This window comes from Daucus carota, chromosome 4, assembly GCF_001625215.2.
Source record: "Daucus carota subsp. sativus chromosome 4, DH1 v3.0, whole genome shotgun sequence".
Taxonomy (NCBI): domain Eukaryota; kingdom Viridiplantae; phylum Streptophyta; class Magnoliopsida; order Apiales; family Apiaceae; genus Daucus; species Daucus carota.
In genome coordinates, this window is record NC_030384.2 from 30,700,788 (window position 1) to 30,974,307 (window position 273,520).

At 34.2% G+C, this 273,520-nt stretch overlaps 34 protein-coding genes, 1 long non-coding RNA gene and 1 pseudogene across 70 annotated transcripts; 19 read left to right on the forward strand and 17 right to left on the reverse strand.

Annotated features, from left to right (window-relative positions):
• Window positions 1-615: 615 nt before the first annotated feature.
• Window positions 616-1,095, reverse strand: LOC108217209 (RING-H2 finger protein ATL51). Its single transcript, XM_017390052.1, has one exon. The coding sequence runs from the start codon at window positions 1,093-1,095 to the stop codon at window positions 616-618; it is 480 nt and encodes a 159-aa protein (XP_017245541.1).
• Window positions 1,096-7,688: 6,593 nt separating this feature from the next.
• On the forward strand, window positions 7,689-10,213 carry LOC108218028 (uncharacterized). Its single transcript, XM_017390951.2, has 2 exons — window positions 7,689-7,904; window positions 9,326-10,213. The coding sequence occupies exon 2, from the start codon at window positions 9,375-9,377 to the stop codon at window positions 10,071-10,073; it is 699 nt and encodes a 232-aa protein (XP_017246440.1). The 5' UTR covers window positions 7,689-7,904; window positions 9,326-9,374; the 3' UTR covers window positions 10,074-10,213.
• Window positions 10,214-11,268: 1,055 nt separating this feature from the next.
• On the forward strand, window positions 11,269-15,820 carry LOC108218406 (protein TAB2 homolog, chloroplastic). The gene is made up of 5 exons (XM_017391330.2): window positions 11,269-11,851; window positions 11,941-12,010; window positions 13,284-13,455; window positions 14,945-15,088; window positions 15,308-15,820. The coding sequence occupies exons 1-5, from the start codon at window positions 11,370-11,372 to the stop codon at window positions 15,565-15,567; spliced, it is 1,128 nt and encodes a 375-aa protein (XP_017246819.1). The 5' UTR covers window positions 11,269-11,369; the 3' UTR covers window positions 15,568-15,820.
• Window positions 15,821-15,904: 84 nt separating this feature from the next.
• On the reverse strand, window positions 15,905-19,306 carry LOC108218405 (ABC transporter G family member 11). The gene is made up of 10 exons (XM_017391329.2): window positions 18,718-19,306; window positions 18,252-18,541; window positions 17,921-18,092; window positions 17,703-17,825; window positions 17,484-17,612; window positions 17,201-17,395; window positions 17,024-17,110; window positions 16,643-16,915; window positions 16,462-16,569; window positions 15,905-16,361 (listed from the first exon to the last, which is right to left on the reverse strand). The coding sequence occupies exons 1-10, from the start codon at window positions 19,102-19,104 to the stop codon at window positions 15,987-15,989; spliced, it is 2,139 nt and encodes a 712-aa protein (XP_017246818.1). The 5' UTR covers window positions 19,105-19,306; the 3' UTR covers window positions 15,905-15,986.
• A 2,134-nt stretch (window positions 19,307-21,440) lies between these two features.
• On the reverse strand, window positions 21,441-22,669 carry LOC108218407 (protein VACUOLELESS GAMETOPHYTES). The gene has a single exon (XM_017391331.2). The coding sequence runs from the start codon at window positions 22,553-22,555 to the stop codon at window positions 21,632-21,634; it is 924 nt and encodes a 307-aa protein (XP_017246820.1). The 5' UTR covers window positions 22,556-22,669; the 3' UTR covers window positions 21,441-21,631.
• Window positions 22,670-23,138: 469 nt separating this feature from the next.
• LOC108218404 (extra-large guanine nucleotide-binding protein 3) lies at window positions 23,139-30,434 on the reverse strand. The gene is made up of 8 exons (XM_017391328.2): window positions 29,412-30,434; window positions 29,149-29,286; window positions 28,833-28,937; window positions 28,246-28,431; window positions 27,320-27,497; window positions 25,953-26,197; window positions 24,208-24,377; window positions 23,139-24,126 (listed from the first exon to the last, which is right to left on the reverse strand). Exons 1-8 carry the CDS (start codon window positions 30,297-30,299, stop codon window positions 23,544-23,546), a joined length of 2,493 nt encoding a protein of 830 aa, XP_017246817.1. The 5' UTR covers window positions 30,300-30,434; the 3' UTR covers window positions 23,139-23,543.
• A 1,462-nt stretch (window positions 30,435-31,896) lies between these two features.
• On the reverse strand, window positions 31,897-35,397 carry LOC108219570 (UV-B-induced protein At3g17800, chloroplastic). Of its 3 annotated transcripts, none has more exons than XM_017393076.2 (4): window positions 35,217-35,397; window positions 35,016-35,128; window positions 33,214-33,509; window positions 31,897-32,970 (listed from the first exon to the last, which is right to left on the reverse strand). In XM_017393076.2, the coding sequence occupies exons 2-4, from the start codon at window positions 35,112-35,114 to the stop codon at window positions 32,133-32,135; spliced, it is 1,233 nt and encodes a 410-aa protein (XP_017248565.1). In that variant the 5' UTR covers window positions 35,115-35,128; window positions 35,217-35,397; the 3' UTR covers window positions 31,897-32,132. The 3 variants fall into 3 exon arrangements, with proteins under 3 accessions (XP_017248565.1, XP_017248563.1, XP_017248564.1); XM_017393074.2 differs by having other exon boundaries at window positions 33,214-33,512; window positions 35,217-35,357; XM_017393075.1 differs by lacking the exon at window positions 35,217-35,397 and having other exon boundaries at window positions 33,214-33,512; window positions 35,016-35,210.
• Window positions 35,398-55,218: 19,821 nt separating this feature from the next.
• On the forward strand, window positions 55,219-69,827 carry LOC108219193 (uncharacterized). Of its 7 annotated transcripts, none has more exons than XM_017392503.2 (20): window positions 55,219-55,388; window positions 55,581-55,625; window positions 56,483-56,557; window positions 56,983-57,057; window positions 57,342-57,407; window positions 57,737-57,829; window positions 59,529-59,640; window positions 62,780-62,825; window positions 63,518-63,589; window positions 64,421-64,483; window positions 64,574-64,728; window positions 64,801-64,865; window positions 65,787-65,937; window positions 66,111-66,216; window positions 66,310-66,445; window positions 67,024-67,088; window positions 67,203-67,367; window positions 67,960-68,032; window positions 68,183-68,259; window positions 69,510-69,827. In XM_017392503.2, exons 1-19 carry the CDS (start codon window positions 55,385-55,387, stop codon window positions 68,239-68,241), a joined length of 1,626 nt encoding a protein of 541 aa, XP_017247992.1. In that variant the 5' UTR covers window positions 55,219-55,384; the 3' UTR covers window positions 68,242-68,259; window positions 69,510-69,827. The 7 variants fall into 7 exon arrangements, with proteins under 7 accessions (XP_017247992.1, XP_017247989.1, XP_017247990.1 ...); XM_017392500.2 differs by having other exon boundaries at window positions 55,250-55,388; window positions 56,480-56,557; window positions 56,980-57,057; XM_017392501.2 differs by having other exon boundaries at window positions 55,250-55,388; window positions 56,480-56,557.
• A 1,042-nt stretch (window positions 69,828-70,869) lies between these two features.
• On the forward strand, window positions 70,870-72,814 carry LOC108218072 (uncharacterized). The gene is made up of 4 exons (XM_017390995.2): window positions 70,870-70,928; window positions 71,122-71,392; window positions 71,557-72,454; window positions 72,535-72,814. Exons 1-3 carry the CDS (start codon window positions 70,870-70,872, stop codon window positions 72,142-72,144), a joined length of 918 nt encoding a protein of 305 aa, XP_017246484.2. The 3' UTR covers window positions 72,145-72,454; window positions 72,535-72,814.
• A 2,606-nt stretch (window positions 72,815-75,420) lies between these two features.
• LOC108215924 (protein DETOXIFICATION 16) lies at window positions 75,421-79,374 on the reverse strand. Its single transcript, XM_017388554.2, has 8 exons — window positions 79,007-79,374; window positions 77,179-77,723; window positions 76,964-77,050; window positions 76,795-76,851; window positions 76,231-76,469; window positions 75,855-75,973; window positions 75,678-75,764; window positions 75,421-75,586 (listed from the first exon to the last, which is right to left on the reverse strand). The coding sequence occupies exons 1-8, from the start codon at window positions 79,286-79,288 to the stop codon at window positions 75,527-75,529; spliced, it is 1,476 nt and encodes a 491-aa protein (XP_017244043.1). The 5' UTR covers window positions 79,289-79,374; the 3' UTR covers window positions 75,421-75,526.
• Window positions 79,375-82,722: 3,348 nt separating this feature from the next.
• LOC108215923 (protein DETOXIFICATION 16) lies at window positions 82,723-85,942 on the reverse strand. Its single transcript, XM_017388553.2, has 8 exons — window positions 85,538-85,942; window positions 84,512-85,056; window positions 84,299-84,385; window positions 84,135-84,191; window positions 83,612-83,850; window positions 83,236-83,354; window positions 83,056-83,142; window positions 82,723-82,945 (listed from the first exon to the last, which is right to left on the reverse strand). Exons 1-8 carry the CDS (start codon window positions 85,817-85,819, stop codon window positions 82,886-82,888), a joined length of 1,476 nt encoding a protein of 491 aa, XP_017244042.1. The 5' UTR covers window positions 85,820-85,942; the 3' UTR covers window positions 82,723-82,885.
• An 8,290-nt stretch (window positions 85,943-94,232) lies between these two features.
• LOC108216844 (protein DETOXIFICATION 16-like) lies at window positions 94,233-97,081 on the reverse strand. Its single transcript, XM_064091156.1, has 8 exons — window positions 96,522-97,081; window positions 95,832-96,376; window positions 95,641-95,727; window positions 95,479-95,535; window positions 95,130-95,368; window positions 94,863-94,981; window positions 94,674-94,760; window positions 94,233-94,573 (listed from the first exon to the last, which is right to left on the reverse strand). Exons 1-8 carry the CDS (start codon window positions 96,813-96,815, stop codon window positions 94,514-94,516), a joined length of 1,488 nt encoding a protein of 495 aa, XP_063947226.1. The 5' UTR covers window positions 96,816-97,081; the 3' UTR covers window positions 94,233-94,513.
• A 2,287-nt stretch (window positions 97,082-99,368) lies between these two features.
• LOC108216582 (GDSL esterase/lipase At5g03980-like) lies at window positions 99,369-101,542 on the reverse strand. Its single transcript, XM_017389377.2, has 5 exons — window positions 101,118-101,542; window positions 100,495-100,707; window positions 100,217-100,368; window positions 99,854-100,127; window positions 99,369-99,649 (listed from the first exon to the last, which is right to left on the reverse strand). Exons 1-5 carry the CDS (start codon window positions 101,398-101,400, stop codon window positions 99,417-99,419), a joined length of 1,155 nt encoding a protein of 384 aa, XP_017244866.1. The 5' UTR covers window positions 101,401-101,542; the 3' UTR covers window positions 99,369-99,416.
• Window positions 101,543-111,982: 10,440 nt separating this feature from the next.
• Window positions 111,983-114,151, forward strand: LOC108217661 (beta-1,2-xylosyltransferase XYXT1). Its single transcript, XM_017390530.2, has 3 exons — window positions 111,983-112,343; window positions 112,450-112,869; window positions 112,949-114,151. The coding sequence occupies exons 1-3, from the start codon at window positions 112,202-112,204 to the stop codon at window positions 114,124-114,126; spliced, it is 1,740 nt and encodes a 579-aa protein (XP_017246019.1). The 5' UTR covers window positions 111,983-112,201; the 3' UTR covers window positions 114,127-114,151.
• Window positions 114,152-119,320: 5,169 nt separating this feature from the next.
• Window positions 119,321-121,293, forward strand: LOC108217211 (alpha-1,3-arabinosyltransferase XAT3-like). The gene is made up of 3 exons (XM_017390055.2): window positions 119,321-119,605; window positions 119,742-119,852; window positions 120,096-121,293. Exons 1-3 carry the CDS (start codon window positions 119,464-119,466, stop codon window positions 121,253-121,255), a joined length of 1,413 nt encoding a protein of 470 aa, XP_017245544.2. The 5' UTR covers window positions 119,321-119,463; the 3' UTR covers window positions 121,256-121,293.
• A 496-nt stretch (window positions 121,294-121,789) lies between these two features.
• Window positions 121,790-123,454, forward strand: LOC108217212 (alpha-1,3-arabinosyltransferase XAT3). The gene is made up of 2 exons (XM_017390056.2): window positions 121,790-121,964; window positions 122,269-123,454. The coding sequence occupies exons 1-2, from the start codon at window positions 121,823-121,825 to the stop codon at window positions 123,432-123,434; spliced, it is 1,308 nt and encodes a 435-aa protein (XP_017245545.1). The 5' UTR covers window positions 121,790-121,822; the 3' UTR covers window positions 123,435-123,454.
• Window positions 123,455-124,031: 577 nt separating this feature from the next.
• On the forward strand, window positions 124,032-126,048 carry LOC108217213 (alpha-1,3-arabinosyltransferase XAT3-like). The gene is made up of 2 exons (XM_017390057.2): window positions 124,032-124,166; window positions 124,886-126,048. The coding sequence occupies exons 1-2, from the start codon at window positions 124,079-124,081 to the stop codon at window positions 126,046-126,048; spliced, it is 1,251 nt and encodes a 416-aa protein (XP_017245546.2). The 5' UTR covers window positions 124,032-124,078.
• A 1,364-nt stretch (window positions 126,049-127,412) lies between these two features.
• On the forward strand, window positions 127,413-130,596 carry LOC108217214 (alpha-1,3-arabinosyltransferase XAT3-like; annotated as a pseudogene).
• Window positions 130,597-131,784: 1,188 nt separating this feature from the next.
• On the forward strand, window positions 131,785-134,175 carry LOC135146766 (alpha-1,3-arabinosyltransferase XAT3-like). Of its 2 annotated transcripts, none has more exons than XM_064091318.1 (2): window positions 131,785-132,178; window positions 132,896-134,175. In XM_064091318.1, exons 1-2 carry the CDS (start codon window positions 132,040-132,042, stop codon window positions 134,062-134,064), a joined length of 1,308 nt encoding a protein of 435 aa, XP_063947388.1. In that variant the 5' UTR covers window positions 131,785-132,039; the 3' UTR covers window positions 134,065-134,175. The 2 variants fall into 2 exon arrangements, with proteins under 2 accessions (XP_063947388.1, XP_063947389.1); XM_064091319.1 differs by having other exon boundaries at window positions 132,037-132,178; window positions 132,847-134,175.
• Window positions 134,176-134,679: 504 nt separating this feature from the next.
• Window positions 134,680-137,156, forward strand: LOC108217215 (alpha-1,3-arabinosyltransferase XAT3-like). The gene is made up of 2 exons (XM_017390058.2): window positions 134,680-134,939; window positions 135,944-137,156. The coding sequence occupies exons 1-2, from the start codon at window positions 134,801-134,803 to the stop codon at window positions 137,104-137,106; spliced, it is 1,302 nt and encodes a 433-aa protein (XP_017245547.2). The 5' UTR covers window positions 134,680-134,800; the 3' UTR covers window positions 137,107-137,156.
• Window positions 137,157-139,212: 2,056 nt separating this feature from the next.
• LOC108217216 (alpha-1,3-arabinosyltransferase XAT3-like) lies at window positions 139,213-141,426 on the forward strand. The gene is made up of 2 exons (XM_017390059.2): window positions 139,213-139,493; window positions 140,156-141,426. The coding sequence occupies exons 1-2, from the start codon at window positions 139,355-139,357 to the stop codon at window positions 141,322-141,324; spliced, it is 1,308 nt and encodes a 435-aa protein (XP_017245548.2). The 5' UTR covers window positions 139,213-139,354; the 3' UTR covers window positions 141,325-141,426.
• Window positions 141,427-141,622: 196 nt separating this feature from the next.
• LOC108217595 (WAT1-related protein At1g21890) lies at window positions 141,623-143,766 on the reverse strand. Its single transcript, XM_017390433.2, has 7 exons — window positions 143,495-143,766; window positions 143,341-143,403; window positions 143,114-143,230; window positions 142,699-142,939; window positions 142,388-142,546; window positions 142,162-142,313; window positions 141,623-142,073 (listed from the first exon to the last, which is right to left on the reverse strand). The coding sequence occupies exons 1-7, from the start codon at window positions 143,695-143,697 to the stop codon at window positions 141,851-141,853; spliced, it is 1,158 nt and encodes a 385-aa protein (XP_017245922.1). The 5' UTR covers window positions 143,698-143,766; the 3' UTR covers window positions 141,623-141,850.
• A 1,657-nt stretch (window positions 143,767-145,423) lies between these two features.
• LOC108218109 (WAT1-related protein At3g18200) lies at window positions 145,424-148,399 on the reverse strand. The gene is made up of 7 exons (XM_017391032.2): window positions 147,555-148,399; window positions 147,362-147,424; window positions 147,154-147,270; window positions 146,795-147,032; window positions 146,477-146,635; window positions 146,235-146,386; window positions 145,424-145,867 (listed from the first exon to the last, which is right to left on the reverse strand). Exons 1-7 carry the CDS (start codon window positions 147,746-147,748, stop codon window positions 145,696-145,698), a joined length of 1,095 nt encoding a protein of 364 aa, XP_017246521.1. The 5' UTR covers window positions 147,749-148,399; the 3' UTR covers window positions 145,424-145,695.
• Window positions 148,400-149,376: 977 nt separating this feature from the next.
• LOC108215637 (probable protein phosphatase 2C 8) lies at window positions 149,377-159,350 on the reverse strand. Of its 4 annotated transcripts, XM_017388163.2 has the most exons (11): window positions 159,013-159,149; window positions 158,756-158,803; window positions 158,088-158,196; window positions 156,622-156,658; window positions 156,489-156,533; window positions 155,900-155,952; window positions 155,299-155,460; window positions 154,979-155,062; window positions 154,080-154,169; window positions 153,618-153,665; window positions 149,377-149,726 (listed from the first exon to the last, which is right to left on the reverse strand). In XM_017388163.2, exons 2-11 carry the CDS (start codon window positions 158,764-158,766, stop codon window positions 149,616-149,618), a joined length of 750 nt encoding a protein of 249 aa, XP_017243652.1. In that variant the 5' UTR covers window positions 158,767-158,803; window positions 159,013-159,149; the 3' UTR covers window positions 149,377-149,615. The 4 variants fall into 4 exon arrangements, with proteins under 4 accessions (XP_017243652.1, XP_017243650.1, XP_017243653.1 ...); XM_017388161.2 differs by lacking the exon at window positions 158,756-158,803 and having other exon boundaries at window positions 159,013-159,350; XM_017388164.2 differs by lacking the exon at window positions 158,756-158,803 and having other exon boundaries at window positions 158,088-158,179; window positions 159,013-159,152.
• A 1,565-nt stretch (window positions 159,351-160,915) lies between these two features.
• On the forward strand, window positions 160,916-164,444 carry LOC108216774 (uncharacterized). 4 transcript variants are annotated; one of them, XR_010291573.1, is made up of 7 exons: window positions 160,917-161,206; window positions 161,493-161,562; window positions 161,702-161,784; window positions 162,040-162,107; window positions 162,305-162,412; window positions 162,481-162,543; window positions 163,437-163,581. It is a non-coding gene; the product is annotated as an uncharacterized LOC108216774 (long non-coding RNA). The 4 variants fall into 4 exon arrangements; XR_010291572.1 differs by lacking the exon at window positions 163,437-163,581 and adding an exon at window positions 164,008-164,444 and having other exon boundaries at window positions 160,919-161,206; XR_001806144.2 differs by having other exon boundaries at window positions 160,919-161,206; window positions 162,481-163,581.
• Window positions 164,445-166,172: 1,728 nt separating this feature from the next.
• On the forward strand, window positions 166,173-174,343 carry LOC108218951 (nuclear poly(A) polymerase 1). Of its 2 annotated transcripts, none has more exons than XM_017392139.2 (13): window positions 166,173-166,311; window positions 166,406-166,966; window positions 167,053-167,130; window positions 167,220-167,327; window positions 168,600-168,662; window positions 168,748-168,909; window positions 170,635-170,748; window positions 170,888-170,950; window positions 171,037-171,366; window positions 172,068-172,232; window positions 172,404-173,282; window positions 173,604-173,683; window positions 173,943-174,343. In XM_017392139.2, exons 2-13 carry the CDS (start codon window positions 166,850-166,852, stop codon window positions 173,986-173,988), a joined length of 2,205 nt encoding a protein of 734 aa, XP_017247628.1. In that variant the 5' UTR covers window positions 166,173-166,311; window positions 166,406-166,849; the 3' UTR covers window positions 173,989-174,343. The 2 variants fall into 2 exon arrangements, with proteins under 2 accessions (XP_017247628.1, XP_017247629.1); XM_017392140.2 differs by having other exon boundaries at window positions 173,607-173,683.
• A 1,995-nt stretch (window positions 174,344-176,338) lies between these two features.
• On the forward strand, window positions 176,339-180,386 carry LOC108216183 (L-Ala-D/L-amino acid epimerase). Its single transcript, XM_017388875.2, has 7 exons — window positions 176,339-176,891; window positions 178,106-178,216; window positions 178,390-178,606; window positions 178,707-179,040; window positions 179,204-179,265; window positions 179,385-179,457; window positions 180,034-180,386. Coding segments are annotated over exons 1-7 (1,284 nt in total). The 5' UTR covers window positions 176,339-176,405; the 3' UTR covers window positions 180,035-180,386.
• Window positions 180,387-182,900: 2,514 nt separating this feature from the next.
• LOC108219516 (kinesin-like protein NACK1) lies at window positions 182,901-195,421 on the reverse strand. Its single transcript, XM_064091638.1, has 15 exons — window positions 195,267-195,421; window positions 187,464-187,783; window positions 187,289-187,378; window positions 187,091-187,191; window positions 186,786-186,902; window positions 186,612-186,693; window positions 186,439-186,506; window positions 186,291-186,350; window positions 186,076-186,200; window positions 185,454-185,652; window positions 185,234-185,341; window positions 185,030-185,122; window positions 183,974-184,930; window positions 183,553-183,878; window positions 182,901-183,453 (listed from the first exon to the last, which is right to left on the reverse strand). The coding sequence occupies exons 2-15, from the start codon at window positions 187,702-187,704 to the stop codon at window positions 183,123-183,125; spliced, it is 2,898 nt and encodes a 965-aa protein (XP_063947708.1). The 5' UTR covers window positions 187,705-187,783; window positions 195,267-195,421; the 3' UTR covers window positions 182,901-183,122.
• Window positions 195,422-201,821: 6,400 nt separating this feature from the next.
• LOC108218798 (LEAF RUST 10 DISEASE-RESISTANCE LOCUS RECEPTOR-LIKE PROTEIN KINASE-like 1.2) lies at window positions 201,822-212,155 on the forward strand. 10 transcript variants are annotated; one of them, XM_017391916.2, is made up of 5 exons: window positions 201,822-202,598; window positions 208,026-208,067; window positions 210,312-210,347; window positions 210,440-210,700; window positions 211,030-212,155. In XM_017391916.2, the coding sequence occupies exons 1-5, from the start codon at window positions 201,845-201,847 to the stop codon at window positions 211,956-211,958; spliced, it is 2,022 nt and encodes a 673-aa protein (XP_017247405.1). In that variant the 5' UTR covers window positions 201,822-201,844; the 3' UTR covers window positions 211,959-212,155. The 10 variants fall into 10 exon arrangements, with proteins under 10 accessions (XP_017247405.1, XP_063947547.1, XP_017247406.1 ...); XM_064091477.1 differs by having other exon boundaries at window positions 210,443-210,700; XM_017391910.2 differs by lacking the exon at window positions 201,822-202,598 and adding an exon at window positions 206,487-207,430.
• Window positions 212,156-217,210: 5,055 nt separating this feature from the next.
• LOC108218937 (PR5-like receptor kinase) lies at window positions 217,211-225,099 on the reverse strand. Of its 3 annotated transcripts, XM_064092488.1 has the most exons (5): window positions 224,148-224,285; window positions 221,284-222,953; window positions 219,222-220,601; window positions 218,692-218,727; window positions 217,211-218,577 (listed from the first exon to the last, which is right to left on the reverse strand). In XM_064092488.1, the coding sequence occupies exons 3-5, from the start codon at window positions 219,937-219,939 to the stop codon at window positions 217,430-217,432; spliced, it is 1,902 nt and encodes a 633-aa protein (XP_063948558.1). In that variant the 5' UTR covers window positions 219,940-220,601; window positions 221,284-222,953; window positions 224,148-224,285; the 3' UTR covers window positions 217,211-217,429. The 3 variants fall into 3 exon arrangements, with proteins under 3 accessions (XP_063948558.1, XP_063948559.1, XP_063948557.1); XM_064092489.1 differs by lacking the exons at window positions 219,222-220,601; window positions 224,148-224,285 and having other exon boundaries at window positions 221,284-221,985; XM_064092487.1 differs by lacking the exons at window positions 219,222-220,601; window positions 221,284-222,953 and having other exon boundaries at window positions 217,213-218,577; window positions 224,148-225,099.
• Window positions 225,100-227,092: 1,993 nt separating this feature from the next.
• On the reverse strand, window positions 227,093-229,915 carry LOC108218935 (LEAF RUST 10 DISEASE-RESISTANCE LOCUS RECEPTOR-LIKE PROTEIN KINASE-like 2.4). The gene is made up of 3 exons (XM_017392116.2): window positions 228,873-229,915; window positions 228,485-228,520; window positions 227,093-228,388 (listed from the first exon to the last, which is right to left on the reverse strand). The coding sequence occupies exons 1-3, from the start codon at window positions 229,693-229,695 to the stop codon at window positions 227,238-227,240; spliced, it is 2,010 nt and encodes a 669-aa protein (XP_017247605.1). The 5' UTR covers window positions 229,696-229,915; the 3' UTR covers window positions 227,093-227,237.
• Window positions 229,916-237,791: 7,876 nt separating this feature from the next.
• On the reverse strand, window positions 237,792-240,639 carry LOC108218936 (LEAF RUST 10 DISEASE-RESISTANCE LOCUS RECEPTOR-LIKE PROTEIN KINASE-like 2.1). 2 transcript variants are annotated; one of them, XM_017392119.2, is made up of 3 exons: window positions 239,730-240,639; window positions 239,194-239,229; window positions 237,792-239,116 (listed from the first exon to the last, which is right to left on the reverse strand). In XM_017392119.2, exons 1-3 carry the CDS (start codon window positions 240,535-240,537, stop codon window positions 237,963-237,965), a joined length of 1,998 nt encoding a protein of 665 aa, XP_017247608.1. In that variant the 5' UTR covers window positions 240,538-240,639; the 3' UTR covers window positions 237,792-237,962. The 2 variants fall into 2 exon arrangements, with proteins under 2 accessions (XP_017247608.1, XP_017247606.1); XM_017392117.2 differs by having other exon boundaries at window positions 237,792-239,119.
• Window positions 240,640-248,469: 7,830 nt separating this feature from the next.
• On the reverse strand, window positions 248,470-251,304 carry LOC108217955 (LEAF RUST 10 DISEASE-RESISTANCE LOCUS RECEPTOR-LIKE PROTEIN KINASE-like 2.4; the record flags this gene model as incomplete). The annotated part of the gene is made up of 3 exons (XM_017390868.2): window positions 248,470-249,743; window positions 249,849-249,884; window positions 250,947-251,304. Coding segments are annotated over 3 exons (1,500 nt in total), but the record flags the coding sequence as incomplete, so codon positions are not given.
• A 7,760-nt stretch (window positions 251,305-259,064) lies between these two features.
• Window positions 259,065-262,093, forward strand: LOC108219451 (cysteine-rich receptor-like protein kinase 43). Its single transcript, XM_017392913.2, has 5 exons — window positions 259,065-259,457; window positions 260,214-260,424; window positions 260,529-260,766; window positions 260,943-261,093; window positions 261,526-262,093. Exons 1-5 carry the CDS (start codon window positions 259,260-259,262, stop codon window positions 261,895-261,897), a joined length of 1,170 nt encoding a protein of 389 aa, XP_017248402.1. The 5' UTR covers window positions 259,065-259,259; the 3' UTR covers window positions 261,898-262,093.
• Window positions 262,094-262,410: 317 nt separating this feature from the next.
• Window positions 262,411-265,999, forward strand: LOC108219453 (uncharacterized). 5 transcript variants are annotated; one of them, XR_001806587.2, is made up of 10 exons: window positions 262,439-262,841; window positions 263,552-263,647; window positions 263,950-264,034; window positions 264,287-264,408; window positions 264,820-264,844; window positions 264,936-265,166; window positions 265,263-265,368; window positions 265,570-265,634; window positions 265,718-265,808; window positions 265,953-265,999. XR_001806587.2 is itself a non-coding variant. In XM_017392919.2 (10 exons), the coding sequence occupies exons 1-9, from the start codon at window positions 262,752-262,754 to the stop codon at window positions 265,631-265,633; spliced, it is 702 nt and encodes a 233-aa protein (XP_017248408.1). In that variant the 5' UTR covers window positions 262,449-262,751; the 3' UTR covers window position 265,634; window positions 265,718-265,999. The 5 variants fall into 5 exon arrangements, 4 of the variants coding, with proteins under 4 accessions (XP_017248407.1, XP_063948597.1, XP_017248406.1 ...); XM_017392919.2 differs by having other exon boundaries at window positions 262,449-262,841; window positions 264,936-265,019; window positions 265,137-265,166; window positions 265,718-265,999; XM_064092527.1 differs by having other exon boundaries at window positions 262,438-262,841; window positions 265,701-265,999.
• A 1,406-nt stretch (window positions 266,000-267,405) lies between these two features.
• Window positions 267,406-269,163, forward strand: LOC108219452 (transcription factor BEE 3). Of its 4 annotated transcripts, none has more exons than XM_017392916.2 (6): window positions 267,406-267,922; window positions 268,068-268,187; window positions 268,314-268,379; window positions 268,533-268,601; window positions 268,708-268,770; window positions 268,870-269,163. In XM_017392916.2, the coding sequence occupies exons 1-6, from the start codon at window positions 267,542-267,544 to the stop codon at window positions 268,999-269,001; spliced, it is 831 nt and encodes a 276-aa protein (XP_017248405.1). In that variant the 5' UTR covers window positions 267,406-267,541; the 3' UTR covers window positions 269,002-269,163. The 4 variants fall into 4 exon arrangements, with proteins under 4 accessions (XP_017248405.1, XP_063947255.1, XP_017248404.1 ...); XM_064091185.1 differs by having other exon boundaries at window positions 268,708-268,769; window positions 268,860-269,163; XM_017392915.2 differs by having other exon boundaries at window positions 267,408-267,922; window positions 268,693-268,770.
• Window positions 269,164-273,520: the final 4,357 nt, after the last annotated feature.

The window sequence follows — 273,520 nt, forward strand, 5'->3', positions numbered from 1 at the left end:
CAATGTCCCCTTGTGAATGCTGTAAGGTGAGTGAACATGTGTCCACTCTCCATGCCCTCAACTCGCAGATACATAAAACAAGAAACAGGACATAATATGCGTGCTTATCATCTCGCATCTTTGGCCTGTTCTAATGTGTCCCTCTCATTTCCTCAGTTTGTTACTGATGAGAAATGAAAGCATTATTTAAAAAGAGAAAATGCGGTCAATACCATTCATATGTCTTCATTCTAAAGGAATCCGACTCAAGAGGCTCGTTCAAGCTCTGATCCTTTCTTTTATAGGAGCCGACTTTGTTGGTTTTTCCCAGCATTCGACAAAAGTCCTTACAAAAACTGGTTTCGGAATTTGAACACAAAGTTGTTTAAGGCATCACATTACACTCCACATTAGTTTTTTCTATAGCGTTGTCTCCTGGATCTGGCATATCTGATTAGTACGTCTTAGATTAATATCGATTATAAATAGTTGGACAAGTGTAAGAGTAGATTATTTGAGTCCAGGGGTGCGATTGAGGATAAAAGGATCAGCTTATTGCAGTTGCATAAACGTGTTATGTGTTAAACTAAAACGTTTACAAGATAATGCATACTCAGAGATTTATTGTACTTGACATCATACAGCAGCATGTTGTGCCTCCAAATCTTGTGACAGCCTAGAAGAAACCAGATTAATTGCAACTCCTCCACTTGAACTGGAATTAATTGTTCCAGTTTGTTGAAGTTGATGCATTTCTGGGGCAGCATCAGTCCGGCATGTTGGGCAATTTGTATGTGAATAGAGCCACAAGTCTACACAAACTACATGAAATGTGTGCAAGCATTTTGGCAGAGTTCGCAGATCTTCACCGTCTTCAAACTCACTCAAGCACACGGCGCACTCTTCTTTGGGACTCTTGTTACTTGTTGTGTATTTATGAGTAGGGATGCTACGAATGTCCACCTCGCCTAGGCCTGTAGCTTGTTGCGGTTGATCATTGAAGTCATGTTGTCGGGGATGGCAGAAAATAGAAAGGAGACAGTGGTACATGGTGACTACGAAAGCAGCACATCCGAATGCAAAGAAGAAAAACTTATGATCATTGAGGAATGTCATGATGGAATAAACTGGAAAGGCAATTTAACTCCGAATAGATCTTCATGTTTGGATTCGAGAGAGCTTTATTGTTAAGCGACGGTGATTACAAGATACAGCATTGTTTTACTCACTTTGATGGATACTGTTTTTCAACAAGTCTGTTTGTACATTTTTTGTTCCAACCAGTTAGGAGGTTGGACTTATTGCATGCTTATATTCCTGGAAATAGCCTTTTCAAATTTAATGTGTAAACATAATTGTACAGCACCAGCAGAACTAGCTTTCTTAAGATATGGAAATTATAAGAAAATTAACATTCATGGAAGAAATCGTATTCAGGATCCCAAGTTTAGACTCTAGTAATCTGACACTGGAATTCTTCTTTTATGAAAATTTGCGTTATTAAAATTTCTACTAACCAGACTTGTAACATTAGCAGAAAATGACCATACACCTTTAATCTTGTGTATTGCCAGACATTAGTCAATTCACTACAGCTCCTTTCAATTTATTGTGATCATACAGCAACCTGTGAGTTACCCTCTCAATCTATACATTCCTCGACAACACATTCCACATATATACATCAACCATCAACTCACCTTTAGTAGATTAGTATGATGAATACCTCTGATCCGGGCACTCTTTTAAAGAAGTACTAGACATGTAAAGCCTCCAACCGTTTTAACGATAATGTATGTGGTGCTAGCTAGTCATTCATTCCAGTGACCATGCAATCTGGTTTCCTATCTAAATTAACAATCAGAGCATATATAAACTCTTGTAATTGCTTGGACTGAGAATTGCAGAACCTAAGTAGGTAGGCAATGCACAGAATATCTGCACTTCTGCAAATTAGGAGTTGGATCTTTGTTCTCTTTCCATGACCAAAAAAAAACCACCGATTGCAAAATTTCAGGGCAAATGGATTCGTAGAAAGGTTCAATGCCGGGTTGATTTTAAAGGGCTACACTCAAATTTCGAAGTAATGTCTAAAGGTCTTTTATCTCATGTGGTCGAAATGACAACCATAAGATGATAATTTCATATATACTTCTCACAAGAAACGTCCACTTTTTTATTAACTTGAATATCTGCACAGGCCTGGGATCTGTACCATGAAGTCCATATGAAGGTAATGGATATATTAACCCTGAAACTAAGGGGATGTTTGGATCGTGAGTGAGAATAGGAATCGGGAATCGTAATGAAGGGTATGAGAATGGTATCCGAAGGGGAGTGTAAGGAATGATATACCCTCCAAGTAAGATTGAATTTCTCACTCCATGTCACAAAATTGACAATCCAAACACTAACACATGGGTTTGAGATTCCGATTCTCGTTAACTGAGCTCATTAACCATGAACGAAACACCTTCTAAGTTTTCCAATGTACACTGCAGGCAAATAAATCATTCATATATGGATTGACATTTGAATTCTGCAGAAACAATCTCAAGGGTGTGTTTGGATCGTGGGTGTGAATGGAAATTGGGAATGAGAATGAAGGGTATTGGAATGGATATCCTAGGGGAGTGTAAGGAATTATTTATCCTCCAGGTGGGATTGGGCTTCGCGTTCCAGGTCACAAATTTGCTAATCCAAACACCAACACATGCGTTTGAGATTTTGATTCCCGTTAACTGGGCTCATTAACCGTGAACCAAAAGCCGCCTCAGTAAACCAATGTAGGAAACCCCAACTTCAAATACCAAAAGGCATCATATCTATAACACAGTTTCTTGAAAAAAAAGGATAGGATTCTCTTGATGTGTTACAAAGTACCTGATAGTTAATACTATTGGAGCAAAATTACAATACCAACAGGCAAATTACTGTTTCTTATCAGTCTCCGTGCCAGAATCAATTTTCTAGTGAACGCGGGATATCAAACCTCGGGTTATGGACTGCCCCTACCAACAACCGGGTAAATCCGGACTCAACTACTAAGAGCAAGTTCAACAGTGTCCTAGTCGGAGCACTAAATATAATATAAAAAATTATGTCCTAGTAGTTTAGGACATATACTACTAACTTCAACTCCAACAATGTGCCTTATTTTCACTATAGGGTTAATTATCAAATGGATCACTTATTCCACCCCAATGTATCATCCGCATCACTGTGAAATTTTTAGTCTCACATAAACCACTCAACAGACTAACGGTTTCATGCCGTTAAATCAAATTAAAAAAGACGTTAAAGTTAACTTTTTCTGTTAAGTTCAGGTGACATGGCGCTTACGTGGATTGCAGGAATAAAATAAGTTTAAACTTAACAAATAAACTAAAAAAAATTCCTACAAATCATGTATAACGAATTCCTGAGGTATAGCCTTGTTCCAGGTTATGTCATATGGCCTCCAGTTATAATTCAGAAGAGGTTATTCCTACAAGTCATGTCCGGCAAAAGAAGCTGTTATTTTTGAAGATGAAGAGGATTTAGAAGAGGATGAGGATTCTGAGCAAGGTGATCAACCATCGCAGCAACCAAGGAGGAGTGTCAAATATAAAAAATGTGACAAAAGATTTTACATTAATAAAGCTAGAAAGTAGTATTAAGCGTTTAGTTCACGTACAGGTCTAAAACCCCGAATACACTACACAAACTTATGTTTACTAGGGAATGAAGTGATGTTTATTGGGGAATGAAGTAAAGTGGAATATACAGTCAGCAGAAGTAGCCGTTACTTTTCCACCTCACTGCTCCCGTTAGTTTTTTAATTTAATTTAATGGAATGCAACCATCAGTGTGTTGAGTGATTTAAGTGAGACCAAAAATTTCGCAGTGATGCGGATGATACATTGGGCTAGAATAAGTGATCTATTTGATAATTAACCCCACTATATGTTTAATATTTTATTATTAAAAGTTCACTTTCATCATTAAAACATAATATAAAAAAGAGAGAGGAAGAGAGTGTTGGTAAGAATTTATTATAAAATATGGGATAGGACAAGGAGAAAGAGTGCCTCAAAAATAGGGCTTGAATGGGTTGTCCTAGTGATATAGGGCATCACTAAGACATTGTTGGATCAAGTTTTTTCATCAAATGCCCTATATTATGACTTAGGACACTAAATAGGGCGCTGTTGAACTTGCTCTAAGGGCAAGCGTGCCAAGTATCTCCCGAGGGAGTCAAACCTTGGTCTGCATGATAACTGCCACTGTTCTTAACAACTGAGCTAACCATGGAGCTCCAAATTCCAATTTCACATTAGGTACATGCTACAGATAGGATTCCATTATATTTACTCAGCTTTTTTAGAGCGTGTTTGTCCCAGCTAGGGACTTACAGTTGTTTTCAGCTTTAAGCTGAAAAATGTCTGTGTGTGTAATAAGTCAGAAGTCGGCTTAAAATCAGAAATAAGCGAGAAGCTGACTTAAAGCCAGAAGTTAATTTGAGTTACTTTTTTCAGTGACTTAATTTTTTTAAACTTTTCTTTGATAAAAATTACCCACAAGTCATAAGTTACTCATAGGTTACTTTTATTTTTATTATTATATTTTTAATAACCCATTAGTTATTCATAAGTCGAAATTACCCAAACAGATGTCAGCTTATCAAATAAGTTACGTTAAGTCATAAGCCGCGTTAAGTCATAAGTCATAAACTCCGCCAAACGGGCTCTTAGACTCCAAGTGAGCTCATTGTGGCATTGCCTCTGAAATGAATGTCCAGATATAAGCTAAGCTTGTTATCTTAATGGCTACAGTTTTGGACTCTTAGTCCATAAAAGATGAAAATTAATATCTGAATTGGAAGATTATTATCTGATAACAATGTAGTTCTCCATAGATGAAAACATCCCAGTCATAAGCCTGTTCTTCTAAATATACATAATGACTTACATGCAGAACTTCCCTAAATTTCTTAGATCAATGCTCGGTTGTTTCCTATAATCCAAATAGCAACATAAACATGTAATTACTGAATGTAAGAATTTATATAATCTTTAACGAATTAATTAAACAATACATATGTAAATTGAAAATACATATAGTAACATGACGACTCAAACACAAGATATTGTCAAAAAAAATTGATAACAAATTCGTTTTGAATAGAAGTTATGACTAATAGTCCGTCAAACTTTCATATTAGTTAGGATTTTGTAATGCAACGATTATTCCATCAACAAAATTACATTGCCAACAAAACTATTCGTTTTAATTTTTTAAACTAAAATAATTTAATTTACGAACCAACTCTACTAAATTCCCATCATATTTCAGAATTCTAATAAACAAAGGAGTCCTTATACATCATCAAAAATATTTTATAACAAATTAATTTTGATATTAAGTTATATAACTTGAAAACTCCGTTAGACTTCAATATTATTTTATCAAATAATTATTGGAACAAGTATTACTACTATATCAAAATAAATCTAAATAGCTTTACACTTAACAATTATCTATTAGACGTCTAAAGTATTACAATTTGAGAATTTTAAATTTTATTAAATATTAAAGACCCCACAAGCGAACTTATAGTTGTTGGTGATGAAGATTTTTTCCAATACTTTATAAATCATAAAACAACATAATAATTTTATTAAAATAAAATGTATCATTATAAAATAAATTAATATCATGACATGTATTTGGAAATAATTTTTTAGTAAGAATGAAACTTTACATGTACGATAAAATTTTCATACATAAAAACTTTATATTTAAATAATAATAATTGAAATAAGTATATTGAATAAATAATAATATAATTAAATAATAAGAGATTATAAGTCCAATAAACAATACATTTAAAATATTTATTTAAGAAGATAGTACTCCCCTTGTCTGAATATAGGTCATGTGACTTTTTGGCACACATTCTTATGTCCTTTGATCATATTATTAAAATTATTATTTCTAAAATTTTGTTTTGTTAAATTATAATATTAATTATATATTTTAATTTAGAAAAAAAAAGTTAAAAATAATACTTTTAACTATGCGATTAAAAAACTTAGAGCAACCCAACCAGGAAAATTTTTAGCTAAAAAGTAAGTTGACATATCAAAAATAAAAAATATAGTCAATATCCTGACTATATCACATTCCAACTATCATCTATAATTTTAGTCAATCTCTTATGGATGATTATATTTGTCAAAATTCATGCTGTAAAAATTCTGTAAAAAGATTACACATCATTTATTATTATATTAAAGTAATATATCTTTTATAACAATTTAATATATTAATAACATACTATTTTTGAATTATAGTCAATCAATATTATCAATTTCATATCTTGCAGGTTCATTAAATTTTAAATAATGCCTTACACGTATAATTTAACAAACTTAGCAAATGATTATAATCGATCCAATCGCAGATGTTCTTAAAAGTGCGTGTCGAAAATTCAAACAAATTATATTTTAAATCGGAGGAAGTATATCATTATTTTTGTTCGAATGCGCGCGTTGATATCTGTGATTCTGTATCATGAACACCGCAACAGCCATGGAACTATTGTGAAGGTCAATTGTGAAGTTACCATTTTCAGGATTGATGTTGGCTGGATTACTCGAGAAGCCTTTATATTCATTTTCAATTTCAAGAATCCTTGGATTCAGTTTGTTAAGCAGTCTGGAAACAATGCGGCTATTTGTTTGGCTCGTTTTATTGTTTATCAACCTGATTGCATTGTTAGTTGGGGATTTGTCCCGACTAGATTTGTTTTAATTTAATGGAATGAATTTGCATTTTGTCAAAAAAAAAAAAAAAAAAAAAAGAAAACACCTTTCTTTGCTCAACTTTTTAATTACAAGGAATACGTGTGTGCTAGCTACATGTAACGGGAAGCTTCTAAATACGGAGTCAAACGTCAATGGGTATATATCACGAAGTTGTTTTTTCAATTTAAAATTGGGTTCGGGTGGAGAGTTATATTACCAAACCTACCCTTTCAAATATTAAAATTTTGTTGATGCTTAACTATAGTTTAGGAGTGATTAGTCCAAATAAGATGGACGGGAGTTACAAAGCACAAGCGCGCGTAGCTCGCAAGTACATCATCATTCTCCTATTCAAACAGTTAAACCTGTTTTTTCAACATTCATTCCGTGTTATGTTTGTCATGTCGGTTAGGATATACATCATAGAACTTATATATTTATTTATTTATGACGTCAATAATACACTGCATTAATCAAATTTTGGAATATTTTAGTACAAACTTCAGTAAAAAGTTATGATAATCTGATTCTAGTTGAAGAATTTGTAGTTGTTATGGAAATGTAATAATTATATTAGTTTTATAAATGAATAAATAAAATAAATTGTGATAACCAAATTTTAGTGCTAGTAGCTCCGCAAAGATAGATTTTTTTTTCTTTTTTTGTCCGCGAAAGATAGATTTTGGTTATTAACAAAGGGTAATCAAAAAATAAATAGCATAAACAATTGTCTGATTTATTAAAATTCCATTAATAGTACAAAATAAACATGAGTGATTACCAAATATATCTATTAATTCAATTTGAAAACCGAAGGTTACTCGGCAAAAACTTACTAAAACCTTACTTCGCAAGTTAAGATCTTGAATTCTTATCCGATTACGTGTAGTACAAATAAACACTAGCTAGCTACTAATCCTGAAACCCTAGCAGCCTTCTATTTGCCCTATAAATAGTTACCCCTTTTCTGCTCTGAATCTATATTATAGAGCTTAAGTTTCCTTTATCAACGAGTACAAGCAATATGGCATATTTATGATGAAGATCAAGCATCACAAGCCGGCCGGCCTGAATCTCCGACGCCTCCTTGATCCAGGAGGTCAAGCACAAGCCAGCTGCACGCAATAATCTCCCACGGTTTGTTCTAGTCCTTTTTCTCGTTAATTACAGTTTCACACACTTCGATCTTGATAAACTTCTGAACTTTTTTCAATATTAGCATGTGTATGCATGTGTTAGTTCAGGCCATGTTAGATTTAATAGATCTCTATTAGACTTTTGTTTAAAGATCAGATCGTACTGATCTGGGTCGTGGTGTATAGGAAGGATCTCAATCCTTTCTTGATCATTTTTATAATTCTATCGAGAATATGTTGCCTATTATGCTTTCCATGATGTATGAAATTTATGGTCAACTTAAACTTGCACGGTGTATAACCATGTTGGATTATATAGATCTGGGTCAAACATTTTTAAATCACTATATATTTATATCCTTTCTTGTTTGTTGTTTTCATTTTATAGAGATTTTGATTATTTAATGACCTATAACTTGCTCTTAGAAATATTTAGATCATCAATCTTACTATGTATTTGTAGGCATCATATTTGACTTAACGATCGGTTTTCCTCTTGTGTTTAATTATATGTTTTATGACTTCTATTGTTTGATAGATAGGAAGTATAGAAACAATAGAATATATACGATATATATGTTAGGTTGCGTTCACTTACATAGAATGGAATGGAATGAGGGGAGAATGAAATGAAAATATATAGACAAGTTTTATGGAGAAAGAAGAAAGTATGAGGCAATAATGATTGAATATGAGCGAGTTAAAACTTTTCATGAAGAAGATGATAGGAAAAGATAATGAACAAATGGAATGAACATTCCTTTCAAAACATATGGGTTAGATTTTTAGTTAAAATAGTTAGAATGGAATGGTTGAAGGAATGAAAATTATAAACAATTTTACTAATCATTGACAATCTATAATACAACTTTCATTTCATTCTTCCCTCATTCCATTCCATCCAAGTGAAGACAACCTTAGTGTTTCAAGATTGTAAAAAGTCAAATGCAGCAATCAATCTATATCACTTCCCTTCTCCTTTGATTAGTAACCTGAAACTTTATCATGTGTGAAGAGGGGTATATATTTTTATAGCTAGTATGTAAGTACACACCTTGCCAATCAGTCTTATAGTTCTGGTGTAGGAACATAGGTGTGAGCAGTTGATCCCCTCTTGTACATTGCTTTGGATCGGAAAATAATAATAATAATAATAATTGTCTAGATTAAACATATTTTTGACCAATTCGTCTATCATTGAAATTGTTTTTGCCAATGAAAAGCAGAAGTTTTCCCATCCACCATTTTGGTCAAAATTGTTTCCTGTCGAAAATATGATGATATTCCACCTCATATGCTGGTTTGTAATTGCTTTCTTTTTTTGTTCTTTCTTTATTGAACTGTAATTTTATTTGTTGGTTTACATTTTGTTTAATAATTTAAACGCTAATACTTGTTATGCTATATGTGAATTTATTCCAGAAACTGAAAGCACGGAAGTAGGTTACAAGACAACTTGTTTATTACTAAGATGGATCAACCAGCTGTTGGTGCAGAGACTTTCATTCTAAAGACCAATGTTCACAGCCTGGCTGCTGAAATAGAATTGGAGAAATTACTGGAAGATATTCCCGGGGTGCACAGAATTTCTATAGATCCAACAGAAATAGGAAAGATTACAATTTTGGGTACCATAGATCCCAAAAGACTTATAAAGATCCTCTGGAACAAGGGGATAAAATCTGAACAGGTGTTCGGGCCTAGGATTAATCTAAGGGACTCGCTGAATTTGACTATTAATGATCAAGTAGTGGATAGATTGGAGAAACTGTCCAAACTTCAAAACTTTGAGACTGTTGACCTAACAAAAGATGGGATAAAGTTAAAGTACAAAAAAGATGGCAAAACTGGATCCTGTTCAACAATCATGGACGAGAATGCTGCACATAAGAATGGTGAACATGCGACGAATAATTACTGTGATTTTCATGGTAACTATAAATCTCATTGTCAAAGAAATCAGGGGAAGCAGGTGGAGTACTGTCATGGTTGCAGAACAAATTCCGTATACATGCCTCCGCATGAGGGTATTTCTATAGGGATTCCATTACCGGCTCCGGATTACACTCCATCAGCACCACCAATGCCAGTTGAAAATGATCCTATAGGCTTTTTTGTGTTTTTCTTCATGTTTCTCTTTGTTTTGGTGATTCAGGCTGCGTTGGCATGATGTGAGCAGCTTATTGCAGTTATGGAGTGATTCTGTTTTATTTCAAACAATAAGCCTGTGCTTTAAGTCCTTTGGAATTTTGTTTGTTCTTGTCACTCCTGTGTGTTTACTCGATCGAGTAGTAAAATTATTTTCTGTAACTGGTGTTGAGGTATTTAAAATAAATTGGTTTTCTGTGATTAGTGATGATCTATATATTTATAATAGATTTATAGAGTTGGAATATCCGATTTCTCACCGTTTAAATTACTATTATTTTTCAATCAAAGCATAAAAAATTTATTCGAAATGGATAAATTTAAAATTTGCATGGATTGCAGTAATCTGACTAAAAGCTACAAAACCGAGCAGGTGTACATGATCATAAGAATTGGTTTTGATTAAATTTGAAAAGAAGTTAATTAATTAATTAGGGGTAGCAATTCATCGTTCCCCTGTGAAAATGCGTCACATTTCTTCGCATTTTCATGGGGGAACGATGAACTTGTGTTTGGTTCAACCAAATGAAATGAAATTGAATGTAACGAATAAAATGAAAAGAAATAATATTGTACATAAAATAAAAAGATAAAATCGATCGCATAGAACCGATCGATAGAAAAGAAGTGTTGTGATAAAATCTAACATGAAAAAAGTGTCAGTTAAACACGTCCAATATGCCTAAACCGATCGTATATGGATGTAATCGGCCATTTTGGACGATCGGTTTTCTCATCTCTTTTTTTGTAGTGGTAACATGGAGGATTTTGAAAAAGAATGAGTGAATACAAATTTTGTACGATGAGATTTTTTAGAAAATAGGTATAATAAGAAATAATACTTCACATAAGAGAATGCTAGAATTTTAGTTAAGGTGATAGAGATAAAATGGTAGAAGAAACGTAATTATTAAATGGTCAACAAAATTATAGTTCAAATTTCATTGTGTTACTTTCATTTTCATTCACATCTTTTCTATTTTAAAATTTTTGAATTTATCAAAAAAAATCACTGATTTATCGATTATATTTTGATTTAGCTCCGAGTTATCGATTACATTTTGATTTGACTAAAAAAATTGATTTATTTAAAATAATTAATCTTCGATAAATCCCAACAAATCATGTCCCGAATTTTCTAAAACCATGCTTCTCGACTATAGCAGTGTTCGACAAAAGTTATAAATTATTTATTTTGTTAATTTTATATTTGAACCCTTGCCGTGTATATCATCATCATTCTAAGTGAAGTACAACGGATATGTGGTGATAAAGCAGCCCAACAGGTTTTTTAACTTTCCTTCCCCCTGCAACTCCCATGGCAAGTTTAAGCTTCAATGCCATAAACATCAAGCGCCCAACTGTCCAATCTCACAAACCCATCTCTCTCTTCTCTTCTTCTCTTGTAAAATCCATAAAAATCCCATTTTTATCATCAAAACCCATCAATAATCCAAGAAAACCCCGACCCATTTTAGTATCTGAAAGTCCAGTTTCAGTGCCACTGGAGACTGATGATGATGAATTACTGGATGACCCAACTGCAGAATTGAGGTATCTTGACCCGGAAGCCGACCCGGATAGCATTACAGAGTGGGAGTTGGATTTTTGTTCAAGGCCCATTCTTGATATTAGAGGAAAGAAGATATGGGAGCTTGTGGTTTGTGATAATTCATTGTCTCTTCAGTATACAAAGTTCTTCCCTAATAATGTTATTAATAGTGTTACTCTCAAAGATGCTATTGAATCTGTTTGTGATGAATTGGATGTGCCCTTGCCCGAAAAAATTCGATTTTTCAGGTATTTTTCATTTTGATTCTTATAACATTTATATTGGTTTAAATTTGTTTAAGAGTGATATGAAATGATGGGCTTTGATTGTTTTATAGGTCCCAGATGCAAACAATTATCTCAAAAGCATGTAAAGAGCTTGCTATAAAGCCTATTGCAAGTAAACGGGTGTGTATCGCTGTATTTCATTTCATTATTTTCGTCTGTTTACAAGTAAGCGGGTTATGATAAGATTGCTCCAGAAAGTAGCAGAGGTAATTGAAATGTGATGCCATGATCCAATATGCGAATGAGATGTCTATTGCTTAGTATCTCAGAGATGAAAGTATAGCTTATGCATCACTGGAACAATTACTCAGTACTCTCGATGCTTCTCATGTTTAGCATGCAATGTGTCAATGCTAGACCAAGAGCTCATTATAGTATTATCATTATTAAAGTAGCTCTGTTGCCATCTTTTACAAAATTGTATATAATTACAGAACTGAACTTGATAACTGTGTTTCAAGTAAAGTTGGATGCACATATTTCACTAACTTCCTAGTGGGCCAGCTGGTAATTTAAGCGGAACTCAGTAGATAATGTATTAAGGTAGCTAAAGTTCCCCAATGCTCTGAACTTTATAGACCAAGTTGATTTCTAACTCTTCAGAGGTATCGGGGTCAAGTTGACTCTATCGGCAACCCATCTAAATGTTCCTAGAGATATGGTTAACAGCGCTGGCATAGTCACATAGAACTTATAAAGTCATGCATGGACGACTTATAGTGTTTTGATTATTTACTACATGCCTTCGTAGGCTTTTTGTCAAAAGACTTGTAACAGTCAGTTAATTGATTTCCCCAACACCGTAAGGTATCTGAAGAGTTGGAGGGTAAAATGGTATTCTTAGGTATATCGAGTGATTGAATGTTCGAGTCCCAGTACTCCCAAATATTATATTAGGACACCAAGTATATGCTCATGGGCCCCAGGGGTTCCACTCTTTGATCCCAATCCCTAGATAGAGCTTGGAACATGAGGTGGTTTTTTTTTATATAAAATCCAAGCAGTGGTTTTTTTCAACACCTTGAGATTTCTGGAGAACTAGCCCCCAATACTTCTTGTTAATTGATCTTGATGCTATCAATATTAATATTGATAGCATATTTATTTGTCCTGCTTTATTCAGTATTACTCTGTTTTGTGCATAGAGACTAAATTCCAATTATAATTTGTGCTTTAAATAGTGTTTCCGGTGTTTCTCATCTACTAAGTTTTGTTGATTATTAGGAACACCAAAACTCTAGTGTGTTATGCAATATGCATATGCCTTTACACATCAGATGTACAATGTTCTTTCTGTCAAAAAAATAAAAAAGATGTACAATGTTCTTAAACAATAAATCCAATATACGTACACATTTGAATTTGTATTTACAGTTGTTTTCTAACACTTCAGTGCTTATCGCTACTTCTTTGGCTTGAGGATCGATATGAAACTGTATATATGCGACATCCTGGTTTTCAGAAAGGAGCCAAACCACTCCTGGCACTAGACAACCCATTTCCGATGAATCTTCCTGATAACTTATATGGAGATAGATGGGCATTCGTTCAGTTACCTTTTTCAGGTAAACAGTTAAACCTCTAAATAAGAGGATATGTACTGAGATAATTTATCTGAAAAAGTGCATATATTGGTGTTAAATAAAGTCGCCTGTTTCAGGCATTTGACTTTTTTTTTTCCTTACTTGGATGCTTGGGTTTAATCCTGTGTACTCCACATACGATTTCGTTTAGTTATCTACAGAGTTTTTAAATCAACTATACACAAAGGATTTGTGAGAGTATTGCAAAGGACATAGAAAGGCTTTGCAATTATGTGTAGACGCTGTAAGAGTACTTTAGATAATGTTAGCATCTTAATACAAGTTAGTGATATTAAAGTCATGAGGAATGATAGTATTAGGACACTCATAGTATATGGCTTGTGGCGGAGCTAAATAATCGTAATGGGGGTTGCTATATTACATTAAATATCGGATACTGTATGTCATTAAGAGTGCATTAGATATTGTACACAGAGAATATTATGTTGCCAACTGTACACCGACTCATCAATGACTAATTAATTTACATATCATACACACAAACCAAGATTTTGTTCCTTTCATAGTGATTAAACTCAGATAAGTAAGTTTTCACGAAAGTCTTCTGCTATGAGTGTTGACAGTTTTCATCTTTCTAGCTGTGGGGTCATCTCTACAGCCTAAGCATACACAGTCACAAAGCCAAATATCCAAAGTTTCTTCCCAACATTGTCCATAACTCTTTGATATCTATACATTGGATATAGTTTGAAAGAACACAGCATCACAATTTCCTACCTCTTTGATATCTATACATTGGATGTAGTTTGAAAGAATCAGTGGGCGACCGCTGATTTTTGTTGGGGAATCAGTGGCCGCCCACCTTAATAAATCCTTGAACTTAGGATGGTCTAGACATGAAAACAATACTGAGATGTTGGGTCTGTTAAGCCTTAACTCCACAATAATACTCCCTCCATTCCAAAACAATAGTTGCTTTGACTTTTTGCACATACTTTGAGGTGCAAAAAAAATTGTATTTCTACACATTATTTTCCAATTTTTTGTTTCTGAATAAACATATAGATGTTCAACTATTATTCAGAAAAAATAAATTTGAAATATCATGTGTAGGAATATGTTTTCTTTACACCTCGAATTACGTGCTAAAAATCATAGCGGCTATAATTTTGGAATAGAGGGAGTATTGATATTGTCCACTTTGAGCCAAGCCCGCACAGATTTGTTTTCGGGCACACCCCAAAACTGCTCATACTAATAATGTTTAATATGCCTCTCCCACAACCGATGTGGGACTCCCAACAACAGACTACTACCCCCAACATACATAAACCCAACCAGCTAAATAATTAAATGTTCATGCGTATAATTATATTTTTAGGTGCTGGCTGCTGACTTGATTTTATACTACTTTGATCGTAGCCCACCTTATTCTGTAGTCTACTTTGCTCATTGCAAACATTTATATTGTTTTGTTGAAGTTAAATTAATGAAATAATTACCGTTTCAGATGTTAAAAAGGAGGTCTTATCCTTACAGACGACATTTGCCTTTGGAGCAAGTCTGGATTTGGATCTGCTTGGGATTGAAATCGATGACGAGGCTCTAGTTCCTGGATTAGCTGTCTCATCTTCACGTGCTCAACCATTAGCAGGTTGGTTTTTCTTTTCCCACTACTTGTACCTATTGTCAAAAATCAGCCTTCGTTTATCGTTAAAAGGATATGATTTTTTTTCTAAATGATTTTAATGTATTAACTTTCATCTCAATTTCGTCTGATGCTTCAGTTTTAACTTTTAAGTGTGATGTGAATCATGCTTTACATCTTTAATTTATATCATCCCCAAGTTGACCTCATTGCTTATGGCTGCAGCTTGGATGAATGGATTAGAAGTGTGTTCAATCGAAGCTGATGTAGCACGAGCTAGCTTGATTTTATCAGTTGGCATTGCCACTCGCTACATCTATGCTTCATATAAGAAAACACCAGAAAGTACAAACGAAGCTGAAGCTTGGGAAGCAGCAAAAAAGGCATGCGGAGGCTTGCATTTCCTTGCAATTCAAGATGACTTGGATTCAGATGATTGTGTGGGGTTTTGGCTCCTGTTAGACTTGCCGCCACCATCTGTATAGTTTAGTGTCTAGTAAAATTATATAGAAAAATGTCCATCACGCTTACTTGTTAATATTCACACTTGCCTTGGGTTCTCATAGGAGTTTCGAATCTTAAGGGGATACTTTAGTTTTGACTCCCGAGGTGTGTAAATCTTTAAGGCAAAATTCTAGTGAGTTGCTACAAGGAAGAGGAATGAAGCTAATGGAAATTGTAAGACTTTTTGTTCCATATGCATTACATGATTATGATAGGAAATCATATTTGGGATAATGCCTCCTTGAGTCCAATGTAAGATGTAATTCATCTTTCTTGTATGAAGTTTATGAGTCTAACCATAACTATTAAATCTCGAATCATGTTACATTACGATGATGATCTATGTCAACTTTCTAGAGTGGAATACAAACGTATGAAATCAGAAAACTCCCCGGAGACTTTAAACACGTCTCGGTGGTTGCCTACGCCTGCCGCCTCCTGTAGCTATATTGTCCACATAATTCCTCAGTGAAGGAGACTGAGTGAGGCCATATGGAGCCACCGTTGTATTCTGCCCTCCATTCTTCTGCATTATTCTCCGTCTCGCCATATAACCTCTGAGCCATGGCGTCAAGTCTTCGTTGATCTTGATCATCAGGAAAAATATTATGCGGTATATGACAATCATGCTGAAGATGACACTTAGATCTACCCATTTTGATCGATTCACATCAATCTGAAACACATATTCCAATACATATTCCCCGGGGATTTTTGGTTGATCAGGCGTCTGGTTGTCGAATACAAGTCCCTTTAGATCATTCTGGTATTGTCCCTGTTATTGTGCCATAGTTCACATTTTATCACTTTCTGAATAGGCAGAAACAGTACTAATTGATAATGAAAACACTTAAAAGCTTGAACAAGGTAGTTACCTGAAGAGCCCAGAAGTGAAAACTAATGTAAGACATTGGATATCTCCAAACTGGCTTCGGAATGTCATGCGGAAGTCTGAAGTATCCTGATACTAACATGAAGATTCCCTAAAGCATGGAACAAGAAAATTATACTCTTAATCATCTTTTAGGAATGTATCAAGTCATTAAGAAGAACTACCTGAATACCAGCACCGATGATTATTCCCATGAGGAAGTTGGGAACAATGCTCGCTATAGCCATCATGAGGCTTTCTACAACTGTGACACTTGCATAGAGACACAACACGAAGAAGAGGTAATGAGTGAACCCGGAATGGAGATGGACCATAAAATAGCAGATTGTTCCAGAGATGAATGTGATCATCAGAAGAAATGGCATTGCAGATAGTGTGTTGCTGATGACAAATGCAACCACCCCATAGTGCCCATTCAATCTCTCCCTTTGAAACACCTGTTTCAATTATTCAGTATCAACAGCAGACAGAGCTTGACAGGATTAAATTGCAACAAAAAATGAAGTACAGAATTGAGTAGACCTTTCACTTAGGATTACACTCACTTTCATATCTTCAACAAAAGACGGAAATCCGCCAATGGACATGAATGTGACAAATCCAAACACAAAGGATGCACAAGCTCCTCTTGCCTAGCAAGTTTAACACGTGAAAAACTTAAACGAGGAGGGAAATTTTTGAGAAATGGCGATGCAAAAGGTGAAGAGAAAATATCAAAGTACCAGAATGGAATTGTAACTAGTCCCAACATTCAAATAGATTGTCCCTATGCAGACTGTGACTACAATATAGATTACAAGCCTGAGCCAGTAATAACCAAAGTCCCTCGACATGTTGACAAAAGAGCGCTTGGTTAGCGTAAAAGCCTGCATCAAGAAACTAGCCTGACTACCTCCTGAATCTAGCACTGTCCCTTTCTGCACAACAAATAACACATTTAGATAAAAAGTCTTTACTCATGCTACTTGATCAACTCATTGTGATTTTCATAAAACGGGCGCTTACTAGTTTAGACATCGCCTCAACTTTTTCTCTTGCTGAATAAAAGTAGTGAGATGAACGATAGAATTCTGTAAGAGTTCTAGTTGCCTCAGCTGTTGTAGTCTTGTCCAAAGGGTCATCATTTGCTTCAAACTGATTATTAAGAACCATATGTAAGCAAAAAAACAATTTGTGTAGCCTCAGTTATAAGAAATCAGAAGTGTTAAAAGAAGAAGTCAGTACCCTCAGTTTCATAGATCCTTTTAGGGTAGCCTTAACTTTGTCAAAATCAGAATTGATGCACCGCAGGAAATGATCAGACGGGTTTCTCAGAGAAGGGCAGGGGAAACCAGCTTGTGCAAAGAACTGTGCAAATTTGTGTTGTAATTACTCAGACAAGAAAGTTGTGATATCCTAATTAGTAGTAATATAATAACAGTAAATTTTGGAAAAAGAATTACCTCATATGCTTCCGAAGCCTGACCAAAATATACAGTCTTTCCCCCAGAAAGTAAGTACAGTCGATCAAAGAGTTCAAACACTTCACTGCTCGGTTGATGTATAGAGGCTATGACAGTTCTTCCATCTCTAGAAAGAGCGCGTAACGTCTGAGTCACAAAGAATGCTGATGCACTGCCAACAACACATTATTAATAATCATTCACCATAACTATTAAACCAGGAACCTTATCAACAATTACCACAGACAAAGCATGGACAAAGAATTATCAGAAACTACATTTGAAGTGTGTTTTAAACAAACATAGTACTTCTAGAAAGGGGTATTTGCACCTATCAAGTCCACTTGTTGGCTCATCAAGAAAGAGCAATCTAGGCCTCATGAGGATCTCAAGAGCAATGCTTACTCTCCTCTTCTCACCTCCGCTAATCCCACGTAAGTGCCAGTTTCCAATAACTGTCTCAGCACAATCTTGAAGTCCCATCTCAACAATCGTACTCTCAACCAGTGACCGTTTTTCTTCCCAGGCCATTTTATCAGGCAGCCGAAGTCTAGCTGAATACGAAATTGTTTCACGAACCGTGAGAGTACCAATCAAATTGTCATCTTGAGTCACATATGCCTGAATTATTCACCATTTTAGAAAAAGAAAATTCCTAATCAATTACATCAAAAAAGATGAATAATGCTACAAACTAAGATGGAATCAGAAATGAAAAAGCATCCTATAGTTAGATTGTCTGATTATACTAGTTGATCATATAATAGTGAAATAAGGAGAGGTTGAAGAATACTCACAGCAGTCCCATAGGAGAGCTTCTGTTTTCTACCATTAAGATAAATATTCCCAGAGAGGAAAGCATTCGCGGCGAGGCGACTAGCCAGGGAATCAAGAAGAGTGGATTTCCCTGAACCAGAAGGTCCCATGAGAGCTGTAAAAGTTCCAGGCTCTGCAAAACCAGTTAAACCTTCTAAAACATTCTGAGTCTCCCCATTACTAAGAGTGACCATAACAGTGAGATCTTTCCAAGACAATCTTGCAGAGACATCTCCTATAAACTCTGTGTTTGCTCTTTCTTTCCACAGAGTTTCACTCAGGGGACTCAATCCCCCCACCACCATTCTATCCCCCTGCGCCATATGTCCTTCTATTTCCATTATTACATCATTTCTTGAACTTGACATGATCAATGTTTTTATTATAAATCAAGTAACATCTAGAGTAAATTTAATTTGGGAAATTTGTGGAGAAAGAAAATGGGAATTGTATGAGAAATGCAAAATTTGTGAATTTGACTAGATTAGAGATAAGTGGAAAGAATGTGTCTAGGAATGATAATATATGCACACAATTTATACATGTCTAGTCTAGGTAAAGAAATTGCATGCAAAAATAGCATCAAACCTCAACTGCAGTATGCTACTGCTCCATCTGTCCCCGCAATATTCTTTACGATGTTTTTTGACACGCATTTTGAGACTCTTGTAAAGTATAGTTTCATAATATTTTTTTAAAAAAGAATTTCTGAATAAAAGTTTCACGTTTAAGCTTTTATTTAAAAATACAAGTTAAAAAGAAACATTACGAAACTACACTTTATAAAAGTCTCAAAATACGTGCAAACAGTGACGTAAATAATTTGCCGGGACGGAGGAAGTACTAATATTGTTGTGATAATTAGTGCAAACTAGTAATGATTTGATTTAAATCTGTACAAAACAGTGCATCTCATTCATGTTCCTGACTTGCATCATTGATAGAGTTTCATTATCTTGGCTGAGTGTTGAAGATGAATGGAAAGATAAAGAACGGAGTAGGATGGTTTTATTGGTATGGGATGCTCATGCATTTAATACGTTTTGTTGGTAGTTGCTGGTGGGGTGACATTCATTACAAACCCACCCTCCCCTCGTTTCCTTATCTTACAATCATACTCTGCATTACGATTTAGTACGACTATAAATATTCCTTCATAAATTTGTATCATGTATGTAAAACACATTTTATTTGATAACAGTATAAACCTCAACTGTAGGTTCCAGCAAGAGGTAATAGCAGGGTAAGAGCCCGTTTGTCTTGGTTTAAAACTCGAGTTTTAAATCATTTTTGACATTAAACTGAAAAATAGACAAATATTCATAATTCTCTTGTAGTTGAGCGCAATTATCATAAACTTTCTCCGTTTATGTTGTTATACCTTTAAGATTATATATAATGTAATCTCATCTAGAGGTATACATTGATTTTGATTTGTAATATGTGACAAAACTCTTTTCCATAATTACTTTTGATAAAATCCTTTCTCAAGTGTTCTAACTGCATATAGTGTTATTTTAGCTTTGTCTACAAAAACTCCAACTAACGTTATATTGAATATTTACCTACAAACATATAAAATAATTAAGAATTAAAAAATTAAATTATGTTAAAGATTAAAAACTGTACAAGACAATTCATATGTTGTTGATGCTGAATATTCTTTTTCATAATAAAGTAATTTCCATGGAAGCATGTAGTGATTTTGTTGATGTTCTGTTGTTTGCTCAAATTGTTTACAGGACAATAGTTAGACACTCGCCAACCACCCTCATCTTTCACCATCAGTAAATATTGATAGCTTCAAAAATTTATATGAAAGGGTAGTGAATCGGGTGTTGGCTTCAAGTGTCACATTTTAGTAGTAAAAGGCATCTATTGTCATTTTCTGGAAAAATAGCCCCAACTATCACTTCAAAACGCAACTTCATGTAGTGTTAACAAAAACGCAACTTGAAGTCGTGTTTTCAACTCAAAATGCAACTTGAAGTCGTGTTTTTAGCTCAAAACGCGACTTCAAGTTGTGTTTTAAACTGAAAACACAATTTTAAGTTGTGTTTTACTCGGGAAAATCAAAACACCGCTTCAAGTCGTGTTTTGAATTGACAGTTGGGGTCATTTTTCCAGAAAATGACATTGAGGCTCATTTGATCTAAAATAGTGACTTCTAAAACCTTTTCTCTAGTGAATCTCAACGCCCTGTTAAATTATTTTGAGACGAAGGAATGTTAAGATATCATCGAATTAGAAATCATCAAACAACATAACGATTTTACTAAAATAAAACATATCATTACGAATAAAATCATATCATGACATATGTATTTGAGAATAATTAATAAAATTAAAATCAAAACTTAAATAAATATCAAACGTTAATTCATAGAAAGTTTATTATATGTAAATAACAATAATTTAAATAAATATATTGAAAATGATAATATAATCAAATAAAAATAAATTATATTCATAATAAATATAAATTTCAATTTTTATTTAGACAATCACGGTGCTATTTCAAATTCAATACTTTCACGCCGGCTATTTGCTAGTAGTATTACCTTAAATATCCACCGAGTTAAGTTGGCCTGGTTCTATTGTCCGTATCTTTAACAAAATCAATATCAACATGTTGCTGTTTGAAAAATCGACGTGCTATTTGAGAAGTGTGAACCACATATTTAGCATCATTCGGAATTCTAGCAACTTAAATCAAAGTTTCATACATAAAGACAATATCCAAAAGATTGCATCGAATATTACAAAATATAATGCCTGAAAATTCTTCACAAACGTCTTAGATCTCCAAGGACAGCTGATTTATCTGATTCCCAGCATTTTAATAGTATTAAGTTTTTTCTTCAATAAATTTAACAAATTAAATACTTCTTTTCTTCAAAAATCTTCACAATCAGCTTCACCAGAATCATCGATTTCCGTCAACGTCGGTCCAACATTAACATACACAGATGTAATAGTCGTATCACCGCCGTCTCCACCGCCTCCTCCGCCCATCACACTCTGCATTAAGTTCTGCCCAACTTGTTGTGCAGCCCCCTCAACAAAGCCTTGCAAAGCTGCACTCATTAATCCACCACCACCTGGATAACTCTGTTGCTTCTGAATACCATTACTCGGCCTGGTGCTCATCACCGGTAAACTCTGCTGCCCTTGCATCTTACCGTACATTCCCCCACTAGGCCTTCCAGCCACCACCGTAGCCTGAACCCGATTGAATTGTACCTGTGGCTGCGGAGGTTGGATTGCACCAGTGGCGCAATGCATATGTGCATCAAAATCACATATGCCGCACCTGTACAGCCACTGCTTAGACCCGATTTTCGAGCAGATGTCACAAGAAAAGCCCTTGGCCTCGTAAGGGTTTTTAAAAGTCAGCAACAAAGGATGCACGTGAGCATAATGCTCAACGGACAAAGGCATGGAGGCACAAGCAACATGGAGATCAAAATCACATACATGACAATGGTAGCTGAATCCATTACCGCGACGATTACAAGCGTCACAGTTGAATAATCCACCGGGATAAACAGATAAAGAGAGTAGAGCAAGTGGATGAGAAGCATGAGAAGTGTGTGTAATCTGTTGTGGGAATTTAGTGCAGGATTTATGGAGATGAAAGTTGCATGGATTGCATGAGTATATATAATCATCAGAACTGTTTGGTGGTACTTTGCAGCCAGCACAGATGTAAGATGAAATCGTGTTGTTTGGTACTAGGGTCTGGTGATTAGAGTTTAGGTCTAGAGGATGAGGGTGGCTAAAGTGGAGGATCTGTAGATCATGCTCTAGCTTTCCCATTTTCAAAGCAAGATACTAAGAGAATTGAGAACAATAATCTGGGTGTTTGGGTACATATAGTGGTTGGTAGAAACTTGGGTTGACTATGGAGGGTTGACAGGGGGATATCCAGGTAAATTAACGCGGTTATGATAAACAAGTGGATTCAAGGATTGACTGATTTGTGGTTGATAACCTCATTGTAGATTATCGACTGCTCAGAAGACTTGTGGATGTCATGGTAACTTGTACAAGTTTTGGAGTCAACTATCGCCTCTCACATTTAATTTGGTGACAAAAATTCACTTCCCGTGTACTAGGTAGTAGATACGTAGAACTGATGTGACTGATTACATATGTAATATAGTCAACTGGGGGGCAGCTGAGCCGATCAATTACAGGCATAGATGCCGACTTCACTATCCGGGAAGATGATGCTCTTTCACCATCTTACCTGGGGATTGGTCTACGCCGCTCAAGTCCAAATACACTAGAAAAAATATTTATATATACATAGATTCTGTATATATTTGTTACTTGTTAGCTGCTTCATAGTTGACAAAATAAGATAAAGCTCCTACAAGTCCAAGTAGTCACAATGGCCTGAATGATAAAAGTACTACTCACAATTATATAATGAAGCTTTGCAAGAGAACCAGTTTAACAAGACAGATTTTACCCAAAAATAAAAAAATCAAGAAGATATAAGAATGTACAAGCTAACAAGCACCCCAAACCAAAAAAAACTCACTGGGATGAAGTAGAGCTTACGAAATATTCACTGAATCCGACAACGCAAAACTTCACTTTGCATGCGGAAACCTTGATTTGTCCTCTTATATACTTCAGCAGTAATTTATGTCATGGATACATAAGACTTGTATTTTCTTGTGTTCAACTTGAGAGGTATTGACAGATATATGATATTTCGAATTCAATCGCGAAAACTTGGTACCTGTACCCTTATGCATCATGACAGCTGATCAAAAGGAGCAGAATAGTAAGAGCCTCATTCCTGCGCAACATAGGGGGATGTGGTCACTTCTCCACTATAAAATGATTCATCTCCTGCATTTCCATAAACTCCCTCATTCTTATCTTCTTCCCACTTGAGGACCTCTGTGAGGTACATGACTGCCTCATCGACTGATTTACGCTCCAGAGCTCTGGTTTGCCACACAAAAAGCTTCCTCCCGGTGATGGAAAAATAGAGCTTTTTGAACTTCATAGCCATAAAATAGTATGCTTGACTTGCCAGTGACTGATTGTTATGGTGAGGCTTCAGAGGGTTAAAGTCTTTAAGCCACTCACAATTTGTTATTGGAGACTGATTAATTTTGTCCTCGAAGGCATCATATTTATTAAAAAGAAGCACAAAGGGAGTGTCAGAAAAGGAAGGGTTCTTCACTGTGCTTTCAAACAATTCTTTGCTAGCCAGCATCTTATTTTGCGGAGGACCAGTTCCATGAGAGTAAACCTGGTCATAGTCACTTAAGGCAATGCAAAAAACTACCATCCTTGCATCTTCAAACATTTCCAGCCATCTACAGCCGTCCTGCATCCCTTTGGAACTTATGCGAATCAACTGATACCTAAGAGACAAAAATATATTAGTCACAAGCAATAACCAAAACTATAGCATTATATAACAACGAACAGCTAAAGTCTGTTACTTTGTCAATGGAGATTGGTATTCGAAGTTATCATAGTAATCATCCGACGAAAGATTGTGATCATCACATGAGAACTCAATGGAAGAAAGACCATTACTCGGAGTCACTCCTTCTGCATATAAGATGTCTTTCTCAGAAGGTTCGTACTCATTACTGGATACCTCAATGGCCTGTTATAAAAATATAAAGCAGCAAGGTATCAATGGGTTGTCAAAATAAAATATTTTCGAATTTTAGCTTGCCACTCCAGAGTTTAATGTGGGCCCTCAAATTTTAACAGGAATCTCAACAAAAGAAACTTCAGTCCAACATAGTACCACAGCACATAGAAGACAATGCAGATATAAACAAGAAACAATGGTCTCAAATTATGTCTAAAAGCAATGACATGGTACGATAATTCTGTGGACCCTCAAATTTTACAATCCCAACAAAAGAAACTTCAGTAACAATATATTATTTCAAGAGGAAAAACAGACGAGAAAATTTTCTAATCCTTTACCAATCAAAGAAATGAATCAAGAAATATGGCTGAAAGCAATGACATGGATTTCAGAGTGAACTTTTTTTTATCAACCACCATATGATTGTTCTCTAAGGCTCCTCCCTACAGAAATCGCAATAATATAATTGTTAAACTTGAAATGAAAACTAATCATATCCTCATGAATAGCTTTTTAGTATCTGGAGACCACCCAATGAGAGTATTAAATAGTACTTTCTCTGCTATTTCAGTATCATAGAAACATTATTTTTTTTTATTATTAGATTGATCCAGTAATATAATATTTAAACAAAGCATAATAGACGAGAATTAGAATACTTTCTTAGGCTTTTCAAACTGAAAAGGCACAAAAGCTGCCTAAAGTAGGGTATGCACACCAAAATTATGTTAACTAAAGCAAAAAAAATTTGCTATCCTAATGCAGCGAAGAGTGCCCCAATAAATCATCACAAAGGTGTCATGATTCGATCAAGTTAATATGAGTAATGTGTGATCTATAAACAAAGAAACATGAAATGCAGATACTCTAAGCTTCTGCTGCAGTTGTGTTGGAACACAGAGAAATAGTGGAATCATTTAAATCTACATAGATGATGCCAGGTAGTTGCAATCTAAATTAGGATATAATATATTGCACTGATAAACCAGATCAGTGAACATGAAAATAATAACAAATCTAATATATATGACGCTAAAAGATGTAAGGATTTACTTGAATGAATTTTGGTCAGCTCATTTATTAATTATTATAGGACCAAAAGGTGCGTCTACATAGATCTTACAGAATAAAACCGTGAGTTAGTAATAGTAATTTAATACTACATAAATCGTAAACTAACTCTTACACAAGCAAAACACAACACAAACACATATGCACACACGCGCATATATAAAGAGAGTGGGAGTCCCAAAGATTAGAACATTCAAAATATATGGATGAGTGAAGTACATAATAGATAATACTGTAAGAAATGAATTTTCATGTAGGGGTACATAGCATAGTTGCAATGATAAGTTTGGAGGCAATATTATATAGGCTCCTATAACCAAAAATCAGATATCATAAGACCATATTATGTTATCGTGTTAGGTATCTCTATTAGGTACTATGTTGGTATACCCTGCACAGTCCACATATATGTTTAGAAGTAACATTCAATAAAATAGTAGCTTAACACAGCAAACCAGTGAGACAAGTAAAATGTATAGATCTGCAAAACTTTAGGGAGATGTGGCAAACCCGATCCAAGAAATATCTCGCAACATCCGGAAGAAAAGGCAATTCCTCCTTTCTCTTGTAGGTTTCTTGGATAGCAGGATCCTTCCAAATCTCATCCACGACAGGAGCATACTCACGCGTTGCAGCAGGAAAGAAAGCATCCATATCTCCGATAGCCATGATTTCCAGTAACCAGTCGGAAAAATGCTTGAGCCTTTGATTGATTGAATAGATACATTGCTTATTTCTATTAGAAGCAGTTTCACCTGAAATTAATTGTTCACATGTTTACAAGCATGTTAAACAGGATCAGAAGATAAAGATGATGGGCTAAGAAATTGAAACTGCCAGTAAACTTTAAATTTTTACAAGTAGCTAGGGTATTCCATGCAAACTCATGACATAATAAATCACAGCAAAATGAAGCTTACCCCACATTTACAAAAATACAGTAGCGGATGCAATTGTATAGCCATTGCATATGTTCACAGAAAAGTTTTTGGCAGAATACTTGTAAATCCCTTGAAGGGTATTAAAGGTCGTGTTATACTGTTCACAAGAAACAGGTATGTTCACTCCAAACCATGTTGGCCTAAACTCTACAATCCAGCTCAATATCACCGGTAGGTCAGAGTACTAAAAATTGCCAGTCTCAAGTACATAGATTATAAATTTGAAGTTTGTAGGCTATTTTAGTTTGTATCTGACTGAATGCCTACAGTATACTTAATAAACACTTCTAACTTCCAAAGTCTCACCGGGTCACCGCAATGTTGATGTGGATATGCATGCTATTTGATACAAGTAAAACCCATAGAAGCAGATGCAATATGCAAGTTCTGAAACCTAAATGTGTGAAACTAAAAATGCAAATTATATATAGCAACAAATTAAGATATGTGAAAAAGAAAGGAAGCCTTTTGACAATAAGTACCTAAAACTGAAATTCAAGAATAATGACACAAGATATTAAACAGGGTATGAAGACATACAATGTCTCAGAATAACTTTTTCACCATGTAATTGCATGTAATAGATATAATAATTTGTAAGTCAAAAAAAAATTAATCTTCAGACATAAACTTCAATTTGATTACAAAATGAATGATCTGACCTCAGGGGGACTGCAACAACGGATATCGGTTTTAAGTGTAAACTAAGTTATCCTCTTGTCGGAAGAGGAAAAATGGTACAGATTCGGTACAATATATTGTCAAAGAGCAAAAGACATCACTAATCATAGTCCCACCACCCATGATTTCTGTTTCTCATGTTAACTAAAAAGTTTATTTTTAATCCTCAAAAGCAACTAACCTATATCCTACTTCAAATTGAAAATTTAACAAAGAAAAGGTCTAGAGGTTCAATTAGACATAAAAAAAATTCACCTGGGGAAGACCCATCGGCATCCAATACAGGATGATCATTCTTGAACAAAAATTCTTCTTCAAAGCGTTCTCGCCCCTCAAGTAAGACACTAAGATATTTGTACAAGTTGCTCTGAATCGTAAGCTTTATGTTCTGCAGCTCTTCAGCTGTATACTTCTTTCCATATAAACACTTTGCCTGTTACAACAAATTAAACAAACTAAATGTGAGAATGTAGCAATCCTGCAATATGAAGTTATGGTACTACTCCAGAGTTGAATGCCCTTTGTAAATCTAAAGTTTACACATTTTGCAGTCTGTGTATCTAGATTGTGCATATTTTGTACCTGAAGTTGATATATTCATGCAGTTTGTGTACTAACTCTAACTTCTGTTGCTTTCTTTACCCACAGAATATATTTAACTCTTTATATAGTCTACATGAAAAATAAGTTTGGTGACCTAATGTAACTGAAATAATTTTATGTTTGACAAAATATGAGCATATGCATGTAGAGGCGTGGGCATGTATAATCCTGAACCCTGAAGTATAAATGCCAACAAAAACATGCTTCTGCACTGGAGTATTAGGTTTATGTGTACAACCTCTCTACAAGAATAATCCATATAAGAATAACCACTGCATAATAAATAAATATATAAAATTATGGTCCAAACTCCATATAATCTATTAAAAAATTACCTCTATTTAAGAATAACCTCCCTATAATAATATTTTCCAGTCCCAAGAATATTATTGTACAGAGGTTATACTGTATCTGATATTGCATTCCATCTCAACTTAATACTATAGCAGCAAAAATAATTTTTCAGTCTTAAAAGCTGGTGGTGTCATAATTCAACTAAAAATATGTATGCTGTTTCAATTTTAGTAATTGCACAAGCAATATCTTGTAAAAAAATGTTGAGAAACAAGTGGATGTACCTGCTTGAAAATAGTGCTTGTGCCCGAACCCTCTATTCCAAACAACAGTAGTTTATGAACACTTTCCTTCTCCAGATAAGCAGGAACGGACTTGCTTGAGAATGTAGTTGGATCTTCTTTTGACCGACTAGGACTTTCAGGGGGTACAGGCAAAGAAAATAGTGCAGAAACTAGACGAGTAGACGCCTGCCTAGCCAAAAAGAGAAAGCATTTTTTAATTGCCAATTTATTACATAAAAGTGTCTATCTGAAAGTGTTTTCAGTAGGAAAACCCAGCTTATAAGCACAAATCGATTTGATTGTTTACTTTGCTAGAATAAGAACATATGACTTAAAACAGACTTGTAGGTTAAATTCTATATTTTGGAGGTGAGGTTTTTTATTTTTCGTAACTGTACCGGTTGGTAGTTCAACCTTTTGTCATTTTTGTTAAATTTGATAATATCGAACACCTAACTAACTATAAAATTGAACTTTCTGCACAGATAATCGCTTATATATGTTACAAGTACAAGACTATTTTTGCTTATAAACTACAAAGATTAATTAAAGTGACAAGTTTCCTTGAACTCAGTAATTAACTTTACCTTTCCCCATATGTTGCCTTTAATGTTATTTTGACCTTCTTCTTCATATGACCCGTCATCATATACCCAAAAGTGTGTGTCCCGAGGACATTGGACATTGGCCATCTGTAATTACGGAAAAGAGAGAGTCAAAGATAAGGAAGTGAGTAATTTTAGTCAATTAAAAGGAAGGAACTAATAGGATATTACAATCGACTATATAAACAGTACGGTAGGATAATGTACTGTATGCAACTGGTGTAATCACTCTATAGACTCAATCAATGTTATATGTAGGTATAGAATGTTGATGGCTACAAGAGTGAACTGGCAATACCTTCAGTACTCTGAGCTCAACTTTTGTGATCTCACGCCCGTTTATAAACACCTTAGTGTTACCATTACTTGCATCCAGCTGAAGTTTACCCCCGATATTAAGTTTTGAGCTTATAATTCTATCAGGCTTCTCTCCCTCCTAGAAGAGACACAAATCAGACAAGAACAATGTGATTAAATCCAAGCCAAAACAGCAGCTGGACACGTGTGTTTGTTATCAAAATAAAGTGCCCCTTAATGTTGAAAACTGAACATTCAGCGTACCTTTCCCCAAAGTCCAGAATCCTTGTCATACCAATATCTTCCCGGTTTCAACTTCTGAGGCGGAACAGAACAACCAAAGATCTCAGCCAACTCTTCATCATGTAACTGCCTTCCGTTCACAATAAGCTGTTCCGGTCTCAGCTGATTCGCCTTGCATTCCGTCTCCGCTTTCATAATCTGTGCGACCTCCAACGGACTACAAACTCTCAACAAAATCTTTGAAGATTTCCCCAAACTCGGCCTCTTCAACTCATCTATAGGCATACCAATACAACTCACACACTTCCTCCCTTCCGGCATCGATCCCATGGCTTTAAGCACACAATTACTACAATATCCAGCATCACACACAATACAACTCTCTATCCCTCTCAACAAAAACCTGTTCTTCTTCCCACACCTATTACACATCTTCTTCTTACTCAAATTCTTCGTCTCCGAAACAACATTCTCTGAACTCCCCGAATTAACTGAATTCGCTAAATTCGTGGAATTCTCAACACTATCGACATCAACATCATTCTCAAATTCATCACTACAACTATCAAACTGCTGATCACTTAAATTCGCATTTGAAACTGAAATTGAATTCGTATTTGAACTGGAATCGTTATCGAATTGATTGGAAGCACGAGAAGGTCGACTTACAACAGATTTAGCCGTTCCGTTTTGAAGCTTTCGGAATCTCGAAAACCTAGAAATGCTGACCGGATCGACGGTGGGAATAGAAGCGGTAGGCAACGGAAGAGGACCGTCGTACTCGACGGCGATGGAGTAATCGAGCTGGTCTTCGTCCGGTAACGGAGCTCCGGCAGGTAACATTTTGCGAAGAGCTTCTTGCCATTTTTTCGAGTCGGTGTCTTGCTCCGTCACAGTTTCCGATGTCATTGTTAAGCATCAAGAGAGAGAGCGAGAGAGATTTATATGAGAGTGAGAATGAGCTGGTTTGGTCGAGAAAGTAAACGGAGCTAGACTAGAGAGACGCAAATATGATTACGCAATTGCTCAGCTGTGCCTCTTTTATTTTCTTTCAGATATTTTACGTCATTTTTTCTCTTTTTCAAGCCGGATGTAAGTATGTAACCGCCGTTTCCAATTATTTAACGGCTCGTAACTTTGTTTTTGTTACTTTCTCCGTCCATAATAAACGTTTTATCTTTTTTCAAAATTTTTTCACGTATTTCCAAACTTATAAAAAACATACTTGTAGCCATTATTTTCTCATATTTCTTTTTTTATATTGAAATTTGAACTTCCTACTTTTATACAAAACAAAAAACACGAAAAAAATAATATCTACAAATATGTTTTTTATAAGCTTGTAAATACGTGAAAAAAATTTGAAGGAAAAAAAAACATTCATTATGGGACGGGAGTACATTTTTTCGCAAACACGTTTTTTGATCGAAGTATAGAAAAAACCTTCTCTCATGCCACTACTTCCATGCTACTACTTTAATCGCAATTTATAAAAGAGATTAATTACGCACTACTTCCCTTTTTACATGTCCATCAATTTATCAATTTTTGATTAAATATTATAAATTATTTATTTATTAATTTAAAATCTGAAAATTATATATTAAAATAAATTAAATATATCTCGATCAAAAATTGCTCGAACCAAATGACCCTAACATCTTAATCCCAACTTGTTCTTCACAGACACTAAAATAATTAGTATCCAAGTGACCAACTCATAGGACATTATATTGTTTGAAAAGAATATTTACATGATTAGAGTTAAGTTGCTTGTAATCCTCATTTCAGGGAGTATTCATTCTTTAAAATTAAATAAAATATGATCTCATGATTTTAAATTTATTTTTTTACCATATTTTTAAACATCCAAGAAGTTAAAATTTATGTTCTTTAACATAATAAACATGCATAACAATTGCTTTATAAATCGTAAGACATTATGTTCTCAAATATGTTTAATATGTCCTACGATTAATAAAATTAATTGTTGTGTACATGTTGACTGCGTTGTGGAACTTAATCCTAGGCTTATTGGATGTTTAAAAATATTATAGACCAAAAAAATTGAAATTAACACCACTAGACTATATTTTATCCAATTTTGAAGAATTATTACCTAAAAACTCCACTAAAAAGATAACTCCAAGGAATTTTACTATAGTAGGATGCTTGTGATATGAAAAAACAATATTGAGCAATACACAAACAAGTCGCATCGTTGGGGACTTGGAGATGCCAGACAAAAAATAATACTCCCTCCGTCCCAGTCAATAGTATACATTGGGGGACGGGGGCGCGGCACGGACTTTAATGCTTCAATATAGTATAGTTCTGTAAATTATTTTTAAGATTTTCTTTTTTTGTATAAAAGTATAACATTTATATTTTTATACAAAAAAAGAAAATATTAAAAATAAGTTGTGGAACTATGTTTTATAAGAGCCTTAAAAAGCGTGTCGAGCAGTGAAAAAGAAACGTATACAATTGACTGGGACAGAGGGAGTAAGAATAATGCTCTACATTTACAATTCTAATTTGCCAGAAAAAAATCATTCATCCACTAACATTCACAAGAAAATTATTTATCCGCAGAACAAAACTGAATAGGGGTTAACTGGCACGTCAATAAACAAACAATATTTATATACATCTGAATCAATTTGTCCCGGGTTTGTGCCTGCTTCAGGACTGCAATTACTATTGTAGGATCTGTAACCTGGCCAGCGATCTCTGAAAGGCTTAATTTGCCACAAAATGGTACCTTGAATCAACATGGCTCTCAACATCCCAAAGAAAAGCACCAAAAGTCACTGCCTCCAAAACAAGTCTTTTCAGACCACCTAAGCTGATTTTAATGTTTTCATCTTTAGAGGAATCAACTCTTCCTTCAGGAGAGATAACAATCTCCGGTTTACCAAATAAAGCTTCTGTATGCTTCTCAACAATGTCGATGGCCTCTTTTGACCTTATGGTTGCATATCTTTGAAGTGTCTCGGCATCAAATGACATCACATATGTTTTTAAGCGGGAAGATCTTATTCCTTCACCTATACCCCCAAGACCCAAGCCACCTGACCATGCTGACACCTCAGGATGTGGTTGTAAATTTCTAGAAGAATCACCAATGTTCTTGACATTGGGTCTGGTCTCATCCCCAATGACCTGTTCAATGTTTCTCTCTTCCGCACTCCCCCCTGGAAGGATTTTCATCGTCTTCTCAAGCTGAAACCTTTGGTCAATTCTCTTGAGAAAATATCCATACATCACCGAAGCTGCATAAACCTGGCCTACCTTTAGTTTGCTTACCTGAGCAACCGAGGAAGGATCACTCGACCGATTCCCTAAAATAAAGGTCAAGTGGTTCTGGATCATCTCATTCGCTTCATGAGAGTGAATTTTCTCAAGTTTTTCATCTTGACAGGGCCATGTATCAACACGACCAGACGGGTCTGATGATTGCGCAGATATGGCAGGAACTAAAGAAACATCAGCATCCATAAACTTCTGCACTATCAGAGCATACAAGATCTCTTCCAGAGCTTTTTTTCTCTCGTTATGCTTTAGCTCAGCAATTCTCCTGAATGTCAACCAATTTGAAATTATAGCTTATCGCCTTATCCGCAAAAAAAATATAATGAAAGATAAAATATTTAATACACTAAAATCTCTATAAATTAATAACATCTGGACTGCTAAATTTTAGCAAATAATCGAGAATTCGAGATTAATAATTAATCGAGGTTAATTAATTTATCACGACTTATTAATTAATCGAGCTTTTACAGTATATGGCTATATGCATAGTCAAGAAATCAGTCACCTGTATAATACTAGATCAGTGCCCGTCGTGCATGTAGCTTCCTTCTGTTTTTCAGCGTCACGGTCAATCTGAAGCTGTTCAAGCTGCTGCTCAACCGCAGCAGGAACCAAATGCGGGTGGCTAGTCAAGATCTGAGATAGAAACTGTCCAGTTGGAGATTCAAGTTGTAGTGGAGCAATTGAAGTGGTTGGCCTCAGTGAATCAGAGGATGATGATGCTTTAATAGCAGAATATCTCCTCTTGCTCTCTACACACAATCCCAAGCGGAGTGACCTTGATTTGGATTGTGGTGAATCCTGCTACAGATCACAGATGTTAGTACATTACAGAAAAGGTTACCCATTCCCAATGGACACTAGTAGTAATATAAATAAGACAACATGATCAGATGTTCAAATGCAGAACAAGTTATTTCATGTATTTTACAATGAAATTCACCTAAAACTTGTTAAACCGTACAACAGAGCAACAGCACATTTTAATATCTAGCCCTCAAGAAGTTTTATGTTAACTTGTCAAACACAGACAAACCAACATCTATAATCATCGATCCACAAGTCTGCAACATAAACCTATATAGCCATATTGCTTACAAATGAAGTAACAGAAGTCCATCAAATGAAACCAATAACTGGTGGATAGATTGGCAAAACTTAGTTACTCAGTGCTACGATTTACAACCACAAGCCATATTTATACGGGCTTATTATTCTATTTGAGGATTCTTTTTATCCCAAGAAAAATAGAAAAAGAGACAAAAACGATAAGTTCAACTTCTACATGTCAAGTTTCAAAATAATCTAATCGTCAATTCTGGAGTACTTAATTTAGGTGTTCTACCTGTCTAATTTCAAGTCCGCTAATATTCAATTCTAGAATACATATTCTTAGAGCAAGTCCAACAATGTACTAAACTAAAATATAAGGCATTAGGAACATATGAGTGCTCTAACAATGTCTTGGTGGTACCTTAAAACGCTATGACATCCAACATGTGCCTTATTTATTACGCACCACTTTACATGATCTAAATCATTTTTATCAATAAAAAATTCACATCCCTCCATTTCAACTCATCTCTCTCCTCACATGTTTTCTTTTGCCTCCAATAACAATTCAATATATTATTAACTTAATAATAAGACACAATTATAAGGCATGTTGCTAGAGTTCATACACTAAAATAATCTCCTAAGAGTAAGTCCAACATTTGGAAGAAATGAGTGCTCCAACAATGTCACAGTGGTGCCTTAAAACACTAGGAAATCCAAAAAGTCCCTTTACTAAGGGCTAAGGCACCACTATGCATGTCCTAAACCATTTTTATCAATGAAAAATTAACTTCCCTCCATTTCAACCCATCTTTCCTCTCATCTTTAATTAAGTTCTCTCTCTATAAACAATAATTTGACTTGTAAGTTGTAAGTGACTATTCTGATTGAATTTCATTGATTAACAATACATAACTTAAACCTAGTAATGAGTTGGGCTCAATGGGAAACTATATCAACTCGGAACAGAAATCCTGTAAACATACTACATCCCCGGGGAACTAGTTGCCGATTAAGTTCCTGTGCATCAAATTACAAACATTAAAGATAGAACCCAGAGGCGGATTAAGAATCAGGTACTTTCTATTCAACAAACAAACCAAATAAGTTAATTTAGACTCGCTATCCATATTGCAAAATAACAAACCAAATAACTTGCTATCCCTAAATTTGGATAATATAACAGAACATAAAATGAAATCACAGCACAGCACAACAAGCATTACAAAAATTTGGAATAATTTGTTTAACCTTGAAGCGAGAATTGATGGTGAATGGAACAAAATGGGGTCTGGAAAATGAGGCGGAAGCAGCAGCGAATGAAGAAGCAAGAAGAGAGGATGTTTGCATTGTGTGAATAAGCACTGAAACAGACGACAATATAAACAAATTACAAAGTCTGGGAGTAAATAAACAAAGTGAAGAAACATATAAGCAAACAATCCTATTAACCAAATTGCGAGAATTCAATCCGAACTAGCCACGATCAGCAATGATCACCGATGGGTATGTGTGTGTAGTATTATATATAGGTAGTGAGGAGAGAGACGAGAGAGAGATGAAAATATGAAATCATGGAAAGATAAGAGAGGGGAATCCGGGTCGGGTAGGTGATGAATTGGTAGTAATTGGTCCTGTCCCAGGCTCCCAGCCCATCACTTGCAAATTTTTGGGCGACAATAATCGTAAACTAAAATTGGCTAACCCAACTATATATTTCTTTTGAAAAAAACTAAGAACAGAAATTTTGATGTTATTAATTTCTTGGAGGGGTGATTTGCTCTGGTCATAAAGATGATATGAGCATTTTTGCTAATCTTGATTTTCAAGTAATATAATGATTTCAGATTTTTGATTCCACACTTTTATTTAAAATCTTAACAGTATTTTAGTTAGAATTAAAATTAGATCAAAACTTTTTATTTTATTAATATTGATTGTCAAATAATGTAATGATTTCGGACGTTTGACTCTACACAATTTTGACGGCCTATTAGTTGGAACTGAAATTAAATCGAGTTTTTTACTAATATTGATTATCATATATATTATTTAACAACAGTTAAGTTTTATAAAATACACAAAAATATTGAAATATTGAAAGTGTTTAATAATGACCAAGAGATTTGAAAAGATAATTAACAACTAGTAAATAAATAATCATTTAAGATAATATGTTTTATTATTTATGATAAATATAATAAATAACTCCTATGTTGATCGTATGAAATAAATTTCAACATTTCGATTAAATAAGTCAGGATTTTTATTTTGAAAAAGAGTATTACATCGCTTACTTCCGTGAAGAAGAATAGTTATTACTTCCGTGAAGAAGAATAGTTATTGGTACGAAAGCGAGCACAACCACTCGATTTAGAAACCGTGTCTTTGTATCAACGACAGTCGGGCAAATTCACTTTTATCTCTATCTTGATGTGATAAATTCATCATTTATTTAAATTGTTACATCTGATTTTCATGAATATCGACCTCTTGAAGAAATCCTCGACATTTGAAGTAATTCGTTTTTCCTTGAATATTAAATAGATTCTACTGTTCGATGGTATTAGTTATTTCCTAAAAAATCAGACAAAAGAATTTTGATTCCGACCTCGGATCATCTTTTAATTCGGGGTGACCTTTGACTCATAAAAAACCGAACCTTGTTCTAACTTCTTGATAATTTATTAAACTTCATTGAAAGTTCTTATTTACTTGTAGAATTTCAAACTTAAATAATTTTTAAATAATCAAACTTTGTAGAGAATTAGAATTGAATTAAATATTATTATTCGAGAACCCTTATTCATTTTTTTTATTGAGCTTTCTTTATTCGAAACAACATATGTATTTTTATTCCTTTTTAAAAAAAACTCCAAATTGTCTTACGATCTGCTACCATTTTGATTCTAGTTCAATGTCGAATATCTTTCCTTGAGTTAAGAGAGATATCAAATAAACATTACTCGTATCTTTCAGTACCGTGGTGTGTAAGTAATTCTTTTCTTATTCGAATGATGCAATTATTCGCATCTGATGGTGGAGAGAATTGGTCAGGGGAAACTCCGGTAAACTGATCAACATGATAAGAGAGTATTGTGGTAAAGATGAGAATATTGTGTCTGTAAGATTAGACAATTTAAGGGTTGAAAGTGATAAACCTTACGCTAGCAAGAGAGAGCGGAACGTAGTGCCTTTTGCGGTTGCGATCAAATTACGGAGGTGTCATAGGAGAACGGTATTCACGAAGTGGTTGTGATCGAGCCATGTAGTAGTACCACTAGGATGGAAGACCAGTAATCTTTTTATTTTCTTGAGGAATATCGATAAGTGCGGTTTTTCCTTGTTAAATTGCATTTTGAACATGTTTTATGAACTTTATTATGTTGAATCCATTGATCTATGTGGACTTAATGAGAAATCAATTGCTCAATCCTTTATATATTTATAATCTTTGAAGTGTAAAAAGTGAACATGTCACGTATTTTAAGGACGTCCCGGAAGCGAGTGATAGCAATGGCAAGGCGAAAGCGCACCAGGCAGGCTACGAAGGTTAGATGAAATGTTTTCATTGTAAGAGATAATGTTGTGATCTTTGTAATCTATGTTTATGTGTATTTTATTGTAAAAAGAATTTAGATGATAGTAATGAGAAGATCGATCCTTGACATCTGGGGCAAGAGTCATTGTATAATTACAGGTTTGCTAGAGATGACGTGGTGACATGAATCCACAAGATATGGGTTTGGGGGTGTCACACAACTGAGAGGATCGGTACAAAGAATAAGATGTTGCCAAATAGTGAGGAGATGATCATTGCTGAGTAGAGCGTAAACAACTTTATAAGTAATAACGGAAATCAATGCGACAATGACAACATTATAGATGATGACGGTGAAGTGGAAAAGGTAATAAACTTGAATCATAAGTATGATGAATTAGTGTTCGATAAACTGATATTGCAGCCTGAGTAAAAAGATTGACATGGTTACTACAAAACGTGGTATGTATTAATGAAATTGAGGGTGGTTTGATGAGTGGTACACAATACATGGCAATTAACAATTTTGCATATCACGTGTATGCCTATTTTCATTTTTGTATTTGATCATGATTAATCTACCTGAGTGCAGGCCAAGTACTGTGCAATTTAAAATGTCAAGGAGAAAGGAAATGATTTTAATTTTGGATGAATATTATGTAATGATAGCACAAATATAATCATTCTAATTTGATACTAGTACCCAATCATGTCAGCGAGTGCATTTTATTAAAAACTGGTGTACTTGTGTGTAAGAGAAGATTAATTTAACAAATAATTGTGAATAATGGTAGTAAATATAGTGTATATGTACATTGCAGTTAGAGGTGGCCATTCGGGCAGGCCGAGGCGGTTCGGGCCGGTTCAGGCGGTTTTGGACGGGCCAGCGGTTCAACCGCGGTTTGCTTGCTGAAATGAAGTGGTTTGCTGGAAATTGGAATGAAGTGACCGACTATGATTGCTTTGTTTTGTTTTAATTTTTTTTTCTTTTCAATAACAAGTGTTAGTTTTTGAACCGATTTTAGTTTAATGTTAATGCTTATTTTAGTTTAATGTTATTAATTAATTTAATTATTAATAAATTGTAAACAAATAAATAATATTTTGATAAAAAATAATTTTTGGTAAAAAGAGGATGGTACCTCTTATAAATTTTATTTATTAAACATAATTCAGAACAAATTTAGTTAGTAAACAAAATCAACCCTAAACCAAATTAATTTTTAAATCAAAATTAAAACGAAAAAAAAATTATTTTTATAAGTTTTATAACAAAATCAAAATTAAACTAAATTAATTTTTAAAACAAAATCAAAACAAAGTGAAATTAATTTTTAAAACAAATTGAAAACGGAATAAAATTAATTCTTAAAACAAAATCAAAATGAAATTAATAAAACCAGTCTCAACATTACAAACTGAAATGAAATCGAATAACTAAACTATAAACAAAAAACTAAAACATAAATAAAATCAAAACAGAGTGCGTAGTTGCGTACAGATTCACGGTTTGGCGGGCCGGTCCCGGTTCGGGCCGTGCCGTGCCGAACCTTTATGGTTTGACGGGCCGTGCCGGTCCGGTTCATGGTCCCCAACCCCTGGACCCGTATTCGGCACGTCGTCTTAAGAGGTCCAGGAGGGTTTTGAACCGACCCGTGTTTAGACGGCTTCGGGCGGTTGAAAAGGCGGTTCGGGACGTGCCGGTTCGGTCGGTTTGACCCGAATGACCACCTCTAATTGCAGTCAATGTATGTCAATCTTGGAGTATTCTTTTCATTTAAAGTCTATTTGATGTTGATATGGAGGGAGAAGATTTATTGTTTTAAATTTATCAATTTAATATATAATCATGTGCTTCAATGTTATTGTTCAATTTGGAATGCACATATTTAATTAGAACGAATACTGAGTCAAATATTACCATTCTGGTACTCAGAGTTATTTACTTAGAGTAATTCGACTAGATTAAGAATACTCAAATATACATATGTTTAATAAAGATACTCGAATCGAATTCGTAAATCAGTTATATTAATTATAAATACATCATATGAAATATATTTATATTAATATAATACTCTATAAATATTTTAATTTTAGTTATAGTAAATAATTACTCGAGTATTCATAATATATCAATTATCTTCTACGAATTTGAATACAAATACACATATATGAGTAATTTGGTATATATCCATTCGAGTCGAGTCGAATCAAATACGAATATTGATATTCGAACTCGAGTCGAATCTGAACAAACTTATATTGTTTAAGTTCAAATTCGGACCGAATCCGAATGAGTAATTATAATTTGAGCGGAATCTGATCATATTGTTATTCGTACTTATTCGACTCGCTTTCATCCCTAGTTATGCAGGACATTGTACTTAACACGCTGTTGATCATATTTAAAATCAACATTATTAATTCGATCAAAATCATAAACCTAAAGATTAACACGATTCTGATCAACAATAAAATGAGGAAACACGGTATTACTTAGTACTTGAGCCTTCGTCATATATTGTCATAGTTGCAAACACAAGAAGAAAAAATATATGAATATTTTCGATACAAATATCCATAGAAGAAAATTTCAATGAAGACAAGATGATACTAAACTGAGAGAAAGAGGTGTACATGGCACATTAACTACTTTCCTAACTATGTTTACCAGTAAATAATTAAAGACTTAATTACCCAAAAAACTATTAAACTTATGTGATTTTTTCATTTTAACCATAAAACTGTTTTTGTTGCAAAATAATGCAACTAAGTAATACAAAATCAATTTGACATAACCTAATTTTAATGAATCTCTAACCATGGTTAATTCAAAACTGACATGAATGTCACATGCAGCACAAGACATAATTTTTTTATTTAATTTTAAAATTTTACATAATTTATTATACATACATAAAAAGTCAGCTATATTTACATTTTATTTTTGTGTACAAAAATTCAAATGATAAATTATTATTTAGAAAAGATAATAAAATAATTTATGAAACTAAATTTTTAGAAGTATTAAAATGCCTCTCAAACTCACGTTATCAGATCACCAAAATATTGCAAACTACCACAATATTTTAATAATGTTAAAAAGAATAATATAGTGTTAATAATCAAATTTGAATTTAACATCAGCGACAAAAAAAAATCCAAACCTAACATCAGTGACAAAAAAATCATAGTTTAGTACTAAGTTTCTAAATACACAATAAATTTGGTGGCGAAAAAATCTATTTTTTTTAGATAAAATTATCAATTCGATATAAATTAATATAAATCGCAGGAAAAATAATTGATATACGGTACTTGACAGACGGTGGTTTCAAAAAATCACACTAACATCGTCCCCTTCGAACATAAGTTTTAGTACGCTATGTGTTTGTGTAGATTGTGAATTAAGATTTTGACTCTTAATGAGATAATAAAAGTATTAATAAAATTCATGTACCAAATAATTTAATTAATAACTTGATAATATATGTGGCACTATCTTAATTTTAACTCAACTATGGTTATGAACTAGTGAGATTGGGTTTTTTAAATAAAGTTTTTTAAAGTTACTTGCATTATCCTGCAACAAATATACTATTATGGTTAAATTGAAAAAAACACGATAGTTATATAGTTTTTTTGGTAATTAAGTCATAATTAAACTAAAAATATGGTTATGCACAAAACTAGGTACCGTTGGATTTGCATGAAATGAATGGCTATGATTAAATCTCCAATTATATGTTTACTATAGAATTTTATTTTATATATGTATAAGGTCTCACTCCAATACAAACAACTAAATATAAATCAATATAATTAAATAGAATGAGAAGGATTTTGAGGTCAGGGTTGGACCCCGACGTGGGCCTAGACAGGACCTAAATGGGACCTAGTAGTTTTGGGAAAAGCTAATGACACCATGTGGACCCGTGATGGATTATGTAGTGAAAAGGGTTGTTCCTAGATGGACGATAACATATAGGGGATGAGTGATGTCGTTTAGGAGTGATTTCTTTTAATTTATATTTTAGTATTTTGCAATCGAGCAATTATATATAGTAGCCTTCAACCTGTGTGGATAACGACGACTATATAGTTCAAAATTTTTTATTTATAATTTAATTTATAATAATATTGATTTATTATTTTATTAGTCCTATTCGATGTAATGATTCATTTAATGGACAAATCTATAATAATAAATTGAAATTTGATTAAATCATATATTGTTTGATCATATTTTTCCTTACAAAATTAGATTTTATAATATTTTTATATTATATACTGTAATATAAATAATAAATATTTATATTACCTTTTTGTAAATATTTTTCTACTATTACTATCTGACCAAACCAAACCAAATGTCACTGCTACAAATTATATCCATATATAGCCTTATCCCGCATATGTTTTCACATGCAAGAGCACTATTGTTCTTACGATACGATACAATATGTTTTAAAAGAAAATCTACAAAACAACTAGTATGTGTATAGTGTATATACGTATTAGTATTTTTTCTTTCAATGATCATTTGTAATATTTTCTTAAGAAATTTACACCAAATAAATTTAAATAATTAAATTTAATTGTCTCTTACAAATTATTTTTACTCTCGAATATTAATTATTTTTTAATCGAAATCAAACCTTCCACCGTTTATCAAACAGTATAACTATCATGGAGTACTCTATCCGTCCCAGCAGATTATTTATTCACTGTTTGCATGTATATTGAATCTCCTGTATAGTATAGTTTTATAACATTTTTTTTATTTTTGAAAATCAAACTTTTTTTAGTTTAAAAAATATATTAAGAAAACTATATCTTATAAAAATATGTTAAAAAAATAATGTTAAGAATCTACGGGACTGAGAGATAGAATTAGATTTTCTTATTGGGCCGTTTGGGTGGGCTTAAAATAAGTGCTTATTACTTAAAATAAATAAGTGGAGTAGAAGTTAGAAGCAAGATAAGACTTATAAGTGATTAAAGTGTTTGGGAAATAAGTAGAAGCCCTGAAACAAAAGCTAGCATTCCTAACTTTTTTTAAGTGCTTCTTGACTTCTTACACAAACGGTACGAAATAAGTGTTTCTAACTTATAAGTCGAGAAGTCCAACTTATAAGGGGGGCCAAACACCCACTTATTTGTTCCCCTCTCACCGAGTCACCGGTGATTTAACAAAGACAGATAGACACCTCAACCCAACCCCACTTCATTTGATGTGATAACTGTGCCCCTCTTGCAAAGAAACCTATCACATGTTGCATTCAAACTAAAGAAAACAAAACGCAGTACAAAATATGCAAAAGAAGGAAGTAAAGGAGCAGTAACTTCTAGTCCTTCACATGAACTGTGGTCAGATTGATTGGACCATTCTACATTAAAAGGACATGTCTTGGACTTTTATACATACACATGTATGTAATGTAACACACTCTAAATGATGCGCAACCAAATCTTGAAAAAATCTAGTGCACTTCTTTTTAACTGCTGTTTTCATGGGAAATGTTGAGGAACATTACATTTATACTGCAAGTTACAGCTTTGGTTTTTACCTCATTGTAAAAAGCATTAAAGCAGACTGATTGATGCCCTTCTACCATTTTAGCTTACTTTTCAAACCAGTATGATAGATCTCAAAATTTTCATATCTAGAAACAGTGTTTACTTACATTTTATCAATAATTTAGTATTCGTATTTGACCACTTTATAAGTGTCAAGTAGGGTTGGAAACTAGACTAGACCTAGCTGTCCTAAATAAAAATGTTAGGTAAAATGGAGAACCTAACAGAGTTTAGTGTGTTCCCGAATTCATGGGCAGGTAAAAATTTGTGTTTGTTTACACGTTTTTTTAGAGTGTGCTCACTAAACACTAAATTATTAAAATATAAAAAAAATTATTAATAAAATGAATTTACTATATATTAAAAAAATTAAAAAATTATAATAAAATACAAATTACTAAAAAAGTCCTAAACAATTAGCATTTCTAACTTCCGACTTGCGATTTAAAAAATCTGAAAGAAGTACCCATGTTTCTTTTGTCAAACACCACCTAAAAAATACTCCCTCCGTTTCAAAATACATGTACATTTTAGAAAAAAAAATTGTTTCAAAATACTTGTCCACTTCAATTTCCAATGTAAAGTTATATTTCCAAAATGAACTATTCTCCACATGTTTCAAATTTATATTTTCAAGATCAATCATACACCACACATTAGGTTCAATAAATGACTTATTACACCTATTTTTTCTCAAAATTTACTTTTCTTTAACTATGTGATTTTTTTAAAGTGGACAAGGAATTTGAAACGGAGGGAGTAGAAACTAACTTAAAATGTTAAACAAAATTGACCAGAAGCACTTGTAAAAACGTCGCCAAACACGGTCCCATAATTCTCTGACTTTTTGGTGTCATTATGGTCCTCTCGTGAACCTCCGTTTGTGCCCGACTTTCTTTTGCAATATTGGTTTCCCTCGAATCTGGCGATGAACCTGAACATGGGATACCAAGAGTGTTTTGTTGGGTATCCATAGAGCTTGGGGCATGAACCCTCAATATTTGAAAAATCGGGAGTATATAGTTATATATAGACTACTAAAAGGAGAATCCTAAGACATGATTGAGTCCCCGATGGAAAAAGCTCAAGACATGTTGATGCCAAAAAGAGAAAATGCCAAGCTCCCCACCTTCTTTTCGAATCCTCTTTTTAATCTTAGAGCATGTTTTAAATTGTCATTTTGAAGTATAAACGGTAAGTTACAAACTATAAGACCGTTACAATTGATAGAACACATTTTGGTGGTAATAATTTCTAATGAATATTACAATAATAGTTGTAATTTAGATTTTATGAATTATTGGTCCAAATTTTTGTTGAGTTTGGTTATATTTTGGGATTACAAATTTAAATTTATATCAAATTATGAAAATTTACTAGGTTCAATAATAATATAAACACTATAAATCCCAAGAAAAAATTCATAAAAATAAATAAATGGCAAGTCCATTGGATGATTAGTTTGTTCTTCAAAAGTTTAAAATTCGAGACCAACTGCTGTAAAGCATTTAAAATTTACTTCATTGGTACTCCCTCCGTTTCAAAATGTATGACGCTTTGACTTTTTGCACGTAGTTTAAAGTCCTTTGACCATGTACTTATATTTATTATTTTTAAAATTTTATTTTTTTAAATAAAAGTATATAGTCAAAATTTTAAAGTATAAATTTTTTTAAAAAGAAATGATGATTCTAGATGCTTGGTCAAAACACTTTGAAATGTGTGTAAAAAGTCAAAGCGTCATATATTTTGAAACGGGGGGAGTAATTTCATTTCAATCCCAAAATTAAAAGCCAATGCCCAAGCATTGAGATATGATTTGAAACATAAATATTTTTATCTTGCAATTAAGATCAAAATATCACAAAACAACCAACCGAAGCCACATAAAATTGAAGAAATATATACATCATTTATCTTTCTGGAAATAGTACATGACTCGAGATGTAAATCAAGAAACAAAACCCAAAACTCCCTAACCAACACTAAAGAACCCATCGCTTTCATCCTAAAAATCAACAAATCCCAAGATCTAAACCACCACCACTGCACAATCCAGATCCTTCCATCTCTGGCTTCCAAGACACCCCTTAGATTCATTACTCCATAATGGCCTTGACAGACGTGTTTGACTTGGCCCTCAAGGACCATCCTTATCCAAAAGGGAAAGCTCTTAGATCCTGTCCAAAATCAAACCATATTAGATCCATACATATCAAGATATAAATCTCACATTTCATCAGATATAATTTATCCTTTTATCAGTTGTGGGAAGTTTTTGTAAGAGAGAGAGATTAACTTGTACTGTAATAAAAAAAAGAGAGAAGTGCAGAGCTCCCTTCAATCCAAACAAGGAGCTCAACAAAGGTAATGCAGCTCCTGACATATGCAAGCCACAACCCTAAATATTTTGTCAAGTTTTTAGGGCTGAGGGATCCATAGATCAGCAGCTTTATCTTCCCTGTTAGTTCCTCTATTGGACTTCAGAGAGCTCCACTCCAAACCCTATCTCACAAACCCTAATATATATATCCATTCAACAAAATTTATATTGTTGTATTTGCAAACCCTAAAAAAGACGGCGGCTAGATCCGGAAAACACCCATGAAACTTTAGATCCATGGATGTCAACAGACCATTTTGCAAAATCAAAAAATAGAAGTCATTATTAAAAACTACACTAGAACAGCTTATCAAAGGCAAGAACAAAAGATAAAGTTACAAAAATTATTTAAAACAAAAGGAGAGAAGAGAAAAGAGAAATGAATAGATGAAGATGAAAGGGAGTGGTGTTTATATAGGTGAAAGGAGCAAGCTAGGGATGAGAAAAGAGATGAGTGGGGTGGGTGGATGAAAGCTGTTTACATTTTAATCTGCTTCAATGCAATTAAATAAATAAAATCAATGAGATACTGCGTTACGTCTAATATAATCACCTATCTTTAATTTAAGGGTTTGTCTAGTGTGTGCCCATGGGCACACATTATACACTAAAATTGATGGTTTTGGTGGATTTTGATTGGTGGACTTGATGTAAATGCAGGGGGACCATCTTTATTTATGATTAGGTGACCAATAAAAATGCACCAAACTCATAGGAGTTAGTGCTTATTGTGTGCCCATGGGCACACCATAGAAAAACCGTTAATTTAATTACTGCAGTATTAAATATCGAAAAGATCTCGGGGGAAACGCCTGCCTAGATTTTAATTTTTGGGCACAAGAGATTCCTGATAATAAGCACATGCCATTGTCACCTTCCCCACCACCATTATTACTTTCTTCCTTCCCCCTCCCTCTCTCGATTATTTTATTTTACCGTTGGTTTTAGTTTTAACTGGTAAAAATAATCACCCCTTCACAAGCCTCCTATACAGTTTTACATCTATGAATTAATTGTTTGATTTTATTTCTGTCTTAGAAAGTATAGAGATACTCCAAAAATCAAAAGATTTAATAAAGTTTTCAAATAGACTACTTATTAAACAAAAATTGCTTTATCCAGATAATCTCGTTTTCTTTTTTAGTGTGAGATATGTCAATCGTATCGCGTATTTGAAAGTAAAATCACTGTTACAGATTTCAAGTTGAATACGTTCATTTTTTTTAGCTACCATATCTTTAATAATGCTTATATTAGTGCTATTGTATTGTATACATACTCAACGTTTTGTGAACGTTATAATAGTTCATTTCTTGTATAGCTTTTCAGAAGAGGCTTTCCAAGTAAACGTAGAACAAATCAAGCACTAAAATAACTTTTACTGAAACGTTATGAAAGTGAATATATATCTATTTGAAAATGCTTTCAGCAACGATATTCAGGTGGTATCTCTTTTCGACCATACCTGTAACGTTTAATAAAACGCTGCCTAATTAATTTTTTGTAATAATACAATTTATTTATGATTCATCAACGGATAACTCATTTGAGTTGTCAACAAGTACTTCATTTTGACTTTTAACGGATGATTGATGATTTTCATTATCCCTTAGGATGATTTGTAACTTTGCTAGTAGTTACTTCATCCTAGGACCCGCAATTTCGGGTTTCGGATCAGGTTCACTTCGGATTAATTCAAAAAAATTTGTCCGACCCGAAATTTTAATGGGTCAGAATACCCAACTCGAACCCTACCCGCACTATCCGCTAGTAATCCGAACCCGATCCGAAATATAATATTTATTAATAAATATTTTTTAATAATAAATAGATATTATTTTAATTCAAATAAATTATTTTTATTAAATTAAATAATTTTTTATTTAATTTAAGTAATAAATATTACAAAAATAATATAAATATATGTATTTTATATAAATATATATAATATTTATATTATATTAATTTTCGGGTAATATCGAGTGACCGAATTCAACCTGAAAATGACCCGTTTTTTCCGGGTTGATTTGGGTCAACTCGAATTCGACCCGAACCCGAATTACTCCAACCCGAATTCGTATTTTACGGGTCAAATTCGGGTCGGATTGTTGGGTCGGGTCCAATATTGCCACCCCTACAGTTCATTCACTTCATCATCGCTGTCATATATTACATCTTCTCCTTCATTTTCAAATTTGAGAGAGTCATGGAATCCTTCATCAATTAAACCTTGAATTTTCCTAACATCAAAAATCACATGAATGGATTCCATCACTATCTTCATTCTCATATTATAAACTTAATACGCTTTTCCATTAGAGCACCCAACAAATATAGCTTCATCTACTTTTGCCTCAAATTTTTCTTGATGCTTTTTTGGTTTCTTAGCACATAACATTTGCATCCAAAGACTTTCAGAAAGTTAATTGTTGGCTTTTTTTTCTTTATAGAGTTTATAAGGTGTTAGACCTTGTGCTTGGCTGATGAGAAAGATATTCCGAGTAAAGCATGCAGTGTTCATAGTTTCAGCCGAGAAGTAAATAAGCATTTTACTTTTCCAAGCATTGTCCTTGTTGCCTTAATTAGAGTTCTATTCTTTCTTTCTACAACACCATTTTGTTGAAGTGTTCCTGGAGTAGAAAACTCATGAGTTTTTCCTTTTTTTTTTTTTACAGAATTCTTTCAATATGACATTCTTGAACTCAGTGCCATTTTCACTTCTAATCCTTCTCACTTAGAGATCTGGATTATTGTTTACTAGCTTCAATGATTTATGATAATACTACTAGCTTCATCTTTAGAACGAAGAAATAAAGTCCATGTATACTTTGTAAAATCATTAATAATCACTAGACAATATTTCTTTTTTGAGAACATTTACTGGTCCAAATAAATTCATGTGCATTAGCTGAAGATGCTTGCTAATTATGGACATGTTTTTGCTTTTGAAGGTAGCTTTTCTTTGTTTATCCAACTGACATGCATCACAAAAAACATCTTTGATAAATTCTAATTTTGGAATCCCTCTCACAAGTTACTTTTTCACCATTTCATTCATAGTTTTAAAGCTTAAATAAGACAACTACTTGTGGCATAGCCAACTTTCATCCTTACTTGCTTTGTTGAAAAGGCAAGTAATTGAATTTGAATTAGCTATGTACACATTTCTTTTATGTCTCTAGTTAAAACTATATTGTTGTTTACTCTATCAGCAATAACACAGGCTGCAGGTGTGAAACAGATAATAAAACCTTTATAACAAAGCTGACTAATGTTATGCAAGTTATGTTTTAGACTGGACACCAATGTAACTTCATCAATTATGACATTGTCTTTTATAATCAAGTCATATCCTTAAGTGTAGCCTTTAATGTCATCTCCAAAGGTAATACTAATGCCAGCTCTTTCCTCAAACTTAGTAAGCATTGGGGAATTCAAGTCATATGCCTATAACATCCACTATTCAAGTACCATATATTCTTCTTTCCATTTCTTTGCACATAATAAAAGAGAGATCAAGTTGGTTTTGGTACCAAAATCTCTTTGGGTCCAGTTTTGTTATTGATTCTTTCATCCTTTTCAACCTTGATCTTTGGTTGGTTTAAGTCAACCTTAGCTTTAGGTACAGGCTTCTGAATACTAGTATTAGTATGTTTCTCATAAACACGAGACTATATAGGAACATATGATGCATAAGATGCGCAAAAATAGAACATTTAATATCACAAGTGCACGATCGTCGTTTTAATATTTAAGATTCGAATCATAAGGACTATGAATTAATTTTCGCAAACCTTTACTTTTTAATCTAGATGAACTAGAACATTTAAATTGTAAAAAAGGGTTTTCAAAATTAAGTCTAAAATTATCAAGTCTAAGAAAAAAATTTAATTTAAACTAATTAATAATCTACTAACTAGTTAATTTAATTATTTATACAAAATTATTTAAGAAAAGCAATTAAAGCGAAACTACAAAATTTCGACAATGGATTTTCAAAATTAAGTCTAAAATTATCAAGTGTAAGAAGAAAATTAATTTAAACTAATTAATAATCTACTAACTAGTTAATCTAATTTATTCAAAAAAAAACTAGTTAATCTAATTATTTATACAAAATTATTTAAGAAAAGCAATTAAAGCGAAACTACGAAATTTTGACATGACTCATTCGTATTTTTAACTAGCTAATAAATCAAGCTAACAAATTACTCCATCCGTCCTTTTTTAGTTGTCACATTTCTATTTTTGTTGGTCAAATTGACTAAATTTTGACCAAAGATTATAAGTTACTCTTTCATTATTTTAAAAAACAGAAAATTTCATCTTAAAGCAGATTAAGTTATTTCCGGTGACATATTTTTTTCATTTTTCAATTGATCAAATATTAATAAATTTTAGTCAAATTTTGATCAATTTGATCGGCACAAAATCAAATGTGACAATTAAAAAAAGACTGAGGAAGTAATTACCAAAATTGATTAACCAAACTTAACTCTGATTACCAAATTACAACTACTCATTTTAATAAACAATCTGCATATACAATGAAACCAATGTAACCAACAAAACACTAACAAAACACTAAGCACCTCGAAACAAGGGTATGTAGAAATTAACCAAATACATGCCACAACAACTCAATCTAATGAAATCACCCCTGTATGCGACTCAGCACAACAAACAGACTCGATGGCTCAGCTCAACGAAACAATTCGGCCACAACTAACCACTGCACATGAAACAAGGCAGAAACAAAAAAAAATGAAAGAAAAATAGATAAGTCAACTCGGATAAAACTCTGCTACTCGGCTGCTCACTCAGTAAATCGCGACTCCGAATTACTCATGCTAGTCAAACAAAAAGAAAGCTAAAACTCGGTCGACTTGGTACTAAACAAGATGACTCAACGAATTATCAAAATAAACCGAAACTTAAATAATCTGACAGTTTTACGGGGTAAGGAATAGCAGGTCACTCGGTGACTCGTAACTCACCAAATAGGGGAGTTTTGTTATTAAAAACTAAGCAAGCAAATCAGATTGACAGCAGGGATGGGCACGGGGGCACTTCGGGGGCGGGAAGTGCTATCCCCGACCCCGATCCCCGAATTCAATATCCCTACCCGATCCCGCCCCAAACCTCAAACGGGGATTATTTTCCTCCCCGATCCCCGCCCCAAACGGGGAACGGGGTTCCTCGCGGAGTTTCGGGGAATTTTATTTTTTAATAAAAGCATAATAATTTTATGATATATAATATACTTTTTAATTCAAAAACAAACTACAAACTCGTAATATAATAATAAAATAATATTATCTTATATTTTCAACCTCAAATCATATTAAAATTGATTTATAATATAAATAAACAACAATTTAAAATTATAAAATATATTATATTACAATACATTTATAATCAATCAATAAAAATAAAGATTATTTTTTACTTTTAATTATATTATAAAGTTTATCTATTTTTAATAATATATTTAGTATAATATATATAAATATATTATTATTTATATATATATATAATCGGGGTCGGGGATCGGGGCGGGGAGACACCAATCCCCGACCCCGCCCCGATCCCCGAATTTTTTATAAACCTTTCCCCGATCCCCGCCCCGCCCCCGAAAAATTCCCCGAATCCCCGACCCGAACGGGATCTTCGGGTCGGGGATCGGGTCGGGATCGAGCGGGGCGGGGTAAATGTTCATCCCTAATTGACAGTGAGTTTAAAAAACTCTTTTAACGCTTTTTCTTTTTTTATCATTTTACGAAAAATTACTTTGCAATTTAATTAATAATAATAATTATAATAACAGAAATAATTTGGGGATTTTCAAGGTTTAATTTATTATTTTTTTGAAACCAAACCGGAACAAAATTTTATTATGGACCATACTAAACCGAAATAATTTGGTTCGGTCCGGTCCGGACCAAAATAACCGAAATTTTCTTTAAAAAATAAAAAATAATATTATAAATAAGGGTAAAATTCATGAATTATTTAAAAAAGTAATATTAATTAATCATCACCGTTTCACCTAATTATAATTATAAATTAGATATTACAATTTTAGCATATAAGATATATGATATATATAAATTTATATAATATAATGTTTAGACTATTCGGTCTATCCGGTCTGGACAGAAATATTTTTAACATTCGGATATAACTGAATTTTATTTACGTCTATTCTGTCTGGATCGAAATAAACCGAATTTCAAAAAATTTGGACTAAACAGAACCAAATTTGTACGGTTCAGTTTAGTTTTCGGTTGCCGTTCGATTTTGCTCGCGCCTAGACTCTCCCATACAGCTTTAAACCATTGAGCAATTTTTGAAATTTATTGAAGGTTCACTTAAGTTCTCTCCAACTTTGAAGTTAAAGTGCTTATATTGTTGAATAAGAAGTTGCATCTTATTTTCCCTCACTTGTTCCGTCCCTTAACACGATGTTCTTATGCTATCCCGGATTTCTTTTGATATGGTGGGGCTGATAACATTATCAAACATGTCTTGCTCCAGATCGTTGAATAGAATATTCATGGTCTTCTAATTATCTTTATGCACCTCTTTCATGTCTTCTACAGAATATTCATTCACATGTTTATGAAATATTTTTCCAACATTTCTATCATCTTCAGCTCCAACACTTATGCGAGATTTCATTGGGACATGATGACCTTTTTTAATACAATTCACATACCCCTCATCTAAGGCCATCAAATTCAGACGCATCTTTACTTTCCAGTGATTATCTTTGTCAAGAACTTGAATCTTTACTCATGTATCCTTTCTTCCCATCTTTGCTAATAGTTATTATGGACCTTTTTCCTTGTATGTGGAACCTGACTCTGATATCAATTGTTATTTCTTAACTAAATATCAAAGTAAGATTGTAGAAGGGGGGTTTAACTATAAGCTTGGGGATTTTTGAGTTTTTTTTTTTTGAAATGAACAAGTAGATATTTAAAGTTAAGCAATCAAGGAAATGCACAACAACTTTAAATTTTCGAGTGGATTGTTTTTCCACCCGAAGTAATATATTTGAGACGAATATGTGATATTTTTACAAATACATGGTTGCATACTTTTAGCACTTTGTATTTTTAAGAAATCTATAGATTTTAGTGTTTTCTCACGCATACAAAGTACTGCTACAACTTGGTTATATATCTCAAGTTTTACAAAGCCTACTAGGAAATAAAATAATCCTATTTTGTAGATTCAGTATGCTTTGGTTCTTCATCCTTTGTCTTGTACAAATCTCCTAGATTATCTTTTGTCTTTGACTGAGTTCTTTGTTTTGATCCGACCTGTTTGTATAAAACTGGAATGTTTCTTTAAGTTTCAAAATTGGCTTCTATGTTCACGAATGTGCAATCAACCAATATGATTTGTCAATCCGTGTTAAGTCACTTTCAATGGATAATATATTCATCCGTTAAAAGTACGTTTATTTATTGATTGATTTGCAGGATCATCCGTTGAAATGTCATCTATGTTATCAGTTAATTGTTGTTGGGTCATCCATTGACATTCTCACTTATACGGAATTACAAGACAAGATATTTACAAGTAACCAACTTATTCTGCATATCCGTTGATGGATAATAAGACATATACACAAACACAATCAACTTTATCTATTGATTTAAAAACTATGCTAGACATGTTACAAAAATACTAATCCGTTAATAAGCTTCCTATCAACGAATATTGAATAACTCATGCTATCAGTTGATAGTTGCAAAAACTTAGACATATTATAAAATATTATATATATTATTTTATCATCAAAGTCAAGTATTTCTAACAGAGTTATTGATAAGTCACAATATCAAGTTGTCGACATTGACCATAATAGTGGACTTAATGACATAGACACATAGAATTATTTTGAACAAATTTCAGAAATGATTATAAAGATAAACAAATCCTAGCACCGATATAATTAATCACAGAATTATGCTTTCTCGTAATAAACATGTGTCGAGTCTGCAATAACAACTTGGAGCTGACATTGAGATTAATGATCAGGACTCAGGATGCAAGATGCACAAGTCAAAATAACAAAATAATTATGTAGTCTAAGTTTGCAATTTTCCAAATAAAATTAGGGACAACTCCGATTCACATTTCTATTAAGGTGTTTTAAGAAAATTTAAACGTCATTTGATAATTTTTGTTGAAATTTATATAATATTAGATATAGCTTTAAATATTATACTCTATAATATTCATCTTATATTTTTTTATATTCAGCTACTTATATTTCTTAATAATTTTTGTTTTGTTTTTCTTTTGTTTTGGGTGAAATTTTATCCTTGAGCACTTTCTTCCTAAATATCAAAGTTTTGTATCTGAATATTTTTGTTTATTTTTATGTGTCAGACAGTATGCGTATTTTCTTCTTAACTATCAAAGTTTTATATGCTGATATTATTCCATGTCCATATAACGTATATCCTATAGACAAAACTTGATAAAATAATCCCTCTGTAACACTCATTTCTGTACATTTTATATTTTATAATTTTTTTTTAAGATTCTAAGTTTTTTAGAAAAAAAATCTTAAAATGAAATTATAAAATTATATTTTATAGGACTAAATTAAAATAAGTGTCGCGTACCCGTCCTGACTATACAACTGAGGAGGTGTATAATTTTCCATTTGTCCAGAACCGAAGTTAATATTTGTGGGGTGTATTCGATTAGGATTTTAATGCATTGTTTTTAACCTATGGATTTTAATGGATTTTGTGTGATTTTGATTTCGTGCAGATTCTTCATAAAATGTTGCCAAGTTAATATAGATTTTTTAGGATTTAAGTACACTGCTTCAAAATCTCATGGATTTTGATGAGATTTCGAAAAACTATACACCGAAGTATCCCACAAAATCCATCATTTTATGAAATCCTAAAAAATCCATCAGCATTTGAATGCATCAGATTTTAATGGATTTTAAACAATCCCAATCGAATAATACCGAATTTTGAAGTATAATTTAAAATCCTAATTGAATTCCACCAGAATTTGTAATATAATTTAAAATCCTAATTGAATACCTCAAATTTTTTAATGAATTACAAACAATCTCAATCGAATATTCTCAGATTTCATGAATGAATGAAAAAAAATCTTTTTAAAATCAAATGAACAAGGGATGGGCATCGGGCCCCTTCGGGTCGGGGATTGCTATACCCGGCCCCGATCCCCGAATCCAAACTCAATCCCCATCCCCGGCCCGATCCCCATCGGGGATTATTTTTCGATCCCCATCCCCGGCCCGATCGGGATTCGGGGATACCCGCGGTGATTCGGGGATTTTTAATTTAAGCTAAAATTTCTTTTTAAATACTTAAATTCATAATTACGATTAGTTTCTAGTATGTCTAATTAATACCTAATCATTTTAATAAACAGATCTTGAATGATTTAATTATGACCTTTTTAGTTTTAAGACTTATATTAATAGAAATAAGTATTAAAATTTATTTCAATAAATTTAATTATATTAAAGAGGTATATAAACATGTTAATAAATGATTATAAACATGTGAAAATCCATGACTGAAGTTGACCTAAAGAGGTATATAAACATGTTAATAAATGATTATAATATATATGTATATAATATATAATATATAATATATAATATATAATATAATAATCGGATCGGGGATCGGTCGACAATCGGGGGAAATCGGGTCGGGGTTCGGGGATCGGGCCGGGGGAATGTGAAAAACCGTACCCGACCCGATCCCCGATTTTTTTTCAAAGTCATCCCCGTTACCCGGCCCGTACCCGAAAAAATCCCCGAATCCCCGCACCATTCGGTGCGGGGATCGGTTCGGGATCGGGCGGGTCGGGATTAATGCCCATCCTAAACGTGTGACATAAAAAAAGGAAAGAAAAAGAGAGCAAAACCCAGTGATCAATAGGCCCAAACACAATTCCATCCCCGAGCCCAAAGCCGCGGACGAATACATACATACACAAATTCTGTATTCCTGCTCATCTTCATTCATACTGTGAACTAAAGTGCGTTTCATCAACACTCACAAATACTCTACTAGCTTCTCACAATCATCGACGATGGGTATGCTTTTTCATGTTTTTGCATATCTATTCTATTAGATCTTCAACTATTTTTCTTTGATTCTTATTTTTTGCTGTTTAATTCATTTTTAGGTTTTTTTATCGCTCAATTTTGCTTCAATTCATAAACGGTGTCGTTTTGTTTGCTCTCTCTTCATTTTAGATGACTTATTCTTGTTGTTTGTGCTGTTAGATAATATCCAAGACGATATCCGAGCGTTGCAGCTTGATTCATCTGGTATGTTTTCGTTTTTTTTGTGTGTTTTTATTTGATATGTGTTGAATTATGTGTTGGACTGTGCTAAATAATAGTGAATACTCGAGAGTCGAGAGATAGGTATTGTTGCTGTATGTTTGTGTGGCTAATCAGGCTATGTGAGAAATTAAATGTGGTGAATTGTGGTGTACTGTTTTTTATAAGTTTGTGGATGTGATTTTTTTTTTGATATGTATGTTTTGGAATTTTCGTGTAAACGGAGTAAAGGAATGTATGCTCAATTGGTATTTTGTGCTGTTTTTAATGAATCCGAAAAGCAACAGATACGACAAGAATGGACTGTATGGTGAGAATGAATATCCACGTTATTGAATTAGATATGGTAAGCGGCTAATTAGGCCATCTGAGAAATTAAATGAGGTAAATTTTGTAGTAATGTTTGTGGATGTGTATTTTTTCGATATGTGTGTTTTGGAATTTTCGTGAACGACTAAATGAATGTATGCTCATTTGGTATTGTGTGCTGTTTTTAATGAATCCGAAAAGTAACAAATACGACAAGAATGGACTTTATGGTGACAAATGAATATCCACGTATTGAACTAAATATGGTAAGATGTGTTTCATGAGTTATCTAGATACTAGAAGTGTTATTAAGATGATCTTATATTACGCAACAGCTTTATAACATAGGATTGAAAAGTATTTTGTTTTATATCTCAGTAATTTATAAATAAAACTGTTCAGTTTTTTATCACTATTATTACCTCACGATGTTTTTACAGTTAAAATTCCGGTTTTACAATTTATCTTACCTATATGACGATTGTGTTCAACTATCTGTGGAGATGATATGGCTGCTGGTTTAATTATAGCAGAAGATAAGAATTTGGTGGCTAATGGAGAAGAATTGATGGCTGATGAAGTTGAAAAATCTGATAGAATGGACGAAGGTAGGTGACATGAGAAAATTATCAGTAATGAAATGTTTAAGTCCACTGAATGTTAATGCTATTATATTAATAAAAATCACCGGGATTTCTGACATGTTTCAGTAACTTTATTATGTGGTTGGATTGCTTTGTAATTGTTCAAATTACTTTATATGGTTTCTTGTTCAAAATTGGTGTTTCATAATTTTGTGACTTCAGCTTCCCAATTTGTTTGCACCTGCACAAAAGCACTGCAAAAATAATATAGCTCTTTCGGTTAAAAAGATCAATCAAAGTACAATGCCTTGCAATATACTAGTATTACTGGTACCACTATATTTTACTTTCTTAAATTACGATCTGGTAGTAGTATATATTATTATAACTTGGGATGCTTGAGTAAACTCTTTATGGATATGAAATGACTTCTGACTGAATTTTAGCAGAAGATAGGAATGTGATGGCTAATGGGGAAGATTTGATGGCTGATGACGTTGAAAAACCTGATAGAATGGACGAAGGTAGGTGGTGTGAATAAATAGATGCTCAAGAATAGTAGGGTTTCAGTTCAAATATTTATAGACACCTACCATTTAATGGCGAATATAAAAATTCGTTAAAGATATCTTTTGACGGATATTCTAGTGCTGTGATTTATAATAGAACTGATATTTTGCATATATTTTTCACTTCAGCTTTCTGAAATCGTATATAGATTCCAAATAGTTGTAACTAATACAGTAAACTAGTAAAGTATGGTAAAGTGTATCATCTAATTAAATTAAATTTTGTTTTTTTGATTAAGACTCAAGGGATGAGGTGCAAGGAGACTCGCAACTACCGCATGTGGAGCCAAGAAATACTGGTGAAGGTTTGTTATACCACATCTATGTTTTGTATGTCTTTCTTTTTGCTAATTAGTCTTTATCATATTTATTTGAGCTATATGGTGCCGACATTGTGTATGCCATGATTCTCTGTTAGAATATTTTTGCTTGGACTAAGTTATAGATTTTGTAAGTCATAATCTTTTTGTTTTTCCTCCTGGATGATATTGCAGCCTGCAATTGTCAACCAAAACATTTTGCTTTGTGTCTGTTATTTTGATTTCTTTGATGGGCCTTCTGCCTTCACTCTTTTGGGCTTGATGTTAAAACATTTTACCATGGAATTTATACTTGTTGTGTTCTTCGTCTCCAGTGGTAGAAGAAGTTTCTGCTCTCGATAAAACTGAAAACGATACTGAAGTTGCTAAGAAAAGACATTTGAATGTGGTGTTTATTGGTCATGTCGGTAAGTTAATCTCCTCTTTTCCCCCCCGTTTTTAATCCAGTAAGATGTTTCTATAATTTAACAAATATGTGGAACTTACCTTATTCAAGTAAAATTGTGCTTCCTGAAATTTAATTGCATGACAAACAATGTTGTAGTGTACTTCATCATTGTTCAAGTATGCTGTTTGTATTACAGATTCAGAATAGTTAGTGTCATTCTTTTATCTCATTGTACGTGTCCTTTGTTGTTTCTTTGTGGTTTCCTTCTCTCTGGCAACTGGCAGGAATATCATTCATTTCTTTATCTAGACTTCTTGTATATTGTATGATAAAGCATCGGTGAGGGATGCGTAATAAGTTTTTATTTTAAACCCTTCAGCATCTTAAATATTTTGTGACACCTGCCTGAACTAATGATGTTCTTCTACCTATAGATGATCGACACCTAATTGTGAAATATTAATGATATGATTTTTAGTATTTTTGTTTCTGGAAAAATTGTGTATGCTATTTAAGATTCATGCCATGCTTGATGAAGTTTAATTCTGCGTTAACTATTAGGAAAATGCTAGAATCGTACTATTGATGCTTAGAAAAAACATACTGTAACCTTGTTTTGACTGGTAGCTAGAAAGTAATGATACAATCATTTTTTCTTAGGAGGTTGCAATTTGTCTATGAGCTTCTTTCATTGAAGAAAGTGTAGATCTACTGAAGTTCAAGAATTAATTTTTAATTATAATATGGAGCAATTCTGGAATTTATAAAGGGTTTAGTGAGTTTGCTTAGGGCGCGGTTTATTATTATTTTTCCTAATTTAGAAGACAATTCTGTGTTTGCTTGTCTTATTTGTACTAACCTCTATCATTTGCTTTTCTTAAATTGAGGAAGAGAGCATCAGAATAAAGAACAGGGGCATTAATAATTCATAAATGAATAATTAGGTAGTAACACTTGACCATAAAGGTGGCTGTCAGTTAGCAATCTTTTTACGATTAGTTTGGGCTCAGATGGTGTTGGAGAGAGTGCGACAAGAATGATAATTATTAGTGAAGGTTGTGATGTGAAAAGTTTTCCTTGTAAAATCAGATTCAGTTACCAAAGGTTCTTACTTCTTATGGACCACGAAGGCATTAATGAACCAAAATTGCAACCCTGGTATAGGGTATAGTTGCATAGAACTCCTAATCCATGTAGTAGGATCTTCTAACTACTTCCATATATGTAAGATGCAAAGCCTTTTTAGTAATACTTCTGGATTTCTAATTACTTCATACATATGTGAATAGGAAACTGTTCATTGAAAGTTCTCTATGTTTTTCTGCCTTATATCGACAGTAATAATTAAAAATAGTTTGATCTGTATTTGATGACAGTCCTTGTATGCTTGGGTAGTCAATTTGATTACCACTACACAATCTTCAGTCATATATGAATTTAAATATGATAGCTGTAGATGAGCTCACTAAAGAAGCCTTTGACTTATTTTTGTATCACATTCTGTATATTTTAATTCTTGTCTTCTAATGGCTGGTACTCTTTCCATTTTTCCCCTTGTTTCTATATCTATTAATATCTAGTTTCCATCTTTTTGTTATCTTTTATTGAAGAATCTAGATCACAAACTAACAAGTTTAGGTATTTTTAGCACAAATGTTCTTAATATGGATGCACTGATGCCTAAAATTTTGTTGATGTATTACTTAAAATAATGGCAGATGCTGGAAAATCCACAATTGGTGGTCAAATACTATTCCTTAGTGGGCAGGTTGATGAGCGTACAATCCAGAAGTACGAGAGAGAAGCAAAGGATAAAAGCAGAGAGAGCTGGTGAGACATCATTCACCTCCCAATTGAAAATTTGTTGAAAGTTTCTCTATTCATCCTTTCATTTTTGGTACATTTTGGAGTTAGAACATGAGTCTGTGAAGAATAATTGCTCTCTTTAAGGTGTTTTTGATAGTATTAAATAGTGGTCTCTCCCTTCCTCCATGCATATACATGATTATGTAAAGAAATGATTTGCATCTGAATAGACATGGGCCTGTACTGGAAGTAAGTTTTCATAATTGGAGATAAAATTTTATTTTGTTATGTTTCTTGAAATGGAAAGCTTATCAGAATTGATGGTATCTAGACCACCTCAAGGCTATCCTTTCATCATTAATGAATTCTGATTATAAGTTTTATCTTAGAAATGATGTTATCCCTTTGTTGCATCAAAATCGTATAGTGCCTGGACTTTCTTTAGAAGGATATTATGGATCGTAGTATCAGATTTTTCGAACTTCACATACTTGGAGACACGTCTCCTAATGATCCAACACACCAATTTGGAAAAAACATATATTATTTTAAATTGAATTACTTGATTTATTTAGCTAGTGTAATAAACTTTATATATTACACTGCTGTTGTACTTATTTTTAATAATAATTGAAACAAGGTCTGTGTTTTTTTTTTTTTTTTGGTATTTATAGCTACAATGTATTCAGGATGTGTAGGTCTTTTGACATACAGCTGTTGCTGTACATTACTTATCTTTGATGAATTTATTAGTAGATGAATGGGGACATTAGACAGTTCAAAAACGTTATATGAGGGGCCACTGTGTTATACATTTATGCTGGCTCAATTCTACTGATAATTATCATTTGTCTTCTTTTTCTGACTTTGCATCGTCTTTTTCACAGCAACCCTAGCTTCTTTCCCGTTTTGTTCCTATTGTCCTCTTTTATTAATCATCTATACGACAATTTTTTCTTGAATCTTATGCGCAACCTTCGATTCCTCCAGCAACACAGAATGTCCGATTTTCCACAAATGGTCCCATCTGGATTCCGTGTCTGTTGACACGGGTACGGCTGGCGAGTTTCAGCATCACATTTGAATTCTATATTTTATTCGAAACAGAACTTACCCAGTATATCCTTTAAAATTATGGGTTGAGCATGCAGACCTTACCTCTATTACTCCTAAGCTGTTTTTCTGAAGATCCCTATATCATAATTTCTTTTCAAAGTTCTTTAGAAGTAAAATGCTAATAATAATAATAATGTATTTGGAAACTTCTAAATTCAGGAGCTGCTGTAAAAAGGCTAAAAATAAAAATCTAGAGCACATAATAACATAAAAGGTAAATGAATTACTAGAAAACAACCAAACACAAATTTAGATCTGCTGAATGATTAACCTAATAGGTCACATCATTGCTCAAACATTTAAAGTCACTCACCTGAGTCAATTCTTAAAAGTGATGGTTAGAAAGATCTATAATGTTTTGGAGTATTTCGTTTATGGGTTTTATATCAAAGTGACAAAGTGGCCACCGTTATGTCAAAATATCTCAACTAGTATTCTGATCTCTACGGGGACTCGTTTAATGCACTCAAATCACTAATATACCACTCTTTTAAATTTTGAAAAGAAATAATAACAAAATTGGTGATTTTTTCCTAATAGATTAGTTTTAGACCTAGTCAATTCCCGTTTTTTGGTCTGATCGCTAAAAATCATGTACTATATGTGTTTTAAGGTACCTTTGCATGTATAATTTTGAATTTACTTTTATCACATGAGCAACGTGTAATAAACTTCATCTTGTGACAAGTATCCGGTTAAGTTTTCTGTCAATGTATCTTTTAGATTTGATTAAGTAATATTAAAAGTGATTTGGGTGTTTAAAATGAGTCCCTGTGAAGATCAGATAGTTAGCTGAGATATTTTAACAAGAATGATGGCCACTTAATATAAAATCCTTTCTTTTTATTCATGAATTTATTTGTTTTTTTCTTCACTACATCGGACAATATAGAACAAGTAACCACAAGCATTGTTATCAAGTCAACGACTAGTCGTCAACTAGTCGACAAGTCATTTTATAGAAAAAGTCGAGCAACGACTTATTTAGTCTGGCGACTTATTTTCAACATATCAGTGTCTCCCTAATCTTTGTATCATTTCAACTTCACATTATTATTTCCTTTCTGTCACTACTTTTTGGCTTCAGGCTATGTAATATTTGTATCATTTTCAACATATAAGTATATCTTTAATCTTTGTATCATTTCAACTTCACATTATTATTTCTTTCCTATCACTACTTTCTGGCTTCAATTTATATGTGAACTAACAATCTGCTACATCGTATACATCTCACTGTTGCTTATTATCTTTTACTTTGATTCAAACTATAAACTGATGTGCGTTCAACTATATTTTATATATTAAATCTAGTAAAAATATGTATAAGAATGATTTGTCGACTTTTTACGACTAGTCGGGCGACTTGTCGACTAGTCGATTCCAAGGTATCCGGGCGCCGAGGCTCGACTTGGCGCCGTAATAAGCTTGATCACAAGTACCAGGATAGCGAGCTAAAGAACTAAATATAGTCGTAAATATTAACATGTGAACAATACTATTAAACTGGTCAAGAAGCTTTGGTTGTGTTCTTCTAAAAATTATTTTTAAATTTTCATTTATGTTTTTTATTATAAATTTTTTAGCTTTTTGAGTGTAATATGTTGCTAAACAAAGAAATATCTGATGTGTTAAATAAGTTCTAGATCTGAACTTGATTTTGTATTTTGATCTTAAATAACATCATACTAATTAAGTATTGGTAGTAATATCAAATCGTGTCACTAAAAGGCTAGTCTTAGTGTAAATATTGTGCTTACTTTTGTATATGTGATGCACATATCATTTTGTTATTAATTAATGTGACACACATATCATTTTATTATTAATTAATATGTATTGTTATAATGTACTCAAATATACATCGGTCATTCGGTCTATTGAAATATTTTTATCTCAATATCTTCATTTTTATTCGAAGAGTTAGCCAACTCTTGGGTTAACTTTGCTCCACTGTTTTTACATACAAAATTCTTTTTTTGGCTAGATTAATGTATGTAATGGGCTTGTTCCTAAATTTGTGATCTTGTTTGCTGATTATTGCTAGGTATATGGCCTACATCATGGATACCAATGAAGAAGAAAGAGTCAAGGTACTATTTTTGTGCTAAATTGGGAATGTTACCAGTTTCTGTCTTTCTGATCAAAATGTGATATGAGTAAAAGATAAAACGTATTGTAATTACTCTTTGGTGTATAGTATCCTTTCCACCTTCCCTTTTATCTACTATAGCATATCCTGATAAGAACACATAGCATGATTATCTCAATTTACTCAATAGAATTTCTTGAGATTTGCTTGTATACGAGTTGTGTGTTCAATGAGGTGTATGAACAATGATTTGTTCTTTTTCCGTATTTTTACATCTCTATTCTTTTCAGGTGAAATATTCTTCCCCTTCAGCATCACACACACACACACATATTGTATTCTAATGTTTTGCTTTTCTGTGTAAATTGTAAGATAGTGAGTCAGAATTCTGATTGTTTGATGTTCACATTGTATTAACTGGATGTTTGTGCCTATATAATTTAATATATAACACTTTTATGAATGGAAGCGAGTGGTTGATGCTAGACCCTACGTGACTACGTGTAGCCATAAAAGATTGTTGACAGTAGGTTACTCCGTGTATCAAAAATTTCTGCCATCTACTGTTTAAAATTGTATAGCTTAGCATCTGCCCAGTTAAACTAGGAGACTTTATTATACTATAGTGTAAATTATTAGACGAACTTTTACATGAAATTGGTGTTTTTTGATATAATATTATTTTTATTGCAGGGAATAACAGTTGAAGTTGGCAGAGCACACTTTGAAACCGAAACAACAAGATTTACTATTCTTGATGCACCGGTAATTTTCTCCTCCGATTTGTAGCTTTCATATTACAGGATGTACTGTAGGCTCTGCAGCTACTAATAGAAAAGCTAAATTGTTTAAAAAATTTAAGAGAGATTTCTTCATTCTCTTTTTTTGATACTTCAAACAGAATTAGAAAACGTGAAACACTAAATTCGGCAGAGGGAGGTCTACAGTACTTGAGAACAGGCGCACATGACTAGGTTTAGAATTTATATATACTGAGTTTATAATTTGTGTATGCCTGAAGTTATGGACTTCAAAGTGATTTCTGACTTTAAAGTTTAAAAATGTGAGTTTGTGTAGTATGTTGGATAGTAACGGTTTAAGAATGCTTGTTTGTGTAGTAAGTTAGTGACTAAAAAGTTTAAACAACAGCATATGATAAAAGATAATATTATCATTCACATGTACAACTTAAATTCATTTTTATTAATAATATTCACCAACTCACAGCTACTAACCTCTCATTACAATTTTAACTTCAATTTAAGTAACTTAAAGTAAAGTAAAGAGGTGGATTTCTTGAGTAGTTTCTAGTTCCCCTGATTGGCAGGTAGAGTATTGAGTTTTGAGATTGGGAATGTGAACATGCTTTTCACTGTCTGAAATATAAGGTTATTCTCAGGGCATATGCTGTGCATTATACAATTTTTATCTTAATCTGTACCAGAACATCTTTTGTTCCAGCACTAATATTATTAGTTATAATGAGGTCTTGTCATTTGGATGTTATACCATTCCTGTATGATTATGCTTGTACTTCTGAAATTCGTTTAAATTATTTTTTGTAAACCATTTATTGTAAATTAATTATTTTTCCAGGGTCACAAAAGTTATGTACCAAATATGATTAGTGGTGCATCTCAAGCTGACATCGGTGTGCTGGTAGGTTACTGGTGCATTTGCTTTATTGCAACTCTACAATGGTATAGCGTACTATGTGGATTTTGTTTCTTATGTCTTTGCATTATTTAGGTGATATCTGCTCGGAAAGGAGAATTTGAAACAGGATATGAGAAAGGTGGGCAGACTCGTGAACATGTCCAGCTTGCAAAGACTCTGGGTGTCACTAAACTCCTCGTCGTTGTCAATAAGATGGATGATCCTACAGTGAACTGGTCAATAGATAGGTGATTGACCACATTTATATTTTGGCATTTAAATCTTGTACCTGCTTTGCTTACTGCTAATTTATATCCCAGGTATAACGAAATTGAGTCAAAAATGACACCATTCTTGAAGTCTTCTGGTTACAATGTGAAGAAAGGTAAATGAATATCGATACGTCAATTTATAATCATATGTGCCTTTCTTTGGTTGAGTCACCCCCTTTGGATCTATGTTAGCTATTAGATACTATTAAATAATGTAGCTGGAACATCTGGCTTGAAATAAGTGGAAATCTTTTTGTTTATTTGGCTAGAGCTTGTTCTGTTAGATTGTATTGGGTGTGGTAGATATACGGATTTGACAAATATGATGATACGGGGGATTTGGGTGTGGGAGAATATGCTATGTATAAATATATTGTAAATGTATGATTCATGTTATATGGATAAAATGCAGTTTGTAGAAGTAAATTTGAAGTTGGGATTCTGCAAATATCTCATTCTGAAAAGTTAAGAAAACAGTTTATATTAACAAAATGATAATTATTTGTAAGATTATGATGACAATTATGCCAAAATTATTTTTCAAAAAATGACAATATACGAGTAGAATTTACATTTTATGCCACTGCCCCATCCCTACTCTATACAGGGATACCCCATTTAGCACAACTTATACAGTTATACCCACATACAGTATTCCTGTTCCCCTTCACCACCTATCGTTGGATGACTTGAGCACCCCTGTTTACCAGTGTTGGTTGCAATGGAACTGGTGAAAATAAGTTGAATCTTTTTGTTAAATATAGGCGTAGTATTTGTTTTTTTTTTGCTCAATCCAGTCTACCAAACTTTTTACTAAGATCCATTCGATCCAACCCTTATACTAGGGCAATATTTGTTTCAGTGCAGATATTATAGTTTATTGGTACAAGAGATAAACGAACATATGGTGAAAGCACAAATTCCCCATTATCTAGTCAAACCTTTTGAACCTGTGCACTTTGATTTATTTAGTTAGCCTCAAGCATATAATCATTTTTTATTTATCTGTTTTTTTTTTTTTCTGTGAGTTGTAGATGTGCAGTTTCTACCAATTTCCGGGCTTCATGGTTCAAATTTGCAGACAAGAGTGGACAAATCTGTTTGTTCATGGTGGAAGGGTGCATGCCTCTTCGAAGCCCTTGATGCAATTGATGTTCCTCCTCGTGATCCAAAGGCCCCATTCAGGTACACAAGAACGTATATTGGTGTTCTTAACTCTTGATATAAGAACCTTGATATTTTGAAATTTTTGCATTTTGATTTAGTTGTATGAAATGGTGCATATCTGTCACTCTGTCAATGTGATATATGTTTAATTATGTAGACTATCTTTACATCTCACCTTGATTTTGTTGTAGGTTGCCCATTATTGACAAGTTTAAAGACATGGGTACTGTTGTTATGGGCAAAGCAGAATCTGGTAGCGTGAGTGAGGGTGATAGCTTGATGGTCATGCCAAACAAGGTGCAGCTATACACTCTTATATATGTATATGTGTTTCACCGAGTGCGAGTTATTTTATATTTAGGATTGGATTAATAAAGTATTGGTGTACAGGCTCATGTGAAAGTTCTTGCTGTATATTGTGATGAAGATAAAGTTAGGCGTGCTGGACCTGGTGAAAACTTGCGTGTCAGATTATCTGGGATCGAGGAAGAGGTTATATTGTCTGGTTTCGTCCTTTGTAGTGTAGGTGCGTGGATCCTGTTTATATACACTAAAAATTCGAGCATTTCTTTTACAAATTGATTAATTGGACCCGAATGACACACATATTGGATGTATAAAATAGCATTTGATTGTAGTTATGTGCCTCTCTGCTATACATTAACATGGTCTTTGTACTCACTATTTTACTAAAATCTTGGAAAGTGATGAAGATAAGTTGCAACATCAGGAAAATCACGAATAATTTTCGTATGGACAGGCTTAAAGAAACAGTACTATGATATTTTATAAGTATTACGAATTGGAGAATTGTAGGCTCATTAGTATTTCTCGAAAGCTGTCCTTTTAATTATGATATTTATTTAACTATGTGTTTGTTTGGTCTTTTGTTATTATTTTTTAGTCTTATAGGCTGATTTGTCATTGCCTATCTCATTTTTTTAAAAGGCGACTATAGCTGACCCATAGTTTGTTATTTATATGTGAGTTGAACTAATATTATTAGATGTCCACTGTTTCTTAATGCTAGCTGTTTGTCTATGCCTTAAAAGCTGCTACTTTATTGGATGACCTGTGCTAATATATGCATTTCTCGTTTTTCAGCTAGGCCAATTCCTGTTGTCACTTCTTTTGTTGCCCAGTTACAATTCCTTGAGGTTCTGGACAATGTAAGGGCTGAGTTTGATCTTGTTTCATCAGATTGATCTGGCTCTTGCGTTAAGTTCTTTTTGTATCTCACTTATATATGGTTATCGTAGTTTCACGTAACATTTTTATTTCAGGCAATTTACACTGCTGGCTACAAGGCAGTATTGCATATTCACTCTGTTGTAGAAGAATGTGAGATTGTCGAGCTAATGAAGCAGATTGATTTGAAGACTAAGAAACCTATGAAAAAGAAAGTACTATTTGTGAAGAATGGGGCTATTGTTTTGTGCCGGATTGAGGTAACTACATTTAAACCAAAATGATTTATGAACTTGTAAATATTTTTGCATAATCCTTTCGATTTTTTCTAGATTTTTGAATGTATACTGTTATTTACTTTATATTCAATATAATTTTGAAGTCACGTTATGAAAGCTTAATCTTGTTTACATTGATCTGTCTTGAAAGTAGACCTACCTGCTTTTGAGTAGACACTTCATATGAATATAATGTTTCCAAACACACTTGTACCTAATTTCTTTTGCATATCAAAATTTTATATTATTTATCATAAGAGTTGTAATTATGATATAAAGAGAGCAAATATTCTGAAAGGTAGGTATACGATGAGCAATAGGTAAACCCTTTTTCTAAAGGGGGGATATCTTCTAAAATATTAAAAACTGCGTGAATAAGATAGTCATGTTCTTTCTTAGTCCTTATTTATTGTGTATGGCTTTATTATGTCTGCCATCTTCGTTGATTTCAACCATATTAATTAAATGGTTTATTTTGTATTTGTGATTCAAATGTTATTGTAAATAGGAGAATGAGTAAGTTGGTCACTGGTATAGTTTGTTGTGTAGATTTCCTAACTGTCACGTTTACCAGGTGAACAATTTGATATGCATTGAGAAGTTTGCAGATTTTCCGCAACTAGGACGGTTCACTCTCCGCACTGAAGGTGATATTGTTATTCTGCATTTGTTTTTTTTTGTAAATTTAAGTAATTCTCATAATCATTCCATGAAACTATTCATGGCCACTAGAATAGTAAAATGCAAACACGTAAGTGGAAGTTAAGTCTTTTTACCTGAATTGCCTTTTTTTACAGGAAAAACTGTTGCGATCGGGAAAGTAACCGAGCTTCCTTCATCGAGTAGTAGCTCATAATCAATTTTGGCAAATGAGGTAAAGTGGACGTCTTCCCCCCTCTCCCTCATGAATTGTGATTATCTGGTCTCGTATCTGAGGTACTAGGCACTTCAGCTTGTCGACTGGTAGAACTTAACTTATGTAGTCATGAGTTTTAAAAAGGGTTAAGTGGACATCTCTACTTAATTAACTGAAGAGGGTTAAGGAGCAAAAAAACCCTTTTGCTTTAGGTGTAGGGAGCACAGCCATATGATTTAAACGGGCTAAAATATTGTGACTATCTAGTCTCGTATCCGAGGTAAAACTAGGCACTTGAACAGACTGATAGAACCTAACATATTTAATTAAAGAGGGTTAAGGAGCAAATACCCTTTCATTATTTAAACAGGCTCAAATACCCCCCCCCCCCCCCCCCCCCCCCCCCCCCCCCATGCATATTGTTTTTTGAAATACTTGATACCAATAAGCATTATTATGATGACAATGATAAATAATAAATCTATTTTGTATAAACAGGATTTTATTATTTGGAAAAACAAATTCAATTCTATTTTCACACTAACATTAATTTAATGAAATATATATAGAATTTTATTATTAAAATCTACGTCATGTATACTAAATATTAGAAGTTCGGTGGTGGTCGGTAATTGGAACTAATTTTAAGACATTATTTGAAAGTTTTCTAAATTAAATCTGTGTCTGCTAAACCTTATACTCTACAAAAGCACAAATAGAATAATAAGAAACTCACAAAATTCATCCGTTTCAAAATTACAAATAATATAAATAAGAAATTATATAAGAATATTTTTACATATAATGTTAAAGTTATAATTATTACACATTTGAAGAATATTACAACAAATATAAATTATAGAAATATTAGGAATTCTCATGTGATGCACTGGATGCAAGCATTTAGCCTAGGGAATTTAATTAGCTATAAAATGATAAATCTCAGTCAACATACTAAATTTAAAACATAATATAAATTAATTCGTTAATGTAAAAATGTATTGATAAACCACGCCTAAACCATGGAAGCTTTTTTGCTCCTTGACCCCTTAAAAAACTGAAGTTGCGTAATTTCTTTGTGAATCCCTAGCGCTGTAGTCTAGTAAATTTGTCTTGACAACAATATTCGGGGTTCGAGCCTGAGGAGGCATCTGTTTGTGTGTGTGTGTGTGTGTGTGTGTATGTGTGGGAGTCTTCTTTTATATTTCCCTTGCTTAACTTAATTACCTCTACTACTTCTCTCCCTTATATTGATCTGTTCATATCAGGCAAACAGAGGCAAACTGAGTTGAAATACAACATTCTGGTGACAACAGCATAAACAAAGCAGCAACAAATGAGTTTACTTCTCACAGAATCACTTGAAGCTGAATGCATTCCTTCGATTTTTGATATATAAGCATGTTACATCATGTTGTCGTATTCTACAGATGATTAGCTAAATATGTATCTCTGGTGACCGTGTGTTCTGTACCATCTAAAAAAGATGTGATGTTGGTTGCTTGACCGTTTAGGGTCAGTGTATAACCTTTTTTGGTCTTGGTGTTAGATTAATTTATAATTATAGTTCCTGGATTTATTGCGTCTTTTTGGGCTAAACATATTCTGCATCATGCTAAGTTCCTCATTGATTTAGTAAGCATTTGGAAAGTACAATATGGATTAATGTGGTAAACATTGGTGGACTAGACATTTGGCATAATTCTGATAAAAGATAATAAATTATTTAGGGTCAGTTTATAACCTTTTTTTTTCTCTTGGTGTTGAATTAAGTTATAATTATATTTGCTTGATTTATTGTGTCTTTTTGGGGCTAAACATATTCTGCATCATGCTAATTTCGCAATTGATTTTGTAAGCATTTGGAGAGTACAATATGGATCATTTGGTAAACATTGGCGGACTGATTTTGCATAAGCTGATGAAGATATCAGCTTAAAAGAGAACATAATACTCGGTTCTACCTGTTTTGAAGTGGTATAATTTCTTAGGTTTCCAGATAACGCGTTTTTTTTTTCCTTTTTTAGTTAAAATTTTTTGGCAAAAGTTTGTTGTAATTGTGGTGTATTAGGTAAGGATTATACATACTACGTGAAAGTAGTTTCCCTAGATGACAGCTTTTGTCTAAAAGTTGTTTCTAGAAAAAAGTAAGCCCCATACTTTTTCATAATTCGGTTTTTTAGTTTTTACAGAAAATAGTAAATCACATAATTTTTTTAAAATTAATTTTTATATTAAACTTAGTTCAGTATAACAAAAATAGGGTTAGTGCTCAAATTGGTCACTGTACTGGAACAGTTGGCCTACCGAGCCAAAAAAGTTTTAATTTAAATAACAAAGCATCTAATCACTTACAATCACATAAATAATCTTAAAACAATTTTCAGCGCCGGTAATCTATTGTTTGACTCTAACGGGAGGCGTTAAATCTCAGTTGCTTTTACCTGACCCGTTATTAAACCCACCCATTTTAATAAAACCCGTCCTGATCCCCACCCTAATTACATATATCCGTTACAAATATTTGAGCGCGTTATCGGTGACCTAGCTGAAGCAAAGAGGGAATCACTCAATCGAGGTACGGAATTGGAGTTTGTGATCATATAATCAAAGATCGAGCTGGTGGAGATGGATTTCGCGTCGTTGTGGAACCCCGAGCTACTGGACATGAACGACCCAAAGAATCGGTAAGTGTGTATTCATATATATATATATATGTGTGTGTGTGTGTGTGTGTGTGTGTGTGTGTGTGTTTACAAATCAAAGTATGAGTTGCATGTTTTGTTGCAATAGTATAATCGTATGTATGTTTAGAAATGACTGTTCGAATGTTTGGGTCTTGAATGCTTGTATTGTGTTTGGTTAATTTCGAATTTTCAGGAGGCCGTATAGGCTAGTAGTGTATTATGGAGGTGGATTTATGACCTTAGCTGAGTATAATTATTGTGGGAAATTTAAGAAGGTGTGGAATAATGTTGATTTTTTAGCAATGACAATAAAGGAAATTAGGGCTAAGGCTAGTGAGGTTGTAGGAGATGAGGATACAATTTACTACATGAAAGATGGGGTAACTCCAGATAAAGGGTATGAGTCACTGATTTATGATGAAGAAATTGAAAGGGTGGCTAGGGTTTCAAGATTCACTGGAGTGGTAAAACTACATGTGTATCATGCTTATCAAGTTCCAAGTCTAGGGTTCACAATAGCTGGATCTGAAGAGGGGGGGGGGGGGTTGTTTGTAATGAGGGAGGTAGCAATGTTGGTGATAGAAGAGATGGGGGGGGGGGGGGGGAGTCTATTTTTGATATATTTAAGGAGGGATATGAGCTTGAGGATGTTGGAGGTGTTTACCCAACCAGTGCTGATATGAAAAACAAGAAATTCACTGCAAGGAAGAGATATTTGAGCAAGACTCAAGACAAGGGGAAAGGGAAATCAGTAGTGTTGGAAGAAGATGGGGACAATGATGATGACTATGTGGCTGAAATGGATGAGCAAGAAGATGAAACTGATGATGACAGTGGGTATGTGGAGGAAGAAGATGAAGAGGAGTGGCCATGTAGTGACACTGAGCTAGCTGATATGAGAAGAATGAGAGCACAATTGAGAGAAGAAAATGATGCACTAGAGAAGAGTCAGAGCCAAGCAAGAAGAGATTCTTTGAAAGGGTTGAGTGGACAGAGAAATGACTCTAGTTTGCTTAAAGAGCCAATTTATAATAATGAGTTAGAGGAGGAAGAGGATTATGCTTATGCAGAGCCAGCAGTAGCACAAAAGCATAAAGCAGGGGCACATGAGGTATTTAACAGAAGGAGATGTAATTCTTCTACCACCAATGATGAAAAAACTGAGGGGGAGGCCCAAAAAACAAAGGAGAAGGGAAGGCTGGGAAGGTGCAGTTAAGAAGGGGAAGGGCAAATTCAACAGCATGACTAGATTGGGAAGAGTCATGCACTGTACTATCTGCAGGGAGAAGGGGCACAACTGAGGATACTGTCCAAACAAGCTAGAAGGCTATGTTGAACAAGCTAGGCAAAAGAGGGGTGGAAAGAGAAAGGTTACAACTGAGGATGATTTAGAGGTTGAAAAGGAGCTGGAAAGAAATGAGGATGAGGCTATGACTGGGGAAGCTGAGATGATGGAGGAAGCACTTAGAATGAGTGCAGAGGAGGTATTCACACCACCCCTACCATCCAGTCAACAACCAACACAGGTACATTGGCTAGCTGTGTGATTGCATATTATTAACATATGCATATTATTAACATTTATTTCAAACTGTTTTTATATTAGGTTCCAGCGAACTCTCCTTCAAACCCTCTAGATGCAGCTGCAGGGGGGGTGAAGCTACAAGGGGCAGTCAACAGACCAAAAAGAAGAGGGACAAGGCTTTTATTCATCCAAGAAAGAAGCTTTAGTTTATCTTAGTGGGAATCTTTAAAGACTTGTTTTCTATGAAACTTTTGTATTATTTATGCACTGTAGTCAGTCATGGACCATGACTTTGTTTAACTGCACAGTTACATTGGTTAGCTGGATTCTTGATTTGATTGACATGTGCTGCTTTTGGTTATATTCTCTTTTGATTTGGCTTTTTATTTCCTAGGAATATTAATCCACATATGCTTTTTATGTTCTGTTTATATGGGTGTGTGCTTGTTTTAAAGTACAGCTGATGATGTCTCTGTTAAAAACTTAACAGAGACTTAACGGAGGGCCTACTTGAAAGTTTTTAAGGGTACAATTAGTTGACTGAAAACTTTTATGGCTCGGTAGGCCAACTGAAAGTTTTAGTCCAGTACAGTGACCAATTAGAGCATTAACCCAACAAAAATATCACACAACCATGTGATCCTGCACTTGTCAACGAGCAATTGTCTCGGAACTACCCGATCCGTTTGACTCACATTCACGACGTCGGATTGACAAGTTCAAAATTCACCCCTGAGAATAGGATGGAACAAATTATAACAATTGTATTTTACCTATAATAAATAACGGTTGTCAAATTATACTCTGTGAATTTTTTTTATGTTTCTAGAAAGAGCATCTCCAAGGGTTGAAAATTGTTAGCTAAAAAAATTATACATAACAAAGTATCATTCAATATATTTGTTAAACCAAAAAGGCAATTAGGTATAATTTTAGCTTATAATAATTATACGTAACACCATTGCAGTGAAAACCTTCACTGTTAGCAAAAAATTTGTATAGTCCATTTAGATAAGAATTATAGCTAATGAGTTTAGATAATAGCCTTGGAGATGCTCTCAGTCCCTAAATACTTTTCCCATTTGGCTTTATCACGTTTGCCACTACACACTTTTGATCATCAATATCTTTGATTTTATATTACTTATTAAACATAAAATCTTCACCGTATTAAAGTACTCATGAATACAAATCCAACAAGATCACTCATGACTATATTTTATCTTATAGATTAGACGTAAATTAGTAATTTGTCTCGTGTTATGAACAGTGCCGACATTTCAAACGAAAAACGTTTTTAGAGACGGAGGGAGTACTTATCAAAAATCATCAAACACTGTGTTAAAAGTAACCTTAAAACATCTTACAAGAAATAAGATTGAGGGAATGAAGTACATGTCTTTGTAGTATTCATCGTCTTACTATGTAAAAAGATTACTAAACTCATAACCAACTTGCAGTTGGGTCACTAAACTCAAAAAACTTGTAAATGGATCACAGAACTAAACTTAACTTGCAGTCAACTAACTAAATTAATAAAAACTTGCATTTAGGTGTAAATTTTCAGTTTTCCCTCCTTGTGGCCTTTCATTTATTCCGTGTTTTAAGTTGCCACTTCTGTGACTAGAGTTGTTATAAGGACGAAAATTCCACGACGACAGCCTCGTCCACGATGGCGACCATGGTCTCATCCAACTCTATGCATTTTGCTGGAATGTCGTGTTATTTACTTTTGGTAAGGGGCAAATCTCGTTTGACGGGACTGATGATTTTTAATCACCAATTCATGATTTTGCTTAGCAACAAGGAGATCCCAAACATGATAAACTTGCGCTCCTTGTACATCTTCGCTAAGTTGATATTATTGGATGAAAAATGGATAATGTTTTGTCTATTTTTTTCTCTCAGTAACTTCCTCACCACACATAATGAGCCTAAAACTTATTTTGAATAGGGCATAACTATATTTCCGAACACTCTTAAAATCTTGAAGTCTTAGATTTGCCCAATCATTTTTAGTTTTAGGTTGATAAACTAGTTTTTGATTATCGAACCTATCCTTTAAATTTTTCTATAAAATAAAGGGATCCTCGACTTCTAAGTACTCCTAAGTCTTCATGCATGTCGTGTCAGAGAAAAGTAACAGAGGTAAAGTTTTCTTCAATTATGGAGGTGTTTTTTATCTTTATTGTGTTGCGTAATTTCTTTGAACCCAAGTACAACTTTACAACTTGTACCCACAATAAATAATTATCCCCAGAAATGTCCACGCACCGAAATACAAGTTTGTAAGATTTGTCATTATAATCTATTCATTAGAATTCATAACTATTCATTTGGTTGTAGCAGAATTCAAGAAAAATGTATAGAACTCCGTAGATATAATTTTTAGTTCTCGAACACATATCTGAGGTATATATTTGATATTTATTGGACTTTAGTGATTCAAGTGATACCCCGTTAAGTTTGATGACTAATTTGATACCAGCCCTTCACTTCTGTGAGCACTTTGAGATTTAACCCCAATTTTTATACGTGCTTTTAAGAGTTTTGACCTTATATTTAGAATTATTATTTTCCAAAATCTTCTTTTGCGAATAAAAATATTAGTGTCATATTTTAATTCACAAAAATAAAAATTCAAAAATAATATTTATAAATGTGCGGTCAAAATTCTTAAAAACACACGGAAAAAAAAGTCAAGAACTGATTTTGTTGAATTACATGTATCAAGTGATTGAAACATCATAAACAGAGTAGCAGCAACAGAAGAGTTTACTTCATACAGAATCACTGAAGCTGAATGCATCCCTTTAATTTTGATATGAATCAGAATCAATATAAGATTTTGGTAAATCTTTTCCATAATTGATCAAGATTACACCTTAAACATGGGTATTGTTACTTTAAGTTCTGAGCAGAATTGATCTCTCTATATTTTACTATTTTTTAAGTTGCTAAAGATAGTGAAAAATTCAATAATTTCTCTATGGAGATTTATGATTCTAGTTCTCTTTTACAAAGCTTACTTTTTACTCATCAATACAAATATTTCAATTAGCCTGCTTCTGCTTTAGGAGATAAATTCCACAGGGATTGCAGAATCATGAACTCTATGTTCTGCCTTCTTTGCCTGAACAAGGAAGATATATGCAGTTAAACTAAGTTGTAACTGCAAAGTGCAAACTCAAATAATAAGATAAGTGAAGGGAAATATGCTATACTTCTTCATTCCAGTTGATACGTGCGGTGACAACAAGAAGGAAGAACACTTGAACTACTAATGCGCAGAGGATCCCCCACCAGAGCCCCTTCATCAAACAAATGTACAGGATTGTTGAAATTATAGTGGTAAAAAAAATACATGATGAAAAGAAAATGTGCTCAGAATAATATTTTACCTGTCCCCCAATATGTAGAACAAATGCGAACAGAACAGCACAAGGAAGACCGACAAGATAATATGCTCCAAGATTTATATATGCACCAATTTTCTGGAAACCACATCCTCTAACAACGCCTTATTGACACGAAAAAGCAATAAATTATTATCATCACAATGACGAGCTAAATCTCTCTTCGGTTGTACAGTTTATGTCATGCAGGGTTTGTAAGGGTCCTTAAGACCTTAACCTTGATCTTCTTTCAACCAAAGAAAGGGGTATGTAATAGGTTACAGTTCTACTGATACAATGACATTAATGTGGTGTATATATCTCTTTACTTAACTGATAAGAATATATGTGATTTAAAAACTATATGAACTTCAGAGAGAACCTGAAAGCACACACTGAATGCCATCAAGGAAGTTTGAAGTTGCAAGAATGGGAATCATGATCGCTACGTATCTGACAACTTCTACTTCATTGCTGTAAGCATATCCCCAAATATTACGAATCAACAACAAAAGTACTCCAACCAAAATACCCTCCGTAATAGCCATGACAAAGACCACATAAACCGCCAATCGTGCAGTTTGCGGATGACCTGCGCCCAATTCATTTGAGACCCTTGTGCTATATCAGAAAGGATGAGAGGCAAGTTAAATCAAACAGATACAATCTTCTTATGAGTTTGAAAAACTGAAAGCAGAAGTTCTGATGGAATCTCGAGCATTCTAGCCTAGTGAAGAGTCTTGGTAAAGGCACTTGTGTGTGAGTGTGTGACAGTCTATGTATCAGGCAAGGGTCTCTAGGAAAACACCCTCTTGTCTTTCACAAAATAAGAGAGAGAAAAATCTCTATGTGAAGCATCTCAAGTAAAGCAGAATTGATTTCATTTAGAAAATTGTTTGAAATCGATTAAATAACCAGACTCTCAATACGAGAAGCTTATACGGACCTCACAGAGGCACCGAGTCCAAATGGTATCATCCAACAGTTTGCAGAAGTACTGAGGCTGAATACAAAAAATCAGCAAAGAAAGATTAAAGTTCATGAATATGTAACAGCCGGGAAAATAGAGTTTATTAATTAGTTTTGCAGAAGAGAAACCAATGGCAAAATTTAACCTGACTGAGAGTACTGAAGTCTCTAGCTGTGGATTAGGAAGAAGACCAGAGAGTAGAACCAACATATCAAACGACCACCTTTCCAAGCTGTTGCATGTCAGTTTAATAAAAACTCAGGAACAACAGTAGATTCTTAATACAGATGAATTACTAGTAGATAAGTTGTGCGCATATAAAGAGGGCCAATCGAAGATCAAAGTTAGATCAAATCTTACCAGACCATAACAGCTGAAGGAAAGGCTAGTCTAATAAAAGTTGGAATATTTTGAAGGGATTCCTTTGAAAATCCAGTCCAGGTTTTTGCACAAGATGAAGAAAACCCGACATAAAGTGCCAAGAGTACAACATTTATCCAATAAGATATAGAATTGGCCAAAGCGGCTCCCCTACTACCTAGGCCGGACTTGAACACCAAAATCCAACAGAGGAAAATATGCAGCAGAGTTGTGATCCCTGAGCTCACCATCATCGGAAATACTATGTTCTGTGTTTGTAAAAATCTAACATGACACTGAAGAAGGGCATATGCAAATAGGCTGGGGATCATGTACTGAGCATAGCGGCCAGCTTCTTCTGATATAGCCGGATCTTGACCCATGGCTTGAAGAATGATGCCGGTATTAGCCCAAACGATGGCCAAGGGAACGCTAACAAGTGAAAGAACAAACATAGCTCTCTGCATATGTATGCCAAGCATATGGTACTGCTTTGCTCCATAGGACTGGCCACAAAACGTCTCCAAGGCACACGACATTCCCATCTACTCAAACAAATAGAATTCGATCATTTAACAACACAACAACTTTATTAATGGTCATACATAAACAAGAAGTTTACTATAGAGAAACATAATAAACTAGTAAGTTAGGAAAATTGCAATGTACTCCCTCTGTCCCACACTACAGGTCTCTTAAAAATTAAGCATATTAAGAAAATATTAATTAGATAATATTTTCTCGCTTGTACCCCTAATAAATGCATGGATGTAGACTCTTATCAACCCTTATTAATTGTTACACAATTTTCAGGAAGGGTAATTTTCAATATGGATAACCGTTTTACAAAAGAAAACATAGAGCTACTACTTTGTATTGGCTTTTTGGATCCTAGGAATTAATTTTCAAGTTTCAATAACTCAAAATTGGTCTTCCTTGCACAATTTTATCCAAAGAATTTCTTTTTACTAGACCCGGAGTTGTTGTCAAATCAGTTAGACAATTTTATCCATGATGTGAGAGCGGATAAAGATTAATCTGGACTTCAAAGCATAAGAAGTCTTTCTGTCATGATGGTTAAGACACGTTGACACACTGCTTATCCCTTAGTTTATCTTCTGGTTGAGTTAACTCTGATTTTACTCGTTGTCATTGCTACTGTTGAGAGAGTTTTTTCTACTATGAAAACAATCACAATTTATGAGCGTAATAGGATGGGAGATGCATGAGTGAATGATAGTATGGTGATATATATTGAAAAAGCTATTTATACAAGTATGGATGACGAAATATTTCAGCCCCCTAACTCTCAGTCCTGGTCCCGCCACTGAAGTAGACAAGTATTATGGGAAAAAAATTCTTTGAAAAGAGACTATTATTATGGGACAAAGGGAGTACAAGATACTAATGTTACTCGAACTCGAGTCGCCCGCTAACTTGAGATCTGGTAGCATTTTAAGTGCCTGTGTGTTTATAAGAAGCAGGGTCTTAAAAGTAGCTTCTCATTTCTCTCACCCGTTTGTGTAAAAAAGCTAGAAATATTTATAAAAAATTGAAAATGTTAGCTTTTCTTTCACGGCTTCTACTTCTTTTCCAAACAGTTTAATAACTTATAAGTCTTAACTTGCTTGTTACTTCTACTCCACTTCTTTGGTTTAAACAAGAAGTCACTATTTTAAGCTAACCCAAACGGCTCCTAAGTTATATATATGTTCCCCTAAAACCTCAAAGTATGAGTATAAGAACTTAACTGGATCATATTCTAACATTCCGTATCTAGTGAAATAAATAAGTAATACCGATGAGCATAATGAGAAAGGCAACTGACCAATAAGCTGAAACCAGTAACAGATGTGAAGGAGTTGGCCACAGAAGCACCGGAAAGAGCCAACTCTCCGAGATGTCCAACAAACATAACAGAAATCAACTGCAAACATGACTGCAGAAGACTAAAGCAAATGAGTGGTCCAGCTAGCCACAGTTGCTTCTTCACTTCCACTACAATATCCTGTTTTGTAATAACACCTTTCAAATGTTCATCAGCAGCATCATTGCCATTTATGAGAGGTTTGATCAAAGAAGATGAACTTATCTGCTCTCCTTTGTCCATAACTTACAAAATATGATTTTATTGCAAAACACCCAAAACAATTGATTAGCTGACAGGGGAAGTGTAACATATAGAGGCCATTTATGTCGGTTCAAAATCCAGCTTCTGAACTTATAAATCATAATTACTTTATTAGTATTGTTTGCTTAAAAATTTTAGAAGTCAATTTATGATTTATAAATCAGAAATTTCTGATTTTTGATGACTTATCTTTGTTTCTAAAATTTGATTTTACAAAAATCTTACAAATAATTTATAAAATTATATTTATAAAAATATTGAACTATATGTCACGTTCTTGTCCCTCAATATATACAACTCACAGAGAGCGAGGGAGTAATATATGATTACAAAATTACTACATGGGGGCCGGGGTGATGGGGAGCAGGGATTTTGGATGATTCAGCTGCCACCGGGCAGTTTTTATAGGGTCCTCCCTCTGTCTTATTTTAACTGCTTTTCACTTTTTTTTACATTTTTTAACATAATTATTCTATATAAAATTTATATCAAATAAAAATTTAGAATCTAAACTTTTATTTGGTATAAGAATCGAATTATTTTATTGAATATAGATATTATTTTTTGACACATTAATATACGTATTAAAAAAATCAAACATCGCTTAAAATGGGACTGAGGGTCTTATGCTCCTCCATTTAAGAAAGTACAGTGAACTCGATTAGGTCCAAATATAAGTACAGTATATGTGAAAGGTGTGGCTATAAAATGAGGCGGAGAGAGCTGCTATAATGATAGCTTGATAACGAAGGCTTACCTTACCTGCTGCTAGGAGTGCATTGGTCTCAGACTCTCAGTAGAGGGCTGATATGTGATCCAGTATCTTGCTAGCATCTCTTCCAAGATCTTAAATTCCATTTTGTCAACTGTCATGCAGTTGGGAGTGTCTCACTGTCTGTCTCATAATAGTAATGGTTTAAGATTTCTATTTCTAAGCTCTGTTTTAAAAGTCGGTCACGATTAATCACCGATTAATCCCTGTTCCATAGCTCGTCGAACTGATTAAATCTCCGATTAATCACCGATCAATCAAATTAATCCCCGATCAATTCAATTAATCCCCGATTAATCCTTGTTTCGTAACTTCACCGATTAAGTCCGATTCCCGCTTTTTACAACACTATAATTCTAAGTGGTCACCAAATTTATATAATATATAGATATTATTGCATTTTATAACCCCAAATTTTGGCTTATTAATAAATCAGACCCCATACTAATGTAACCCAATCAAATAGTGTTTTGCAAAACACTATGCTCACGTTACTTCCTTCGCATAGTAATCTTATTATGTTTCTCAAAAATGATTATTATGTTTCTCAAATCAGACCCCACAATAATGTAACCCAATTAAATAGTGTTTTGCAAAACACTATGCGCACAATGCAAACTCACTATTAAGTCAAAAATGACTTAAAAACCCGGATTTCAAGGTCAAGATAATATGATCCAATATTTATGTACACACCAATTTGTTAGAAATCACATCCTCTGACAACACCTAAATGACCTAGGATACAATAGAATGAGCCTGTTTGGGAACTAGAAGCAACTTCCGCTTCTGACTTTTGCTTTTCTTGACCTCTTTGTGTAAAAAAGTAGAAGCATTTTTAAGAAACTGAGAATGCTATCTTCTCTTTTACAGCTTCCGCTTTTTTCCAAACACTTTATTAACTTAGAGCATCTCCAATAGTCTCTTAAATCACTCCAAAATATAATATAAAATATTTACTCTTAGTGATATAATGTAGGTTCACCTCCAACAACACCTCTTATATTCAATCCTTATTTTATTTTATATTATTAAAAGCAAGTCATGTGCATAAAAGCACAAAAAAAGTGGATGGAGAGAGAATGAGTGCTTACAAATTTATTATAAAATATTAGTTAAGAGTGATTAGTAGCTCCTACAATCGAAGAGATAAAAGAGAAATTTAGGGAATTTAAGAGTGACTAGGAGTCTATTGGAGCAAGCAAAATTACAATGCTCTTCAAATTTCAATTTAAGAGCCACTATAAAGAAGCTATTGGAGATGCTCTTATTTACTTCTCACTTTTACTTCCATACTTTACTTTAAAAAAGAAATCTTTTTTTTAAAACTTGACCAAACGACCCCAATACAACCCTCAGGAAAACTAGCTGATGTCTTTTTTCATAATGGTGTTAAGAGTTAAAAAATGGATTTGATTTAATTGATTCAGATTTTATATCTATAAGATACAAATCTTATAAATATAATATGGGTCTTTCTAGTGTGTGCCCAAGGGCACACATTAAGCACTAAATTTGATGAGTTTAGTGGATTTTGATTGGTGGAGTTGGTGTAAATGCAGGGGGGCCATCCATATTCATGATTACATGACCAATAAGAATGCACCAAACTCATAAAAATTAGTGCTTAGTGTGTGCCCTTGGGCACACCATAGAAAAACCGATATAATATTAACGGGTAGTCCTCATTCCTCAAATCACACATGCCCAAAAGTATGCACCAGGGACAGACAGTTTCGGAGCCACAAATTTAATGCCTTCATGTTTTCGTGGGAGGGGTCTTCAGTACTCCCTCCGTTTCAAATTACATGTCCACTTTGAAAAAATCACACAATTTAAGAAAAGTGGATGTTCACAAATTAATTGCATTAAATGATCAAAATATGTGGAATGAGATTGATGTAGGAAATATAAATAAGAGATGTGTGGAGTATAATTGATTTTGGAAATATAATTTTGCATTGAAAGTTGAAGTGGACAAGTAATTTGAAACAAAAAAATTTCTTAAAAGTGGACATGTAAATTGAAACGGAGGGAGTAGTATTATTTCTCATCTCCCATTTCTCTGCTCAATGTTTATCCCTTCTGAAGTCGCGCCCTCTTAAAGAGTATGGGGCTAGCCATTATGAAGAGGCTGGACATCCTTACTCACTTATCAAGGCCTTTTTACGAAATCAAGACCCATTTCTGAAATATCCGGCCCAACATGGCCCATATATTTTTGCTCATAACAATTATTAACCCATAATAATCAAAAAATCGTCCAGATTGTATGAAACAGCCCGCACCCCAGTGCAAAACGAAGTTTTTAATTTTCGAGATGCGGCTGCGGTTGCGGTTTGAATTTTTCACAAACCGCGAGGTGTGATGCGAGTTGCAGATATTACACTTTTAATTTTCTTCAAGACGGTTCAAACCGAACCGAACCGCACCGCACCACAATATTTAATAAATATTACAAAAATAATAATATATTATAATTATTTATTACTCTCGTCCCATTAAAATTTAACTACGAGCAGGCAACACTCAACAGTCAGTAGCTCATGAGCCCCAAGTGCAATTAGGTTAAAACTTGAAATCATACTCTGCTCTCTGTTATTCTAGCCCATAGCCGCACAAATGAAAAAACCATGTAATATCCTATCTGCAATATCCACTTCGGATTCAACAATTTAAAACTTCATGTACATCAAGCCTGTTGAGCTTATTAAGGTAGATTATTTTCTCAAATAATTAGATTCTTCTCATTGTTAGATTTTGATACAAAAGCAATACAAAATTTCAATCAGACAGCTTCTGCTTTACGAGATAAATTCAACAGGGATCGCAGAATCATGAACTCTATGTTCCGCCTTCTTTGCCTGCACAAGAAAAATATATGCAGTTAAACAAGTAATTGTAAGTTGTAACAAGTTGTAACTGCAAAGTGGAAACTCAAATAATAAGATAAGTGAAGGGAAATATGCTATACTTCTTCATTCCAGTTGATACGAGCCGTGACAACAAGAAGGAAGAACACTTGAACTACTAATGCGCAGAGGATCCCCCACCAGAGCCCCTTCATCGAACAAATGTACAGGATTGTTGGAATGATTATAGTGGTAAAAAAAATAGATGATGAAAATAAAATGTGCTCAGAATAATTTTTTACCTGTCCCCCAACATGTAGAACAAATGCGAACAGAACACCACAAGGAAGACCCACAAGATAATATGCTCCCAGATTTATATATGCACCAATTTTCTGGAAACCACATCCTCTAACAACCCCTTAATGACACGAAAAAGCAATAAATTATTATCATCACAATGACGAGATAAATCTCTCTTCGGTTGTACAGTTTATGTCATGCAGGGTTTGTAAAGGTCCTTAAGACCTTAACCTTGATCTTCTTTCAACCAAAGAAAGGAGTATGTAATAGGTTACAGTTCTACTGATACAATGACATTAATGGGGTGTATTTATCTCTTTACTTAACTGATAAGAATATATGTGATTAAAAAACTATATGAATTTCAGAGAGAACCTGAAAGCACACACTGAATGCCATCAAAGAAGTTTGAAGTTGCAAGAATGGGAATCATGATCGCTACGTATCTGACAACTTCTACTTCATTGCTGTAAGCATATCCCCAAATATTACGAATCAACAATAAAAGTACTCCAACCATAATACCCTCTGCAATAGCCATCACAAAGACCACGTAAACCGCCAATCGTGCAGTTTGCGGATGACCTGCGCCCAATTCATTCGAGACCCTTGTGCTATATCATAAAGGATGAGAGGAAGTTAGATCAAATAGGTACAATCTTCTTATGAGTTTGAAAAACTTAAAGCAGAGTTTCTGATGGAATCTCGAGCATTCGAGCCTAGTCAATATCCCTCTTCTTAACCATTTCTAAGAAAACACCCGCTTGTCTTTCACAAAATAAGAGAGAAAATTTTTTATGTGAAACATCTCAAGTAAAACAGACAATTGATTTCCTTTAGAAAACTGTTTGAAATTGATTAGATAACCAGACTCTCAATACGAGAAGCTTATACAGACCTCACAGAGGCACTGAGTCCAAATGGTATCATCCAACAGTTTGCAGCAGTATTGAGGCTGAATACAAAAAATCAGCAACGAAAGATTAAAGTAAAGAATATGTAACAGCCGGGAAAATAAAGTTTTTTAGTTCTGCAGAAGAGAAACCAATGGCGAAATTTAACCTGACTGAGAGTACTGAAGTCTCTAGCTGCGGATTAGGAAGAAGACCAGAGAGTAGAACCAACATTTCAAACGACCACATTTCCAAGCTGTTGCATGTCAGTTTAATAAAAACTCAGGAACAACAGTAGATTCTTAATACAGATGAATTACTAGTAGATAAGTTGTGCATATAAAGAGGGGCAATCGAAGATTAAAGTTAGATCAAATCTTACCAGACCATAACAGCTGAAGGAACTGCAAGTCTAATAAAAGTTGGAATATTTTGAAGGGATTCCTTCGAAAATCCGGTCCAGGTTTTTGCACAAGATGAAGAAAACCTCACATAAAGTGCCAACAGCACAACATTTATCCAATAAGATATAGAATTGGCCAAAGCGGCTCCCCTGCTACCTAGGCCAGACTTGAACACCAAAATCCAACAGAGGAAAATATGTAGCAGAGTTGTGATCCCTGAGCTCACCATCATCGGAAATACTATGTTCTGTGTTTGTAAAAATCTAACATGACACTGAAGAAGGGCATATGCAAATAGGCAGGGGATCATGTACTGAGCATAGCGGCCAGCTTCTGCTGATATAGCTGGATCTTGACCCAAGGCTTTGAGAATGATGCCGGTATTAGCCCAAATAAAAGCCAAGGGAACACTAACAAGCAAAAGAACAAACATAGCTCTCTGCATATGTATGCCAAGCATATGGTACTGCTTTGCTCCATAGGACTGGCCACAAAACGTCTCCATGGCACACGACATTCCCATCTACTCAAACAAATAGAATACGATCATTTAACAACACAACAACTTTAATTATAGTCTTACATAAACAAAAAGATTACTATGAAGAAACATAATAAACTAGTGAGGAAAATTGCAATGTACAAGATACTAATGTTACTCGAACTCGAGTCCCCTGCTAACTTGAGCTCTGGTATCATATTAAGTTACGGTTTTTCTATGGTGTGCCCATGGTCACATGCTAAACACCAAATTTCATGTATTTAACTTATTTTGATTGGCCACTACTTGTTAATAATGAAGGACATCCCTGCATATACAAAAGCCCCACCAATCAAAACAAGCTAAATATATCAAATTTAAGGCTTAGCAAACCCTTTTAACTTACGTTCTCCTAAAACCTCAAGGTATCAGGAAAAGGACTTATATGGATCATATTCTAACATTCCGTTTCTTGTGAAATAAATAAGTAATACGGATGAGCATAATGAGAAAGGCAACTGACCAATAAGCTGAAACCAGTAACAGAAGCGAAGGAAGTAGCCATAGAAGCACCAGAAAGAGCCAACTCTCCGAGATGTCCAACAAACATAACAGAAATCAACTGCAAACATGACTGCAAAAGACTAACACAAATGAGTGGTCCAGCTAGCCACAGCTGCTTCTTCACTTCCTCTACAATATCCTGTTTTGTAATAACACCTTTTAAATGTTCATCAGCAGCATCATTACCATTTATGAGAGGTTTGATCAAAGAAGATGAACTTATCTGCTCTCCTTTGCCCATAACTTGCAGAATCTGATTTTATTGCAAAATACCCAAAACAATGGATTAGCTGATACGGGAAGTGTGATATATATAGCCTGCCGATTTGAGTCGGTTTAAAAAGCTCAGCTCCCTCCCTATCTTAAAAAAAAACCAGTGGTCATCTTATGTATCGGGATACCGAATTCGACTCATCCTGAACAGATACTGATTTGTAAGGTCATTGTGAAAAAAAAAATACTTATACGTATTATTTTTCAAATTTTCTTTTTAAGTAAAATTCTAACATCTATATTTTTATTTATAAAAAAAGAATTTGAAAAAATATTATGTATAAATATGTTCTTTTTGCACCTTAAAATACATGTAAAAAGTCAAAACGACTAATATAAAGGAACGGAGGGAGTAAATCATAAACTTATTTATATTACCTGTATAAAAAATATTTAAGTCAATTTGGAATTTCAGACGTTAAAATGAATTATTTTGGTTTTAAAATTTGATTTTATAAAATAATTAATTATTATATTTAATGAATACACAATAAATCGTGAGAAAATGCCCAAAATATTAAATTTTATGGATGTGGTTGCCCTAAATATCACTTATCGGTAAAAGCGTCCTATTTATCCACTTAAACACGCATATGTCATATGCGTATATAAATTTTTTTTAGTAGCGCTCATTCTTCAGAAACAAGTTGCATACTCAGCTTTCATATGTCTCTTCCTACTATTCTCTCAAACGCCAATCGAAGCCCATACTTCCTTACCTATATCACAGATTAATATGCACACAGATGGGTCCACTGTGAATACGTGATTACATGTATTTGTTTACACGTAAACTTTGAACATGCAGCTGATGACATTAGACTGCGCGCGTGAATAAGAATATATAAAAGGGCAATTATGACCAGAAGTCACCCACGCATTTATACGATGCGTATCGAAGAAGCACGCATTTATATAATGCGTATCGCATTAAAACAATGTGTATGTAAATAAATTATTTAAAAATGAAAATGTTTTACCACTGTATTTTGCTGCAACACGCATCTTGTACATGCGTGTACTGTGATGCGCATTTCTCATGTGCGCATTCGTTTGGTTAGTTTGGATACGCTTCTGTGCCGTAGTCATTTTGGACATATTCTTTTAAAAATATGTTATTATTGACTTTCACCCATAAATCGTAAATAAAAAATTATCCAAACACATATTTATAAATAATTTTTATTTATAATCAATAAGCACTTATTTTAAATTAACACAACCACCTGCTAAGAAGTCTAAGTCAAATTGTTTACTATAAAATTTTAAAACATATAATATATAGGCCCCGTTTGTGAGAGCTTTTTTCGAAAATTTAGGATCTTATTTTTTTTGAAAAGATACATATTTCATATTCTTTTTAGATATAAATATTAAAAGGAAGTTTTATATTCATTATTTAGTAAAAAGATTTATTCTAGTAAAAATATAATTTTTTGTACTTTTATATAAAAATAAACTTTTTTCTGTGAATAAATTTAGACAGAACGGCCACATAATTGCAAAATTCCTGCACGGGGCTGACAGGGGAGCGGGGATTTTGGATGATTCAGCTCCCACAGCTTTGCCTCTGTTTGGAAATCAGCTGTTATTAAATTAAATATTTTGACTAACGAACTTAAATAGATGTTTTGACTAGCGAATCGAATTAACGATTTAATATAAAACTGTTTGATTAGCTTATCAAAATCTCCAACCCAAAAAACTCTTCGAAGTAGCTTTTTAAAAATTAATTTTTTACCCAAAACCTCTATTTTAATCTGTTAACTATCGAACACTAGCATTAAACATTAAAATGATTAAACCTCTAAATCAACCAGATCTCTAATTTTATCCCAAACTTCTGCCTTGGTCTTTATATACTCATCTTATGCTACTTCATTAAAGAAAGTAAAAGTGAACTCATTTAAGTCCAAATTTAAGTACAATGAAATGTGTGGCTATAAAATGAGGCGGAGAGAGGTGTAATTATGATTGGTTGAATGAAAAATCCCACCAACCTATGTAACAACAAAACACGGGCTTACCTTGCCATACCTGCTGCTGCTAAGAGTGCTTTGGTCTAAGTAGACGGCTGGTTACTATCTCTTCCAACACCTTAAATTCCATTTTCTCAACTCTCATGCAGCTGGGACTTTGGAGTCCCTTGCTTACCCATGCCAAAATTTCACCAACTAGTGGAGTATTCAATAAACAACTAATTTTGATGAGTCTAGGAGCATTTTTCTAATTTCTAATTTTTATAAATTCTTGTGATCCTAATTTTACCTTTGTAATTTTTAGATAAATCGGTGAAGGGTTTGATCATGAAGATGAATGTATATGCCCCTTTGTGAATACTTGAAAAATCATGAATGTCTCCTGTTTTATTCCCTGTGGAAGGGTAGGACAAACATGCAAAACACTCGGCTCAGATGGTGTGTGACTGTGTGTCGTCAAGTGGTATATTTATATTTTTATAGTAGTCGCAATGTGGCAACTAGCAAGCCAAGTCAAAGTGAATCACTCCTGTTCTATACAACTTTAATATTAAAAATTACTGTATTATTGATTTTATGTAGCAGAAACAGAAAGGCAATGACAGGAAAGTAAAAAGAATAACGGGTGAATCATACTAGCCTACCAGGATAGTTGATGGGCGATGTAGCAGAGCTTTTATGTCTCCGTGTTTAAAGGCTGTTTTTTGTCCCTCTTATTTTTTATGCTATTTTTTATATTAATTTATATATATTTTAAAGTATATATAAAATATAATTTCTTAAAAAAGTTCTTAAACTTTTTCCCTTTTTATAAAAATTTAGATATGGAATGTTCATTCAGAAGAAAATAAATTCAAAATGACTTATTAAATTATATTTTATGATAGTGGTAAAATGTGGGTGGAGCTTTGTCCCCTGGTGTAAATAACTAGGGAGGGAGGGATAACAAACCCTCTTTGTATCTATGTATGGACTGACTAAACAAGAATTTTTGAACAACGAACAACCAGTTCGTATATTCACGACACTTGACATTTATCATAATGATAAGGGCTCATCTCGCCCTGACCTTCTCTTGAATACTCAACACTTCTATCACTCCATCCCCGTACTGTTTTCCTCTCGACAATGAAGCTTATCCCGGCGTTGTCTAGTCGACTATTATTGAGTTAGTTTAAATTACTTTAGTTTAAATTACATCCATGCAAGTAAAGTAACTAGAGAATACCAACACGCTTGTTCTTCTTAGACGGCTTAGTTTACGACATTGTTCTGCTCATCATATATCTTATAATCCAGTCTGTCTCCATCTTATTTGGTCAATATTTCATGTACATTCCTTTCACATGTAGAGTCGTCTCGTGACTCGTCTTCACTATTCACTTTGTCATTGTCAGCAACTTAGTTTTGGTAATCACTATTCACTACTCACTGTTGTGTTGTTATTAGATTTTGGCGTATTATGTGCACCTTGATCCGTCTCCAACTCCAAATACCTTTCAACTTAATACTTATCAAAGCTTCTTACAAGAGACCAATGTGTCCGTAAACTCGATTAAGATAGCCTCGCATCATGTTTGCACCTCGTACTAAGCCATATATAGTGGCGTCACAAATATCCCAAAGCAAGTAGTTTCCAAGATTTAGAAATCATGAGCTGATGCGTGTATAGGTACTTGTTTCATGTGCGTGTTCATCACTATCTCCAATTCAGCTCATTCTACCTAGTAGGCCTGAGTATAGTTATCCGAAACCGGTCCACACCGGCCGATCCAAACCATCCAAACCAAATATATCGGTTTCCCAACAGTTTGGTTTGGTTTTGGTTTTGATAACTAGAAAATCGAAAATTTTTGGTTTGGTATCGGTTTTCATCTCCAAACCGACCAAAATATCCGAACTGAACCGTTAGCATATATATTATATAATTAATAATTTTATAAATTTAATTTAGATATTTAAGTGTTCAAGTGCTGATCAATATTATAGATATTTCTTACTTTTAAAATATTCCTCCCCTTTTCTCCATCCTTATTTTATCTATTCTTCGTTCATAATCAATCTTTTCATCTTTTAAATAAAACTAGTGAAAAAAGTCGCGCTTCGCGGCGGCGTTATAAATTTTGTATAAATTTCGATTCGAATTAATATTACAATAACATAAAAATTATTTTGAGTCATCTTCCGGTTAAACATATCACTAATAAAAAGTATTATAATTAGTATAAAAATTTGTTTAGGTGGTCATCCTGTCAAACACAATACTAATAATAAAATTAGTTTGAACCGTCCTCCCGTCAAAGACAATATTAATCCATAATTATTATTTTTATGATAAAATTAAATATTTTAATTTAGATCAAAATTAGTTTGAACCGCTCTCTTGTCAAACATAATACTAATAACAAAACATTATAATTTAAATATTAGTTTGAGTCCCCTTACTGTCAAAAACAATACTAATAAAAATTATTCTAATTATGATAAAATTAAAGATTATAATTGGATAAAAATTATTTAGAACCGTGTACACGTTTTAACAAAAAAAATATTACAACATAGATAAAAAATTATTTTAGCCACTTTCCCGTCGAACATAATACTGATAGAAAATTTATTATTATTCACATAAAAATTAGTTTGGGCCGCCTCGCGTGCCCTTCAAACACAATACTAATCAAGGATCACTTACATTATCATAAAATCAATATATGATTCCTATTTTATATATCCTATTTTATTTTATGATTCCTATTTATTAGTTAAAAATTATTATTATTTTATGGTTGTAATTTTTTTTTTTTGCTATTAGTTTTTTTTTAATGATTATTATCTTTACAATTCTTTATTTTCTATACAAAAATTAAGAAAATTATAAGACTAAATCGAATATAAAAATTGTACGTATTATACGAATCTTTAATATAAATTGTATTTTATCTATGATTGTTAGTTTAAATAAATATAAAAGTTATTCTAATTATGATTAAATTAAAGATTATAATTGGACAAAGATTATTTTGAACAGTGGTCCTGTTTGAACAAAAAATATATTATAACATAGATAAAAAATTATTTTAGCCACTTTCCAGTCAAACATAATACTAATAGAAAAATTATTATTACTTAGATAAAAATTAGTTTGGGCCGCCTCCCGTGTATGTCAAACACAATACTAATCAAGAATCATTTTGATTATCATAAAATCAATATATGATTAGATTAAAATTTTATTTTCAATTTGAAATATAATTAAAAAAATTATAAGACTAAATTCAATAATTCTAGACACGCTGAGTTAATAAATTTTATGATTCGAACTACTATTTAGACTCTTAAACACAGTTTTGATTACGGACCTAGTATTAGATTATTCTTCAATATATATTATCGAAAATAAAATTTTATAATATAAAATTCAACTACGTACATCTTCTATGTATCTTATCGAAAATAAGAATTGTGCATATTACCTTACAAATCTTAAATATAAATTATATTTTATTTATTATTGTTAGTTTGAATAAATATAATCTTATTTCTTTTAGGATTACTAAATAAGAAAAGAATTGTATCATCTTTAGAATTCAATAAGAAATACTAAATAAAAAAAAGAATTATATCATCTTTAGAATTTAATAAGAAAAGAATTGTATTATTTTTAGAATTCTTGAACCTGATTTTTTGAATTATCGTTATATTTTCAATCCGAAATTTAAGAAAAATTAGAAGACTGAATCGAATAGATGTGAGGACTGTAGAAAGTTCAAGGCAAAGGCTCCACCAAAATACTTACATTGTTGAATACGTATTCCATTTGTGGCTATCAGTTGCCTACGTTTCTCAGCGTGGAATGTGGATGTGTTTGGTGGTCTCAATCGTCTACTTTTCTCAGTGCAGAAGCAGTATGTTTCTGATTAGTTTATCATATTATTTTCTTTTAAAAATAATGTTGTTGAAAATATGATTCTTATTTTATATATCCTATATTATTTGTTAATTATTTTTATTTTATGATTATATATTAGTTAAAAATTATTATTTTTTTAAGGTTCTAATTTTTTAGCTATTAGATTTTTTTAATGATTATTATCTTTACAATCCTTTATTTTCTATTCGAAATTTAAGAAAATTATAAGAGTAAATCGAAAATAAAAATTGCATGTACTACCTTACAAATCTTAAATATAAATTGTATTTTATCTATGATTGTTAATTTAAATAAATATAATTATATTTCTTTTAGGGTTCCTAAATAAGAAAGAATTGTATTACCTTTAGCTACCAAAAAGAAAAGAATTGTATTAACTTTAAGATCATATTCCTTTTAGAAAAGAATATATCATAACTTATATAAAAAATTATTTTAGCCGCTTTCCCGTCAAACATAATACTAATAGAAAATGTATTATTATTTAGACAAAAATTAATTTGGGCCCCCTCCCCTCAAACACAATACTAATAAAGAATCATTTACATTATGATAATTTTATAATTACAATTGGATAAATATATTCAATTTCATAGATTTTAGCTATTATATCTTTCTTTAAGATTCATATTTCTTAATTGTTTAGAATTATCTCTCATTTCTTTTAAGATTCCTATTTCTTAACTACTTAGAATTTTATAGATTTTAGTTATTAGAATTATATCTCTTTTACGATTATTATTTTTTAGCTACTTTACTTATTTTCTCTCAAAAAATTAGAAAAATTAAACGGAAAGTGTCTAGAGACTCCACGTAACCTCCCGCGTATCCTCCTCTCAAATTATTTATAAAATTAAGGAATCAATTTTAGCAGCTTCTTTCAGCATCAGAGTGTATCAGTATCATCCGTCGTAGAAGTTTTTCGGAAGATTTGGATTTTAAAACCTGACCATCTTTTCATGTTAGTCCAACCTTAGGTTCGAGATGGGAGATGGGAGATTCACTCTGTGGTAGGTGGATTCGTAAAAAAAAAACGGGATCACGTGATAATAGGAAACTTTGTATTATGTTTAATTTAATAAAATAAAACTATAAATTTAAAACTTTTGAAAATAAAAATTATACTTCTTTAATAATTTCTAAAATAATGTATAAATTGCATTTTATCTATAATTGTTAGTTTAAATAAATATAATCCTATCCATTTTAGGATTCCTCAATAAGAAAAGAATTGTATTACTTTTAGAATCCAAAAAGAAAAGAATTGTATTAACTTTTGGAATCCTTGAACACTATTTTTTAAATTAAAATTATATTTTCTATCCGAAATTTAAAAAAATTATATGAAAGAATTTTATTATTTTTAGAATCCAATAAAAAAATTGTATTATCTTTAAAATTCTTGAACTTGATTTTTTGAATTATATTTTATTTTTAAAGATAATTTAAAGAAAATTATCTTTAAAAATAAGCGTGTGATGTTATTCTTAAGTTCCTTGTATTAGTCTTGCACTGCATATATATTCAGATGGAAACCTACTTGGCAAAGTCTTCTGGTTTCTTGCTCAGGCAAAAAGGACATAAAGTCATAAACTGCATAAAGTAAATCAATAACCATGATTGTGTATGAAATTTAATGCAAAGATTAGTACCTTACTAATCTTAAATATAAATAATATTTTATTTATGATCGTCAGATTGAATAAATATAATCTTATTTTTATTTTTTTTGGATTTCTAAATAAGAAAAGAATCGTATCATTTCTAGAATTCAATAAGAAAGGAGTTATATTACCTTTAGAATTCTTGAACCTGATTTTTTGAATATAATTATATTTTATATCTGAAATTCAAGAAAAATCAGAAGGCTCCTAAATAAGAAAAGAAACGTATCATTTTTAGAATTCAATAAGAAAGGAGTTATATTACCTTTAGAATTCTTGAACCTGATTTTTTGAATATAATTATATTTTATATCCGAAATTCAAGAAAAATCAAAAGGTTGAATCTAGCAATTCTAGAGACGCCCGCATCCTCCTTTATATATATATATTGATTGATATCCTGTTTAGTTTTTAAAATAAAATGAATTATATGATTTTATAAACACTGACGAGGGGTAGCACCTAAAATTATTTATATCGAAGAGTTATACAAGTTTCACCATTATTTTTTATAAGTATTTTGTTAATTAACAAAAAAAAGGGAACACCTAGGAATATTATTATACATTAATAAAAGTGTATGATTTTTTTTAAAAATATTTTGGTACCTAGTTTTGAAATTCTGCATTCAAATTATTCTATCTATGAGTCCAGTTGAACTGAATATCAAGTTGCGAGTTAGTCCTGCAGCTAGACTTGATATATGGCCGACCCTTTGTTGATTCTAATACTTACTAGTGTCTCTTTAAGCTTGGCATCGAGTGACTAACATGCTGTTTAGTATCGCAAAACAGAAATTAGAATCATCAACAAACGCTAATCCTTTAGAAAACACCCGAATCATCCGTCCAATATAAATCTCTACACAGTAGTTTGTTAAATTAATCAACTCCTGCATACCTGGTAACTGTGGCTAATTATCTGAGCAAGGGTTTACTTTAAGGCTTTTCTGTTGAAATTGCGACACAACTTGAAGCATATAAATATGAAGAAAAATTTCGTAGGAGAGAAATATAATTCTACATTTTTTCTACTCAATTTACACACAGTAAATCATGAAATAGCTGATTCATCAGATTGGTTCTGCATCATGAGATTATTTCCACCGGGATTGCAGAATCATAGACTCGATCTTTCGCATTTTTTGCCTGAACAAAAAAAATTGCTGCTGTCAGATACATGATTATAACTGTAAATTGACATAACATAGTAGCATGTAAAAGGTAAAAAGGGGTTATGCTGCTATACTTCCTTGTTCCAGTCAATACGGGCGATGACAAGAAGAAGCAAGAACACTTGAACTAATAGCGCGCAGATGATCCCCAACCAAAGGCCCTTTATGGAAAAATTTAACAGGATCATAAATATCATTTGCACTGAACATAAGAAAAGAGAGAAAAATTTAAAAAAAATTATTGTACTCCAATTTTTTTTTACCTGTCCTCCAAAATGTAAAACAAATGCAAACAGAACAGAACAGGGAAGACCGACGAGATAGTATGATCCAAGATTTATGTACACGCCAATTTGCTGGAAACCACATCCTCTAACCACACCTAAATGACTCAGGATACCATAGATTATGACCATCAGGAAAGCTAGCTGATGTCTCTTTTCAATATGGTGTTAAGAGTTAAAAAATGGATTTGATTTTACTGATTCAGAATTTTTGTGTTAGAGAAATATATGTGTTTTAGGGAGAACCTGAAAGCGCACACTGAATGCCATCAAAGATGTTTGATGTTGCTAAAATGGGCATCATGGTTGCTACGTATTGAACAACTTCTACTTCATTGCTGTACGCATAACCCCAGATGTCACGAATCAACAACAAAAGTACTCCAACCAAAATGCCCACCGTAGTAGCCAGGACAAAGACTACAGAAACCGCCAAACGTGCAGTCTGTGGATGACTTGCACCTAGTTCATTTGAGACCCTTGTGCTACGTAAAAAAGGACCAAGGGTGAATTAGTTCTTACTAATGTAGCAGAATTTCTATGTGAAACTGAAACCAGCCAGTAAATATTCTCACAACTTTTATCATACACGGACCTCACAGAGGCACCAAGTCCAAATGGTATCATCCAGCAGTTTTCAGCAGTAGTGAGGCTGCATATGACATATCATCGGAGTACATTATACCTCAAGAAACTAACACTTCAGGAAAAGAATATTTGTAGTTTGCAGAAAGCAAAAAGCGATGCAAAACTTGACCTGATGGAGAGCACTGAAGTCTCTAGTTGTGGATTAGGGAGAAGACCAGCAAGAAGAACCATCATTTCGAATGACCACAATTCCAAGCTGTTGATTGTTAATGTTAACAATTTCCCCACAACACAACGACAATCATAAGAAACTTACTAGCATAAGTTGTGCATATACAGGGGTGTTCAGTGATATCTTACCAGACCATAATACCTGAAGGGACTGCTAGTCTAATGAAAGTTAGGATATCTTGAAGGCATTCCTTTGAAAATCCGGTCCAGGATTTTGCACACGAAGAAGAAAACTTTACATAAAGTGCCAGCAGCACGACGTGTATCCAGTAAGATATAGAAGTTGCCACAGCAGCTCCTCGACTACCTAATCCAGACTTGTAAACCAGGAACCAACAGACAAAAATATGCAGCAGAGTTGTGATCCCGGAGCTTGCCAACATCGGGAATACTATGTTTTGAGTTTGTAAAAATCTAATCTGGCACTGAAGAAGGCCATATGCAAATAGGCTGGGGATCATATACCGAGCATATAGGCCAGCCTCTTCTGATATAGCTAGATCTTGACCCAAGACTTTAAGGATGATCCCCGTGTTCGCCCAAATAACTGCTATGGGTATACTTACAAGCAAAAGAACAAACATGGCTCTCTGCATATGTATGCCAAGCATATGATACTGCTTTGCACCATAGGACTGGCCGCAAAATGTCTCCATTGCACAGGACATTCCCATCTACTCAAACAGAATTTTATAAGGTCACAGCAACTCAAAGGCCTTTAAAGACATATTTAACAAATGGAATTTGAAGCTTACAGTGTAGGAACCATGCAAAATTACAATTCAGAAAGTAAACATCAAGGAGCTAACTTCAACTCACCAGCAAGATGAAACCAGTGACACTTGCAAAGGAGGTAGCCATAGAAGCACCAGAAAGAGCCAACTCTCCAAGATGCCCCACAAACATAATAGAAATCAACTGTAAAATTGATTGTGAAACACTTACACAAATGAGGGGTCCAGCCAGCCATAGTTGCTTCTTAACTTCTTCCAAGATATCCTCTTTTGTAATCACACCTTTTTCATTGTTCATCTCTGGAAAACATTCATTGTGATTACTCTCTATTAAGGGTTTGACCAAAGAGCTTGAACTAATTTGCTCCCCTTTGTCCATCCTAACAAAATTATGATTTTCTTGATTATTTACCAAGAATAAGTGATTCTGAAGGATGCCAAAGAATAAAGATGTGGCTACAGACTATAGTCAGCTTGATCGACTAGCACAGTTTTTGCATCTGTATCTTATAAATATAATATTAACATGTAGTCCTCTTTCCTCAGATCAAATTTGCCCAAAAGTATGCACCAGGGACAGAGAGTGACGGAGCCAGAAATTCAAGATTGAGGCCTAAAATTTATAACTCTTTAATATTTTCGTTTTAGTGGGGACTAACTTTCTTTTGCATCAAATACTTGTATGTAATCTATATGTTCTACTGGGGTCATCCCCTGCTACTGTGAACTACAACGACACGAGTAAATTAACCAAAGATTACCTGTCAGGTGTGACGCTGGTCTAGATTAGACGGCTAATATACGATATTTAAGTTATGATCATTGTTTCATACCTACTTGTATAACATCTTCTTATGTCATGAAGTGTCAGTAACTGACTGACACCCCAAGGTAAATATTATTTAACATTTCCCATCACTTGTCTTGTTTCAAGAAAATACTCGGAAAATAAATATCGTCAAACTTTGGTAGTTGCTGTGATTTTCTGGATTTGAAGGAAAGAAACTCGTTGGTGCATACCAGAACTCCCTTAGCCTTGATTAATTGGTGACTTGAAGTAATTAAAAGTGACCTGCGAATTATCCTTCGTACTTAAAATCTCAGGGAAATGACTAGCAAGGGTCAATCTCTAATCGTTTTAATTTCTTAAAATTTTGATGTATTGCTGATATATTGCTATGGTTTAGTACTTAGTGGGGATGAGCAAAATCAACACAAAACCAAAACCTCACGACGAGAAACATTAGGAGTGACCGTGGATCTAGTTTCATTATTATATTAGTTTCCATGTGAGGATAAAATCTTTATTATTGTGGGAATGTCGGCTATGTAAACAAGTTGAGTACAATAAAATCTTCTCTACTCTATCAAGAGGAACCTACTTTGTAAGTAAAAATACTATGATTAGTAGAAACAGGCCAAAGCTACATATAATACAAACTCTATTCGAGGAGATTACCTAAGACCATAGAGTGACTTGAATAATGTTAATGTCAAAGTCTGATAGGGATACTGCATCACAATACTGGTAGGAGATTTACAACCAGGGGAAAATACATATATATACATCTCCTGCAAGATCGCAATATACAAAAGCATTAGTGGCTTCCAGCAACAGCTAAAGAAGTTTAGAGAGTTGTTATTAGGTATTGGAGCAATGTTTTAAAGAAATCAAGGCAAGATGTTTACTCTGAATGACCAAAACCAGGGAAATGCTGGAATATAGAAAAAAATTCTTTTCTGAAAACCAGAAGGACGCGAGGGAGATAAACCTACTAGCTAAATAGAGTGTTATCAGTCTCACTCTTAGTGCATTCTAACACTAGCAGAAAGTATATTACACCAAAAAAATTTACTCTATAGACACTGCAGTAAATCAGAAACACTAAAAAAAGTAGTTTAGAAGATACAACTCACTCTTACTGCATCAGTAAAGATTTTAACAACTTCAGACACCATGTTTTGCACATCTTCAATGGTTATGGCTTCAAATACTGCAAGATTATGATCATTAGCTCCTATTTTCCCCCAGCAAGTTGTCAGCTGCTAATTAACAGGCCGCATTTCCAAAATATTAATATTTTATTTTGAAATTCTGACTGAAATTAAAGATGGAACTAGGATTCTGAGTTTCATTTAGTGACAAGAATTGTAATGGTTTTTTGTTTAAGGTTTGAAATTCCTATCTAACTGGGATCCTATAACTATAGAGCATGACTATATAGTATCCGCTCTTCTGATTTGATTACACTTAGGAACATGGTGAAATAAAAGTTTTAGTAAGAATTTAAACAGATTATTGGATTAATTCAGATGTAAATGACACCAGGAACTCAAAAAGATATCAGACTGCATTTTTTTACAGTCTCGTTCTGAGTTTAAATTTCGGAATCCTAATTCGTTAGAGAAAATAATTTGGGCACTACGCTTGAATATAGCCCCAAAGATAGAGCTCCTGACAATCCACATTTAATCCAAGAAAAAAGAGTTTTTTGAGCCAGGGAAGGGAAGTTTCCTCATCATGTGGCGTACATTATCAATATTTTCTGTTTGCACATTCTACTCCTGGAAGAAGCTATTATCAACAACAGAGAAAGTGATCAAGTGTGTATTTGAATTTAACGTTTGAGAATCTGTGGCACCTCTCTGGTAGTTTGCTAGAGAGGGGCCAAGTAATAAGATTGGCCCTACGACTTTAATCCATCAAACTACTGTATTTAAGTAACTTTAATTGCAGTGGAGATCATTAAGTGATTCTAACGAACTGACAAGTGAAAACTCATATTTAAGGAGAAGATCGTAGGTGAAACTGATATAAAACGCAATAAACTTGAAAAATCATTTCTGACAGAAACAGCTAACTGTATCTTTAACTATTTCAACAACTCCAGGTATCAAGTTTCTTGTCTCTTCAATGGTTTTTTCGAGGTGATGATGCAGGAATAAAATCATTATATGGATGATATATCTGGAAAATATCCTATGAATCTGCAATGTTAAAATTACAGTTCAGCTGTGGTAAAATATCTGCTACAAGCCATTTGGCGAGGAATTTATAAGCCCTTTGCGTCATATGCATACCGTCCCAGCTTATAAATTGATCTGGGTTGGAGCACACAGGTAACTTTGCCCTTCCGCATACTCTTGATGATGAGTACCTATACTTACCACCACTTCCACAACAAGCTTTTAGAGCAGACGTGATATCAAAACCTGTTGATAAAAAAAACATTAAAAAAATATTTGAGTAAACATTTACGTACTTTTTTCCAGAAATGAGTGACATATTTCTGAAAATTAAGGTAAGCTAAACGGGGCCATAGTCCGCCTCAACATAATGTCATTATAAGTATCTAAATGATACCCTGATCAGGACTGTTTTTAAACTGGTTGGATAACATGGATCCTTATACTTACCTAAATATGAACAATTTTCCAGAAGCCACAGGAAAGCGTTGTAGTAATCAGCATACACAATTTTGGTCTCGGGATTTTCTTTCTTCAATATGCTAATAGCTTGTTTTAAATACTGGTTGTGGAATACGGCAAATTCATTGAGATCTTTCAAACACTGATTTTTGTCATAAGCTGTTGCATTGGTAGTTTGAAATGCTGTAAGAAATATGGGTACACAGCCGATCGGAAAATTTCCTGGAACAACCACCTGAACAGCGCCAAGACTGATGACTCTCTGCAAACACGAAGAAAATGAAACAAACAATGGAAAATTCAATCCATCAACTAAAAACAATAATATTCAGTCTAGTACAAGAAACTTACTCTAACTGCATCAATTATGACTCCAACAACTTCAGGCACCATACTCTTTGCCTCATCAATAGTCTTACCTTCTAATAGTGCAAAATTGTAATCATTACCTCCCGTCTCCCCGACCATAAATAAAGTATTTTTCATCTTCTTCGGCCTGCAATCTGTCGAAAGTAGATTAATCATCTCTGTTCGTTCTCTACAGGGTATAGGGTGATTAAAATTAGCTCATTTCTTTCTAGGAAATCTAATGATACTGAAATTTGGGATCTTGACATAGAATCGCGTACCTATTTCTGATTCGCAGAGTGATGATAAATGTTTGGACAACCAATGAAGTTGTACACCGAGAGAATAATTAGTCACATAGAATGAAATGCCTTGTGTAGCCATGGATTGTACTGACAATGCTGTAGAACCAACCACTGCGAAGTTTGATCCGTGGCTAAAATTTGCACTAGCATCCAGATAGGGATTGAGAAAGGGAATACCGGCCGCTGATGCTGCGGTTTGAACATGACAGAATACATTGTAAAGTGAATCAGAATCTGGGAACCAATTATTTTCGGAATTTGGAAAAGTCTAATCATTAAGTTTGCATTCTCAGTTTTTTCTTTTTTTGGGAATTATTGTTACACCAAACCACCTCAAGAATATACTATACATATTTAATACATAAAATAGGCTATTATTTCCCATTGACTTTTTATTTTTGGACACTGGATCTGAAACCACATGAAACAAGTCTTTTTGATCTAACAATTGAGCTGCAATTCATAACTTGTTTTAGCATATACCAATTAGCAAGTCGTTTGTTAGAATACAATATAATCCTCGTAAGTTCTGAGAACGGGTCACTTAACATAGTTCGTATAACTGTAAATAAAAGAAACAGAGAAGAATATGTCCGCACCAATGTGGTCGATCATCAACAGTCCATCTGAACAGCGGCCAGTAGGCTTCTGGAAAAAACTTGAACCATATGGAGGCATGGAACACTGATCAAAAGGGTTCTCAATATTATGATTCCCCGTATCCGACAGAGAATCTCCGAGCTGATATATCTTGTCGATATTGCAGCTTCTCAGCATACTAATATCCGGCAAGTGTGGATCAAAAGACATGGCAACTCCGAAAAGGAGGTACATGAAACATGTCATAAGAAACCCAAGTGAGAGTATGTTGTTAGGAGACATTGAGAGAGTGTGATGATTTCAGATGATTGTATTGTCTTAGGCACTGCATCGCACATGTGTTTTTAATATGCTTAGATAGCCACTCGTTACCAACCTCACGGAGATCGCAATCACAAAAGACAGGAGATATTTCACTCTCTTTTTCGTTTTTCACCTAACAAAATATGTAAATGAATTATAAAGCCTCGATTATCTTTTGCTAATTGGATCAATATCGTAGTGGACTACAAATGGGATAGGTAGACGAAGATATATCCGCCTATCCGGTATGGGTTGAGAGTATCAGTAGCAGAGCTATCCATTTGTGTGCCCAAGGTGGATTCTCACCTATATTCAATTTATAGAAGAAATCGGCACTGATTCAGGATTAATAAAAATCGGGAATTAATAGGGGTGAAAATCTGCTGTATTTTAATATTAAAATATTATTTTTAATATTTAGTTATTATTATATTTATTATTTAATAACAAATATATTTACTATATCATAAATTCTATAATTGTTCATATTTAAAGTAATATAGTGTTCAATTTTAATAATTTATTATATATACTTTGATTGAGAAACTTTTATAAAAATTAATTGGATTTTAAAAATTGAATCGGTCGTCCACTTTGTAGGGGATTAATCGGTTAAATTGAGGATTTTTAGAACACTAATTATATCATTTATATCAAATTAATTAGACTTATTTAGTAGATTTATTAGATTAAATTTTCTATATATTATTTGTCAGTATTATAACAAATTTATGGTTCGAATATCATCATCAATACATCAAAATATTTATACTATCATTTCTATCCAAAATATTAATAAATAAAAATTGAATCCCACAAATAATATAAAATTATATTTATATATATATATATATTATTTAGTTCTAAAATTACAAACATAATATATTATTGTATTATATTTTAATTTAATTAAAATTATAATTTATTATTGACATATTTAATTAAATCAATTAAATCAGATGACTAGAATCATTAGATTGAATTTTGTAATATTTCATTATGATGTTATTAAAAGTCCGAGGTTTAATAATTTATCTTTCCACTACGTCCTGTCAATAGCATATTAAAATATATTATGGATTTAAGCACTCAAAATTAATAATTATTATAAATCATCCGTGCATTGCACGGGTCATAAGCTAGTTTTAACAATAATTACGCATTACAAATTTAATATATAAATCCGTATTAGATCTTATTAAAATTTATAATAAAATTCAACTAATTTAAAATCAAAATTTTAAATGAATAATTAAATTAACAAACTAATGTCTGAATCGATTATACAATTCCTTCTTTTCTTTTCTTGTTTCTCCTTCTTCGACCCTTCAAAGCATATATCAATTAAGTTTTGTTTGACACCATCATCTCGATTACACAATCATTATGAATTAAGCAATTGGAACTACAAATTTATTAATCAAGCAAAATACTATTTAAAATCGTCTTCTGAGCAAATCATAATCCCCAAACGATATCAGTGAAAACCTAAATCAAAAACTCTACCCCGTCGTACATCATCATCAACTATCACTAATTTCAACAAGTCTCCTGAATCTTATTATCACCGGATTCTAAATCAATCATTTTAAATGAATAATTATTATTTTTTTTGAAACAAAATGAACAATTATTTTTAAAACTATTATTAGCATCAAATAAACACTTCATATCACATGTATCGTAGTCGTGTACCGTATCGTGCATGATTTTGTTTCCTTACAGCTAGAGGTGGCCAAACGGGCCAAACCGTCCGGCCCAACCGGAACTGAACCGCCTTTTTAACCGCCCCGGAACCGTCTAAATACGGTCCGGTTCAAAACCGACCGAATCGTCACTCAACACGGGCCGAATACGGGTTATCAAATATAAAACCGAACCGTAACCGGCCCGGAACCGTTGGAATTCGTTTAAACCGTCTCGTTTAAACCGTAAAACCGTCGAATCTGTAACCGCCCAGACCGAACCGTGAACCGTGTAATTTAATTATTTTATTAATTTATAATGGTATATTTTTAATTATTTTGATAAAAAATTTGTAACTTAATTATACACTTGATAAAAAATATTTTCAAATTTATTATTAAATTAAAGGTAAACTGACCACGGTCACGGTTTGAACCGTGGAACCCGGAACCGCGGTTCACCGTGGAACCGCTTGAACCACTGGCACCACTTAAATTACATAATCTTTGCAACCATTAAATTACATAACTGACATCATCTCAGATTAATTTTAAACTAAATGTCAACTATCAAAAAATTATTTTCAAAATTTTAATTAAATTAATATTAAAATTCTCTCTTTTCCATTATATTATATTAGAAAAATATAGAATTTTAAATTTTAAACAAAATAAAAAGTTTATATTTTAATAAAAAGTTTATATTTTAATAAAAAGTGTCTATTTTAATACACTCGATATTTATATTTTATTTTTTGTTTTATATGAAAACATTAAAGTTTACATTTTAAAATGAAATTGAAACTTTAAAAAAAGTAAAATTTATATTTTAATACACTCGATATTATATATTATACACTCGATAAAAATTATTTTCAAATTTATTATTAAATTAAAGGTAAACCGTTGAACCACGGTCACGGTTTGAACCGTTGAACCGCGGAACCACGGTTTGAACCGCGGAACCGCGGTTCACCGTGTAACCGTTGGGCCAACGGTAACCTGCTTTCAGTCTGGCACTCTGGCAGTCGCAGGCTCGCAGCACAGCTCCAACGGCTCCCTGCGTCCAGTCCAGTCGTCCAGACGTCCAGACGCCCTCCAACGGCTCCCTGCGCAACGGCTCCCTCTCCAACCCCGACTATATAAACCCCCGACCTTCCTCCATTGTCGACACCTTATGTGCTCTCTCTCTCTCTCTCTCTCTCTCTCACTCTCTCTCTGTGCTCTCTCTCTCACTCTCTCTCTCACTCTCATCTCAGTCTAAACTCTGCTCTCTCAGTCCTTAACTCTTCCCAGACACCATTTCCGGCCACCTTTAATCCTCGACGAACTAAAGAAGATGAATATGAAGAAGATCGACATTTTAGTGACATTATTTATGATATGAAAGTGAAATGGATTGAATATTTTACAGATTTCCCATATATTTATGGTATTGCATGCCTACTTGATCCCGGTGTTAGACAAGAAGGTTTAGAAAACATGTTAGAACATTATTATAAGGTGTTAGGAGTTTCATATGATCATGTTTTATATGTTACTAATTGTCTCAATTTATTGCATCGTCTTATAGACATGTACCTTCCAAGTACTGAAACCGCTATACCACCAAAGACAAGTTCTTCAAATAGATTTAATAGTAAAATGTTAGGAATAATAACTAAAAAACAAAAGGTTAGAATTTCTACTACGTCTGCTCCTGTAGCTTCGGCTTCTACTACTATGCTTAGAGAATTTTTTTCGTATAACTATGAATTAGACGAAGATTTTGAAATATTAACATGGTGGAGAAGTCATGAGATACAATTTCCAGTTTTATCTAAAATTGCAAGGGACGTATTAGTAGTCCCTGCCTCTACAATTGCATCGGAGTCGGCTTTTAGTGCAGGTAGAAGAGTTTTGGATGAGAAAAGATCAAGTCTCGCGCCAGATGCGGTAAAGATTTGTGTTTGTAAAAAAGATTGGGACCAAGCTGCGAAAAGACAACAAGGACTTCAAGAAGATGACTCGGACGAGGAAGAAGATCCTTGGATGTTGATGGATACTTCGTCGTCCGAAGGCGGCAATTCGAGAAATGAACAAGAATAAATAAAAAATTTCTTTCGTTATGTATTTTTTTATTTAGTTTGTACAAGCGGTTTGTTCCGTTAAATTTTTTAGAGAGGAGTCCTCTCACATTATTTGTAAAACTTTTTTCTAATTTATAAAATTTACAAGAGGTACCGCCCTCTTTTTATCATTTATTTATTAGTTTATAATAATTTATTATTAATTAAATTAAACAATAACATTTAACAAAAATAAATTGAACAAATAGAAATTCCAGAAAATGACTGCCACCCACGTTCCATTCCAAGTCTGCACTTATACTAAAAGCCAAAACATTCACTACAAAACAAAAAAATACACAATCATCAGTTCATCACATGTTGTACCACTGCCTGCAGAAGCTGTTGTGTCTGTCGGAGACCGCCGTTCGAACCGCGAACCGCGAACCGTTCGAACCGCGAACCGCGAACCGTGAACCGCATAACCCGCCAAACCCGCCAAACCGTATAACACGGTTCCGGTTACCTTCTACACCAGCCCGGCCCAGACCGGCCCGGACCGCCATTCTTGCCGTGCCGGTTACGGTTCCATCGGTGACGGTTCAAAACCCATTTGAACCGGCCCGAACCGGCACGGCCCGCCCGTTTGGCCGGCTATTGACTGCCACCCACGTTCCATTCCAAGTCCGCACTTATACTAAAAGCCAAAACATTCACTACAAAACAAAAAAATACACAATCATCAGTTCATCACATGTTGTACTACTGCCTGCAGAAGCTGTTGTGTCTGTCGGAGACCGCCGTTCGAACCGCGAACCGCGAACCGTTCGAACCGCGAACCGTGAACCGCATAACCCGCCAAACCCGCCAAACCGTATAACACGGTTCCGGTTACCTTCTACACCAGCCCGGTCCGGACCCGGACCGCCATTCTTGCCGTGCCGGTTACGGTTCCATCGGTGACGGTTCAAAACCCGTTTGAACCGGCCCGAACCGGCACGGCCCGCCCGTTTGGCCGGCTCTACTTACAGCTAATGCTAGTGAATTAAGAAGGCCGTCTGAATATGGCCGTGTCAGGGCCTTCCGAAGTCCGGACTAACGAGTTGTTTTTTTTTTGACAAGAACGAGTTGTTAATTGAACGTCTTTCATGGATATTTTCATTTTTATTTGAATCAAGTATTCTTTGAGCCCAAATAGTTTATAATATGGGCCTCCGGGGTGGGCTAGACAAGTCCATTTCAACATCAAAGTGTTACATATATACCCAAATGCTAACTACCTTGAGACAAAATAATTTGAATAGCATATTAGCATGGTTTGGATAATCAAACATTCAAACCACTTTAACCTATGCAGATTAGGAAAATGAGTTGCTCTTATTTTTCCATTATGTCATTCTTTATCAGAAACGGCATTATCTAATCATAATATTTTGGCTAATTATTTTAGATATATATTAATCGTTAAACTCTTAGAGTTCTACAAAAGGTGTTTCTTAATCAATTGATATAAATTAATTTCCTTCTATCATTAAAGATGGTGACGCACAGCCCTACTAGTTAACAACCATTATTGATTAATTGGCCTAATTAATAACTAATCTATAATAATTACGTGACTACTTTGCTACCTAATGCTGAAAGAGCACACCATGAAATTAATATATAAACCACCGTGGAAAATCATAAGAGACGCGAAATGTCAAAGAAAAGAAGCTAAATGACAAGCTAGAATGGTTTAAACGTCCCATTCATGTTAACCCCGATTTTAACAAAACAGTGGCATGCAAAACTCTGGGTAGTGAGAGCAGGTTTGGGTGTAGAAATGGTTAACATATATGATTGAGAGCAGGTAATGATGATGAAACAAAGTCCAAGCCAAATGCTTGCTCTAACTTTCATATTTCATCAGCCACCTAACTCCAATCAGACCTACTACTGAATTAGTGGACTGTTGAATTTTGAGATTTGTAAAATTTTATTTAAATTTATTTAAAAGAATTAATTTCCGGTGTTAACTCAACAGGTTGGATTTCCCTATGCCTGAAAATTATTAATCTAGTAATATAGATATATTAATAAAAAGGTTAGAGATTATATTTTGATGATTACAAAAAACAGTTAAATCATTTTTGTTTATTAATATATAAAGAGTATACGAGTAATAATATATCATGCACGAAATATTATATAAAAATATCACAGTTCCACATTAATCGAAATCAACAAATTTGGAGGCATCGTGAGTAGGAATAAGAATAAGAAATGAGAAGGAAGGGTATGAGATGAGTGGCATGAGAATGGGTGTTCCAAGAGCAGTGTAAAAAATCATTTACTTTTTAAGTGTGATTGGGTTCTCATTTCATATCATAAAATTACAAATTCAAACACCAACATATGAATTTGAGATTCTGATTTTTATAACAGGACTCATTAATCATAAATCAGATGCGTCATAAATAACAGATGCCGGGGACTAAGACATCAATAATATGGCAACTTGAATAATCTACCTCTCTGATGTTGACTCTGAGTTTTCCTCATTATAGCTGAAGTCAATGTTAACAGTGTTTATAGTTGTAATTAGAATACTAAGGTCGCACTACAATTATATTAAATATCTAAAAATTATTACTACATGCTATGAATAAAAAGGTGGAGACTATGTAAAAAAACTCAACTCCAATACTACATCTCCTTCGGTCATAAATATAGTCAAACATCTACTAATTTATAAGATATGGGTAAGAAGATTTCATATCATTTATGATCATATTAAAGTGATATACAGAAGCGATGCTTAGATATCTCAAACTGCTATTTTCTCAAAATGTCTTCAAATAGATGATGCGTAAATTTGGGATGATTATATTGGTGAGATTAATGTAACTCCAAGAGATCCATGTCTATTTATTGATCTTATATCTAATAGAAAGATGACACGTGAATTTGCGGATTTTTTTTGGGATACCTAATTTTTTCTTTCTAATTTATTACAATATAAAATATTAACAATATATTATTTTTAAAGTATAATCAAATAATATAGTCAATAACATCAAAATAATAATATATATTACTGAGTATTACAAATTTTACACAATGCTACGTGTATAATTTAATCAAACTTTTATATAATAAATCTTTTGTTTACCTTGCTCATTTTGTTATGATTTTGTAAGAGAGCTGGAAGGGACTACCGACATAGCTCGATGTTACTTATTAAATTATGTAATTGGTCAAAACCTAATGTCTTGTCATTTGGCTAAATCAAATATGAAGAAATATGAAAATCAATCCTTTCTTAATTAATATCAGCGCCCCTCGGATACTTAGAATTCTTTACTTAACATAAAAAAGTCACTTATGAAATTGTTTTAAGTGTTTTAAGTCACTTACAAAGTTGGTTATAGTGATAAAATAATTTTTAATTATTTGTTGAATAGATATATTATTACTACGTATAAAATTATTATTGTAATAATAATAAGTATTCTAATTTTTTTTGAAAAGTGTTATATAGATTTTTATTGTTCAAATTTAAAATTCAGAAGAATAACCAAAAAAATTTAGTCAGACGTTTAAAAGCAGCCAAACAAACCACCGTCGGGGTCATTTTCTTCTCACATTAGTGCGCACAAGTTATCTCGAATACTATTAAAAAAAAAGTTATCTCGAGTACTCCATACAAAAAAAACTATAAGAATATAATCATATATATGTTTAAGTGAGATTTTGCGAGGGTCTTTTGTCGTACTTCATGCCAATTTTACGTCACTGGATAAAATATTAAATTACTCGCGCGTGGTGGGCATTTGTCCCCTTTTGCAGTGATACGGATCTTTTCTTCTCTTCTTTCCGTTATACCGATTTTATATTTGAAAATTTATAATCTTATTCATTATAGTATTAATCTATAGAACATATAAAATTTGATTTTAAGTTTGTTAATCGGTACAGCACATTATAGTCTTAGTATCATACAAGGGATTATTTAATTCGAGTTTCACTGGTATCCCGTAATCCATTCGTGTCGATTGATCGTTAATATTTTTGAATAAAAATTTGATACGTATCTTAAAACTCATATATAATATTGTCTAATTAATCATAATTTTTCTGAATAACAATTTAAAATTAAAATTTTATTTAAAAATATATTTAAAAATAAGTTATGAAACTATATGTAGGGGAGGGTTCTGGTACAAACTTACAAACTTTTTTTTTTCAACACATATATAACTTGAGTTTAACATTTTTTAGGATATTTTGTTGAACATCGATCAAAATTGTGTTGGAGAAGTACATAAACTAATTTTTCAATATAAGAACTAAGTTAAACGCATTATATAACCAATATTTATATTTCTATACCCTACCCAAACCCCAGAGGGATAGCTTACGCATCTTTATAACTATATTCAACACAATGATAATTAGTGCTCTACACCCGATGTTGAACCTCAATTACAAATGTGTTGAATGCACGATTTATTTATGCGTTATTTTTAAAAATTGTGATGTTTTTTCAAGAATTTTCAACATGAATACTTTCTATAACTAAAGATTAACATGATGGGAGAATAAAAAAATTCAAAAAAAAAGTTTGTAAGTTTGTAACTTAAAATTTTTTTTATTTGATCCTATCCCACTATATGTATATGTCTTGAAAATACTTGTCGAAGTAATGTAAAAGAATGTTAACAACCTAAAAGAACATAATGATATGATTTATGTTAATTTCGAACACATAGGTTGTGTTTGGTTGAAAAATTTCTTCCTTCAAACAATATTCATTCATTCGACCTAGACCCGGCAATTTGACACGAAACACGCTAACACGACACGAAAAAAATTGATATGAGTTTTGATTTTTGATACACGAAAGTACACGAACACGAAATTACATGATAGATTTCGTGTCAGATATGGATTTTCATTTTGGGTACACGAAATACACGAAAGTGCACGAAATATTTGTACATAATTTTTATTATATATATGTAATAATATACTAAATATACAATTGCGTAAAAAAATACATATTTATATGTATATGTATATGTAGATATATATTATAGATATATTAACAAATTTGTATTGTATTGTATGCAAGCATGAATATATCCTTCATATTTAGTAGAATTATAGATGAAAATATATATATTAAAATTACTTTCTGATTAAAATTACATTAATATTTTTATATATAATATACACGAAAAGTACACGGAAAATACACGAAACGTTTCGGAACAGATACACGTTTCAAATTAGGTACACGAAATTAATAACGGACGGATACGGGTTTCACCTTCGAATACACGAAACACGAAAATATATGAAACCAAACGATTGCCATCTCTAATTCTACCACTCAACCTAGCATATGATATCATATATAATACTTCAATCCCGTGTTACCTTAACCTTCCTAGTTTCAATTGCATACCACTCTCCAACCAAACGTCCCCTAAAGAAAATTTATTAAAATTATTCAATTGAATATACACACACACCTATATATTTCATTTAATATTTTTAATGATGCTCAAATTTGTATTTCGTAAGTAATATACTAAAATTTATACATTAATATCTATCCAAAATATTAAATAATATTAAATCTCGTAATAAACATATCAAAATTGTATTATATATAATTTAGTTCTAAAATTACAAAAAAAATGTAAAATATATTTTATTCTTAATTTAATCAAAAATTATGATTATTTATTAACATTAATTATTCTGATTATATATAAATATATGAAATATATAATTTTAATATTAAAAATATAATAAAAAACACCTGTGCATGATATAAATTGTTATAGATAATACACAAAATACAAATTATATAAAGGTAATTTGGTTTTCCCTCTATTATGGAAAAACGGTTTTCAAAAAAATTAATTTTATTTAAAAATGTTTATTTTTATTCCATTTTCAATATTTACTTAATGTTATTTGTATTCCCATGAGATATAAATACTCAAACTTAATTTGTTTAATCAGTAAGAGTATTCTGGTAAAAAAATAGTTAGTAACACCAATGATGAGAAATTCATTTTTCTCTACCAATCTTAAGAAATAAATATTTTATGGCAAAAAAAAAGGAACAAATATTTAGTAATAGAGGGACAAAATTATGAGAATTTGTGACTTATTGACAACTCTAATTAGAAAAAATTTCATACCAGGAAATGAATAACTTTAAATATTATTCTTTTCAATTTTGAGACATGACACTAGAAAAAAAAAAGAGACAAAACCGACCGTTAAAAACGATCGATTGCGTTGTACAACGGTTAGAACTGACCAGCAAAGGTGGTCGATTTTAACCTGATCGATTTTGACAGATTAGTCAGGTTTAAGGTATAAAACCGATCACCCTGGTGGTCGGTTTTCTCAATTGCAAATACTCGCTACGAGCCCTACATTGCCATCTGGTGTCATATGAACGCAACTCAGTATTTGTTCTTTCGCAATATTCTAACTTTCCCAAATAATTGCCTTTCCTTGATAATGTATAAAAATAATTAATGGTTATATATTTGCGATCTTTAAATTTTTATAATTTTGTTTAATATTAATGATGCCCGTTTTTGGTAAAATTCTAGATGCGCCACTAATAATAGATGCACACAAGCAAAAGGAATAAACATAAAAAAAGCAAAAGAAAAAAAATATAAAAAAACAATTATGCACAATGATTACATTTGTAGCAACTATTAGATGTTTCGTTGCTTTCAAAGGAAGAAAGCTATTGCCGGCAATTTCTTCACAAAATATAATACTCGCATGCATACCTTTACGTAAAACAATATATAAACTGGAGAGTTGACAATGCTTATGAACCCCTATTGGCAACCATTTCAGTATAAGCTGCCTGTAATCTCACTACAACTAGCTTGCTTCTACTCATCATGTTCTTGTCCATCTCAAGGGTGCAAATCATTCTTTGTCTACGTGTTTTCTAAGTAGTTGCTTTCGATAAATTCGGCATTAGAATCTTAGTTAAGTAGTGATCAGCCAGAAATCAGAATGTTGTATGATCCTATATTTAGTAAGAGCTTCAGTCGATTTGAGCAGCAGAAAATCGGACGCTTCGCGTTTCTGGCATGTGCGGTGATTGCATTGAGCATTTGTACTGTGTTCAAACCACAATATCATGTTCGAATAGTTCGTAAGTGTTGATAATTACTTGATTTTTATTGTCAAGGGAAAAATTTATTTTTGAAAATGGGGTTCGGTATTGTTGCCTGATCTATGTTCTGTTTTGATTGTTATAGCCTCGATCAGCTTGCAGTTTCCGAGGAGTGTTGGTGGAGTTGACACCGCGGTTATCAAGGATCGAAACATATCCGAGCCATTGCAGTACCTATCAGTCGGTACTGATGCAGAAGTTGACAATGAAGCAACCAGGGATACCTTGCAACTGTCTGCTAATGATGGTGTGAATGCCAGAAGGGCAGAAAAGGATGTAATCGCGTCCAATCTAGTGAAGTCATCGACTAATGATGGTGTGAAAGAAAGACAAGTAGCCAAGGATACGAGTTCCTCAGTGTCATTGTTAGAGGCTAATGGTGGCAATGTGAAAGACACATATATAACCAAGGATACTACTGGCACGAAGCCGTTGCAGTCATCAACTGGTGAAGGTGTAAAAGACGTCGTAGCTAGCAATGAAGCGCTTGCTCCTGAGCCAATAGGTATTGTAATCTATATTCTATATTTAGATTAAGGTCAGATTTTACTTCAATTCTGATAAAGTCTCTGTTTTTTTTTCAGGACTTGAAGCTAAGCTGATTAAGCTGGTATGTAGTTTATCAGAACCTGTATCGGATTACTGTGAACTCGAAGGAGACATTAGAATTCATCCAAATTCTTCCACCATATTTGTGGTCTCCCACCGGACTGATAGTTCGTTTCAAATTGGCACTTCATGGGTTATAAAACCATATGCTCGAAAAGGAAATGAAGGAGCCATGGAGAGTGTCAAGAGTTGGACTATCAAAGTCATATCATCTCATCAAACTCCTCCTAGTTGCACTGCAGATCAAAGCATTCCAGCTATTCTTTTCTCGCTAGCAGGATACTCCGGAAACCACTTCCATGATTTTTCTGACATAATCATTCCCCTGTTTTCAACATCGCGAAAATTTGATGGTGAGGTACATTTTCTGGCTACTGATTACAAAGCCTGGTGGAGTTCTAAGTACCGAGGAATTCTTGGAAAGCTATCTAAACATAAGGTAAATGATATTGACAGAGAAGAAGGAATCGTGTGCTATAAAAGCATGATCATTGGCCTTAAAACTCGAAAGGAGCTAGGCATTGCACAATCATCAAATATTTACCAAGGGTTGTCCATGAAAGATTTCAGAGACTTCTTAAGGTCTGCCTACTCATTGAAGACAAAAAATGTGACCAAGATGAGAAAAGGCACGACTGAAAAGCCTCGTATGATGATTATATCGCGGAAAAAATCCAGGACACTAGTCAATGAAAATAAAATTACCAAAATGGGTGAAAACATGGGCTATGAAGTCATTGTAGCTGATGCAACCCTTTCCACAGATTTGTCCAAGTTCGCGGAGCTAGTCAATTCTTGCAGTGTTCTGATCGGAGTCCACGGAGCAGGGCTTACGAACATGGTCTTTCTCCCGGACAATGCTGTCGTGATTCAAATAGTTCCGCTGGGAATCGAATGGTATGCCAGACGTGATTTCGAAGAACCTGCATTGGATATGAACATAAGGTACTTGAGTTACAAGATAAAAGTAAAAGAGAGCTCTCTGATTCAAGAATATTCAGTTAAGAGTGCAACGATTAGGAATTCATTGTCTGTAAATAAAAATGATTGGGGTGTAATTAGGTCTGTATATTTGGATAGACAGAACGTAATTCTTGATGTTCGTAGGTTCAGGAGGACCTTGTCAAAAGCTTTCAAACTTTTGCATCAGTAGCAAGTAAAAATGATCATTTTCTTTCGTTTTGTGTCTCGTGAAGTTCACTCTTACAACTTTACGTGATTTTTAATTTGATGCACTTTCGATTTCCCAAGTCGTCAGGGAGAAAAGTGCTCAAAAATTGTTTAAGGAATCAACGCTAGTTACTTGCATAAATTATTAGTGGGAAATGATTAAACATGATTACCGATGATTAAAACCGTTAGAAGTATATAGAGCTGAACAAAAAGACCGGGCCTAAAAAGACCGTCTGGTCTGGCCCGGTAAAAAGACCGGATAAAGCCCGTCTACTAAAAGCCCGGCCCGGTCTTTATCTGGCGTGCAAGTCCTTACAAGTCCTTGATTTTTTGTCAAAAATCTGGCCCGGCCCGGCCCGGCAAAAAATCTGGCCTGGATAAAGACGGGCCTGATAAAAGACCGGTCTAAAGCCTGGATAAAAGCCCGAAAAGCCCGGATGAAAAGCCCGATTAACCTATAAATCGGAGTTTTTTACACATCCAAGTCCATGTATAAATATTAAACATATCCCCACATCAACTAGATTAATTAATGCTACACGTACTGACACAAATTTATATACAAAATTTAAAATTAATTTCAATCAATTCAAGATATGTATACATATATATCACGTCAATTCATTTATACAACTCAAATTTCAGTTAAATAGAATGATATGGAAAAACTCAATAAAAAAAGGTCATATAATTATTTAAAATCATAACTAAAAAAAGCCCGGATAAAAGCCCGGTTAAATCTGGCCCGGCCTGGTAGGCCGAAGTAGGCCTCATTTTTTCATAATAAATCTGGCCCGGCCCGGCCCGGTTTTTGAAAAGCCCGGTCCGGGCTTTTGAAAAAAAGTCCGGGCTTTTGAAGGACCGGTCCCGGACCTAGTGGGCCGGTCCTTTTGTTCAGCTCTAGAAGTATATGGTCCTCAACTTTTTATGCTACAGTCGGTGTTTCGTGTAAAAGCACTCAAGCCCCAAAGTCTTTCAACTTGATCCAGTTTTATCATAAATTCATTTTTCTTAAACACACTGGCAGGTTAATAATTTAGAAAATCAGCAATTTTTTATTATTTATAATAAAGAAAGTCTACTTAAACAATTTGTATTATTAAAATCTATTTAAGATAATAATTGGTGCTCGATTATTGATGATCAGTTATAGTTTTACGAGGTCTATGATGGTAGTAAGTAATGAGAGGAAGTGTGTAATGATGTTAAGTAGTCTAATTGTGATAAGTTGTGGTGACAAATAGAGGTTGGCTATTAGTGATGGTGGGCAACGGTGCCAAGTAATAAAAAGTTCTGATAATGGTGATAATGGTGGCAGGAAGTCTATTACAGATGAAAATAATGATCATACATGTTGTATATGTGTATACGCATGTATGTACGCACGTGTGTATGTATATATTTATATTTGAGACTTGAGAAATATGTTATATATTAAATAGTGATTTGTGCGAACTAGTAATTTTGTAGTTCAAAATAGCAATTAAAAATTAGTCAAGGACTGGTTTTTAGTTTATAAGCTGATTTCATTTGTATTTGGAACACACACACATATATATCCCAGCATACTTATGCTGGGGAGCCAATATCCAACTCACGATTTTTCGACCATCAGATGGCGCGCTAGGCGGCTGTGATCAAAAGTATCGCCCCGTCTAGCGCTTAAAAACCGCTAGACGCTATGTGTCTAGCGCTTTTTAAGCACTAAACGTGTAAAATTTGTTTAAGCATCCAAAGCTTAAAAAGCGCTTGAAGCACACGTAACCAATTCACTACAAGTTCACAAAACCTACTAAATTTCCTCATACCGACAATTCATCAAACACATTAAGCGCGAGAAATAAACAATCATAATCACATTTTTTTTGTTCTCCCTACTCTTTTTCGGTGTTCACACAATGTATAAGGACTAACAAGAATGCATATTCAACGATCAAAATCATATCGTGTGAAAATCGTGTGGCACGACTCATATATACCTGAGTAGTGTGAGCGTGTGAATTTCTCTAATTCTGTGAATAAGAATGATAACCAAAATTGCTTATGTTCGCTTATGAAGTCCTAAATCACATAAAGTTGAAAGGGTTTTTGAAATTCATTGTGTTCTTCGTTTATGATCTCCCGCTCACCCCTCCTTGTTTTTGTTCTTTTGTTATTTATTTTCTTTAAAGTAGTATTGTGCTTTGGGCGTTTAAAAAGCGTTGTACGCTAAAAATAAAAAATAAATTCAGACGTCTGGTGCTTAAAAAGCGCTAGACACGTAGAAAGTCAATATAGTAAATATGGACAAACATGGAAAAAAAAACAATCATTTAATTTAATATTTGTAATATGTGTAATATGTGTGAAATGAGCAAAAGGCTCGTCTAAATTGGGACGAAGGGAGCATCTTAATTTTAAACATGTAAATTGAGTTGTTCGCCTCGTACCCTGAAACCTTCTGGCCCGAGCACACTATGGGGAGATCGGAAACTTGTGAAATTTGAAGTGTTTTATCTGCAAGCTACTAAGTACTAACCTGCATTATTAATCAGAAAGATTGAGACTGATTTGCACTGGGACTTGCTACCTAGCATTGACTTACAAAAGATAGCAACTATCTGTCCCCTCCCCTCTCTCAACTCTCAATATATCTTCACCATATATACAAATAAATGACATTTCTTCCTGTCCATTATGGCTAGCTGTGGGTCTGGGGCAGAAAAGAGAGTATCTATAATTGTTTAGTAAAAATATGGTGAAACATCTCCGCTTAATTACAACACTAATAATGCAGTGGATGTTAATTATTTATAATAGATAATGTCTCTCCCACGCGCACATATATGTTCAGTGTTCCTGTGGTTGGTGCAAAACGTTTCAACTTTCATCTGCTAAATCATGCATACCATAAAGGTTAAGCCAGAGCTAGCTAACCAGGAGGTTGAAATGTCCGATATTTTTTGTACCAAACATAATCGATTATTTGGACTCCACACACTTGTTCAATCTCAAGGAATCCTAACAACTTTTGTAATATATATGTGCTGCTGCTCTGATACTTTTTTTTTTTTTTTTTTTTTTTGTCAGGGTCTACATACTCGTAGATGAGTTGGATCTCGAGATACAATAAGCCGCTACAGGGAATTTCATTCATTCAAAAAAGATTATCATCTAACCGAAAGACATGCAAAGATATCTCCGGACGCTTAGATAATAATGCTTTAATGTCTGATAGGAAAATACCCATTTAACACCTCCCAAGAATCCTGCAAAAACACACGAAAAAAGAAGAAGATAAGTTCATATACAAAATTATATAATTTAAAAATTATAAAGGATAATATATCCAATAATTAAGTATTATAGAAGTGTGTGTTTATATTTCTAAAGTTGAAAAATTAGAATAAAGTCTAACCAAAGAAGGATCTTTGGTTAGACACTAAAATAATTAAATATATTTGATTGCTTCTTACAAGCCAAAATATACGCCATCATTTATGGCCACCCATGAATGGTACAAATTCGCCTCAATCAAGGCACAAAAACAATTAAATCATTTATAAAAAATTATGACATCAATCAATTCAATTTAAAAGAGTCAATCACTACTTAATGTAATATCTCACCATAATATGAATTTATTACGGTCAAATAAAATTAATGAATTTAAAACATTTAGAAAATATATTTATTAGCAATTACTCGGTAAACAAAAATTCAAAAATCAGCATCAATCAAACAAGTCAAATAAAATTCAAAAATTAGCACAAATTAAGCAAGTCAACTAGAGATATAATATAGCTAAAATTAAATACATCATTTACTACTATTAAAGCCAATTAAATAAAATTAAAAATGGCACCAATTATACCAAACAAACCTTAAATCATGCAAGAGAATTATTCAATAATATATTATTTCAAAATCACAGTAAGTGATAGCACCATCTCATCAACATTGAAGCACTTTTGTCACCAACAGTAACGATATACAAACTCTAACTCTTACAAACTCAAAAAACACAATTGCAAATAAACTTGACGAACTATACCAACGAACCAACATTGACTAAATTTTTTTCACACATTTCATTGGAGAAATTTGAAGAAAAAGAAACAACAAGTAATCACAAAACCAATCAAATATTAATAAAAACAAATAATAATCTTAAAGTGTAAACTAGCAAAAGTTAGTGCACAAGAAACTTAAACTTTTAAACAAGAAATAATCCTTCAAAAGACTATGGCGATTAACCAAAACAACTATAGTACTAGTCTTCAACATCTCATAACAAAGTGATCGAGAAAAAATAACAAGTAGCAGATACATGAATTCAAGACTGTCAAAATTCACGTCTACATCTAACACTTATAAACATAAAACCCAACAAAATCAATATAATAATAACGAATCTTCAAAAGTTTAAAATAGCGTACCTTGATTGTGGTGTAAATACACACAAAAAAATTCATAAAATGACAAAAAGCTAAAGAAAAACATGTTAAAACATTGATCAATAATCATGTAGCAATATCTTCTAGTCATCATATTCCCCATGTTCCGATGAATTGAATCTCGGATCCAACGTCTTTGTTTCCCGCTGCAAAAGTATATTACTTTTGTTCCAAAAGGAAATTTTGAATCCTGAATCAGTTCGAAATACCACAATAGCCGAAATACTAAATCTGGCCATGAGTGAGAGAGAGAGGGGGGGAGGGGAGAGAGAGGGGAGAGAGAGGGGGATCTCCAACATCCTTAGTATTGCTACTCTGATACTTAATCATGCGTAATACCTCTATTCTAAATGTCGGTGATCAATCGCAATTAATCACTTGTTTCGTAGTTCGTCGAACTGATTAAATATCTTATTATTCAGTTAAATATCCGATTATCCAGTTAAACATCCGATTAATCATCGATCAATCCAATTGATCTCCGATTAATCTGGAACACTTCACCGATTAAATTTAATTCCCGCTTTTTACAACAGTGCGTAATACACACAATAACAAATAAGCACATTTACGCCCGAATGTCATGCTCGCGCACAACTTGTTCGTCAAACAGTAAACAGAGAAGTAGCTTTGAGCAAACTACTATTACATTTTATTTTATTATATTACGAACGTGGGGAGCAATCATCATAATAAATATTAATATGCACCTTAATAACAAGAGCTTTGTCCATTGAAAGTTCTGACTGTTTCTACTTAGATTCTTAAGGATTTTTACAGCTTGGACTGGTGTTCCAGATAAACCAGTATAAGAAGCCCGGCTATGTGCATTTGTATCTTTGGTCTATGCATATGTTAGTTCTTTAAACAAAATATATCATATGATGTACAAGTCTATTTTCGCCAGAAGTTTCAGTGAGCATGAGCAGAAGAAGATGGGCTGCGGAGCTTTTATTGGTTGTTTGATCATCGCATTCTGCATCTGCGCCTTCTTCAGCCCTTCTCTCGCCCCTCTACCAACTCGTAAGTACACGAAAGAATGCTTGATGCATTATAGTATTTATAGTGATTTTCATGCACTTTATAGTATGTTACAGACATGCATGATAAGTAGTAGCTAATTAAGGTAATGATCTCTTCGAAAAATAATTTTTTCCAGGTGAGTTGAAGTTCGCAACAGGAATTAACCTCAAGATGCTGAGGAATACTGTGGAAGCAAGCAAACCTCAAAACTTAAGTACTGTGGAAGCAAGCAACCCTCCAAACTTGAGTACGTGCACGGATTATCTTTTACCATAATGTGATTAATTAGCATCTGTACTATATGTTTGTGTGTGTACAGAGGTGCAACTAATGAAGTGAACTGGTCCATGTCAGAGGCGGAATCAGGATTTCGAGAAAGTTGGAGCTAAAAATATATTTTCCACTGATGTTTAACTTAAAATGAGAGTCTAAGAAAAGAATTTTACGAGTTTATAATGTAATTAACTTTGATGTAATCCTAATTTTGAAGGGGCAGATGTGATTACAATGGAATCCCAGATAATTTGCAATTTTACAGAAGCAGCGTCAGATTTTTGTGAGATGCATGGAGACATAAGGATTCATGGCAACTCATCAACGATATTCGTGCCTGGTTTTAACCTAGAAGATACATTTACTGGACAAAATTCACTAGGCATAAAGCCTTATGCAAGAAAAGGAGATGAAGGTGCTATGGAAACTGTAAGATCATTCACATTTTCTCCGGAAATGCCCGGCTGTACAAGTAATCACAGTGTTCCGGGTATAGTTTTCTCCATTGGAGGATATGCAGAGAACAACTTCCACGGCTTCACTGATGTAGTCATTCCATTATATCTAACTTCCCGAAAATTTAAGGGTCAGGTAAAATTCCTTCTAGCAGACAAGAATGCGCGGTGGACTACCAAGTTTAAGATTATATTAGAGAAGTTGTCAAATTATAAGGCTATTGACATAGATAAAGAAGAGGGAGTGCATTGCTTTCCAAGAATCATACTTGGTCTCGAAAAACATAAGGAGCTGAATATTGATCCCCTGAAATCACCACATTACTCAATGAAGAACTTTCGGGAGTTCTTAAGAAGTTCATACCACTTGAAGAGGGAATACGCGATTACACTGAGGCACGGAGAAAAGAAAAGGCCAAGGCTCCTCATTATTTCAAGAAAAAGAACCAGGGCTTTTATGAATGAACAGGAACTAGTTAAAATGGCTCAGAATTTGAAGTTTGATGTAGTACTTCTAGAGGCCCACTCGAATTTAACAGAGTTTTCAGAGGTGGTGAATTCTTGTGATGTGATGATGGGTGTGCATGGTGCTGGACTAACAAATCTTGTTTTCCTCCCAAATAACGCTGTTTTTATCCAAGTTGTACCATTAGGACGTCTGGAATGGCTTGCTAGAACTGATTTCGGAGATCCTTCGAAGAATATGAACTTAAGGTACTTGGAGTATAGGATTGAACAGAGGGAGAGCTCCTTGATACAAAAGTACCCACCTGAGGATATAGTGTTTAAGGACCCTTACTTAATCCAGAGAAGGGGTTGGTCTGATTTTAGGTCTGTGTATTTAGACAATCAGAATGTAAAACTTGATGTACGTAGGTTTAGAGCAACTTTGGTGGAAGCTCTTCGGATGCTGAGTATGTAAATACTAAATGTTTCAGTATTGATGCAAATTCTTCACAATGTTGTCTGTGCATTTTAAATGTCCGTAAATATGTTATTGTTATCTGTGGCGGATCTAGTAAGGAGCACGGAGAACATGTGTCCCTCCTAAAATACTTTTTGATATTTTTTCACAATTCCAAATTTTAAAAATTTGTTAAAGTGGAAAATTTGAAAATATATAGAAGTGTACCTTCATTAAAAAGTTGCTTGTTTTTGTGAGTTTCATAAATTTGTGTTGACAAAACTCCACAGTACCACCAAATTATATTACAAACGTGTTATATTAACATACACTGAAGAATTAAATTAATCCCCATGCATAATGCATTTACACTAAAAACAGATCTTCTTCCTTCACTGCCATCCAATATTGATATTTCTTTGACTATTTTCTACTTAGATTCTAAGCTAGTGACTGATCTTTCATCTTCAAGCTAATTACGATGTCACCATATGCATATTTATATCTTGTATCTTTAAACATATATGTATCTCCAGGCAAGCTTGTATTAGTTGTGTATGCTTAAGTAGTCATTCTCTCGAAAAAATGTTGTATGACTCCATATTCGCCAGAAGTTTTAGCCATCATGAGCTGAAGAAGATGAGATGTGGAGCTTTTTTTGGTGGTTTAGTTCTTGGATTCTTCATTTGCATATATTTTACTCCTTATCACGGGCCTTTACCATTTGGTAAGAATATTAAGTGTGCATAGAAATGTACTACTGCTGTTTATAGTATATGATCTGTTTATTGAATTCTACTATGAAATTTAAGCTTTAAGAGCATCGGTGACTTAACATGATATGAGAGTTAAGATGTAGCGATCATTTTTGAATTTGACCAATCCTACCCCCATTGATTATTTTTAATAAAATTTATATCTGTGTATTTGATTGATGGGTGCATCTTGTTCTTGTCCGTGCATTCGTACATAATGAGAATGGTTATTTGCACAGAGACTTATTAACTTTGATGTTACTTCTAATTTTAAAGGGGCAGGTGTGACTACTCGTGCGAAGTCGTCCCGGATAGTTTGCCATTTTACAGAACCGGAATCAGATTTTTGTGAGATGCATGGAGATACAAGGATTCTTGGCAACTCGTCAACAATTTTCCTTCCTCATTTTAGCGTAGCAGATATGTTTACAAAGAACAATTGGCCAAGAATAAAGCCTTATGCAAGGAAGACTGATGAAGGTGCAATGCAACATGTGCGAAAATTCAAATTTTCTCAAGAAATGCCCAGATGTACACAAAATCACAGTGTTCCGGCTGTACTATTCTCCATCGGAGGATACACAGAAAACTACTTTCACAGCTTCAGTGATGTGGTTATTCCATTATATACTACTACCCGGAAATTTAAAGGTCAAGTGCAATTTCTTCTAGCAGACAAGAACGTTTCTTGGACTACAAAGTTTGAAGTAGTGTTAAAGAAGTTGTCAAATTATGAGGCTATTGACATAGATAAAGACGAGGGAGTGCATTGCTTCCCAAGCATGATAATTGGTCTCAAAAAGCATAAGGATCTGAGTATTGATCCACTGAATTCACCAGATTATTCAATGACAAATTTCAGGGAGTTCTTAAGAAGTTCGTACTATTTAAAGAGGGAATATGCCATTAAGTTAGGCTCAAAGGGGAAGAAAAGACCGAGGCTGCTAATTATTTCAAGGAAAAGAACTAGAACATTTATGAATGAAAATGAGATTGTTACAATGGGGCAAAATTTAGGGTTCGATGTTGTTCTTGCAGAGGCCAGGTCAAATATATCAGAATTTTCACAGTTGGTGAATTCTTGTGATGTGCTGATGGGAGTACATGGTGCGGGCCTAACAAATATTGTTTTTCTTCCCAAAAATGCTGTTCTCATCCAAGTGTTACCATTTGGTGATTTCGAATGGATTGCTAGAACTTTTTTTGAAGATCCTTCAAAAACTATGAACTTGAGGTACCTAGAATATAAGATTAGTGAAAAAGAGAGCTCTATGATACAAAAGTACTCGCTAGATGATGAAGTCTTCAAGAACCCTCCCTCAGTTGCAGAAAAGGGTTGGTCTTATTTTAAGTCTATGTACTTGGACAATCAAAATGTAAAACTTGATGTATGTAGGTTTAGAGCAACTTTGGTGGAAGCTCTTCGGATGCTGAGTATGTAAATACTAGTGTTTCAGTATTGATGCAAATTCTTCACAACATTGTCAGTATTTTAAATGTCCGAGTATAAGTTATCTGTGTGGGCGGATCTAGCAAGGAGCATGGAGGACTCGTGTCCCTCCTAAAATACTTTTGATATTTTTTCACAATTCTAAATTTTACAAAATTATAGAATTGGAAAATTTAAAAATATATAAAACTGTACCTTCAATAAAAAGTTGTTTGTTTGTTCTGAGTTTCATGAATTTTGTGCTGACAAAACTCCACAGGACAACCAAATTACAAACGTGTTATATATCAGCTTGCATATCAAGTAAACAGAATATTAACATACACTCAAGAATTGAATTAATCCCCATGCATAATGCTTTTACAGTAAAACTAGATCTTCTTCCTTCAATGCTATCCAATATTGATATTTCTTTCACTATTTTCTCCTTAGAATCTAAGCTAGTGACTAATCTTTCAGTTTATTACGTTCTCACCACATGCAAATTTATATCTTGTAAGAAGACCATCTATCAACATATATGTTTCTTTCAGGCAAACTTGCATTAGTTGTGTTTGCTTAATTAGTCATTTTCTCAGAAAAGCTATGTACGACTCCATTATTGCCAGAAGTTTTAGCCAGCATTGGCAGAAGAAGATGAGATGTGGAGCTTTTTTTGGTGGTTTTATTCTTGGATTCTTCATTTGCATATACTTCACACCTTATCAAGGCCCTTTACCGTTTGGTAAGTATATTATGTGTACTGGTATTGCTATATATACAGTATATGATCCGTTTATTGAATTCCACGATCAAATTTGAGCTTTAAGAGCATCGGTGACTTAACATGATATGAGAGCTAAGATATAACGAGCATTTTTGAATTGAGCCCTCCTACCCATTGATTATTTTTCAATAAAATTTCTATCTGTGTATTTGATTGATGTGTGCATCTTGTTCTTGTCCGTGCATTCGCACAGAATGAAAAGGGTTAATAGTATATTCTATGTTCAGGTACTCTTTCGAATTCTATGCATTTGAGGAAGAACATGAATGTTGGAATTTTTACATTAATGTCTGTTTGGGAATTTGGATTTCATGAAATTAAGGATTTGATCAAATGACATGTTTGGATACATACAAAAAAGCTGGATTCAGATTTCATTTGAAATCCAGAACATTCAAATGCTAGTATAAAACTGAGAATTTGAAATGACATCTCAAACCATGTCATTTGAAATCCAAAATTTGAAATGAAATACATGTTTCCAAACACAATCTAATAGAATTTGATCATTTCCAGAAAAATATCTAATATGGGCACCATATATATTTTTAACTTGTTCTTTTCGATTATGATTTATGTATGCAGTAGGCTGATGATGGATGATTCTTCTCATCTTATCTGAAAACAGTGTATTGCACAGAGACTAACTAACTTTGCTGTTACTTCTAATTTTCAAGGGGCAGATGTGACTACTGGTGTGGAGTCCCGGATAGTTTGCCATTTTACAGAACCGGAATCAGATTTTTGTGAGATGCATGGAGATATAAGGATTCTTGGCAACTCGTCAACAATTTTTATTCCTCATTTTAGCGTAGCAGATATGTTTACAAAGAACAATTCGTCAGGAATAAAGCCTTATGCAAGGAAGAGTGATGAAGGTGCACTGGAACATGTGCGACAATTCAGATTTTCTCAAGAAATGCCCAAATGTACACAAAATCACAGTGTTCCGGCTGTACTATTCTCCATCGGAGAATACACAGGAAACTACTTCCACAGCTTCAGTGATGTGGTTATTCCATTATATACTACTTCCCGGAAATTTAATGGCCAAGTACAATTTCTTCTAGCAGACAAGAAAGTTTCTTGGACTACAAAGTTTCAAGTAGTGTTAAAGAAGTTGTCAAATTATGAGGCCATTGACATAGATAAAGAAGATGGAGTGCATTGCTTCCCAGGCATGATAATTGGTCTCAAAAAATATAAGGAGCTGAGTATTGATCCAGTGGAATCACCAGATTATTCAATGACAAATTTTAGGGAGTTCTTAAGAAGTTCGTACTTTTTGAAGAGGGAATATGCCATTAGATTAGGCTTGAAAGGGAAGAAAAGAGCGCGGCTGCTAATTATTTCAAGGAACAGTACTAGAACATTTATGAATGAAAATGAGATTGTTACAATGGCTCAAAAGTTAGGGTTCGATGTTGTTCTTGCAGAGGCCAGCTCAAATATACCAGAATTTTCACAGTTGGTGAATTCTTGTGATGTGCTGATGGGAGTACATGGTGCTGGCCTAACAAATATTGTTTTTCTTCCCAAAAATGGCGTTCTCATCCAAGTGGTATTATTTGGTGGTGGCGAATGGCTTGCTACAACTTATTTTGGAGATCCTTCCAAGAATATGAACTTGAGGTATCTGGAATATAAGATAAGTGAAAAAGAGAGCTCTCTGATACAAAAGTACCCGCTCGATCATGAAGTCTTCAAGAACCCTCAATCAATTGCAGAAAAGGGTTGGCCTTATTATAAGTCTGTGTATTTGGACAATCAAAATGTAAAACTTGATGTTTTTAGGTTTAAAACAACCTTGTTGGAAGCTCTTCAGATGTTAAGTATGTAAAAGTTATCTTGACAGAAATCTTGCAGAGAGTGAAATGGTTTTACCATTAGGAGGTTTGGAATGGCTTGTACAACTGATTTCGGAGATCCTTCCAAGAATATGAACTTAAGGTACTTGGAGTATAGGATTAAAGAAAGGGAGAGCTCTCTGATACAAAAGTACCCACTTGAGGATATAGTGTTTAAGGACCCTAACTTGATCCAGAGAAAGGGTTGGTCTGATTTTAGGTCTCTGTATTTAAACAATCAAAATGTTAAACTTGATGTACGTAGGTTTAGAGCAACTTTGGTGGAAGCTCTTCGGATGCTGAGTATGTAAATACTAATGTTTTGGTATTGATGCAAATTCTTCACAATATTGTCTGCACTTCAAATGTCAGAAAATATGTTATAGTTATATGTTGACGGATCTGGTAAGGAGTCCGGAGGACACGTGTCTCTTCTAAAATAATTTTTGATATTTCTTTCATCATTCTAAATTTTATAGAGTTATAAAATTAAAATGGCTCTAGAAAATTTTGATATATGTAGATACTTTTTGAAAATTTGTTTAATACCCTCGAAAATTATCATGCCAGGTCCGTCACGGTCGGTTGCTATACATTATTGATCAACTGAGCATGTACCATCTAGGCAAGTGAGCGGAGGACTGACCAAGATTCAAATATGGTTAAAAAATAATTGTGATATCATATTGAGAACCGATTTATCTAAAACTTTAATGTCTGAAGAAGGACACAAATGGCTCTTATGCTATCACAATATAATATGAACAGGAAGGTATTAATTGCCCCGAAGCTGGCCGTAAATGATCCACTCATTATTCCAAAAAAATGAGATTTAAAGTAAGGGAGGGTGTTGAAATATAACATAAAATCCATTTGGGGACTTTTTTTAACATCTTATAATTTTAGATGAATCGATTCTCAACAAATACCGAGCTATATGTACGTGCCGGATTCTCGAAAGACGGGCTTGCCCACCATATTTAGAAAATAGTCAAGAGAAGAGAACTGTACTTCTGAGTTTTCATAAATTTTGTGTGGACAAAACTCCACAGTACCACCAAATTACAAACGTGTTCTACATAAGCTTGCATAGCAAGTAATCAGAATATCAACATACACTCAAGAATTAAATTAATCCCCATGCATAATGCATTTACAGTAAAACCAGATCTTGATCTTCCTTCACTGCCATCCAATATTGATATTTCTTTGACTATTTTCTACTTGGATTCTAAGCTACAGACTAAACTTTCAGCTAATTACGTTCTCACCATATGCATACTTATATCTTGTATCTTTAAACATATATGTATCTTTCAGGCAAGCTCGTATTAGTTGTGTTTGCTTAAGTAGTCATTTTCTTAAAAAGTGATGGACAACTCCATTGTAATTGCCAGAAGTTTTAGTCAGCATTGGAAGAAGGAGCTGAGATGTGGAGCTTTTTTTGGTGGTTTTATTCTTGGATACTTAATTTCCATATACTTCACACCTTATCAAGGCCCTTTACCGTTTGGTAAGTATGTTATATGTACTATTCAAGTGTGGTATTGCTGTTTATGATTCTTCTCATCTGATCTGAAAACAGAGTATTGCACAGAGACTAATTAACTTTGATGTTACTTCTAATTTTAAAGGGGCAGATGTGACTACTCCTGTGAAGTCCCGGATAGTTTGCAATTTTACAGAACCGGAATCAGATTGATTTTTGTGAGATGCATGGAGATATAAGGATTCTTGGCAACTCGTCAACAATTTTCATTCCTCATTTTAGCGTAGCAGATATGTTTACAAAGAACAATTGGTCAGGAATAAAGCCTTATGCAAGGAAGGGTGATGAAGGTGCACTGAAACATGTGCGACAATTCAGATTTTCTCAAGAAATGCCCAGATGTACAAAAAATCACAGTGTTCCAGCTGTACTATTCTCCATCGGAGAATACACAGGAAACTACTTCCACAGCTTCAGTGAAGTGGTTATTCCATTATATACTACTTCCCGGAAATTTAATGGTGAAGTACAATTTCTTCTAGCAGACAAGAATGGTTCCTGGACTAAAAAGTTTCAAGTGGTGTTAAAGAAGTTGTCAAATTATGAGGCGATTGACATAGATAAAGAAGACGGAGTGCATTGCTTCCCAGGCATGATAATTGGTCTTAAAAAGCATACGGAGCTGAGTATTGATCCAAGAATATGAACTTGAGGTACCTGGAATATATGATTAGTGAAAAAGAGAGCTCTCTGATACATAAGTACCCGGTCGATCATGAAGTCTTCAAGAACCCTCAATCAATTGCAGAAAAGGGTTGGCCTTATTTTAAGTCTATGTATTTGAACAATCAAAATGTAAACTTGATGTTTTTAGGTTTAAAACAACTTTGTTGGAAGCTCTTCAGATGTTAAGTATGTAAAAGTTATCTTGACAGAAATCTTGCAGAGAGTTGTCTGCACTTAAAATCTAACAAAAAGTTTACTTTTTAAGCTGATTGATCACTGATAATCTTACGGAGAACTCTTTTTGAGTTTTGTGGTAGACCTGTCTTGATTCGCACTGATAAGTTCACTGATGGCTTATAAGGGCACCCAAAACTCTTTTTGAGCTTTGTGGTAGACCTGTCTTGCTTCGCACTGTTTTTTCACCAAATTAATCAAATACATAGGTCAAATAACAAGTACTCAGACGCTTCAGCGTCTACCTTAGCCTGAGCCATCAGCAAAAGAATCAACTTTCAGTCTCTTACTGAAAAATCTGTTAAACTTTCTAATTTTTCCAATTATAAAAAAAATATTAACCTCGACGGAACTGGTGATGACTCTGAGGAAGTTCCAACTAGTTCTGACTTGGCCTTCCAGAGTCTCACAAGAAAGTTCGAATGAAAATATGATATGATGCATTGCAGGCTTCAAAGCTCGCACTATCATGGTTCTGAGCTTTTAAAAGAGGCTTATACTTGAGGTTTAATGAAAATTTAAAGTATTAACGATATTACCAAAAACATACTATCTGAATCTTTTTTAGATAATAATTATTATCCTTCTGAGGAATTATATATGGATTATATTAAGGCACGGAGAAAAGAAAAGGCCAAGGCTCCTCATTATTTCAAGAAAAAGAACCAGGGCTCTAATTATGAACGAACAAAACTAGTTAAAATGGCTCAGAAGTTGAAGTTTGATGTAGTGCTTCTAGAGGCCGACTCGAATTTAACAGATACTAGTTTATAACCCGTGCCAAGCACGGGATTATATGAATTTTTAAGTTTATTATTTATTGAAAATATAATATTTATAATATAGTTATTTAAATTATTATTGTTGAGATACAAAACTTATTATGCATTAACATATTAATATTTAATTATGATTAAGTTTTATTTTTCAAAATAACTATTCTCAGGATACATGTTATTATATGAATTTATTTTAAAATGGTACGTTTTATTTTAATAAAATCATTATGTTGTCTTTGATTGTAGATAGATGGAAAAAAAATTCAACACCACCATATATAAATTGGCTGAGAGTGCATTCAATCTTTAATAAAACTTAATTTTTTAGTTCATAATTGTTTTAGACGTCTAATAGATACTATTAAGTGTAACGCTAATTCAAATTCTTGTAAATTTAATATTGATGGATATTTGTCAAATTCATATAAAACTATAGCAGAGATTATAAATTAAATGAATTTAAAATTAATTTATTTATTTGAATGCTGATATATGATAGGAGTTTTACAGAATTGTTTCATAAATTAAATTATTTGAGTTCAAAGAAATAAAAAATAAATAATTTTATTGGTGGTCTAACTGTTGCATTACAAAATCCTAACAACGTTGGAAGTCTTTTTTTAATAGTATAAGATTGAAGTCTTTAATTATAAAATTCTAATCAATATCAAAGTCTGATAATTATAAAATCCTAACCAATATTAAAATCTTTATTTATAAAATCATAATAAATATGAAAGTCTTTTCATAATAATATAATAAAATTATAAAATCCTAACCAATACGACATTTTTTTCATAATAATTTAATGATTATCATTATTAAGTAAAAAGTTTATATTGATTATAAAATCCTAATAACTATAGAAGTCGTCTTTAATTATAATATCTTAAAATATTATAAATTCCTGACCAATATAAGTCTTTTAATGATAATATAATATTTTTAATAGGAGTATAATAATTATAATAATAATAATAATTAAATATGATATAAGATGACCAAATTTTGGTACTTTTAGTACCGATGTTCCACTGAAACGCGGTTTCCCTTATTAATAAGGGGTATTGATTTCACAGTGGGTGAATTCTTGTGATGTGATGATGGGTGTGCGTGGTGCTGGACTAACAAATCTTGTTTTTCTCCCGAATAACGCTGTTTTTATCCAAGTTTTACCATTAATTAGGAGGTCTGGAATGGCTTGCTACAACTGATTTTGGAGATCCCTCGAGAACTTAAGGTACTTGGAGTATAGGATTAAAGAAAGGGAGAGCTCTCTAATACAAAAGTACCCACTTGCAGGCCGGATGTAGAAACGAAATCTTAGGGGTACTGAGCAAATTTTCGAAAAACACTTATATATTTTTAAATTATGAGAGGTACTTCTGTAATTTTATAAAATTTAGAATGATGAAAATATATATAAAAAAATTTTAAAGGGAACACGTGTCCTCCATGCCTCTTCCTAAATCCACCCATGCTCACTTGACGTACGATATAGTGTTTAAGGACCGTTTTTTAATCCAGAAAAGGGGTTGGTCTGATTTGAGGTCTGTGTAGTTGGACAACCAAAATGCAAAACTTGATGTACGTAGGTGAGCAACTTTGGTGGAAGCTCCTCGGATGCTGAGTATGTAAAAATACTACTCCCTCCGTCCCATTTAATTCTATACACTTTTCTTGTTTGGATGTATCACTCAATTATATATATTTCAAAACTTTTTCAAAATAATCAAGTTTTATAATATAAAAATCTCACCCACCCACTACTTTCAACTATTTTTCCAAATCTATCAATTATATATTGACGGATTCCACTACTTTACCTATTTTTCTTTCTCTTTCTTCCTACTTTACATTACTTTATACATTTTTCTTAGTCTCCGTGCTCAATCCATATGTATACAATTCCGAGAGATGGAGGGAGTACTGTTTTAGTATTAATACAAATTCTTCACAATGTTGTTTGCATTTAGCAAGGAGTATGGGAATTTTATAAAATTGTACAAGTTGTCTCAGAAAATTTGAACATATATAAATATTTTTTGAAAATTTGTTTGATTGCTCGAAAATTATTATGCTAGTCATCCACTGTCTCTGTCTCTTACTATATATTATTGATCAATCGAGCATGTATTGTGAGCACCCATATCTATTCATGCACCCATCTTATCAGACAAGATTCGAAATATCGAAATCCGACAAACGGAACAATCTATTCACGCAATTCGAAATCTCGAACTCCGGTAAGAGGGCGGAGGACTGACCAAGATTCATATACCGAACTATATTTATGTGCTTGGGCGCCGGATTGCCCACCGTCTTTAAAAAATAGTCAAGAGAATAGAACTATACATTCATTAAATTAAAAGTTTGTTTGTTTTTCTGAGTTTTCATAAATTTTGTGTGGACAAAACTTCACATTAACACGAATTTACAAACGTGTAATATATAAAACTTGCATAGCAAGTAATCAGAATATTAACATACACTCAAGAATTGAATTATTGCCCATGCATAATGCATTTAACATTGAAAATAAGATCTTCTTCCTTCACTGTCATCCAATATTGATATTTCTTTGACTATTTTCTCCTTAGATTCTAAGCTACTGGCTAATCTTTCAGCTAATTACGTTCTCACCACATGCAAATTTACACTATCTTGTAAGAAGACAGTCTATCAACATATATGTATCTTTCAGGCAAGCTTGCATTAGTTGTGTTTGCTTAAGTAGTCATTTTCTCGGAAAAGCGATGTACAACTCCATTGTTGATGGAAGTTTTAGCCAGCATTGGCAGAAGAAGATGAGACGTGGAGTTTTTTTTGGTGGTTTGGTTCTTGGATTCTTCATTTGCATATACTTCACACCATATCAAGGCCCTTTACCGTTTGGTAAGTATATTATGTGTACTATACAAATGTGGTATTGCTGTTTATAGTATATGATCCGTTTATTGAATTCCAATATCAAATTTGAGCTTCAAGAGCATCGGTGAACTTGACATGATATGAGAGCTAGGATATAGCGAGCATTTTTGAATTGAGCGCTCCGACCCCCATTGATTATTTTTCAATAAAATTTCTATCTGCGTGTTTGATTGATGTGTGCATCTTGTTCTTCTCCGTGCATTTGTACAGAATGAGAAAGGTTAATAGTATATTCTGTGTTTAGGTACTCTTTCGAATTCTATGCATTTGAGGAAGAACATGGATGTTGGAATTTTTTCATTAATGTCTGTTTGGGAACTTAGATTTCATGAAATCCTACATTTGATCAAATGACATGTTTGGATACACAAAAAAAACTAGATTTGAAATCCAGAACATTCAAATGCTAGTATAAAACTGAGAATTTGAACTGATATCTGAAACCATGTCATTTAAAATTAAAAATTTGAAATGAAATACAAGTTCCCAAACACAACCTAATAGAATTTGATAATTTCCAGAAAAATATCTAAATGGGCACCATATATATTTTTAACTTCTTCTTTTCAGTTATGATTTATGTATGCAGTAGGCTAATTATGGATGATTTTTCTTATCTGATCTGAAAACAGAGCATGGCACAGAGACTAATTAACTTTGATGTTACTTCTAATTTTCAAGGGGCGGATGTGACTACTCGTGTGAAGTCCCGGATAGTTTGCCATTTTACAGAACCAGAATCAGATTTTTGTGAGATGCATGGAGATATAAGAATTCTTGGCAACTCGTCAACAATTTTCATTCCTGATTTTAGGGTAGCAGATATGTTTACAAAGAACAATTTGTCAGGAATAAAGCCTTATGCAAGGAAGACTGATGAAATTGCACTGGAACATGTACGACAATTCAGCTTTTCTCAAGAAATGCCCAGATGTACACAAAATCACAGAGTTCCGGCTATATTATTCTCTATCGGAGGATACACAGGAAACTACTTTCACAGCTTCACTGATGTGGTTATTCCATTATATACTACATCCCGAAAATTTAATGGTCAAGTACAATTTCTTCTAGCAGACAAGAATGGTTCCTGGACTACAAAGTTTCAAGTAGTGTTAAAGAAGTTGTCAAATTATGAGGCTATTGACATAGATAAAGAAGACGGAGTGCATTGCTTCCCAAGCATGATAATTGGTCTCAAAAAGTATAAGGAGCTGAGTATTGATCCACTGACATCACCAGATTATTCAATGACGAATTTCAGGGAGTTCTTAAGAAGTTCGTACTATTTGAAGAGGGAATATGCCATTAGATTAGGCTCGAAAGAAAAGAGAAGACCGAGGCTGCTAATTATTTCAAGGAAAAGAACTAGAACATTAATGAATGAGCATGAGCTTGTTACAATGGGGCAAAATTTAGGGTTCGATGTTGTTGTTGCAGAGGCCAGGTCAAATATATCTGAAGTTTCACAGTTGGTGAATTCTTGTGATGTGCTGATGGGAGTACATGGTGCTGGCCTAACAAATATTGTTTTTCTTCCCAAAAATGCTGTTTTCATCCAAGTGTTACCAATACCATCTGGTGATTTCGAAAGGATTGCTAGAACTTCTTTTGGAGATCCTTCAGAAACTATGAACTTGAGGTACCTGGAATATAAGATTAGTGAAAAAGAGAGCTCTCTGATACAGAAGTACCCGCTCGATCATGAAGTCTTCAAGAACACTCACACAATTGCAGAAAAGGGTTGGTTTTACTTTAAGTCTATGTATTTGGAAAATCAAAATGTAAAACTTGATGTTCTTAGGTTTAAAACAACTTTGTTGGAAGCTCTTCAGATGTTAAGTATGTAAAAGTTATCTTGACAGAAATTTTGCAGAGAGTTGTCTGCACTTCAAATGTAACAAAACATCTACTTTAAAGTTGATTGATCACTGATACAAGTCACTAATGGAAACCATGAATGTTACGACTAGATTAAACATTGATTTCTATTACAATCTCATCATATGTAAAAGATTCAACTTCTAACATTTGAGCTACATCACCAGGAAGGCAATTAAGAAACTAAGGCTGTGTTCACTTGGATGGAATAGAATGAGGAGGAATGATGAAATAAGATGGACTTTCCCTGCTAATAAGATGGCACCAAGAATTGCAGCTACTATCATTGACAGGTGAAAGTTGTCACAAAGACCGGACCCTTTAATTTGTTCACATAACCCTGCACATGATACGCAGGGTACTCCTTTAATGTAATTGACTGCAGTTCATCGAAACAAATGATGACAAGTGATTGCATAGCAAGTAATCAGAATATTAACACACACTCAAGAATTGAATTAATCCCCATGCATAATGCATTTACACTAAAACCAGATCTTCTTCCTTCACTGCCATCCAATATTGATATGTCCTTGACTATTTTCTCCTTGTATTCTAAGCTACTGGCTAATCTTTCAGCTAATTACGTTCTCACCACATGCAAATTTATACTATCTTGTAAGACCATCTATCAACATATATGTATCTTTCAGGCAAGCTTGCATTGGTTGTGTTTGCTTAAGGGGTCATTTTCTCGAAAAAGCGATGTACAACTCCATTGTTGCCAGAAGTTTTAGCCAGCATGGGCAGAAGAAGATGAGACGTGGAGCTTTTTTTGGTGGTTTGGTTCTTGGATTCTTCATTTGCATATACTCCACACCTTATCAAGGCCCTTTAGCATTTGGTAAGTATATTATGTGTGCTATACAAATATGGTATTGCTGTTTATAGTATATGATCCATTTATTGAATTCCACTATCAAATTTGAGCTTTAAGAACATCGGTGACTTAACATGATATGAGAGAGAGCTAAGATATAGCAAGCATGTTTGAATTGAGCCTCCTACTCCCATTGATTATTTTTCAATAAAATTTCTATTGGTGTATTCGATTGATGTGTGCATCTTGTCCTCCATGCATTCGTGCAGAATGAGAAGGTTATCATTCTGTGTTTAGGTACTCTTTTGAATTGTGTGCATTTGAGGAAGAACATGGATGTTCGAATTTCTACATTAATAGAATTTGATCATTTTTTCTGGCAAAAAAAAAAAAAAGAATTTGATCATTTTCAGAAAAATATCTAATATGGGCACCATATATATATTTTTAACTTATTCTTTTGGATTATGACTAATGTATAAAGTTGAATATATAATTCTCGCCATGCAGTACGCTAATGATGGATGATTCTTCTCATCTGATATGAAAACAGAATATTGGAGAGGGCTATAAATGAACCGAGCTGGTCGAAAAGTCGACTCGACTAGACTCTAGAAAAGATCGACTCGGCTCATTAACGAGTTGAGTTCGAACGGCCAATAATGTTCAATAAGCTTGACGAGTCGAACCAAACTTTTTAGTTGTTCGAGTCGACTCGTTAAATACTCGGACTCGCGTTCGACTCGACTTGGTTTTTAACGAACTCGAGTTCGAATCGGAAAAAAAAGAAGATCAATAAGTTTATCGAGTTTGGCTCGACTCGGTAAGAAAAAACTCGACTCGAACTCGGTTCGTTTAAGGCCCAATTGCACAGAGACTAATTTTCTATTTGACAAATATGGCTTATAGCCTTACAAATGAGTATCTGTTCTACGACACTCAGAGGATAAGCTCTTAACCACTGAGCTATCCAACCGTGCTCATTGCACATAGACTAATTAACTTTGATGTTACTTGTAATTTTGAAGGGGCAGATGTGACAACACCTGTGAAGTCCCGGATAGTTTGCAATTTTACAGAACCGGAATCAGATTTTTGTGAAATGCATGGAGATATAAGGATTCTTGGCAGCTCGTCAACAATTTTCATTCCTCATTTTAGCGTAGCAGATATGTTTACAAAGAACAATTCGTCAGGAATAAAGCCTTATGCAAGGAAGAGTGATGAAGGTGCCCTGGAACGTGTGCGACAATTCAGATTTTCTCAAGAAATGCATAGATGTACACAAAATCACAGTGTTCCGACTGTACTATTCTCCATCGGAGAATACACCGGAAACTACTTTCACAGCTTCAGTGATGTGGTTATTCCATTATATACTACTTCCCGGAAATTTAATGGTCAAGTACAATTTCTTCTAGCAGACAAGAAAGTTTCTTGGACTAAAAAGTTTCGAGTAGTCTTAATGAAGTTGTCAAATTATGAGGCCATTGACATAGATAAAGAAGACGGAGTGCATTGCTTCCCAGGCATGATAATTGGTCTCAAAAAGCATAAGGAGCTGAGTATTGATCCACTGGAATCACCAGATTATTCAATGACAAATTTCAGGGAGTTCTTAAGAAGTTCGTACTATTTGAAGAGGGAATATGCCATTAGACTAGGCTCAAAGGGGAAGAAAAGACCGAGGCTGCTAATTATTTCAAGGAAAAGAACTAGAACATTTATGAATGAAAATGAGATTGGTAAAATGGCTCAAAAGTTAGGGTTCGATGTTGTTCTTGCAGAGGCCAGCTCAAATATATCAGAATTTTCAAAGTTGGTGAATTCTTGTGATGTGCTGATGGGAGTACATGGTGCTGGCCTAACAAATATTGTTTTTCTTCCCAAAAATGCTGTTCTCATCCAAGTGGTATTATTTGGTGGTGTCGAATGGCTTGCTACAACTTATTTTGGAGATCCTTCCAAGAATATGAACTTGAGGTACCTGGAATATAAGATTAGTGAAAAAGAGAGCTCTCTGATACAAAAGTATCCGCTCGATGATGAAGTCTTCAAGAACCCTCAATCAATTGCAGAAAAGGGTTGGCCTTATTATAAGTCTGTGTATTTGGACAATCAAAATGTAAAACTTGATGTTTTTAGGTTTAAAACAACTTTGTTGGAAGCTCTTCAGATGTTAAGTATGTAAAAGTTATCTTGACAGAAATCTTACAGAGAGTTGTCTGCACTTAAAATGTAACAAAAAAGTTTACTTTTCAAGTATATTACACTGAGGCACGGAGAAAAGAATTTCCTGGGGTATGCCCTTGTAGATTGTCCTTTTTTTATAAAATTTTTAATTAGAAAAAAAAAACCCTAGCCTCCTCATTATTTCAAGAGAAAGAACCAGGGCTTTTTTGAATGAACAAAAACTAGTTAAATTGGCTCAGAAGTTGAAGTTTGATGTAGTGTTTCTAGAGGCGACTCGAATTTAACAGAGTTTTCACAGGTGGTCAATTCTTGTGATGTGATGATGGGTGTGCATGGTGCTGGACTAACAAATCTGTTTTTCTCCCGAATAATGCTGTTTTTATCCAAGTTGTACCATTAGGAGGTCTGGAATGGCTTGGTACTACTGATTTCGGAGATCCTTCGAAGAATATGAACTTAAGGTACTTTGGTGGAAGCTCTTCGGATGCTGAGTATGTAAATACTAATGTTTCAGTATTGATGCAAATTCTTCACATTGTTGTCTGCATTTCAAACATCGGAAAATATGATATAGTCATGTGTAATCGGATCTGGCAAGGAGTAAGGAATATAGAAGTTGCCTCAGAAAATTTGAAAATATATAAAAAAGAATTGAAAATTTGTTGGGTGCCCCCGAAAATCATCATGCTAGTCCGTCTCTCTGTCTATTACTGTTGGTTTTTTAAGATACAAGAGGGAGAGAGATGTAATATATTAGGTGGAAGCTTATAGGAGAGACATGGAAACTTATATTTTTATTAATCAAAAGCCTCTTTATATAGAGCTCACATCAAACAAATAAGCATGATTAGTGCCACTCATATAGCCTAATCAATTACAAATATTCCTCCAATCAATCAACATTAAAACAAAATCAACTAATTAATATTTCAATTACAATTTTGAATCATAGTTTCAACACTCCCTCTTGATTCGAAATTGTAATTTTTATTCAGAATTTGAAAATGACGATGTACTTCTCATCATCACCAAGCATGGAGCACTTCTCTCCACAACCGTGAAGCACTTCTCTCCACAAACGTGGTACACTTCTCACCACAAACGTGGAGCACTTCTCTCCACAAACATTTTTCTTATCATTATGACACTCATCTTGGTGCCTCTTGTTATTTGATCCTCTTGACCCCCTTCATGTTCTTTCTCGGGAGGTTTGGTTGACTCGTCTTCAAAATCCCTTATTTGATTTAGTGTTGGATTGTATCCAAGAGGTTGCATCTCCCTCTCAGATTCAATTCTCCACCAACTTGAACTTCTCATAGCGGAAGTCATGAACTCACATTGATAGATCCCTTAAGATCATTGAAGCTCTGATACCATTTGTTGGTTTTTTAATATACAAGAGGGAGAGAGATGTAATATATTAGGTGGAAGCTTATAGGATAGACATGGAAACTTATATTTTTATTAATCAAAAGACTTTTTATATAGAGCTCACATCAAACAAATAAGCATGATTAGTGCCACTCATATAGCCTAATCAATTACAAATATTTCTCCAATCAATCAACATTAAAACAAAATCAACTAATTAATATTTCAATTACAATTTTGAATCATAATTTCAACAGTTACTATAGTATTACAGTATTGATCAACCGAGCATGTACAATCTTCTGAGAACCCATCTATTCACGCACCCATCTTATCATACAATGATTCAAAATCTCAAAATCCGACAAGCGGATCGAAATCACGAACTCTGGTAAGCGGGCGGAGGACTGACCATGATCCAAATACCGAACTATATTCAAAAGATGTACTTGCTCACAGAAAATAGTCAAGAGAAGAAAACTGTGTCTTCATTAAAAAGTTGTTTGTTTCTCTGAGTTTTCATAAATTTTGTGTGGACAAAAGTCCACTGTACCACCAAACTACAAACTTGTTAAATATAAGCTTGCATAGCAACAGCAAGTAATCAGAATATACTTAAGGATTAAATTAATGCCATGCATAATGCATTTAACATTGAAAATAAGATCTTCTTCCTTCACTGCCACCTAATATTGATATTTCATTGACTATTTCCTGCTTCGATTATAACTAGTGATTAATCTTTCAGTTAATTAGGTTCTCAGTACCATATGCATATTTGTATCTTGTAAGAAGACCATCTATGAACATATATATCTTTCAGGCAAGCTTGTATTAGTTGTGTTTGCTTAAGTAGTCATTTTCTCGAAAAAGCGATGGACAACTCCATTGTTGCCAGAAGTTTTAGCCAGCATTGGCGGAAGAAGATGAGACGGGGAGCTTTTTTTGGTGGTTTGGTTCTTGGATTCTTCATTTGCATATACTTCACACCTTATCAAGGCCCTTTACCCTTTGGTAAGTATATTATGTGTACGATTCAAATGTAGTATTGCTTTTTGTAGTTTTTGTAGCTAAGATATAGCGAGCATTTTTGAACATTTTAGAATTGAGCCCTCCTACCCCCATTGATTATTTTTCAATAAAATTTCTATCTGTGTATTTGATTGATGTGTGCATCTTGTTCTTCTCCGGGCATTCGTACAGAATGAGAAGGGTTAATAGTATATTCTGTGTTTAGGTACTTTTTCGAATTCAATGCATTTGCGGAAGAACATGGACGTTGGAATTTTTACATTAATGTCGGTTTAAGAACTTGGATTTCATCAAATCCTGCATTTGATCAAATGACATCTTTGGATACACAAAAAAAAATTGGATTTGAAATCCGGAACATTCAAATGCTAGTATAAAATTGAGAATATGAAATTACATCTCAAACCATGTCATTTGAAATCCAAACTTTAAAATGAAATACATGTTCCCAAACACAATCTAATTAAATTTGATCATTTCCAGAAAAATATTTAATATGGGCACCAGATATATTTTTAACTTATTCTGTTCCATTATGATTTATGTATGCAGTAGGCTAATGATGGATGACTCTTCTCATCTGATCTGAAAACAGAGTATTACACAGAGGCTAATTAACTTTGATGTTGCTTGTAATTTTAAAGGGGCAGACGTGACTACTCCTGTGAAGTCCCGGATAGTTTGCAATTTTACAGAACCGGAATCAGATTTTTGTGAGATGCATGGAGATATAAGGATTCTTGGCAACTCGTCAACAATTTTCTTTCCTCATTTTAGCGTAGCAGATATGTTTACAAAGAACAATTGGCCAAGAATAAAGCCTTATGCAAGGAAGACTGATGAAGGTGCACTGGAGCGTGTGCGACAATTCAGATTTTCTCAAGAAATGCCCAGATGTACACAAAATCACAGAGTTCCGGCTATATTATTCTCCATAGGAGGATACACAGGAAACTACTACCACAGCTTCAGTGATGTGGTTATTCCATTATATACTACTTCCCGGAAATTTAATGGTCAAGTACAATTTCTTCTAGCAGACATGAAAGTTTTTTGGACTGCAAAGTTTCAAGTAGTGTTAAAGAAGTTGTCAAATTATGAGGCGATTGACATAGATAAAGAAGAAGGAGTGCATTGCTTCCCAAGCATGATAATTGGTCTCAAAAAGTATAAGGAGCTGAGTATTGATCCACTGACATCACCAGATTATTCAGTGACGAATTTCAGGGAGTTCTTAAGAAGTTCGTACTATTTGAAGAGGGAATATGCCATTAGATTAGGCTCGAAAGAGAAGAGAAGACCGAGGATGCTAATTATTTCAAGGACAAGAACGAGAAAATTAATGAATGAGCATGAGCTTGTTACAATGGCGCAAAAGTTAGGGTTCGATGTTGTTCTTGCAGAGGCCAGCTCAAATATATCAGAATTTTCACAGTTGGTGAATTCTTGTGATGTGCTGATGGGAGTACATGGTGCTGGCCTAACAAATATTGTTTTTCTTCCCAATAATGCTGTTTTCATCCAAGTGTTACCAATACCATTTGGTGATATCGAATGGATTGCTAGAACTACTTTTGGAGATCCTTCAAAAACTATGAACTTGAGGTACCTGGAATATAAGATTAGTGAAAAAGAGAGCTCTCTGATACAAAAGTACCCGCTTGATCATGAAGTCTTCAAGAACCCACCCTTAGTTGCACAAAAGGGTTGGTCTTACTTTAAGTCTATCTATTTGGAAAATCAAAATCTAAAACTTGATGTTCTTAGGTTTAAAACAACTTTGTTGGAAGCTCTTCAGATGTTAAGCATGTAAAGGTTATCTTGAAAGAAATCTTGCAGAGAGTTGTCTGCACTTAAAAATGTGTCAAAAAATATTATTTTGTAAGTTGAATAATAAGCCAAAAGTTTACCGACTGAGGGAAAACTAGACTAAACATTGATTTCTATTACAATCTCATCATATGAAAAAGATTCAACTTCTAACATTTGAGCTACATCCCCCGGGAGGCAATTAAGAAACTAAGGTTGTGTTAACTCGGATGGAATAGAACGAGGAATGATGAAGTTTGTACTCTTATTTTTACTCTTACTTGAGGAGATTGCGGAAGACGTGTGTAATTTCAGTCCTTTCATTGCATTACAAACAAGAAACAACTGAACCAGAATTTTAACTCAATGCCCCATTCCAGTTGCTCACCATTTTCCCTACAATCTTCATCATAGAAAACTTAGATTCAATCGTGTTCATTCAGTATTCTCTCATACATTCTTCTTTCTTCATAAAAAAAATTTCACATGAAGTGAACACAACCTAAGTGATACAAACAAATGTATAAACTCTATGGCTCTCCTGAATCAGAAATCTTCACTACATTAATCTTTGGGAGCATGAATGGTCCATTGAGACTGTCATGAGCTGATTTAGTTATACTATTTTCCTGAACTACTGGTAACTCGGTATTGAGTTTACTTGGTTCTTCACTTGTTAAGATTTGATCATCTTTGCTCTTTCCCCACACCACTGAGTAAAGGCCAATGACTATGACACAAGCTCCGAGCAAGCTGAGATACACGATACTCATTAGTTCTTCAGAGTTACACATCAAATATAACATTATTTTTACTTAAATTAGACTCATTCGATTGTTACCTTCCAAGATGGACTTGCTCTGATAATAAGATGGCACCGAGAATTGCAGTAATTATCATTGACAGAGGGGTGAAAGCTGTCACAAAGACCGGACCCTTTACTTTGTTCACATAACCCTGCACATAATACGCGATTCCAGAGCAAACCACTCCCTGAACAAAAAATTCAAATTATTCATTTCATAATGATTAACATTTGAAAACCTATGTAGATGTATGTAACTCACAGAATAAGCAGCAGCTAGAAGTCTGAAATCGAAAGCAATAGCCCAGGCAGTCATGTCACGTTCCATGACAAGAGCGACAATGCCACCTTCTACCATCCCCATAAAACATACTAAACTTGTTAATGACAGCTCCGCAGGGTACTCCTTTAATGTGATTGACTGCAATTCATCCAAACAAATTATCAAGTGATTGCATGAGCTCACAATCAAATTAAGTTGTGTAAGTGCACAGTACGTAGCTAGTAAAGGACCTTTGTGTGTGTGCACCGGTGAGTATTATTGTTAATTACTGAGTGATAAAATCAACTTACTTGAACAATAAAGAAAGCAGACCAACCAACGCAACAGAGAAGTAGCATTAGTGTTCCAGCGGCCCAATGCTGAGCAGAGGATGTAGCACTAGAGTTTTGGTGGCCAGATCCAGGGGAGTAGCCAAAGATATCGACTACAGGACCTTTGTACAAAGTCATTAACATTGCTCCAGAAACTGTAAGTGATGTTCCAATAACCTTCGCTAGCCCGGGTTTTTGTTTCAAGTTAACTCTTTCCATCCTACACATTTGATTGTTGTTACATCACAAAAAAATTAGTGCTAAATAGTGCTCTGTTGCTAAATATAATATCTAGTCCTGTGTCACATATGTATTTGTAATTCTAATATACAAATCAATGAGACTCTTTTAATGAGAGAATTTCAAACTAGACAGCATGCATGCAGAAACAAACCTGAAAAGGATTGCCATAACAAAGGTAAGAGCTGGGATGACATTGTTGGTGGCAGATGCAAATGTTGCAGAGGTGAACTTCATCCCCACATAGTACAAATTCTGGTCTATTACTGGCCTGAAATCAAGAATTATAATTTATGGCACGAGTTTAGAATCAGAAGGTGCAAATCATTTAAGCATGTAATGTTAATGCATGCAGTTCTTCGAGATAGTTTAGAGCATTACTCTAGTAATCCCAGGAGCATTACTTTGAGAAACACCGAAACTGTCAACTTTGGCCGTATTTTCCTACAGATTATGGAAACTAGAGTGTTAAAGGCATGCAATACAAACACATGAAAGACAAGGAGATTTTAGCTGAAGTATATTAGGAAGAAACCTTTCAAGAACAAAAGCAAATGGAGCAATAGCTAACGTGGCAAGCAGATGACGATAGACCACAAGCACCCAATGACTCATGCCTTTCTGCATTGCAATCATGACAATGATAAACATTCCTGCAAATCCAAACTGCAAAAACACCATAGCCAAGTATGGCTTTATCTTCATCAGCATGCTGTTCATCTGTGCTATAGCAACCATGATTAGCTAGATAGCTCTGATATGCAATAACTTGGTAGAAACAAGTGAAAACTTATGGATTTGAAAGCTTTGAATCACCCTCTATTTATAACAACAAAAGTGCTGCAAAGTGCAAAGTAAGCTATGCTTTTCTTAATTAAACAGGGGACCCGAGGATCAATATTCCTATCTAGGCTTGCCACACAAAAAAACACTAATCCTGTAGTGGCATATGGTGCAACGATACGCGGCCACAGATACTCAGAGGTGACTTTAATTGCTGAAACATTGAACTTGTTATTACTTTTGGTGCAACATGTTGGCCAAGACATTGAATTTGCTATAGCAAACTCCTAAATAAGATGAATGTAAGATGATGAGTGGTAGGCCTTGCAGGTCCGGTGCTGGATCATAGCAGTAAGTGCACCTGCACATGGCTTATAAGGGCACCAAAAAATCTTTATGAGCTTTGTGGTAGACCTCTCTTGGTTTGACTGTTTTTTCACCAAAAAAATCAAATACATAGGTCAAATAATAACTACTCAGACGGTTTAGCGTCTACCTAATATTCAGTCGCTTCTTACTGAAAGATCTGTTGAACTTTTCTAATTTTTCCAATTTTAAGAAACATATTAACTTCTAGGGAACTGGTGATGACTCTGTGGAAGTCCCAACTAGTTCTGACTTGGCCTTCCAGAGTCCCACAAGAAAGTTCAAATGGAAACATGATATGATGCATGGCAGGCTTCAAAGCTCGCGCTATCATGGTTCTGAGCTTTTAAAAGAGGCTTAAACTTGAGGTTTAATGGAAATTTAAAGTATTAACGACATTACCAAAAACATAATATCTGAATCTTTTTTAGATGATAATTATTATCCTTTTTGAGGTATCATGTATGGATTACAGGGTGTTGAAGTTCAAGTCTCATAGAAAGTATAGTGCAAGTTTTCATAGTTGAATGCATCTAAAAAATATCTATTCACATAAATATCTTGAGATTAAGTGTGGTTGTGAAAAAACCATCATGGCAATGTATGAAAAGTTATGAAAATGAACCATTTTGTGTGGGATATTATCCTGATATTATTCTGTAAACATAATAATGGAGCAAACTTGATGAATATGCTTTTGAAGGTACAGTATGAATAAATTCTATTCAGAAACATTTTATGTAGTCCAAGGATGGCTTGGTTAAATGAACGGATGAATCTTTTTGGTCTTTTAGTGGAACCGAAAACATCTGCATCAATTTTGGTAATGGTTCCAGATTTTTGACATAAAAAAGCAACGACGCGAGTTCTTTTATTGCATCGACTCTCAGATGACGTTTGGCAAAGACTTTCTCCTGCGAAAGAATGTAGTACATGTATGAGTGCAGGGTTGTTGATAGGGACGGAGAGATCAGAGATGGTTCAAGTGGCCTATGCATTAGTACTGACAGAAACTGACCTCTGATCAGAGAAAGAATGAGGAAGATCTTTAGGCGCAAACAGAAGAACAGAAGATAGTACGTAGAGTAGTCTATAGGGAAGTTGTTCATGCAGAAAATTGCAAGAAAATGGTCTGGACTGAAATACCCGAAGGGACCGCAATTTCAGAAAATTAGGACCGAACCGGACCGAAATAATTCGGTCGGTTCGGTTTTTCGGTTTCGGTTCAGTTTTGCTCAGCCCTAACGACGCCTTTTAAACATCTTTATTATTAGTGTATCTTGCTTGCAATTATTAAAGTCCACTCAAGAAACACAAAATTAAGAATGTAATTATAGAAATAATCATTAGTGGTGCACAGTTGTAGAAGTACAATACATGAAGCCTCAAAATCTGACAACCTGGTCATGCCAACTGACCATTTGAAACAGTAAAAAGCCTAAAACAACTTAGAAATGGGCTCCTCATTTGGATTATATTTTAATCAAAAGAATAATGGAAAGACACTGATGTTTAGATTTACATGTATGTACTGAGAGTATCTCAGACATGAGACAGCAAGTCATCCATTTGAATTCTTTTGTTTGATCAAGGGATGTCTGTCACTCCAACAGCACATTCTTCAGCTTGTCTCTCCACAGGATCAAGAAGATGCTTTGTGAGCGTATCTTCCTTTAAACTGTTTTCCACCCTGGTTTCCTCACTTTTACCCCATAGAACTGTGTAGAGACCGATCACAATCAGAATTGCCCCCATGATTCTGCAGTCAAGAACTTGGCAGGTTAGATATATCAGAGAATACATGCATGTACTACATGGAAGTAATAATGAAGTGATCAGACCACCAAACTATATCCTTGGGAAATAAAACCTAACAAATGGTACTGTAAAATCGTGTAGCATAAAGCATTTAGTTCAAGCTTAGCCTTCCATCATTGCAATGAAATTAAGACGGTTTCATGAAATGTATGCAGAACCTACTGTAACTTCCCACATGAATACGTATCCCAAGTGTCAAATTTGACAAATTTAAGAAAATGTTGCACTTTTTGCTCAAAATAAAGTGTATGAGTGTCTATACGCATGTCAGAATTTGTACTGAATTGTAAATATGAACATGAGCATACCCTCCAGAGTATAACTGATCACCAAGAACTATAAATGCCATAATAGCAACTAAAACGGTTTGCACTGGTTGGAAGATGGCAACGAAAACTGGACCTCCTTTGTAAATGCACCATGTTTGGAGAGAAATGACTACTCCAGAGGCAACAATACCCTAAACAAAACACAATATAGTAATTTATTAAGAACGTGTATACATTCAAATGAACAATACACACGTATATGATGTTGCAAAAGCACTTACAGCATATAAGATTGTAAATATCTCCTCCCCTGACTTGATTTGCCAATTCTTGGGATCCCTTTCGAAAAATGCTGCTATTATTAAGAACTGAATCAGTCCAAAAAAGCATGTAAATGATGTCAGTGATAGTTTAGCTGGATACTTCTTCACCACTGGAGCCTGGAAAATTAGAGAGACAATAGCTTAACAAATGTATCTTAGCATAGAGTGGTTATATGTGCATACACAAAGATATAAATTTTTAAGTTCAACTTGTAAAAGAGAAAAAAAAATATTAATGATATAGGAGAGTGAACTATTTGTAATCAGGTTAAATACCTGAAACACCATCCAACCAGCCCATGATAAGCAGTGTCCAAGAATGTATATACAACCCCACGTATAGTTCTGCGTTTTATTGGCTAGGGAATGAACTTCTAGTGGTTGCTGCGACTGCTGGTTGTGTAGCAGAGGAGGACCTTTATACAGGGTAATGATAGTTGCACCTCCTACGCTAGCAATTGTTCCAAGAATTTTGGCCAATCCATCCCTCCTCAAAATGTTAACCTTTTCTATTCTGGAAACAACCATCACAAATAAAGGAATTAATACAAAAACATATTCCCGGAACTAGCTCTTTTCTGTATACAACATTTCATGTGTTCATATTTGTTCTATTTTCTTACATATAATATTACCTTAAAGCAGAAGCCATGACAAAGGTTATTGCAGGCACAGAGTTTTGCATAGCAGATGCCAACGTTGGGGATGCATAGTACAATCCCAAGATATAAAATCCTTGATTTGCAGTAATTCTGATTATGGAAGGAATAAAAAGTATCAGTTAATAAACGGAAATGACTATGACACAGCTAGCTAAAGTGATGTTGCTGCAATCTAGCTTACCCAACAAGTGCCAGCAAGAAAAACTGAACCAGTAAGGAAAACGTAAGAGGTGGCCTTTGATCCCTGAAAACTCAAAGAACGCATAGTAAGAACTTGAAATTTCCAAATATCCTTTCACAAAAAAATAGTTCCAAGTATATTTTTATTGAATACTAGTTCTAATCATGTAAATTAACAGATGTGAAGAACGTACTTCTCATAGAAATAAGCGAAAGGGCCTAGCAAGAGCAATGCAATGATGTTCCTATAGATTGGATAAACAACTTTGCTAACACCAATGTTAAGTGCAACTCGAGAGACAATGTGAAACCCTGCATAGCAACACTGCAAAGTAAGCAATGCTATGAGAAGCTTCATTTTATCCGAAAAGAACATATGTTTCCCCATTCTTAAGATTCTCCCTTTTCTCTCTTCTTACTCTTGCACTTACAGTTTTGAAGTCTATACAAACACAAGACAGTGACTGCTATTTATAGAAGAACTGTACATCAATCATTTTCCTTCTAAAAAAAATTAATGCATAATTAGGTGCCAATACTATGGACAGAAACAAAATTGTTGATAAGTCATCTCAAGTCCATGTTAAGTTTAAAGTTGAAGGACCATGTTGTTCATTATTAGTACTTGGGGGACTCTTCTGCAAATAACTTCTTACATAAAAACATATGGAAAAGAACTGGCTTGTTTGCAACTTTGCTAATGATTTGCTAATCATATGTTTGAAATAATTAAATTTGATTGTTGACTAAAATTTGAACTCTGTGTAGGAGACAAATTGGAGGTAAAGCATGTTGTCCAGGCAGCTATGGCATATGATGAAAGACAGACTTCTTCTATTCATTGATTATGGCACAATCTTTCTCCCAAAATATATTACTTTTTGTTGGGTCTGACCATTATATATAATCACCAAACTAATATCACAGGCCACTTGAGATTAATTGTAATCATCTTCCATTAATATATAATTAGTGTTAAGCAGACACATGAGATTTTTTTGATTTTGTTTTGAACTTGTATACCAATGCCACCAGAATTTGGTACTAGCTTTTACCCTTTATTTCACGTTGCATAAATTTTTTTGGAAAATTATCTCATCTCCAAGACTACAAGAACCACATTCCAAAAAAAGTTTAACTATTATAAACTGCGTAAGATGAGTCGACTCTGTTTATCCAACTGCAAATATGTTAAACAAATTTCCGAAAAAGAAGCCGAAAATGATAATTCAAAGGCCAAAGATAAATGAAACACTTAGAATTAGTTTAAACATCTTCATCATCACTAACCTAACGAAAATCATAACTACTTAGATTTTGATGGTGTAACATCTCGTGATCATAATTGAGTCACAGGGGGAGCAAACTTGCTTCCCAAAAGAATAAATAAAGCTGAAAAATTGGGTAGCAATCAGAGATATCATGTGTCCTTCCAATGATTTTGCATATAATTGATTAGATGAAGTTTATAATAAGGAACCGAAACACATGATGATAAGCTATATAGATACCATTTGTATATGTTGGCAATGCTAGATGAGCTGAAAGATGCCATGCCACCGAGACCAGACCGCGATGAACATTGTATCTACAACTTCGTCATTGTATATATGTAGGAATTATAGCTGCAACTATAATGTTTCCTATCAACCCCAAGTATATGGCACAGTAACTGAAATTAATAAAATTACGAAGATATTCTATCTTTCCAGTCCCTATAAAAGACTGCTTGTTGCAGCCCCATTTGGCAATAGAAAATAAACTGCAATAATTTACTAATATGCTATGATTCATGCACTTAACAGAGTCTGATTACTGTATCACTGAGTGTCAGAATATAAATGGCAACTTGTTAGGAATTTGCCGTATTCATGAACCTTGTGGTTTATTCAATCAACTTGGCCCCCAAAAGGTTGCCACAGAGGTGCAAAGAACTTAGATTATGAGAATATTCCTTCATAACATATAATTTAAGAAATTTTGTTCACGGTTCAATCAAACAACAGTATTGTAATATGAATTGAAAAGGTACACATATTTGGATGTCTTGAAATGAAACAATAATGTCTGATATACTAATTTACAACCACTGATTTCACTAATGACATCAAACACTTCAATTAAGTATCTGACATCACTGAGGTACTGAAAGGCAGCCAACTTGTAGAACACAACATAAAAATAGTAGACATGTCCTAGTAACAAAGTTGCTTGGGCAAGAAAACTAATTATACAAGATTAGATTCTCGATTATGCTACTGCCTTTTGAAAATAATAACCAACGCAGTGCAGTTATCTTTACAGTTTCGCTCACGGACAGCTTCCCTGACAAGGCGACGAGTAACAGCTGCTACAGATAATCCCTCCTATTTAAAAGATAGAAAAGGCTTAAGAAGGCAGCATTATATTTGACAGGCAGGGTCAGTGGCCCAAGAAATTTAAATTTAATACTAGAGAGCAATAAAAATGGTGAACATATATTTGCCTGCCATAACGAATTTTATGTATAACAGAGCAATCATAGTTAAACAGTGAAACTGATTAAAGCCATAAAATTGACTGAAGATCAAAAGCATATCTATATTATATCAATACAAGCAAATAATCCGTGCCAAGCACTGGTGTAACTGAATTTTATGTGATTATATATTTTTTTAATTATTTTATTTATTTAATTAGTGATAAATAGTTATATATGTTTATAAGTAAATAAATGATTCAATTATTAATAATGAGCATAATATTGGTAGCAATAGTATAACGATCGGTTATTTTTATAACTAAATATTATTTGTTTCGATTAAATGTCATGCTATGTGTTAATATATGTTCATTGAATTATCTGTTACATGATTTAATTAACTTATCCGGATATGATTATGCCTGTGTGTATTTATTACTGTAACGACTACAAAATTCGAAAGTAAGTAAATACATTTAGTATGTAAATATTTAATTACTTAATTTATTAAAAACAATTATTCTCATGATTCCCGAATATAGTGCTAAGGATAATCAAATCGAATTATTCATTTTATAAGACTCTCAGAGATTTACGAGGGATATTTATCTCGTCACTAGAGAGGAATATAAAAAGTGACATTATTAATTGCTATTTATATTTGAAAAGAATGGTGACTCGAGGTATGTATTTAAATAGTTTGAAAAATAAAAATATGTGCATATATATTTTAGGAAATAAATAATGAGATTCTCGATAAAGTTTATTAAAGAAGCTATTTAAGGAAATTTCTTTTAGCAATGAAATAATAAATATCGGAAAGTTATCGATATTATTCTAGAGTTATTGTTTAAATGGCAAGACTCATAAATATGAAGTTGGAAAGATAGAGAATAATGGTATTAATTACACACACACATATAGTGTAACCAACTTAGAAATTATGATTTTCTTATAATTAATAAGGTAATTTCTTTTAAGAACTTTAAATATGAACTATATGCAAAAGAGTAGTCCTTGTGTGCAAATATAATAAGTTTAACATTATAAATAGATTAGAAAACAATAATTAAACTATAAACACAATTAGCGAGAGAAGGAAGAAAAGAAGGGTTAGAAGAGAGGGATTAAAGAAGAGAATTGAAAGCTTATAATCAAGATAATAATCTCTTGATTAAAGTTTATTTTTCCTTGTTAATTAGTTGAAAAAGAAGGTATTTGTTGATGCATTTCATGATACTCCCTCCGTCTCAATTTATAGGTCCAGTTTGGAAAAAAAAATTGTCCCAAAATACTTGTCCCTCTCTTCTTTCAATACAAATTTATCTACGTATTAATTATGATTTTTTTGAAACTCAACATTATTCTCATTTCTCAATGCACTAAATTCCTATATTTATTGTGATTTTTTTGAAACTCAACTATATTCTCAGTTATCAATGCACTAATTAATGATACATGAGATAAGATTCCATCTAACCAATTTTTTTCTTAATATGTGTGTTTATTCCTAAATGGACCTATAAATTGAGACGGAGGGAGTATCAGACTTTATTGTCTTATTTAGTACAGGTTCTGCATATGGGTGACGGCCCTGAAAGTCACAGTGCTTAAAAGAATGGACCTGAAAGTCACGATTCAATTAAATGGCCCTGAGTGTCACTCCAAAACGCCATTTAAACAGGCGTTTAGGACAAAACGCGGCTACGTCCCACGTTTTCAGTTTTGAACTCCAAAACGTGAGTTCGTGTCACATTCAGGATGTTTAATTTGTTTTTTTAATAATCTGAAACGTTCCTTAAAATAACGTTTAAAGGTTAAACATAACTTCAAGTTGTGTTTTACACCCTAAACTCAACTTAAGTTGCATTTTGAATATTATTTTTTAAAAAATTTAAAATTAATTTAAATTCACGTATAAATAAATCATTCTAAAACCTAATACGAACCCTAAAATATTAAAAACTATTAATCTACGTTTTTAAGATTAATTTTTTAATTCGGCTTCCCGGCTTTAGGGCCTCACGGCCCTAAAGCCTCGCATTAATTAGGGTTTAGGATCGAGGGTACCCTCCATCCTAAACCCTAACAGTCGATTTAATTTTAAGTATAAATAAATCATTCTAAAGCCCAAAGGTGAACCCTAAAATGTTAACAACGATTAATTTACGTTCCAGTATTAACTTTACACTGGTTCCTCGGCCCTAAAGCCACGCATTAATTAGGGTTTAGGGTCAATCCTAAACCCTAACCGTCGGGTAATTTAATTTCAAGTATAAATAAATCATTCTAAAGTGAACCCTAAAATATTAAAAACTATTAATGTATGTTTTTAGATTAATTTTTTAATTTGGTTCCTCGGCTTTGGGGCCTCACGGCCCTAAAACCTCGAATTAATTAGGGTTTAGGCTCGAGCAAGGAGCTAATTTCATTCGTTCAGAACTCAGTTGACTGCTTCTATAGATAAGGCGGAGCGTCCTTGTCCTTGGTTCAGCATTATAGCACATAGGGCTTCGGCGCTACTACAGTGCTTCGCTAACTCGAAGCGCCTCGCTATGAGAATATAGCTTCACTAACGCGCGGCTAAGTCTTGAACCTTCGTGCCGACCGTTCGCTTTCTCAGTAGCAAAAGCGCTTCTCTTTGCCCCTTAAGTAGAAGGACAAGAAAGATAATTCCAGCACGAAAGCAAGTGTTGTTATCACAAGCCCGGTACTGTCTTATTGATTCACCTTCTATTATTCAATCAAGGAAGCAGAATCAACGGCCTTTGAAGAAAGATGACTAAGATATTGAGTTGGAAGTTGGACAAAAGCCCAAAGCATGGCGCCGCTACAATTGGTGGCGAACTCGCTTTGGGGAAAAACGTATTAGTAGCTTATATGCCGTGGGAAGGTTACAATTTTGAAGATGCAGTGCTCATTAGCGAGCGTTTGGTTTATGAAGATATTTATACTTCTTTTCACATACGAAAATATGAAATTCAAACTCATGTGTATAGGGCCTAAAGGCCCTAAAACCTCAATCCTAAATCCTAACCGTCAGTCGATTTATTTCAAGTATAAATAAATCCTTTTAAAAACCCAAAATGTGAACCCTAAAATGATAACAATTATTAATGTCAAGGTTTTTTTTATAAAGTAATATTGCTAACGTAACTTCTAGTTACGTAGACAAAAGTAGACAAAAGTAATACCTGGTAAACGTCAATGCGTGTGACGTTCTAAAGGGTATAGTAACGCAACTTTAAGTTGTGTTGCAGAGTGACGGTGAGGGCCATTTTTTACTTAAATGACAATTAGGGCATTACAAGCCCAGATAAATGACAATCGACAATCGGGGTCTTTTCTCTTTGCATATCAGAGTTTCTACGAAAATGAGAGTTTAAATGTTTCCTTGACTGAATGTTGTTTTTAACTGCTAGATAAATACACAGTGGTACCACTTGTAAGTCAAAAACACGAAATGGTGTCATTCATAAAAGCCAATACCACAAGGGTAACATTAATAATTTCCCTTACATAAGAAATAAAAGAGGTTGTAGAATATGATATTAATAAATAATAATAGTTGACCTTTAACAAAATATATATTGAAATCAACAAAAAACAGGGTGAGGGGCCTTTGTGACTAATGTGATGCAAATTGAATTTCTTCCGAGCCAAAACCTCGCATATTAATACCCACTAGGAAAGCACTAATTTCAATTTTCAACAAACTTGATAAGGAACTAGGCACTTAATAACTACTATATATATCAACTACAAAGAAATGATGATTGCAAAGATGCAAACTAACCTTCAACAACTTGTGAACAAATTCAACAGCATCACTTGCTCCAAAAACCTGAAAGATAAATTAATGTATGCATGTTTTTGAGTAAAATGACACTAGAAGGTAATCTATGTACACGACAGGCCCTGTTTGCTGATTAGCAGTTAACTGTTAGCGTATAGAATTATGTGTTTTGACTAGCAGAATGAAGTAACTGTTTTGACTAGCGGATTGAATTAGTTGTTTTGGATGAAACTGTTTGATTAGCTTTTGTACTTTAACTAGACATATGCCAACCCTACTGAAAAACTCCTCCAAATAGCTTTTTCAAAATTAGTTGTTTGTGTTCAATCCAATTTTTTAATCCTCTAAATACCAAACACCAATATTAGAAGATTCACATTGTCAAACCTCTAATTTTTATCAAACCTCTAACTTCCAAACAGGGCCCAAATATGTAAATGAGTATAGGTAATAAGAAATTACCCCCCATAAGCCATCACAGCCAAGAATAATGAACTTGTCTCTTTCTGTAAGGTTAAAAGAATGGATATCTGGGGTGGCAACAACACCCACCTGGAGTTGACATATTTCATTGAAATGATGCATTATATAAAAGTGCCACTCGACAAGTTCCAGATATAATCTGATCCGTCAAGATATATTTTTAAATAATCCGGAAGAAGACAACTGAAACAATAATCCAACACTAAATATATAGAACCAGCAGCTGTGAAGGTAAAAACATAACAGAGAACAACCTGCTATAGCGCCACTGGACATCTCTTATGCTATTTTTCATGGGAATGCACAGGGGCTACTGTCTACCAGCAGAAAATTGACTCAGTTTAGAGTTTTTTTCTACCAGCGGGAAAAAAACACTGGTAGAATGTAGCTAACAAATGATAGTTCTGGACCAGCTACCTCATAGATTATATATGTTCAATTAGCATTACCTTGTCTAAATTTATATTCTGAAGCAAACTTGAATCTTAGAAGAACAAATACAAAACAGGGACAAAAGCTCCATCTTAAAATGAGGTGATTGTGACCGGTTCTACAGAGTGTTTGAAGGTTTGGTGTGGAGCCTTGAAGGTGCGTCCACCACCAGGCCTGAAACCCTTGATTCTCATATATATATTATATTTTAAATTATTTTGCAAATAAATGAGAGTGATAATCCTTCATGCACTCACATACACTGAGTGGCTAGAGCCAACGGGCAACAGAAGTATGAGAATGAGATGATAATAGTCAATCTGAGAGGTATCATGAATGATATCATTTCGCGATATGACATGTATTTCCTCCTCTAAAATGCTATATGCATGTCAGGTTGGGCACACAAAGTAAAAATATCATGACATTATTCTGTAAAAGAAAACCTTCTTAAATTGACGATCTCCAAAAGCCCTAGAAACCTCAAGTCGCCCTTGGAGTCGTCCGTTCGCACTCACAGAACCACCCGCCTGAAAGTAGTTGCATGCTTATGAGTGATAATAAGATGGTGATATAGTTTTTCCTGCTGTTTCATAATTGAATTATTGTAATAAAGTCAGCAAAGTGTATCCATAGTGCAGGTAGCACCTGAAGAAAGAAGAAATTTTAACTTTTTTAGGTTGGGCTGACTCAGATAACACGGTGACTGGTGAAAGTTCAGTCCAATCAAACATTTCCATATTAATATTAAGCAAAATTCCCTAACCTTTTGTATACGTGCCCGTTCTTGTGGATAAATGGCCTTGTGTTCCCTTGTCAACACAATTGCTTTTAATGGATTTGAATCATTTGACTCATTCTCTAAGTTATTGGTGGCTGATGAACGTGCAACAACTGCCTTTGCATCTCCAATGTTTGCAACAAACACCTAATTACAGTGAGTAGAACATAATAAGAATTACAGTAAATTTAGGAGAAAATTTACTACATAAAGCTGAGCATAAGATAGGGTAAAGTAGGACAGACAATCACATGTATGTTTGCATGTTTCCCTATAAGTCTAACACTTGCCGAACACCTTAATGTGACAACAGATAAAATCAAGTAAATGTAATCATCAATCATTTGTTTAGAGAATCCCTGCGACTCATTTGAATCAGACAGCCTCTTAATCCTTCAGTGCCAAAAGCTGCAGTAAATGCTAAAAGAAATCCTCTCCGCAAATTATACATCAGTCCTCGTGCATTATCATTGCTAACAGTACATACAGGACCATTTTACAAGTATCAAGCATCAAGTAAGCAAAACCAACCACTAGGCTATATAACTTTTGAATAGAGGTACTTGGCAGAAAGGTACAAACTTACAGTTTGACCTAATACCCACACGCAAACAGCTGTAGCACCATCCATCCATCCCCCTAACAAGATTACACAGAAACCATGTTTAAAAAGAGAAATATTAGGTGAAATTTTATACAAATTCATAAACAATAAGAAATTTTCTATTTTAATAAGGAATATAAAATTTTAGGTGCTAATATCAAATAAATACTTGTTTATAAAAAAAATCTCATTAACAATAACACTAGCTTTGTCTGAGGCTTTATAGATTCACCCATAACCAATGACAGATGAAGAACTTGGGAAAATCTTATTGAAAGAAGTCCTTTATCATAAAAATGCTCTTACAAAAACCCTACCAAGTGTTTACATTCCCTTACAATAAATAAGAAAACATCTAGACTACAGACAATCATAAAGTTAATCCAAGTCTTTTTCCATAGTCTTTCTATTTGGTTTTACAATCCATGGTATCATTCTCAATATTCTTTAGTAATATAACGGTTGCATGTGAATTTGTAAAATTAAATACTCTACATTGCCATTATTTACGTGACATTGTACATCTCATTAACTTAAATACAAGAAAAATGATCAGTATATAATTCAATACCTGCAGCACTCTCCTGCAGAAGAGATTCATCTGTTTTCCTGAACCCTGATAAAGAAATCACTGTGTTAGTACTTCACCAAAAAAATTTAGTAGGCAACATATATAATGTCTTTCAAATACTAAAAAATCATACCATCAAATATGGCTCTTTTCGCAGCTTTTACATCCAACTGCAATCAATATAGGGTACAAAGTGAGTGAGACGCAAATCATAACTATAACAATTTTAAACAGGTATATCTTCATCGGAACTTTAAACTTATTTACTTCTCTGCATATAATTGCAAAGATATTACATAAAACATATTATTTCATTCAATCTCTTTAATTGTACTTTTCCCAAAACCATGCTAAACTTGTCTTCATACATTTCAAAACAGGGGTTAGAGATATAACAGCCCTAAATTTTATTATAACTTAAAGTCTTAAACAATATTTCCGTATGAAGTGGACTGACAAAACTATAAGTTGGCTAGAATCAAGATACATATTTCGACCCGATATAATCTCAGAACCAAGGTTGGTAAAAAGTACTTCCGAATATTACTTTACTAGAACTTAAGAGTTAAGAGGCAACCAAAATATACCTTATACAAAATAAATATTCCAAATAGAAAAAATGAGAGGCGGCATTATTATGCAATAAAGGTGTGGGCAGCTTCATGAGGATTAAATGGTGCACAGAAAATAGTTTATATACTTTTGTCAAATGCCTAATAAGTGTTCATCATTCAAGACTCAAACTAAATTACAAATTAATGCCCTTAAAATCACACATATTCAAGTGTAAAAATTAAGTGATGCCACCAAATATATTAGAAAGCAATGAACCCCAAGAGTATTAGTATCAAGTAATTTTACTCATTGCATTCCATTCCATTCTCCCCAACCAACACAACATGAGTCACTCCCACGGGCCTTCTAAATATAACTAAGCCACCTTGTTATAGTTTACACACACTTTAATTCATTAAAAAAACATATTTTGAATATTGCTTCTACTCAAGACACGCGCGCGCGCCCACACACACACACGCACACACGCACGCACGCACACACACACACACACACACACACACACACACACACATATATATATATATATAGAGAGAGAGAGAGAGAGAGAGAGAATTTTAATATTTTCTTTATGGGATTCGATCCTTACTTATTAGTATTTTATATAGATATTATAATATAAAAATTTCAATATGTTGTTAATGGATTCGAACCTTAACCTTTACTAGCATCTTAGAAGTAAAATATAGAAATCAATCTAATGGTTCTAGTCATTTTGATTTAAGTCATCTAACCTACAAATCAACGACCAAACTTTTGCATGTTCGGCTTCAATAATATAGTATATATAAAAACAGAGAGAGAGAGAGAGAGAAGGGGGGAGGGAGAGCGATACCATTACTAAACACAGCAAGTTCATCTAAACTATGATGATTCTATATAGCTATTTATATATTGTTATGTATCAAGACCCATGACCAGGGCAGAAGGAATACAATAAACAGTCGAAAGAGACAACCTGAAACAATTTCACTAACCATTGAATCTAAAGCATTAAGAAAACAGGACCAAGCAAACACACACCAACTCACGTGGTAAGCCAGCAGCCATTATATTTGCATGTAAATGCCTCTGAGCATACTCGGCAGCTAGTTGACCTCCGTGTCCGTCATATACTGCATAGTGAGCACATCTGTGAAGCAAAATACAAATATATGAATAGATAACTTTTAAAATTAGTAGCAAAACAAATTTACATACATTAAATTACACAAGGTGTCTTAAAATGAAAATCATGTTTGACAAAATTTTTGCAGGTGATGTTTACCTTTTCTAACTACTTCCTTTTTAATAATCATAAACAAATGAAAATCTGTGTACTATACCTAAAGCCACTCGAATGTAAGAAATTAAATGACTATAACTTTACAATGCATATCCCAGAAGATAGTTAGTAAACAAATTAAGATGTGTAACACAGTGCAGCACTGCAGCCCTGCAATCAGGCTGAGATGAGCTGAACATCAGACAACAAGCCTGTAACCGAGTTTACTAGTGATCTTGCAATCAGAGTTTGACAAGCCAAAGCTTGTGATGAACTGAGGCTCAAAACTTTACTCGAATTTGGCTCATATACAAACAAGATAAACCGAAACCGAACACAAAGCCAATCAGCTCATCTCATTTGCGGATGGTAATGCAGTGGCAGCAAAGCTAAACTATCTGGATTCGAATGAATATAAGAAACTTACATTCGGAACATCTATGCACTCGGAATGCACCTCAAATATACATAAAACCTAACCAAAATCAAATAAACAGCGCTTAAAATACGGCATCTATTAACTCTAATACACAACAAAGCATATCCAAAAGCACAAGCATGTAAGAAATCTTAACAATGAATTTGCTAAACGCACAACCAACCCAACATCAAATTTCCCTAAAAACTACATAAACTATATAAAAAAACAGCAAATACACAAATGGGTATGTAAAAAATGAAAACCTCAGGGTTCCAGGAGGGAAGTTGAGAGTGGCATCAGGTAAAACAACAAATTTATCTTCCATAGAATGCCTGGAGCCCTTATCTTCCGCCCCATCTGCTTGGACTGCAAACAACAATTCATTACCAGTACTCATTTGATTATCATCAGTTTTTGACTTTTTAGGAGTAGGGTTGGAGGGAGGATCCAAATGGGCATCGCGCTTCTTAATTGAATTGTGGTCGTTTGATTCATCAAGCCTCTCCATTTTCTGCTCTTAGATTTTTTGTTGCTTCGACAACTCTTTGACAATCCCTGGTTGATTACTCTCTTTTTTTTATGCTTTTAACAGCACAAGACTACAATAGTAATTTTTTCTCGCAGGTCAAAACTATGTATTTTACATTTTTCTCCGAAATTACCAGCATTCGCCATTCTGCATTAGAAATGTGACGCAGGTCGAGAATAAAGGATTGTATTTAATCGGGATTTTAATGAATTGTTTTTAATTTTTAGATTTTTAGATTTTAAAGAATTTTATCTAATTTTGATTTTATACGGATTCTTAGTAAAAAGTAGCAGGTTGATATAGATTTTTTAAAATTTAAGCACATGTTTTCAAAATCTCATAATTTTTGGTGAGATTTTAAAAAATTTAAAATACACTTAACAAATTAATCTCACAAAATCCATCAATTTGTGAAGTACAAAAAAATTCATCAATATTTGAATATCATCATATTTTAATAAATTTTAAACAATATCAATTGAATATCATTGGATTTTTAAGCATAATTTGAAATTCTGGTTGAATTTTGATTTGTTGTCGTGCTACGTAATACCACTAGATTTTGTAGTAAAATCTCAATTGAATTCCTCAAAAGTTTGATACATTTTTTAAGATCCGAATTATATGCCCTCGAATTTCATGAATGAAAAACAATTTTTTAAAATCTTAATGGAATACACCTCTGGAAGAGTAATATTTTGTTTCTTATTTTTCTTTTCTGGAAGACTCATTTTGCAGTCTGAGATATGGTATCACGTGTTACTCATTCCGAGATAGGGTATCTATTAGGAATATGGTGTTTTTTAATGATAAAACAAAATACTTGGCATAATTTTGTATAAGTAAATGTAGATGATTAATGGATAACATATTATCTCGTTTCCGTTGATCAGGTACTCATCAGCGAATGATATATTTTGTAACAAAATATGTGCTTTATAAATCAGCAATTCATAGGACACGTTAATCAACAAATATAGTTTTGATTTATCAATAGATGTGTGGTTAGGATGATAAATTATAAATTTTAAATGTCATGTAAATTACTCAAGTGAAGTGAAGATCAACTGCTATATCAAAGCTATCAACGGATGAAGAATAAAAGTTCAATAACTATTATCCAAATCCATCAACGGCTAGTGAAGAACAAGTTATCGGCTAATAACTATGGAACCTATCAACGGCTAATCATTGAAGCTATCAATACTACTTAAATAACTTATCAATGGGTAACTTTGAGTTTATTACTCCCTCTGTCCCTCTAAATTCCTTACAGTTTTCTCTTTTGGATGTCCCCCTCATTTCTTTACATTACAAAATTTTCTAAAATAGTTAATGGGTCCCACCACTTTCCCACTTTTTCTTCCTTTTCACACTACTTTTACTCCACTATCTCCCTTTTATATATTAAAAATCAATGGGTCCCATCACTTCACCCACTTTTCTTTCTCTTTTCCACTACTTTATACATATTTCTTAATCTCCGTGCCCAAACTCAATGTAAACTATTGAGGGGGGCGGAGGGAGTAGTTGATAAGTATTGTTTAATGAATAAAACAAGTGTCACGTGGGTAAGTTGATCAAATAAAGTACAATTTTGGAACATAGTTAAACACATATTTGAATCTTATATTTATAATATAAAGGAGGGTCTTGAATGGATGACGTGTCATGTCTTAGGATCCTCCCTCTAATTTTTCTCTTTTTCTAGCACTTCCGGATTTTTGCTGTTTTCGTTTTATTGAAACCCTTTTTTAAAATCTCATTAATTATTCAGTTACAGAATTTTGGCTTTTCATTTTGCACGATCTTTTGCTTTCCATGCCTTCAGAGCCAGTCTGAGCCAGTCTTCTCTCTCAATCACTTTTATCGTCACAGTCATCACCTTTCTTCTAAGGGTTTTCAGTTCATCTTTTCATTATGCAGAGGTAATTCTCAAGCTCTCTCCTTTTTTTAGTGCTTGCATGTATTGATATGTTGTATATATTGATTTAGAGGGGTTCAATTTGTGATTTTCATTTCATCAGTTTTTTGGGTTCTGTGTTTATCAATTTGGTGATTCTTTGATGGGTGTTTTGGATTTTTGATTTTCTTGGTGTCTCTGGATTGTGATCTTTTTGTGTTCTTCAAATTTAGTTTTTCACATTTTTTTAGTGTTTTAGACTACTTTATCACCTGGGTTTTTTCTGTTATGGCCGAAATTTGACTTCTAAGGAGCCTCATGAGGGTGATCACTGTTGAATGCGGCCTTGGTGCTTCAGATACCTGTTTTCATGAATATAAGGTACTTGAATTCTGTATAATGTGCATGAAATTTCCGATGAAAATGTCGAATTTTGTATGTTTCTTTACAAGGATTTGTGTTGCAATTTATGCTTTGATGATGGATTCATCTTAAGATTAGAGACTTTCTTAATCTGCAGAAGCTTTTTGGTTTAAAAGTCTGCTATAATGTTATCAGCAAGTGATTAGTGATATATGGCATCTTCCAAAATCCTCCTTTTAGGTATTCCTGTTTTTCTAGTACTCCTCTGTTTTCTCTTTTTTTAGTGTGTATTTTAATTCTCTGTTTCTATAGCTTATTAATTACTATCGGTTACTGATTCCTTATTTTCCATTTCGCGCATCCTTTTGCGTTTCATGCCTCCGGGGCTTTTCTACGAGTTTGCCGCTCTCTTTCTCTGCAATTCTAACTCTCGCTCCTTCTATCCGTTCTTTTTAGTTCGATCTCATTTTGTTTGCTTCTTTATTTGAATTTCAGGCTTTTAGGTGATAAGCCTCCGTTCTCACAGCAGAATTTACAAGGCCAAGGAATGGATCCTGGTTAAGGTGATAAGTCTTCCCATATTTGTTCTCTTATCACATTATTCTCTAATTCAGTTTCTGAATGGTGATCAATAGTGATTGTGACAGGATGGCTATCTTCTTATTTCCAAATTCTTTGATTTTCTAGCTTTTTTATATTTTGTTGATCAAATTTTTTCCTAGCTTCTTTATATTTTGTTGGTCAATTTTTTCCTTTACAGATTCGGGACAATGAAAGGTTAATATGATCGGATCGTCTGGTGACTCTTTACTGTCTAGCAGTATAGTCTTGATTAACCATTGCCCAGTCATCTCCGAGCATATGCACTGTATGTGAAAATATTATAACAACAACTTTTTCCGTGATCTCTGTCTACTTAAAAAAGTAATTACCCAGGTGGAGGCAGATGATCCTGCTACTATTAATGCCATCAAAGTGTCTGCTGCTGTTCAACTCAAGGTTCTGCTCTTTCTTTTTATATTTATCTACTTCTTTCTATTCTTTTGTTTACTCTTAAATTTTGTTTAAGTTGATAGCTTTGCTGATATGGGTTCCGGATTGAATGTTGTGCCATGTGACTTTTTTTGTTAGTTTTGTTTGAGTTGATTGTTTTTGTGTATGTGTGATCTGATTGTGTTAGAGGGAAGTTTTCAGAGCTAAAGTTGTTATTTTCTTCACCACTTTCTAATTGTTAGTATAAATTATTATTGTTTTTTACGGTGATCATAACCGCTGATTTTCTGAGCCAGTAGGCTGATTTTTCTTTCACGGATGATGAGTAATTGATTGTCGCAAACAAGTTCTGATCTTTTCTTCAACTGGGCTTGGCTCAAGTTTGGGTTGTTTCCACTGTGTGTGTGTGTGTGTGCACGAGTGGTTTTTAACTTTGAGTGGTTACTAAATTTATATTATCATTTTGGTCTTCTTGAGTTTTGTTCATCAGATAGGATTTTAGGCTAATTTAAAAAAGGCCTTTGTCTTTATTACGGTTTGGGAGTTGGATTTGGTTGGAACGTCCTAATTTATGGTAATTTTATGTTGACATGATTACATGTTTGTTAAGTGAGTCAAGGTTTGTGTGGTCAAATTCTAGATTAATTTGGAGAAAGATTGAGGACTGTTGTGGATTATTCGGTGATTTCAGTATACAGAGCTTTGGGGTTTCTTATGAAATGTTAATTTATTTTGTGAGGGTCGATTGAGTAGAGTGGAATTTCAGTATACATGTGGTCACTGCAAATCTCCCCAAATTTTGACTAGAAGTTAATATTGATTTAACTTATTCATTGGAATTTATATTGGTTGGGGGACTAGATTATTGTATTTGAAACTATGGCCGTCTCTTTAACTAGATTTTCTTGGTGGGTATGGGGTGGAAAAGAGAAAGAGCCTGTTGTGCATAATGGTTCTTCACTGAACTCCTCTTCTGATTGGGGTTTGGGGATGAGGGAAATGGATTTTTTGGAAATTTTCATCTGCAAAGGGGGCTAAGATGGCTTCTTCAAGTAGGAAAATCAAGAAGAAATGGAACAGTAGGGAGGAAATGAGAATTGGTAAAGAGTATGACGTTTTGGTGCCATCAGACGGTGTTTGTTTGTGCGGTTCTGAATCCAATGATTCGGGCTGGTCGATTGGGTGGCTGGAACCACATGCCCCTGATTTCCAGAGTGATGATGAGGCCGATGATAGCTTTGCTGTGCTGGTTCCTTGCTACAGAAATGATCTTAAGGAATCAGAGGACATGGCAAATAACCAGTTATTGACTTAAAAGAGTCCCTCGGCTGAGCATTCTGATGGCAAGTATATGAAATGATGTTTGGTATCACTGATTTTGTTCATGAATCTGTAATCTCTTCTTGTATCTATTCGTTTATTTTTCCCTTCTGTTTATGTTAAACTGAATAGCTTCCTACACTTTTGCAGAGCGCCAAAAGTACATGCAGCAGTGGCTTTCATCTCTTCAGAACTTCTAAACCCTGCAAATATGCTGCTTGCTCTTGCTTAAATACACTGTGCTGTGAAACCACCTGATTTCACCTAAAGTAGTTTGTCATGCATGATCTGTTTTGCGTTCCCTTGGCAAGCCATGTTTTGCATCCTCTTTGTCTTTCTCCTTGACGTGGTATCTATGATATGAGTTTGCATTATCGATTGGTATTGATCAGAACTATATTCTTGGGACTAATCCTCTTTGTTTTAAAACTGGTTTGTACGTTCTTCGTTGTATTTTCTTAGTTTTTGTTTTTTTTTTTGGAGGTTTGTTCAGGTGTTTGTTTTGTTTTAATTTGAGGGAGTCCTCTCTAACATTTATGTATAGTGTTCTTCCTAATTTTTATATTATATGAGGTATCTTTATATTATATGAGGTATCTTTCTCATTTGCTCACAAAAAAAAATAATTAAATTGCAATATAGTTAAATGTTTGATTCACTCTTACACTCTTTATAGCTATCAATTTTTTTTTTATATCCTCACAACAAACACAAAATAAAAGGACTCAGAAATTATAAGTCGTAAGAATTTTAAAAAATATATATATTATATTTTTTTTTTCACTCGCGCGAAGCGCGTTTCTTTCACTAGTTATATCATATTAAAGAACTGGAAACTTCCCATTTCTACTTAGTATTTGAGTATAAAAAAATACAATATGCCACAAGACATATATTTTCAAGAATGTACAAGTTAAAGGAATGAGCATAGAAGCTGTTTTTGTTAGATACAAAAAGCTAGTTTATTTGTTTTCTAATAAAGAATTTAATTTTGAGATATATAACCAAGTAATGTTTTATTTTAAACATATCCATCACACGGAGAAAGAAGAGTATTGCTTAGAATTGTTAAGAAAAATCTTGTACAAGCAAACTGTCAATTTTCATATCGTATGTAGTTGTGTTGATTAAACACAAAAAAGTTCATCAATATAAAAATCTCTAAGACGGAGAAACATTGTATGTATGTAGTTGTGTTGTGTTAGGAATTCGTTTTCATTTACAGATTATCGATTTTAAGTTTGTAATTCGAAATCTAACTCCAACAAGTTCAAGGGATATATGCGTATTATATAAACATCAAGGGTGCTATAAATCTAACACAATGGTTAGTTACAATGACAACAAATCACAACTATCTAAGCTCTAGCTTTTTACGAATCTATCTCTCTACCTTTGCTTAATGTTTGTGAGTGTGTAGTGTGCATAATGAGTATTATATATTGTTGATTTCAAATGAAACTGACACTACTTGACTATTTATAAGCTTCCATTCTAACCATAAGCGGTTAAGCAGTTGGTTCCTTGGGCAGCTTGTATATATATATGTATAAGAGAGTTGGTGCTTGACTTGTCTATACATACATCAAGTGGCACCACTTCACATTACTTAGACCAATATGCCTAATAAAGTTTATTGTTTTGACATTTTGTTCAATAGTGGGACTTTTTATGAGTTGATAGTGTCATTTAAACTGTTAGTAGTAAGATGTAATTCCGCATCAAGGAACCAAAAAAAAAAAATTATTTCCAGAAACATTCAAAACATCAAATTTTAATTTTGCAAGGTTCATCATTCTTATATGTATAATAAATATTTTAAACATGACATATCAATATTTCGAGTTAATACACAAACAATTAAATATCTATACAGTATGAAAAAGAAAAACTAAAATGTTTTAACGACATAGCCGCCATCTTTAACCAATCAAACAAAACTTTATAAATAAGGTAAATGAGTAGCATTAGATTGTAAGGTTCGTGCTTAATAAACTTAGGCTATGAGAGTCTTACTTAATAAGCTAGGAAAGTCTTTCTTGATAAGTTTCGTCAGACCTTCTTGATAAGATTTATAAGTAATTTTGACTAAAATTTTGACAATCATTTAATATATTATTTTATAGCAATATGAATTTATTCAAAATATTTTTTTTTGTTGAAAGGAATATTCAAAATACTTATTACTCCATTTTCGGACTATAATTTATTTTTTAATAATAATAATAATTATTATTATAAACTGAAACTGAAAGTCTAAAACATGAGCCCGAAGATCGGCAAGGCTGTAAAATTGCCAAACCCACACCTGTCCATGCTTACACACACATAGAGACACATAATAAATGCAAATCATGTATGATGTATGTATGTATATTTATTGTTTAATTAATAATCCCATTATCAAACTACTAGTCTCTTCGTAATATCTCTTCTCTCAATTTTCATCCACCTGTAAGCATTCTGTCTTTCTCTATGTATTCTTCTTTCTTCATAATCTCTGTATATTCTGATTTTTGTGTGTGTGTATATGTATGTATGTCTCCAGGGTTACAGCTTTGATGCTCAAAATCAATCAATTCCCCTGAAAAGCTGCAGCAATTAGGAGAAGAAATCTTGGGTTTTCACCAAATTCACTGAATTATCTGCTGTTCATTCACTTGGCGTTTTTGCTTTTAGGGTTTCAATTTTTGTGGTAAAAAAAAAGAAAAAAAAATAGAAAAGAGAAAGAAGATGAAAAAAAATTAAATTGGTGTTGTAAAGTTTGAACCTTTAGCTATATTAGATTTGAAATTGTATTGTTCTTGCCAAGTTTGTATTTTTGACAGTAGTTTGATTTTGATTGTAATTGTTTGTGTTTAGTGATTCTGTGACTCTTGTGGGAAAAAAGATTGTAAATTTATATGGATGATTTTGTATTTTGATGAGTTTACGAGGCTCGTTTATTTGAAAAAGAATAGTATAAAAAAAAAATTAGTCTTTTTAAGTGTAAATGGCTTTGGCTGGATTTAACAATCAGAATCATGTTCAACACTTGGGAATCACTGAACCGATTTCCTTGGCTGGACCGACTGAGTATGATGTGATGAAGACCCGTGAACTTGAAAAGGTTTCTGTTTGATCAAATATTGAATAGGTTTTGTAGATTTTATGCTGTTACTAATTGTGATACACTAAAATATTGTGGTTGTCTAGTTTTTAGCTGATGCGGGATTGTATGAGAGTCATGAAGAATCGATTGCCCGGGAAGAAGTACTTGGGAGGCTTGACCAGGTTGAGTGTCAATTTAATTGTATTCAGGCTAACATCCTAGATGCCTTATGTACTTTATAACAATGTTAATTGTTTGCTAACTTGGATAGCTTGTCAAAATATGGGTAAAATCTATAAGTCGTGCAAAGGGGCTAAATGAGCAGCTGGTGCATGAAGCTAATGCAAAGATTTTCACTTTTGGTTCTTACCGTCTGGGGGTAAGACTCTCCTAAACTTGTTTTAGTGACATGTTACAAATAGCTAAAATTTAAAAATGAAAATGGGAAGAGAGAATCCTAATGCATTTATAAGCAATTATTGTACTACTCAGATCTCTGAGTTGCGATCTCTTGAACTTATGCTTTTCAGAATCTTGCATGTATGTCTGCTGAACATTTTCCCATAAGATAAGGACCACGCCACCAGGATTACACTCCCATGAACTATATGTTAAAGATAGTCAATGTGATACTTAAAAAGCTACATAAATATACCAAGGGGATGCTCTGCATTGACACTTTTTGGATTACTAGTAGAGTCAATGTTCTTCTTGATGCTTGTTAGTTTGCTGAAAATTAAGAAACTACATTGCATTGTTGCATGATTAAGAGCTCTTGGTCTAAAAGTAAAGCCAGAACTGTTTGGGTGGATGTTAATTTTTTAAATAATATCTATAAGTTTATATGCACAGGGACTTACTTAAAAAATAAATGATCTTTTTAAACTTAATATCTACAATCATTTCTGTATTCGTATTGTACTACTATTGAAATATTTATAAATTATATTCAGTGTCCTAGTATCAAGCTTCTGACCTTCCACTAAAAGGAAGATATTATGTTAAATTCTGTAGTTGCCAAAGTTATACTTTGTTCCTTGGAGTTGTTAATAAAATGAATTTTATACTTGGTGTGTTGTTAAAATTTGGGTCAGTCTTTTACTTAAATTGTATATAGGATACAAAATAATGTATATGTAAAATGCAATATTAAAGCTAGAGGTCTTGCATATATAAAATATTAAAATGCGATATTATACTTAGGTGCGCGCGCGCGCACACACATATAAAATATTTTAGCAATTTAGCTAACTTGTGGGTGAGTAAACTTTAGCTTTAATGTAGTGAATTCTACTTAAATTGGCTAAAGCTTTTATGGTGCTAAATTTCAACAAGTCTAGCAAGCTGAACGTTGTGTGTTTTGAGATTTTTATATCTGTTGTATCTGTGCATTTATGATTCCTTTTTCTTGTTTACCTTGTAATTGCTTCACGAGATGGTAGTACTCAGTTCCAAAGGAAGATTTTTGATAACGGGTATTGAGTTCATACATTGTGACTATGATAAGTTTTTAAACTTTAAACTAATTAATGTTGTATTAAGATGATCTACATCTGCTCTCTTTTAGCTACCAAAGTTTACTTGCTTATTTCTGTCATTTGTATTGTAAAATATACTTTTGGGATTCATTTTGTATCCTTTTAATCGTCAGGTACATGGACCTGGTGCAGATATAGATACACTTTGTGTGGGGCCTAGACATGCTGGACGGGATGTATGATTGGCACTAGCCTTGTAGTGAACTTTTTTCTTATTCAAGTATGCGTCGGAAATTAATATGTTTAGCAAACTGTTATCAGGATGATTTTTTTGGAGAGCTTCAAAGAATGCTTTCAGAGATACCTGAAGTAACAGAATTACACCCCATACCAGATGCTCATGTTCCGGTGCTGGGATTCAAGTTCAAAGGGGTTTCTATAGATCTTTTGTATGCTAGACTATCTCTTTGGGTCATCCCTGATGTAAGTGCTTGTTTGATTTCTGTTTCTTATGTCATTGCTGTTTGACAAATTTTGTTTACTTACTCCTGATTGATTAGTTTCTGCCCTATCAATCTGTTGACATCCATCACGAGTAAGATTCATACTTGCAAAATGCCCTTTGTCCACATTCTTTGTGAGTTCTTTTCATATGGTTTTATATTTATTGATCATAACAAAGTCAATATACTAAAAGCCCTTGTGCTACGGCTTTAAAAGGCAGTTCTATGACCAAATTGTTTGCATATTCACTGGCAATCACTCGTGCGTCTATCATCTATTAGAATCCTCTTAACTATTTGCCATTACTTCCGTGGTTCCCCCTCACACACACACAATTGCAACAATTGCAGGCAGTTGCATTAATTACAAGTAACAAAGGTTGCAGACCAAGTATTCCGGTTGTACAAATCACACTTATTTCTGACAATCTGTTATCATATTTTCTCCTCCCTTTTGTCGGGGTTCATCTTCCCGTAGTTCTCACCTTGCCACCATATCCTAAATCGCAAATATTCTCATAGATGGGACTGGATCAGGATAGATGTGTGCTTGTGGTATGCCTGTATCAAAGCTTCCTTCATGTTGATGGGAGCTGTAGAGCTGTATCAGTTCGTAATACTTACTAATGATTATTAATTCAGGGCTTAGAGCTCTAAAAAAGGTTCTTGTATCATTTGTCCTTAAAAGTTCTCATGACTTTGAGGGGGCGTTTGATTTATATTTAATGAGCCCGGTCAACGGGAATCAGAACCTCAAACCCATGTGTTGGTGTTTGGATTAGCCATTTTGTGGTATGGAGTGGGAACCCCATTCCCACTTGATGGGTAAATCTTTCCTTCCACACCCCTTGGGATACTCACTCCGATACCCTTTATTCCCATTCCCGATTCCAGATTCTCATTCCCATCTACCATCCAAAAGCCCCCTAAGACTTTCTAAACTGAAAGCAGGAAGGGGTTATTGTCAGAGTACAACTATTAGGGACTGTTTTTTATCAAAAAAAAAAACTATTAGGGACTGTTGCTCTAGGAAACTAAATTACGGTGCCTCATTTATGCAAATTATCAGACATGGGTTGATGGGAACATATTAAAGAAATTCCTTGAGGCTACAACTACGAGGCAATTTATTGTGTAACCTGACTGGAGGGTAGGATTTCGGAAAATAACAAATCATTCAACAGAAGGAACCAATTGTAGGTTTGTAAAGACTAGTGCTACCTAGACAGTTGACAGGATGAAAAATTGAACTTGTTTTCGGTTGGCTCTATTGGAAAGTTGTATGAGATTCTGGTAGAATCAAAATGGCTATTCTTGACATGGGAACATATTAAAGAAATTTTTTAAGGCTATAACTATGAGGCAATTTATTGTAACCTGACTCGAGGGTCCGATTTCTGAAAATAACAAATCATTCAACAGAAGGAACCAATTGTAGGTTGTAAAGATTAGAAATGCAAAGAATTAAGTACTACCTAGACTGTTGGACAGGATAAAAGTTTGACAAGTAGATTTCTGTGTCCAGTCAATAAATTGTGGGACCACACAGCTTGTTTGCCTCACAGTTAGTAAGAACACCTATTTGACTTGTATACATTAGTATGCTGGTTACCAAGTAACATACTGTTGAATAAGTTTAAAATCTTAAATTAAGAATTTGAGATAGATCCACCATTTCTATTTCTTATAAATTTATATGATACAGGATTTGGATATTTCACAAGACTCCATACTTCAGAATACGGACGATGCTACAGTCCGTAGTCTTAATGGTTGTAGAGTGACAGACCAAATCCTGCGGTTGGTGCCGAACATTCAGGTACATCTTATTGTCAACATCTAAATTTTGTTCCGATTAGTTGTTATGCAGGTTTCGCCTCCAATAACAGGGTAATCTTTTGTTTGGAATTTCTGTATTATTGTATAACTTTTAAACCTATATATTTCTTGCTTTGCAGAGCTTTCGAACAACACTTAGATGTATGAGATTCTGGGCAAAAAGACGTGGTGTTTATTCTAATGTATGGGGTTTCTTGTTTCCTGGCAAACTGTTATATTTTACCCCTTATCAATAATGTAGCTGTATTTCTTTCAATTGAATTATCAGGTTGCAGGTTTTTTAGGGGGCATAAACTGGGCACTGCTTGTTGCTCGAATATGTCAGCTATACCCCAATGCTTTACCCAATATGCTAGTTGCTCGTTTCTTTAGGGTATACACTCAGTGGCGTTGGCCAAATCCAGTCATGCTCTGTGCTAATGAAGAACGATCACTCGGGCTTCAAATATGGGATCCTAGAAGGAATCCCAAAGACAGGTTTCATTTGATGCCTATAATTACCCCAGCTTATCCCTGCATGAACTCAAGTTATAACGTGTCATCAAGTACTTTGCGGATTATGACAGAGGAGTTTCAAAGGGGATATGACATATGTGAGGTAAACCTGTTTTATTTCTATAAACCTATATATAGGGAAAAGATCACCATGAAACAAATTCTAATGTGTGCTTACGATATGCATCTAAAATAATTTATGCAAAACATAATTGGTATATGCAAAGCACATTTTGCTATATTATACATTTCCTTGGGGAAAACTTTGCAACTCTAGTTAAATATCGTTAAGCTGTTCATGCCTGGTATGTTGTTCATTAGTATTTGTTGAATCATTGGTGAATATTTAGTTCTAGGACTCTAGCTGATAAACTTTTGCACTTCTGAATATTGATCAGATGTGTCCGTTCTTTTGTATATAGATCTGGTGTATCAATTTTGACTGCAATTTAAGTGGCTGTTTTTAAAACTTAGTTTGTAGGTTTTCCAATTTTTTAAATGTTCTAAAACATGGTTTGTTTTGAAATCAGTTAAATTCCTGTATATATAAAAATATCAACATATGTTGAATGCTTTGTACTGGAATATTGGATGTAAAGCCTTTGTTCTTCTAAAAGAAGGTATCTCAAAACACCTAATATGAAGAGACCACCATACTTGTTTTTCTGTGTATAGAAATATTAGGCATTGCTTTTTTTTTTTTCCTCTCTTGCCAAAGAAATTACTATCTGTAAACACCTCGAAGTCGCATATTTTTTTGCCAACATTATCCTTGAGGTATGCTTATATCGCTTTTACGTGCAGGTTATGGAGGCTGACAGGACTGATTGGGATAAACTTTTTGAGCCTTACCCTTTTTTCGAATCATACAAGAATTATTTGCAGATTGATATCTGTGCAGTGAACGATGATGACCTTAGAAACTGGAAAGGATGGGTTGAATCTCGCCTTCGCCAACTTACATTAAAGGTGACAAATTATATATATATATATATACTTGTATATATATATATGTATGTGTGTGTTTGTGTGTGTCTACACACACACACACACTATGCGTGCGTGTATGTGTGTGTTCCATAATTTCCATTCCCTTTGATAATTCTTGGCGTCACCGACTTCTGTTTGTTCATATTATAGATTGAGAGACACACTTTCAACATGCTTCAGTGCCATCCACATCCAGGTGGGTTCTCAGACAAAACTAGACCTTTCCATTGTTCTTATTTCATGGGTCTGCAACGGAAACAAGGGGCTCCAGCTAATGAAGGGGAACAGTATGATATCAGAATGACTGTTGATGAATTTAAGCAATCGGTCGCTAATTACACAATGTGGAAACCAGGAATGGAGATACGCGTTACCCATGTGAGACGTAGAAATATACCAAATTTTGTATTTCCTGGTGGGGTCCGTCCTCGTCCAGTTAGATTGCCTGGAGAGAGGAGACGAGTTGCTTCTGAAGAGCAAATTCCTGGCAAGGTATGTGAAAATATGGTCTGTGGTGATATGTCTGATGGTTCGAGGAAAAGAATGCTGGAGGATGGTGATGATGTGACAGACGTGAGATCTGTAAAGTCATGTTCTAAAGATGTCAGTAATATAGATACAAATGAGTCAGGGGATACATGGAGTGAAATTAGCAAGAGTAGTGTCAATGAAGGATCAGAGAGGATTACGAATCTGCCTACATTATCTTCATGGAATGATGGGGCAGCTAATAAATCTCTAAATCCCATGGAACTGTCATCTGCAATGAATGGAGCAACAAGCTCTAGAGCAGGAGAGAAGCAGGAAATAGGAAATATGATTCCTGGTTTGCACCAACCCGTAGCAGAGCTTGAGGAGCTTGAAGGAGGCTTTCAGTATGAAGACCAGGCGAACATCCTTGGTAAGGTAGTAAGCAGAGGATGTGGTCAGTCCACAGAAAATGGAGCAGAAGTAGTTACTGTCATGACTAGCAACGGTGCTTGCGTAAACCCACATTTTCCATTCAATGGAAGCTTGGAAGAGCTTGAGGTCTTGTCTGATAATCCTTTTTGCTTAATGGTGCATTTCAATCAGTCGTCTTCTTCTTTTTTTTTTTTTGTCACAAATCAGTCTTCTTTGTATGCACTACAGTAGTACATATTTTGATTTCTATATACAATTTCACCCACCCACTCACACACGTCTAGGATGCATACAGGAGCTCTTCTAGTTTTGCTGTTGATTTTTTTCTGCGTATTAGCATATTTCTAGTTCCCTAATTTTTTATAGACTTTATAGTTATTCAAATGTTAATCTTGTACTAATGTATTATACATTTTGTTGTATTTAATGCTTTTGTTTATTTTGAAGAAGGCTACGGATGAGCTTTCAGTGCCATCTTCTACTGGCTTAAGTTCCATGTCTGCAGTACAGAGGAAGCCTGTAATCAGGTAGCAATCAAAAATTCAATATATAATCATGAAGATATATGTTTAACTAAAAATACTCATTTTGCTACGAAATTATAATATATTTTTGGTTTAACCGTGCAAAGTGCCGACATGAAAATCTTCAATAATACTTTGCAATATATATTTAGTTATAAATTTAGAATATTGTAATAAACTTTTGTATTTTTTCTCGGTTTCTGTATGTGATGATATGTAGAACTGATTAATAAATTACTGCCTAACCAAATATGAATCACAGGCTGAATCTGACTTCCATGGCCAAGGCAACTGGCACAAGCAATTGAGTGGCAAGGTCATTTCCATGTCCAGAGAGTCGATAAACTTGTGAGCAATGAGCAGTGTATTAAAGTGGACATTTTTATGTCCAGAGTGTTCGAGGATAAAGTACTGCGGAAAGCCTTGCGAACATTATGTGATAATGATGGCGCCATTGATAAACTGATCTTCGGTTAGCAGTGTAACAAGTTTTAGAAGTCCAGAATATTCACTCTCTTTCTTCATGTTGAGAATGCAAGTTAATAGCTTTTTTTTTTTCACTTGTTTTATTTGGACCAAAACTCCAAATAATAGGGAAAAACCTCCATTAACGTTGTGAATTTCAAGATGAACGTGAGAACCATGTAGCGATCATGATAAATACTCCCTCCGTCCCCTTTTACATGTCCATTTTGCTATTCGAGAATTCAAATTGACCAATTTTTGACTAAACATTACAAATTATCTACTCATCATTTCTAAAATCTGAAAGTTGCATATTAAAATAGATTAAATATACTTTTTAGTAATATAATTTTTATTATTATTCTCAATTATCTGATACATGTAAAGTTCAGTCAAAATATAGTCAATTTGACTGGTCAAAAGTCAAAATGGACATGTAAAAGGGGACGGAGGGAGTAAATATGAAAAAAATAAACAAAAGTTTCAAGACGATGATAGTTTTTCTCAAGTTATATGTTTATTTCCCATGTCTATATTATATTTTAATTACTCGAAAACCATTGGAGGGTGTGTTTATCTCCTGCCTCAACTACATTTTTTTTGCCAAAAAAAAAAAAACACTTAATTCTAGAAGCTAAAGTTAATATCTATATAATGTTAAATACTCCCTCCCCCCATTTTAGTTGTCACATTTCTATTTTTGTTGGTCAAATTAACTAAATTTTGACCAAAAATTATGAATCACTCTTTCATTATTCTAAAAAACTGAAAATTACATCTTAAAGTAGAGTAAAAGTATTTCTGATGATATATTTTTTTAATTTTATCAATTGATAAAATATTAATAAATTTCAGTCAAACTCTAATGACAACTAAAATGTGGGACGGAGGGGGTAGTAAACCGCTGTAGCACAATTGTTTAAAACAGAATGTCGTCCATTTTAGACTTTAGCACGAGTGCTCATTATAAATGGTACAAACGGCATGAATCAGCAGCAGCCTTAAAGAGGGTTATTTAATAATTACGAGTAAACAAAGTTTAATTAGTTAAAGCAAACACCCTTGGCCACATCCAAAGGACAATTACAAATTTACAGCATGTGACCCAAATGAGATGATTTTATATTTATAGAGTGGGTACGCCATTAGGGCATGGTTTGGATTCTTTCATGGCCGGTTCCTAGACGCATAAATTTGTATACTTTAAAACATATGCGGATTTTTGAAGCATATTCCGTATGTATATTAGGTTTTACTAATTTCAAAAAAACTGATCTTTACTTTAAATTGTTTTGGGAAAAGGCCTATTTTAATTAAAATTTTCATATTAGTCTTAACATAAATGTATTCCCACCATCCCAGCAGGTTCGTTACATTATTTTTGGCGGGTTTGTTATGTTTGGTACGCATTTTGAGGTTTTGATAAAATATAATTTCATAATATTTTTTTTTTCTGTATAAAAATTTGATTTTTAAATTTTTATTCAAAAAAAATAATTAAAAAAATATTGTCGAACCATACTTTAAAGAAGTCTCAAAATGCTTGCAAATAGTGAACGTAAACAACCTGCCGGGACAGAAGGAGTATTTTTCAATTAAAATTATAAATTAAAATATATGTGATAAAGAATAAATATTACTTCTTTTGTTTCTCTTATTTTTCTTTATAATTTCTTATATTACTTGTAACGTATTATAAAGTATATATAAAATATAATTTAATAAATTATTTTTAAAATATTCATTTTTTATAAATAATTATTTAAAAATAATTATAAAATAATTTATAACATTATATTTTATATATAATTCACCCGTAATGACACAAAATCATGTAATAAGGATTTTTAGATTTTAAAAAATATGTATGAGGAAATCATAAATCATGAAACACCAAGCTTACTGATCCATCACACTCCAGAAGCTCTGTGAAAATAAAATTTTAAAGGCACCATTTACACTGAAGATGCAGGAACTTTGTCCAGATTCTGATGTCAACATCCACTGATGATTTAACTCACTCCTGATCTTAAATATTCAGGGGTCCCCATAACAGACACAACATCACAATCAGATGTTGAGGTTATACACACGTTAGATACACAAATTGTACTCCATATTTAATTACCTCTTGTTGTCTTCCTTGATCCCTCCTATGAATATTAAAAGCCCAATCACCTATGGCATTTCTTCACATTTTTCTCTCTTCACCCAATCATAAAACTCCATCAACTACAGTTTCCAGCAAAAGGGTTCATCCATGTTGTCTCTTTCTTCAACCCCTTCTCATCTTTCCTCTTCTTTTCTCTCTTTTACCCTTCATTCCCCCAGCCCCAAGTCCTCAAATTTCAAGATTTTCAAGGTGCCCATCAGCTGTGGGGGCACAAAGATGACAACTTTGGTGACTAATACAAGTTTTGGGTTCAAGAATTTGATTGAGACATTCACAGTTAATGTTCAGAAGGCTGAGGGGAGGGAATTGAATGTGCCTCTGATTGCCCCTTTTACTATAGCTACATCCAGGCTTGAGAAAGTTGAGAATGTGGCTATTAGGATTGAGTTGAGTAATGGGTGTGTTGGGTGGGGTGAGGCTCCTATTCTTCCTTTTGTCACAGCTGAGGATCAGCCTTTGGCTTTGAAGAAGGCGGCGGAGGCTTGTGAGTTTTTGAAGAGGAGTCCTGGTATGACTTTGAGCTCAGTGTTGGGTGAGGTTGGTGGGATTCTTCATGGCCATCAATTTGCTTCTGTAAGTTGCATATACTTTTCATGTAATGCTAGGAATTTCTTTCAATATGATGTTTGATTGGTTTCTTGAGATGCCTAAGTCTAACTTTGTGTCATGAATAGTATTACAATGTTGTTCTTGATTGCTAGAGGATGCTGCATTGAGATTTTGGTTAAATGTGATAATATAAGGTTTTTTCTTTATACATTATTAGAGATGTAGGGGTAGGCTGACCTTACTTCAGGTAGGGTATGTGATTGCACACTAGTTTAAATCTGGTGCAAATTGATATGTACTTGAGCTTATAAATTTTTTGAGGGAATTGTATGTCGTCTTAGGTGAGAACTAAAGATTACTTTGAGTCAAAACAGCACAATTCTTACACATGTTTTACTTGGCTATTCAAAATAAGTCATAGAATCTGCACAAACATGTATATAACACATTACTCTCGCAGATTCTGCAGTCAATTGAGCTTTGATATAGAGTCCATAGAAGATGAAGGACCTAGGTCTGTGTCTGTGATAAAGACTGTTCCGAACTTAATTTATACAGCGAGTTTGCAATAGTTTCTATCCCCAGTTACTACTGATGTGGTATTGCAATAATCTATTAAAAAGGCTTATTGTGGAGTGTGGACTTTAGACTTGAACACTTTCCTTTGTTGCTCAATTCAATTCCTGAAATTAATGAGATGATGAGTTGTGTACTGTTAATGGAGGTGCCTACACTATTTGTATGATTATTTTTTCCTGTTGACGGAGTATTTAGTCCTTCCAAAAGCTAAAATTCATTTGCCTATTGTTGGACACCACACATAGAAACCCTAGACACATGTGCTCACGCTATTGATTTTTCTGAAAGGCAAGCAGGATTTCGTCGGGGTCCTTGCCCTGATCCTTGAACGCAGATTCCTCCGCTAGACCTTGAATACTTGACATTTTGTTACCAAGGGAAGAGGGATATCCGCTAGGTACAGTTCTAGGAATACCCTATGGATTGACGAGCAGCTCTCTTTACATTTATATCTTTACATAAATACGATAAATATATGTTAATAAATTTTGCGCTGTTTTTTGTGTTGGTACTATGGCTGTATGACAATAATTTGAGGTTCAATATTAAGTGGTTTCATAGTATTGGTGGCTTCGGAGTACTTGGTGGTAGCTATAATTTGATTTGGTCTATTTTGAGTTCTGCAGTTATTGAAATAAATGTTGCATTTTCTGTTGAAGGTCAGAGCGGGGGTCGAGATGGCCCTGATTGATGCAGTTGCTAATAGCATTGGCACACCTTTGTGGAGACTGTTCGGTGGAGTTTCAGATACAATAACCACTGATATTACAGTACGGTTATATTTAAGTTGTTTTAATAAGTTTTTCATTGTTTAATTCTTTACAGTTCTTAGATATGAATCTTTCTCTTGGATTTACTGAGCCACTAGCGTGGCTAAACATATGCAATATCAACATATATGCTCTCTAAAGTAGTATTATATGTCAAACAATATCATGTGTAGATTCCAATTGTTTCCTCTTCTGAAGCTGCTCAATTGGCTTCAAAGTATCGTAAACAAGGATTTAAAACCTTGAAGCTTAAGGTGGGTAAGAATTTGAATGGAGACATAGAAGTACTTCAAGCAATACGCACTGCGCACCCTGATTGCTTGTTCATCTTAGATGCTAATGAAGGTTACACCTCAACGGAAGCTATTCAAGTTCTTCAGACATTACATGGTCAAGCTCTTGTCTATGCGAATCTTTATCTTTTATGTTAGGATGATCATTTCTGATTTTTTTAACTAGTGAATTTCTCCTGATTGTTACTTCCTTGCAGAAATGAAGGTGACTCCAGTTCTGTTCGAGCAGCCAGTTCACAGGGATGACTGGGAAGGTCTTGGGCATGTTACTCGCATTGCAAAAGAAAAATATGGGGTATCCGTTGCCGCCGATGAAAGTTGTCGGGGTTTGGCTGATGTCAAGAAGATAATTAAAGAAAATCTAGCAGATGTCATTAATATCAAGCTTGCTAAAGTTGGAGTAATTGGGGCCCTTGAAATTATTGAGTTGGCAAGGGCATCGGGCTTGGATCTGATGATTGGTGGTATGGTTGAGACTAGACTCGCTATGGGTTTCGCTGGTCACCTTGCCGCAGGGCTCGGATGTTTCAAGTAAGCAGTGGCTAATAGTTGTTCAATTTCAATTTGGAAATGATATTTTTGCTCGTCATTTGATGGAATGTGCATCAAACAACTTCAACTGAATTTTAATCTTATTATTATTTTCATGAATCATCATATAAGTTGAAGTATTGACCTTAATGATATAAACCAGATTCATTGACCTAGATACCCCACTTCTGCTGTCAGAAGATCCAGTTTTTGAGGGCTATAAAGGTAATATTTTCTTTATTTAATATTTCTTCAGATGTTAAACATAATCTTGTAGTTTGACTTGGCTCTTTTAGCTTCAGATAAACTCATATAAGTAACTATTTAACATATTGTATTGCTAGTTTCTGGTCCTGTTTATAAGTTTACAAATGCCAGAGGCAGTGGCGGTTTTCTCCATTGGGACAACATTAGATGGTAAGTTTTTGTTTTGTCTTACACTTTTCTCTGTGTATTTGGCATATCACTGTCGCTTGAATCATACATTTCTGCATTCGTAAAAAAATAGTTTCCCTAGCTGGGTACCCTGATTCTTTCTCATTTAAATTCTAGTAAAATGACAATAAAATGCAGTATAAGTTGTTAATCTTTCTTTAATGTAGTGGAGTGTCATGAAGCATAACTATCGTTAGTTCCACGAAGCATAATTATCATTAGCGCTTTCTATCTTGTGCCGTTTTCTTATCAATTCATTTGAACTTGATTAAGTATTTATTAATTTTTGACATGATGTAATGTTGAGAAATTTAAATTTTTGTCATCAATATGTTCTACTTTTGTGATGTGATCTCCCTCTGAACTTCTATATCAATCTCAAGAAATTTTAAGTTGTAATCAATAATATGTTCTACTTTTGTAATGTGATCTCCCTTCGAACTTCTATATTTTATGTAGGTATTAGGCTCATTATTTTAGTGTAGACCATAGATATTTTATAGATATTTAATTCTTTTTATATATCACAAAGTGCTCAATTACTATATTTTCCTGCAGATGCTTAATTTTTGATAGCATGTGTTCGGTTGGACTGCTGCTTTATGAAGCTCTGTGAACAGTCCACCAGGCTGGAAGTCGCTAGAACAAAATAGTTATCCACGATTCACGAATTAAGCATTCTGAAGTAACTAGTCCCGGGAAATAAGTATGTGCAGGTGATCTATGTTGTTTTATTAATGTGCAAGCTCTTTCATGTGGCTACCACAATGTGAAGAATAGTTGGTAATTTCTTGAATTGCTAATTTGTGAAGGTGTTACAGTTGAAAAATGAACTAGCTTCTTTATCTGGATACATTTAAAGCCATGGTTGATATATCTTTCGGTTTGCGATTATAGACTATCTTAAGAAACTTGAAATGTTCCTCATGGTTTCATAGACACTATACCAGATCCAATATGATAGACCAAAGCAAATCACAAGAATCGTTCAATAAAACTAACGAGAACCAGTTCCATAATCAATACTCCACATGATTAGATTTGGATTTCTTCAATAGTCTAGGTAATATGAAATAAATGATAGATAATATGAAATTAAGTTATTAATAATAAATTTCAAACTATATATTTGTTTTTGTTTCGCAAAGATTTTGAGCTAGTTATATATACCTTGAGAGCAAACTCAAGCATAAAATTCAATTGGACATGCAATTAGACATTACAAACTTATTGATGTATATATAATTCGAGATCCAAAATTCACTTATTATGCAAGTGAGTTTGAGAATGATTTAAGAGACAAGAATGGATCTAGAATCTTTCAAAAAAAAGAAAAGAAAAGAACGGATTTAGAAATTAATTATAATTTCTAAGTAACATGAACCGTGTTTTTTTTTGTTATGGAAGTTACTTTCACGCTCGCAAAGATCATATAAGAATTGTTCAATTAACAATAGTTGATTCTGGTTCACTTCAGACTTTCAGACCGAAAGTATATATAGCAATGTTGATATAAAGTTCCTCCTATAATCTTATTCGGCGCCCATGTTCTAAAAACGAACATAAAGCTCTTAATAGTGGTTTGCCTAATGGGGTGTCTGTCACTTTTAAAAGGCCATATGATTATGATTTTGATGCCCTGAGGTGACAGTTTGTAAGACTGGTAAAGAAATACTAGTAACATTAGTCTTATAGCTCATTTAGTCAGATTTACATACCTGTGTTGGTTATGGAGCTAGTCGGCAGGTTTTTAGAGAAAAATTCTAAGCAAGTCAGGGTGTCCTGTAATAAGTCTTTTTTTGAAAGAAATAGTAACATTAGTGATCAGCTGCATCTTACAGTTTGACGGATTTACGCAATTTTTATGATAGTCAATTCATGGTTACAAGATATCAAGAAAGCATGGACAAGTACTTGTTGGTGTGAAGGACAGCTTAATTTAAAACTAAACCAACGAAATCCTTGCAAAGTCAAAGTGCATGATAAACAAGTATGCGATCCATAGTGGTCATTATAATCATTATGATCTTCGGCACGCCGAGGATTTGGACATTATAACATCATTAAGAAGTTTTTCACCTACTGCCTCGCTATTACATTTCAAATCATACCTTCTTAGTTCATTTACTTGATCCGTCGTCCCATTTCATGTGAAGGCTTCTTTATTTGATGTTCAAAAAAAAAAAAAAACCTGTATAAAATCATGTTCATAATTTATATTAATCAAACTTTAATTATTTGAAAACAAAAGAGTATAATCCTGAGCGCAGAGATATTGTTGTGTGAATGCTCCTAGGTATACAGTTGCAAGATTCCTAGTTGATGATTACTCGTGTGTGCGGGGGAGTTGGTTGTGGCAATGGACAATGGCAGGCCAAACTTTTGAAGCCAACTAAGACCAGCGCCTCATTATGATCTTATTTAGGGGCCGTTTGAGTGACGTTAAAATAAGTGTTTCTTGCTTAAAGTAAAAAAGTGAAGTACAATTTAGAAATTAGTTAAGACTTATAAGTGATTAAAGTATTTTGGAAGAAAATAGAAGTCATGAAACAATAGCTAGGAATCCTAACTTTTTATAAGTGCTTATCGACTTTTTATACAAACGGTACGAATAAGTGCTTCTAACTTAAAACTCCAGAAAAGCCCCACTCAAACACCCACTTATCGTAATGGAATGCATAATCATCATCATCTCCTATTCATGCCACACCACAAGCAATATGCAAGGCCAAATGCCAAATGTCAAGGGAGTGCTTATGCAAGTTCCTGTAGAAATGGCATCTGTTCACACAGCCCCCTCTTTTCGGGTCACAAAATCATACCTATAAATAGAGATGTGATGCTCAGTGTCATTTACTCAACTCACATTGCAGCTCATACCTTCTCCCAGAACATCCTTAAAGAGTCTATATCTTTCTACTGAGAATGAAGGCATTGTCATGCATTGCAGCATGTGCTGTGTTACTGCTTCTTGTGTCTGAACCACAGCTCGCCGTAGCTGTGACATGCAATCCCACTCAGCTGGCCCCTTGTGCAAGCGCCATCTCTTCTAACCAAGCACCATCGAGGCTTTGCTGCGTCAGGATTACTCAACAGAGGCCTTGCCTTTGCCAGTACCTTAAGAATCCCAATCTCAAGAAATTTGTCAACTCTCCCAATGCTAGGAAAATTGCTAGCACCTGTAAGGTTGCTTATCCCAGGTGTTAGAGACCAGAAAAAGGCATGTCTGTTTGTATTTTATATGTTTTGTATCCGGGCTGGTTACAATAATAAGTCCCTCTGCATGCTACATACAAATGGAGAGACTGTACTGCTTATTATAGAGGAGTAATTATAATGAAAAATATGACCCTAGTATACATAAGGGCTCATTTCCTTGCTTTGCTTGATTTTGCTTTCTGTAATTGAACACTTTCACAGCAAGATACGAATAATATGAATTTTGAATAAAGAAGACTGGAACAAGGTAGCATAATAGACTTGATTGATCTTCAGAGTTGAGAACAACTATAATTATCTGATATTTCATGAAGCAAACAAAGTATGCTTAGTTCATTATACTGAAGAGAAGACCTACTTGGAATAAGACTTCCGAGAATCATATACAGCAAATAATGTAAAAAAGAAAATGAAGAATTTCTGGTTTCTCACAAGTGGAGAAGGTTTGAGATAGGGTTGGACCATCCCATGATCCATGGCCTCTTGTCAGATGGAAGTACAAAGTTGAGCTCAAACATTTCCTTGGACAAATTTCCACTCTGACGAAAACCTACAAGGTTTGCCACTATGTCAGCACTCTCCTGTACATGCCTGGCATCATGGGGATTTACCCAAAGCTTGTTTATGAATTGCATCTTCCTGTGCTTCCCTTCTAATGGAACTTCCCATTTTATGTACAAAGCTTCCCTTTCCTCCATACTCAGCCGAACAGTCAATCTCCTGGCAAGAAACTCTCTTTCGCGCTTCAATGCTCTAAGGCTACATTGTAGATAAAAATAAGAGAATGGCGTGATTAGCAAAATTATTTTGCATAAAAAATGTCAAAGTAGAATATTAGTAGAGGGAGTGGATGAAGACCTCGAAGAAACTGAGATTGTGGGCTCTTCTCCTGTATGAGCTGGAGTTGCATTACCAATTTCAGCCAAGTGCTGCTGCAGCCAATTCAATCGCCTAAGTTCTACTTCCATATATATCTGATCAGAAGGGTCTCCTTTGAATAACAAGTAGAACTGGGTCCTGTGAATAATTGAGACAAAACAAACATCCCATAGTTCGATGATCTGCTGCCTTTGTTCCCTAAAAGTTACACTCCACGAAATTGGGGACACCTCTTGAAGTTCAGTCATGTTCTCCTCATTCTCCAAGTCATACCCTGCTTCTTCATTTGCCTCGAGCTCAAGCACCTGGTGGCAGATGATTGAATCAACCACTTTTTAGTATTATATGAGAGTATACAAATACATATATTCAAGGAGGCTCATGTGTAAAAATAATCTACCTGGCAAACAAGTAATTGCTTTTGATACTGGAGCTTAGCGACACGTTCTTTTAACTCTGTTACATATTCTCTTATACTTCTAACATTCTCTTCTGCTGCATTTTGAAACATCTTTTGCATTCTCTTCATGTTGACAGAACTTGTACGCCGATATGGAGTCCCTTCCTTTGATGATACATCGCCACCATCCTCACTCTTTGTTGGAGTATCTTTTCCTGAAACTAATGGAGTATCATTGGACAAATTGTCGTCATATTCTGGAGCTCTGTTTTCTGTATCAGAATTAGACACTTGTTTTGTAGATGACAGTGGTGAACACGGAGATCTTATGAAGTTCTGTCGGTTTGTTGTGTTGCTTGATGCTAGAGGAAGCAGCTTCTTCTTTTTAGAATGATTTTTGGTTTTCAAAGAGGCTTCAGCATTACACTGTTGGTCTTCGTTGCTTGGAAGAGACATTACCAACTTGTCAATGGACTTCTGAACATTTTCTAGCTGCTCCTCAAGATTGGCAATGTTACCTCCTTGTGAGTGAAGTCTAGTTATTTCATCCTTGAGATTGGCACTGATACTTTTGTTAACAGAAACAACATTTTCAACTTTAACATCTTTTGGGGCTGGTCGAACAGCACACATATCCTTTATTTCAGCTTGTAGCTTAGCAATTGTCTCTGCTGCATCTTGGTTACCTTGTCTATGACAAGCAACCTCTTTCTGAAGTACTTCCAGTGCTCGGTTTGCTTCCTCTCCAAGCTGCTCTTGGAGATGCTCAAGTTTTCTAATCTCATTCATAAGTGTGAAAGGCGCAGTGGATGATTGCCTCATTGTCTGCCTTCCTGTTGTATTTCTCATCTTTACAAAATGATCTGTCTCTTTGCCAGCAAGGTTAGGCGACAAGGTCCCAGAAAATGAGAGGCACTTTTTTACAATTGGACTGCGTGACTCAGTCATCTTTAAAACCTAAATCAAGGCATTAACATAAGTTCAAACTAAACATCAAGCAAACTATAAATTAAAATTAGAGGGTTTCAAATGTATATATGTGTATATGAAACAGACCTGTGGTTCTTCCTGAAGTTTCCTACGCAACTCATCAACCTGAGACTTTGCAAGATCCCGTTGAATTCTCAATTCCTCAATTTCTTTCTCCATCTAATACACGCGCAATAGAATACATTTAGCCGAATACATTATATACGACATATTAATATTATTTTTGAATTCAATGTTTCCATAAGCAGTGGACATAATCTGGTGAAGTACCTGCTGTATTTTGTAATCTTTTTCACTTAGTGGATCTGGTGTGCGTGCAGCTTCGAGTCTGGCTACTTCCTTCTGTAAATGCTTAATTAATTGTTTGTCTGAAACAACCTGATTAGAATATGTTTCATGCAATTAATTAGGCAAGCGTTTTAAAGAATGATTTAGATATGCTGTCTTTTATTAGTGATAAGAATTGAATCCTTCCATTTTATGTACATACCATGTTTACTTGGGCATTGTTTACAACTTCCTTAGCTCGGGTGGCAAAGTACAGTGTGTTTCGGGATTGCTCCACGTGGCTGGATGCAGGACTCAAAGTGCAAATGATAGCAGTGCGTGCATTACCACCAAGAGAGTGCTGCAATATTCGTGTGAGCTTTGAGTCTCGGTATGGTATATGACCACTTCTTTTTCCAACACTGCAATAAAAGATTTGACGACCAATTAATTAAGTATGGCATTCTAGGTAAACATTACATAACACATGACTAAAACATCCTACGAGTTAAACTGTCTCATTGCTAAGCAGTGCTATTAGCTTGTTAAGAGCTCCTACATTCACTTTCTTATGAAACTTGCAACACTACAATGTATTCAAAGTTCTCACTCTTTAGTTAACATGCAAGATTACACATTAATGGTTTTTTCCTATTCTTGGAATACCTAAGATTTGTAGTATAGTTCTCAACTGGTACATTTTTTCTTTTTAATCACCTAACAATGGAAGTACACAAGTAGCGAGAAACTAAAATTATGACTATCAAGGGACAAAACTCTTTTCATGGAACAAGCTTCATAAAACTTGTACGGTATTTACTATTGATGCTTTAAGTAAATGATACCTTAACTTTCTAATTACTGTTGTAAGAGTCATCAGACTAAGGTTAATATGGCATCCCTCTCTGAGCCTAACTCCCTCGGAATTTGTCTGAGAGACTCTTTCACTTCCTGCTAAGTCTACAAAGTTCTGCAAAAAACAAATATTGTTGTCATTACTTTATTAGCTCATGCAGCTTTATTTTCAAAATCATGTAAAGAATAGTGTTTGCTTATTTACCAGGCTTGCAACATAAGATCTCACACAATCTGAATTTTCACGAAGTGTACTTTCAATTGTCTGCATGTAAACAAGATATAGTTATAAGGAATTGCTACATCTCCATTCTCATTCATCAAAAAAACACAACATGAACTATATAACTAACCAGCCTTATTATCTGGTGTGACCTTGAACTGGTATCGTTGAGGGCAGTTTCGCCTACTTGTCTTTGAGCTGCGAAATGTACAAAATATTAAATATCAAACCATGGGACGATATAAGCTTAACTTTAACTTAAAAGATCTCCTTGCCAATTAAAATATAAATCTCAAGTCTTACCCTCACAAATTCTAATCAAATTTCTTAGATGCTGGTCATCATTCGCTGTTTCCTCAACTAACTTCTCAACCACAGTTCCTTTCTACATTCAGAAACAAAAAAAAAAAGGCCTAAATTATGCAAGGCAGAAAACAGAAGAATATTGATTCACAAATAGGTTGGCTTGAATTTCACCTCTGGATCATCTAGAAGCTTTAAATTGCGCCCAGAATCAGAATTCAACAAGTCCCTGACATTCTCATTATAGATTTCAAGCCCTGAAATTCTTATTCGAAAATCCCTCTCTGGAGTCTGTTTCACAAAAAAATTTGTATGAATCAGATTCCAACAGGTCTTTTAATATCACAGATCCTCATACTAATCTAGACCGTCAAAACTAGAAAGCAAGGCACACTTCCCCTTGCAACAAATTCTATCATTTCTATTTGTACTTGAGGTTTATGCAATTTTGTACAACAAGAGATTATAAAGTAGCTTACATTAAGTATATGCTTGTAAATATCATGAACAGCTTTCTCTGTAATTCCTCTCATTGTGTATGTCTTTCCACTGCTGGTTTGACCATAAGCGAATATAGTAGCTGCAGAAAGACCGACGACAGATCAATGTCACATTGCAATCAGAGCATAGAAGACACAAACAAATACTAAATTAAATATATTCAAACTTCTGTTTACCATTGATTCCCATCAGAGCAGACAACGCAACATTCTTTACTCCCTCCTCATACACAGTATCCGTAAAAGAAGCAGGACCAAATACCTTATCTAAAAATCGAGAAATAGTTACTCTCTCAGAGGCTTCATATATCCAAAAATGAAATTTTCAACAAAAAACAAGCTTCCTAGTTACCAAATGTGAATGAGGCAGAATGATGAGCTACACGCTCATTAGGCGATGCCTTGTAAACAATAGTGTGATCTTCAATGCATTCCCACGCGACTTGATCTTTCGCCAATTGCTCCCTTTTATTCAGTGGCCTTAACCTCACTGTTACCACAATCTTCTCTTCTCTACTTTTAGTCCCTCCGGGAGTGGATACAGGTGTCCTCACTATCTTCGAAACCGGTGTACCAGGGTTTCTAACGGTCATCTTGATTATATATAAATAAATTAATCAATGTATATCACGAACCAAAAAAAAATTGTTGATGTCTGCCCTCAATCAATATCTGCAACATATGAAACACAAATTAGTTCCTACAATTACGCTTTCGGGTACTAAAAAGTAACAATTCCCCAAAAATGAACTTTATTTCCAAACTGAAATGCATTGTACTTCACAGAAGCTCTATTTATTTAATTCATTATAGTAAGAGATGATCATGTTGGAAATTCTGATTATTATAACAACATAGAGGCAGTTATATATCATATTAAACAAGCCAAGGCCAAGCAAGTTTAAACAAAACGCGAAGGTAAAACACATGCATATCAGTGACTGTAAGACAAGAGGAAGGAGAGAAATTGTACCAGTAGCCATAGCCTGAGGCAACGACATGTACAACACAAAAATGACAAGAACAGCTGAGTCGTCAGGCCTTATACGAAGACCTGACTGCTCTTGAAGAGAATATTGCCCCCACCTGCTGCACTGGGGATGCTTGCAACACCTCCTCCAGGATAAAACAGCTCAGAGCTTTGAACTACAGCACCTTCGAAGCTCAACAACGACTAACTCCTCACTCGCCAGAAAACCAACTTCTGAACTGACTGTGTTTGGGAGAGAAAGTAGAGAGGAAGAAGAGAATGTAGGTGTGGTGTGTAAAACTCAGCAACTTAGTCCTCTATTTATACTAGAGGCTAAGTGTAACTGACCACCCAAATTTAATATAAGAATTTAAGCTGCACATTAAAAATAAATCGTAACAGCTGATTTATTATAATGTAACAGCTGATATATATTAATCCACACATTAAACCAGCCGTTTTATATATATATATTTTAATTTCTGAATATATCATCAGTTACAAGTCCAGGTTCATTGTATCTGACTTAGCCCACAATTGTATAATCCGACCCAGTCCAATTGAGCCCAACAGACACAACCCAGCCCAACTGATAAATAAATTCTAATTAAAATATTATATTAAACCAATACGAAATAAAATTCCCCGCCCAGGTCGCCTCGCGTACGCGAGACGCCGAGACATTCGCCCAAATCGCCCTTCGACCCGACCCGTCCCGTCCCGTCCCGTGACGTGACGTGACGTGCCGAGCCGAGCCGAGCCGAGGCGTGGCGGGGCGGGGCGGCGGCGGCGGCGCGCGCGTGGGCTCGTGAGAACACCACGCACCATAACACACCTTAGTAGTTATGCACTACCCATGTGTGTTATACTATATAAAGCCAACACCCCCCTTTATTTCTTTCAATGTGGGACAAACAACATTCTCTTTCAAGCTCTTTCAAGCCACTAACTTCAACTTCATTTCTCTTATGGATTTCCTTAAGAAAATTCTTAAACCCATACATGAAAGTTTAAGTTCTAATATCTAGAAACAACTTCCAATCATTAGATTATGGAATTAACAACAAGAACATAATAAAATTATGAACTTAAAACACCATTTTCTAACAATCCCCCACAAATCCATACAGAAATGCGTTTCAGGTTTCTTATCATGACTTGTTTTTCAGAGTCGGTACCCTTCCGGGTTTGAACCCTCCTAAGTTCTCTACTTCAATGGCTACCGGATTCAGATGGAATGTTTCACCTTGAATCTTAATCCGTTGGGTGTAACCACTTTCCATAGACAACGACAAATCAACGGCTATGGAGCCAATCTACGGCTTTGAGACATTAATGGTCATGTCTCGATCCTGTTCGTCGAATGCTTCAAGGAATAACCCTTTCCTCTAATTGCGACCACACAATTACATTCGCTTAGCTGGGCATCTCTAGAGATATACTGCTAATATCTCGTCTAACGACTTGATCCCATTCAGAGTTTGTAACACTCTTACTATCTTAGCAGTCACAGTACCTTCTAGGTTTACAGGGGATAGACTCAGATACATAAGTATCATCTATGTAGCAAAGGTACTACCAATTCACCCTTACAGCTTGTTATTACCACATTGAATACACTTCGAGGGATCTCCTCTCATGTGTATTGGGTTCCCACTGTTGATGAATTATGATGGGTTGACAGTCCCATCCCCAACCTTGACTTAAGGACTACTGCAGGTTCCAGTCCTTTAGTCAAAGGATCAGCTATATTATTCTGAGTTCCTATGAACTCTATAGCTATAATCCTGTCAGACACTAACCCCCTTATAGACTTAAGTCTAACTTGGATGTGTCTCTTTGTTTTAGCATTATGCTTTTTACTGCTAATCTTGTCAATAGTTGTTCGACTATCACAATGAATAGCAATCGCAGGAAGCGGTCTGCTTACTACTGGTAACGTGGACATAAGCCCATGTAGCCATTCAGCCTCCGTCCCAGTGGCATCAAGTGCACACAACTCAGCCTCAAACGTCGACCGAGTCACAATAGTCTGTCTAGTCGACTTCCAGGATACTGCTCCACCCGCAAGGGTAAACACATATCCAGTCACTCCATTGGAACCAGACTTCTTAGCTATCCAACTTGCATCACTGTACCCTTCAAGTACACCAGGAAACCTCCTGTAGTGTAAACTAAGGTACATTGTGCCTTTCAGATATCTAAGTACTCTATCAAGAGCATCCCAATGAGTTCTGTTTGGACAGCTTGTATATCTAGCCAACTTAGACACAGAATATGAGATATCTGGTCTAGTACAGTTAGCAAGATACTGCAAGCTCCCAATAATCTGAGAATATCTTAACTGAGACACAGGAACTCCAGAAGTATTCTTGACAAGGGCAACTTTAGGATCATAGGGTGTACTAGCGATTCTACACTGTGAATAACCATATTTCTCAAGTATAGATTTCTCTATATAATGAGATTGAGTCAAGGTTATTCCTTCAGTTGACTGAATCAGTTTGATTCCAAGAATCACACTAGCCTCCCCCATATCCTTCATTTCAAAGTGCCTTTTTAAGAATGCTTTTGTCTCGTTAATAATCTCAATATTGGTTCCAAACAATAAGATGTCATCCACATATAGGCATAAGATGACATACTCACTGCCTTTAACTTTGATGTAGACACACTTATCGCTTTCATTAACTTTAAAACTGAATGGCAATACAGTATCATCAAACTTTTTATGCCAATCCCTGGGAGCTTGTTTCAAGCCATAGATGGACTTGATTAACTTACATACTTTCCTTTCATTGCCAGATGCAACAAATCCCTCAGGCTGATCCATATAAATCTCCTCTTCAAGATCACCATGAAGAAAAGCCGTCTTTACATCCATCTGATGGATGATAAGACCATGGACCGAAGCCAATGCTATAAGCATACGGATTGTTACCATCCTAGCAACCGGAGAGTATGTGTCAAAGTAATCAATTCCTTCCTTTTGCTTAAACCCTTTTGCCACCAGTCTAGCTTTGTACTTATCTATTGAGCCGTCAGGGTTTAACTTCCTCTTGAAGACCCACTTGCACCCAATAGTAGAGCACCCAGGAGGGAGATCAACCAACTCCCATGTTCCATTAGAAACAATAGAGTCAATTTCACTCTTTACAGCACCCTTCCAATGTCTAGACTCCGAAGAGTCCATAGCCTGTCGGAAAGTTAAAGGTTCGTCCTCGACATTGTAAGTGATAAAATCACTTCCAAAATCCTTAACTACCTTTGCACGCTTACTTCTCCTTGGTTCCTCTACTTCATTAGGAGTAGAACTACTACCAGGTTCCGCCCCCACATTTGTCATCTTTTCCACATGATCGGGAATAGAACTTGATGTGTGAGTGGGATCCTTATCATAGGTCTCTTGAGGTATACCAGTCTTCATAGGGTAGACATCCTCAAAGAATGTAGCATCACGAAATTCAACTATCGTGTTAGCCACTATACCATCTATGTCAGATTTTATTACTAAAAATCTCATAGCTGTAGTGGTCTCAGGATAGCCCAGAAAGATACAATCAACAGTCTTTGGTCCTAGTTTCTTTCTCTTGTGTTCAGGGACAAGTACCTTAGCAAGGCACCCCCACACACGAAGATACTTAAGACTAGTCATCCTGCCTTTCCATAACTCTAAAGGTGTCTTATCCATGTGTTTCAGAGGAACTCTATTCAAAATATGGCAAGCCGTATTTAGAGCCTCTCCCCACATGTATTTAGGCAACCCAGAGTTAATTAGCATACTATTAATCATATCTTTAAATGTTCTGTTCTTTCGCTCAGCGACCCCATTAGACTCAGGTGTGTATGGTGGAGTAACTTCATGAACTATACCATTGTTTTCACAAAATTCATTAAAGGAGTTACTTGTATACTCACCACCTCTGTCAGATCTCAAACGTTTAAGTACCTTACTAGTTTGTTTTTCTACTTCAGTTTTATATATAATGAATTTACTAAGTGCTTCATCCTTATGTTTAAGTAAATAAACATAACAATATCTACTACTATCATCTATAAAGGTAATGAAGTATCTAAACTGGTCCTTAGTCAACACACCACCAAATTCACAAATATCAGTGTGTACTAAATCTAACAAGTCTGAATCCCTAACAATGTTATGAAAAGGTTTCCTTATTTGTTTAGCTGACACACATACTTGACATTTAGAATTCTTTTCTATGGTATGTTTTGGAATCAACTCTAAGTTCATCATATTCTTAAGAGCACCAAAGTTTAAGTGACCTAGTCTAGCATGCCATAAACTTGAGGATTCAACACAATTCACAGAAGGAAGAATAACATTATTTAATGTACCCAAAACGGGTTCAGCATTAATTACAAATAAACCATTTGACAAGTAACCCTTGCCAAAAAATGTACCAGTGTGAATAAGAACTACTTTATTACATTTGAAGGAAATTTCAAAGCCATTGGAAACTAAACAGCTTCCACTTATTATATTTCTACGCATGTCGGGAACATAATGCACTCTAGTTAGGGATAGAATACGTCCAGAAGGGAACTTCAGATCCACGTTTCCTATTCCATGTACTTGAGCAGCACTAGCATTCCCCATCGTCACTGTCAAGCTATGACTCTGTTGATAAGATACAAATAAACTAATATCAGCACAAATATGCACATTAGCTCCAGTATCTATCAACCATTCATTTGACAGATAGGTAGAAAATAATACAGGGTTGTAGGAAACATACCGGTCTGCGTTGGTTTCAGAAGCCGTGGCCTCACCAACAACCATGTTCACTACAGGCCCACTTGTAGTTGCAAGCACAGCATTCGCTTGTGCTACCACCTCAGCCTTCTTCGCCTTCTTTGTAGGGCAGTCCTTACTCCAGTGCCCAACCTGCCCACAAGACCAACACGGTTTGTTTGCCTTGGGTTTCTTGGCCTTGTCCTTGTCACTCTTAGGTTTATTAGCGCTAACTTTCTTAGCCACACCCTTCCTTTTCTGTCCTACAGTAGCTACATTTACCTTCGAGCTCCCGGCCTCAGTTGGCATCACATGTCCTTGTTTGGACTTGTGTTGTTCTTGAACCGAGATGTCCAGCATAAGGTTGGTCCAGGTGATCTCTCCTTTCTGTCTTTTCAGGGAGAGAGAGAACTCCTCCCAAGACTTCGGAAGCTTTTCAATCACACTCATAACCTTGAACTTTTCAGGGAGGTCCATTCCGGACTCCTTCAAAGCATGCACTATCATCTCGAATTCATGCACTTGCTCAGTCATGGACTTGTTGTCCACCAGCTTGAATTCAAGGAACTTAGCCACAGAATACTTCTCAAGACCCTGAGAGTCAGTATTATGTGTCTGGTCCAGCTTCTCCCATAAGAGTTTTGCAGAATAGGCATCAGAGGAATACACATCAAACAATGTGTTAGTGAGAGCAGCCAGAATGGCCGCCCTGGCCACACCATCCTTCTCAGCCCACTTCGCAAAGCCCTTTACAGTTTCAGCTTTCTCTTGATCCACCACTGGTTTCTCATACTCCACAACAGGCCACAGACCCTTTACAGTCAACCACAATTTCATTCTTTTCTGCCAGCGAGAAAAGCCTACACCACCATTGAACTTCTCTGGCAAGCCAGTTAATTCAACGGCTTGTGGAAAACTGTAAGTGGTCCAATCAATGGCCACCACAGATGCACCAGAACCACTACCACCACCAACAACGGGAACCTCAGTTTCACTCGACATTATGCTAAATAATATATAACAAATATTCTCTTCAAGAATGTTGGAAATTCTGATTATTATAACAACATAGAGGCAGTTATATATCATATTAAACAAGCCAAGGCCAAGCAAGTTTAAACAAAACGCGAAGGTAAAACACATGCATATCAGTGACTGTAAGACAAGAGGAAGGAGAGAAATTGTACCAGTAGCCATAGCCTGAGGCAACGACATGTACAACACAAAAATGACAAGAACAGCTGAGTCGTCAGGCCTTATACGAAGACCTGACTGCTCTTGAAGAGAATATTGCCCCCACCTGCTGCACTGGGGATGCTTGCAACACCTCCTCCAGGATAAAACAGCTCAGAGCTTTGAACTACAGCACCTTCGAAGCTCAACAACGACTAACTCCTCACTCGCCAGAAAACCAACTTCTGAACTGACTGTGTTTGGGAGAGAAAGTAGAGAGGAAGAAGAGAATGTAGGTGTGGTGTGTAAAACTCAGCAACTTAGTCCTCTATTTATACTAGAGGCTAAGTGTAACTGACCACCCAAATTTAATATAAGAATTTAAGCTGCACATTAAAAATAAATCGTAACAGCTGATTTATTATAATGTAACAGCTGATATATATTAATCCACACATTAAACCAGCCGTTTTATATATATATATTTTAATTTCTGAATATATCATCAGTTACAAGTCCAGGTTCATTGTATCTGACTTAGCCCACAATTGTATAATCCGACCCAGTCCAATTGAGCCCAACAGACACAACCCAGCCCAACTGATAAATAAATTCTAATTAAAATATTATATTAAACCAATACGAAATAAAATTCCCCGCCCAGGTCGCCTCGCGTACGCGAGACGCCGAGACATTCGCCCAAATCGCCCTTCGACCCGACCCGTCCCGTCCCGTCCCGTGACGTGACGTGCCGAGCCGAGCCGAGCCGAGGCGTGGCGGGGCGGGGCGGCGGCGGCGGCGCGCGCGTGGGCTCGTGAGAACACCACGCACCATAACACACCTTAGTAGTTATGCACTACCCATGTGTGTTATACTATATAAAGCCAACACCCCCCTTTATTTCTTTCAATGTGGGACAAACAACATTCTCTTTCAAGCTCTTTCAAGCCACTAACTTCAACTTCATTTCTCTTATGGATTTCCTTAAGAAAATTCTTAAACCCATACATGAAAGTTTAAGTTCTAATATCTAGAAACAACTTCCAATCATTAGATTATGGAATTAACAACAAGAACATAATAAAATTATGAACTTAAAACACCATTTTCTAACAGATCAGTATTCTTTCAATCCAAATAGAGGAGCATTAGGGCAACAACTCACTACATAAATGGAAAGTCTAGTGACGGAACCAGAACTACGAAAGACCAGCTATACAATTTTTGAATTAGTATACAAGAGTAAGGAAGAAACTTACCGGAGACGAGGGAGATGCAGTCGGTACAAATGAGTGAGACGGAGAGAGTAATTTGCAAACAGATATGTACAATATGTGTAGAGACAGAAATTGAGTGAAGAGCGCTTAGAGATGGAAATTTGTAGTTAAAGAGAGTTTTAAAGAAGGTCTAGTGAGTTGAGTGACTTGATATCATCTTTTCAAACTTTGATAGATTGCCCAACGGCTAGTTCAGTTGTATGTTGTGTGGGGGTATTTTAGTACTTTAGTTTTGCTGGGTCTAGCTCTATTAAACGGTTATGTATTTGGGCTTTCGATATTTATGTTCTCTCGAGAAACTTATCAGAAAAGGTTAACTCAATAACAAGAAATATATGAGTCAGAAAACATAAAATAACAAGAAATATATACCGGTAGATTTGCCCGCGGGGCGTATTATTTTATAAAACAAAATATTTAATCACAGGAGATTTGCCAGATTTGCCAAGTATATATTATTTTTTGGATCTTATTTGTAAATATACTATATTCTTTAAAATCTTTCAAATATATTATGTTTTTAATCTTATTTACAAATATACACCTCTTCTCTCTCTTCTCTCAAACCCACCAACACCACCGGTATAGATTTCCCAACTTTGGTCTTGGCACACCCATACTCCATGTACATAACCACACACCTCCTCCCACCTCCCTTTCTCGCGTCACGACTACGTCAGCGTGCGGCCAAACCTTCCCCCTCCATTACTCGTTCTCTACCGAGGACTGCTGTTGGGAGTCGTCGTGGTGATAACACCGCACCGGATCCGGCTTCTATCCCCAATACAATCAAATCCAAACTCAATCCAAACCTCAATCAATCAATTGAATCCAAAACTCCGATTTTACTCTATAAACCTTAAGTTTATAAATTGGGGAACTAGCTTTTGAATTTACAAATGTGTTTATTATGATTCAAACATCGTTACTCAGCCAACAAACACTGGACTCGCGACTTAACACAACTAATCTCAAACACAAATAGTATCGCCAGGGTACTATTGGGTGTTATGGGGTTTATGAAGCAATGAAGTTGCTTTTGAGTTGATTTCTAATTTATTGTTTTAGTTGCTTTATAACTTGCAAGGTTGATATTAGAATTAGCCCCGCAGAGGTGTTTTTCAGCCTTTTGCAACCAGTTACAACTTATTTATGCAAATAAATGTAATTTTCAAATTTTTTCCCCCAAAATTGCATTTCTAGTTGCATATGATTGCTAGCAGTTGCAAATATGGTTGCATATGCAACCACCGTATTTTTGCAATATTTTCAGAAATATTATTTTTTGCAATTTGTTTTAAAAACTGATAGTATTTTTACAAAAATTCTTTTAAACTTGATTATATTTAAAAAATCCCTTAATTATATAGGTAAATGGTTCTTTTTATATGTATAATTATGTTCTTGTTCTTATGTTTATGGCAATAATTTGTTTCGCAAAAATTTGATAATAATATTATTGCAATTTCATTTATAATAATTTTATAAATATAAAATATAAAAATGAATTACTAACAAACAATATTAAGATAAATTAGTCTACGTACTCGATTACAACAAAACTATAATCATGAAAACTATAGGCTCTTTTTGGGAATTAGCGGTTCACGGTTAGCTGTTAGCGGATTGAATTAGATGTTTTGACCAACTGATTGAAATAGATGTTTTGACTAGCGGATTGAATTAGCGGTTAATTGTAAAAATGTCTGGTAAATAACTGTTTGATAAGTTTTTTGTGACACATATCCAAACCAAAAAACTCCTCAAAGTAGGTTTGAAAATTAGCTTTTTGCGCCCAAACCTCTATTTCAATCCGCTAACTATAAAACACTAACATTAGCGGATTGAAATGGTCAAACCTCTAAAACACTCCAAACCTCTAATTTTACCCCAAACCTCCAACTTCCAAATAGGATCATAGTCTCTCTTTCAAAAAGAATAATTGAAAAATTAAAAAATGTTTTCTTGAGCTTCTGAATCTGAATGCAGTTTATGTTATTAATATCACGGGAATCAAAGTTAAGTTGAGAGAGACCTTCTAAATGAGTATTTGAAGATGAAGGTTGTCTTATATAATAAAAAAAATTATAAAAGAAAATGTTATATCTGAAATAGTGATAGTCATTACTTGACCATCTGTCAAAAAAATCTGGATTTGATCACTACTATCACAGGCAATTAAAGATAATTAGAACCCGGAGTAATCATTTCTACAATTAGTTATTCTATAGAAGCTTGAAAGTAGTTTTAAAAAAAATGTTATCACTTATTTCTTATCTGCATAAGGTATTATTCGGTTACATAGAGAGCAGAAGAACTAGTCGTCCCTAATGAGCACTTCGTTGAAACGGGTGGTACAGACATTTTCTATACCATTGTATTGTTTCATCAAAAGTCATGAATCTTACATGGGTAATCATCACTCTCTACAAAAGACGAATATATAAACAATGAAAATCACTAACAAAAGAACTGAGTATATGTAAATTAAATGCTATTCACCATTTACATGTATATACTCTTTTTCAAGAATATAAATGGACTCAATTAAATGTAATTCGGGTATCTTCATGGTAGATCGTCCCATAGTTATTAAGACAATACCTGATTTTTTCAAATTTTAAACAAAAGGCTATAACTCATGTTTGGATGGTTAGCACTGTGCATGCAAAAAAAAAAAAAAGGTTAACTAAGCACATTCTTCTCAATTCTCTAACACTTGGATTATTTGAGTTTGAAAAGAATTTAGATGTATCAATATTTTATAATCGCATGTCACCTGTAAAAAGGAAATTTAATAACCTAAAATGCAATAACATTGTTTAACATATCAATGTATTACAGCTTACCATTCCATGGGTTTGTTGAACCCTGTAAATTGCGAGAAAATAGGATATTCCAGATTGGGGGGCTACTTTGCAATTTGTTACGATGATTATGACAAGAAATTCCTTTTATTTTGAATGTTCTTCATTAAATCTTCAGCCATGCAATCCCACAACGTCACGTTTAAACTTTTAACAATCATAAAAGAAAATATTTTTGTCCATACATTTTAGGAGAATTACAATATGTCTAAAATTGAAAATAATTCAATAAATCATTCTCCATCTATAATAGAGAAATTCATCTGAACTTGATCTATTCCAAATTTATTTCTCAAAGGATTCAACTTGTCACAATCTTGTATTAATTCCACAATATCTATTAACATATATACATATGTTATGAAGTAGTTACAAATATTTTTTTTGTTGTGTACCTATCAAGTAGAGATTTTTAGCTATTATACTCTTCAAATCAGTATGATCACATAAATCATATACCTCCTCCTTTCTAATACTCTTATTCTCTCTTATTTAACCACTCAAAGAATGAGATTAGATTATAGAAGGGAAGTTGAATACAATTAGAGCAATTTTTATCATCTTTTCGAATTCAGACAATATTCAAACATAAAAGCAAGAGAATTATAATCTAAAGAAATAATATATATGAGTTTTTCAAAATTTCAGATGGATTGTTTGTCCACATGAAGATTTTTAATATTGAAAAATGTCCCAAATAAAATAATATCTGGCTGCTTACAAAGATTGAAGAGCTAACATTTCCAAATTTCTTGCTAGTCTATTCTCAGTTGTTCTTCGGTTCTTATGCAATTGATACATCGAAATAAAAATTACAATGCTAATTTATACCAAGACGGACTAGTTATTTCTATACTAGTCTACAACAACATGCTCCCACTCTATCCTTTGCACCATATTTTTGAAAATACTTATCCTCAATGACAAAAAGCATGATTGCTTATTTTCTTGTTGTTTTACTTGAATTAGGGTCTGTTTGGGAGTGCTGTTAAAAATTGCTGTGCTGTCAGAAAAAGTGCTGGTAAAATAAGTGCTGTTGTAGAAATCAGATAACTGTTTGGTAATTTTTTGATATTTGCTTATTTTGAGTTATAATATTAAAAAAATAATGTTTTTGATGAGATTTGATAATGAAATCTGTAACAGCTTTCTGCAAAAGCTGAAAAGCAGCTTTTTCCAAAAGCATGGGAGGACCTGCTTTCTCCAACAGCAGCTTTTCAGCTAAAAGCTGCTGTTCGGAAAAGCTGCTTTTAGATTTACCAAACAGTTTTTCACCTGCTTTTCAGCAAAAAGCTGCTGTTGCTGTCTGCAACAGCAGCCCCAAACGGTACCTTAGTATCAAGGTCTTCAATATTTGATTAAATCTTTTTATAACTTTGCTTCCAACTTTCAAAACAGTTACAACAGACGTCTGTTCAACTTATGTGCCTGTTGTCCTTCCACCTTCACCATCTCGTCTTCGAAAAATTCCACAAATCTTTGATCCAAACGGGACGGGGATCGGATTGGATTTGAACGGGGCGGGATGAATGCCCACCCCTAAGTACAACAGGATATTAGGGTTTTTAATTTTTGTTTATAATTAATGAGTTAATATTTTGTGCTCGTATAAAATGATTTAGGTTGCGTAAATGAACAAAATCAGACCAACTCAGCTCATGTGCAGCCTTGCTATGTGCCACACATAAGGTGGCAAGTTTTAAATTTAATTAATTAATATAATTGATGTTAATAAAAAGGACCATCTTATTCGTTATTTTCTCGTCAATTAGAGAGACACATGTGATATTAAAGTAGTTGAAAATTAACTCGACACTCTTCTAAGATTATCACATTTAAACTTAGATATTGTTTGATATTTACTATTTGATTTTAGTGTTTGTCTAAAACACATGCTAAGCACTAAAATTTATGAATTAGGATAATTTTAATTGATGTGATAATTGTAAATACAGATAGTCTACTATTATTAAAAAATGTAAGTCAATCAAAATAGAAAATTTTTATCTCGGACTTAATGTGTGTCTAGACACACCATAAAAAACTCCTTTGATTTTAATATACATTTGTACTCGCGTGACAGCTAAATTGGGAATCTTTTCCGCCCACCGGATTCTGCACCTTATGCCCGTCTTTGTGTACTTAACTCTCTTAACTTTTTAGCCAGAAGGTTTAGTATTCTGCACTCCTTTCTGTTTATTTACGTTCACAGTTTATACGTATTTTGAAATTTTTATAAAACATAATCTCATTATATATTTTAAACTTTTTAGTCTAAATTTAAACATCAAATTTTATTAAAAAAATAAATTCAAAACAATATTATAAAACTAAACTTTACAAATGCATCACTAAGAGGGAGTATTAGATTTAGATGTACGGGATTAAGTGGGAATTGGATCCTTCGTACGAAATGACAGGAGACAAAATTCTTAGAGTATCATTTAAATTATTTCATGGTAGCCAGGTCTTAAAATTATATAATTATAAGTTAAAAGTATTCGTTTATGTAATAAGTCAAAAAATGACTTGAGAAATAAGTCAGAAACTGACTTAAAATTAAAAGTTAGTTCGAGGTATTTTTTTCGTGATTTAATTTTTTCAAACTTCTTTTTATAAAAATTTCCTAAATTATACATAAATCATTTTTATTTTTATTATTATATTTTTTAGTAACTCATAAATTATTAATATGTCAAAATTATTCAAGCAAATATTTTAAATATCAGATTTATCACAATAAGTCATCTTAAATCACTAGTCATAATTTAAAACTAAACCAAACAGATTTTAAATTTTAAAAAATTTGCATCATGCTCGGTAATCCTATATGTAAAAGTAGAAATAATGAAAGTATATAGATAATAACCTCCATTTTGTTTTTAGAGTAAAATTTACAATCTAATAAAATAATAGTGTTCATTCCGAGAACATTCTCCAACGAAGGCATCCAACGCCACAACCTTATATTTCAATTACTTAATTGATATTGTATTGAGAAACTGGGATGCAACGACAAATGAGTCGGTGAAAGTTGAAACGCCCCTTGTATCCAAGTAAACTAACGACCATCACAACGCGTTGGAGATGTTACATTTCCACACCGCCCAAGTAACCTTTTTATTTGTAAACAAGGGCTGTTTTTTCATCCTCATAATTTTAGTTGACTTGCCTAAATGCCACTTTTCGTTTCTGCAGCTTCCAAATTTAATGCAACTTGATCAACTATATTATCGCTCTCCTATAGCCATCACGTCTATATCGTCGAATCTCGTTTATCATGGGCGGTTTAGGTAAACTTATAAAAAATGCTTCTTATGGGCGGTTTAGGTAAACTTATAAAAAATGCCTCTGGTTTAAAGTAAAGAAGTGGACTGAAAATAAATCAAGACTTATAAATGATTAATTGTTTGATAAAAAAGTATAAATACTGAAACAAAGTCTAGCATTATTGGATTTTTATAAATATTCTTATTTTTTCACACAAACAGGTCAAGAAAGGTAGAAGTCTGTCTTCTTTATCGAAAAGAGCCCGAAGCGAGGCTCGCCAAAAAGCACTATTAATATCAGAAAAAGATTGTTAACGGAATTTCCTAATCAAACAAAACAATGCATGGGACCAAGCATTACGTTATTTTATGGATATATATAAAGGACTTGATTCTTGTATAATTCTTCAAACATTACAAGGCCATGACAATGTCTCAAGTACTCCTCTTGCTTCTCTTTTACTCCTCAATCTTCATCAACCCTAACGCCCAAAATCCCTGTCCTTCGCGTACATGCAACGGCGTCGAGATCAAATATCCCTTCTGGCAGATAGACGAAACAACATCAGCACAATTCTGCGGCTACCCGGGCTTCGGGCTCAACTGCTCAAACCCTAGCAAAGATCCTGTCCTCAGCCTCCCAAAGGACTCTTACTCTGTCCCCCAAATCAATTACAAAAACAATACTCTAACCCTTATCGATACCGATGTTTTTCAAGTTCAGTGTCCCAGGGTACGTCACAACTTTACTAGTGAAACCCTACCGATATATCAGACACCTCAGGACTCGAACATTACATTTTATTTCAACTGCTCTTCTCCTCCTCCTATACCATCCACTGAAGTAGATTGTTTGGCTTCAAAAACAAGCCAAAACAAATCTTACGTTGTCGAGGTAACGACGACGGAGAGCCGAGGCTTCGAGGGCTGGTACGAGATTTGTGAAGAAAAAGTAGATGTTGTTGTGAAGAAGGCCGAGATCGAAAGAAATGAGGCAGGATTGGTTGAGGGTTTTGGTAAAGCTTTGAATGAAGGGTTTTTGCTGGATTGGAAGATATTGAGTGAGTGCAACGAGTGTGAGGAATCCAAAGGGCGCTGTGGTTACAACAATATTGCGAAAGAGTTTTTGTGTTTCTGCGAGGATAACACCACCAGAACAAATAATCAGTCCTGCAGAGGTATGTTTTCGTATAATTAACTTTAAAATTTTGTGCTTACTGTAATATTTTGTGCTATATATATGTTTGGGTCATTTTGATTAAAATCCGTTTTAGTGCCTCGTAGATTTAGGAATTGCTCGTGTTTTGATGAATATGCAGTAATTTTTATAGAAGCAACGTATATATAGAAATGATGAGCTCCTAATCACTTGAGCCCAGAATGATATAGGATAAGCTCCTAATTATTTGAGCTATTCAACCGTGTTCGATTATACGATAGCTAATATAGAAGCAACGTATATATAGCTGAGAAATGATGAGCTTGTGAGATGTGATGGAGAGGCTGGTTTATGATCGGTGATTATTAAACTATGTAAAGTACTAAAGTTGCGTAATACAAGACAACAAAAATAAATTAACCAATGAATGAAGCTGTAAGAGAAAGATGACTAGATAAGCCGTATATAAGTGTCAATAACAAACAACAGGTTGTTACCTAAACTTGGTGCAGTAGTAGTTGAAATGGCTGCATGCAGCACGTTCTCTTTCTATGTCTAAATTTCTCTTTGACAAAAAAGGGGGAGTTGCGAAAATGACCTATAGCTTAAAATGACAATTTGTAAAATTTTAATCATGTAAAACAGTGGTGTATGGAAAAGGTGAAGGGGAATCGATAGTGAAACCTAGAGTAAAATACATTTTATAAAAATAAGGTGGTAATCAAAGAATAATCAAGTCAAATTTTAACTAGAGTTATTCAAGTATTTTATTAAACCATATTTGAGTTTCCAAATTACTCGGTGAGTCTGAATGAGCCTCTATTTATTTTTATTATATATGTTGTATATATTATACTAGTTTATACTCCCACGGTCTCTTTGTAGTTGTCCATTTTTTACTTTCAACGGTCAAGGTGATCAAATTTTGACTGAACTTACATATATTATGTAATTTACACAATATTTAACAATTATATTATTATAAAGCATGTAAATACAATCTATTTTCAAATGTATTTTTTCAGTTATTTTAAAATAATAAAGGACTTGTCTATATTTTTGGTCAAAAAATGATCAATTTTATTATTGAAAGTTAATAATGGATAACTAAAAAAACGGACGGAGTATATAAAAATTGAGTGGAAAAACAACACAACTCATCATATTCGAGTTTTAAAAAGTATATATTCAGTACAATAATTTAAAACTTTTACGATGAGTTTGAAATATTATTAAATAATTTTCGACTTGTGATTCGAGCTTGCTAATCTAGGTTCGATTATATTTTAACTCCAATTCAGGAGGCTCAAATTATTTAGATCAAATTAAACTAGTACCGATAACATTTGATTCGACTGTGTCCAACTGTCCATGTAATAAACAACACTTAAAACTGATCTTAGGATTTAATATACTTTATGAAGTACTTAAAACTGATCTTAGGATTTAATATACTTTATCACTCAGATAAATTAAATTTGATACACTTAAAACTGATCTTAGGATTTAATATACTTTATCACTCAGATAAATTAAATTTGATTAAAATCGCCGTTATCAAATTTAGGTTATAGTATCATAAATGAATCAACGAAAAATAATTGTTCTTTCTCAATTATAATCTTTAACATTACAACTTTCCCACAGGTCATCATATAATTCATAGGAAAGGAATTTTAGATTAGCTTGAATTCTTTTCTAAAATATATTATGTGTCTTCTGCTATAAATTACATTAATAAAATTTATTGAAATTTTCAAAAAAAAACATTATTTTTTTTGAAATATGAGATTTGCTCGAATTCGTTTCTCAAGTATATAATTACGTGTCTTCTGAGTTCTGCTATAAATTGCATTAATTTAAATTCATTTGAATTTAATGCGAGGCTGCCGCTGGGCTCCATCCTTAAACCATGTGTATTTTGTCTCGGCTGCCCATTCCATTTACACCACTAGTTTTTTCTCCCCACCTCTCGGCATGTTATCCATAATGTGCGTCCTTTTCTTTTCTTTGAAATGCATGATGCAACTCTCCTTAGTCATCCTTATTCACGCCGAGGCACTCCCTCCGTCTCAATTTATAGGAGCATCTCCAATAGTTGGCATCTTTCGAGGATGTCAATTTTGACACATAACTCAAAATATTATTTTTATATACTAGCCTTTAACCCGTGCGAAGCATGGACGGGTATATAGTTCGTAATTTGTTATTTAAAATTTAATTTTAATATCACATGATCTGCAGGGGAACGGATCACCAATTTTATTAGTATTTTAGTATTAATGGATTGAATTTTAATTAAATTATATTATTCAATTGACTATATTTTCTCCCGATTATTTAAAAATGGACAAACTCTAATAAATACAGCCGATCGTGTAATACCTTTGAAAGATTCAGTAATCTAATCAATCGAATTTCAACTTAATTTTGTAATTTTGGTTTTTTTGACAATAATAACTTTTGATTCAGTAATCTAATCAATCGAATTTCAACATAATTTTGTAATTTTGGTTTTTTTGACAATAATAACTTTTAAGATTAGAGTTAGAAAATGTTATGTAATGGTTCGTGTTTATATTGAAATAGAACACGTTAAAATTAAAAAGAGTTATATGAAGGTTTTTGTTAAAAGAAGATATTCAAAATTGTATATTTATATCATTATTATAAATTTTTTAATGAAATATTATATGATAATAGATTGTTATGAGTGTTTTAGTATTTGAAACTGTTTAACAATATAATACTAATAGACTCCATATTTGTAGACTTGTAGTACCAAACCAAAAAATATAACTAAAACCTTGGACTACAAATTATACCCATGTTGGCTTATTATAGTATAGTATAGATTCACGCTCTTCCAAATAATTTTTAGCACCCTTCTTTCAAAGTACACTTCAATGGTTGACACTCTAAGATGCCAACTTTATTAATAGAGAAATAATACTTTATATATTATTAAGACCACAAATCTATATTTTATGTATTATTAGGACCACAAATGAAGTTGACACCCTACATTGTGGGTGGACAACTTTTGGCACCCCAAAGTGTGCTCATGCCAACTCACTTGGCACCCCAATAGCACCTCAAGATCTCGAATGAGGGTGCTAACAAGAGTGCCGGTCCATGTCATGCCGATCTCCAATGAGGGTGCTAATGAGAGTGCCGGTCCATGTCATGCCACATGACATTGGCACTCCTTTTGGCACCTCGCATTGGAGATGCTCTAAGTCTCATTTGAAAAAATTATTTGTCCCAAAATACTTGTCCTTCACTCTTTTCAAAGCAATGTTTTAAATGGTTTTTCTTGAAATGCTCTTGAAGCACAATTTTAATTTGGTGCAACTATCAACGATTGACAAGAAAATTAAATACCCAATTAACATTTTTTTAAAATACGCAATTTTTTTAAAAAGGACTTATAAACTGAGACGGATGATTTATATAATAAAATAAGTTCTATACTATCTTCATCCAAAATCGATTCTACTAATACAATATTGTTGTGAAGTTCCCATCAAATTTTATTTCAAATACTATTAATTTAATGTAAGTCTAACAGGAGATTTGTAATATAGCCTTATATATATATTATCAATTATAATTTTTGTTTTTATCTTATCATATTATGGTTAATTAAAATTGGGAAGAAGGGTGAAATATTTATTCCTATATGAACTCAACAAATGTTTAAACTAAAATACACCCCAACCGTCTTTGACCCGCAGCGACAAAATTCTATATCTGTCCTTGTCTGCTCTGTATTTTTAAATACACGATAAATAGGCTTTGAAAAGGTCGTGGCCCAATTTTCAAAGGATGAAAAGTTTGCCTACTGGCCTTGAAATGAACTTGAAACATCAACATGAGTACCATTCAACTCCACACAGCTTGTCCATAAATAAGCTTTTTCAAATGCTTGCCAGGACTCATTCTTCCCTTTTATAGAAGACAAGCCTGTCATTTCAAATATATTCACCTGTTTCTTCAGTTTTATTTTCGAAAACTCTTGCATGATGTGTGCTCAGCTCCTTAAACCTCTCCGGTATTGTTTAAACCCCATCAGTTTTATCATCTCATTTCATGTTTTACTCATCAACTTCCCAATTAGTCTTGCTCAAATTAGAAACTATAATTACTACTCAGACTGTAGTAACACGACTACTATTAGATGCGGCGACAGGACATTCATCAATCCTCTATACCCTTTCTGGGGAAAAAGTTTTCGACCTGCTCACTGTGGTCTTGATGGATTTGAACTTCATTGTGAAAACAATGATCTAGTTGTAGATATTGGTTCACGTAGCAAGTATCATGTAGTTGATTTCAATTCTGCAAGAGGTGCGGTAACGTTAAATCGTTCTGATGATCCGTTGGGGAGTATTTGTGCATCTGGTGAGGCTACTAGTACCGTATTGAATGCAACACTATATGATTATACAGAGAATACTGAAGATCTCAACTTATTCTACAATTGTGACGATGAGATTGACTCCGTCTGGCTCGACTATACATTCACTTGCAAGGGTGACAGTAAGAAGCGCGTTTATTTCTTTCTAGGAAATTCATTTGAGTTAGTTGATCAAGACAAGATTGAGTCCTGCACTAACACCACAATTCAAGTTGATAAGAGGGTGTTTGACGCTTTGAAAAATAATAGAAAGGAGCCGGAAACACTTTTTAATAGGAGCTTTGAAGTTCACTACAACAGAATTAACGAAAAAGCATGCGTAGACTGTAAGCAAACTGAAGGATTGTGCTGGAGAGGCACAAATACTAATGACAACACATGCCTTTATAGCAATGGAACGGCTCTCCCTCCATATAAATATGGACGACCAGGTGCGCATTATTTACTTTGTTCTTATGGTGGTATTGAGTTGTTAAATATAGCTTAGGATCTCTTCTAGATAAAGAGATGCTACTCTAATACGAGGACCCTTAGGGTTCTATTTTAGCATATACGTAAATCCTCAGACCTGGTAGACTCTTTTATTCATAATTGATCTCTAGTTCCAGTCTTCCAGACCAAGTTAATTATTATTACAACTATGCCTCAAGCCTTCTCCTCCAGGTCCTCTGTTTCCTCTGCCATATGAATACCTTTTAGCATTCTATTTTGTTTCACCTCAGATGGATTTTCGAATCACATTCTGGTGCAAAACCTTCTTTATGTACCTTGTTATATTGTCAACTATATCAGCACCTTATGTTCCGCTAATTCTTTTGCCTAAGAATCGATACATTTATTGGATATTAGGCATGAATTTGATTAGGTTGGTTGGCTGCTAAGGACAAGCTGATATTGATATTTAATAATTTGCTAGTATTTGATATTTTTTTCCTTAGTCTTAGGTAACAATTAGAATTTTGTATGTTTATGAAATCATTACAGAAATCTCGCAAGATATAAAGTAGTTTGATGAATTATAATCAGGACTATCAAGTGACGAGAGGGAAGAGGAGCCACATCCCCCAGGTAAGAATCCACAATATGAGTCCTCCTACCAGATTTTAATGAATTTTGTATTTCTGCTGCACTCCCTCTGTTCAGAGATTAGCTGTTACTGCAATGAGGTTAGCTTACTCACCCCACGGTAAAATTCGGACCTTCTGGCTCCAGTTCTTACCAACTCATCAACCCTATCGTGTAGCCATATAAAAGCAAACCAAACAAATCTTGCCTATACGGCTCACTGAACACAAATTGAGGAGAATTTGATGTTAACAGAAGAAAACGCACACGAAAGTTGTTAGTTGCATGTATGTCTTTTCCTGCTTGTAGCTGCAACAAACAACAAATTGCGGAGACTTAAGTTGTTAGAAGTCTCCCATGAATCAGCTATATGGTTTCTATTAAATTTTACCTTATATTTTAATCTTTGCTATCGATACGACAATACTAAAAATATATATACTGTAATGAACGTAAAAAACACTGAAGAATGCTTCGTACTCTTGAGTCTTGACTTGGCACGTGTTAATATAATGCACGAAATTTCTTATAGACGAATTGATAGTGAAAGTGTCGCATCAGTTGGTGGTGTCAAGTATCAACAACCCTCTTGGACACGCTAGCAAAGTCTTCTTAAAAGTCTAAGCTTTTAGTGTGTGTTTATGTGAGCCATAAATCAGCATAACTTTTGACAAGGTCCTTGCCTCATATTTTCCACACCTTATGACGAAAATTCCTAGCACTTGCCTTGCTTTGAACTATAGCATTTTAGTCTATTACAAAGTCTTCATCCTCCTTTTTATTTTCCACAGACTTTCATTAGCTTTTGCAAATGTTTGCATCTCTCTGCTATTCATTCTTGCTTATATGTACAACATACTTGTCTTCGTAAACTCAGTTCATTCTCAGCTTTATCTGTACATATCTCCGGCATCATGCATGCTAAACTCCTTAGAGCTCGCCAATTTTTTTCAAACCCCATCAGTATAATTGTCTGGATCCTTTGCTTATCAGTTTTCATCCCAAGACATAATGCTAAAGTTGATCTTGACATGTACAACAACTGTAGTAAGCCAACTACTTCTCCATGTGGCACACCTTTAGGATGGGGAGTTGATTACCCTTTCTGGGTTGATGAGATTCGACCTTCGTATTGTGGTCTTGAAGGATATAAGCTCAGCTGCAAAGACGACGGCCTAGTTGTAGATTTAGCTTCCGATATCAAGTATAATGTAGAGGCCATCGATCCGTTTAAACATACGATAGATTTAAATTTTTTGGAGAATCCTCTCAAGTCTATCTGTGATGCAAGTTCCAGCTCAAATCAAGATACAGAACATAATCATCCGCTGCTCTCCTCCCGTGAGAACTCCGAAGTTATCTACTTGTTCTACAATTGCAGTGATCCAGCTCAAACAACCTCATTTAACGCGAATTTCAGATGCGGGAATAAAGACCCGGTTTATTTCTTCCGAGATGAGTTATTTGCGCAAGCTCAGAAAAATCTTAGCTCGTGTAATTACACTTGGCTTCCGGTTAATAAGTGGTTGTTTGAAAAGTTCATATGGGACCCGAACCCAGCACAGCAAGCAGCAGAAAAGCTTTTCGAGGGGAGCTTTGAGGTTTACTATAATGTAGAAAACAATCAAGTCTGCAAAGAGTGTTATGAACATGATGATGGAGTGTGTTGGAAAGACACATATGTAGGTAGCAAAGACCCATGCCTTTATCGACGACAATCAGGTCTGCCATATCAACAACAATCAGGTCTGCTCAACCAGAATATACTCTGTTTTAAGTTTTATGATCACAATGAGAAAGCGAACACATATTTTTAGCTTATAATCTCATTTCAAGGACTCCTAGGCATCAAAAAGCCAAAACCACGCGATAGAGAAATATGTTTTCGAAGAGTAACAATGAACTCCTGCCAGATCAAATAAGATTTCCTTGTTTTTATTTTGCAATGGATAATCAGTGCAATTACGCCTCACACACGCTCTTGATTCGTACAAGGTCTTGACGGTCCATTGTTCTTTTCCTTTTTCCTTTTTCCTTTTATTTTTCAGCTAAACGGGAACTCCTATTTATAAACACTATACTTGCAATATGTACTCATTTCCTTTTAATTTAGGAAGCCCCGTACTTTCCCCATTCCCCTAATTTTATGTAATCATGTGTTTTATACTGCGAAATTTGATGATAATATTATCTGTCACAAACACCTGGTTTATATATAAATGCTGATTCAGCTCACATTGTTGACAGGAAGTAAAAAAAGTAAAGGACTTATTATTGGTGCAGGTAATGTGCCCTTTCCTGACATTTTAATCACTTAATCTGTGATACAAACTGCTAAACTTGTTGCTTTATTTGTGTTTTGAAATTTCTCCCAGCAGCAATTGGTGGAGTAGGTATTTTATTGTTCCTGATGGCTGTCGTCTTCATCCTGTATCGCCGCAAAAATCCTAAGCAAGTTTCATATGCTGTTTCTCGGAATGTTTCTTCTTATTCCTTCTCAATGTCCGATTCTGAGAAAGGGAGCGGTACCTACATGGGAGTCCGAACATTCTCCTACAATGAACTTGAAAAGGCTACCAACAATTTTGATGCTAGCAATGAACTTGGCGATGGAGGTTTTGGGACGGTTTATAAAGGTACCTAGTAATAATTTAATTTCATGAGAAACTTTTAACATCCTCTACTTAACACCCTGCTCCCGAGTTTTAAACAGGGAGGAAAGCAAGTGAAGAGAACATAAAGTTATCTAACTTTCACTCTTATTCGTGCTCCCGAGTTTTTTAAAGGGACGAAAGCAAGTGAAAGCGAGTGCAAATATAGCATAGTTTCACTCCAAAAGTGGGATGAAAGTGAAAGCACACTTGCTTTCACTTACATTCACTTGCTTTCTCTCCTAAAAAACTTGGGAGCAAGGCCTAAGTCTTCTGGAACTGTAATGTGGAATTTGTTTTTACTTAATAATTAGGCAAGCTGCAAGATGGGCGTGAGGTTGCTGTGAAGCGACTGTACGAGAACAGTATGAAGAGAGTTGAGCAATTCATGAATGAGATTGTGATTCTCACTCAGTTACGTCACCCAAACCTGGTGGTTCTTTATGGAAGCACATCTCAGGAGTGCAGAAAACTTTTACTTGTATACGAATACATACCTAATGGCACGATTGCTGATCATTTATACGGAGAGGATGCAGAGCGAGGGAAGCTTACATGGAAAACAAGAATGAGTATTGCCATACAAACTGCAAGTGCATTGTCATATCTTCATGTTTCAGACGTCATCCACCGCGATGTGAAGACTACAAACATTCTGTTAGACGACAATTTCCATGTTAAGGTTGCAGATTTTGGCTTGTCACGCTTGTTTCCTGTGCACGCCACACATGTCTCAACTGCTCCACAAGGTACTCCTGGATATGTGGATCCCGAGTATCATCAATGCTACCAGCTCACATCCAAAAGTGATGTTTATAGTTTTGGCGTTGTTTTAATTGAGCTCATTTCGTCAAAGCCTGCTGTTGATATCACCAGGCATAGGCATGAGATTAACTTAGCAAACTTGGCTATTAACAAGATTCAAGGCAATGCACTGCACGAGCTTGTGGATCCAAGTCTAGGATTTGAATCGGATTATGAGGTAAAAAGGATGATCACTGAAGTGGCCGAGTTGGCATTTAGGTGTTTGCAAAATGACAGGGAATTAAGGCCGTCAATGGATGAAGTGCATAAATCTTTGAAGGAAATCCAAAGCAGAAACTATTCTGGAAAACATGAGACAGAACACAATCTTTCTGCAGACCACGTTTCGTTGTTGAAGAACTATCCCCAAAATCATTCTCCGGATTCAGTGACTATAAAATGGGGTAGCAATTCAACAAATACCAGTTCAAGCAACTAAGCATTCCTCCATTTTTTACATGTATGAAGGCTGTTCCTATGTTTTGTTAGCTAATAGTTGAATTTTGTATTTTAGTTTGAAAACCAGATGTTCTGTTAGTTTATGTACATATATTATAGCAACTGTATTGTCAACACATACTACTGTACCTGTATAATCTACTATACTTCCTTTATATATAGGATCCGCTTCTGGATCGGGATCTATTCACTATCTAAGAAGAAGTGGTCTAATCCGTAATAATGGAGCCACAGCAAAACATTACAAAAGTACACAGATGGTATTTGCAACTGGATATAGTGGAAGCCTCGCTATTACATTCACAACATAAGCATTTAAAACAATGCCAGTATAGGAAGAGCTGCGAGACAGGAAGATGGAGACGGTGCTGTTTGGTATTGTTTTTTGTTTTCAAAAATAATATTTTGATGTTTTAGTTTACAAAAACTGTTTTTAAAAACAGAGGAAAACAGTAAATCTGTTTTCTAGTTATGAAGCCAAACAACCTCTGATTTTCTGGAGTAACATTCTGCGCCATTTTTAGTTCTTTGTTGCTCAATTAGTACTACTAATTACAAGAAACTGCATACTGATGACAACAGATATTCTAAACAATCATTTGAAAGAAAGTTGCACTCAAATTGCGGAAGTTCACAACAATAAGGTGAATTATCTATGCAAGAACTGAAACTTTTTGTCATACATTTATGGAGGCTAATAATGATCAAGCATATGACACCAAAACTCCGTTGTATGCAGAAATGAATATTATTGCTGGAAGAAACCGAAAATACTCGGTCACTAGTGAATCCACATAGTATTTTGCTTGTACTGATATAACCTTGTAAAACAACTACAGTAAAAATGGCTTATTAGTTATCAGTATGCACACAAGGGAAACCATATTATACTAACTAAGATCAGATGTGATTATTCTCGATTAACTATAGTTGTACACGTTATGGCGCTGCTTCGGCCTTCATATCTTAACGGAAAAGATTCGTCGAGGTGTAGACGTTGAAGAGTACAAGATCCTGTTCGGGTTTTCCTCTAACACATTAAGATTTAGATGAATTGATTATTTGGGGAGGGTTCTGGTACAAACTTACAAACTTACAAACTTTTTTTGTTCAACACATATATAACTTGAGTTCAACATTTTTTAAGAAATTTTGTTGAACATCGATTAAAATTGTGTTGGAGAAGTACATAAACTAACTTTTCTGTGTAAAAATTAAGCTAAAAGTATTATATAACCAATATTTATCTTTCTAGACCCTACCCAAACCCCAGAGGTATAGTTTAAGCATCTCTATAAATATATTCAACACAACGATAACTAATGTTCTACACCCAATGTTGAACCCTACTTACACATGTGTTGAATGCACGATTTATCTATGCGTTATTTTTAAAATTGTAATTTTTTTTCAATAATTTTCAACATAAATACTTTCTATAACTAAATGATTAACAGGTTGGGAGAATGAAAAAAATTCAAAAAAAAAAGTTTGTAAGTTTATGACTTAAAAAAGTTTTTATTTGATCCTATCCCTTGATTATTTTATATGGTAGCAGAGTTTCGTATATGTCTGGTAATGTTTGTTCAATTCCTCTTAAAACTTAAGTTCAAGATGAGTCGTTTACATCCATATAGTTATAATCAATTTTTTCTGATTTACGGGATTAGTTTATGGTTTAGCCAAGTATTTATCATATGAGATATTCTAGCTGTTTTTGCTATATATTAAGGAAATAAGCTGTCTGGCAACTGATGAACTGCATTAGCAAGGAATATATTTATAGGAAAACAAAACAATGTATTCATCATCTATCAGTAGTCTTGAGCTTGATCACTCTGTCTTGATGAGTTAGAGTACTAATGAGATGTCATAGAGCTTGGGTATTCATTAAAATTGGTTAAAGAGATGACTAATATGGTGAACAACATTTGATAAATCTGTGGCTTTTGAGTACTGAGAATATAAATGGACTGTCTACTACAGGGCCGTCTCGGACTTTTTTGAGGCCCTGTGCTGACTTTAAGAATGAGGCCCTTCCAAATGACAAAACAAAATTTTAATATATTTAAAATAACAAGATATCATAAACAGACTACTACAACTGAAAAATTGTTTTTTTTAGTAGTTAGACTTAAATATGTGCGTGGCTGTGTGGGATTTATTGTACTAGTTTGTGGGGAGAGAGAAGGAATAAGAAAGATGTGCATGACTGCGTCTTGGGAGTTGAGAATTGATTAGTGTTTAAATAAAATAATGGTAAAAATTAAAGAGATACTAATATTATATTATATTTATCATGAGTATACCAAAAGATAGAAAGAAGTAATCATAAATTGGGGGCCTTAAATTTTCATGGGCCCTGTGCTGTTGCACTTGTTGCACTCCTCGAAACCGGCCCTGGTCTACTACATAACGTTTTCGTAAACCTGGGCATGCATTTTTTTTTTCCAAGCCTGCCCAAGCCCTGTCTTGATTACTTCAAGTTCTTAGTGTCCTATGATTTTTTTCTTCTTTTATTCAAAAGCTGATGTTGACTGTAGGCATAGGCATGACCTAACTTGGAAAATGAACTACGAACAAGATTTGAATCAGATTGCAAGGTAAGAAAGATGTCCGTGGAAGTGGCAGAGTTGGCATTTGGGTATATTGACAGGGAATTAAGGTCATCTACACGAATCAATATCAATCAATATACTTGTATAAAGAAGAAGCGAGGGACGGGTATGTAGCGCCTCTCACATCGCTCCGTTCTATTTTTCTAATTTTCTGCAATTTTCGGATGAAAAATATCAAAAATTAGAACTACCTTTTTTAATTTTGGGTATATTAAAAGTAAGTTTCAGAATCTGGTTTTGTTTCAGATTATTTATGGAATATAATAGCTTGAAAATTTTAATCTGATTTTGTTTCAGATTATTTAATTATGGAAAAGAGTAGCACACAAGTCTCTCTGCACCTATAAATACCCCTATAGATTGTAGGATTTTGGATCATCTAAACACAACCTCCTATCTCTCAATACCAAAACCCTACCTCCCTCCGATGATAGTTTTCTTGCTCGATTTCTAACTCGGTGGTGCCGTTCTTCTGCAACGATAAGTGAAAGCTATTTATACCGTATTAGAAAAATAAAGGTTGTTGCAAGCAAAGGTAGTTATAGACCGCTATGTGGGAGTCGACAAATCCAAACACGAGAAAGAATATAGTCTTTACATGATATTGATGAATGATATCAATAAATTAACTGTTAGTGATGTATGTTTGTTGGTTATTCTTTTATAATATTTGTTTTGTTCATCGGACATGTTTGTTGTTGTTAATTTTTATATGATTTATTTTGTATACGGGAAAGATTATTCATACATTATCTATTTGCTCCGTTCAAGCAACTTTTAAGTGAAGGCTGTTTATACAGTATTAAAAAAGGGTAGTTATAGTCTTATAGACCACTATATCACGGATTTAAGTTAGATGTTTTTGTCCAGAATCAATCCAAATAAATTGGAGGAAGGTGACGATGTAAGAACATGATTACTTTTCAAAAAAAAAAAACACAAATAAATTAAGATTCGTCGTACTTTAAATTGTTAATTACGTGTATAAATTTATTTTTATTTTTTCACCATGAATTACAGTCCAGTTTTGCAATTTTATATATTATTATTGGTATTACATCAAGATTTTAATAATATAAAAAAAATCCTACAAAAATTAATTTTGAATCATTAATATACTTTTTATAGACAGCCACAAAATTATTTTATTCTACAAATATTAATATTAAATTATTAATATAATTTTAATAGACCGCCGCAACGCGCGGCTTCTCAACTAGTATACTTATACAAAGGAGAAACGGGGGCGTGTAGGTGGCGGCGTGGCGCCTCTCGGATACTATGTTCTATTTTTCTAATTTTCTGAAATTTTTGGATGAAAAATATCAAAAATAAAAAGTATATCTTGACATAAATTAATCTGATTCTGTTTCAGATTATTTATGAAATATAGTAACTTGAAAGTTTTTTTTTCAGATTATGTAGCATAAATTAATCTGATTTATTATTTATGGAATATAGTGACTTTGAAGTTTTTTAATTTGATTCTGTTCTAGATTATTTAATTATGAAAAAGAGTAGCACATAAGTCTCTCTGCACTTATAAATACCCCTTGTAGGGTTTTGGATCATCTAAACACAACATTCTCTCTGTCTCAATACCACGCCTCTACTCGCTGGTGGTGTCGTTTTTATGCAAAGACATCGCAACCCGTTTTATCCTGGTAAGCTATCATTCTACACATACGGTTAGGGGTCGAATATGCTTTATAAACAATTTTTCTTTGCATATTTATCTTCTCCATCTAATACAATGATGAGTGACACTATGAAACATGTTTGAATGGCGATAGAGATGATTGATTGACAACAGTAAGAGTTTGTCCGATGTGGGAGTATAATTCTATCTCATGAATTTAAATTGATGATTTTGCGGACATCAATCCAAAGAAATTGGAGGAAGGAGTCACTAGTATACACCTGCATGGATTGGAATTCAAACGTCCCGACATGATTAATGTTCGTATAATTAAAACATAATGTTTATCCCTATTAAAATTGGGGATGCTTTCGGAGTTGCATCTCAATATTTTTTCGACTTTTACGCACTTATGCTATGCACTTATGTTCTTGCAAGTTTACTAGTCTATTTTATTGGTCAATCAATGTATATGGCTAGATGTCATCAATCAGTTCTGTTAAAGAGCCGTATGCTTTTTACATGTAGGGCATGGTGTGTATGTTAAAGAAGTAGTGTTTGGAAATTAATGATATTGTTAGTGAAAAACATGATTACTTTTAAAAAAAACACAACTAAAATTAAGGTTCGTCATGCTTTACATCATTAATTATATGTAAAAAAGTTTTGTCATGCTTTAAATTATTAATTATATGTAAAAATTTATTTTCATTTTTTCACTCATGAATTATAATCCAATTTTGTAATTTTATATATTAATATTGGTATTGCATCGAGATGTTTATAATATAAAATTTATTTTATTCTAGAAATATTAATTTTGAATCATTAATATAATTTTTATAGATTGCCATATATTTATTTTATCTTACAAATACTAATTTTGAATCATTCATATAATTTTTTATAGACCGCCGCAACACTCGGCTTCTCAACTAGTATACATCAATCAAGAAAATTCGAGCACAAACTATGAGAACAAGATTCTAGTCTCGGTTGTTTAAGAATTATCCCTGAATAATATAAACCAGTTTTAGATAGTGACTGTGAAATGGGTTAACAAATATTAACAGTACAAATACTTTATACATTTTGTACCTTCAAAGTTTACCCTAAAATTATATAAGAGCATGCTATGCTCTATAGTATGTATTTCATATTGAGGAAGGGTTCTTGCCTTAACCATCATGCAGATCAAGTTGGTTCTGTTCCTGAAGAAGAGCAGAACACCGGTTTTTCTGGAGAATTTGATGGAGAACCCGGAACTGAACACAAGTATGGACATGGTGGGATCTCCAAAGCTGCTGTCTGCCCTTCCAACATTTCAATCACCTTGCTTATCGATGGCATTTGTGATGGATAGATTTGTATGCACCAGAGTCCGACCATCACCATTTTCCTAACAAGTTCATTTTCTTCTGCAGAAATTTCATTTGCCATATTTAGCACATCATCAAATTGGAGTCGCTTGTACAGCCAACGTGGATAATATATCTCACTAGTGTGATCTGCACCGGCATTAACATTCTTTCTCCCTCCAACCATTTCAAGAATCATCATTCCATAGCTGTACACATCAGATTTATGGGACACTTGTCCGAAATTTCTACTAGTAACTTCGGGAGCAATATAACCAATGGTTCCTCTAGGTTGCAGTAAAGATGAGACTGCACTTTCGTTTGTGGTGTATAATTTTGCAAGCCCAAAATCAGATATCTTCGGGCAAAAATCTTTGTCAAGAAGAATGTTATGTGGCTTTATATCAAAATGCAGGATACGAGTGTTGCAGCCTCGGTGTAGGTACTCCAGTCCCCGGGCAATACCTATTGCAATCCTCAACAATTTCTCCCATCCAAGATGTTGTCCTTCCAACAAAGGATTTGTACCATAAATAAACTTTTCCAGAGATCCATTAGGCATGAACTCATATATAAGAGCTCGTCGTTTACCTTCATAACAAAAGCCAAGGAGAGTGACGACATTAACATGAGAAGTCCTACCAATGCTTGCAACTTCATTAATGAATTCTTCTCCATTTCCTTTTGTTGCATTCAAGACCTTCACTGCCACGTCACGTCCATCTGATAAGCGGCCTCGATATACAGTTCCATAGCCCCCTTTACCTAATTCATCCTTGAACGAATTTGTTACTTTTTTTAATGTAGAGTATCTAAATCTTCTGGGAATGGAGGATCCATATTGCTTTATGAAGGCATCAACATCTTTCGGAAAAGAAGACACATTTTTAGAGAACAAAAATGAACCCTGTTTGGTTTTCTTCCGGCAGCAGAAGATGACGAGAACCGATAGCAGAAGTATGGTACCTCCTAATACACCAACAGCTGCAGATAAAAAGTCTGAGATTCCTAAAATCTACACGGTTTACCATATACATACACAAAGATTGAAGAATCACCGATTAAGAGATTAAAATGTCAGAGGAAAGGGCACATTACCTGCGCCAATCATAAGTCCCTTACTCTTTTTGCTTCCTGTCAACAATGTGAGCTGAATCAGCATTTATATATAAACCAGGTGTTTGTAATAGATAATATTATCATTGAATTTCGCAGTATAGAACACGTAATTAGATAAAATCAGGGGAATGGGGAAAGTACTGAGCTTCCTAAATTAAAAGGAAATGAGTACATATTGCAAGTATAGTGTTTATAAATAGGACTTCCCGTTTGGCTATAAAAAGAAAGGAAAAAGGAAAAGAACAATGGACCGTCAAGACCTTGTACGAATCAAGAGCGTGTGTGAGGCATAATTGCACTGATTATCCATCGCAAAATAAATACAAGGAAAACTTATTTGATCTGGCCAGAGTTGATTGTTACTATTCGAAAACATACTTGTCTATCGCGTGGTTTTGGCTTTTTGATGCCTAGGAGTCCTTGAAATGAGATTATAAGCTAAATATATGTGTGCGCTTTCTCATTGTGATCATAAAACTTAAAACAGAGTATATTCTGGTTGAGCAGACCTGATTGTTGTTGATATGGCAGACCTGATTGTCGTGGATAGAGGCATAAGTCATTGCTACCTACATATGTGTCTTTCCAACACACTCCATCATGTTGATTACAGTCTTTGCAAACTTGTTGGTTTTCTTCATTATTATAGTGAACCTCAAAGCTTCCCTCGAAAAGCTTTTCTGCTGTTCGCTGTGCTGGGTTCGGGTCCCATGTGAAATCTTCAAGCAACCTCATATTAACCGGAAGCCTTGTGTAATGACACGAGCTAAGTTTTTCTTGAGCTTCCGCAAATAAATCATTTCGGAAAAAATAAATTGGGTCTTGATTCGAGCAACTGAAATTTGCCTTCATCGAGGTTGTTTGAGCAGGATCACTACAATTGTACAACAAGTAGATAATTTCGGAGTTTTCGCGGGAGGAGAGCAGCGGATGATTATGTTCTGTATCTTGATTTGAGCTGGAACTTGCATCACAGATAGACTTGAGAGGATTATCCAAAATTTTTAAATCTATCGTATGTTTAAACAGGTCGATGGCCTGTACATTATACTTGATATTGGAAGCTAAATCTACAACTAGGCCGTCGTCTTCGCAGCTGAGCTTATATCCTTCAAGACCACAATACGAAGGTCGAATCTCATCATCAACCCAGAAAGGGTAATCAACTCTCCATTCTAATTGTGTGCCACATGGAGAAGTAGTTGGCTTACTACAGTTGCTGTACATGTCAGGATCAACTTTAGCATGATGTCTATGAAGACTGATAATGAAAGGATCCAGATGATTATACTGATGGGTTTTGAAAAAGATTGGTGAGGTCTAAAGAGTATAGCATGCATTATACTGAGTTTATGAAGACAAGTCTGTTGTACAGAGAAGCAAGAGTGAATAGCACTATAGCATAGAGATGCAAACATTTTCACAAGCTAATAAAAGTCTGTGAAAATAAAAAGGGGGATGAATACTTTGTGATAGACTAAAATACAAATGTTCAACGCAAGTGTTAAGAATTTTCATCCATAAGGTGTGGAAAATATGAGGGGAGGACCTTGTTTACACTTTCACTATCAATTCATCTACAAGAAATTTCGTGCATTATATTAACGCGCCCGAGTCAAGACTCAAGAGTACGAAGCATTCTTCAGTGATTTTTACGTTCATTATGGTATATATATATTTTCAGTATCGATGTATCGATATCAAAGATTAATATATAAGGTAAAATTTAATGGAAACCATATAGCTGATTCATGGGAGACTTCTAACAACTTAAAAGTCTCCGCAATTCGTTGTTTGTCACGGCTACAAGCAGGAAACCATACATACAACTTTTGTGTGATTTCTTCCGTTAACTTGATAGTCCTCTTCCCTCTCGTCACTTGATAGTCCTGATCATAATTCATCAAACTACTTTATATCTAGCAAGATTTCTATAATGATTTAATAAACATACAAAATTCAAATGGTTACCTATGACTAAGGATAAAAATATCAAATACTAACAAATTATTTTTTTTTTTGACGAAATACTAACAAATTATTAATTATCCTTGTCCTTAGCAACCAAAGGTAGAGAGTTTACTCTGATATGTGCGCACGAGTGCTTAATTTTTAGTAATCGGCCTTAGCAAAACGAAAAGATATAATCCTGATCAAATTCATGCCTAATATCCAAAAAATGTATAGATTCCTAGGCAAAAGAATTAGCGGAACATAAGGTGCTCATATAGTTGACAATGTAAAGGTACATAAAGAAGGTTTTGCACGAGGATGTGATTCGGAGATCCATCTGAGGTGAAACAAAATAGAATGCTAAATATATGGCAGAGGAAACAGAGGACCTGGAGGAGAAGCCTTGAGACATAGTTGTAATAATACTTAACCTGGTCTGGAACTAGAGATCATTTATCAATAAAAGAGTCTACCGAGGTCTGAGGATTCACGTATATGCTGAAATAGAACCTTAAGGGTCCTCGTATGAGAGTAGCATCTCTTCATCTAGAAGAGATCCTAAGCTATATTTAACAATTCAATACCAATATAAAAATAAAGTAAATAATTTTTGCGCACCTGGTCGTCGATATGCATATGGAGGGAGAGCCGTTCCATTGCTATATAGGCATGTGTTATCTGTACTATTTGTGCCTCTCCAACACAATCCTTCCGTTTGCTTACAGTCTACGCATGCTCTTTCGTTAATTCTGTTGTAGTGAACTTCAAAGCTCCTATTATAAAGTGTTTCCGGCTCTATTACATTATTTTTCAAGTCGTCAAACACCCTCTTATCAACTTGAATTGTTGTGTTAGTGCACGACACAAGCTTGTAGTCTTCAACTAATTCAAATGAATTCCCTCGAAAGAAATAAACTCGCGTCTTACTGTCACCCTTGCAAGTGAATGTATAGTCGAGCCAGAGTGAGTCAATCTCATCGGCACAATTGTAGGATAAGTTGAGATCTTCACTATAATCTGTGTAATCATATAGTGTTGCATTCAATACGGTACTCCTAGGCTCACCAGATGCACAAATACTCCCCAACGGATCATCAGAACGATTTAACGTTAACACACCTCTTGCAGAATTGATATCAACTACATGAAACTTGCTACGTGAACCAATGTCTACAACAAGATCATTGTTTTCACAATGAAGTTCAAATCCATCAAGACCACAATAAGCAGGTCGTAAACTTTTTCCCCAGAAAGGGTATTCAGGATTGTTGAATGTCCTATCGCCGCATCTAATAGCAGTAGTGCTACTACAGTCCGAGTATTAATTAAAATTTGTAAATTGAGCAAGACAGGTTGGGAAGTTGATGAGTAAAACATGAAATGAGATGATAAAACTGATGGGGTTTGAATAATACTTTTGAGGTTTAAGGAGCTGAGCATACATCATGCAAGAGTTTCGAAAATAAAAACCCAAGAAATGGCAGAAATTACTTTGAAATGAAAGAGAAGATTTGTATGTTGTTGCAAAAATTAACGGAATAAACTATATATGGATTTCAAAACTAAAGAATAATGACGTTCAATTTCATGCGGGGAATTTTCAACACAAAGTCCATGGAAAAAAAGATAAGGGTGGAAGACTTTGTAATGGAGTTGAATAAGAATATTCAACACAAAGAAGTGTTGGGAATTTTCGCTGAGTACTACATTAGAGTAAGTTCAAAATATCTTAGTTAAAATATTAAAATATTAGGAGTCGGGCTTCTCGGACACTTATTCTTTTGGAGTTTTTGGAGACGTTGTCCACAACCCTTAGATTAGATCCAAATTGAACCGTTGATTTGCAGTACATGTGGTTTATACTTTTTATCATCAAAGTATATCATAGTAATAATCGTATACGTGAGATACTAATCCCGAAGATTTCGACAGTTACCAGTGCAGTGTTTTCCTAAACTTTCTCCCCTTAATCAATGCCAAATCCTTGAGAGATAGTTATTGGATCGCGAAAGAACTACGAAACTACTACGGAACAACTGAAGACGAAATTTAGAAACTCCCACATCTCACGCATTGCTGAGAAACGAGTATAATAAGTTCAGGAGAGATCAAAATGGTAGTGAAAAATATTTTATCTGGCCGTGCTAGTTTCAATGCGTTTTGCGACATAGCATGAAGCTCTTCTACTTTTGGACCAAACTACTGGGAGATAAATAGAGCTATCTGTTTTGAGGATTTTGAAAATTTCCCACATCCATCTCCACCAGGTATGGTATGTTGCCAACTTCCTGCAACACAAGCATATTACTGAGGATGGGGGGCCATTATAAAATGAATACATGGACAACATATTAGTATACAACTACTTGTATAATTTGATTTGAGTTTAAGTCCCCATCCCCATGAATTTCATGAATTTGCACTGATGGATAGTGTAGTGTACTTGGATGTTCAAGTGATTCAGGAGAATCAGCTATCAAGGTTTGATTCTCCAACATGAAAACCGTTTCATTTGATTCCATTGATCGAACTCGTAAGTTGTTCCATATTACCATATAAACTTTATGGTAACTCCACAACGCACATCGACCAGAAAGACAATCAAAGAATATATTCGTAAACTGTGTTCAAGTTTTTTCTAGAGTAACATTCTGCGCCATTTTTAGTTCTTTTGTTGCTCAATTAATAATACTAATTACAAGAAACTGCATACTGATGACAACAGATATTCTAAACAATCATTTGAATGAAAGTTGCACTCAAATTCCAGAAGTTCACAACAATAAGGTGAATTATCTATGCAAGAACAGAAGAACCGAAACTTTTTATCATACATTTATGGAGGCTAAATGCTAATAATGATCAAGCATGTGACGCCAAAACTCCGTTGTATGCAGAAATGAATATTATTGCTGGAAGAAACCGAAGATACTCAGTCACTAGTGAATTCACATAGTATTTTGCTTGCAACCTTGTAAAACAACTACAGTAAAATTGGCTTATTAGTTATCAGTATGCAAACAAGGGAAACCATATTATAGTAACTAAGATCAGATGTGATTTTCCTCGATTACCTATAATTGTATATCTTAACTGAAAAGATTCGTCGAGATGTTGATGTTGAAAAGTACAAGATCCTGTTGGGGTTTTCCTCCAACACCTTAAGATTTAGATGAATTGGTTACTGTATATGGTAGCAGAGCTTGGTATATGTCTGGTCATTTTTGTTCAATTCCTTTAACACCTTAAGTTTTAGATGGGCCGGTTACGTCCATATAGTCATAATCAACCACTTACACGCAGCCCAACCTCTACCTAATAATTATAAAAAGGATTGGATTGTGAACGGTAGAGTAACACCAGGAAACAAATACTGTTCTACCCAAAAATCTAAAAAACCCAGATAAAATGTAAAAAAATAAAAATCAAACTGATTACTTAAGAAACAGGGGATGAAATTATAGGGGTAACTATGGACTTACTTGTTGCAGCTTGAGTTGCAGTGCAATTGATATAATGAGGCCTGTCTGGACAGAAACAGAGAAACTGGTCATGTTCAATATCGAATCCGCAACTCCCCTGAGTTAACTTGCATGCTGTACAATCAGTAGCCCTCCAATTCAAAACAAACCCCCTTCTCATCACTGTCGAATAATTCGAACCAGTCACAATTTGTTCATCATCTATTACAGCTGCCTCGGCCCTCGTCTCACAAGCTTCAGTCCCCAACTTTAAGTTTCGATCGTTCCCTTCCATTACCAGATAATTAATACCATCGCAACCAACCTTGTATCTGTCTAACCTTGCTTCATTACTAGAATTACAATCCCATAACAACACAAGTCTTGAATCGTTGGCGTACTCAAAATGATCACTGCGCACACTCAAGTTGCGCGCAATCTCTCGTACAGCGCCGCAGCTTCCCTCGTTTGATCTGAGAGCCGCGTTGGAAACACGGAGAGATCGATTGTCGTAGAATATCTCATCAACCAACAAAGCCTCATTATAGTCCGGTATTCTAATTAGTGGCTCTGTATTGTTTACGCAAGTTATGTTGAACCCCGGGGATCCACAGTAAGCTTCTTGCGTCCCCACGATAAAGAACGGGAAGCTTATCCTCAAGCTTCCGCAGTTTCTTGGGACGCAGGCTTCGTATTGTTGATCTACGCAGCAACATCTGTTGAAAAATAAGGAGATAACGGTGATGAGTATGCCTACATGTATTTGACAATGATAAACTTCTCTCATTTTGTTTTTTTCTGGAGGATCTTGATCAGCTTGTTCAAGATATATCGTTGATTTGTAGGAAAAGAAAGATTAGAGAGATGAGAGGATTGAAAGAGAGAAGAATTTGATTTTTTTTTTATTGGTGCTAGTCCAAAGCTGTGCTTGTGTCTGAGGACGTGCTAGGTGTGACGGACCATAATTTTGATGAGCACATTGTATATGTATGTATGTATTGTTTAAAAAATAATATTATCTTAGCAAAATTAAAAAATGTTATATTAGTTTTAATGATAAAGTAATTTATAATTTTTAAATAAAATTAATAAAAAATATATTTAATAAGAGTATTAATCTATTTGATTAGTAATTTAGACTACTAATTTTAATAATTAAATACAACGGTCAACACTAGTTTTCGTTTAGACAACGTGTACATTGTATTATTTTTAAAAATTTAATTTTTGGATATCTATTTTATTTTAAATTAGGTTTCTATTTAATGTTTATATATTCAATGAAAAAATTAAATTAGAATTAAATAGTCAATTAGTTGAAATTTTACATCAAAATCTAATAAATTTTACATCTAAATTAGTTTTTGTATGATTATATTTTTTTTTATAATTATTATATCTTACTATTAGCCGTGAAAGGAATTGGAATGATGAGTAAACATTTGTGATGGCTCATGAATGAAAAATAAAAGAGTCTATGAATTTGAAGCGTTTGTATGGTGGAGAGAATTGTGAATTATTTATTTGATGAGGAAGGGATCGAGATGAAGAGTGATAAGGAAAGGATCGAAATGATTATACTGATGGGTTCGAAAAATATTGGCGAGGTCTAAAGAGTTTAGTATGCATTATGCAGGAGATGTGTACAGATAAAGCTGAGAATCAACTGAGTCTACGAAGTCAAGTATGTTCTACAGAGAAGCAAGAGTGAATAGCAAAGAGATGCAAACATTTTCAGAAGCTAATAAAAGCCTGGGGGCCGCGGCAGTGAAGACTTCGTAGTAGACTAAAATATTAAAGTTCAACGCAAGGCAAGTGTCAGGAATTTTCATCCATAAGATGTGGAAAATATGATGCGGCAGCGGTGAAGACTCGGTACTAGACTAAAATACTAAAATTCAACGCAAGGCAAGTGTCAATGAATTTTCATCCATAAAGTGTGGAAAATATGATGCAAGGACCTTGTCAAAAGCTATGGTCATTTATGCTATATATTATCAAGCTCTGAAAAAAAAAATATTAAGCAAAGTTCTTTGAATAAGCTCCGACGAATAAATCTAAAGAAAACTCTTTTTATTTTTGAATAAAAGTTTAAAACTTGCTTAGTGCCTGTTTGGGAACAGGTATTTCTAGCTTTTTCTCATATAAGTCAGTTTTTACTCTCTTGACTCGTTTGTGTAAAACACCAGAAACACTTGTAAAAAACTAAGAATGCTAGCCTTCGTTTGAGAACTTCCGCTTTTGTCCAAGACAATTTAATCACTTATAAGTCTTAGTTTACATCCCTCACTTTTAGCGGTGTTTGGATCCGAGAAACACCGGCTTCTTTTAAGGATAAGCCCACTTCAGAAGTCCAAAACCTGTTTGGATAAAAAAACTAGAGAGCTTTTTTAGGATAAAAAAGCTGGAAGTGAGAAGTTCAGTTTTCTTACTTCCTGTTTCTACTTATCACTTTCTTCACTTTCTTATCATCAGCGACTCACCGAAAAATCTAACCAGTTCACACTCTCTTGTGTCGACCTAGCTTCACTCTACAGGATTTTCAATACTAAAATAAACGGAAAAAAAAAATAATTTTTCACTATATCGACGCACTTCCAAGAAATAACTAACTAATTTTATCTATTATCAATAAAAAAGTTTTTGGAAAATATCTTATAATACCAAACATGGCACAAATTTATAAGTAAAAAAAAACTTATAAGTTAAAGTTACCAAACACTTTAACAACTTCAAAATTTTACTTATACTTATCACTTTTATTCCACTCCTTTAATTTAGGTAATAAGTCACTTATTTTAAGTTTGTACAAACGGTTAGTCTACTTCTTTACATTAAACAAAAAACACTTATTTAAACTTGCCCAAACAGCTCCTTTAAACTCTCCGGTTAGTATGAGTAATAATTTTAACAATATTTTTTATGATCGTCTACGATAAAATTAATATCATTTAAAAGTATAATCTATCAAATTCATTTTTACTATCAATATCTTTTCATTATTGTTAAGTTTTCATGAATACAAATGATCTAAGCACATAATATTTCCTTTGCTTTTATCCCTTAAAACATTTTACTTCATTATTTCAAGTCCCTCTCAATATCTGACTATCATCCAGATGAAGTGCGTTCTGTTCTTGAAGAAGAGCAAACCACTAGTTCTCTTTGAGAACTCGACGGAGAACTCGGAACAGAACACAAGTATGGACTTGGTGGGATCTCCAGAGCTGCAGTTCTCCCTTCCAACATTTCAATCACCTTGCTCATTGATGGCCTTTGTGATGGATATATTTGTATGCACCATAGCCCGACAATCACCATTTTCCTCACAATTTCATTTTCAGCAGATATATCATTCGCCAAATTTAGCGCATCATCTGATTTGATTCGTTTGTATAGCCAACGCGGATAATATATCTCGCTAGTTTGATCTGCATCGGCATTAACATTCTTTCGTCCACCAACCATTTCAAGAATCATCATTCCATAGCTGTAGACATCAGATTTGTGGGAAACTTTTCCAAAATTTCTGCTAGTAACTTCGGGTGCAATATATCCAATGGTCCCTCTAGCTTGCAACAATGACGAGATTATACTTTCGTCAGTGTTGTACAACTTGGCAAGGCCAAAATCGGAAATTTTAGGGCTGAAATTTTTGTCAAGAAGGATGTTATGTGGCTTTATGTCGAAATGCAGAATACGGGTGCTGCAGCCTCGGTGCAAATACTCGAGTCCTCGTGCAATTCCAATTGCTATGCTGTATAGTTTCTCCCATCCAAGACGTTGTGCTTTCAACAACGGAGTTTTGCCATGAATGAACTTTTCGAGAGATCCATTAGGCATGTACTCGTATATCAGAGCTCGTCTTTTAGGCTCGTAACAGAATCCGAGCAGAGTGACGATGTTAACATGAGATGTCCTGCCAATGCTTGCAACTTCATTTATGAATTCTTCTCCGTTTCCTTTTGCTTCTTTCAAGACCTTTACTGCTACAACACGACCATCTGCTAAGCGGCCTTTGTATACATTTCCATAACCTCCTTTGCCTAATTCATTTTTGAAAGAATCCGTTATTTTTGTTAGAGTGGAGTACCTAAATCTTTCAGGGATTAAGGATCCATATTGCCTAATGAAGGCCTCGACGTCTTTAGGAAAAGAAGATGCATATCGAGGAAACAGAGATAAACCATATACAATTTTCCTCCGGCGAGAATAGGTGATGAGAATCACTAAAAGAAGTATACTGCATACTATAGTAGTTGCTGCGGAAAGAAATTCAAAAACACATAAGCTGCAACTTCATCATGCATATTTAATGGTAGATATATGATAAAAATGTTAAAGAATGAGCATACTACCTATAACAATCTTGAGTACCAAATTCTTTTGTTTTCCTGTCAACAGGGAAAGTTAAGTCAGCATTTGAATGCGAAATATCAGTTTGCAATAAATGAAATTTTGTCAAGCATCAAGGTTTAAAATAATTTGAATTCCAAATATCACTATAATGAATCGTGATCATCCACTTTCTCAATTGATTAGAAATTATTACTCCCTCCGTCCCGATGAGATGTATACGTTCACTGTTTGCACGCATTTCGACTTAAATGACTTAAATGACGGATTTGAGACCGTTTTGAGTTCGGTGACCAACTTGATATATCCGACTCACTTTGGTCACTCACTTGATTATTAACCCTGGAACAAAGTGACTACAAAGAAAAAGAGAAATGAATGGGGCCAAACCTGGTCGTCCATATCCATATGGAGGGAGATTAGTTCCGTTGCTATAAAGGCATGTGTTGTCAATACTATTTGTGCCTCTCCAACACAATCCTTCAGTTGCCTTGCAGTCGGAGCATGCTCCTTCGTTAATTCTATTGTAGTGTACTTCGAAGCTCCTCTTGAAAAGTGCTTCCGGCTCTATTCTATTGCTTTTTAACTCCTCAAACGCCGTCTTATCAACTTGAAGTGTTGTGTTAGTGCAGGACTCAAGCTTGTCTTCCACCAAATCAAATGAATTTCCTAGAAAGAAATAAACTCGCTTCTTACTGTTACTCTGACAAGTGAATGTATAGTCGACCCAGACTGAATCAAAATCATCGGCACAATTGTAGAATAAGCTGAGATCTTCAGTATAATCTGTGTAATCATATAGTGTTGCATTCAATATGGTACTAGTAGCCTCACCAGATGCACAAATACTCCCCAACGGATCATCAGAACGATTTAACGTTAACACACCTGTTGCCGAATTAAAGTCAACTACATGATACTTGCTACGTGAACCAATATCTACAACAAGATCATTGTTTTCACAATGGAGTTCAAATCCATCAAGACCGCAATAATCAGGTCGAAAACTTTCTCCCCAGAAAGGGTATAGAGGGTTCTTGAATGTCGTATCACCGCATCCAATAGCAGTAGTGTTACTACAGTCCGAGTAGTAATTATAATGACCAAATTGAGCAAGACAAGTTGGGAAGTTGATGAGTAAAACATGAAATGAGATGATAAAACTGATGGGGTTTAAACAATACCGGAGAGGTTTAAGAAGCTGAGCACACATGATGCAAGAGTTTTCGAAACTAACACCGAAGAACAAGCGAATATATTTGAAATGACAGGCTTGTCTTCTGTAAAAGGGAAGAATGAGTCCTGGCAAGCATTTGAAAAAGCTTATTCATGAAGAAACTGAGTGGAGTTGAATGGTACTGTACTGAAGACTGAAGTTCCAAGTTCTGAAGACTGAAGTTCCAAGTTCATTTTAAGGCCAGGCAAATTTTTCATCCTTCAAAAATTTGGGCCATGACCTTGTCAAAGCCTATTTCTCGTGTATTTAATAATACAAAGCAGACAACGACAGTTTAAGAATTTTGTTGCTGCGGGTCAAAGACGATTAGGGACTTGGGGTGTGTTTCAGTTTAGATATTTGTTGAGTTCAGAGCATTCACAGCCGGCCCCCAATCCTCAACTCCAAAAACTTACTAAAAATAGTAATCCCTCAAAAATTTTTACAAACTTTTAAAAATTTCTTCCATCCCATTCCCTATATTCAATCCCTATTCCCCATAAAAGTATAAGATAGCACATGAAATTAATAAAATAATAATGAAATGGAAGATGAATAGTGTATGGGGGATGAATAGTGTAACCCCAAATATGGGGATTTATTTCTAATCCCCAAAACCAAACCCTATTTTGGGGTTCCGGATGTAGAGTACATTTTGGCAAAAGTTAGTAGATTTCTTTAAATTATGGGGTTGGGGTTGGCTTTGGGGAATGGGATGAGAATGCTCTTAGGTATGAAACATTTTTAAGCATTTATATTATACTAGTTTATAACCCGTGCTTGGCACGGGATTATATGAATTTTTTAATTTATTACTTATTAGAAATATAATATTTTTGATATAGTTATTTAAATTATTATTGTTGAGATATAAAACTTATTATGCATTAACATATTAGTAATATTTAATTATGTTTAAGTTTTATTTTTCAAAATAAATATTCTCAGGATACATGTTATTATATGAATCTATTTTAAAATGGTACCTTTTATTTTATTAAAATCATTATGTTGTTTATGATTTTAGATAGATGGGAAAAAAATTCAACACCAGCATATATAGTGCCCGTTTGGATACCACAAAGAAGTGCTTCTTTTCTCAATAAGCCAACTACTAATTTTCTTGACCCGTTTGTGTTAAAAGTCGAGAATCACTTATAAAAAGTTGGGAATGATAGCTTTTCTTTCAAAACTTCTACTTCTTTCCCAAACACTTTAATCACTTATAAGTTTTAAATTGCTTCTCACTTCTTCTTCAATTTTTTTACTTTAATCAAGAAGCATTTATTTTAAACTCAGCCAAACGACCCCATAAATTGGCTGTGAGTGTATTCAATCTTTAATAAAACTCAATTTTAGTTCATAATTGTTTTAGACGTCTAATAAATATTATTAAGTGCAACGCTAATTGAAGTTCTTGTAAATTTAATATTGATGGATATTTGTCAAATTAATATAAAACTATAACAGAGTTTATAAATTAAATGAATTTAAAATTAATTTATTTATAAATTTTTTTGACAAAATCTTGTAAACCTCTTTTTATGACTATAACCAGAGAATTCACAGTAATTTTATTCTCATTGGAATTTGCGTTTGTCATGGTAGTGCTACCACCCCCTTTCCGTTATTATAATAATATTATAATATTGTGAAGAGTAGGACAATGTTAAATTACATGATAATAACCAAATTTTGATAGTTCAGTATTTGGTATTGATGTTCTTCCACTAAAGAAAAATTTCGCATATTAATAAAAAGTATATGTATGAATAATATCGATTTGGCTATTAATATCAGTATAAACCTTTATTTATTTGAATGCTGAAATATGATAGGAGTTTTACAGAGTTGTTTCATAAATTAAATTATTTGAGTTCAAAGAAATTAAAATAAATAATTTTATTGGTGGTATAACTGTTGCATTACAAAATCCTAACAACGTTAGAAGTCTCTTTTTAATAGTATAACATTAAAGTCTTTAATTATAAAATCCAAATCAATATCAAAGTCTAATAATTATAAAATTCTAACCAATATTAAAGTCTTTATATATAAAATCATAATAAATATGAAAATCTTTTCATAATAATATAATAAAATTATAAAATCCCAACCAATACGACGTTTTTTTCATAATAGTTTAATGATCATCACTATTAAGTAAAAAGTTTATAATGATTATAAAATCCTAATAACTATAGAAGTCGTCTTTAATTATAATATCTTAAAATATTATAAATTCTTGACCAATATAAGTCTTCTAATGATAATATAATACTTTTAATAGGAGTATAATAATAATAATAATAATAATAATAATAATAATAATAATAATAATAATAATAATTAAATATGATATAAGATGACCAACTTTTGGTACTTTTGGTACCGATGTTCCACTGAAACGTGATTTCGCTTATTAATAAGGGGTATTGATTAAGATTGTACCCGCTACCGTGAATTTAAATTTTTTTAAAAAAATTCCACAAAATTAGTTATATTTTCACTATAATTTATTATTAATAATATTTGTCATTAATTGAACTACGTATATTTTATATAAATACTCCTATTTTTTTCTTGAATATTGCTTATGATTTTACGAAGTGAATGCTAATATCATGTTGTCATTACTAAATATACGGTATATCATCATATAAGAAAAAGTAAGAGACATTAGCAAGGAAGTTATGATTTTTGTTAAAATATATTATTTACAAATTAAAAAAAATGAAAATATTGAATTTACGTTTTTTTATAATAAAGATGAATTTGTTTAATCCTTAAATCATTTTATAATAAAAATGAAAATTTTAATCCTTAAATTTTTATGTGGTAAAAATTTAAATATATGTTAAATGTAGACTAATGTAGTAGGTGAAATCAATGTTTAAAATTAATTGAATAATGAACTATAAGTTCAAAGCAAAGCATCAAAAGTTGTGGAATATTTTTTTTTTAGTTTAACTTTAAACATATGATTTTGGTTATAGGACATATAAAATGAAATAATATAATTTAATCATTAGAAATATCTTCTTAAAACAGTGATGTTGAAAAACTTTGACTTCTATTACCATATTAATCTTGGAAGCCGTGATGCAGAGGTATAAATATTTTTTTAGCTTGCTTGGCCATAAATGTTTATAGTTTTTATGTATATCAGCGGTGAGTGATCAGAGTGAGTTTACTCTCTTCATATTTAGGTAAGAGGTAATCTCTTAACTCTCTCATTTTCTCTATTTTCAAACAGCATAGAGTATGTAATCTTGTTGAAAAGTTTAATGTCCTTCAATCTATTGCGACAACAATGGTTATCTTGTAATTTCGTATATTTGGTTTTAGGTATGGCTTATGATCTGAAGTTTCCTGTTGAGTTCTTGAAAGCTGCAATATGTGTGCCGAATGGTAGCCTCCCGCAGAAATTGGTACTCGATTATCTTCTTTTCTCTTATTTTACCATATTTATTTTTTTAATAAGCCCAATGGTTTCTTCGTTGTCAGTTTCTTCCCCGTCGATTTGTTGATCGATTTGGGGATTTGTTGCCGGAGATTGTAAATGTTGAGACAATGGATGGGGATAGTTTTCCAATCAAGTTCTCAGGAGACGATGGGTCTTTCTTTGACATGCATGCTCTTTTGACAAAGTTGCTCCCTAAAGAATGTCATTTTCAAGTGTTTCTGTTAGATGGGGATTATGATTTGCATGGGATATCTGGTATGTGGTTTTAACTGGTTTAATATGTCCTAAGAGCAAGTCCAATAGGTTACCTATCCTATTCCTTATAAATAATATAAAATAATCTATTTTTAGTGTCAACTCCAATAGTAATCCATATATTTGTTCTCTTAAGATTATTTTAATAATAAATTTGAGAGAGAAGGGGAAAAAGGAGAGAATAGACAAAGAAAGAAGGAGAGATGATTATTTTATTCATAAATATTAAATAGGTAATGGCTAGGGGTTACTTATAAATAAGTAATGACTAGGAGAATTAAGGTTGTGTTAGTGATTTAGGATAACACTAGGATAGTGTTGGAGTATATTTTTTTGACACATTACCTAAATGTGAGTTTAGCACATCATATAGGTAACCTATTGGACTTGCTCTAAATCTATATATTGTAATGAATATTTTTTGTTTCAGTAATGCCCTCTTCTTTTCAGTGCATGTTTATTAGAATTTTTGTCTGGTAATTTTTTTTTAATAATTTAGTTATATGAACACATTTTTTCTGTTATTATTTTTGAAAAACTTCTAAAATCTTAATATCCCATGGCAGAGGTTGTCTGAAGATTTTCTTTTAAAGTATGGGTTTCAAATTCCTAGTCAAATAAGATTCCAACTGAGTGACGGAAGTTTGTTGGGGGGAATTTTTGATAATGGCCAATGGGAATGGTACCATAACTGGACTGCAAAAAGTTTGTAAGTTCTATAACTTGTCCAGATTTGAGTCCATCGTCTTCATATATGTTTAAAAATTAAAAAGGTGGCCATCACCGCTTGAAGGATTTGCCCAGTTTATGTGCACGGCCAACTTTTGCTAACATGTAAGTTTGTGGGTCAGAATGCTAGGTACTTGGGCATTTATCATTGTGGTTGCTCTGAGAGCACCTCGAGTGCAGGACTGCAGGCCGCTTCATGCTTTGAGACCTGTGTAATGGAAGTGCCCAAGTGAGTTTGCGTTGGAGCAAATTAAACGAAATGGTCTGGGACCTCTTTGGCGGCACCGCAACACTTTCACCATAATGTCCTTCTTGCAAGTTTAATACTCCCTCCGTTTTAATTTACATGTCCACTTTCAAAAAAATATTTTGTTTCAAATTAGTTGTCCACTTCAACTTTCAATGCAAAATCATATTTCCAAAGTCAATTCAAGTGGACAACTAATTTGAAACAAAATATTTTTTTGAAAATGGACATCTAATTTGAAACGGAGGGAGTATTCAGTAATCGACAACCAAATGAAATGAGCTGTGCTAAATGATCCTAGCATTGGTGATGCTCTAGGAGATTCTATTAATGAGGTAGACAGCCTCGGTGCAAGTACTCTATGCCTCTTGCAATCCCAATTGCAATGTTGAACGGTTCATTCCATCCCAGATGTTATTCTTCTAAAAATGGGTTTGTACCATAAATGAATTTTTCTACAGATCCATCAGGCATGAACTCGTATATAAGAATTCATTGTTTATCCTCGTAACAAAAGCCCAGAAGAGTGACAATATTAACATGAGAAGTCCTGCCCATGCTTGCGACTTCATTTATTAATTCTTGTCCATTTCCTTTCTGTGCATTCAAGACCTTTACTGCCACACCCCGGCCATCCATAAGCTGCCTCGAAATACAGTTCCGTAATCACCTTTACCTGATTCATCTTTAAATAAATTGTTATTTTTTTAATTGTACGTAGAGACCTAAATCTTGTGGGAATTGAGGATTCATATTGCACTATGAAAGCATCAACATCTTGGGGATAAGAAGATACATTTCGAGAAAACAAAGATGAACCATGTTTAGATTTCTTCCAGTAGCAGTAGATGATGAGAACCAATAGCAGGAGTATAGCACCACCTGATACACCACAGCTGCAGAGTGCAGATAGAAAGTATAAGATACCTGAAGCTACACCATTTTACCATACACCCTAAAGAAAACACGAAATATATAGTTAAAGATAATGTTTAGGGAAGCTAATACGAAATATATTGTATCTGGAATCCAACTATTACTAGGTTCACAAATATTATCCAGAGGATTATTGTTATGATACAACTCCAACACTTTTGCTAACTGATTGATTTTAACTACACCATACTTGTTATCTAAACCAAAATCTACAAAAAGATCACCATCATCACAGTGGAGCTTAACTTCTCCTAGTCCACAATCTTGAGGTCGAATTTCAAGTCCCCAGAAAGGGAATTCAATTCCCTCACAGATTTGCCGCAGGCATAAGTATTTTTTTTTATTTGAAGGCCTTGTACATTTTAGAATCATCTGGCGTTATGTCCACGGTTAATGAACAATAACAAAAGGATTGAGAGGGTAATACTGACGGAGTTTGAAAAATATTGGTGAGGTCTAAAGAGTTTAGCATACATTTTATGCAGAAGTTTAGAAAATTTATATCGAGAGAAGAGTAAGAGGCAGAGAAAAATGCAGGCATTTGCAAAGGCTAAACTAATATGAGTGCACCCGGATGTTCAAGTGATTCAGGAGAATCAACTATCAAGGTTCGATTCTCCAACATGAAAACCATTTCATTTGATTCCACTGACCGAACTTGTAAGTTGTTCCATATTACCATATATAACTTTATGGTAACTCCACAACGCGCATCGACCACAAAGACAACTAAAGAATATATTCGTAAACTGTGTTCAAGTATTTTCTGGAATAACATTCTGCGCCATTTTTAGTTCTTTTGTTGCTCAATTAATACTACTAATTACAAGAAACTGCATACTGATGACAATAGATATTCTATACAATCATTTGAAAGAAAGTTGCACTCAAATTCCGGAAATTCACAACAATAAGGTGAATTATCTAGGCAAAAACTGAAACTCTTTGTCATACATTTATCTAGGCTAATAATGATCAAGCATCTGGCAACAATACTCCGTTGTAGGCAGAAATGAATATTATTGCTGGAAGAAACCGAAAATATGTTAGGAATAATATACGAGATCAATCTTCTAATACAAAGCACACACACAAAATTATATGACGCGGAAAATCCACGTCCCAACTTGTATTATTAATTAAAACCGTAATCAATAATACAATCCAACAAACTAGGATACTCAAGCCTAACAATACTCAAGCATACCTATCAAACAATATGACTATGTATATATAGCCATCAAACTTAGACAAATCAGAATCTAACTCTAATATACCTAATCATAATCCTAATCCAATCCTAATTTCTAACTCAAATTAGAATCCTATTCCTATTGGGTTGATACCCAACAAAATACTCAGTCACTAGTGAATCCACATAGTATTTTGCTTGCACTGACATAACCTTCTAAAACAACAACGGTAAAAATGGCTTATTAGTTATCGGTATGCACACAAGGGAAACTATATTATAGTAACTAAGATCAGATGTGATTATCCTCGATTATTTATAGTTGTTCAAGTTATGGCGCTGCTTCGGCCTTCATATCTTATCTGAAAAGATTCGTCGAGATGTAGATGTTGAAGAGTACAAGATCCTCTTCGGGTTTTCCTCTAACACCTTAAGATTTAGATGAATTGATTAATTATATGGTAGCAGATATGTCTGGTAATGTTTGTTCAATTCCTCTAACACCTTAAGTTCTAGATGAGTCGGTTACGTCCATATAGTTATAATCATTTTTTTTTTTGATTTACGGGATTAGTTTATGGTTTAGTCAAGTATTTATCATATGAGAAATTCTAGCTGTTTTTGCTATGTTTTAAGGAAATAAGCTGTCTGGCAACTGATGAATTGCATTAGCAAGGAATATATTTATAGGAAAACAAAAAAATGCATTCATCATTTATCGGTAGTCTTGAGCTTGATCACTCTGTCTTGAGTTAGAGTACTAATGAGATGTCACAGAGCTTGGGTTCTCATTAAAATTGATAGAAGAGATGACTAATATGGTGAACAATTTTTGATAAATCTAGCATTCTTTTGGGGTTGGCTGAAAATCTGTGGCTTCTAAGTACTGAGAATATAATTGGCCTGTCCACTACATAATGTTTTCATAGACCTGGACATGCATTTTCTTTCAAGCCTCCCCACGCCTTGTTTTGATTCCTTCAAGTTCTCAGTGTCCTCTGTTTCCTCTTTTTTTATTCGAAGGCTGATGTCGAATTTAGGTATAGGCACAAACTAACTTGGAAAACGAACTATGAACAAGATTGAATCAGATTGCAAGGTAAGAAAGATGTTTATGGAAGTGGCAGAGTTGGCATTTGGGTGTGATGACAGGGTAAGTTTATCTATGTGGGAAGAATATACATCAATGAAGGAAGTTCGAAGCGAAAATTATGAGAAGAAGATTCTATGTCTTGGTTGTTGAAGAACTATCCCTGAATAATATAAACCAGTTTTAGCTAGTAACCGTGAAATGGGTTGACAAATATTAATAGTACATGATATTTTATACATTTTGTTTTTGTACCTTCAAAGTTTACCCTAAAATTATATAAGAGCATGTTGTGCTCTTTAGACTATAGTATGTATTTCATATTGAGGAAAGGTTCTTGCCTTAACCATCATGCAGATAAAGTGGGTTCTGTTCCTGAAGAAGAGCAGAACACTGGTTTTTCTGGAGAATTTGATGGAGAACCCGGAACTGAACATAAGTATGGACGTGGTGGGATCTCCAAAGCTGCTGTCTGCCCTTCCAACATTTCAATCACCTTGCTTATCGATGGCCTTTGTGATGGATAGATTTGTATGCACCAGAGTCCGACCATCACCATTTTCCTAACAAGTTCATTTTCTTCTGCAGAAATTTCATTTGCCATATTTAGCACGTCATCAAATTGGAGTCGCTTGTAGAGCCAACGTGGATAATATATCTGACTAGTATGATCTGCACTGGCATTAACATTCTTTCTCCCTCCAACCATTTCAAGAATCATCATTCCATAGCTGTACACATCAGATTTATGGGACACTTGTCCGAAATTTCTACTAATAACTTCGGGAGCAATATAACCAATGGTTCCTCTAGCTTGCAGTAAAGATGAGACTGCACTTTCGTTTGTGGTGTATAATTTTGCAAGCCCAAAATCAGATATCTTTGGGCAAAAATCTTTGTCAAGAAGAATGTTATGTGGCTTTATATCAAAATGCAGGATACGAGTGTTGCAGCCTCGGTGTAGGTATTCTAGTCCCCGGGCAATACCTATTGCAATCCTCAACAATTTCTCCCATCCAAGATGTTGTCCATCCAACAAAGGGTTTGTACCATAAATGAACTTTTCCAGAGATCCATTAGGCATGAACTCATATATAAGAGCTCGTCGTTTACCTTCATAACAAAAGCCAAGGAGGGTGACGACATTAACATGAGAAGTCCTACCAATGCTTGCAACTTCATTAATGAATTCTTCTCCATTTCCTTTTGTTGCATTCAAGACCTTCACTGCCACGACACGTCCATCTGATAAGCGGCCTCGATATACAGTTCCATAGCCCCCTTTACCTAATTCATCCTTGAACGAATTTGTTACTTTTTTAATTGTAGAGTATCTAAATCTCCTGGGAATCGAGGATCCATATTGCTTTATGAAGGCATCAACATCTTTCGGAAAAGAAGATACATTTTTAGAGAACAAAAATGAACCATAGTTGGTTTTCTTCCGGCAGCAGAAGATGACGAGAACCGATAGCAGAAGTATGGTACCTCCTAATACACCAACTGCTGCAGATAAAAAGTCTAAGATTCCTAAAAGCTACACATTAAGAGTTAAAATGTCAGAGGAAAGGGCACATTACCTGCGCCAATAATAAGTCCCTTACTCTTTTTACTTCCTGTCAACAATGTGAGCTGAATCAGTATTTATATATAAACCAGGTGTTGGTAATAGATAATATATATGCAATGTCAAGCATCATAGCTTGAAAAAATATTATCATCAAAATTCGCAGTATAAAACACATAATTACATAAAGTTAGGGGAATGGGGGAAGTACGGGGCTTCCTAAATCAAGAGAAAATGAATACAGATTGCAAGTATAGTCTTTATAAAACAAAACAAAAGAACAATGGAACGTCAAGACCTTGTTTGAATCAAGAGCGTGTATGAGGCATGGTTCCACTGATTTGTGATTATCCATCGAAAAATACAAGGAAATCTTATTTGATCTGGCCGGAGTTCATTGTTACTATTTGAAAACATACTTCTCTATCACGTAGTTTAGGCTTTTTGATGCCTAGAAATCTTAACACGAGATTACAAGCTAAATATGTGTGTGCGCTTTCTCATTGTTATCATAAAACCTAAGACAGAGTATGATTAAGTTGAGCAGACCTGATTGATAAAGGCATGGGTCTTTGCTACCTACATATGTGTCTTTCCAACACAATCCATCATCATGTTCATAACACTCTTTGCAGACTTGATTGTTTTCTACATTATAGTAAACCTCAAACTTCCCCACCAAAAGCTTTTCTGCTGTTTCCTGTGCTGGGTTGTGGTCCGATATGAACTCTTCAAGCAAGCTCATATGAACCGGAAGCCTTGTGTAATTACACGAGCTGAGTTTTTTTTGAGCTTGCTCAAATGAATCATTGCGGAAGAAATAAACTGGGTCTCTGTTGTCATTCCCGCAACTGAAATTTGCCTTGATCGAGGTTGTTTGAGCATGATCACTACAATTGTAGAACACGTAGATAACTTCGGAGTTCTCGCGGGAATAAAACACCGGATCGTTATGTTCTGTATCTTGATTTGAGCTGGAACTTGGTTCACAGATAGACTTGAGAGGATTACCTAAAGGTTTTAATTCTATCGTAATTGTGAAAGGATTGATTGCCAGTACATTATACTTGATATCCGAAGCAAAATCAACAACTAGGCTGTTTTCTTCGCAGCTCAGCTCATATTCTTCAAGACCACAATATGAAGGTCGAATATCTTCACCCCAGAAAGGGTAATTAACTCCCCATCCTAAATCTGTGCCACATGGAGAAGTAGTTGGCTTACTACAGTTGTTGTACATGTCAAGATCAACTTTAGCATTATGTCTTGGGATGAAGACTGATAAGCAAAGGATCGAGATGATATTACTGATGAGGTTTGGAAAATAAGAGCGAGGTCTAAGGAGTTTAGCATGCATTATACTGAGTTTATGAAGACAAGTCTGTTGTACAGAGAAGCAAGAGTGAACAGCACTATAGCATAAAGATGCAAACTTTTTCACAAGCTAATAAAAGTCTGTGAAAATAAAAAAAGGGGGATGAAGACTTTGTAATATACTAAAATACAAATGTTCAACGCAAGGCAAGTGTGAAGAATTTTCATCCATAAGGTGTGGAAAATATGAGGGGAGGACCTTGTTTACTGTTTCACTATCAATTCATCTATAAGAAATTTCGTGCATTATATTAAACGCGCCTGAGTCAAGACTCAAGAGTACGAAGCATTCTTCAGTGTTTTTTACGTTCATTATGGTATATATATTTTCAGTATCGTTGTATCGATATCAAAGATTAATATATAAGGTAAAATTTAATAGAAACCATATAGCTTTCATGGGAGACTTCTAACAACTTAAAAGTCTCCGCAATTCGTTGTTTGTCACGGCTACAAGCAGGAAAAGACATACATACAACTAATAACTTTTGTGTGATTTCTTTTTTTTTTTTTTTTTTTTTTTTTGCTAATTAAATATATTAAAGAAACAAACAGATTACAAATCTAGGGGCATACCCCGCGGGAGAAACTCAAACTGTCACAAAGAGATAAAAGCTAACACTCCTAGATTCAAATAGCCAAAGACTAGATAACAGAAGAACTAGAGAAAACTATTTAAAGTAAAATCTTGTCTAGCAAACCGAGTAAATAATTTACTAACAACCAACTTGCTTCTGACAACATCCTTGATTCTTCTGATTAGAATAATAGGCTGATTATATTGGCCAGGACTATGAAGACGTAGATTCCTTTCAGCCCAAATGTGATAATAAGCTACTGCCACATACAGGTATGCAATATTATCACGAATAGTATCCACTTGGTTCACCAGAATTCCTCCGGCACAAATATCTGTCCAGACAGTGCTAACAGCAATAGGACATGCATTCAAAATAGTTCTAGAATAATGACATTCACAAAACAAGTGAGAATGAGTCTCAAAGAATCCTGTACAAAGAAGGCAGCCACGATCAATATTCATGCAAAAGGATAACATACGGTCCCTGGTCCACAATCGCTCTTTCATAATCAGCCACGCTGTAAAAGCATATTTAGGGATATGAAACTTGTTCCAGACAAACAGTAACCAAGGAGGACCAGAGGTATGATCAGATAGGGAATCATATATATTAGATACAGATACCTTAGATGCACCCTCCCATACAATTCTGTCGATACCACTGGGTGTGATACTATCACACAGGATTCTCAATTCACGAACAGCAAGGTGATCACTTACACCAAGAACCCAAGCACCATCGGATTGAATGGTGTTCAGAGCAGCTAAGAATCGAGACTCCATAGCCGTGATCAAAGAACGATCAAAAAAAGTGATCAGGGGACAATTGTTAAGCCAAGGGTCGTGCCACAATAGAAACTGAGATGAGGTGCCAGGAATATATCGAATATAGTTGCTAGCTTTAGCTCTGCTGTTAAGAATTTTTCGCCAAGACCAAGGGCATTTAGAAGGAATTTGCATAGTCCAGAATCCTTTTCTCTTAAGCTCATACTGATATATCCAATGCACCCACAAAGATTCAGCTTTGACAATAATACGCCATAACTGAAAGATGGCAGCTGCTTCATTCCAGATATGAATATTCTTTAGGCCAAGTCCCCCTTCATCTCTGGGATAGCAGCAGTCCTTCCAGGACACTTTATAAACACATTTGCTAGTAAGGCTTCCAGACCATAAGAATCTAGCAAGGATGCTCTGGATTCTTTTTTCGACTTGAGTTAGTAAAAACAAAAATCTAACCCAGAAACCTTGAATACCAAACAAGATTGATTTGATCAGTTGGAGCCTACCAGCTTGGCTCAAAAATTTACAGGTCCATAAATCAACACGCTTGCAAATTTTGTGTATTAACGGCATGCAGTCTCTAGCATTCAGATTACGAGAGGTTAAAGGAAGGCCCAGATAAGTGATTGGCAAATTACCTTCTGTGAAACCAGACTGAGTCAATGCATAATTTTTGACTTCAGTAGAAACATTTCCAAAGAAGCACACACATTTGGCGGTATTTAACTTTAGGCCAGAAATGCTAGAGAACAGATTTATGGCTTCAAGCAACAAAGCAATAGAGGGCTGATTACCTTTGCAGAAAAGAAGTAAATCATCCGCAAAAACAAGATGAGTAAGCTTCAAATCCCCACAACGCCAATGATAAGAAAATTTAGAGCCCACAATGACTTTAGTAAAGCAAACATTAAGAGCTTCCATAGCCAAAACAAACAAATAAGGACTGATAGGGTCCCCTTGCCTAATACCAGCAGCAGCAGCAAAATAACCCTCTAAAGCTCCGTTAACTTTTATTGAATACATACAAGAAGTAATGCATACTTTTATCCACTTGATAAATTTCTCAGGAAAATTCATAGTAGCAAGAAGTTGAAGAATAAATGCCCAATTAAGAGTGTCAAAAGCTTTACGAATATCCAACTTGCAAGCAAAACGCGGAGATCCATAGTTTAGATGATAATTTCTACATAAAGCTTGGGCCAGGAAAACATTGTCACCTAGACTTCTTGTAGGAACAAATGCACACTGATTTAAGGAAACAAGAGAACACATAACCTTACTCATTCTGTGAGCAATCAATTTCCCAATACACTTGTATATGGCTGTGCAGCAAGATATAGGCCTATAATGACTCAAGTGCGAAGCATTTGACTGTTTGGGAATCAAAGAAATAGCAGAAGAGTTAATCATACGAGGCAACTGACCAGTTTCAAAGAAGTGAAGGATTGCAGCAGTAGTATCATGTCCTACAATCTTCCAGGCTTTCACAAAAAATTCAGGAGAATAGCCATCAGGGCCTGGACTTTTACCCTTGGCCATTGCTTTAAAGGTAGCCAAGACATCAGCAGTAGTAAATGGATTGATCAGCTCATGTTGCTCTCCTTCAGAAAGTTTATTAATCCCTTGCATTTCAGGCCAGTCACTGAACTCCTGAACATCGCAGGAGCTGCCAAGAAGCTTCTGAAAATAAGACACTGCTACATTAGCAATGTTACTGTGCCCCATATGAACAGTGCCCTCATCATCAGTAATTTGTAACAATTTATTGGAGTTCCACCTGCCTCTGCAAGAATTAAAAAAGAATTTATTATTCTCATCACCATGTTGCAACCATCTCACTTTTGATTTTTGCTTGAGAAATTTTTCTTCAATTAATAAAGCCTCCTGCAATTTTTTACTCTTAAGACCCTCCTCAATTCTCTGAGGCTGTGAAGGAATGGAGGGGAGGCCATTCTGGAAATCAAGAAGTTCAGTTCTTGCAGCCACCACATTGTCATGCAGATTGCCACCTTCACTATTGAGAGTTTTAAGAGAATCTTTTAGTCTCTTGAGCTTAGTGATTAATATGTGCCACAGATTTCCCTGAACAGGAGAATCCCTCTCGTCACTTGATAGTCCAGTCCTCTTCCCTCTCGTCACTTGATAGTCCTGATCATAATTCATCAAACTACTTTATATCTTGCAAGATTTCTATAATGATTTATTAAACATACAAAATTCTAATGGTTACCTATGAATAAGGATAAACATATCAAATACTAAGAGCATCTCCAACGGCGTTGGCTATAATCGTTGGCTAAATGAGACCTGTAAGACATTATGTAAAATTTGCTGAACCTGTAAGACATTTTGCTTGAATAAATGATGTGCAATATTCCTACAGATTTCTTACAGTAGAGGTTCGACAAATTTAGTCATCCATAGGAGGTTGGCTAAAATTATAGACAACAGCTCGATATGGTTGGAGTATGAGTTTTCGAGCTGTTGGCTAAATTTTTTTATTTATAGTATGTCACGTCACTTTTTAGCTAAGGGTTTTGAATCGTTGGAGATGCTCTAAAGAATTATTAAATATCCTTGTCCTTAGCAACCAAAGGTAGAGAGTTTACTCTGATATGTGCGCACGAGTGCTTAATTTTTAGTAATCGGCCTTAGCTAAACGAAAAGATATATCCTAATCAAATTCATCCCTAATATCCAAAAAACGTATAGATTCTTAGGCAAAAGCATTAGCTGAACATAAGGTGCTGATATAGTTGACGATGAAAAGGTACATAAAGAAGGTTTTGCACCAGGATGTGATTCGGAGATCCATCTGAGGTGAAACAAAATAGAATGCTGAAAGGTATTCGTATGGCAGAGGAAACAGAGGACCTGGAGGAGAAGCCTTGAGGCATAGTTGTAATAATACTTAACATGGTCGGGAACTAGAGATCATTTATCAATAAAAGAGTCTACCGAGGTCTGAGGATTGACGTATATGCTGAAATAGAACCTTAAGGGTCCTCGTATGGGAGTAGCATCTCTTCATCTAGAAGAGATCCTAAGCTATATTTAACAACTCAGTACCAATATAAAAATAAAGTAAATAATTTTTGCGCACCTGGTCGTCGATATGCATATGGAGGGAGAGCCGTTCCATTGCTATATAGGCATGTGTTGTCAGTAGTATTTGTGCCTCTCCAACACAATCCTTCCGTTTGCTTACAGTCTAAGCATGCTCTTTCGTTCATTCTATTGTAGTGAACTTCAAAGCTCCTATTAAAAAGTGTTTCCGGCTCTATTCTATTATTTTTCAAATTGTCAAACACCCTCTTATCAACTTGAATTGTGGTGTTACTGCAGGACTCAATCTTGTCTTGATCAACTAACTCAAATGAATTCCCAAGAAAGAAATAAACGCGCTTCTTACTGTCACCCTTGCAAGTGAATGTATAGTCGAGCCAGACTGACTCAATCTCAGCGTCACAATTGTAGAATAAGTTGAGATCTTCAGTATACTCTGTGTAGTCATATAGTGTTGCATTCAATACGGTACTAGTAACCTCACCAGATGCACAAATACTTCCCAGCGGATCATCAGAACGATTTAACGTTAACACACCTTTTGCTGAATTAAATTCAACTACATGAAACTTGCTAAGTGAACCAATATCCACAACAAGATCATTGTTTTCACAGTGGAGCTCAAATCCATCAAGACCACAATAAGCAGGTCGAAAACTTTTTCCCCAGAAAGGGTACAGAGGATTGTTGAATGTCCTGTCGCCGCATCTAATAGTAGTAGTGTTACTACAGTCCGAGTAGTAATTATAATGACCAAATTGAGCAAGACAAGTTGGGAAGTTGATGAGTAAAACATGAAATGAGATGATAAAACTGATGGGGTTTGAATAATACTTGTGAGGTTTAAGGAGCTGAGCATACATCATGCAAGAGTTTCGAAAATAAAAACCCAAGAAATGGCAGAAATTACTTTGAAATGAAAGAGAAGATTTGTATGTTGTTGCAGAAATTAACGGAATCTATAATAAATCCTGATCCCATATTGTTGGGTAGTCAGACTCAAGGCTTGATTCTAACTAGAGTAGGACTCTGAAGGCGTTAGACGTCTAAAAGATAAGTCACCACCTCAGGGTTGGTCTTATCCCCAAGAGGCCTAGTCCTGATAAAACTAAGAGTCTTGGTTCAATAGAACTACGTATGGCTTGATCCCCTATAAATATAGGGGATCATGAGTTGAGAGCACGTGGAACCAACTCAAAACTCTAATCTCAGCCACCCCTAAAACACACAACCACCACACTTCGGCAGCTAAAAGCATCCTCATAGATCTTGATTCCGACTATGAAACTCATTTTTGTTGATTACCAAATTCCTCTATCAATAGTGTATAATTTTGCAAGCCCAAAATCAGATATCTCGGGGCAAAAAAAATTTCATCAAGAAGAATATTATGTGGCTTTATATCAAAATGCAGAATACGAGTGTTGCAGCCTTGGTGCAGATACTCTAGTCCTCGTGCAATACCAATTGCAATGCTGAGCAACGTGTCCCATCCAAGACGTTTTCCTTCCAACAGAGTTCGGCCATGAATGAATTTTTCTAGAGATCCATTAGGCATGAACTCGTACATAAGGCTCGCTTTTTACCCTCATAGCAAAATCCGAGGAGACTGAAAATATTAACATGAGAAGTCCTGCCAATGCTTGCGACTTCATTCATGAAATCTTCTCCTTTTCCTTCTGCTGCATTTAAAACCTTAACTGCCACGACATGACCATCATCTAAAGTGCCTCTATATACATTTCCATAACCACCTTACCTATCTGATCTTTGAATGAGTTTGTTATTTTCTTAACTGCAGAGTACCTAAATCTTTTTAGAATTGAGGATCTATATTTCCTTATAGAGGCCCGATGTCTTTGGGATATGAAGACACAATTTGAGAGAACAAATATGACCCATATTTGATTTTTGTCCAGCGATAGTAGCTGAAGAGAACTAACAGAAGAAGTACGGCACATCCTAGAACACCACTTGCTTCAAAGAGAGTCAAAAATAAATATAAATATTTATCATATACCAAAATGAAATAAAGAGAGTCAAAGAGTTCTATTGCACGAGACAAGCCTATCTTGAACTAGCCAAAATGTATTACTTAGAAAGAAATAAACTTGATTCTTATTGTCACCCGGGCAAGTGAATGTAGAGTCAATCCAGGATGAATTGATCTCATTGTCACAATTGTAAAATAAGTTAAGATTTTCTGTATTCTCACCGAAACTATATAGTGTTTCATTCAATACTGTACTACTAGCCTCCTGAGATGCACAGATATTCCCCAGAGGATCGTCATAACGATCTAATGTTAGCACACCTGACAGATTGATATCAACCACATGATACTTGCTATTAGAACCAATATCTATAACAAGATAATTATCTTCACAAGTGAGATGAAATTCCTCAAGACCACAATAAGAAGGTCGAATATCTTCTCCCCAGAAAGGGTATCCAGGATTCTTGAATGTCATGTTGCTGCATACAACAATAGACTTATTACTACAGTACGCGTAGTATTGTTCATAATTAACTTGAGCATAGTGAATTGGGATGCTGATCTGTAATAGCAGATGAAATGAGATGATGAAACTGATGGGGTTTAAACAATAGAAGTAAGGTTTAAAGAATTGAGCGTGCATTATGCAAGAGTTTTCCGTTTTCCACAATGAAACTCAAGATTCATCTGATTTTTATGAAATAATCTAGGGGACCAGTACACTACACAAACAGGAAAAACGCCGAGCATTTGTTGGAGACAAGTTCGTGGAAAAAGTATACAAAGTCGAAGCCACTAAGCCGGTACAATGTTGAATTCCAAAGTTGGCCCCTCAACTTGCAAAACCATTATAGTATGGGCCATCGAACTGCAATTTAGTCTAAAATAACATCAAATGCCATCCATTGCGATATTTACTGGGGAAACGACTGTGCAATAGACTGATGTATACTTGTGTAGTTTGTATGTCTGTATATTATGTGCACACCAAAATAATTAATGCATATAACAAGTCATTGTATAAGAGAACATAGACTTGTGAATTTATGATGCTTGATTTTTCCTTGCTCATAATTGTCAGGTTGTTGCCCCAGCTACTCAGTAGCTAGTAGGTACTCTGTTTAAGAGAGATTACGCGAAATTTTCCCTGCATACAACATTATGAAATGTATACAATTATATTTATCAAGATTTGTACATGAAGAAAGTTATTGATCACATTAGAGAAGCTACAGTATTATAGAAGCTGTTTATGCTGAAAAATATAAATCTTTTACCTGCAGTATCCTCATTAGAGAAATTACATAATTAAATAAGCTTGAAGTCTGTTGTAAGAAATTACTTCTTCCCTCCACGACTAGCGAGTACTTATGCCAAGCTGAGCTGTTGTCAAGCTTCTATAGCATTCCTTCATTTGATATGATCTTCAAAGTTCATAGATACAGATATGAAGTTCATAATTCTGGTCAGGAATTAATATATGTCAGGTTATTTCGCCTTTATAAATAGATCTAGAGGCTGAAATCATTACTTAATTCTCAATAATGTCTTCCAGTTTTCAAATTCAACGATGATGGTAATCATTAATAAGAATAATTCTTGGAAAAGCGTAAAAATATGAAGTGGATTCTGCTTCTAAAGGAGAGCAAAAAAACAAATTAAATCTGAGTATGCGAAGGTGAAGTTGGAACAGAACACAAGTAAGGATTTGGTGGTATGTCCAGTGCTTCTATCTTCCCCTCCAACATTTCAATCACTTTGCCTATTGATGGCCTTTGTGATGGATAAATCTGTATGCACCACAACCCGACGATCACCATCTTCCTTGCCACTTCATTTTCTTCTACAGAAATCTCATCTGCCAAATTTAGCACATCTTTAGATTGGATTCGTTTGTACAGCCAACGAGGATAATATATCTCACTAGTGTGATCTGCTTGAGCATCAACATTCTTTCTTCCTCCGACCATCTCAAGAATCAACATTCCATAGCTGTACACATCAGACTTATGCGATACTGGTCCAAAGTTTCGACTAAAAACTTCTGGAGCAATGTAACCAATGGTTCCTCTAGCTTGTACTAAAGAGGAGACTGCACTTTCTTTTCTAGTGTACAACTTCGCAAGGCCAAAATCTGATATCTTAGGGCAAAAATCTTCGTCAAGAAGAATATTGTGTGGTTTAATGTCAAAATGTAATATATGGGTGTTACAGCCTCGGTGCAAGTACTCTAGTCCTCGGGAAATTCCCATAGCAATGTTGTACAATTTCTCCCATCCAAGATGTTGTCCTTCTGTTAAAGGAGTTGTACCAAAAATGAACTTTTCTAGAGATCCATTAGCCATAAATTCATATATAAGAGCCCGCTTTTTACCCTCGTAACAAAAACCGAGGAGAGTTACAACATTTACATGAGAAGTCCTTCCAATGCTTGCAACTTCATTAATAAATTCTTCTCCATTTCCTCTTGTTGCATTTAAGACCTTCACTGCAACGAGACGGCCATCTGCCAAGCTGCCCCTATATACATTTCCATAACCACCTCTGCCCAATTCATCTCTGAACGAATTTGTTATTCTTTTGACAGTAGAGTACTGAAATCTTTTGGGGATTGAGGATCTATACTGCTCTATGAAAGCCTCAACATCCGTGGAATAAGAAGACATATTTTGAGTGAACAAAGATGAACCATGCTTAGCTCTTATCCGGCAATAGAAGATGAAAATCAACAGCAGAATGAGACTACCTCCTACTGCACCAGTGGCTGCAGAGGGAAAATTTAAAGCAGATATAGCGTACATATCACCAATAACAAACTGTATTTCATCAAGTAATGAAAATTGTAAATGTTGACGGAAGGATATAATACCTATGCCAATCTTCTGTCCCAAATTCTTGATTTTCCCTGTTACTTGCAAATCAGTACAAATGATATGATATTAGTTTTTGTAATAAATGAAATTCACCCAGCATCAGGATTCAAACAATATAATTGTTAAATCTCACAAGCAAAATTCAAAACCATACACTGTTTCAGGCTAGGGTAGGGTGCGGTCGGGTGGGGGAGTGGCATGTTCACCAAGTTACTACTTACTAGGACTGAGCACTACCTAATAATATTGTTTATCTTCGGATAAGGAATAAATTGCAGATAAACAGTTGAGAATATCTATTATATTTAGTTGATCTTGTGAAATGGCATTCACTGTTCATCATTACATAGAGGGATAAAACAAGTGTCAATAGTATGACACGGTTGATCAGTATCTCACAGTTCTAATTGTCATAATACTCCCATGGTACTCAATAGCACATAATCCACAGTTACACATAACTCAGCAAAATGATCCTCTGCATTTTAAACTTCTGTAATAGTAATAGGAAACTTCTGCTGCAACTTAATTAGTTGAACCATAAAATGATTTCTGATTGTTTTAACAACAAAATTTGAAGGATTTATGTTGCTGTGAACATTAAGTTGTAAACACCAATGACTAATAAAGTAAAAGGAATATGAAGAAACATTTTGCATCTGGAACTCATTTGAGAATCCATCTAAGCTGAAAAAGCCAGAATAAGAGGAATGTGGAGACCTGCATCAGAGTAGGCTTAGGACACCTTTTTATAATATCTACCAGATTTGTATACAAAAGTTTCATTCTGGAGTTTAAGTTCCTATTGAAAATAATAGACAGAGGAAAAGGAAACTATATGTAGAATATATTATGGATATTTTCCCTAAACAGGTCTAGTTTACACTGGCTATACGATATATTGGAACTAGTTAAGGCCACAGATATTGAAAAATTAAAATGTGAGCTGGACTTGTATAATCCTTCTCATAATTTAAAGCGTCATAAGTTTTATCAAATTTTTGAATGTGATTCTAAGCTATATCGTATAGCTATGGCCTCTACGTAACATGTCATTAGTACCATAAACCTTAATATAATTAAGTTGAGCAGACCTGACTGAGGATAAGGCGAGAGAATTGTTCCGTTCTCATATAGGCATGTGCTGCTTTTACCTAAATATGTACCGCGCCAACATAATCCAGCCGTTGCCACACAGCCTGAACAAGCCTTTTCATTAATTCTGTTATACTGAATCTCAAAGCTACGCTCAAAAAGTTCTTTGGGCTGTATCCTTTTATTTATGAACTTCTCAAGCACTGCTGTATTAACTGGAAGTGTTGTCTGATAACAGGAGTCAAGCCTATCTTTTTCAGCCAGAGACAACGAATTTTGTCGGAAAAAATAAACTTCCTTCTCATCTGTACCCTGGCAACTGAACTTAGCTGTATCCAGGTTGTTTGCGTCCCATTGTCACAGTGGTAGAACAAGTCCAGATCTTCAGTGTTCCGGCCATAATCATAAAGTCTATTATTCAGTAGTGGATTATCAATAACAACAGATGAACAAATATTCCCAAGAATATCATAGTAATGATTTAATGTTAACACACTTGTTGTGGGATCGATGTCAACTACACGATATTTGCTATCTGCACCTATATTTACAACGAGATCTTTGGTTTCACAGCTGAGCTCGAATCCTTCAAGACCACAATGCCTAGGCAGAATATTTTCTCCCCAGAAAGGGTATTCAAGTCCCCTTCTGGCTTTGCCACAGGCAGCAACTATACCCCTACAGGCCTTATATTTTTCAAAATCATCTTGAGCACTATTTTCTGGGATGATGAGTGATAAAGTTAAGATAGCGATGATGATACTAATGGACATTGAAAAATATTGGTGAGATATAAAGAGTTGATCAGCATACATTATGTTGAAAAATATTTCAAGAAAAACAAAGGCTCAACTCAGCCTCTGGAGTAGGATGACTTGCAACTGACAGAGTTAAAAGCATTGAGCTTGCAAACATTTTAAAACACAGTCCGTAGAAAAATGTGTAGTCCGGACCCTGAAATTTTTATTATAATCTAATTAAAACGAAGGCTGTGGGAAAATGGGTAGCCCAGACCTTGAATTTTTTTATTATAATCTAATTAAAACGAAGGCTGTGGGAAATGGGTAGCCCAGACCCTGAAATCAATACCCCTTATTAATAAGGGAAACCGCGTTTCAGTGGAACATCGGTACTAAAAGTACCAAAATTTGGTCATCTTATATCATATTTAATTATTATTATTATTATAATTATTATACTCCTATTAAAAATATTATATTATCATTAAAAGACTTATATTGGTCAGGAATTTATAATATTTTAAGATATTATAATTAAAGACGACTTCTATAGTTATTAGGATTTTATAATCAATATAAACTTTTTACTTAATAATGATAATCATTAAATTATTATGAAAAAAATGTCGTATTGGTTAGGATTTTATAATTTTATTATATTATTATGAAAAGACTTTCATATTTATTATGATTTTATAAATAAAGATTTTAATATTGGTTAGGATTTTATAATTATCAGACTTTGATATTGATTAGAATTTTATAATTAAAGACTTCAATCTTATACTATTAAAAAAAGACTTCCAACGTTGTTAGGATTTTGTAATGCAACAGTTAGACCACCAATAAAATTATTTATTTTTTATTTCTTTGAACTCAAATAATTTAATTTATGAAACAATTCTGTAAAACTCCTATCATATATCAGCATTCAAATAAATAAATTAATTTTAAATTCATTTAATTTATAATCTCTGCTATAGTTTTATATGAATTTGACAAATATCCATCAATATTAAATTTACAAGAATTTGAATTAGCGTTACACTTAATAGTATCTATTAGACGTCTAAAACAATTATGAACTAAAAAATTAAGTTTTATTAAAGATTGAATGCACTCTCAGCCAATTTATATATGGTGGTGTTGAATTTTTTTTCCATCTATCTACAATCAAAGACAACATAATGATTTTATTAAAATAAAACGTACCATTTTAAAATAAATTCATATAATAACATGTATCCTGAGAATAGTTATTTTGAAAAATAAAACTTAATCATAATTAAATATTAATATGTTAATGCATAATAAGTTTTGTATCTCAACAATAATAATTTAAATAACTATATTATAAATATTATATTTTCAATAAATAATAAACTTAAAAATTCATATAATCCCGTGCTTGGCACGGGTTATAAACTAGTTTTTATTAAAATCTAAAGTATATATTGGTGCTCAACAGTACATACTACTTGCTAAAGAAGTCTTGGTAAAAGTTGTCGGCATGGCTGTAAAAATAAACTGTGACAACTATGTTGGCCAATACCATCTCATAGCAGACGTACCTATCGTCTAAAGTTTACCAGAGACTTCTATCTACGTTCTATCCCTTTATAATCTTCTGTGATCTAAATTCTATTCTAATCACTACTTTAAGACCATCTTGGAAAAGTTTAGAAAATTTAAGTGTGTGTAGGACCAGTAGGGAATCGTCTGTCACTCAGTGACAAAAAATAAAACTAGGAAAATGGCATCTTTAATTGAAGAAACTTGGGAACTTTCCTCAAAATTAACATTTAAGTAAATGAATGACATATTTCCATTCCTTTTAAGGGGAAAAGCAGAGTTCTTATGTCATATATAAACACAGTAGTAGTTTGTGTGATATAACAATTCATAGTTATAGACTTTTGCACTTATCTGTGCTCTAATATAAAAACGATGGAATATTGCATTGTCATTGAGAAATTTCAAATAGATAGAACAAAACAGCCCTTAAATTCAACCCCGCTTAACATGAACTAGTCTTTCACTGATTATAACACACATAACTTACGAAACGCCAATCTCCAATTCAAACTTAATACACATATACTGGTACGATGAAAACGATTCATGCTCCAACTCATTAACTAAGACGATCAGACCTCGACTCATTAACCACCTGCTTTGGCTTCATGTAGAAGCCGATTGTTTCAATGCCATCATCCCAATTAGTTCCGAAGAATCCATAAAATTCACCACCAACCTCGTAATCAAATTCGGTCACCGTAACATATTCATCCAAGGCTCCAAAAAAAGGATCGTTATCCAAATCAGGATCTCCTCCTAAACAACAAACCTCGTACTTGCATTTGTTGGTGTGCAGACGGATACTACGTAAATATCGGTGTCCATCATAATATGTTTCATAACAGCAACTTAATCTAGTAATTTTTTCAGATGGATAATCAAAGGTGAACTGCAACAATATCACACAAACAGATCATCAGTGCAAAATTAGAAGATTAATCTGTCACTGTCAAATTAAAACATAAATGCAATAATAAAAATTTCAAGTTTACGCAGCCGTCTCGCCTACCGATTCGTTCAGACAATACTGCCCGGCCATCTTCAATGTAGGCGAATTGAATGGACTCAATCCTATACATTGTGCAACCAATGAAGATTTGCGATATTTTTGATTTTCCTTGGTGATCCCAGGAAGTTCCTGACTGACTTAAACCTGGAACAACTTTTAACATTGTACAGTAATTTCAGTACTTGAGAAATATAAGAATAGTGGAGAGTAGTGTTATGTATTTATACAGGCAGGAGTGGTGCCTCTGCAACATGGAAACTGGAAAGCCCAAACGAGTGAACGACCATCTATTAGCCTCGGGACAGGTTCAGTTCCGTTAGAATTTGATAAGTCGTATAATGCCGTTTATGAGAATTGAATATGAGCACCTTAATTATTCGGAGTTTCTAGATTGAATTTGAACGCAAGTTGTGAATATCGAGATACACCAAGTGTTTATACTCTTATGTTTTCAAGTATTTTGAAATATTGATTGTTTGATGTTTGATTTTGTCGCATATTTGTAAATCGTTTTATTGCATGTTTAAAATCACTATATTTTTAAAAAAAATTATTAAAAAAATAAATGATTAATACTATAATTAAAATTAACTTGAAAAATAATAAATTTTAAAAGGACAAATATAAAGTCAAGTGGTATTTCGAAAGGGAACAGTATTTCACAGTTAAGAACATTGGATTCTAGTGGATACAACAAGAACTCACCTTTCATAATAAAAATTATTCATTTTGGTCGTATTTGTTGCTCCAATATTAATTAATGTAATTCACACTTAAGAACATTGGATTATACTTCCTATATTTTTTAATATATGACGTTTGATTTTTTGGCACACACTTTTAAGTGATTTGACAGAGTAGTTAAAAGTACTACTATTATTATTATTAAAATTTTCTTTTTCTGAATAAAAATATGTTATCAAAATTTTAATTTACAAAAAAAATTAATTAAAAATAATAACTTTTACTATCCGGTCAACCCACCTCAAGATACGTACCCAAGTCAAAAGTGACATATATAAAAAAACGGAGGGAGTAGATGATTTTTATGTGAAAGTCAATTGCAATGCTATTAAGCGTCCCTTTGTTTAAGAAAAGCAGAAACTGCTTCTAGCATACCCGTTTGCGTAAATAAGGGGTCATTTGACAAATCTGAATGAGTTACATATGATTAATTAATATATCTGAATAATGTGTAAAATAAAATACTGAATGATGAATAATAAATATTATTTGATATATAAATTCAAGATTTTAGAAAGAAATGGTAAAATAGATGTAGTTATTGCTATAATAAATTTTAGAAAGAAATCAACATTAGAACCATCAAACTTGCCGACCATTGATGAACTGATCGGATTAACCAACCAATATTAAATTCAGTCATTATGTATTGAACCGAAGCAAAAGCGTCCGTAACAGTCGGACGATAGTAACAAGTCAGACCATCTAATTTAAGTGGTCGTCCTCTATCCTAATCTCTACTTTCCAAACTGTGCATTTCACCGACGCACGTTTTGCGGGAAGTCCTATGGAGCCCTTATCCAGTTCCCTCATTTGAGAACGCGGATCGGAAAACAAGATATGGAATGGAAAACTAATCAAAAAATAAGAAGAAGTAGAAGAAGTAGAAGGGAAAATGAGAAAATGAAGAGTAGAAGCAGCCCATGATCTAGCAGTCCAAGTAGCGAGTAGAAGGGGTTTACTTCATGCTTGGTGCTAGATTTATTGTTGGATTTTTCTCGTTTGTCTTTCAATTTAAATTAATTATCTAGAGGGCCTCTGGGGTAAGATATATCTGGAATATCTGTATAATCTCTGGAGCATCTCAATTCATCATTTTGGTGGCTTCCCGATGCGTCTTTTCTATCCCGAGGCCAATGAAATAGCTTGCTTGGAAATCTAACAGGCGTGCTCTGGCAAAAACATCAACTGCATGCATGCATTTCTATTGGGCAACGCTCAGTAATTATGTGCCTTAGGGATACTCAACAGCCTCGACTCTGGCTATTTAATCAGCCCTAGATTGCTCTACTCTTCATTTTCGCTCTTATAATCTAGCAGACTAGGGTTTTTCTCTCTTCAAATCTCTCTCAGTATGGTGAAGTCTTGGGTATGGCCTCTCAAGGGTTTCATTAAGGTTAACGTGCATGCCTTCACTCTAGAGCATCCCATGCCTAATGGAAATGATTCTGGCATTGGGATCGTTTGAAGAGATCGCAACGGCACAATCATCAAGATGTACTCAGGCACCATTAGAGATCTGACCAAGAGGGGAAACGAGCTCTGGGCCATGCTGATCGGCCTAAAGGGGGCTTTTCTGGAGGATGAGCATATGGTTGAGCTGGAATCGGACAACAAGGACGCTGTCAAAGAATGGGAGGAGTGGAAGTGGAACCCGGAGCCAAACCATGCCAACGTTATCCAGCAGCTTAACCAGAGGAAGAGTGATCCCAACTTGACTCTGGTGGTGAGGGCCATTGATGAGTCCCAGAATGCTCTGGCAAGGTATCTGGCTCAGGTTGGTTCCCAGCAGAGGACAAGGCTCGTGGTGATTCGTCGCCTTTTTGGTCAAGTGAAGGAGCTCTGGAGCCTTGACATGGGGCTGGGAACTTGCCAGGGGGATTTTGAAGCTATGGAGGAGGAGGAGTATGAAGACTGGCTCTGGGAAGATGAGGAGATGGAGGAAAATAACGATGTGGAGGTGGTAGAGGTTTCTGATGACGACTCCGAGGAGGTGGGGATGTTGTTGAATGGAGTTGGGCAGCCTGGTTTCGGAGGCCGAAACTGAAGGCGAGAACCCTTCGCCTGCTGTGTTGATCCTAGGGTTAGCATGGTGGAAGTGGTGTTCTTGTTTTCTTCAGTTTTTTTAAGTTTGTTATTAATATGTTTTCGTTATTTAAGTGGTCTGTTGGTTGGTTAGCCTCATCATGTTCATATTTTTGGGATATGTCCTATTTTAAATTTGGTTCAAGTGGTTTTTGTCTAGTCCTTCCCATGGATCTAAGTCCTTGTAAAGATCCTGGGTTATTTATATTAATGGAATTTTGATTACCAAAAAAAAAAAAATTAGAAAGAAATGGTAAAATAGATATAGGTATTGCGGAAATGATAATTCAAGATTTTAGAAAGAAATGGTAAAATAGATCTTAGCAAGTCCAATGCTAAAGCTAAAATAGATGTAGTTATTGCTATAATATGAAATCAAAAAGTACATTTTGATGTAAAATAACTTTCATGCTCCAATGTATGGTTTTAAAATAAAACCAAAGAGATGTAAAATATGAACACAAGTACAAAAATTAAAATGAAAATTGTTTTTATATTCATTTCCCTCTAAATTCCCAGTTGCATTGACCATGTGGCAATTATAGCTACATATAGGGGTGAGCAAACCTTGGTTCGGTTCGGTTTTTGGGTAAAACCGAAATCGAAGGTCCTCGATTTTAAAAATTGAAAACCGCAACCGCAACTGAAACGGCCGTTTTGGTTTAGGTTTTAAAACTCCGGTTCGATTTTAATCGGTGCGGTTTCGATTTTAAAATCGCAAAAAATTAAATTAAGAAACATATTTCCTATTTAATGAATAAATTAGTTAACTAGATTAATGGTTAAGGGGAATTTTTAGATTTAAACCAAAACTATTTATGATATGTTCAATTGTATACAATGAATGATAATGTAAACAAAAGCCTAATCATATAAATTAACTTAATGATACCATACTTATAAACTAAAATATTTATTTGTACTTTATTCACATTGACGATCCATATTTATATGTTTAAATTTATGAGATCTATACTCACTGCTCCACTATTACTATACTACTCTACTATATACAATTAATATATTAGTTGATAATCCGATAGTATTATAACTTATAAGATATTAATTTAGTCTATATATTTTTCTTATAAAATTATATAAATAAATATTATTTATTATTTGTTTAATTATCGATTCGGTTCGATTTTTTTGCGATTCTATTTTCACTTAAAACCGGAACCACATCCATTAGAATCGGTTCGGTTTTAGAATTTTTGGTTTCAGTTCAGATCGGTTTTATGCGGTTCGATTTTTGATCGGTTTTACCGGTTTTGGATTCGGTTTTTTGCTCACCCCTAGCTACATCAATACATGGTTCTGATATAGAAGCAAGTGTAACATTTTTCTATTCAAGCATCTCATATATAAGATTGCATTGGAGTGCTAAATTCTATAAGTGATGCTACATTATAAAAATAGCACTTCGTATAACATCGCATTAGATTTACTCTTAGTTGTATGTGATTCGCTCAGCACTAACACAGAAAGTTACCAAATGAAATGAATCACCTGGATGAATCAATTAAGCCCATTAGGCAAACATTCAGAACAAAGCAAATGGGGCCTAAGTAGAAGCACATTTAAAGAGTTAGAATGCTAATATTTCTCTCGGAGTTTTTATTTTTGTCCAAACATTTTAATAGAGTGACTTATTTATTTCTTACTTTTAATTCACTTTTTTACTTTAAATAAGAAGTCACTTTTTTTTAGTTTAGCCAAACAATCTCTAACTTCACACTAATGTAGATTGGATTAGATTGCTTGAGATACCATTATAATATTTTATGAGTTAAATGACCTGAAATCAAAATTGCTACCAATAAAATGACTATTTATCTCATTCTTTCTTTCAATTGAGATTACTGTTGCTGGATTTGATATTGACTGAGTTGTGAAACTAGTTCTATTAAATATTTTATCTAAATAAAATCATCAAAAATAAAACAAAAACTTTCCAAATGGTACTTGGTGTACAAACTAAGTCACGCGTCCTTGTCAAGAAGACTGGCTGTGAAGGAGTACGATTTGGTCAACCGACAAGTCTTCTTCCCTCACTCAATCTTTGTAAAAGGCAAACCTGGATTTGATCCCCACATTCTTATTCATCATTACACATACAATACATACAAAAATCTGTTGATTTCTATAATGCATGAATGAGGCTTTTCAACTCTCTGTTTTCTTGTTTCAAGAACACCCTGAAACGCGGCGGAGAAAAGGCAGCAGCAGATGATGGTAGCGACGGTGATGATTCCTGGAACTTGTTTTTTCCTCTGCAAGCCCTGGAAGTAGCTACTAATTTTTTCTCAGAGGATAACAAGCTTGGTCATGGAGGCTTTGGCCCTGTTTTTAAGGTACACTTTTCTTGGCTTCTTGTTCGGTTTTCTGTCCAAATTGTATGAGTTTTAATATATGGGTCATTTGGGTTTTTATTAAGAATTTTATGTTTTTTTCTCTCCTGCAGTCAAGCCTATCATTCTTGTCGATCCTGCTTTTTGCAAGCAATTCTAATTCTTCAATGATAACTTATGCACATAATTTTATAAATAAGACTAGCTCTTCTTGCATCCTGCCACTTTTTTCTTGACTTGCCGTATGTTTTATCAACAGTTAATATATGATGACATAGTTTGTTGATTCGCAGAGGGTTCTCTTGTTAGAGTAATGCTGCTTAAAATTTATCTCAGACTATCATGAAAGAGGTCATGATTCCCTTGTTTGCAATGCTACTAAGTTAAGTGTATCATTTTTTTTAGAGAATTTGTAAATCATAAATTCAAGCCAAAACTGAAATTACATAAACAAAAGTTTTTATTCAATCCTAGCTGCAATTTGCCAATGGGCTTGCCCGCATATATAACTAGCATTATTTATCCTTGAGACAGTATGTCTTGTTTAATGCTAATATTGTGACACTAGAGCGAGAAATTTTGTATCCATGGTACATTTTTTATACTCAAGTTGTCCCTATATAATAGACACTTTTAGATGGAATATCCAGGATCATAAGAAATGGTCTGCTTGTGTTGTTTTAAGTTCAACAAGTTTCTACGTGATTTGAATATGACTAAATTAATTTGAGGTATGAGTATCTTTTATATTTTTGGCAGGGACTTATGCCCAGTGGTCAAGAAGTAGCTGTGAAAAAGTTATCACTGGGATCAAGACAGGGACTAAGGGAATTTACAAATGAAGTGAATCTATTACTGAAAGTTCAGCACAAAAATTTGGTCATGTTGCTGGGCTGCTGTGTTGAAGGGCCTGAGAAGATGCTTGTGTATGAGTATCTTAAGAACAAGAGTCTTGACTATTTCCTTTTTGGTAAATTACTTTTTTCTGGATGCATAACCACTTACTTTGTAGAATCCGGTAGAATTACTAGGACAGGTATTTCAGATGTTGACAATAATTGCCAATTGATCCAGATAGAAGGAAGTCTTCTTTGTTGGATTGGACGAAAAGATTCCAAATCATTACGGGGGTTGTTAGAGGTCTTCTTTACCTCCATGAACAAGCTCCTGTAAGGATTATTCATCGAGATATTAAAGCCAGTAATATATTATTGGATGAGCAATTAAATCCTAAAATCTCTGATTTTGGGTTAGCAAGACTTTTTCCGGGGGATGATACACATCTCAATACATTTCGGATTTCTGGTACCCAGTGAGTGGTTTGCCAATCTTTGTTTCCCTGCATATTTCATATTCTCCTAGCATCGTTAGTCCTCATTTGACGAACTAATAACCACCAAAACTTAATTAAGAAGTTGATGATTTCCCCTTGGCCATTTCGCGATATTATATCGTTAATGATGTATATACTCTCTCTTATTAATTCAGTGGATATATGGCGCCTGAGTATGCTATGCATGGATATTTGTCAGTGAAAACAGATGTGTTTAGCTTCGGGGTTTTGCTGCTGGAGATTGTGAGTGGGAGAAAAAATCTTAATCGGCTGCTTGGTTATGAAAAGGCAGATCTTTTATCCTATGTAAGTCCCCAGAGAACCTAATCTAGTTCTTTCAGAAACAGCTAGGGAGCATAGTCATTCTGCTTTGTTATCTGTACTATATGATCGTCCTTTTCTCCTTGACACGTTTTATGAAATCATCCTGCAGTTATGTAGTGAAGTTTACCTCCAGATGAGACTTTCCAAGTATCTACATATCAAGAGCATTTGACTAAATTATTCTTGAATTTAATATCTATGTGTTAAATTGTCCTCTTGACATATAGAAGTAATTACCAATCATGAGACTAAAATAGTATGAGAAGCAATAATTTCTACAATACATCAGCACAGGTTATGTAATAGCATCTTGAATATATCTTGTTCTTCATATAGGAAATCTGAACTCTTATGAATAAAAAATAAATGTGACCAAATATATAATGTTTAACCATCTTTGGTCTTCTTTGACAGGCATGGGAACTGTTTCAAGCGAAAAAGATAATGGAATTAGTTGACCCAAGTCTTACTGAATTCGATCCTGATGAGGCAGCAATGTGCATACAACTTGGATTATTATGCTGTCAAGCTAGTGTATCAGAGAGACCAGATATGAATTCTCTTTATCTAACGCTATCAAGTGATTCTTTTAGTTTACCCAAACCTGGCAGACCTGGTATTCAGGGTCGTGCAGGAAACTGGACTACGACTACTTCTACTGCTCTAACTAACACCAAGGATAGTAGTATGCAATCTGGTATTACGAAGGCATCTGGTGGAAGTAGTGCCAGTGAGAATTATTCTAGAAATTCTATGTCACATTCATCCATGGATGAAGGTAGATAGATACTCCAAATTGCTTGTAGGCTGTCCTCTGTAAAAAATTCTTTGTAAATCCTTCTCTACTGGTATGTATATACCATCAGGAATCAAATATTTATATCATTAATCTTTATTTTAGGGTTTAAGGTTCAAAAGACCTCAGTGTAACTCTGTTCTTGGTATAAAGAACAGAAACTATCAAGAATTTTCCATTGTAACATTTTCCTTATTGGTATAAGGAAGCTATTTTGCTGTTGTTGAAAAAAGATGGTAAATACTCTTTACTCTTTGTTTATTTTTTAAACTATCTATTGTTTAATATGATTTCTGTTTCACAGGAAGAAATACTCTTTACAATTGTACTTCCCTCGATCACAGTGATTAGTTTATATTGTTGTGTTGTTTCTGGAGTCAAAACAAAAGTGTATTGATAAATGTGACTGCCCTTTGATTAAGGAGCCAGCAGCTTGTTTACATGATAATGAATGTGTCTTTTGTCAATACTTGTGTAAAAATAAGTATATACATGTTGTGGCAACAAAGAATCCAAGAACCTTCCTTTACAGCTTTCTACTGTTTCCTTTTTCTAATGGTAATATTCTAGTTGTATAGTCAGCAGTGAGCCACTGCACAGGATAGAAAGATTCAGTTTGTCCGTTATCTTCTTTCACTGCATACTCTTAAGTTAAAATATCTTCACACTTGGAGAGAGGGAGACTAGAGGGGTTTAATTTCTCTATCTAGATCTCAGCTACCAAAACATAAATATTTTCTCATCTTGTGAACAATTCCTCCTGCATCAGTTTAACTTTTTTGAACTTTATGTAACAACTTCATTACTCCGATCAATTAGAAGAGGTCCACGCATAAGTATATAAATGCGGAATTGGGAGCTAAAGAAGTGCTGCAACCATGAGCAAGTTGTGTTCATCACAACCATCTCGGTCTGCACAGTTGTCATTCTTGCGGTATGTTATTGCTTTCCTCTCTGTGTATCTATGTTCTTCTCAGTAACGGGTACTTGAATGAATCTTTGCTAGTTCCTCCAAATGCTGAAACTGTTACAGAAATTTGTGTGGATGTCTAGTGTTGTCTTCAGTTCAGGATTAGTTTTGTTATACGAGTCTCAGAGTGAAGTTGTGAGATTTTTCAGAAACTGTTGTGATCTTTTGTTATTGTAGGCTGGGTGGGTGGTAGTCTCAGTTCTGTTGTTGGGACATAACTATGTCTCAACTTTCAAGTTTCCACATAAGATACTGATTATGCTAGTTTAAGAATAGAAATTTTCTTTTTAAGCAGCTATTGGTAGTATGTCAAAAATAAAACTGTTAGTATCAGGTACTGGTAGTATATTCTGAACTGTTTTCGTCTGTACTGGGTCGTAGCCCCCCATCACTCAATTTCAGACTAAAGACCAAACTAAAAGATAGAGGAATAATACATTTAATTTACATGTCAAGTAACTTGTTAGCCTTTTTTTATTTGCTAAATGACTTGTTAGCCATTTAATGATCACAGTCTAAGTATTAGTATTGTGAGAGCAATAGAACTCGGTATTTATGAGTGAAATTTCAGAAAGGTTAAAATAACCAATTCTACAAGAATTTGTTTTTGCTTTGTGTATTTTTCCAGATAACCATGCGTTTAGTTAACTTGTTAGTCATTTTTCATCTTGTAGCTTTGGAGGACAGTACTTTTGATGCCATTCAAACTTGTTACGGTATTTATTCATGAAGCTAGCCATGCCTTAGCTTGCAAACTTACATGTGGACATGTAAGAAGCTTCGTTCTCTCCTGAGACCTCATGACATTATGTCAGTTATTTTTCAACATCGGATATTGATGCCTGGCCAGTCTGCATTATTATATTTTTAGTAATTCTTTTTACAATATAAATATGTTCAAGTACTTTTATGTTTCTAATCTATACAACTATGAACCAAACATTTTTTCCATGTCAATTATGGTAAAGTACATATATTTGATTCAGAGTTTCCAGAGTGTCTGTCCTGCAAGTGGCATCATATTTAAATTTCATAACCTCAAGTCATAGTAATAAAATTCCTTAATATGCAGGTGGAAGGAATTCAAGTTCACGCTGATGAAGGAGGAAGTACACAAACACGAGGCGGTGTATATTGGTTCATCTTGCCAGCTGGATGTAAATTCTTTCCCCTATACTAGGCACACTATTCAGTACCCTCACTTTGTTTGGAGTGTAAAGTAAAATCTGAACAGATATATGGTTCTTGTACATGTAACATGTTCTGCAGTTACTTCAATATTATTTACTCTTTTAAAACATTTTAGCCTGCGCCTCCGCATATATTCAATGACACTAAATGTAAAATATTGCTATGTATCCTTTCTAAAGCAGTGTGACTGAACTTTATAATGCTTCTTGCAATTCTAGATCTTGGATCATCGTTCTGGGGAATGGTTTTGATACTAGCGTCCACAAATCTTCTTGCAGCAAGAATCGGTGCTGGATGTTTAGTTATTGCCCTAATTATTGTACTCTTAATTGCTAAAAATGTAAGTGGGGTTTACATTTTACACTTCACATTGTCAAGATACATTGTTAAAGATATAGGCACCCTTAAAACACTAGAAATCACCTTTTAAACTTCATTCTTGAGCAATACTGACTTTCTTGAAATCTGTTGTCGCATGTTTGTAGAGTAAGTCATTTCCTGGAATTTATGTATAATATATGCTATTTTCTGAGTCCAAAATTTGAAAAACAAAATAGAATTTGTTTGGTAAATTTCAACAGAATGAATATAGTTAGTTCATGTATAATGAATTCGTATATTAGCACAGCAAAATGATTCTAATCCCATCATTCTCTTAAAAAATCTGATTTTCTTTTAAGATATGGTGTCAGTACACCGTATAATTCCTGACGATATTACTAACTGATTTTTCACTTATGTCATTATACAGTGGACACTGCGGGCACTTTGCATTGGTACATCTTCCAGAATCTAGGTGTCTTGATTCCTTCAGAATAGGTGCATATTTTATGACTGGTGATACTAATATTCTTTCTGAACCATCAGGATTTATTGTCTTTATTGCCATAATCTGGGTTCTGCAAGAAACGACAGATATACGTGTACTTCGTTACGTCATTCTATTTATCGGTGAAAATTCTAATAGCTCTCTGTTTCTGTCCAACTTTAGAATTAGCATTTCATTATATATTTTTAGGTTGCTGAATAGGGACAAAGATTTCTCATGTACACTTTGGTATCTTACAGGTGTAATGAACAGTTTATTCTCTGTGTATGGTAAGGTCTTCAAACTGGTTTACTAATTGTTTACTCCTATGTTTAATATAAGGAATTGATTAGAACCTCAGATCATACTTAAGGGTGTTAATGCAGATATCTATGATGATTTGATATCACGAAGAGTTAATATTAGCGATGCTGAGAAATTTGCAGAAGTTTGTCCTTGTCCTTGTAATGGTGTTGGATGGGGTGTCATTTGGTAAGAAAGTTTTTTCCTGAAGAAGCACACAATAGTGGCTATCCAAATAAATATATTAGGGGTGTTGGATGTGATTTGATATTACAGTTCCTTGTTAGTTATATAATCTTATTGCAGTATTGCTAACCAAGGAACTACCACACAAAGCTATAATTGTTACTTATCGCTGTTCCTTATTGGTTATAAATGACTTATTCGTAGGGGGATTATATCTTTTATATTTCTTTGTGGAGCCATGTACCTTGGTCTGGTGATTCTTTCTTGAGGTATATTTTAATGTCTATACTTCATGTATTCTAACAGCAAACTGACGTGCTGCTGAGTGCTTTCAGTACTGTATGTTATGCAGTTATCTTCATGAACGGTTGTTGGAAGGAATGTATTGGATTTCATAGATGGGGTTCATTCTATTTTCATCATCTGCACATCTGTGATCTGTGGTATAAGCACATATGATAAGCATCTATAGTCTTACTTCTTGTGACAAAAAGAAGAAAAGCCTTTGAAAGGCCAGATCATTTTTAGTTATACTGCTGATATTATGCAAGTTTATGTAACATTCATCAAATTGATATTGTATTTAGCGGCAGAAAGAGATCATACCAAGTTCTGCACTACCTTGAAAAGAAAATTTCAGAAAGAAAAAAAAACAGAGATGTGGCTGATCATAATTCATGGCCGTTTCTCCTGTTTGAAGATAGTTCGTCGTGTGAAATGAAAATGTGGAGGCAATGAAGCCCAGATGACTGCGACAAACGTCTTGGACCTTGGTTATTTTTGGGTACATGTTCTATTTGGATCTTGTAAAATGCTGTTACGACTCATTACTCATTAGTACAGATTCAAGTATACTCCTAAACTTACTGATACAAATTCAAGTATGGTGGCCTTGTATTGAATTTTTAATCCAAATTATAATTTATATTCAGAACTAATAACACTTTCAAATAAGAAACAACTCAGCAACTTATGTTGTGTAGGTGGGAATGAATAAAATTGAAGAAAATGAAATGAAATCTAAACTATATGATGGGTAGATAAAATTTTCATTGTTTCCTCCATATCATTTTAACGGTCTAAACTATATATTTTTTTAATAATTCCCGTCACGTCAGGAAATATTTATCACATTTACTAGTTGATGGGATGTAGCTAAACATAGATGGCACGTACTTCAAATTTATCAAACTGAAAGTTCCGAGTTGATTCCTATCTGAAAAAGATAGTGCAGGGTACCTGCAACTAGAGATGATAGTGAATCTTTGACAAGATAAACAAGTGAAGATGTTGATGAATGAGTCCATTTCTGTGCTACCTTATTTTGAGTGAATTCTATGTTGAAACCGTGTGCTGTTCAGTGTACTTTATGGGAATCGACAGTTTGCATAAACAATCCAAAGAACCATCGTTAGCATTTGGTTAGAAATCATGATCAGGTGCATGGAACATTAGCCCACTAAATCAACAGCTTACCTACTTGTCCTCACTCAAAGATTGCTCTTAGCCCTTAAGCATCCAGCTTTGCTAAAGCCTTTTCAATTTAATATTCCTCTGGAAATATACATATTATTTGTGGCCACACTATTGGATACATCCCTTGAAATGACCCTACCTGGGGAACACAGATAACAGACTCTGAAATTTCCACGTGGCCACTCCAATTGCATTTCTAAAAAGATACTCCCTCCGTCCCTCCCATTTCTTATCGAATGGGTTGGGCACGGAGGTTAAGAAATATGAATAAAGTAGTTGAAAAGTGGAAGAAAAGTGGAGAAGTGGTGGGACCCATTGACCATATTTGGTAAGTTTTGAAATGTAAAGAATTGGATGGGACACCCCAAAAAGGAAAGTGTAAAGAAATGGAAGGGACAGAGGGAGTATGTGATAATATGTGTAATTCGCAGTTAAAGTTTAGTCAATTTGACTCTTCAATAGTCAAAGCAAGACATATAATATGAGATGGAGGAAGTAACTTCAAAGAGAAGGCACGATTTACTTAAAAATTTTAACTTACTAATAATTTGTATCGTACCCCAAACCGCACCAACTAGACCAATATTAGACCACAGTCAGCAGTCATGGTGTCTTATACATAGAATTCCACAATCTATGACTGTCTAAACATAATTCCTTGGTCTCTTTTTTTAAGCTCTGAATATAAGAAAAAAGATTCATGGCTGAATACACATCAGAAATGCAAAGCTTCAAATCACAACTTTCTTTGTTAGAGTTTGATCCCAACATGGAACTAATGATGAATCAGTACACAAATGCAATCCCAAGTGCCATAAATACTTCAAACTCAAGTATTAATAACCTCATGGTGTTTCCTAATGAGAATTTCAGTTCTCAAATTCCGGGTTTCCAGGGTAACTTGGAATATAACTTTCGAAGCTTTTCTCATGAAGATAATAAGGATGTCACTCTAGAATCTGCTTCTGTCCAAAGAAACGATTTCTGCAGCTCGAAGAAGAGGATAGCAGGACATGAAGTGGAAGTCTGTTCTAGTAATTCATCTCCTCAAGCTTCTGGTAGTGGAAACAAGAGAAAAAATGTAATTTCCTAACTATTTTTTGTGATAATTAACTCATAAATATTTGAAAATTGTTTCAGACTTATTGTTAATATGTTATATTTCGTCGTTCCTTTGATCACTTTCTTTTCTGATGCATTTTTAATCTTGTTGTAATTGTTCATAGAATTCTGGGGCAGTCAAAAGGTCGAAGAGTAGTGACAAAGACGAAGAGAAACCAGATGATGTGGTACATGTCCGAGCTAGAAGGGGCCAAGCCACCGATAGTCACAGTTTAGCAGAAAGGGTATGAAGTTCCTAAACTCACGTTTCTCCTTGTTTTTGGTTTGTAACATCATGATCTGATTCCCAAATACACATAGCTTCTTATTGTGTTATTAAGGAATAACGACGATACACTGATATGAAACAGGTTCGAAGAGGAAAAATCAATGAAAAAATAAAATGCCTGCAAGACATTGTACCTGGTTGTCACAAGGTGAGTTTCCTTTTTTTGGTTATTGATCAACATATATTTCCACAATTAGTAGCTGTTTTTTATTTGTTAAGTAATTAGTAGCTGTTTTTTTTTTTTGCTAAGTAATTAGTAGCTGTTTAAGTATAATAATTCAGTTTTTCACTGTATCTGCAGACAATGGGCATGGCAGTCATGTTGGATGAGATTATTAATTATGTACAGTCTTTGCAGAACCAAGTGGACGTAAGTTCTCAACATTTTCTCTTTAATTCACTTGTATGAGTAAAGAAACGGTTTCGTAATTAAAACTAATTATCATGTTATTCATTTCCAGTTCCTTTCTATGAAGCTTTCTGCAGCAAGCACATTTCATGATATTAACTCACAGACAGATGCATTTGAACAACTACAGGTACTGCAAACAAGATATAATTTTTTTTTGTCTCGATAAGTTAAGTATCTGTCAAGAAATGGAATTAACCGAAATGTATTGCACTTGCGGATTGTACAGAGAGCAATGGCATATGAAGCACAGAAGATGCAAAGAGTTGTGAGAAGAGGAAATGAAGAGGTTGCCTCAACTCAATTTGGTCCCCTTGACCTTAATTTTGGCTCTTATCCTACACTGCCATACAATTCATAAACAAAAGATCCTGTTTTCCCATCAATAGTTTGCTTGTCCCCATCTCATCTTTTTTATGTAATTTCAGACATGCCACTGTATACATATACTAATCCTCACACATGTGGAGAAATACTTCAAATATATACTATCACAAGTCACAACTTTTACTGGCATTGTTTATTTACTCGTTCTATATGATTAATCAGGAGAATTGTTCACAGCTTTTGATCTGAATTCATTATATAGCTCTCATATCCACTAATTTATTAAGAAGAGAGCAGTTGTATCGAAGTTCTGGTGCAAGTTAGATATAATATGCATAAAAAACAAAGTTTCATAATTTTTTAACAGCCGATGGACTATAATTGACGAAAGTCAGTCAGTAGACGATTGGTTTTGACACCCATTTGCTATTAATGTTTTTGATTGTTTATGTTTGATCCTAAAAAAGCGTCAGTTCTAGTTGAAGTCACATTGGATTGGATTGTGACTCCTTTCTCTTTTAGTGCCCGCTTTTCTTTTCTTTTTTGTCGTTTGATTTCACACTTCATCTCCAACATATCATTGGCAACACCTCCAATGGTTGCCATAGACATCAAATACTACCAAATAATACTCACATCAGTGTGGCAGATGCATTTTGAATAGAAAATTTTACATCAGAAGTAAATGTGTATTCTAATTTTTAATGTTTTCCAAAGTTTAACGCAGTTCCTGGGAAAAATTTAAGACACGCGTAAGCCACATTGATTTCAACACACTTGTAGAAGAAGAGATAATAACTGTTTGTCCAAATAATTTATTCAAAATAGCATCATTATGAAATTTTTTGACCAAATGAGAACCTACACTGCTACACACATAACGTCGCAAGAAATGGAGAAGTATTCATGAGAAATGAGGGGTAAAAAGGTTGATATTACTAAACTATTGAACTTCATTATTAAGCTTTGCCAGGATATTATGTTCATTATGCCTGTGTGGTTGTGTAGGATTGTAATATCATGTGTTCATGTCTGAAGATTGGTCAGTGTTCAAGTGTCTCTGATTTTTTACAGATTTTGATTCGACACGTGAGTATGCATCGTTTATAACTCTCTGTTGGAACCCGAATAACATAGATTCTTGTCCTAACAGTAAGAGATAGCAAGATAATCGTTAGGGACAGAGGCCAACACATTTGTGCAAATTCTGAAACAGCTGACTAGTCAAATTCGAATGGATTGAAATGGACAAAGTAAACCATACATAGATAGATTCTAAAAATCTGATTGATGCTGCCAGTACATGGAACTGAATGATTAAGAGTATATATCGATTATTCTAAAGGAAATTCATTTCTACCTATTTTATTTCTCAGACATTTTCCTAACAAGATTTATGAAAATACTGAAAGAATTATATTAAATGCAGATGCATTGTATCTAAAACAGACAGCTTCACAAGACTAAGCATGACCTAAAGATAATGGGGACTATGTGGGTTCTTTTTCTTCAACTTCTCTATCTAAGATTATAAGATCTAGGAGTGCCGACCATTGAAGTGTTTTTTTTTAAGAAGACCGTTAAAAGTGATGTGTTAATAAAAAAGATTATGTGGCAAATTTGGCACCCCTTGAAGAGTGCCAAACATTGGAGATGCTCTTAAGTTTCCAGTTATCCTCTACGAAGTCAACGGTCATCTAAAACTCTGAGGTTTGGGAGAAATATTTGATAAGATCTATAAACACTTAACACTTCCCTTGCTCAAGAACCCTTTCTTGGGTCAAAGAGTAAATTGTTGGCGCTCATCTTTGGGGCAATATTTTATCTTAATCTCCTCGTTAAATTATGAGAAATATTGGGGGTACAACAGTTCGTATCGACACCTAATAGCTATTGAACCTCTCCTAGCATCTTCTAGTCCTCTCTTTATTTGCATGAACCCACCCAATCTTTTTATGGAGTATTTTAGCTTTCTCCCTTTGATACCAGACATTTTATATCTTGCTTGTTTGTTGGAGAGATGCATGAACAAAGCAGGTGGATAGTGAGAGAAAAAACACAGAAATGGGTCCCCAAAAAACAGATTGGAACTTGATGGATAAGAGTTACTTTAGATTGGCTTTGAGTGGCAACATTTATTGGTGAAGTGGCATGGGACAGGAGAAAGGGAAATAGTAACCAATATGGGCAAGTTCAAAGATCCCAAGTGCTCTAGTCCCTTGTGTAAACCACTGAAATTTCAATTAAAACTTAATGCTGAGATTAGTTACTTGTCTTTATATTGTAGAATAAGACGATAGCAGATTGCGATGCTTTTCAAGTGACTATCATAGTCCTCAAATGGGAAAATTAAATTAATTTCATGAACTATTGACATTTTATTGTTCAGATCCCTGAACAAAATATTTCATTTTTTGAGTCACTTAATTTTCTTTTTTTCGATCTAAGTCCTTCAGCCAAAAAATTCTAACGGCGTTATAATCAGAAAACTAGGGTTCTTGATATTCATACGGATCAAAGTAATTTTGAAAGTGTTAGTGATATCCAGACTTACAGTTCAAGTACTCAAATTAAAACTTGAATCATTAGCGACACTCACATGACATTAATTTTCTGTTTGACGGTTAATGTAACTGTGCACCTTTTCACTAGTAATGGTTTTTTTATAGTATGTAACTTTAATTAAGTTCCATTTACATGTTACATATGTATTTGTTGGACAAGTTGATGTGTCAATTGTACAGATTATATGTAACATTTGCAAGACAACAAATTTACCCTCAGGTTTTTTTCCGACAATTTGATGCAAATACCAGTAGCAAGTGAGGGTTTTTCTATAGTGTTCCTCGGAAGTTTTCCTCCAAAACGAGTTCATTCTTTTGTAATATGTTGTATAGAAACGTGGCTAGTCAAGTCGCTAGCATTGTATCGAGTCCCTTCCATGAATCAGGCTGTGATTATTTCCTACTTCAGTCTTGAGTGTTATAAGGAGTGCTGGAGAATGCTAAGAACTTAAAAGCCAACCTCCAGGTGTACTGGGCTATTAGCTGGAACTGGCCTCCTATTATTTCTCTGTTTTCTCATAGCCTATAGTTGACAAGGTAGCACTAGGCATACATGTGTAAAAATATTGCTCTTTCTTCCGCATTCTCACCTGTTCTTTTTGTGATTGTAAAGCTTAGATAAATGCATCATGATAAGTGAGTTCTTTTTCTGATAATTACAAGCAACTTTGTAATATATACTGTAGCATTCTGCTTTTTTTCTAATTTTATTATTGCTTAGATCCTTAATTTGCCATGGGAAATATGGGATAAGTGGCCACAGAGTGGAGAATAATATCAATGTCACCTTCCAATTTCCAACACTCGAAAGCAAAAAAGAATGAAAAGAAAGAAAAATTAGCTTTTTCATGTCCGTCCCATAACGTACCAACACATAGACATATTTCAAAATCACTCAGTATATGGCTCTCTGATTAACTGTGTTGCTGGAAGTCTGATGATCTTTGTAGCGTGGAAATCCACCTTGCTTTAACAGCATCTCTTTGCCCCCACCGAAGAAAGAGGTTAGCATCGTTGCATCAAAGACGAAGCCACTGTCATCAAACAAGTCCTCTTCACCTACTTCAAAACTATATCAACAATGATAAAGTCCCCTGTTTTTACTGGTATTGATAGATGACAGTGATTTAAACTGTGTACACCGCTTTTGTCATCCCCATTGCGCGGACATTCTCCTCATTCAAATAAAATACTGCAACTTGATTTATGCATGAGGCACAAACGCATAAACAATATTCGATGTGAAGATAACAATATGAAATCAAGAGCCATAAGCTACTTCCCTGAGTCTTAAAAATGGGAAAAGAACATGCTATGAAATCATTTATATTTGTCTATAGACCGTTGTTAGCTTATTGAATTGTGCAGTGAAAAGCTCTTTAAAAGGATGAATTTAAGAATGTAATATAATCTATGTGAAGACCAAGAAATTACAATTAAAATTAATTTTTGGTTAAACATGAGATGCCAGAACCGGGAGAACTCTTGATACACTTGAGCAATTTCAGCCAAAGATTTCTGCCATGGCTCAAAGTGGAACCGAACAAAAACAAAGGAAAGAATATTACTGTAAGAGCATCTTCGATGGACTCTCCAAACAATTTCCTAACTCTAAATTTAAAAGGGATACAAAAAAATAAAGCTCTAATGCACTCCTAGTGGCTCTTTGAAAATCCAAGAGTTTTATTTATAGGGCACCTAGTTTGTAAACCGCATATTAGAAAACCGCATCAATCCTTATATGGTCTGAGCCAAGCTTCTCGTACATGAATGAATCATTCGTTCTGACGTGACAAGCAAAGAGTGTGATTTTATCAAACACATTGACAGGGGACATATGGAGTACTATATATAAAAATATGGACATCTATCTGAGTACCACTATGTTTTAATAATACTACAAAAAAATAAAATGATGTTAATAATCAAATCCAGACAATAACATTAGTGATTAAAAAAATTTGAACCTAACATTAGTTACTAAAAAAA

Bases quoted from the DNA above. Each gene is read 5' to 3' on its own strand.
- LOC108218028 (XM_017390951.2), top strand. From the start codon at position 9,375: ATGGATCAACCAGCTGTTGGTGCAGAGACTTTCATTCTAAAGACCAAT.
- LOC108217216 (XM_017390059.2), top strand. From the start codon at position 139,355: ATGGACAACTCCATTGTTGCCAGAAGTTTTAGCCAGCATTGGCGGAAG. The intron at 139,494-140,155 runs GTAAGTATATTA...GTAATTTTAAAG, and splicing joins TCAAGGCCCTTTACCCTTTG to GGGCAGACGTGACTACTCCT.
- LOC108216582 (XM_017389377.2), bottom strand. From the start codon at position 101,400: ATGTCTCCTAACAACATACTCTCACTTGGGTTTCTTATGACATGTTTC. The intron at 100,708-101,117 runs GTGCGGACATAT...TTCAAACCGCAG, and splicing joins GTTGATGATCGACCACATTG to CATCAGCGGCCGGTATTCCC. The intron at 99,650-99,853 runs GTAAGTATAAGG...TTTTATCAACAG, and splicing joins GGAAAATTGTTCATATTTAG to GTTTTGATATCACGTCTGCT.
- LOC108217215 (XM_017390058.2), top strand. From the start codon at position 134,801: ATGTACAACTCCATTGTTGCCAGAAGTTTTAGCCAGCATGGGCAGAAG. The intron at 134,940-135,943 runs GTAAGTATATTA...GTAATTTTGAAG, and splicing joins TCAAGGCCCTTTAGCATTTG to GGGCAGATGTGACAACACCT.
- LOC108218404 (XM_017391328.2), bottom strand. From the start codon at position 30,299: ATGACATCGGAAACTGTGACGGAGCAAGACACCGACTCGAAAAAATGG. The intron at 28,938-29,148 runs GTATTGCCAGTT...CCGTAATTACAG, and splicing joins TTGAGCTCAGAGTACTGAAG to ATGGCCAATGTCCAATGTCC. The intron at 27,498-28,245 runs GTACATCCACTT...TTGTTGTAACAG, and splicing joins CAAGCACTATTTTCAAGCAG to GCAAAGTGTTTATATGGAAA.
- LOC108219451 (XM_017392913.2), top strand. From the start codon at position 259,260: ATGAGGCTTTTCAACTCTCTGTTTTCTTGTTTCAAGAACACCCTGAAA. The intron at 259,458-260,213 runs GTACACTTTTCT...TATTTTTGGCAG, and splicing joins GCTTTGGCCCTGTTTTTAAG to GGACTTATGCCCAGTGGTCA. The intron at 260,767-260,942 runs GTGAGTGGTTTG...TTATTAATTCAG, and splicing joins TTTCGGATTTCTGGTACCCA to TGGATATATGGCGCCTGAGT.
- LOC108217211 (XM_017390055.2), top strand. From the start codon at position 119,464: ATGATGTACAAGTCTATTTTCGCCAGAAGTTTCAGTGAGCATGAGCAG. The intron at 119,606-119,741 runs GTAAGTACACGA...AATTTTTTCCAG, and splicing joins TCTCGCCCCTCTACCAACTC to GTGAGTTGAAGTTCGCAACA. The intron at 119,853-120,095 runs GTACGTGCACGG...CTAATTTTGAAG, and splicing joins AAGCAACCCTCCAAACTTGA to GGGCAGATGTGATTACAATG.
- LOC108217661 (XM_017390530.2), top strand. From the start codon at position 112,202: ATGTTGTATGATCCTATATTTAGTAAGAGCTTCAGTCGATTTGAGCAG. The intron at 112,344-112,449 runs GTAAGTGTTGAT...TGATTGTTATAG, and splicing joins ATATCATGTTCGAATAGTTC to CCTCGATCAGCTTGCAGTTT. The intron at 112,870-112,948 runs GTATTGTAATCT...TTTTTTTTTCAG, and splicing joins GCTTGCTCCTGAGCCAATAG to GACTTGAAGCTAAGCTGATT.
- LOC108215637 (XM_017388161.2), bottom strand. From the start codon at position 159,257: ATGGAGAGGCTTGATGAATCAAACGACCACAATTCAATTAAGAAGCGC. The intron at 156,659-158,087 runs GTGTGTGTTTGC...TATTGATTGCAG, and splicing joins CTGGCTTACCACGTGAGTTG to TTGGATGTAAAAGCTGCGAA. The intron at 149,727-153,617 runs GTTAGTTTGCAT...TCTTTTAAATAG, and splicing joins TTGTTCACAAGTTGTTGAAG to GAGGGATTATCTGTAGCAGC.
- LOC135146766 (XM_064091318.1), top strand. From the start codon at position 132,040: ATGTACAACTCCATTGTTGATGGAAGTTTTAGCCAGCATTGGCAGAAG. The intron at 132,179-132,895 runs GTAAGTATATTA...CTAATTTTCAAG, and splicing joins TCAAGGCCCTTTACCGTTTG to GGGCGGATGTGACTACTCGT.
- LOC108216183 (XM_017388875.2), top strand. From the start codon at position 176,406: ATGTTGTCTCTTTCTTCAACCCCTTCTCATCTTTCCTCTTCTTTTCTC. The intron at 178,217-178,389 runs GTACGGTTATAT...TATCATGTGTAG, and splicing joins CAATAACCACTGATATTACA to ATTCCAATTGTTTCCTCTTC. The intron at 179,266-179,384 runs GTAATATTTTCT...TTGTATTGCTAG, and splicing joins AGTTTTTGAGGGCTATAAAG to TTTCTGGTCCTGTTTATAAG.
- LOC108218405 (XM_017391329.2), bottom strand. From the start codon at position 19,104: ATGTCAAGTTCAAGAAATGATGTAATAATGGAAATAGAAGGACATATG. The intron at 17,826-17,920 runs GTAATTCTTTTT...AAATTTGCACAG, and splicing joins AGGCTTCGGAAGCATATGAG to TTCTTTGCACAAGCTGGTTT. The intron at 17,613-17,702 runs GTACTGACTTCT...CTTAATAATCAG, and splicing joins AAGGATCTATGAAACTGAGG to TTTGAAGCAAATGATGACCC.
- LOC108219193 (XM_017392500.2), top strand. The intron at 57,408-57,736 runs GTTTGTTATACC...CTTCGTCTCCAG, and splicing joins GCCAAGAAATACTGGTGAAG to TGGTAGAAGAAGTTTCTGCT. The intron at 65,938-66,110 runs GTACACAAGAAC...ATTTTGTTGTAG, and splicing joins GATCCAAAGGCCCCATTCAG to GTTGCCCATTATTGACAAGT.
- LOC108216844 (XM_064091156.1), bottom strand. From the start codon at position 96,815: ATGGACAAAGGGGAGCAAATTAGTTCAAGCTCTTTGGTCAAACCCTTA. The intron at 96,377-96,521 runs GTGAGTTGAAGT...CTGTTTGAGTAG, and splicing joins TCACTGGTTTCATCTTGCTG to ATGGGAATGTCCTGTGCAAT. The intron at 95,536-95,640 runs GTCAAGTTTTGC...TGTCATATGCAG, and splicing joins ACTTCAGTGCTCTCCATCAG to CCTCACTACTGCTGAAAACT.
- LOC108219453 (XM_064092527.1), top strand. From the start codon at position 262,752: ATGCGGAATTGGGAGCTAAAGAAGTGCTGCAACCATGAGCAAGTTGTG. The intron at 265,167-265,262 runs GTAAGGTCTTCA...GTGTTAATGCAG, and splicing joins CAGTTTATTCTCTGTGTATG to ATATCTATGATGATTTGATA. The intron at 265,369-265,569 runs GTAAGAAAGTTT...ACTTATTCGTAG, and splicing joins GTTGGATGGGGTGTCATTTG to GGGGATTATATCTTTTATAT.
- LOC108218109 (XM_017391032.2), bottom strand. From the start codon at position 147,748: ATGGGGAAACATATGTTCTTTTCGGATAAAATGAAGCTTCTCATAGCA. The intron at 147,425-147,554 runs GTACGTTCTTCA...TTGAGTTTTCAG, and splicing joins TTCGCTTATTTCTATGAGAA to GGATCAAAGGCCACCTCTTA. The intron at 146,387-146,476 runs GTAAGTGCTTTT...TGTTTTGTTTAG, and splicing joins TATTTACAATCTTATATGCT to GGTATTGTTGCCTCTGGAGT.
- LOC108217595 (XM_017390433.2), bottom strand. From the start codon at position 143,697: ATGGTTGCTATAGCACAGATGAACAGCATGCTGATGAAGATAAAGCCA. The intron at 143,231-143,340 runs GTAATGCTCTAA...TCTTGATTTCAG, and splicing joins ATGCTCCTGGGATTACTAGA to GCCAGTAATAGACCAGAATT. The intron at 142,314-142,387 runs GTGAGTTACATA...TTTTTTGTTCAG, and splicing joins TTCTAGCTGCTGCTTATTCT to GGAGTGGTTTGCTCTGGAAT.
- LOC108217209 (XM_017390052.1), bottom strand. From the start codon at position 1,095: ATGACATTCCTCAATGATCATAAGTTTTTCTTCTTTGCATTCGGATGT.
- LOC108215923 (XM_017388553.2), bottom strand. From the start codon at position 85,819: ATGGGCAAAGGAGAGCAGATAAGTTCATCTTCTTTGATCAAACCTCTC. The intron at 84,192-84,298 runs GTTAAATTTCGC...TTTTGTATTCAG, and splicing joins ACTTCAGTACTCTCAGTCAG to CCTCAATACTGCTGCAAACT. The intron at 83,355-83,611 runs GTTCTCTCTGAA...CGTGTCATTAAG, and splicing joins CATTCAGTGTGTGCTTTCAG to GGGTTGTTAGAGGATGTGGT.
- LOC108217213 (XM_017390057.2), top strand. From the start codon at position 124,079: ATGAGATGTGGAGCTTTTTTTGGTGGTTTTATTCTTGGATTCTTCATT. The intron at 124,167-124,885 runs GTAAGTATATTA...CTAATTTTCAAG, and splicing joins TCAAGGCCCTTTACCGTTTG to GGGCAGATGTGACTACTGGT.
- LOC108219452 (XM_064091184.1), top strand. From the start codon at position 267,542: ATGGCTGAATACACATCAGAAATGCAAAGCTTCAAATCACAACTTTCT. The intron at 267,923-268,067 runs GTAATTTCCTAA...AATTGTTCATAG, and splicing joins GTGGAAACAAGAGAAAAAAT to AATTCTGGGGCAGTCAAAAG. The intron at 268,602-268,692 runs GTAAGTTCTCAA...ATTCATTTCCAG, and splicing joins CTTTGCAGAACCAAGTGGAC to TTCCTTTCTATGAAGCTTTC.
- LOC108218935 (XM_017392116.2), bottom strand. From the start codon at position 229,695: ATGTGTGCTCAGCTTCTTAAACCTCTCCGGTATTGTTTAAACCCCATC. The intron at 228,521-228,872 runs GTTTGGCCCCAT...CCCTGTTGACAG, and splicing joins ATATGGATATGGACGACCAG to GAAAACAAAAGAATTTGGTA. The intron at 228,389-228,484 runs GTAGTATGCTCA...TTCTTTCCGCAG, and splicing joins GGTACTCAAGATTGTTATAG to CAACTACTATAGTATGCAGT.
- LOC108218936 (XM_017392117.2), bottom strand. From the start codon at position 240,537: ATGCATGCTAAACTCCTTAGACCTCGCTCTTATTTTCCAAACCTCATC. The intron at 239,230-239,729 runs GTCTGCTCAACT...CATTGTTGACAG, and splicing joins CCCATGCCTTTATCAATCAG to GAAGTAAAAAGAGTAAGGGA. The intron at 239,120-239,193 runs GTAATGTGCCCT...TTTTATCTGCAG, and splicing joins GGGACTTATTATTGGCGCAG to CAGTTGGTGTATTAGGAGGT.
- LOC108218406 (XM_017391330.2), top strand. From the start codon at position 11,370: ATGGCAAGTTTAAGCTTCAATGCCATAAACATCAAGCGCCCAACTGTC. The intron at 12,011-13,283 runs GTGTGTATCGCT...CTAACACTTCAG, and splicing joins AGCCTATTGCAAGTAAACGG to TGCTTATCGCTACTTCTTTG. The intron at 13,456-14,944 runs GTAAACAGTTAA...TTACCGTTTCAG, and splicing joins CGTTCAGTTACCTTTTTCAG to ATGTTAAAAAGGAGGTCTTA.
- LOC108218798 (XM_017391910.2), top strand. From the start codon at position 206,602: ATGATGTGTGCTCAGCTCCTTAAACCTCTCCGGTATTGTTTAAACCCC. The intron at 207,431-208,025 runs GTGCGCATTATT...AATTATAATCAG, and splicing joins ATATAAATATGGACGACCAG to GACTATCAAGTGACGAGAGG. The intron at 210,348-210,439 runs GTAATGTGCCCT...AATTTCTCCCAG, and splicing joins AGGACTTATTATTGGTGCAG to CAGCAATTGGTGGAGTAGGT.
- LOC108219516 (XM_064091638.1), bottom strand. From the start codon at position 187,704: ATGACCGTTAGAAACCCTGGTACACCGGTTTCGAAGATAGTGAGGACA. The intron at 186,903-187,090 runs GTAAGCTACTTT...TTTGTGAAACAG, and splicing joins TTTACAAGCATATACTTAAT to ACTCCAGAGAGGGATTTTCG. The intron at 183,454-183,552 runs GTCTTCATCCAC...TCTACAATGTAG, and splicing joins ACAATCTCAGTTTCTTCGAG to CCTTAGAGCATTGAAGCGCG.
- LOC108218407 (XM_017391331.2), bottom strand. From the start codon at position 22,555: ATGGGAAAGCTAGAGCATGATCTACAGATCCTCCACTTTAGCCACCCT.
- LOC108215924 (XM_017388554.2), bottom strand. From the start codon at position 79,288: ATGGACAAAGGAGAGCAGATAAGTTCATCTTCTTTGATCAAACCTCTC. The intron at 76,852-76,963 runs GTTAAATTTTGC...TTTTGTATTCAG, and splicing joins ACTTCAGTACTCTCAGTCAG to CCTCAGTACTTCTGCAAACT. The intron at 76,470-76,794 runs GTCCGTATAAGC...TTTCTGATATAG, and splicing joins GGACTCGGTGCCTCTGTGAG to CACAAGGGTCTCAAATGAAT.
- LOC108218951 (XM_017392139.2), top strand. From the start codon at position 166,850: ATGGCTTTGGCTGGATTTAACAATCAGAATCATGTTCAACACTTGGGA. The intron at 168,910-170,634 runs GTAAGTGCTTGT...TATATGATACAG, and splicing joins CTCTTTGGGTCATCCCTGAT to GATTTGGATATTTCACAAGA. The intron at 171,367-172,067 runs GTAAACCTGTTT...TTTTACGTGCAG, and splicing joins GGGGATATGACATATGTGAG to GTTATGGAGGCTGACAGGAC.
- LOC108219570 (XM_017393074.2), bottom strand. From the start codon at position 35,114: ATGCAAACATCCTCTCTTCTTGCTTCTTCATTCGCTGCTGCTTCCGCC. The intron at 33,513-35,015 runs GTTAAACAAATT...TGTGATCTGTAG, and splicing joins CCATCAATTCTCGCTTCAAG to CAGGATTCACCACAATCCAA. The intron at 32,971-33,213 runs GTGACTGATTTC...GTTGACATTCAG, and splicing joins ACTGATCTAGTATTATACAG to GAGAATTGCTGAGCTAAAGC.
- LOC108218937 (XM_064092487.1), bottom strand. From the start codon at position 224,913: ATGAGAGAAGTTTATCATTGTCAAATACATGTAGGCATACTCATCACC. The intron at 218,728-224,147 runs GTAAGTCCATAG...CATTGTTGACAG, and splicing joins TGCAACTCAAGCTGCAACAA to GAAGCAAAAAGAGTAAGGGA. The intron at 218,578-218,691 runs GTAATGTGCCCT...TTTTATCTGCAG, and splicing joins GGGACTTATGATTGGCGCAG to CTGTTGGTGTATTAGGAGGT.
- LOC108218072 (XM_017390995.2), top strand. From the start codon at position 70,870: ATGGATTTCGCGTCGTTGTGGAACCCCGAGCTACTGGACATGAACGAC. The intron at 70,929-71,121 runs GTAAGTGTGTAT...TCGAATTTTCAG, and splicing joins ATGAACGACCCAAAGAATCG to GAGGCCGTATAGGCTAGTAG. The intron at 71,393-71,556 runs GTAAAACTACAT...GATATATTTAAG, and splicing joins TTTCAAGATTCACTGGAGTG to GAGGGATATGAGCTTGAGGA.
- LOC108217212 (XM_017390056.2), top strand. From the start codon at position 121,823: ATGTTGTATGACTCCATATTCGCCAGAAGTTTTAGCCATCATGAGCTG. The intron at 121,965-122,268 runs GTAAGAATATTA...CTAATTTTAAAG, and splicing joins TCACGGGCCTTTACCATTTG to GGGCAGGTGTGACTACTCGT.